Source organism: Acartia tonsa, chromosome 8 (genome assembly GCF_053477335.1).
Source record: "Acartia tonsa isolate MP-2025a chromosome 8, ASM5347733v1, whole genome shotgun sequence".
Taxonomy (NCBI): Eukaryota; Metazoa; Arthropoda; class Copepoda; order Calanoida; family Acartiidae; genus Acartia; species Acartia tonsa.
The window spans coordinates 14,524,293-14,760,114 of NC_137267.1; the positions used below are offsets into that span (position 1 = coordinate 14,524,293).

At 31.9% G+C, this 235,822-nt stretch overlaps 5 protein-coding genes across 9 annotated transcripts; 3 read left to right on the plus strand and 2 right to left on the minus strand.

Moving 5' to 3' along the window:
- The first annotated feature begins 59,804 nt into the window (after positions 1–59,804).
- LOC145326077 (A-type potassium channel modulatory protein KCNIP1-like) lies at positions 59,805–174,143 on the plus strand. 3 transcript variants are annotated; one of them, XM_080169175.1, is made up of 20 exons: positions 59,805–59,847; positions 65,828–65,862; positions 66,999–67,048; positions 72,826–72,877; positions 73,277–73,359; positions 147,135–147,210; positions 147,513–147,613; positions 150,394–150,471; positions 160,386–160,461; positions 161,049–161,106; positions 162,688–162,745; positions 163,251–163,271; positions 165,947–166,006; positions 167,206–167,231; positions 167,840–167,895; positions 168,350–168,425; positions 168,972–169,016; positions 169,337–169,387; positions 169,910–169,970; positions 172,805–174,143. In XM_080169175.1, the coding sequence occupies exons 1-20, from the start codon at positions 59,815–59,817 to the stop codon at positions 172,855–172,857; spliced, it is 1,149 nt and encodes a 382-aa protein (XP_080025301.1). In that variant the 5' UTR covers positions 59,805–59,814; the 3' UTR covers positions 172,858–174,143. The 3 variants fall into 3 exon arrangements, with proteins under 3 accessions (XP_080025301.1, XP_080025302.1, XP_080025303.1); XM_080169176.1 differs by lacking the exons at positions 59,805–59,847; positions 65,828–65,862; positions 66,999–67,048; positions 72,826–72,877; positions 73,277–73,359 and adding exons at positions 82,276–82,360; positions 86,575–86,699; positions 88,702–88,791; XM_080169177.1 differs by lacking the exons at positions 59,805–59,847; positions 65,828–65,862; positions 66,999–67,048; positions 72,826–72,877; positions 73,277–73,359 and adding an exon at positions 133,355–133,471.
- Positions 174,144–178,252: 4,109 nt separating this feature from the next.
- Positions 178,253–181,208, plus strand: LOC145326078 (apolipoprotein D-like). Its single transcript, XM_080169178.1, has 7 exons — positions 178,253–178,472; positions 178,704–178,819; positions 179,330–179,417; positions 179,596–179,721; positions 180,184–180,282; positions 180,684–180,730; positions 181,046–181,208. The coding sequence occupies exons 1-7, from the start codon at positions 178,451–178,453 to the stop codon at positions 181,148–181,150; spliced, it is 603 nt and encodes a 200-aa protein (XP_080025304.1). The 5' UTR covers positions 178,253–178,450; the 3' UTR covers positions 181,151–181,208.
- An 807-nt stretch (positions 181,209–182,015) lies between these two features.
- On the minus strand, positions 182,016–184,339 carry LOC145325421 (uncharacterized). Its single transcript, XM_080168408.1, has 4 exons — positions 183,646–184,339; positions 183,302–183,359; positions 182,861–183,194; positions 182,016–182,768 (listed from the first exon to the last, which is right to left on the minus strand). Exons 1-4 carry the CDS (start codon positions 184,004–184,006, stop codon positions 182,139–182,141), a joined length of 1,383 nt encoding a protein of 460 aa, XP_080024534.1. The 5' UTR covers positions 184,007–184,339; the 3' UTR covers positions 182,016–182,138.
- Positions 184,340–189,829: 5,490 nt separating this feature from the next.
- LOC145325422 (cathepsin L-like proteinase) lies at positions 189,830–191,721 on the plus strand. Its single transcript, XM_080168409.1, has 4 exons — positions 189,830–190,268; positions 190,391–190,448; positions 190,556–190,889; positions 190,983–191,721. The coding sequence occupies exons 1-4, from the start codon at positions 189,908–189,910 to the stop codon at positions 191,598–191,600; spliced, it is 1,371 nt and encodes a 456-aa protein (XP_080024535.1). The 5' UTR covers positions 189,830–189,907; the 3' UTR covers positions 191,601–191,721.
- A 3,211-nt stretch (positions 191,722–194,932) lies between these two features.
- Positions 194,933–224,700, minus strand: LOC145326079 (uncharacterized). Of its 3 annotated transcripts, none has more exons than XM_080169182.1 (9): positions 224,651–224,700; positions 216,335–216,463; positions 211,005–211,126; positions 210,504–210,613; positions 208,440–208,565; positions 198,010–198,107; positions 197,337–197,588; positions 195,776–196,594; positions 194,933–195,220 (listed from the first exon to the last, which is right to left on the minus strand). In XM_080169182.1, exons 1-9 carry the CDS (start codon positions 224,675–224,677, stop codon positions 195,176–195,178), a joined length of 1,728 nt encoding a protein of 575 aa, XP_080025308.1. In that variant the 5' UTR covers positions 224,678–224,700; the 3' UTR covers positions 194,933–195,175. The 3 variants fall into 3 exon arrangements, with proteins under 3 accessions (XP_080025308.1, XP_080025307.1, XP_080025306.1); XM_080169181.1 differs by having other exon boundaries at positions 194,950–195,220; positions 195,722–196,594; XM_080169180.1 differs by having other exon boundaries at positions 194,950–195,220; positions 195,614–196,594.
- Between the last annotated feature and the right edge of the window lie 11,122 nt (positions 224,701–235,822).

Genomic DNA, 235,822 nt, shown 5'->3' on the forward strand with positions numbered 1-235,822 from the left:
AATGAAATTTAGAGAAAAAGTACTGAGTTGCGAGTTCGATTAAATATCTATATATACATGACCCTTACAAGCTAACAAGAATGAATAAACTGCGATATAAGGCTGCAATTACAGTTGTTAATATACTATTGAGAAAGAAAAAGGATTAGTTCATTTACGAAGAAAGTAATTAAGAATTGAATGAAGTTTTAAAATTATGGGCATAAAGAAAATACAACCTTATAATCATTTCCTTACATACTAAATATCCTTACAGACTAAACATATATGTACATAATATAATGGCAGAAGTGTAAATTAATGTTTGGTTTTGTACAGTATAAAAAGTCATAATGTCTAATAACAAAAGTCTTTACTTCATAGTGATTACTATTTTGACTAGTTACATAAGAATAGAAAATCTGTAAATTTAGTCACATGTTGTCTAAAACTGGTCATTGTCTTAAAATTTGTATGTCATAGTTTCAACCAAGCTAACAGCGCCACTTCACGGCGTGCGTTTAGGGAACATGGGACCCCGACGTCGAGGGACTCCCTCCACGCCGGAATCCTCTGTCCTGTTGTTATCTGAGGAATGCGTAGCTGAGTTGAAGCTACTCTCCGCTGATGTTATCTCTTCCAAGATAGCAGGCGTTGGAGTACGCATGGAGCGGCGCAAACGTTCTAAACTGAGGACCCGCAGTGGAGTGGGGTACTCGATCTCATCAGTCACCGCATTAAATCTAATCGGCGGGAGATCGGGGTCCTCGATATCGTCAACCAGTGGGACTAAACTAGCCGCATCCTAAAATTAAGAAAAGGAACATTATTAGACAATCATTTTAATAAATGTTCACAGGAAAATGTATCAACGTTTATCCATATTGTTTGTGAATCAATTTTTATACATCTCTAATACTTTATCCAGAATCTTGATATTAACTATTAGGAAGGAATTACACCATAGTTAAAGTAAAGTTATTGTCTAATAGCATAGCTATCTGAGCTAAACAGCCTATTCTAAGTTACGTAATTTTTGCAACGAAGAAATATTATAAGAGCTTATCAAACTTACCACAGACAAATCAGCTGCAGATGGAGATTCAATGCGACTTAAGCACATAATAGAGCTCAAGGAAGAGCTGTCGCTGGATACCTCAGCTGTTCTCTCAGAACTGACTCGATTACACCTCCCCATATTAGTGTAAAACTGTGCCAGGGGGATGGAGTTGGTCGCCTAAAATATAATAAATCTTATTAGATTAATCGCAATACCAACAATGAGTCTAGGAAAATCAGGAAATGAGAATGCCTAAAATCCTGTAAAGCTATATGATTAGGTAGCAATTCAACCCACTTTATACTAGAATTAAAATCTTAGATCGGTTCAAAAATGCTTATGCAACCATACATTTTAAGATTAATATTCTACCAATAAAAGAATTTTAGTTGCAAATACCGCTAGACACGTGTACAAATGTACGGCCTCTTTCTGAAAATTAATAGAAAACTAAAGCATGGATACTTACATGTAAACGCTCTGTTTGATCAACAATCAACGGACGGAAGCCAGGACTTCCCGTCGAGGTTTCCAAGCCCACAGGCACACTTCTTCCGGTAATCCGATCCTCAGTGGCAGACAAACAGTGTACGGCAAACAGGCCAATTCTGGACCTTACTTCTGCTGGAGTCGATGGACTAGCAGAGGGAGCCTAAAACAAAAGGAAAACATTAAAGTCTTGATCTAACATTTAAACCCCAATGAGAAACGTACGGCACGAGCAAACTCTTAACTTTCCCAGAGGGAAATAATATTAGGTTGCTACTTAAAATTTTAGTAAATGTTAACTGGTATCTCAACTTAATTGCGGTAACCGAGCGGATTTCTCTGGCGACATAAAACGACGACAAACGGTGAGCAATATATATGGAAGAGCCGAAAGTCAATGTTGAGGAAGTGAGAATAGGACAGAACAACCCTGCCCCAACATGATGCTTTATTAAACAAATCGGGTGGCTAGAAAAAAAAAAAAAAAAATTTATACAAAACAAAAAAAAAGAAATATACAACAGAAGAAAACTCACCTGTGTATCCGACAGAATATCATCAATCTCAGAGGACGCGGCTTCATACATGGTGTCCGACGGCTCCGCAGTTGGCGACATAGCTCCAGCTCTAGTCCTGTTGGTCCTGTTACTGCAGTGGAGAAGCTCAATGGTCCTGACGCCTATGTTTCGGAGGCGCGTACATACATCTCTTATCCAGCGAGCCAGCGACCTGTCTGAGGTGTTGTCAATACGTGTAAGAGTCTCAAGCCCTACAGCGCCGAAGAAGACCACTATAAGAGCACATGAAAACAAGCCAAACCCCAACAACATGTTAATTAAGCCATCCATGTTGAAGGTGTCCAGACTCGTCTTCTGGTCTCTCCCCAACTCGGCAGACCCAGAATCGCCTCCGGCAACATCGTCACCAATGTCACCGCAGGAGTTCTGCATCACCGAATTGAGGAGAGACCAGATGATTTGTATCGTTCTACTAAGCATCAGTGAGAGATGCTCGTTGCCGAACATCTCCCCTTGATCCCTTTCGGACTCTACAGTACTTGTACCCCCATAGTCATCGACATCAGCAAGGCTTGGCATCCCAGACTGGTCGCTGTACACTGAACTCGAGTCGTCTAAGGAGTTTTCAAGAAACGAGGAATTGGCAAGAGTGGCCGCAGCCGCCCTCATTGATTCCTCGAATCTTTCCTTAATATTCTGATGCGCGTCCAGGCTGTCAGGCACATACATTATGAGCGAATGTAAATTTAAAATAGAGGACTAGTGATTCTGAAAGGCAATATAGTAAAGTTGATTTTATGAAAAAGACTGTACACACGAATATTATTTTTTTTGTATTTTAAGCAACTATGGTTGAACCTCCTAACCATTAAAACTTTGATTTATCATCTAAAAGTAAAATTCTTTAAATTAAAGAATATGTAATTAATTTTACATGATTCAATGCTTGAAAATAGCTATCGTTAAGCTATTCAAACATTAAAAACTTTATTTTATTAGATTCAATTAAGTTAAAGAATATGTAATTAATCTTACATGATTCAACGCTTAAAAATAGCTATCGTTAAGCTATTTAAACATTAAAACTTTGTTTTATTAGACTCAATTAAGTTAAAGAATATGTAATTAATTTTACATGATTCAACGCTTAAAAATAGCTATCGCTGAGCTATCAAAAACATATTCATTATGATGCATCAAGCAATACAAACTTATGTACTAGCTAAATCTGAATATCTTCAATGATGTTTTAAAAACACTTTCGATAAAGCTAGCTAAATATAATTTTTGTAAGCGACCATTTTTTTTTATAATATGGTTGAGTTACTCGTAACGTAAATAATCTATCAATTAGCGTCATTATAATTGAATTAAGTAAAAAGAAAATCTTATTTTAAAACCTATAGTAACATTGTTTTAGAAGATTTGAATCAGGACTCAAATAAGTTTTGATTATAAAAAGGGAACGCTGTAATCAAAAGTTAAAACGAGTAGAATGATGGAATATATCTGTGTCATTATAAGTTTTGTTTACGATGAACGAATTTAACTTTTGCAGACGGAAAACGTAAACAAAACAAGGTACGTCAATTTACCTGCTGACTAAGATATGTCCTATCAAAACTACAAATATAATATAGAATAAAATTGTCATATATTGAAGATGTACCCATATTGCTTCTAACCCACTTTCGTTTAACAACACAGTGATAAAGGCCTTATCGACGAAGAAAATAAGATTCTTGAGTCTTAAATAGCGGCTAACGAATGCAATAATGGGCATATCAACAATCTATAACATAAAAACATTCATATAAAACAAACGGGTTACTATATTTTATCACTTTTATATAAATTCTCTTGGAATTTAGCGGTAAAATTAAACACTCGAACGCAAGCTCCGCTCGCAAAGACAATTATTATATAAATGAGCATAATTACTGGGCCGCCAGCTTTTTATAACCTCGCTCAAATCCAACCCCTATCGCTTTTGACCGCCCAAACATAAACAAAGGGTTGACAACTTATTGTTACGTAAAATTTAATTACGGACGTCGAACGATATATTTTATAGATATTAAGTTTAAAAGGTACACTTGATAGCGACGTAATGTAAGATATTAGTCTTTAAAATGATTAAAATTTATTCATGATAAAAATAACATAAATACAGCTAATACCAACGATGGTATAAACCATATGTACATATACAAAATATACAAACAAAGGGTTACCAACTATTGTTAGTAAAATCTTATATTTTTACATACATACGAGTAATGTAACCAAAGAAAATAATACGATATGTAAATACTAATTGTACTTATACATTTTATATAAAATATTGTTTATATTCAGGAAACAGTTATATTTAACAGAAATAGAGATAACTAACCAATCCATTATAGGTCTATCTGTAACGAAAGAATTTCTAGAATATCCCAGGGATAAAAGGATTAATAAAAGATTATTAAAACTTCTTTTGTTTAGATTACCATAGCCAGGATACCCCAAGGAACCGGTTGGAGCACGCGCACTAACTCTTTTTAGGATCTACCATGGACCAGCCTGGAGATAACCTAGATGACCATGGAGTATTGGAGCCCTACCACCACCCTACCTTGGACGGATTGCGGTTGTGTTCCTGTCAACACCTTGACACAATAGACGAGAACAACAACATCATCACCACACCTGAGTACGATGGATTCTCAGAGAACTTGTCCATCACCATCAGGAATTTCCTGTTAAATACAGCCCTGAATACCAGAGAAGATAGTAGAGTGGAGACCGATAGTGACACCAGCTCCAGCAGCACACTATCCCTCTCTACCGATGACCTCAACCAACTCTACTATGACCTGGAAAATCACTCAATCACCTTGGACGAGAATGGAAACGAGGTAGCACAAGTGGACGCCCTTGGCTACATATCTACCTCACCCCCAACCTCAACCTACACTTCGAACGAGAACACTTCACCACCTAGTTCATCATCAGAAGAAGCTGAACTATCCAGAACAACCAATGCAAAAACATTTATTGATGTGACAATGTTAGATAAAACTAAACCCCTCAAGAAAAGAATGTATTCTATTTGGGAGGTTTATCATCTTGTATACCCAGCTATGAAGATACGCAAATCATACTTTCTTAATGGAAAGCGTATTTAACTTAGCTTGGAATACATTTATAGTTTATTATATATGCCTATATACTGGGACTACTAAACTTTTTCTTTTTCTCTTTTTTCTTTTTTAACAACTTACCCCCATTGGAGATGCGATCCTCAATTTTCAAATTCTTTGAACGTACATATGAGACTTTTACAGAAATGCTTCGCATCCACAACTATCTATCTATGCTTGATATAAAATCAACACTATATAGATCATATTATGAACCTTTGATTGACACGTGCCCTGCAATTAACTAGTAGCACTCAGGGGCAAGACACAATTACTTTAGCTAGGCCCAAGGCATTATTTGTATCAATTTATGCATTCATAGGCCTGTCTCTACCTATATGACACCATATATGGGTAACGAAAGCCTATTCATGGTAATCTGTATGTGATTTGCTAATAGTATATGTTTATTAAAGATATTATGTTTATAGTTAATGTAATCGTATAAACAACTAGTACATATATGTATGCCTACAACCATGCCTGATTTACGTCACATATTAACACACAGATATTTAATTGCACAGACAAACACTAAAATCCTGGTCCAGAGCTAATGTTATAGCATGTACCTCTTGAATTTATTCAGTTATTTACTAACTCTCCTACCATCAACTTCTCTTTCTGGCTTTAAAAGGTAATGACTTAGTTGTTTGGCATGCATTGTAGTTTAAATTTAGGCCCCTTAGTACTTAGCATGAATTGAGCTCAGGCCTTGTGTTAGAACTCTAACACTTAGCACAATTCACTGCTTGGGACTTAGGGCACTTTTCTGTCCTACTCTACTTATAATTTTAACACTTATCCTGTAAATATTTCCATACTTAACTTATGCACTTGTGATATAAATACACTTTATAAAAACAGTTTCCTTCCTTAATACTTAATATACTTATATGATTCTGATCGAATATCAAAACCAACCATTTATTCTTAGGTTAAAGCAACATAATACTTCGCGTGGGTCTTTTGTTGAGCTTCCACCAGCTCAACCAAATTCGTATTATACTTGTGGGAATAGAGGGTTAAGCATTCTAAACAAGCGAACCGACGATGAGAATGTCTATGTGTATTGCATTAAAATTAGGTTTTAGTAGTACTCATAGAAGAGCGGTCTCCATACCTAAATATGGACAAACGCCCCATTCGCACACACAATATTACTTATATTTCGATAGAATATTATCTTATATTTCTTTTCTTTTTTAAATTTTGACCGATGATTTTGATGATGAGTTTATCCAAAATAACTAAAATACGAAACATTGCCCTTATTCTGAAAAACCATAAAAATGAATGTATATATATATTGTCCTATCCCTATAACCCTGCTAAAGGGGGAACTAATAAAGGTACAAACCAATATAACTGGAATTGTGTTTCCATTACATTATTGTGGCTAATCTGTCTCTAAGTAGATATGTGTAACTTAACTCAATAGGTCTCTGGGAGCAGAAACATGTTTTGTTCTCTCTCTCTCTTTTTGTTCTCTCACCCTCTTTCTCTCTCTTGCTCTACTTTATTTATCTATCTATTAACAGCTCTTAAAACATTATTACAACAAACTACCTCTGATTTTTTCTCTCTATTGTTTTATTTCTTTTCTTTGCTCTGTTAATTTTCCCAGCCGTATGCATTTTTTCTCTCTTTTTTATTATCTCTCCCTATAATTTTTTAATTCGAAACTTTTCCTCATTTAGTGTGTTAATGTCCGTAACGTAAATAATGATTCAAGTAACAATAAGGTATAACTTTGAAATTGTACATCTTTGCAATCCCCATAAGAATGTTTATTAATACCAAAATAATATTGTGTTTATTGTCCAATTGTCTCATTTGTTAAGCTTCCTTTTATTTAGGCAATTAAATTTACTAAATATTATGTCAAGTAAAAGTTTTTGTACATCAAAGCGGTTTTTGTACAGATGAATTTCAATTGGACGCGGTTTTTATATTTTTTTTGTGATTAATGTTTCCGGCGCCGATAACGGGTCTGTATGTTTTTTTATATTGTGATTTTTAATAGTTACTGAAAGTTTTATATTACATTAATTTTTTATTTATTATACACTAAATTAACAGGATGAAAACAGTAAAAGTGTCAAACTATGACGTCAGAAAAAAATTAAACAATTAACCAATAAAAGGCCGCTATATATTTTACCACAGTGAATACTGGCTTCTTATTGGTTAATTGTTAATTTTTCTGACGTCATAGCTAGACACTTTTACTGTTTTCCAACAGGATGTCTATCTATATGCCAACTTAGATTTCCTTAACTTCTTTTAAGAAACCTGGAGGGTGGCGTCTGTTCTCTGGGGAGATAGAAATTGAATTTATTATGACAAAACCTTTAAAGTCGAACAAAAGTGTAAAACAAGTCTTTTTGTTGATTTAATGCAAGTATAACAGGTATAACTTTGTAACACCTTAATTTCCATTAGTATTTTTCGTGAAATATAAAAATATTTTAAAGTGATTTTTTTATGGCTTGTAAGCTTCCTTTGCTTTAAACTGATCTTTTAGTTTTATTGGCAGAGTTAGTTCTATATTCTTGACTTTAATGCTTTGTTGATGTTTGTTCTAATGGATATAGGCATCCTTGATACATCAAATCTTTTTCTCTCTTTTATAGTCTCTCTATGCTTTGATGATGTTGTTCCAATGGATATAGGCATCCTTGATACATCAAATCTTTTCTCTCTTTTATTGTCTCTCTATGCTTTGATGATGTTTGTTCTAATGGATATAGGCATCCTTGATACATAAAATCTTTTTCTCTCATTTATTGTCTCTCTATCCTTTGATGATGTTTGTTCCAATGGATATAGGCATCCTTGATACATCAAATCTTTTTCTCTCATTTATTGTCTCTCTATTTATTTTTATATGTCTCTTTCTCTCCTTGTCTCTTCTTTTTCTCTATCTCCTTCTCTCTCTACTTTCTCTCACCCTCTTTTAAGAGTATCACACACCCACACAAGCACTTAGACAAACAAACACACATACTAACACACACACATACAGACACAGACAAAATAACCCACACATCATTTCTCTTTCTGTATACCATAGCGATATGGAATAGTTTGCGTTGGAATATACACGTTATAACATTGACCAAAGTGACTATCTTTACATATTTTATCATAAAACTTTATATATTAAAGCTAATATAATAAAGTATTATAATAGGTAAAGTATTTGTTACTTTTTTTTATAGCCTTTAAATTGATCTACAACCTTTCTTCTTACCTTTTTAACAGTTACTAAGATTATTAAAGGAAGATTAATTTGTTTCCATTGTCCTAGGTCTAAGTACCATGGTTTGATTTGCTGTTAGTCCTTAATAACAAGTCAAATGCTATGTATAAGTCAAAGTGTTTAAATTACTAGAATATTTTTTTATCGATGAACGAAAATATAATAATAAGTAAAATTTGAATAAATATAGCATATAGGTATTCCTGTTTATCTAATATTTACGTCGATATTCAGGCCAACAATATTCATTAAAGGTAGTATTTATTTTGAAATATACAAATGTATTTTAATAACAGCAAAAAGTTTGAATTTTATACAAAAAGTATAAATGTATAAATGGGAAAAGGATTAAAAAATTATGTGCAATTAATTTATAATTTCTCTACTATACTAATTTTTCACAACTGAGACACTTTTTTTGATTGACATCTGACATTAATACTGAGAACTTAAACTATGTTATCAAACAATTTAATGTTAGCACCTTTATTCAAGATTAACAATTTAACAACATTCGAAATACATACTTCGCTTAAGCCATCTTCATCTATTTTCAACAAATAAAAAAAAATAAAAAAGTATAATATAATTACCAGTTTAGTTATCTGGTGCCTTTGGCCCCCTTGGTGGTAATTAAACTAAAATTAATCTTAATTTTTTTATTTTACATTCCGCGCAAATCTGACTATTAAACCATGCGATAAAAAAGTTCTGTTAATAATATCATTTAAAGCAATTCTTTAATTTGTTATGCCTGTCTGTCTGTTCGTCTGAAACGTTTTGTTGGAAACGTGATATTCTCGGCTCCTATATAAGACAACACTTCTTGTCAACATTCCCATCATATTGGAGCATAATTAAGCATTAGATATTCATGGCGGTCAAACTGCTGTTAAGCAGCTTTTTAGCTGATTTCCACATATTTGTGTTTGTGATGTTTGTTTATGTGGATTTTATGTCTATAGATGAAAGAACAAGAAGCTTATTCTTTATCTTTTAATAATTCTTTGCTCTTTTACTTATGTATGTTGTCATCCTTGTTATTGTGTACTTCCTTATTTTACAACAAACATGTATTCGATGGACCAAAAAGTGGCAGAAAAACAAACAAAAGAAAATTGAATGAGTATGCATTTAATTTTTGTTCATCCTTGAAAATCAAAATAAAAAGATTTTAACATTTTTTGGGTATGGTTTTCTTATTGTAAAGCTGTGAAAACAAAAAAATAACTATGAATTAAAGTGTATATCCGGCTGCTACATGATATAGGTCTATAAAGTTTCTATGAAGATTTTATTGTCTAATGTATACTTTATTTATATAATAGCGACTGCGTTCCTATGGATTCTATATTCAAATGGGCGAAAATGCCTGAAACCATAACCTAATTATAGAAAAGCTTCGCATTAAAAAAAATAATAAACTTGTTTTATTTTAATGCACATAGTACTTTATAATGCATTTTGACTTACTAATTTAGATTAATTAAACTTTACCTAATATTTACTATGTGAATTCAAAACAATGCGTTAAAGTTTTGCCCTAAATAAACCTTTAGAAACATATATTAAGCATTAAAGAGTGTTAATATCAGTCATAGATTTTTTGTTTGTATGATAATTTTTATACCATATAGATTTTTTCTTAATAATATAATATGTTATAGATCTTTTCTAATAGCTAATAGGCAAAAATATTTGTATCTAAATTTCTCATTCTTAGGGATGATACAAAATTATTAATAATATGATTTATATTCTCAATGATTACTAATAAAGATATTTCACTCACTGTGGGCTAGAATTGAATCAAGACAAAAGTAAGTGCCGAGCCCTGGGACCTATGTATGGTGAAAATAGACATAAAACCATGATGATTCCAAGTAAAACCAAAATATTTCAGCGGGGGCTTTTTGAGAAAATTAGATTTGAAAATTTCAAGTTCAATTTTCACCACCTAGGAGTTGCCGCATAATCATGACAAGAAAAGCAAATATTATTTATTTTAAATTTTGAACAACTTTGCTTTATAAAGTTCTTCATAAAACCACTCCTAAAGGGAGTTAATAAATGGCCATTTTTATCACTTGCTTTGCAAAGGTCACGAAAATTCAGCCTAAAATAAATCATATATATAGAGGTTTTAAGAAGGACTTCATAAAAACAAAGTTGTTCATTATTTAAAATAGATAATATTTGCTTTTCTTGTCATTATTTTGCGGCAACTCCTAGGGGGTGAAAATTGAACTTGAAATTTTTAAATCTAATTTTCTCAAAAATCCCCCGCTGAAATATTTTGGTTTTACCTGGAATCATCATGGTTTTATGTCTATTTTCACCACACATAGGTCCCAGGGCTCGGCACTTACTTTTGTCTTGATTCAATTCTAGCCCACAGTGCACTGGTAGATTTTGATAATTGATTGTAAAGCCCAAAATAAAATAATCAAAATTTAGGAGTACCCAACACTTTTCAGTCAACAGATGTAGTTATAAAACTTTGGGTACCAGTGTAATTTAAAGTCCAATGTCTCCCCTCCCTGCATATTCCTTTCTTTTTACACCCTACGTCATTTTCTTCGCTTATTTTCCGTAAAGTTGAGTGTAACCGTTTATTCAAATGTTCTTATTAACCCTTAACAGTCGGGCCCCTTGCCGCACCTTAATCGGTCGGGGGGGGGGGGGACGCCCCCCTGTCATCTCAGTTCGGGCGGCATGCTGGTGTTAACGCCCCCCCCCCCCCCCCCGACCGTTAAGGGTTAAGTCTAAACTGTACTAGATTATGACAATTTTATATATATACATATATACATTTGGTCATAATTAGGAAGAGAAACGATAACACACAACTTTACGGAATATACTGGAAAAAAAATAACACTCTTTATTTGAATGTACTAGCAGTATTTGCTGGTCTCCTGATAAAATTTAGCTACAAAATGAAAATACATATTTACATTTGTGTATTAAGTAACTTAGTGTAAAAGTTGGTAGGAAGGGAAAGGACAATGGCCAACAATTAATTTAACCTATAATATCCCCCCCCCAAAAAAAATATTTTCCTATTAAAGACAGAATTTAACGAGAATATTTTGGGGGCTGATTTATTTAATGTCCGTTGTCCCTGAAAAGTTTGGGAGTACATTAATTAACTTTTCAATTATAATATTTCATCCATTCTCATGTGATAACATGGACAGGGAGGAAGGGACATTGCGCGTAAATTTCTACTGTCACCCAAAGTTTATAAGTATATTGTCTCATTTGTTGGCTTGAAAGCTTTGGATACATTTATCAAAACATTTCAACCATTAATGTAAATCTTCAGAAGTGGTAACTTTTTATATAACCATTGAGGATGTTTATCAATTAATTGTAAATTGTCTTATCTCTAATCCTCACATTACAAAATTTATCAAAATTTATTATGCGAAATTTGACCAACATTGCATAAAAAGTGTAAATAATAGTATACTAGATATGTATTAAAAATCGTTCACTTGGGTCTTTTTAGATAAAATTGAAAAAAATTGGGTCAAAAATTAATTCAAGTAAAACAAATGTTAGTATCAGTGGCGTGCACAGTGATCCCCCAAAGAGGTATGAAGCATTAGGGAGGTGGCAAAAGGGGTTGTTTTAGAAGTATAATAATTGAGTGTGATATAACACTTTTTGGTTAAGATCTAAAGGAAAAAGACAATGTCCCATAAATTGAATGTAACTCTTTAATGATAGTTAACAAAATTTCACCTTCTATAATTATAATTAGTGGTTGAAATGTGTGGACACTCAAATTAGTGCATGAAGTTCAAGTCCTCAAAGTTGTTAGGCTAGCGAATAAAAAAATTAAAAACATTATTATAAAACTTTGGGGAATAGTGTAATAAACACACAAAATGTCCTCTCCCTCCTTCCTTATTATTATTTTCTTTTCAATTTTAAAATTATTGGTATAAAAGGTTAATTTAACCCACTTTTACAACTGAATTTTTTTTACAATGCTATGTTTGAACTACTACATAATCCAAAAGAGGTGTTATTTTCAACAAATACAAAAAATTAGCTTGCTAAATATTTGCTTATCCCTAACCACACTAACTATTTTGTTGATTAGCTATTACATGTATGTTTCTTGTTTTTATTAGGAACTATTTTCCTGAGAAAACAGCGTAGATTTTATACAAGTTTAGCTTCCATAGAACCTCTATGGCTTTTAGAATTTGGCAGGGATCTTAAGGGATAAGAAAATGATAAATAAATTAATGTACAAACTTAATGATTAAAGAAAATGCCCTCTTTATAGATTTAAATTACGGTTTGAATAGTTGATACCAACCAATCTAAATTCAATAAAAGTACCCAAAGTGGTTAGGCAACGAATAACTTTGGATACTAGTGTAATTTACATTTACTCCCCGTAGAAATAAGTATGAATTTAAAGTCATAAATATTCGACCTGCCAACCTTATCCCATTTGATTTCCTTTTATTTATATTGCTATGATGGATGTTTTAATCCTTGTTATTAGCTGACTACGTACTTGTAGTTGCATCAGGGAGGAAGGGTTTGTAAATTATACTTAAAGCTATATGAACAATTTTCCTCATTCATTTGCTTAGTAACTTATTTGTTTGGTTGGTACAAATTAGCAGTGTCAAAACTTTTCAACCAATAATTTATATCTACACTTTGAGTAATTTTGTTATCTTTAAAGATAATTTGCATTTGTTTGCCGTCCAAAGCCTTATCCCTTAAAATGCCTGAGTTGCATCTTGTTTACGTAGACACAAAATATATTTATAATCAGGATTGGCTATTCTATTTTTAACATTTTAATTTTTAGCAATACTGTTAATTTACACTTCGAACATTTCTAACATTGACATGATGATATTCTATTGACATTTTAACAACATTTTTTATTTTAAACCTTGTATTTAACAGTCCGTCTATTAGAATTAATTTTTTTTTGGGGGGGGGTATCCCTCCCCACCTCTTGAGAAAAGCCAAAAGTGTGTATTAATGAAATATGCTAATGATTTGTACTTGAAATGGTGATTCCTATGTCGACTAGAAACAAAGATTAGGCTTTGTTGTGTCTTTATAATTACAATTGTAAACATATTACATCAATATTTTAAAGCATTTTTTTACTTTTTTGTTACCACTTAATCAGAATTTGTTTTAAAGGTTTAGTTGAAACATAATGATAAAAGTTATGAAAACAACCCTCAGAATAGAATATATTAAACATTTTTATTGTAAAAGTAAAAAGGTATTAGAATTAAAATTACTCTTGGGTCTAATATTGTTTGAAGTTGGTATGATAATTTAAATTCAACATCTTTATTTATTATATAGATAGAGTTTTTACAGCAATATTTAAAGCAATCTGGTTAAAAATAAAATATTAGGGTTAAAAACCAGAGTGGGACTGGTTTAAATAACTGTTTGTCCCCATCCCAAGGGCCTTGTACCGACTCTCAATTAGGGCTTTGAAAATCAACTCATAGTGTCGAGAATATTAACACAACCAAGTAGCAGAAAAGATGTTGCAAGGAGACGAAAAAGGTCCTTGGTAAAGGATGGCAGATAGTTATTATCTGTATAAACATGTATACTTTATATCTGTAAATAAATTTAAAAATCATGGACATGTTAAAAAAGAATGTACTAACTTTTAGTATTCTAGAGTTTCCCCGCTTTTCAGATATTGCCTGACGGACAGACCGACAGTAATGTTATAATGAAGTTGTCATTTCTGAAAAGTACACTTTTTTCTTTTAAAATGTATATCTCGAGAGGATTAGTTGTGTTTTCTTCTTTTTCTCTCTGGTTTCCATTGAAATAGTTGTTGCACCAGGGATATTAAGGGATAAGACAATTTACAATAAATTGATGATGATTAACAAAATTTCCCTTTTTGTAGATTGATTTGTAATTGTTGGGTTGAAGATTTACACACTGCACCGTTAGAAAACCTACCACGATAAATAATTGAGAAAACGAATGAGAGATAATGTTTATAAAACGGTGAGCATAAGTAAGGAAAACAGTAAAAGTGTCGAACAATGGCGTCAGAAAAAATTAACAATTAACAAATGAGAGGCCGCTATATATTTTATCACAGTGAATACTGGCTTCTTATTGGTTGATTGTTATATAATTTTTTTCTGACGTCATAGTTCGACACTTTTACTGTTTTCTAAGTAAGAATTAAAGTCCTTGTCTCCTTCCTGCCTGGGTTGCACTCAAAGTATTTTTTTAAAAGGTTCAATACCCGCTAATGTTCTTGGTAGTTCTTTTGGATCTACTGCAGTTCACGGTAAAATATTGCCAAAAATCTATGAATTTTAAAGGCAGCTAATGTGTGCGGGCATGATCTGTACGTTCAGCCGTTTGGCAGCTAGCAGCTTTTAAAATTTATAGATGTTTAGCAATATTCGTTAATAGCAATATTTTACCGTGAACTGCAGTAAATCCGTTCTTTTTGTTGTTTATTTTAGTACAGGTGTGTGTAAAGAACAACCCAGCTTGGGTACTAGACTGGTTTTAGGGTATTTCTAAACAGGAATTACTCTAAAATTCCAACCAGAATCTGTAAAATATGACTAGATTACATCCATGCTTCTACTTACGCCACTAGATAAAATAAAAAAGATATATAGGAAAAATTTACGCAGGGCTTATATGAACCAGTAAAGCGTCAAGCTGTACCTTTATTTTCGTCAGGGATAAATGGATAGGCAACTTTTAGATTTTTATTCTTTCATTAAACTTTCATACAAAAATCTTAATAAATATAAAATTGGTGTTTTTGAAATTTGGTGGTGAGATAAAATATTCCTCCAATAATATATCCCTGCTTTCCGGAATTCAATGCATTTTTGTTAAGATCCAATTTTCATTGCTTTTATTCAATAGAAAGAAAATACATAATTCTGAATATCTTTTAATGCAATATTTTAAAACTTTAATCCTTAGTAGAGTGGTAGGTTCAAAGAATTAATATTTTTTAGTGGGCTTTCCATCTAAGCGCCTGGCCTACCCTACACAGAAAACCCCCCCCCCCCCCCCCCAACTCTTTAGATTTCAATAAACTCTGTAGGACTACCCTGTATTCAATATTACCTAACCTAACCTAGCCTAAGTTAACAAATAATACCAAAAGAATTCCAACATCACTTAAATTCAAAATAAGTTCAAAATAAGGGAGTAAAGGGGTAGGTTGTGTTCGACCAGTTAATTTGAGGAAAACTGCCATTTTTGTTGTAGCTTTTTAGGAAAACTACTTAGCAAAGGACTTCAATATTTTAAAATCTTATAAATTATGCAAAAAAAAGTTGTAAAATTTGGTTATTTAAAACAAATATTTTGCAAAAAAATTTTTTACTTGTACTGAACATATAACTGTGTAACTTGACATTTTTTGTTAGCAAATCCGATTGCAAAAGAACCTTTCTGTGTCTATCATATTCTTGTGTGTTTTAAAAGATTGTCAAATTTTTTTTTCCTCAGGAATGCATCGAAATTCCTCTTTCTTTTTTAACATTCTGTTTTTTTTCTTCAACATAAGTTGACCGTATATTTTGCTTATGATATCAATGACGTAGTCGTCTTTTATTCCACTTGTACTGCTTTTTATTACTGTTTTCTTGCTCATATCTATAAAAGGTAATATAGTTTTGTGTTTCTCAGTGTGACTAGAAAATCATTTAATATCCTCTGGATTAAAACCGGTTTTCATTTCACTTTTTTGTTTGAGTAATTCTTATAATTTAAAATTTTACTAATCGCGAAATGCTGTGTACTTATAAAACGATGCAATTAATATTTCTATAAGCGATAATTGAAACCAATCAACAAACGAATTAAAAAGAAGGTTTGCAACTATAAGAAGTAAAAAAAAGTTAACTCAAGTTTAAAATCAGTTTAGAAGACATTTAAACATTCTCACGAGAGGCTTAGCAACATCTCCCATCGTTTAAAAGGGGCACTAATAGCCTCTCTTTTTCGATTTGTAAATATAAAGAGGTCCCGCAGGTTATTAATTTAAGTTAATATTAATAATCTTGAATTTGTATTTCGTATTTATGTAACTTAATAATGACCTTATAATGACTATTGATTACCTTATCGTGCCTGTAATCATTGCTAGGGGAATCTTGTCATGACGTTCAAACCCCCAATGTAAAATTCATAGGGGGAGGGGGTCATTTTATTCTTCAGTTGAAGATACTAGGACAGAAACAAACTTTTTATCCTATGAAAAGTTTGAGTCTAAGTAGATTCTAAATATTCAAATAGAGAGTATTTTTACAAAGCAACTGCAAATAATTTTAATGTTGTTATTTTGGTAAATCTGCTGTATCCATATATAAAAGTGACGGTACGTATGTTTGTCTATGTATTTCTGTCTGTGGAATAAGAGCTCGCTTACGACCAGAATGAAATGACAGTGTAGCTTCATACAGCCGTGTTTAGCATATGTTTTCGAGAATATTATCTGATAATATTCAAAATTGGACTATTGAATCTTTCCAAAAATGTTTAAAATTCTAACTTTGGAAGATGAATTTTTTTTAGGGATGGGGGGGGGGGGGTTGTGAGTGAATGACTTTTCCTTTCCTTGAAAAGATATAACTTTTGAATTGTTTTATAGAAACACATGTAAATTCTTAGATGTTCTTTTATAGACTGGACTATTTCTAACAGAAAAAAAAAACTTTGTAAGTTCAGTTCAGTTCAGGCGCGTCTCTCTTTTGGACTGTGGAGTCCAGAGAATACGGCCACCCTGCTCCTCCATGAATTCCTTTTTTTGGCAAGTGCTTCAGCTTCTCCCCATGTTAATTCCAAATTAAAGAGGTCCTTTTCAGTGCTCCGACGCCAGGTCATTTTTGGTTGTCCCCGTTTACGTTTACCAGTGGTGGGGTTCCATTGTAAGCACTTTTTTGGAAACCTATTTTGTTCCATTCTAAGCACATGTCCTAGCCACCTTAGTCTTTTAAATTTCACTTCTGCTTCAATACTATTGCACTTGGTCTTAGCATACAGCTCAATGTTTGATATTTTGTTTGGCCAGAATATTTTGCAAATTCTTCTTAGGCAGCTATTGTGAAATGCATTAAGTTGATTTGATTCAGTTTTCACAGTTCTCCAGCATTCAGCTCCATAAAGAAGAACTGATTTCACATTACTGTTGTAAAGTCTGATTTTTGTTTTCAGAGCAAGTTTCTTTGAATTCCAAACGTTGTGTAGACTGTTGAAAGCAACCCTAGCCTTATCAATCCTGGTTTTAACATCAGCTTTTGAGCCATTTTCACTGCTGATAACACTCCCCAAATAGGTGAATTTGTTGCTTTGTTTCAATTGTTCACCATTTATTGTTATAGTTTGATCAGGGTTTGTAGGTATATTCATAATTTCAGTCTTCTTGACATTAACAAAGAGCCCGACTTGTCCTGCGTATTTGACTAGTCTATCTGTCTTAGCTTGTAGATGTTTAATTGTTTCTGAAATCAGTGCCAGGTCATCAGCAAAGTCCAGATCTTCTAGGTGTCCTAGTATGCCCAGCTGGAGACCACGTTTTTTGTCCTCTGTGGTTTTCTTCATCACCCAGTCAATGACCAATATAAATAGAATAGGTGATAAAATGCATCCCTGTCTAACTCCAGTGCTTATTTTAAAGAAATCAGATGTCTTATTGTTTCCAACTGAAACACAGGCTTGGAAGTTGTCATAAAATTTAGTTATCATAATTATCATCTTTTCAGGTATACCATAACTTCTTAGTATTTTCCAGAGTGTTTGTCTGTGTATGGAGTCAAAGGCCTTAGAGAAATCAACAAAATTTACATGGAGTGGCTTGTTAAATTCAACACATTGTTCAATAACTGTCCTAAGGGTGAAAATTTGGTCAACACAGCCTCTTCCAGCACGGAATCCAGCTTGTTCTTCTCTTAGTTTATTGTCAATTTTCTCATCAATTCTGTTTAAAATAACTTTACATAGGACCTTGCTTGGGATAGAAAGCAGCATAATTCCTCTCCAATTATCACAATTGTTCAAATCTCCCTTCTTAGGTAGTTTTATGATAATACCTTTAGACCAGTCAGTTGGTATCTTTTCTTGTCTCCAAATTTTATCAAAGAGATCAGTCAGAGTCCTAGCAGAAAGATCTATGTCTGCCTTAAGCATTTCGGCAGTTATCAAGTCAGGTCCAGGTGCTTTGTCATTCTTTAGACTATGTATAGCAGCTTTAACTTCTTGAATAGTTGGTGGTCTTGTGTCTATGTCTATTTCATGTCCTGGTTCTGGTTCAGCAGTAATTTCAGGTTCAGGTCTGTTCAACACTTCTTCAAAATGCGATTTCCACCTTTCAGCAACTTCTTTTTCTGTAGTGAGTAATTTACCATCTTTAGCCTTGATAGTTTCACCACTCTTTTTGTTATATTTGCCACTTAATTGCTTGGTTATGTTGTACACTGTTTTCATGTTACCGAAGTCAGCTGCTCTCTGGGCCTTTTCAGCCATATTGTCAATGTAATCTCTCTTGTCTTTCCTTGTGCGCTTTTTGACTTCTTTGTCTTTAGCAGTATATTCAGCTCTTAAATTGCCCATGTCAGCCAAATGTTGAGCATTATGAATTTTGTTTTTAAGCTTCTTTCTCTCTTCTATTTTGTTCCATGTTTCTTCAGAGATCCAGTCCTTTTTCTCTGGTTTCTTGTGTCCTAGGATTTCCTTAGCAGTAGATTGAAAGTTTTCTTTAATTGAAGTCCATGTGATCTCAGTCTCGTCGTTTAGGTCCTCTAAGACTTGAAATCTATTTCTGAGTTTTAAGACAAATTCATTCTTTATCACTGGGTCCTTTAATCTTGAAGAATCATAGTGTCTACCAATCTCACTCTTTTTATCATGGCCAGTACGCTTCAGCTTTAATTTAATCTTACTGACAACTAGTTCATGGTCACTGAATATGTCGGCTCCTCTATAGCTCCTACAGTCTTGCATTGACTTGACCCATTTTCTATTGATCATAATATGGTCAATCATGTTTCTTGTTTGTCCATCAGGTGTTGTCCAGGTATATTTGTGAATGTTTTTGTGTTGGAATAATGTACCTCCTACGACCATATCATTATTTAAACAGAATTCAAGTAAAAGTTCTCCATTTTCATTTCTTGTACCTATGCCAAAGTGTCCCATTGCATTTTCCACTCCAGTCCTGTCAGTTCCTACTTTAGCATTCATATCTCCAAGAACTAGACACATGTCATGTTTGGGTACTGAGTTTCTGATTGATTGCAGTTGATCATAAAACTCTTGTTTTACTTCTTCACTTTTGTCATTTGTTGGGGCATAGCATTGGATAAGGGTCAACTTGCAGTGCCTTGATTGGAATCTAGCCTTAATTATTCTGTCTGATATAGGTTTCCAGTCTATTAGTGAATTGACATGTCGTTTTTGAATAATTATAGCAACCCCATACATATGTTGACTTTCATGACCAGAATAAAGTATTAGGTGGCCATCTTTGGTTGTGGTTTGTCCTTGTCCTGTCCATCTACATTCTGCAATTCCAAGTATTCCGATATTGTAACTTGTCATTTCTTTAACTACTTGGGCTGTTTTAGTTGACTCATACATTGTTCTAACATTCCAGGTTCCTATCTTACAGCTTTGCTTAGAACTTATTGGTCCTGTCATCAAGTTGATAGCTTCCTTTCGGATTTCACCATCATCTTTCATATTCTCAGTAAACTGAGCATCAGTTCCAACAGTTCTTGTTTCATGCACACCTCTGGCTGTGTTAAAGCCATAAGTGTTTGAGGTTTTGTGGGTTGTTTCTGTAACTGTTGGAATTTTTACAGGTAGGATAGTTAGTCCTACGCAAACCTTTCATATCCCTGGAAGGAAGGGTGACTGGTAAGGGGAGGGACGTCAATATCCCCCAGTACTTCAAGAAGTACCTCCTGCCCTAAAACTTTGTAAGAAAGACCCAAAAAAGGACAGACCGTACATTTTACATTTAACTTTTACTATATATCAGCTAGAACGGAAATAATATACACTAACTTTTTTTGTACTTTTTACTTTCTCGCTCACTAACTCTCTCTGTCTTTTTTACTCTATTCTCTATCTGGTCAGTGGCTATCTATCTTTATAATAGTCAATCTATGGTTTAAGTTTTAAAGTGATAAATATCATAAAGGTACCTTACTATCCCTCTATATTTTTATTATTCTAAGGTTAAAATATTAAAGTATTTATTTATTCTACATTAGGTTTCTAAGGTTCAAGTATGTGTGAATGGCACATGTTAATATACCTGTCTATCTATCTATATTATCATTCTATGGCTGAAGTATTAAATCAAGTTTATGTCACATTCTAAGCTACCTACCTATCTATCCAAAGCATTATTATTCTAAGGTCAGGGTTTTAAAGCATTTGATTGTCACATATTAAACTACCTATCTATCTATCTGTATTATTATTCTATGGTTGAAGTATTCAAGTAAGAGTATGTCACATGTTAAGCCCTAAGTCTCATATAGATTGAGATTGATATCAGATTTAATCACTTCTTGTATTGCGAAAAGTAAATAAATAACATAATCCTTATAGAAAAAAAGGAAAAGGATGTTTGTCTGTCTGTTTTTCAGTCTGTATCAAAAGATCTTGCTAGACCGATATGGAATCACATTATCAAAATTATCAGGACCACTATAGGCTTTTATTAACATTTTAAAGAGAATAGTTATTTCTCGCATCGTATTATAAACAGCGGATATAAAATGTACAATTATAAGATTAAAACCAGTTTTTTTAGCACCGAGGTGCCGAAGGATGAGAACCGGTTTCTATCCGCCGGATTCGAATGAATACGAGAAAAGTTATTCCACGGCTCCATCAAGGTTATATAAATCACTAGTTACTGCGCCCCTAGCTAAAAACAAAAAAGCCTTAAAAATTCATAGAATATCAATTAAATGTTTAACTTATTCGATTCAGTGGTTAGAGAGAATCTAAAAAACTTACTATCTTAGAGACAAAAAATATATTTGTTTATTGTCCAATTTAAGTATTTCAACAAATAATTTTATCAATATGTAGGAAAAAAACATTATGTTCTGGTTTCAAATGTCAGTTTTGATGTATCAAATAAATCGTGTGCACGCCTATTAATATGACGTCACAGAGTCCAGTAATCCAGGATATTTGTACCTATTATTGTTGTCCTCGGTATTTTCTCTTTTATAGTATTTAACATGGGGAACATGTTTTCTAAAGAAGAAAAAGATATTTTGGAAAGGGTAATTATTTTGTAAATTTTATTTTTGGATAATATAATTTAGGTTGTTATTTCTCCTGTCATTTATTGGTCAATTCATTCATCCAGAAGTAGGAGAGGAGGAGATTAGGGATGGCGTATATCATTATTTTAGCCCGCAACAAGTTCCTCTTCATTATAGGAAATACAAATTTGGTGTAAGATAAAAGAAATAATAAATCCATTTTTTAAGTATAATTTAGCCTATTTCACACAGAAAAAAGAGACAAAATCTGCCTAGTGCAAAACTGTAAACATGTCAATAAATTCACAATTAATTAAACATGAGAATTCGCTAATAATAGCAAAGCATTTGAAATAGTTCTAAATTATTTTCGAGAGGTAAAGTTATATCCTCCAAAATAGTTTAAACCTTCTCTTTAAGATTACTTTAAAGGTGCTTATAGTACCTATTAAAAAATGACGTCATACAATACAAATGACCAATGATAGGCTAATAGACAGTCTAGATATCCAATGGCATTCCATTTTATATTTTAATTGACCAATCGTAGGCAACTATGACGTCATTTTTTATAGGCACTATAAAAAGTTTCATTACTATAAAAAGAAACTAAAATCGTCTATTAGTTTCAAAATCTTTATGTACTTACACAGAGACAACATAACTCTTTAAATTCAGTATACATGTCCCTGTCTGTAATAGTTGTGGTAGTATCTATTCCATATCAAGCATTGGTTAAGTGTTTATTTAGTACTTTGTTCATATACATAAAAAATACGTAAATAAGAACACATAATAAATGTTGTATAACCCAGACAACTACCTGGCCCCTTTTTTGGGGGACCTTCTTCATAGACTAGCAAACTACTTTCACCTCTTTTTTGTGTTTATTGTTACAACATTATTGACTGATATTCAAAGACCCTATTGAAAGACGGCACAGGGTAAACGGGATGGGGACATATAGTTATTTAAACCCTCCCTCCTCTTTTGTTTGAAACTAATAAACATATAGCGACAAAAATCTTTATATAAGATGTTGAACGGATAGATATATGTCCATTTAGATGCTCACCATCAAATACAGTATGGTCCGTAACGGCATTGGGGATATATTTTTTTCTCGTCTGCTATTTAAAATAGAAAGCTTTTTTTAGTAAAGATACATGATACTAAAGAGCATCCAGTATACAACTTACTTGTGATGTCAGTCAGAAGGTCATGCTACAAATGTTATATACATACATATATTTATTTTTATTATATATCTGTGTTTTATGAATAGAGTGTGAATATTATCACCAGTGGCTCAGAAATAGCATGGATAAATGGATTAGAAAACTGGAGATTCTTTTGGTAGTTTATATATTTATATTTTAGGTTTAATAGGCTTAGTTGCTTGTCAGGTATGTAGTTAATTTGAAAGATCCCTTTTCTTAGGGTTCATATATTATTGGTTTGGACTTTCCCCATGCCCCTAAATAAACGTTTAACTGTCAAATACGTATGTAATAAGTATGATTAATTATAAAGGTTCTAGCTGTTTGAGATTTCTTACTAAACCCATATACGCAATTTTTTAGGCTTGAAGGAAATATATGATTGTTTTAAATATTTGGTTTTTGGTGCATTCCCTTAAAATTTTTAGCGTGCAAAGAAACTTCCTTTTGCCCCCCCCCCCTTTATTATTAAAAAAATTGAAAATAAAAGGGGTGAAGGATTTTCATTTCTTATGTCTACAACTGTGACTACCTATAAAATCAAAACTGCCATATAGAAAGAAAATAAAACACAAAATAATCTCCCCCTCCACCCATGTTCTCTATTTTTTTCCAAATAAGTGAGGCAGTTATCTTTTCAGTTTCCCATTCCAAGGTTCCCTGAAAAGTGAGTGTAACCTTCATAATCATAACTATATTTCAAGATAAATGATGCATGCTTTAAAAAGAATAAACATTAGGAATAATATTTTAGAATAATACATTTATAACTAATAAGAAAATAAACATTTTTGTAGCGAAGCTATTTTATATTTTAAATGTCCGTCTTTCCGTCGCGTCAGTTCGTCTAAAGTTTAAATTTATCTTTATTATTCAAGATAGACAGCTCAAAGATACCCTATACCAATGATCATCCGTCATATAACTCACATGGTCTTTATGTCAGTCAGTCAAGCTTCACAAGACTTATTTGTAGATCTTTTAATCTTTTTTAATTTTCTTCTAATCTTTTTATCATAACAGAACTTTTGCTTTATATCTTATCTTTCCGTTTTTTAATCAATTATGTTTTGTGATTCGCTAATCATGGACGTTTTCATCATTATTTTAAATTTATGGTTTAGATTTAATTCATAGAAAAGCGGAATAAAAGAAATATGTACATATATTTACGAAAAAATATCTCATAAAATTTACATTTCCATACAAAAGAAATTATTATGATAATGAGTGTATAATATAATATATCATATAAAGATAAAAGTAATATTAAATACAAATGTTTATTTATTTGTTTAATAAACAACTTTTATAAAAAGAATATACAGATATATATTAGGAATCTAAAAGGATAAGACAAATACCGTTAAATTCATGTTTATCCCCAGTGATGATACAAAAAATTACCATTTCTGTATATTATAGTACAGTGATTGACACTTTTGGACACTCAACTTAATGAACCGACCAATCAATATTCATTAAAAGACCCTAACAAATAAGAAAAAGTTATAATAAAACTTTGGTGATAAACAGCCCAATGTCCCCTACCTACCTGGCTATCTGTTCAAAAGTATATGTAATATGGATAGAACAATTATACGAGAAATTAATGTACATTCCCCATTACAGTAAACAATATTTTCATTCTGTAGATTAAAACTGAGAATAAAATAAGACTTAAGGTAAGTTTGGACAAACTTATCAAGTCCCCAAAGTTTGTACTTATAAAACTTTGGTCTATAATATGTCCCCTCCCTTCCTTTTTTTGTTTTTCTGTTGATAAAATACAGCACTAAAGTTTTTTTTTTGACAGGAAAAAGTAAATCTCCGTTTTTTAGAATACAGTTCTCTGTTTTTTTTTCTTTGATAAATTAAATGTTATACAGTGTCTTTTTTTATTGCATTAGTGTCAATTCTACGCTAAATTTATCCTTGTGGCATTATGTTAGATTTATTAAGATAACTTTTATTTAGATGAGTTAAGTTATGTTATAATTGTACTATTGACATTAAACTTTGAAATAACAATAAAATTCCTCTTTTCCCAATAAGGAATGATATTTACTTTTTTGCAAGTTAAAAATAATGAAATATAATTTTTAACAAAAGCTATTATAAACCTAACGATAAATATTTGAAGCAAAGCTTACAATTAATCAAATAATAACGGCAGTATTAACTTTAAGTAATATTATAATAAATAGCTGGTGATTGCTAGAATGAAAAAATGGCCTGCCCATTCAAAATGAGCTACCGACCTTTTATTAATAGCCACCCATAGTATGATCTTTTTCTAATGTTATTTTAATGGTTGCCTAAACTATGGGTGTGTTGTGCCATCACGTTCCCTATATTGTCATATTTTAAGTGTTGCTTCTTCGAGAGAAAAAAAAACGTAAAAGGAAATAATTTATAAGGGGCAGGAGTTGAAAAGTGCTGTAGTAATAAATTAACGTTTATTTTTATATTTGTATTGCGTTAGTGATGAAACATTGGCTCATGAGAGTGATAAGGGGAAATAATTTTACTGCCCAAAGCTTTTTAACCACATTATCTTATTTGTCATCATTGGGTATTATATAAATTTATCTTCCATTGTCTTATCCCTTGATATTCCTGGTTAATGCCCAATGTTCAGTGCTGGCTAATTTTGTTTTTGTTCTCATTGTTCTTCAGATTTATTATAACTTGGATTCCACACCAAAAAGTTCCATCACCCCTTGCATCGAGGGGAGGTTGAGAGAGGTCTGAAAAATAGCTTAAAACCACGGCAAAACATTTGTGAAGCTTTCATAAAAAGTTCAACGAATTCAGACTAGCAAGTTCCGAAATCTTAAGCTTCAGACAAAAAACTTATTTTACTTTATAGTATATGCTCCTTTATGAAAACGAAGATTTCATATGTTCAGTACAGTGTGTGACTGTTTTTCTAATGGATAATGGATTAAATTTATTTTGCGCATAAAACATTCATAAAGGACCCTTATACCAATTAGAAAGGCTTTGAAAACATATAAACTCTACAATCCTCACTAGAAATTCATTACTCTTCTTCGCCACATATTTATCATATCATAATGATTTTTGAAATCATTATTCCAAGGCATAATTAGGCATAATAGAAAAATAAAAGTATCTAAATATATATTATAAGTCTTAGATATTAAACCTGTAAGCCTATATAGTAAATTATAAAGATACTATGCTGCAAAATAGAACAATACAAATGTTTTAGAAGTTATTACAGAAACTTTAGGATAGGTACAAACAAAAAGCATAAATCATGTAAATAGATATTTGGGGGGTTAGATACATGAAAATTTTTTCCCTAATCTATTATATTATTGATTAAAGCTGCCTTTACTTAACCTTTTACTGCTGTAAAGAAAAAGAAAACAACTATTAAAGAACTAGCTTAATGATCTTTATAAACAATAGACCTGATAATGACCTCTTATAAGAAAAATCTATGGATGGTCTTAAAAGCGTATCCTCTCTACAATAAATAGTAAAATACTATAAACAAAAGTTTTAGAAAACTTATTTTTGCTTGGAAAATGAATAAATAATTGAAACTTAATTTTTAGATTTTTGTAGAATATATGTTGGATACCAAGTCGATTTAGATAGAATAAGTATACATAAGCTGAACCACTGAAAATCAGGGAACTTCAGTGAAATTCTAAGCCTAAGACAAATTTTTCAATCAATATGCAGCTGTTATAAAATTTGCAATAAATTTTCTGATAATGAATTTGTCCTACATAGATGTAATTATGTATATTACACTTGTGTTGCATGCTTCCTTTGCCAGAATCCTTAAATGATGATCAAATTTGGAACAGGTTCACTTCTTTTCATGAGTTTTATATTAGAATTAAAGTCCTATTTGTTACCTTTAAAGGAATTGAAAGGTCTTTAAGAAGTTTTAACCTTATTCCGCTGGGAAGGTTAATAAATGCCCAACCTTTCCTTCGGAATACGGTCATAAAATGCATATAAAGTGCGCAGCAGAATAAAATGCGCCTTTTCATATTATGCTTTCTTTTAAGTCATAAAAATTTCTTTTAATTTTTAGACCTTTTACTTTCGGCTTTTAATTCAATTTTTATCTATTTGAAAGAAACATTTTTTTTAATCAATATTATTTGAATTATAAAAATTGTGCATCCTGGTTTTTAAACAAATTAATGTTTTTTTCAAATTAATTTCCATTTGATTACTTTCTATTTTTTCCATTAATTCATGAATTTGCTTTATCCAGCAATATTTAAAAAAAAACAAGGATGATCAAGTTCAAAATTAAATCTTGATGAAACAAAAAATTTAAGCAACAGAAATTGAATATACATATCATGATTATAGAACAAGACTAAGAACGATAAATTTATATAATTCCCTATTGTGTTAAACAAAATTTGATTAAAATTATCGGTTGAAAAGTTTAAAAACAATCAATCAAGAATTGTAAGTTTTTTTAAGCAAATGCTTGATAGAAAATGTTTATAAAACTTAAGGTACTTTGAGTATGATTTACAAACAAACGGCCCTCTTTTCTAGAGTAGCTTTACCATTGAAATAAACCAATTATATTTATTAGTTTTTAACTAATGCGAATAATGCTGTATCAAATTGTTTGTTTATAGAGTAGCATAGTTTTCTGAAATATGTAGTTCCTTTACAATATTAGGAATTTAATAATCTGGGAATTGAGAAATTCTGTAGAGTTTCAGGGAAAAGGAATTTGACTAATAAACAACTTTTGATAATAGAATAAAGGTTTCTAGTTTTGGTTGGTTCAAAGATACAAAGAAAAGAGCTTTTTTCAATGTGGAAGGGGTGATCAGTGGTGTTTACCTCTCATAAAAAAAGAATTAGAAGGAAGGAGGATAAATGCTTAATATTGATTGTTAAATTAAATGTAAAAAAAATTTAACATATGGCGCGAATGGTGTACATATATTTTTTTCGGGAGAGAGGTAATACCATCATTGTTTAGAGTTGAGTTCTTAAAAAAAAATTGCCTCACTAAAATTAGTTTGCCCCACTAAAATCAGTGAGGCTCACTAAAAATTTAGAGGGGATAATTTTGCCTCACTAAAATCTTATTTAGGCAAACTGATTTCAGTGAAACAAAAGTATTTTAAGAATTCACCTTAGGTTGCTTATGGCTACCTCCAATATAAAGGTTGGTTGGGAGGGGGGCAGGGGGGAGAGTAGGGAATCTAAAATACTTCAAATATTTTTGTGGGGTCAATAATATCTTTTTACCCTCCTTGAAAGAGAACTAATATAACCGACTGGGTTTCTGTACTCGACTAAACTCCTAGAGTGAAACCACGGAATATTCCTTTCTTAATATACAATCCCTAGTAAGTTTAAGTAATATAAGTGTAAAGTAGATCAAAGAGAGAGGGAACAATGGGCTGTTTTTTTACACTAGTCCTCAAAGATTTTTTCTTCGTTGGTCCAACAACTTTGAGGACTTTTTGAATTTTGATTGTTTGATTTATTAAGTTGAGTATTAAAACGATTCAACCACTTATTTTAATCTACAGGAGGGGTATTTTTGAGTTTTATTATTGGAAAAAATACATGAATTTGTCTTAATCCCTGAAAGTACTCAATATATGCATCAATATACTGGACATTCAACTATCCAACAAATTCACTAAGCAAGGGATGGATATGTCTTTTTCTCTAATTTTCCTCCTTTTTTAAAGCTTTTCTATAATTAGCTCTTTTCGTTAATTTAGGCATGTTAGAATTGTCCTATCGATTTCAAACTTTGCATGACAATTCCTGTATATAACAGTAGTTATGTACGATTTAGAATGTGTAGCAACTCCATAATCGTTACCAGTATGTTGATTTTTAATTATTTTAACAACAAACTTTTATGTAATGTAATCTTCAGATTGACCTGATTTTGGGAATACTAATACTAGGACAGAAAAGTACAATGTTACAAGCGAAGCATCTCTATAATCAATTTCCAAAAATGTAAGTATGTCCTTAATTGTTATCCTGTATTTAAGCAGTTTTCCAACAACTTTGTTTTACTTTTATACATTTATATTCTAATTATTAACTACCCCCCCCCCCCCTAAAAAAGGACCCAAAAAGCTTTAGATTTTACAAACCAAGTGATTTTTTTCACATTGTCTCGTTTGCGCATAGTCATATTTTTTCCATTTGTTTTAATGACTTAAGTCTACAACTACAAAATAGATATCTCAAAACCTTTCTAACCTTCATAATTTGGTTTTGTGGGATGACCAACAAACAGACGGAGCAAGTACATTATAATGTATACAGCTGCCACTAAAATTTCAGCTGTCTATCTCGAATAGCAGCTGAGAAATTAAAGTTTCCCCCATTCAATTTCTTAAAGACAGACGGTTGATCATTTTAAATTATATAGTAGCTTTGCTACTAAAAATAAAGACCGTTTATCAGTATAGAAGAATAACAAACACTTACAAAACGTTTATTTGATGATATGTGGATCCCCAAAAAAATAGCAAATATACTTGTACACAGATGTTTAATTGACAAAGCCTTTTAGAGTGTATTTGCTATAAAAACAAGGATGAAAACTTTATTAAACGAAGAAAAATGCCACTTTGTAAAAGTAATTGGAAAAAATTTTACAATCTCAAAACAACTTTACAATAATATATATAATATTTCGTACAGGATATAAAAACTTTTCTCGTATTCATTCGAATCCGGTGGATAGGAACCGGTTCTCATCCATACGAAAAAACTATGTCTAGCATTGTATTATATCCAGTTTTCTGCGAATATAAAAATGTACAATCATAAGATTAAAACCAGTTTTTTAGCCCGTGCGTTCGGCCCCTCGGGGCTAAAAAACTGGTTTTAATCTTATAATTGTACATTCTATATCCGCGGAAAGCGGTTTTTAATACGATGAAAGATGTAAAATGATAAAATACGATGTAAAATAATGATTGCAGAATATACGTGGATAATAAAACAGGGAAAATATGCCTGGGCAATTTCTCTTAAACCATAAGATAACCATGCATATACAAACCTTAAATATTAAATTCTAACTTAAGTTAGGGTAAAGGGATCCCGCTGGGTTGGAACCCTAACAGGGGCTAGAAACTTGTTTACTATAAATTCAAAACAAAGACAGAGGGGGGGGGGGGTGGATAAAAGGTCCACTTATTGGTTTAAGGGATAAACCAATTTTGAGACACGAATGATGAAATGCACGTCAAGTGAATGCTGAATAGTAATTTCAAGCATGGAGGGGATAGGACAATGGCCAATAAATCTATATGGTTCCCCAATGATGATACACAAAATTACCCGTTCTGTATATTAGAATTAGTGGTTGAAACGTTTGATCACTCAACTTATGGAAACAACCAAATCAATAGAAATGGACACCAAATTTGTTAAGCCAACAAATAAGAAAACGTTATTATAAAACTTTGGGGACTGATGTGTAACAAACAGCCCATTGTCCCCTCTCTCTTAATATTAATACCAGGGAGGGAGGGGTTAGTGGACTCTAAATTATCATTATATTCTCTCATTTGTTGGCTTAAAAACTTTGGAACTTTTACTACAGCTTGATTGCTAGACTAGCATTGTCTAGACTTTTCAACCAATAATTTTACTTCAGGGGATATAATTTTGCTAATTATCATATAAGATTAACAACAATTAATCGCCCATTGTCATATTCCTTATTATACCTGAGTAATACTGTCTATACTCTATAATCTTGAATATTAATACCATTTACTTCAGAAAAAAAATGAAGCATGTGTAGGAGGTTTGGGACGATTTTGATTATGCATAAATCAAAGGGCATGTTTCTGTTTATGTTTGCGAGATTTTAAGACACACACTTAGAAAAAGGATGACAACATCCATAAGTAGTGTGCAACAAAAAAATTATGGACAAACGGACAAAGTGGGTTGCATGGCAGATGCTGTCATTAAGAAGAGAGAGACTAACCGATATTTAATTACATCGATATTGCATCATATTTTCATGTACTCTAATAAAGTGTTACTTACAGCTTACTGAAATAACGCCATTTATCTCTCCTGTACTGACCAATAAATTAGGTCAATATTAGTAACCTTAATTGAAGACAAATATTCTCCTGTCAATATATCCTTATATTCTATATACGTTGATACACTCTTGGGTGAACTTAATATTTTGCTTTTCTATTTAATTATATTTCCCATTATAAATGATAATTTGTGTAGTTTTGATATTAGCAAAGCTTTTAATAGATTGTCAGGGTATACTTGTTCTGTCTTAACATATCTTCACATTGTAGAAGTACATGAACATGGATAATTATTTTGAAGAAAAAAATACAAATGCGTTTTTTTTGTCAAGAAAAACATAAATAAAGCATAGCATATAGATGATTATTATTTTATAAATATAAAAGTTTATTTCATCTAAAGAGGGAGGGGACATTAAACTGTAAATTATAATGTTCCGTATATACATGATTCCTTATTCATAGGCGTAAAAACATGGGGGACTTTTATTAAATCTTGATTGGGATATAGAAACCTGTAGCGCCATAGTTTTTAACCAATATTTTCATTCACAGAAGGGATTTTTTTTACATCAATTAATCGTCCATTGATTTTTCTACATAAATTTAATATCGACCATTTATTGATAAATTTTACACAAAAAAATTTACTGTATGGTAATTAACTGTTCTACTTTCAAAAACAAGACTGTCAGTTGATTAAAGCTAGGTTTTTTATGATCATTTTATTGTTTTGATTATCCCAATTCTAATCTCTATTCCTAGCTGGTGTATATTCCTAAGACAAAAGGCCAAAACTTGGTAAGATCAATCATATTTATATCCTATTTATGGGATACTTATGTGAATACATAAAGAATACATCTAGTCAACAAAAAAAATCAGGAATAATGTCATCAGAAAAAATTGTAAATATTATGAGATAATTTAATCATCTTATTCTATAATATAGTGTATTTTTTTAGTGAGCTTCTCATAGGCCCTGGGAAGGTTTATTACTATTTTTAGGGAAATATTTTGTTGAAAATATTACACACTTTTAGTAGACACAAACCTTTAAAGCTACATGTCGAAAAAATTCTCAATTAACATGTTGAGATAGCTATTTATTGAATGAAAAATAATTTACCAATTGGCCAATAAATATCTAATCGTTTAAATACAAAACTATCTTTGCTATTTATTGGCATTTTTTATAATGAATAAAATAAGCATAAATATCCGGTAAATTAGAACTGGTTCTCAGCCATGGTGAAAAATTATGTTTAGCATTGTATTAAATTAAATACTAAATTGAATCTCATGAAATTAATAACAGTTCTGTTAGCCCGGGCCTTCTTTGGTAACAAAACTGGTATAAATATTAAAATTAAACTTATAATATCCATGGAGAGCTTTCTATAATGCGATAAATAACTATCATGAAATATAAATGAATATAAACTGGTATAATTATAAGAGAATATGAATTACTATCTTGCATTATGTATACCAATATTTCTGAGATAGAACATATCCACGTCTTTTATGGTTATCTGGAGACATCAAATACAAGGCTGCACATATTTCTCATGTGCTCACAATGTGTAGAATAAAAGGTAGCTTGAAATCAGAATTGTCAATAGGATTTTATTATGTAGCTAGGGTGATTCAACTTGTAAAAGTGAAGGTATTCAAAATAATTATAAACCTTCATATGTTTATAAGAAGCCTTGCTGTAAAGCTTAAACAGATCACTTCAGAAGTAGCGAGATTCTTCGCTACACACACAGACACACATACAAAGACAGACATTCTGTTACTTTTATGTAAGGATTGTTATGAAGGTTGATGTCAGATTTTAAAGGGCCCCTTAGTTCAATGATAAAATGAGTTAAAGTTTTAGCCTTTATAAAAAGAAAAAATATAAACATTTCTTATTGAAGATTTTTTTCAGCCTAAAATCAATAAAGATGTTAAAAATAATTGACTTTCAAGAAAGGGTTGGGTTAAACACCGTCCTTAGAAAATTAAGCCAAAAAATAAATCATATATTTTTTTTAATTTTATAGGGTGGTGTTAGGATTTTTTAGGGCAAGGTTTTCTATAAATAGCAGTGTATAGACTCTTTCGTGGCAACGCTTCTTATGGGGCGATTCTTCGTATTTTCACAATAGTTTTCTCCAATTTCCAGCCCCTGAGATGGGGGGCTCTAACCCTGCTGGGTCCGTTGCCTAACCTTGGGGGGCAATCACCTAACCCAATATAACCTAACCTAACCTAAAATAACCTATTAAAAGCCATTTTAAAAATACGACGAATCGCCCCATAAGGGGCATTGCCACAAAAGTGACTATACCCAAATAACTTAAGTCCATAGACCATATAGTCCATATATTTCCTAAAAAAAACAACCAAATTGGATCAGTGATTAGACAAGGGACGAAGGAACAGACAAACAAACAGACAGAAAAACATTGATGTATTTTATTTCTAGAATATAAAATGTTACATTGTATGTGTGAGGAAATATTATGCTCTAAAATGCATATGACGTACAATTTATACTCAAAATGTACAAATATATATTCTAGAAGTAGAAAAGTTACAAGGAAAATTATGTTCACAAATAATAATGAAAAATATTACATAATTACAACCAATAATAGTTATTTATCGCTTTGCATTATAGACAGCTTTCCGCGGATATAAAAATGTACAATTATAAGATTAAAACTAGTTTTTTCAGACCCGATATGTTGAAGGCACGGGCTAACAATACTGGTATTAATTCTATGATTTGTATTGTAATATGCGTGGATAATTGTCTGTGATGATTTTTAAGTATGGCTTAGAACCGGTTCTATTAACCGGTTTCGAAGCCATACTGGAAAGGTTATTAAATTGCTTTGAATATTGAAAAAAAAGGATTAAACAAAAAATTTTATTGTCTTAAAATTGTTTAAATGAGTTATTTAAGCAAACAAAATTTAGCATAAATGGATATTTAAATCCCAAGGTATTAAATGATCGAGCGTTAGCTCATCATTTAATACCGAGGGATTTAAATATCCATTTATGCTAAATTTTGTTTGCTTAAATAACATTCTATTGCAACAAAAAGGTGATGTTAGCAAATAATTTCTTGAATAAAATCATAAAACGTTTTTTCATTTAATTTTCATTTTTTTTCACTGTTGTGTTTTTATTTGACATTAAAAATAAAAATCATAAAAAATCTTCCAAATCAAAGAGAAAAAATCTTTGAATTATTGGTCAATTTCAGTTCAAAGATTTTTTTATTGTAAAAAGTTAATTTTTTAAAAATATTTTAGAAAAAAAATCTTCTAACAAAAAAAAATTATCATAATCCAAGATGGCGTCAATACATGCAAATAATATTTTCAAAACAAAAAATTAAAACTTGAATATCTTTTTTCACAGATTGAATTTCAAAAATCGGTCTGACAGTTTTTCCAAAGTCAGTATGATCTATCGAATGAAAAAGGTTTGAAACTGATAGAACATTTCTTTATACTAAAACATATTTTTTCTCACGTTTTTTCCCACACTTCCAAAAAATGAAATTCAATGAAAATTAATTGGTTCCCACACTAAAAAAAAGTTCTCACGGGTCCTAAAAATGAAATTAAATGAAAAACATATGTACCATTTAAATGAAAATTAAATGGTTCCCACGCTCAAAAAATTTTCACACGCTTGACATTCTTGAAAAAACCTAATTAATTGAATATTTAAACAAACTGAATATCGCGTTTTTTGCAATGGAATGAATATTTGCTTATTTAGACACTCACACATATTGTTGCTTTATTAATTTTATTTTTATATTTCCTTTAGGCATCTAGTTTAAGCTTCTTCCAACAATTCAAAAAAAAAATAATGCTTTCTCGTTTAAGTGAATTTTTAAGATTATCATATGGATTGTTTTTTATATTCGTTTTTCTATTTTTTGAAAATCAAACCAGCTTTTACGAAAATAATTGTCCTTGTTTGATATTTTTATTTGAGTAAAATCAAGATTATTCAAGAATTTGAAATGTCTTAAAAATAAAAGAAAAGAGTTTGAAATATTGCTCGGCTAATATTAAAGGTAACAAGGATATTTTCCGTCCATAAGCAGTACATCAGATAGAAAGAAAATAATATATAATTCAGGGATCTAAAGGGATAAGACAATGGCTAATAAATTGATGTACTTACCGAATGATGACACACAAAATTACCATTATTTTAGATTCCAATTAGTTGTTGAAATGTTTGGACACTCAACTTAATGAATTAACCAATTAAAATTAATAAAACTAACCAAAGTTGGTTAGTCAATGAATAAGAAACGTTATTATAAAACTTTGGGGACTAGTGTAATATGCAGCACAACGTCCCCTCCCTCCCTTTTAAAATCATATAAATAATCTTATGGCATGTTTAGTATATACGGTTGTAAACGTTCAGACTGACCATAAAGTTATAGAGTAGTTGCGCTACAGAAAAGGCTGAATATACGAATTTTAGAACCTTATAAATCTTACAGTAGTGTAAATTGTATATATTTAATCATAAATTCCTTAACTTTGCAAGTCCCCTGTCTATAATACCTTTTTGCTTTCCAAACCTACTTTAAGTGACTGCGGATATCAAAAACATCAATTTAAAATATTTGTACTTAATTGATTGATAAAAAGATTTTAACAAACAAAAATGTCATATTAAATGATTTATTGGTATTTATTTCTTTAAAAATTATTTCCGGTTTCATATAAATATTTTTTTTTATTTACTTATTATTAGCTTTTTATTAAAAGCAATTTTAATCTTCAATGCTGAAAAAAAGTCCATATTTGAAAAAAATCACAATTAAAAAAAAATATCCTACCACCCAAAAATAGACTTAAACCTTTGCAAAGCTTAAGCGTTTAATGAGATCTTATGCTTCATCCGGATAGATATCCTTTCACTTTGTATTATTGTTCTTCTTATAAGTAGAAAAAATCTTTTTGACCAAACATTTAAGCAAAAAATGTACCTTGTCATTGCATTTTTTTCTGAATAAAGTTACAAGAGTTTAGTGAAAGATAAAGTAAAGATATTTCTTATGTGCTTTTAAAGAAAAAGTTTTTACTTCTTTCATCAATTTAAAAACGTTTCATTACTTTTATTTTTTTTTCTAGATTTGTATTGAACAAAAATTTATTGCAAAAATCTTGTCATACAAATCTCTAAGAATATAAAACCGAACATTACTTTTGTGATTTTATTTCTAGCAAAAAAAAATGTTGTGCATTTACTACCTGATTTTGTATTCAGTCTTTACAGCAGCTAATAGGGTCAGAAATATAAACACAGCCAAGTTCAGAAAGCAATTTGATAACACCAAAAATGGTCTCCACCACTTGGGGCAGGTGGTTGTCTATATTATATTAATAGATAATTTTATAAAATAGAGGTTTACTTTCGCAAAAAGACACGTTGTCATTTCTCTCATCACATGTCATGTTTTATGATTAAAGTTAGAGTTCAAGAGGCAGTTTTGTGCTGTTTTCATAATATGCAGTTTTGATGATGTGCTACATGTGCGGAAGGTTAGGCACACCCAGCAAAAAATTTTGCTACGTTTATTGATATAATCTATTACTTGGTGACATTAAAGTTACATGGAACAGGGACAATTTTGTCCATTATAATTTTGTCTTTCATGAAAATAAAAAATCTCTTTATTGGACCCATAAGAAGGCAGTGTAGGAACAACCCAAACACATTGTTGGTTGGAAGGTGTACAGATTTTTTTAGATTTGTTTTTCATAATATATGTATAATAATTCAGCTATAAATATAATCATAGGATAATCAGTATTAGTGTGTGTGATTGGCCATCTTTTGTGTTAAATCTATAGTAATAGATTACAAAATATTGCTCTATAATCGGCAAATCTAAAGAATTTTAAAATCTTAATCAATCCTACCATTGCATTGTTAGACTTAAGGCTTCCCCATATTCCCTCCATCTAAATATAGGTAGAGAAACAATTATTGTAAGGCTAGCCTATGATATTTTTCACGGTTCCTTTAATTCTATGAAAGAAATAACAGTCACAGTTATTAGGACAGACAAATGGGAAGACGTTGTAAAGCAGTTGCTCTACTAAAGGTATAAATAAATTTGAATAGTCTAGTATTGAGTGGTCTGTAAGGTCAGACACATTTGTCAGTAATGTACAATTTACCACTGTTCTTGAAGTAATTTACAAATATTGTACAGTTTGATCTTTATTTCCTTTCATTACTATTAACTGTGATAAACATGAACTAAATGTTTTAAACATAATCGTTTCGTATACAATTATTGATTAGAAGGGATCTTCATAAAAAATGAAGATGACATCATACACAAAAGTAAAGCTACAAAGTCAGACGGTAGAACAGACAGACATTAACACTTTTAGAGTGTCAATACATTTTTCGAAATTGTATTTAAATATGTTTAGAATATTTAAAAATTCTAAAAGACAAACTTAGATTTTAAGGACTTGAGTAAATAAATGCTTTGCTTAAAATGTTGTACCTTATTGTTCTGGGAATCATTATAATAAATCTTCTCCTTTAAAAATCTTGAAAAGGTAACCAAGTAAGTCCTTTTATCATACTTTTTTCTTCATATTTTTAGATCGTATTTTGTTTTAAGACGCTTAAAAAATCCTTTAACCCTTAACAGTCGGGCCCCTTGCCGCACCTTAATCAGTCGGGGGGGGGGGGGGGGCGTTCAACGCCCCCCCTCATTATCTCAGTTCCTATTTTTTTAAAAATTTTTTGTGCAAGTCCCCTGTGTTATGGTAAATTTCCGACCTTAAGTAAGTCAAAGTCAATTTCCGCTTCCTTCGCCCTTTTATTTAACAACCTTTGTTTTTAGGTCCTTTTTTACTTAAAAATTTCAAACGGCTGTAATTTTTTTATTTTTAAAGCTAGAAGAAAAATTTTTTTTGCAGAAAATGTTTATTTTATTTAAATTTTATATTTGAAATATCAAAACATAAGTTTCAGCGGCCGCAGCTGTACTTGGCAGCTGCCAGCCGCCGCAGTCGGCGGTCGGCGGGAAAACGGCGGCGGATCTTTATGAAATTTTAATACATTATGTAGACATGTAAGAAAAGCTTAAGTTTAAAATTTGAAGTCTCTAAGTCAAAAATTGCGGCCACAGGAGCATTTTAAAGATTTCTGGAGACCTGGAGGATCAGGACCAGCAGGATCATACCTGGAACCTGAAATTGACTTGAACACCTGTATTAAATATGAGGATGTACTACTAGAGGATATTTTAGTATTTTGGTAAGATAAAATGCTTTGTTTTAATCAAAAAAAAATTTTTGTTCTTTACCTGGATGACCCTGCCAGGTTTGCTGGCATCCTGTGCCCGCCAGGATGAAGATATTCAAAAAATTCCAACTCTCAGTTATGTGTCATACCCATACTTAAAAAGTCAAGCAGTTTGGGCTCTTTATCTTTCACACACAGAAAATGAGATAGAAAAAACCGGATGGGGGGGCGTTCAACGCCCCCCCCCCCCGACCGTTAAGGGTTAAAGTACATTATACGTTCTACATTTATGGGAAATAAGTTTTTGCGACAGAGTATAATGTTCAATGGTCAACCAAAACTATTTTAGGATTTTCTCAAGATTAATGTTTTATAAGACATATAATGTTTAGATCAATATACATTAGGTTTCTTTAAAGATTTTTTTTGTTCTAAAATGCTTTGGGCGTTCTTTTCATAAACTTTATGTTTACTAAGTCTATGCATTGTGTAAAGCTTGGCTTAAATGATTTTTATTATCCTTGTTATAAATTATAGACATATGTTCCATAGAAATCTTAAATCTTCTAAAACATAAAATGTAAAAAACTTGCTCTTTAGAACTCTATTTAACTCTACTGAGCGTTTGTGGTCTTCCTTCAAAATAATAGAATTAGGGTTTCTCAGGAAGGGAGGGGACATTGGATTGTAAATTATATTGGTACCGAAAGTTTATTTACTTTAATTAGACCTCAATGCTTAGTTAAAACTAGCTGTCATAACTCTTCAACCAATAAATCGAATGTATTTTTGTTTGTTATCATTCTGGAGGTACATCAATTTATGGACTATTGTCTCATTCCTTAACCTCCGTGGGTTCTTTGCAAATTAACCATTTTCGTTTTATATTTTTTTGGTCAACACCACAGAAAAGAGAGAATAATGACGATTAAACTTATCATCATAATACCCCTTCTATAGATTAAAAGTTTTTTTGAGTATGTTAATAAATTAAGAGTTCTTTCCTTCCTAAAAACGATACTTTAGGATACAATTAAGACCAAAGATTACCTACTAAACATCCAACCAACTAGTTTATAATTCCTCCTGCATGTACCAGTCCTTGTTTTTTGAATAGCCCATTCTAGTGTCTATAAAATAAATTGAGGATAGACGGAAGATATTTCCATTTTGACACAAGATATAAAACTGTTTTTAAAAACTGTTCTATTCAATAATCACAATACAAGATTAGGCTGTCAGGTGTAGATTTTCACTGTAATTCTACACATCCAAAAATATTTAGAACAAGTGTAAGTGTTCAATATCAATATTCTTGGAAAGGTAAGTGTAGATTTCTTTTGCTGATAGACATTTGAGAAACACATAAAACTAAAGTATTACATCATGTATCTGTCTGTGCGGTCCTGTGGTCTTTAAGATCTCTAAAACAGCTGCAAACTCTAAAAAATAAATGTTTTAGGAACACTTATCCTCCTCAATATACAGATTAGAAAGGCTATTTTTTGTCCGTTAAAATCACCCTAATTACTTAACCGTCTGATTTATCCATTTTAAGCCCTATATATGTTCCGGTTTGATTTATGGCTTCTTGGGATAGTTTAAGGCATTTTGCCGCCTTCCTTTCCCTAAAGGCTAGGGACACAGCCATTAAAATATGAAAAATGTAAAACTGGACACAGAAATAATGATTTATTTCACACCACTGAAACATTTATTTTAATTCTGAAAGTAAACATATCAAAATGTGTTAAATGAAGAAGGGAAAAAATGATTTACAGTTATTTCTAGTTGCGCATCTACTATACATAAACTAGGTATTGTCCGTATGTGCGTGTCATGTAGATAGTCCATACGTCACTTAAGTGTCATTTATTATTTGTTTCATTTAACCCAATTTTTTATAACTACATTTTCTAATTCTTTGTATTTTGTCACTCATTGTCTTATCCCTAATGATCCCAGGAATAGGACCAATAAAAATCTTGTCAAGACTGTCAAGGATAGGTATAAAGGTTTAGGGATTATTATGGAACTTTCATTACTAGAAGGTAGACACAATTACGGAGGAAAGACAGAAAAACATCATTTATCTTTTTTAGTAGCGAAGCTACTCTATAATTCACAATGTCCGTCCGTCCGTCTGTCCGTCTGTCCGTCCGTCTGTCCGTCCGTCTGTCCGTCCGTCCGTCCGTCCGTAATTAATGAATTGGGGGAAACGTGATTTTCTCAGCTCCTATAAAAGATAGAGAGCTGAAAATTTTTGACAACATTCCTATCATTAAGGAGCACAATTAACTATAAAACATCAATGGCGGTCGGACTGCTTTTTAGCAGGGTTTAGGCTATTTTTTATATTTTCCAAATTTTCCTCATATCTTTGGTGTTTATGGTCCGATTTTCAAAATTTTTTCAGTTAAAGATATCAAAATTAAATTTCCCGTCATTTGAAGAAACAACAATGACGGTCAGACTGCCTTTTTGCAGGTTTTTGGCTATTTTTATATTTTTTACATTTTTCCCCATATCTTTGGTGTTTATGGTCCGATTTTCGAAATTTTTTAAGTTATAGATATCAAAACTAAATTTCCTGTCGTTTGAAGAAAACAACAATGACAGTCAGACTGCCTTTTTGCAGGTTTTTGGCTATTTTTATATTTTCCACACTTTTCTCCATATCTTTGGTGTTTATGGTCCGTTTTTCAAAATTTTTTCAGTTAAAGATATCAAAATTAAATTTCCTGTAGTTTGAAGAAAACAACAATGACAGTCAGACTGCCTTTTTGCAGGTTTTTGGCTACTTTTATTTTTTTCACATTTTTACACATATCTTTTGTGTTTATGGTCAAATTTTCAAAAAATTTTCAGTTAAAGATATTAAAATTAAATTTCTGGCGTTTTAAGAAAAGAAACAATGGCGGCCAAACTGCCTTTTAGCAGGTTTTGGACTATTTTTAAATGTTTGACATATTTCCCCATATCTTTGGTATTTTTGGTCTTATTTTAAGACTTTTTGCATTAACAGTTTCAAAATATTTTTTCCCATTGTTATGTGCATCTAGTATGTAATTTACTTTAACCGTCTTCATCATACAAAATAAAACAAGGTTTTGTGTTTATTTTCTCCAATAAATCTATTCTTGATTTAAATAAATACACATCAAATCTACTTCTACGTATTACCATCCACAATTTTTTGTGCTTCGCTACTTATGGATGTTGTCATCCTTGTTTGAGTATTAATTCGAAAATATTGAACAAGATTTGATATTTAATTTTCTTTCCAAATATTAATATGAATAATTTAAAGTAACTTACAAGAATAATCGATATCTATGTAAACATAGTCTTATTTGTTTAGCTATTAAATATTAAGGACAATACATTTATAATACATAATTTTTAGTAACTGTGCTACCTACTCTATGACTATTGAATTTACGAAATGTGCTGCGGTATGATTTTATATCCGCTTTTATTTTTGTGTCAATTCCCCTAAAGGATTGGCTTATGTTACCTTTAATTGTCAGATATGTTTTTTGTGGACTGTGCTTCAATTTGATATATTTATTTGGTAATATTTATATTGGGCAAAAAATTCTTTAGATATATTTAAATGCAAGGATGTAAAGGGATAAGACAACAGCCGATATATTGATGTTCATCCCCAATAACGAACAGAAAATTACCCCTTCTATAGATTACAATGAGTGGTTGATCTTTTGGACACCCAATTTAATGAACCAACCAATTAAATTCAATAAATGTTCCCAAAGTTGTTGAGCCAACTAAAAGAAAATATTATTGTAAAACTAATGTAACTTCCTGATATAAATCTTAGTAAAACTGTCCTTTGAAAAAATTGTCTATTTAGCTAAATCTGGCATTTCTATAATTATCCTTATTGTGATGCTAATATAACTAGGCTAGCTCTAGAACAATACTTTATTAGGGTTATATATTAGAGTAAAACAATAGAGGGTGAAGGGGTTAATTAACTCTAAATCAACCAATAGCGAAGGCAATATTAACGCTGCCAAGTCCGTAAAAGAGCAGAAGTCAATTTGCTAGCAGACGAAGAAATTCCCCAACAGGGGGATTCAGATAATTGTCTGGTTATACATCTATATTTATTGATTTATTAGTTACTAGCTGCTGCGCCCCTAGGGGCTCATCTTCAAATTAGTAGGGTACGGTAAAAAAACGGCTGAAAACCATCCCATGACTTTATTCCAAAGAAGAAAATAGCCTAAAACCATCTCGGGACCTAAGTAAAGGTTTCCTAAGATGGAGAACCCAATCGGTACAGTAGTTATAGAAATTTTAAGCTTCAGACAAAAAACCTTTTTTGTGCCCCTAGCATCTAGGGGCTTTATATTCAAAAACATATAGAAGGGCAGATAAATAGCCTAAAGCCATATCCTAAGTCTTATTTATAAAAATAAAATAGCCTAAAGCCGTCTCATTACCCATAAGAAGCTTCACTGTAAAAGAGAACCATATCGGTTCAGCGGTCAGCGAGATCCTTCACTAAAGACAAAAAAAAAGCTTACTACTTTATACAAAATAGCGGCTGCGTCCCTAGTATCTAGGGATATTAGAGGGGACATGAAAAAAAAATTAAAATTAAAAAATAACTTAAAACCTTACAACGACTTTTTTATAAAAATTAAACAGCCTAAAACCACCATGGGATCTATAAGAAGCTTCATTCTAGAGGAGAACCATATCGGTTCAGCGGTTAGCGAGATCATTCGCCACAGACAAAAAAGCTTACTAATTTATATAATAGGATTTAGGAGAATATATTTCTTTTATGAATATAAAATATATTTTTACGTTTGAGCTACTTTGATTAACCATGATATTTTCTTTTTTATGCAGTAATCCGGAACTTATACTTATCTACCATGAAAAAAATAATACTTTTTCTTTATCAATTTTTTTTTTTAAATAGGATAGAATTTTCCTCAATTTTTTAAAAAATGAAAAATTGTGGTAATTTCTAATGTTAAAAATTTATTTCAAATCATAAATTGAGTTTTTATTTAAATTCAACTTGACTTTTCTTTTTTATCTTTTCATATTGTTGCCCTTCTTATCATGGAGGTTGGGAGCATTATACTGTAAACCACACTGGTACCCAAAGTTTTATAACCCCGTTATCTTATTCGTTGAATTCAAAACTTTGGGTTCTTTTATTGATTTTAATTAATTGGTTCTAAACTAATAATGTCCTAATTTTTCAAACAATAATATTAATCTACAATTTTGGTTATTTTTTTTAATCACCATTAGAAATGAATACAAATTTATCGTTCAATATCTTATTCCTTAAGAGCCCTAGCTACTAGAAACAATCATGTCTTTGATAATTTTTTTATCAAGGAACGGTTTTACATGACTACTTACTACAAATAATAATCTACTAGAAAACAGGGAGGTAGGGGACATTAGACTTAAATTGGCTAATATCCACATTTTTTTAATGGTTATTTTTTATTTGCTTACAAACTTTGGTTATTTTTTTATTCAACACCAAACTAGCAATATAAAAATTGTCAACCAATAACTTTAATCTCCAAACAGGGTAATTTTGTTAATGATCATTCAGGATAATGATTGATTTATCCATCATTGTCTTATCTCTTAAGATATCTGACTAGAAAATCTAGCTTAATATCAATAAATCTTAGTTGCAAAATAAGAAAAAAAAACTTTAATACATCCCAAGAATTATGTGAACCAAACTTGGATAATAGATTTATGAAAAAGAAAAGAAAATTAAGTTTTGATCTATTTACAATGTAATGGGAAACTTTTTAGTTTTTTCCTTTAAATATAGGATTTATATAACCCTATACAGCTTACCTTTGTTTTTCTATAATTTTGCTATTTAAAAGTAATTTAAATTAAATCTAATTAATTAATAATCTTTGCATATTTGCAGTCTTGTTATTTTATATTTTTTACGCCAAAAAAATTAACCAGAAATCAAAAGATTAATAAAATACAATTTGCATTCCTTTTCAAGATATAAAGATCTTAGAAAAGTGTAAAAACAAGGGTGATGAATTTAAAAGCAGAAAGGGGTTTATTTTATACATGAATGTATGGCAAACTAAGATTCTTTTTATTCTAAAAGCTTTAACAATACTGAATTAAGAAATTAAAACACAAAATAAAAATAAGACTGATACATGCAAATAAAGAGAAGCTTTGCTCCCTAAAAGTGGAAACTTTTGCAATACTAAATGCATCAACAACCATTAATTAATTTTACACTTTCCCTTAAGAATAGGCAGCCGCAATTTAACCACTAAAACGCCGCAGACAAGTCACTTGAAGTCATAAACAAAGAAATAACATTCACTATTTACAAAAATAGGTATTTTAAAAGCATCTTGTGTGTACAAATTTACTTGTCTTCTGTGGAGCCCTGTTTTTAGCCTCTTAAAGTAGAACGCATTAATTAAAAGGTTATTTTGGTGCACATTTCCAGTTAATGAATTAATGAAACAATAATAAAGATATTAAAAAGGATATTTCTATAAAGGTAAAAAAAGTAATTATATGCCAACAATAATATAAAAGATTATTTTATCTGCGTTGTATAGTATACTTAATAAAAACAAATTGTGTAGATATCCCAAAATTATTTTGGTTTAATAATTAATACTACTTTTTTTGTTTTGGTTTTTATGTCAAACATTCTGCAGCTATGAAATGAAAATAGTTATTTCAATATAAATATTGAAATCTGAGGTGGATACTCTAAAGAAAATTTGAGTCACTGAACCGGCTATGGTAGTCAAAATTGTAATTGTAAAAAAATAACCAAAATCATATAATCTGATATATAAATATGATATTCTTTGGAAACTTGACCATAATTCTACACATGTATTAGATTATAAATTCTTGAGAATTTGCCCATCAAAGAGATCAGAAGGTTTAATAACTAGAAATTGTATAGGCAAGCTGTGAATTTACTTTAAATTTATGTCTGGGAAATGGATTTATTATAACTGGATCCAAAATTAGATTATCATGTACTCTAATAAAGTGAAACTTGTAGCTGGCTTAAATAACGATCTCCCTATCCACCCCAGTTACCCTATCCCCTGTCTTCTTACTGGATGAACGAACTGACAAAATGATGTCCATGTTAATGACCTAAATTGACAACAATTTTTCCCGTGTCATAATACCCACGAATATTTTATATCTATTGTCTGGCAGAAAGAAAAAACAATTTTAAAATGTCTTGGAGAATTATAGGAAGAAATGGTTGTAGATTGATTAAATTATCATTATACCCTTCCTAACTTTTATTAACCTTTAATTTATGCCTGCCAATACCAACTATTATTTTTTCACAGAACTCATATTTTTTTTATAAGCAGTGATGCTCCTCTAGAAGTATTTGTTTGTAAGTAAGGCTGTTGTTCTCTTTAGTACAACTCTCAATTAAATTGTCTTTCAGTCTTAGTAATAAATTTTCGATTTGATTTCCTTCTCTCACTTTTCCTTTAATGTTCTCTTTTTTTCTTTCTCTTTCTCTTTTGTTTTGCATTCTTTGTATTTTTCCCTCTTTCATTCTGGTTTTCTCTCATTCTCTCTCATTTTCTTTTTCTTTTTTTTCGTATATGCTCCTCTTTCATTTTCTTTCTTTTATACGTTTTCAGTATATGGCCTCCTAATATTTAGCTAAAAATTTTGAAAGGCTCCGCAACTGATTGGTGTCCTTGTCCTTTTTTATATGTACTGCACAAATACAGCACATATTCAAAATCTTAAAATTATAGGGAATAAGTTTTTTGATATGTAATATTCCTCAAACTTCAAATAGGAAGAGGTAAAATCATATAACAAGTATATTTCATATTTATATATTACTTAAATTCAAGCTGTCAGACTTAAACTGTTTTGTAATTAAGCATGTTTAAATCTTAAAATGGAAATACTAATTTAGAATTTTTCTTTTAATATCTGCGGAAAGTCTATAATACAGTACGGTAAAGAACTATTATTGTATGGATATAAAGATTGTAAGATTTAATGAAATTGGGATTAGTTCTACCATAATTTACGTTTTTTTTTGTGTATTTGTCAATTTTTTCTTTTTTCATTCCATTCGGGTTTTAATTAGTGAGAAATGTAAAGGTATACTGGAAATTATGTTTTTTTTACGAACAACTTAAAAAGAAACATCCACGAAAATGAATGAAATGTAAATCTTATTTTCTTGAGTAAAAATATTTTAAAGCTACATAAAGTGTACTAAAAACTGGGGTAAATTTTACATCCATTCTTTTACTAACAATCTAATAAAAAAACATTCACGAAACTGAATAAAATGTAAATATCTTATTTTTCGGGTGGAGATATTTTGAAGCTATAAAGTGTACTGAAAACTAGGGTATATATTTTACATCCAATTTTTACAAGGTAAATTACAGTATATTTGGCTTACCAATAGTACATGAACAGGTACAGTTTTTCAACAATATCAATTATTTTTTGTTTCAGTCGCATTGAATATGAATAACTTTGTATATTTATGTTAGTTTTGTAAAAAAAATAATGTAGCTAGGCTGCCACCTAAAAATATCCAGTCATGGCATTTCCAGCTGAATTGTTTAATTTTGTTAATAGCTGTCCGTGATTTTGCACCTTGTCTATTTGGGTCAGGTCTGGGTTTAATTCATGATGGGAGGGAACATTGGACTCTAAATTATATTGGTACCCAAAGTTTTATAAACACTGGTGGCTCAAAATTATGATGACTTTACAAAAGGGGTAATTTTGTTCTATTGTTTATTGTCTTATCCCCTAAGATCCCTGGTAAGATGTTAAGCAAACTCAGCTCATATTTAAAAGATCACTGAAACTCTTCAATTTTTCTGGTACATCAATAATGTATCTTTCAACATGGGATTAGTTTTTTTTTTAAATTAGGAAATTTAAATTTATTTTATTTAAAGGTTTGGAACTGGCAAAACTGATGTCTTTGCCTTTTAACTTGTTATACATTAAAGGAAGAAAGAATTTTAAAATGCTTTTGTTAAAAAAAGGCTAAACTACATAAGAAAGACTCTAAATAGGAATAAAAGAATAGGTTTGATGTGGATGACAAATTATGACATGACAGACCGTCCGAACGTCATATGTAAACATATACTCCAATCCTTGTTTGTAGTACACCTATCTAGGTATGTTACCCATAACTATCTTACACAAATATTTATTTACCATATCCCAAGATAGACATTTCAACATCCAGACTTATATTTACTGCATCTTCACAAACATAAAAAAATATTGACTTAGGTTTTGACAAGTATATGACAAAGGAAGATAAATTGATGTTTACTTTTAATTTTGACAATAAAAAATACTCTTCATCTGATTTTAATTATTGGTGGAAAAGTTTGAACAACGCTAGTTTGTGTTACCTACTCAAGTGTTTATACTAAATATGTTTATTACATTCAATTGAAATTTAAGTTTCCAACAAAAAAAACTTTTAAAAGAAAGCTTAGCTTTGATACTGTCTAACTTTATAAGACTTTTTTATGAAAACCTTTTTTAGAAAGATTTTTTTGTGCTAAGGCAATGGTCTGACCCATTTTTTGATGGGTAGGAAATTGGCCAATTTTCTTGTATTTGCATAGTATTTCTTCTCTTGCAAGCAATCCTGTTTACTTTTTTCTTTCTAAGGTAAAAATCAGGAATGAGAGGATGTTAGAATATAAATCATACAAGTAAGTAAAGTTTTGATGAGATGGTACAAATTAGCGGTGGCCAGACTTTTCTTCCAACATTTTTTTATTATCTTTTGGACGTACACTTATATATTTTATTGATTTTTCCTCAATATTTATAAAAAAAAGAAGAGTAAAATTAAAAACATGGAATACATACAATTAGTGTTGGCTTGACTTCAACAAAATTTTTATATATAATATATATATATATCTCTATATGATTATATTTACTTCAAATGTTTATGAATATTTAACAAATTGTAAAATAATTAATTCTAAAACTAAACTATAAAAAAGCTGAAATGAATTTAGATTAAGTGAATAAAAAGATTTTTTTATTATGCCATAATATTATTAGTAATGATTAAGTAATTAATTGAATTACTAGAGACTAGCGACTATTCCCTCAGAGGTCTAAGAAAGAAAATTAAAGTAATTAAAAATATTATAAACATTCCCAGGACTTATGAGACGCTATAATTAATAGGAGAAAGAGATCTTTCAGCGGTTAGAGATATCCTTTTGTACAGACACACACACACACACACACATAGATACACAAAGATCGTGTAACTTTATAATAAGGATAATATAATTATGGACATAAGGATTGTTTTTAGAATATTTATCCCTAGAATTATTATATGATAAAATGTAAATTGTAAACAAGCAAGACATATCTTAGATGGACAAAAAGTAGCATGAATAAGAGCAATACATTTATATTTTCTCACCAACAAAATTTTATTATTTTAGCTGGAGTTTTTCATCTAAAACTAAATTAAAATAACAATTTAATAGCAACATTAGCAGCTATTCACACAAATCAATTAACACAGTTTTAGTTTTTAATTTTTAAAAGCAAAATTTTAAAACATATGTTATTAAACATTACAATTAAAAGTTTCATTGTTTTTCCTTGAATACTTTGAATGGCGACATTAATGTTACGTATTAGCTGGTACATTCAATATCTATTGACAAAATTTATTGTTTTAAAAACTGCACATTTGTCAAAACTCTCTAAAACGACCAAATATGATATATTTCTACATACATAAAGAAAGAGAAATCTATTTAGATGAAAAAACTCTAAAGAAAAGAATATAATTGAATTCAATAATATATATGTTATTTGTTGCTATTTTAGTTTTGAGGCTGATCTATAACTAACAAATGACCTTTCGTCACTTATAGTAAATACAAAACTAAAATTGATATTTATGTGATACTTTGGACATAATTGTCCTTGTTTTCTAAAGATCTATGCCTGTTTCTATACCATATAAAAGTTTATGGTTGCGCAATGCTTCTAAATTTCAGGAAACATTAAACCAAATTTTTACATCTTTTTACCTAGAATAACCAAGGATACATATTCTTAATTTTACATAAAAAAATCCTTAAATCACAAATACTTAAGAATTAAACTTTTGTGATGATTTGTCAGTTTTTCCAGTACAAATTCTTTTAATTAAACTTTATTTTTCAGATAACTTTACATGTCAGACACTTTTAAACTTTAATTTCTTAAAATCCAAGTTTTGTTCACAGTATCAAATGAAATAAATTAGTTTAAAATGCGGTATTTTTTTTTATTTTCTAAAATTGAAAAAAAATTAAACATGATAAAACTATTTATGGATTCAAAAATGAAGATAATTGAACCATGTAAAAACTTTGTTAAAAAAAACATCAAATTTGAAAGGAAATTACTGGCAATGATATAGTGTTACAAGAAACCCCAGGCATAGATTAAAATCGATGCGACGATTCAGTCTCAGGTTCACTTTAAAAATGCATCTGACATTCAATGATTGACTTAAAATTACAGAGTAGATGCTTTAATATGTAACAAAGTAACATCTCATTAAAAAAGTCCTTGTATTTTCCTACTTAAATGAAACTTTTTCGGATATATAAGATTATTCAATGTAGAACTGTGTAAAACATTTTATCATCGTACAAAACAACTAAAGTAATATCAACTATTTTAGCATATTTGCAAAGTTGAAACTAAATAATCCAGGTAAAAGATATCACCTTCGTAGTTTGAAAAAAGCATATTGTAAGCTTTTAGTTAACTTCAAAATTTCTCAAAATTATCTTTGAAATAAAGCTTGCACGAAGTTTTAGTTTCTTCAGTCTTTTCAGTCTATAAGTTGAGATAACAATAGTAAATAAAGAACAGGTATTTGATTATTAGCGGCTGTGCCCATAGCATTTAGGTGCTGTGCTCTATATCCCAAGAGGGAGGAGGTGGCAAAAATATAGCCTAAAACCATCCCAAGACCTATAAAAGAATCTTCTCTAAAATGGAGAACTCAAGCAGTCCAATTATTAGTGAGATCTTGTTAAGAAAAAACGTAGCTTTATGCCTTTGTTGACTTTTTTTGCCTATTTTGTAGGTATATTGTGTGTATGTACGTGTGGGTGTTCGGGGGAGTGTGTTTTGGTGTGTAAGATGCCTGAAAATGAGGCCAACAGTTTTTGCTATGTGCCTTCGTGTCATAAATATCTTATAAACATCAACATATATTTATGGATATAGGGATATGTATACCTATGGATAATATATTATTTTACTTTGTGCAATTATGTCATAAATATCTTATTATATATATTTATGCACATATGAATATGTATATTATTTTTACTATATGCCAGGGGCGTCCAAGCTTTTTCTTGGGAGGGGGGGGGGGGTAAAATGGCGCCCCCAATTTTTTTACTTTTTAAAACTAAAATTAAATTTTTTTTTTAATTAAGTTGATCAAACCTCTTGGAAATAAGCCCCTAGAGGCAAATTTTAATTTTTTAATTACAATCAACGTATCTAGTTAATAGGCATATTGTCGATGTAAATATACGCAATTTATCTTAATATGTCAATTACAGCCAATTTTATATAATGTTTAGTTATAAGGCCTTTAATTGACCTATCTCCATTTCCCCTGGAAAAAACACTGTTCTAAGATGATATAAAACAATTTTGCAATAAACATTCTGCATATACACAATATACAACTGTCTAAACAATTGCATATTCAATATTTTTTTGGTTGTGCATCTTCTCAGTAATTATGCATGGTCAGTTCTTGAGTTGTAATCTTACTAGCGATTACGCCCCTAGAGACACTTGAGGCGGAGAGGGGGGGGGGGGTTATAAAAAATCGGAGGGCACTTTTTTTTCTATTGGTGATTTCTTGTTGGAGGATGCAGGTACCCTCTCCAAAAATAGTTAAAAACCTGGACATATTATTGACCCATATCTAGTCAGCGATTAGCGAGGTCCTTCGCGAAATACAAAAAACCTTACTACTTGAGATTAATGGATATAGTAGCTATTCAAACAAAATATAATTTCTATGTATATAAAGATTACTATTTTCAGTAAAGCTAACCTAATTAGTGGTAATAGCTATCAATTATATTGTTAAGAATATACATAATAAAGGACCCTCAGAGTTTGGTCATTTTCAATTATAGAGAATGACCCAAAAACTATTTAGTACATATACCATAAAAAAATGGGTACTACTAATTAGTACTTTAGTAAAAAAAATGGTTACACCGACACGCACACAATGGGACAAACGTACAAAGAGCTTAAATAAAACGCACAAGGATTTTTCCATAATCTAAGTCAATTTAGTGGGGGGTTAAGGGTCGATTTTTATGCTAGGTTAAAGCGGGATCGAAGCCATACCGTTGGGTATCCATTATTGACTTTGGGCAAAATGTGGACCAAATCAACCGGTTTCTGAGGACCCTGTAATCTCAATATCTTAATGAACAGAAAATAAAAAAAAGTACTTTCCGAAATTAGGCACCGGTTCTGTATTTGAACATGAACAAATATAGATATTCTCAAATACATAAACATATATATTAAAGTAGAGGAAAATAAGAAATAATAGGTCAGAAATAAAGTAATTAGATCAGGGATACTAAGGGACAATACAATGGACGTTTAGGTGATGCACATACCCAATGATGATAAACTGAATTGCACCTTCTGTAGATTAGAATTATTGGATGAACAAACTGAGCTGGATCTTTAAAAGCGTAGCCGTTGCCGTAGTCGTGGTCAGAGTTACAGCTACCAACCTAATAGCGATCTTTAAATCATATTAACCACGCGTTGCCGTGGCCACAAAAAAAAATGCAATCTTTAAATCATATTGGCAACGCGTGGTCGTAGTTGTAGCGTGGTTAACCACGCTAAAAGTGACCACAGTCCGTTAGTGTGGCTAAAGCGTTGCTAAAGCCACAGCCATGACTACGGCCACGGCTACAGCCACGCCAACGGCTACACATTTAAACATCCAGCTCTGAACACTACATAGCTACATAGTTTGGAAGTGGCCAATCAAAATTAATCAAACTACCAAAAGTTTTTGTGCTAACGAATGATATAACTTGTTTATAAAACTTTGAGCACCATTGTAATTTACAGTCCAATGTCCCCTCCCTCCCTGAATTGGCTAAGTTATCATATTATATCAATGTATTATTGCATATTATAAAATATTTAGCATATTAAAATAAACAAGGATGAAAAAATAAAAAATCTGAATATTTTAATGTAAAAGAAACATGAAAAACCAAATTGTTAAATGTACATTCTAATCACTGCACTGGTTGGTTTTAGGCTATTCTTCAATGTAAGCAAAAAGTATGACTTAAAATACCCATTATTGTGTAGCTGTCTATAGTGCCCTAGAAAAATGGGGATAGAAGTCACTGCTTTTGGCCTACCTATTCTAACTATATACGTCAGGATCTTTCCTATACCCAGTATCTTTTCTAGGGTTTTTCTTATCCCCTTTCCTTTCTCTTTCCCTCTACTATGACGTAGATAGAATAGGTAGGTCAAAAGATGTGATATCTATCCCCAATTTCTTAGTGCACTAAACACAGCTACCATTTTTGTAAATAATAATTGTTTGTTATTAAAACATTTTTTTCTTACTAAGGTGAAGTAAAAACATTGGCGAAGATTTTGTTAATATTCATGTATTGTTAGGCCTTTCTACCATTGAAAGATTACCACTTTAGTTTTGACCACTTGAGCTAAAGTTATTCTATTTAACTCTGCATCCTATTCATTAAAACTAGACCCTGTGACTGTTCCAATCATTTCCGCGCAATTATAATATAATCATATCATCAGAACAGAATATTATTGCAACCCAAGAAGGGAGAAAGGGACAAGAGACAGTAAATTAAACTTGTTTCCAAAGTTTATAAACTCGTCTATAATTCGTTGGCCCAATATGTTTGGATTCTTCTATAAGAACCTGATTGGTTGGCTAAAATTAGCAGTATCCGAACTTGTCTACAGAAGGTTTAATTTTCTTTATCCCCAATAACAACTGCATAAACTTTGCTCCACACTCATCATTTTATTATATCTAAATAACATTGACGTTTTTATTGTACGAATTTTTATTTAACTTTTCAAAGCAGTATTTTGTACTCATATTATATTTTTAAACTTGTGTTCATTTTGGTCTAATATGTATTTGCCATACGACAAATATGATTTGCACATGTGGTTGTGAATGCATAGCAAAATTTGATGCCCACAAATAAACATGCCTACTTACAAATCCTGAAAATAGACTTTTTTTTGTGAAAAATATATGGGGAAAAAAGGCAACTAACGTATTATACCATACTTAAGTAACAGGTGAACAAGGCGAAGCGTAAAGTTAATGCTCATACAAAAATTTTAGACATCTTTATTTGATGGCAGCCCAGAAAAATTATTTTTTAGCTTCAACAACAGTAAAATGGACAAAGACTAATAACAAATGAAATTATAAATATAGAAAATTAGAAATATCTAACTATACTACTGTAAATTAAATTTAAAAACATCTCTTCCTGTCCTTGTCCGACGAAGAAGGACTACTAATATATTCTATTGAGGTGAGGACTGAGTTGTATTTACCAATTTACATGCATAATAATATAATCTCTATTATATCAGAGAGGGGACAATGTGCTGTTTATTACACTAGGCCTCAAAGTTTTATAATAACGTTTTTCTATTCGTTGGCTAAACAACTTTAGGACTTTTTTGAATTTTGATTGGTTTATTTATTAAGTTGATTGTTTAAACATTTCATCCACTAATCATTATCTACAAAAGGTGTAATTTTATGTACCACCATTGGGGATGTACATTAATTTATCGGCCATTGTATTATCCCTTTAGATCCCTGCAATAATATACATGTCTACATATCTAGACACAGTTCATACAAAATATACACAATTATCTATAATACAAAGTAGCTTGATGTCTGTCTGTCCGTCCGTCCGTCTGAAGCTTAAGATCTCGGTAACCACTGAACCAATCGGATTCTACTCTGCAGGGATTATACCTACTGGTCCTGTGGTGGTTTTAGGCTATTTTCTTGGGGAGTGGGACACCCCCAACCCCCCCCCCCCCAAAAAAAAAAACAAGAAAATCCCCCCCCCCATTTTTTTTTCTTTTTTGTAGGAGATATCCTTTTTTGTAGGAGATATCCTTTTTTTGTAGAAGATTTCCTTGGTCCTTCTGTTTTTTTTTTACAAATTTCACCTTAACTTTTTTTATCATCTCTTGGGGCAAGGGGGGAAGCCGATAGTGACAATAAATATTTCATCAAAAACATACTAAAATAAAAAAGTAAAAACATTTACAGTTTTGATACATATTGCTAGCCTAAAACATGCCCATAGATCTTCAGGAAGTTCTTCAGATTAGATCCCAGATAAGAGAGGACACACATATTTAGGATTTTAGTTATATAAGTCAAGTTTAATCTTTAAACTCTTTTTTTGCCCTGTGTTAATCAGGGCATAGCAGCCAACCTGTTTTTAGACCATCTTTAAAGCTACAGATTGTTGAAAACTTACTATCTTGGTGGCATATGTGTAAACATTAAGGGCCGTTGCAAATTCTGCCAGTTGCTGTGGCTGACTAAGTCAGCGGCTACCGATTCCTCATGTAAATGAAGTTAATCTGAATATGAATGAGGACACTGAAAGTGAATAAAATGAATACCTCCTTCACATTTTCTCATGCCAGGCACACAAATCTTAATTGCCTTTCAAATCATACAAGACATTCCACAATTTGGGATATGTTTTCCAAGATTCAAAGACATATAAAACAAAAACATAGATTCAGACAAATTTGGTTTGAAACCAACCAATTAACATTTGATTAAAGTACCAAAAGTTTATAAGCCAACGAATAAGATAATTTGGTTCTAAAACTTTGGGTTTTATTGTAATAAAAAGCGATTGTTTTATATGTTATTGATGTTTAATTTCCAATTGATTGAGGCTGTGTGATATGTTTTCTTTTAGTATATAAGGTATAAATTTATAAAATCTTTTATATTTAAATTTTATTCTTATCTATCCTTGTCAATTTTAACCCATTCAATAAAAGGTTAAAATTTCTTGCATAGATTACAGATTTACATTTAGATATTATTCAATACTATTATATTAAAATTTTGATACTAATTTCTAATTTCTATTTCTCCCAGTCTTTAGAATTAATCAGAAGTAGATACAACTAATGTTCTAAAGGCACTTAGGATATACTTTAATAAACAATAAACATTAAAATTATTTAGAAAAAGAATATTAAAATAGTTTTTTTAAATACTATATGTAAATCATTGTTTGTTTGATATAAACAAACCGTTTGATAGTGTATTTTACCAGTTTATAGAGTAGTAAGACAAGTCCACCCATTCCGTTAAGTAAGGAAAAATAACCCTTTTTGTATTTAAAATGTGGTGCTTCATTGTTTATTTTTCTTGTTTTTAGGGGTTTGAATAAACCACATTATATCTCAATTATAGAGTTGTATCGTTGCCAATTATATTTAAATATCTTTATCCACAGTGATCCAAAAAAAATATTGCACAAAAAATCCATTACGATTTGCAAATCTTTCAGTCAGCAATTTTTGTCTCAGTTAATATAGCACATAAAAAATGAAATATATTACTAGATCTTTCCATTTTTATTAGTTAGCAGCTTTATAACTAGTGCAAGTACGTTTGTCTTTTCAATATCGTTATCACTATCATTTATCTTATGATAAGTCTCTTATTAATTATGTTTTATTTTTCCTTTTTTTATCTAAATTGATTCGTTAAATCTTTCTCATAAATGCCCATAGTTAAATAATTTCACATCCCTAGTAAAACGATTACCTCTTATTGAGCCCCACTCCCCCAACCTTACACAATACACCTAGTTGTCAATCCTAAAAAAATATTTACCATGTACGTATAATGTTACCTAGTTTAAATGGTTTCCTAATGTATTTCCACTTTAGACTGTATATTACACCTTTCAACGTAGAAAAAGCTCTTGTCTCGCCCACACACACTTTGACAAGGACTTTAACATCCATGTAAACGTAGCTAATAACAGTAAACAAATTTTAATGTTAATAAATAAGCAGCACTGAAATATGATATCAGTGGAACGTATATTCCCTTTCGAAAGAAAATATAAATCTCCCCCCCCCCCCCTCCCCTCATATAGTTATTTTCTTTAAGGAGAGGGTTTCTATATTCCATGGAAATAAAAACTTTGCCGGTTCAGCAGTTACCGAGATCTTCAGCTACATACGGAGAGACAGATAGACAGACGGACAGACACCGTCTACTTTGTATTATATATAGACCCTTCTTAAAAGAAACGCTTTGCTTTGATAAATAAATGTATGTATATATCTAGGCTTTTAGTAAAATGTAGTACAATAAAACATTCGGCCTTCTTCAGCTACAAATAAATTACATTTAAACATATACAAACATCATAAAATATTATGAAAATATTCTAAATATCACCAATTATAATAAACAAGAGAACCTGATCAGAATTAAACTCTGCCCTACAGCAATCAATCCAGTCTTTAACCATAAAAAGAATAGATTATATAAAAAGTACCAAAACGTAATTTAACACTAACCTTTACTTTTTTATTCAACGGATTATTGATTTGATTATTATTGATTAATGTAAAGCCCATAGTTGTAATTAGAAAGGTCATTTTACATTCGATATAGATCAAGCAAATGACTTTATAGGAGCTTTACTGTTAAATGTTGTAAAATCCAAATTGAAAATGGTAACATGATGTTATATAAAACGAGCCATTTCAGCCAATATTTGATACTTGACAGAGGACATTTGTTAAATTTACAAATGGTGTTCATTTGTTTACGTATATGTAAAAATAGTTTCATCGCAAATTATTAAAAATTAACACTTCTTCCTTCTTTTTTGTGTTTTTCTTTATGTGATAATAAACACAATGTTAAACATGTATTTTCAGAGTTGTAATTGTATTATAAATTATACTGGTACCCAAAGTTTTATAAACACTGTTTCTGATTATTTGGTTAGAAAACTTTGGTACTTGAATCTTGATTGGTTGCTTTAAACAAGCAGTGTCCAAACTTTTAATAAATATTTTTCACTTCAAAAATGGTAATTTCGTTTATCCTCATTGGAATGTAATCAATTTATCATATTACCCATTTGAATCAATATTAAGCTCTAGCATTATATGGAAATTTAAATAAGTTGCGCCTGTTTATTAGTCAAGTCATTACTCCCTCGTATACTTCTTATAAAACGTCTCTTAAATACATAAAATCAATGAACCTAAAATATTTTCCATATTGTATGGACTTTGGATATTTCTATTTCCTGAATGTAATAGAAACTATTTGCCATCTGTAAGAACATTTATGTTTTACCAGGGCTCGGCAGCTGTGCGTAATCCCCGTGTAAGCCTCAGTGAAATCGTCATTTTAAACCTTTAAAATTCAGCTGGAGGTGTTCCGAAATAAACAATCCATATTTTCGGAATTTACACAAGACCCGGTTTAAATTTGAGGCTTATGCGCGGCTGAGGTACGGCTGCCGAGCCATGTGTGTTTTTTACATGCGTTGCGTACCAACTCTGTATTAAGGCAAATTGGTCAGACTGTAAGTCTCTGTATGTCTCTTGTTAAGTGGCATGGTGTTCGAAGGGGAAAAGAAAGATAGTGAACAAACCAAAAATACCAATTAGACATAAATACATGTAAAATATGCCTTTAAATTATAGAAAGCTTCCCTACAATGGAGAACTCAATTAGTTCAGTGGTTAACGAGAATTTTGCCGAAAAATAACTTAGTCGACATAATGCTTCCAGTTTTGACAAAGTTTTAATTTAATAATCAATATTACACAGTCTATGCATGATGTCGATCTTGTTCCATAGATTTCAATCCATTTATATTCTGTAATAAGTGTGTCATGATTGGGGAATAGTTGACAGGGGAAGATTATCATTAAGACGAAATTTTCCATTTACGAATCAGGATAAGATTAATTTAACATTTGTTATCTTTATTGTTAAGAAGAACAATGTCAGCCAAACTTTTAGCAGGGTCAGACACAGACAGAACCACATCCTGTTACTTTGATATAATCATTAAAAACTTTCATTCATTCGGAAGAATCTGAAGAGGAGAGAAAATGCAACCCAACAATGAAGAATTATTTAAAATTATTTAAAATTTGCAGGGATCTATAGTAATAAGACAATGGCCGATAAATTGATGTACGTACCAAATGAAGATACACAAAATTAACCCTTAAAATTAGTGGTTAAAAAGTGTTTACACTCACCTAAATTAACCAACCAATCAAAATTAACTAAAGAACTCAAAGTTTATAAGCCAACGATTTAGAACACGTTATAATAATACTTTGGAGCTAGTGTAATAAACAGCCCATTGTTCCCTCTCTATGTATTTTGGAATATTTGTCACTTTTTAAAAGCGAAGCTTTTCTATAATTAGGGTCGGTCCGTCCGTCCGTCCGAGATAGATAGCTTTTATTCGTTAATTTAGGCATGTTAGAATTGTCCTATCGATTTCAAATTTTGCATGATGATTCCTGTAGTAGTTAGGTACGATTTAGAAACCGATTTAAACATGTTGATTTTTCTATTTTTTTAACAACAAATTTTTATGTGATCTAATTATCCGTTTGATCTGATTTTTGGTATATTGATTCCTGGGACAACAAAGAACAATAGTATAAGCGAATCAACTCTATAATCAAGTCCTAAAAATGTAAGTATGTCCATAAACGTTATCCTGTATCAAGCAGTTTTCCAACAAATTATTTAAATTTTGCTTCGACTCTTTCGATACTTTTATATTCTGATTATTCAGTTCAGACACTATACAAGGGTTAATGTGTTTGTTCTGCAGTTTCAGTGCTTCGCTTTTATGGATATTGTCATCCTTGTTTTTTAATAAAGAATACATAGGTTTCCATTTTAAAAGATGAATAGAGGGTATCTTAACAAAAATTTGGACATTTATACGAGAACATATCAAAAAATTGTTTAATTTCTACCACTCAATAATTTACTCATATCAATAATATATAAAACCGTATCGGTTCAGCGATTAGCGAGATCCTTCGGTACAAACAGATAGACAGACAGACACACAGAGGCACAGATATTCTGTGACTTTATCATGATGATTGTTGTCATCCTTATTTTATTGAATATGAGAAATTAATTAGTTTTATTTTTCAGACTTTAAACCTAAAATGAAAGATGAAGAACAAGTTCCATTAAAGCAGGTAGACACAATTACTTGTAGCAAAGCTACGCTCCACGCTTACAGATAGGTCGGTCAATTGGATGGTCGAAAAATTACAATATAATTTACCAATTTGCAGCTTTTCAGTTTGTCTGTCTTTAACATGTAAAGTAATTTATCTAATTTCATTGAAAAATAGCTTCGCTTGCAAAAGCAACCACTTTAATTATTCCTATATATCTATAATACAAAGTAGAACGATGTCTGTCTGTCTGTCTGTCTGTTTGTTTGTCTGTTTGTCTGTTTGTTTGTAGCGAAGGATCTCGCTAACCGCTGAACCGATCGGGTTCTCCTTAACAGGGTAGCTTCTCATAGTTCCCGGGAAGGTTTATAACTATTTTCTTGGGGGGTGGGACACCCCCAATCCCCCCAAAAATGAAAAATACCCCCCCCCCAAAAAAAAAAAAAAATTTTTCTTTTTAAAACTAAAATTGAAATAGTGGGATCGACTACTTCCCGCCCCCCCCCCCCCAAAAAAAAAAAAATTCCCTTCCAAAAAAAAATTTTTTTTTAATTTTTCTTTTAAATCTAAAATACGAAAAATTGGTTTGATCAAACCTCTTGGGGCAAAGCCCCTTGAGGCTAGGGGCGAAGCCGCTAGTATATATATATTATAAAAAAAAAAATTTCTCAATATTTTAACTTTTCTCTCTGATCAAATAATTTCTGAGAAAATTATTAACTAAATTGAATTTTCTTTAGAAACAAGGTAGACAACATTCCACAGAATAAACATTGCGTAGTGAACATGAACAAGTAATAAGTAAAAGACACAATTAGATATAAAAAATGAAGTATATCTATAATACAAAGTAGAATGATGTCTGTCTGTCTGTCCGTCCGTCTTTCTGACTGTCCGTCCGTCCGTCCCTTAATATCTCGGTAACCACTGAACCGATCGGATTCTACTCTTCAGGGTATATACCTATTGGTCCTGTAGTGGTTTTAAGCTATTTTCTTGGGGGTGGGACACCCCTAACCGCCCCAAAAAATGAAAATTCCCCCCCCCCCCAAAAAAAATAATTTTCTTGGGAACACATTAGACCAAGCACCAGTAGTACTTTATTTTTTTTTTAATTATCTCTTGGGGCAAAGCCCCTAGAGGCTAGGGGCGAAGCCGCTAGTTAAGATATACTCTTCTTGATGACTAGATGATCTTCGATAATTTCACATGTTGTCATTATTTATAGAAGCTATAATTCACTTTGTCTCTCCTTTTGACGGACCAATTTAACTACTGAATACTTAATGGTAGGAAAAATAAAAGGTTCCCAAACTAATTCAGACATTTCTCAAAAAATGACACACACAGATATTTAAAATGTTGAAGAGGCTTTGCTACTAAAATTAGTTAATCATCATTTCTCGTAATTCAGACTGAAAGGAATTAATTAATTAATTAAAAATAATCAAATAGAAAAACAATTCTATTTTGATTTGTTGAGAAGAGAAAAAGATACAAAGAGATGATTAAAAATGCTTTTCTTGGCTCGTAAAAATGTCCAAAGGTGGTGCAGTAACTACAGAAATATTTCATATTGTAGAATACATAACAGTAAACTACAATACAGTTAAAATATATAAATATTATGAAATAAAAAGAAAGATGAAGAAAGTCACAGGAATAAGGTATAGCCAACAAGCGAAATAAATCTAAAATGATATTTGGGGGTGCAGATAAAAGATCGTCAATTCTAGCATGTGTCGCATCCAACGACAGCTGAAAATCACTTAAAGGTTTTGTGATTTTTTCCCCGAATTAATTTCGATGTTGGTCAGAGAGAAGACTATGTAGAGACTTCTTTCATAAACTTTCAGAAGGGGAGTGTAGAATGGTTTTCAACTTCACCCCCCCCCCCACACCTCCCCCTGGGCAAAATTAAGGGGTAATATTTCATAGATCTGCTTCTTTAGAACACACTAAATGCAATTGGTAAATAACATTATCAAAAACTAACAATATTCTTACTAAGGAATGCACTGACAAATACATTTAAATCATAAATACCCTGCACAATACATAAAATCTACAGATAAAATGTACAAAAAAATTTCTGACCGAAAAATATTTGAGTATTTTGGTAACATAAAATACCTTGTTTAGGTCAAAAAAATATTTTTGCTTTTTACCTGGATGTTCAATAAGAAAAAATTGTTGTTCTATTATGAATCTTGGCATTTATAAGATTAATATGATTTGTTGACCTTTGCCAAGGTCATTATTTCTTAAATATAAAAAACATTCATACTAAACAAAAAGAAAGACAAGAATGACAACATCCAGAAGTTCATATAAATTGATTGAGAAGTTAAAAACTACATATCAATTTTTTGAAGGCATAAAATATAGTACCAATTACTTATATCAATTTAATTGAATAGGTAGATTTGTATAATACACCCTGTTACTTTAGAAATAACAAGCAGTACTAGTAGCATCCTTGCTTGACCCCTAGCATCTAGGGGCTTTGTCTTCTTCCGAAGGTGGAATAAGCAGAACAATAGCCTAAAACCATTCATTGATTTAGAAATAAATAGCCTTACACTACTCTGGGAATATGGAATCTTAAATTTTTTTTCTTCTTAAAATGTGAAAGGTTTTGTAAAAAGTAAATATATTATTTTGTAATTCTGAACAAAATGTATCTAATCTAAAGAAAATACAATAAAAAAATATAAACTTCTGCTTTTTGGACTTTAATCCTTAAAAATCACATTTTTATATCCGCGGAAAAATGTCTATAAAACCGTTATTGTTTAGATTAGATGTGCGAGAATTATTTTACACCCCTTTTTATTTATTTTACATTCTTTTGACGTATGGTATATATATATGTCCATAACCAATAATGTTTAAAACAATGTTTTGGAAGGGTTGATAGGTATTTTGGACTAATTAGAAAACTTTTATAATTTATCAGACGAGACAAAAGAACAGAACCGCATAATTTATATTATAGTAAAACAATGGAGGGGGAAGGGGTTAAATAACTGTATGTCCACACATCGAGGACCCTGTGTAGGAGAAAGAGGAGAGTAGAAAGAAAGTTGCTCGCAGAAACAAGATGTTTGTCTTTATGTCCCAAATTTTTTTTTCATAACCATCAAATCAATGTAGAGGGGTATTTTCCCTTCACTTACCCTCTTGAGACCCAGCCCATAATGGCTATGCACTAGGTCTATCCAGCTTTGGCTAAGGGTTTGCTGCTAATAGGGCTTTGCAATTTGAAATACAAATTATAAGATAAAAAGGGCAGAAATTTTTCTACTTATAAATGATTCTTCAATTTTAAAATATTTGTCCCATATTCCAAGACGAAGCCCAATCTGTACCACTCCTGTGACGTCATTAAATGAGGGAGATGAGAGGAGAAGTGGGAAAGAAAATCCCATAAAAAAGAGTTGGAGAATCCCTCATTTTTATGACGTAACAGAAATCAAAAGTGGTGCAAAATTGGTACAGATTGGGCTTTGTCATATTCCAAGGCAACAATGTGAAATGGAGGTAGTGTATAAGTTGATTGTTAACTGTTGTAAACTTAGTTTGCTATTTTCCCAGCTTTTTATTGATCAGTAGTTCTTCCAGTAGAAGGGGAGGGTCAAATCGTTAGTTTAGCCCAATACGTGTTTTACTTTATTAGAGAGCATAAAAATCTGGGGTAAGATCCAAGTAATAATATATCATCCATTAGAGACAATACAATTAACAAAGTGTAAAAGGAATTCGCCAACCAAGATCTTTAACGAGACTTCGCTAATGTATATGAACATTTGAATTTTGAGAACGTGTTGCCAAACTTTACAAAACTTTTAAAATTCTTAGGAAAAGAGTTGTCTGTCTATTTTTACAATTAATTACAAAGTTTTACTTGTTTATTCTAAGAACAATTTAAAAAGCATCGCAATTCTAAAGAAAATGTCGGTATTTTTCAAATGTGACGAGACAAAAATCTTTTAATTTTGACATTTTGGCAGCAACTCCTTTATAATTATAGCTTGAATTATTATTACTTAGATCTTACACCAAATTATCAAGTACTTTAATTAAGTAAAACTTGTAGCTGGATAAAAAAACGTTTCCTTTACACCATTAGCTCCTCTCCTACTGGATGAACAAACTGAACAATACGAGTAAGCAACCTAAATTGACGAACAAGTATTTCTCCTGTTATAATATCCACGAATTTTTATATCCATTATACCTTGTAATGTCGATAAGTTCTTTCTTCGATCATTCTTTCGTATTCTTTTATTAAAATTATTGAAATTTATTAAGACACCTGTCTCTACGCAGTTTATTCTTAATTTTGAATTGTAAAGTTGTCATTCTTGTTCTTTCTTAGAAAAGCAATAAATACTTTGGAAATAACAAATAGATTTGGTAGGGTGTTTCTTCACACACGTATGTTGTCTTATATTCGCTAAAAGACACAAACAACAATAGGGAGAGTTTAATGATGACAGTGATGACAGTGGAAAAAAAGGAAAAAATAAGACAGGAAGAGACTATAAAAGGGAAAGAGGTAAAGAAAGAAAGACAAAGTGAAAGAGAGAGAGAGAGAGAGAGAGAGAGAGAGAGAGAGAGAGAGAGAGAGAGAGAGAGAGAGAGAGAGAGAGAGAGAGAGAGAGAGAGAGAGAAGAGAGAGAGAGAGAGAGAGAGAGAGAGTGAGAGAAAGAAAGAAAGAAAGAAAGAAAGAAAGAAAGAAAGAAAGAAGGAAGGAAAGAAAGAAAGAAAGAAAAGAAAAACTTTCTGAACCAGCCAATCAAAATTCAAAGATAGTTGTGAAGCCAACTAATAAAAAAACAATAAAAGTTTGGGGATTAGTGTAAATAACAAAACTGTCCAATATCCCTTCCCTCACTGAGCTTTGCTATTAAGTTGAGGAGAGGAAAATCTTAATAAAATGCATCTAAACCGACAGACAGACACACTCCCTCACAAAGTAGTTTTGCTTTTGAAAATATAATATTTGGCAGATCTGAGAGCACAGCATAGATTTGCACTTTGTCTTAGACAGTGGGATTAAGGTTTTGGTAGGGAATAATAATCTGAAATTAAATCACTAGGTGGGTTGTATATTTCAATAAATAAACATATATAAATATTTATAAAAAAAAGAATTTTAAGACTTATGTACTTTACAGAAAATGTCTTTCTTATAAATTATGGTATTTTAAATCCTTTTCAAGTAGGGCTTTGAAACATATTAATATCAGCTCGATAAGAAACGGTTTTCATCAAAACTGAAAAATCATTTTCCACGAATGTTAAAATAAAAATTATAATATTAATACCCGTTTTGTTAGACAGGACCTTTGACCCCTCGCGGCTAACAAAACTGATTTTAATCTTATGATTTTTCTTGTTAATATCTGCGGAAAGCTGTGTATAATACGATACGGAAAATAACTTTTCCTGATAATATTTGTTCCTTATCCCATGTTGATCACATTTTGTAAACTGTAGATCTTAATTATTTGTCTCAATCCGATATTTACAAAGGGTACAAGGATATAACAATGGGAAATAGATTAAGCTTTTTCCAATTTTGGAATTCTTCTTTTAAAAGTAATAGAGAATTTCACTCACTCCCTTTTCTTTATCTATTAAAGTAATAGAACGTGTGTTTGTATCTATGTGTTTTTAGGGCGGCTTCTTATAGGTCCCGGGAATAATTTTTTTCAATATTTATTTTATAAAACACTATTTAAAATGAAGTGTCCATAGAGGCCTCTAGTGGCGTAACTGCTATTTTCATGTAACAAAAATAGTTTAAGGCCCGATTAGTACAGTATACAGTTATAAAACCAACTTTTAATTTAACTTTTAGGAGCAGTATTAATAATCATATCTCTTTTAACATGCATACCTTCTTGGACTACTGAAAGCCTGTCATCAATTACAAAAATGCACTAATAAAATAATTAGAGATAATTTATAAATTCTTCTTTATTTTTAGGAACTGCCAAGAAAACGTCGTGGAAAAGAAAAGAGGTAGGATAACTATTTTAGCCTTCAGTTAACATTTTTGTAGACATGAATGTTTCTGTCGACTGATCATAAAAATCAATTGAACCATTTGTATAAGTGGTTGTGGTTCTGCTACTTACATTCTCTTTAAAAAGAAAATCAATTAATTTCTAATCTAATAATTATTTTATCTTAACCAAATTTTGTAATATTCTTGTGAGAGAGAGAAAATACACAAGTGACAGGTTTAATTTTCTCAAAATCTCATGTCAAAAATTGTAGGTTTTCATAAATTCAGCCAATCATTTTACATTTCTAGTATAGCTTTACATAAAATCTAGCGAAATGTAAACAGTGGGGTGCAAATGTACAGGGTTTTCTTAGGTTATTTTGACTCCCCTTTGAAACATAATCGAGGAGAATGTAAAGTTTATAAAGGTGTTATTTTAATGTCCTACATATTTAAAATACTCAAAGACAAACAAGCTTCCTTTGATTGGTATATATGTTGAAGGATAAAAAAAAACATAGGGTACTTTTCTACACCATGATTTTTAGATCTATTTATCTTCTTCAGAACACATAATACCTCAAGTATGTTTTTTTATAAGGTTATTATTTTATATGCTATCCAATCCCAGCAACAATCAGGGGATGAAATACATCAAAACTTGTGTAAGATGGTATGCACATCTTAAAATATTCCACATGCAGATTGTGAATAGAATTAATTATTACAAAACAGATTCATAGAGCGAAAGAGAGAGTTAATTACCCCATACGGGCGGAGATGCTGTCAGAGACATTTAAACGAGATGAGCAAAATGTCTAATCTTCTGTCCAAACACCAGGAGTATTAGGTTATGTAACACCCATCAGACAACCAACCCTTTGATTGCACGACGTTTGTCTAAAAAGCCTTAACTGTGCATGGTAATGTTTGGACCAAGGCACCTAACAAAGTAGCAGTAGGAACCAGTTCTAACGTCTTTAGTTAGGACGCGGTGTTAAGCCGAGATTCGAACCTCCTCGACGTGTTGAGCCTAAGGTCACAGAGTCTGCTAGAATTTCTTTTTTAATTTTGACAAATTTTGGAACCAGTTTACCATCTAGATGTACTATATCTATTACTTCAAGAAATAATCAACGTTTAATTTCAGAGGATTATTTCAAGCACAGGATTCACTAGCCGTTGCGGCAAATAAAAAAGGTAATATCGTTTGTTTTTCAGCAAATTAATTCCATTTGAAATTGCTAACAATTTGGATATTTAGTGGTACGCAACTTGGAGTAAAACTTCTTTTATGCTGTAACTAAAGGGATGTTGGTGATAAAAGGGGGGGGGGGGGGGCTGGGTGAATGTGTTGTGGAAAATTTTTTACTTTTACTTACAATTGTCAATCAGAATCACAGTCCCTTGTCCCTGGTTTCATAAATTTCTTGCGAAAAAGAGAAAATTTCACCTTAACATTAAAGTCAGAAGTATGTAGATAAAATCAAGTGTAAAGTGTCTCTTCTCTTCTAAATTGTTTAATGACTGAAAATATAGGTTAGGTGTAAAAAATTGTGTAACAAAGCTACTCTACAAGTTCCCGTGTCTGTATTGCTTTTTGTCCGCCTGTAACTATGGTTGTCTATGTATATCTCTGTTGTTAAGATCTTTCTACACACATACACACAAACACACACACAAACTAAGTATATATTAAATATATTTCAAATAAAAGTTTAATTTTAATTTTTAAAACAGTTTTGTAATAAAAAAAAGTTTGTTGGCCGTGGGAGACTAAAACAAACATCATGATAAAATGGGCGTTGGACCATCATTACCGTCAAATTAGAAATTGTCAAAGCCAGTTTTTTATGCCTTGTATTCACTTCTTCCACCAATTAAAAAAATGTAAAATGCGAAGGGAAAGATTTAGATTTTAAAAAGAAAAGAAATAGCCTAAAACCATCCTTGGAATTGAAATTAACCAGTTCATTGGTTAGCAAATTCAAACAAAAAAAGTCTTACTTCTTTATAAATGTATATTAATTACTTCAGGCAATTTAAAAGCTTCTCAAAAAATTAAAATCCAATCGGACCAGCAATTTATGAAATCTTTAGCTTCAGACAAAAAAATAAGTATTTTATAATATTACTTGCTTTAACTTTGGGCCATTATGAGAGGTCATAAAAAAGCTTAAAACCATCTCCAAGACATTTATAAAGCTTCGCTTTTAAAAAAAATGGAACTTATTAGGACCTGCAAATTTCGAGATCTTGAGAAAAATTAACTATAATAATTTATATTTTAGCAATTCTGATTTTTGCGGTTTCATCAATATGCTTTTGTTCGTAATTGATTGCATACCACTAAAAACTTTTATATTAACATGACAAACTAAACTTTTAAAAACAGTTTGACATATTTCAGAATAAAATCTCATTTAACCAACAACAAAAAAGTTTAATACGGAAAGCGTGTTCTATAAAGCCTATCCTCTGACTCTAAGTGTGTAACTTTAATACTGTAACTTTTAAAAACATAGATATATTATAATAAAATCTTATCATTAGCTATGTTTAGTTTATAGGTTATAAAGTTTTTTTTTAATATATTGAATATTTAATAGTATTTAATGCTGATTTTTTTACCTGTAAATTTTCTGACAGTAAAAAATAATCATTATTGAGACCAATATTTGGTTTTCTATACCTTACAAAACTATTTTATGGTGTATGTGGAACAAAAAATAAAAATATAGAAATTTTCTTTTTAGAAATATATTACCAAAGTATATTTTTGCAGTAATGATGATAACTCTTAGTTAGCAACTTTTTCACAAAGAATAGAATCGACAATTTTTGCGATATTTCTACGGTACAGTTAAGACTTAAACATAATTTTTAAAAAATATTTTGCCATTAAGAAACTGTTCTTTTTTATTGAATACAGTATAAATTACATCCCTCTATTGAAAAAATATACACTTTACCTGATATACCAAATAACTTAAGAAACTCTAGGCTAGAGTCCAACATGGTCAAAGATCATAGAGTTTTATTTATATGAGGATAACCGAATATTATTAGAACTAGAACCAGGGGCGTCGAAACTTTTTTTTGTTTGGGTGGGGGCAAAATTTTTTAGGGGGGGGGGGGGGTAATTCGTTTTTTGGAGGGGGTAAAATGGCGCGCGAAGCAATTTTTTTTTACCCCCGGGGGTAAAATTTGCTTGAGGGGGGTAATTCCCCCCCCCTAAAATCTCTTGGCAGTGGTAAATTTTGTAATTTTATTCAATCTGTAGTATTAAAAATGTGCGCGAAGCGCACAAAATTTTTTTTTGTTACAGATTTTTTATTTTGGGGGGGTAAATACCCCCTCGTAAATGATTGGGGGTGCCTACTGCGCCCCCAGGGTAGAGGTAAATTTTAAATGGGAGGGGTAAAATTTAAAAAGTTTTGCAGGTGCCTACGGCACCCCCAAATTCGTTTAGGGGGTAATCCCCACTTTACCCCCCCCCCTTGGACGTATATGACCAGAACTACTCTTTTTAATCTTGACCTTTTTTCAATATGTCCGTTTTTGCTTACATAAATAGAATACTGTTTTTGCTTAATACCTGGCTATTGTTTAGTTTTGTATTATTCTCTATGTTATAACAATTGACAATTGATGATTAGAGTGTCTTTTATGTTTTGTTTTCTTTAGCCGCTGGCCATAATACACTGTCAAACATGGAGCTATTAGACTTTAATGTTTATATCGAATTACCATGAACTTTTTTCCTAGAATTTCATCGACATTATGGCCAGCTATTTTACCGTTTTTACAATAACAAAATATCATAATATTACTATCAATATACATATGTGTTAATTGTAAAGTTGCTTCGCTCTGAAAATAGTAGTATGTTGTTCTATATTGTTGTCTAAACATGTTTAACAAAACCTGTCTAGTTGAGTGATAAAAAATTCTACATTGTTTAACATCAAATAAATTAGTAGAAATTTCACAACTATTTACATTTTTAGAGAAATAAATATAAATTCTAAATAAACAAAATTGCGGATTTTATTATTAGCAAAGATTATAATTATATAACATATAAGAAACAAATTATAAAGGACAGACTGACGGACATCATGATTTTTAGAGTAGATGATCAGAAAAGGGTGTGCAAAAAAATTCGGACATTTTTAAAATTGAAATTGCGCGACTTGTGTTAATAGTAGAAAAATGTTATGCATACCATTAGAACCGATTAGAAGTCTATTTTTTTGGAAATATAAGAACGATTCCTCTGCTACGTATACTTACGGAGCTACGTGTTAAAATGTCCCAACTGATGTCAAACTTGACTTGCGAGTAAATTTGAAAATATAACTAAAAACTAGAGAAGATATTTTGCAAAAAGAGATGCCTACATTTTTTAATTTCAAATTGCGCGGCTTGTGTTAATAGTAGAAAAATGTTACGCATACCGTTAGAACCGCTATGAACTGTATTTTTTGGAAATATGAGAAAAGTTCCTGTGCTACAAATAATCTAGGAGCCAGATGGTAAAATGTTCCAAAATTTATTCGCAAGTCAAGTTTTAAGTCAGTTGGGACATTTTAACAAGTAGCTCCTAAACTATGCGTAGCACAGAAATCGTTTTTATATTTCCTAAAAAAAGACGGCTCAATACCAGCTGGGTATCCACAAATTCCCCAATAGTAGCTGAGTATCCATGCATATTTCCCAAGTGTAGTTAAATATACACACTTTTTCCCTATGGTAGTTGAATATCCTCAATAGTATCCTTTCATAATGCTGATTCCCATGACAATAAAGCACATTAATGCAAGCAATTCACACCTATCATTTAACTTTAAGACAGATTTAGGAACTAAATATTGAAAATCCATAAAAGTGAAGCTCTGTAATGAAAGGACAAACTAACATTAACAGGATAATAATGCAAAAGTCTATATAAAATTTTGGTAATTATGGTAAATTTGTTGCAAATTTGCTTAAGTATATGCTACTGTTTAAGGACATATTGACAATTTTAGGACTTGATTATTGAAATGCTTCACTAATAACATTGTACCTTATCATAATAAGAAGCAGTATTCCATAAATTAGATATCCTCAAACTTATAAATAATAAATACCATTTAGATATAATTCAATCAACATATGTTTTTGTCTAGAATTTAAGTTGTACAAAGAAGCTGAAAAATCTCCACCCACTTATTGCACCTTGCACTTTAAAACAAGGATGACAAAATCGGTAAAAGCGTAGTTGGGCATACAATAATTAATGTGCTTTACAGGAATCATAACGCCAAGTTTGAAATCGACAGACGGACAGACGCACAGACCCTTATTTTTAAAATGATTAATCTAATGATCAGGGCTAATAATCCAATATTTTTTTTAGACCAAAAATTCCTAAAGCCATGATTTTATAGAGTTGATATAATTTCCTAGAAATGTAGAAAAACTTGCTTTCATTTATTACATTATATGAAGAAAAAAATTGTTAAAGAGGTTTAAAAGCAACATGTTTAAAATTGACCTATGGACTTTCTATTATGTAATTGCTATGCTTCCTAAATCGTACCTTTTGTATTAAATTGATAGGACAATTCTAACGTGTATAAATTAACAAAAAGCTAACCAAAATGATTGTTTAAAAACTCCCCCCCCCCCCCAATGGTAGTTGAATATCCACACATTTTCCCAATGGTAGCTGAGTATCCAAAAATGACCCCAATAGTAGCTGAATATCCACATGGATACTCAGCTGGTATTGAGCCAAAAAGACTTCTTAGCGGTTCTAACGGTATGCGTAGTATTTTTCTACTATTAACACAAGCCGCGCAATTTCAATTTTAAAAATGTCCGCATTTTTTTTGCACACCCTGTATCTTCGAACATAAAAAATTTTAAACTTATGTATTCCAATTATATACAAATAGAAGCGTGTGTAATATTGGTCAGCAAACTCTTCACCAACACGGTTTTATATCTATCTTCAATAGCAGAAGATAGCTAAGATAAAACGTTGGTTCCTAACCGTATTAGACAGACGAACAGCTAAAAACATAGAGTAGCTTTAATATTGAAAACAGACAAGCGAACATTGACAGATATTAAGTAACGAAACATATTGGCAATTTGACAATATCTAAAAGATATTAAGCAATATATTTTAAGTTGCTACGCTTTACAAACTGTACCTTACTGTTACAGGAATCATCACGCCAAGATTATATTGAAAGGATAATTTAACCAAATATTAATGTCAAAGTTTTTCGGACCTATGTATGGATTAAACGGTATTAATGGATTTATGTTAAAACCAGATTTTCATGTTCACTAATAAAGTCAAACTAATAAATTAGTTCCATGTTAGCAACCTAAATTGACGACAATTTTTCCCTGTCATAATATTCACGTATATTCTATTTCAATTACTGTATTGTACCTTTGAAGAAATACGTCCCTGGTAGGTACATATATAAAAGATTTCAGCCAACAATAGTTTGTTTTCTTCTATACAATTCTCTAATCAATAGGTTATCAATAGATAATTCATCAATTTCAACAAAAATGATTTACATAACTATTAAATTCTAAAATTTTAGAGAAAAAATTTTGAAGAAAGAGAGAGAAAAATACTTTTAAGATTATTATTCATTTTAACACAAAGCATAAATTTCGCTTCAGTGGCGTTTTTTCGTTGGTTATTTCTAGAGGAAGTTTGTTCTTTTGTCCAACAATATCTTGCTAATCACTGAACCGAATTAGTTTTCATTTTTAGGAAGCTTCACATATGTCCGGTGAAACCCATATATTGTCATAGTTTTATGTCCTTATATAAGCCTTGTAAGAGTTTTATGTTCTTATACTCTGCCTGTCATCCCTAGATGCTAGGGGCGTAGGAAATCAACATTATTTAAAGTTGAATGCTGATGTTAGTACAATATTTAAATAAGTACTTATTTTAGAAAATACTGGCCGTTCAATGAGTAGAGACGGGTCAAGTCACAAAGAGGAAAGGTAAGAATTCAAAACACAGTCTCTCATCCGTTCGCTTCAAAACTTAATGGATATTTTTATTTAATAGTAATTGGTTAGTTACAACTATCTGTTTCCAAAAAACGTTAAAATTTTCCGACGACAGGTTAACTTTGTTTATCATTAGTGTAAATGTAAGTACATCAATTTATTGAACATTGTCTTATCCCTTAAGATCCCTGGTTATTGTTGATTTCCATAATTTTAAGCCTAATCCTATATAATTTTAAAAAGGATATAGTAGAAAATTATTGAAAATCACGGAACCTAACATAGAGGAATAATCACGAAACCTTCACACACAAAAAAATCACGGAACCTTTACTTTTAAAAATCGTCGAATTTACAAAAAATATAAATGCTATAATTATAATTTTACAGGAGTAGTGAAGGAAACGGGGGAGGGGGTGGATTTTCTGGATTGGTCAGAAAAGTCAGCAGCAAGATGTCTATCAGAGAAAAAGGTAAGGCAAAAAAGTTATGCTAAAAAAGACTAATTTGGTTAACTATTAAAGTGATTAAGATCATAAACAGTTTATAGTGAGATTTTGGTGAGAAGTGGTAAATAAAGCTCTCAAATTCAATACATTTATTTAATTAACTTAAGCAGTCATAATTATTTGTATAGCAATGACCAATATTGGATTAAGTCTATCTCTCTCTCTCTTTCTATCTCTCTCTCTCTCTCTCTCTCTCTTTCTCTCTTTCTCTCTTTCTCTCTCTCTCTCTCTCTCTCTCTCTCTCTCTCTCTCTCTCTCTCTCTCTCTCTCTCTCTCTCTCTCTCTCTCTCTCTCTCTCTCTCTCTCTCTCTCTCTCTCTCTCTCTCTCTCTCTCTCTCTCTCTCTCTCTCTCTCTCTCTCTCTCTCTCTCTCTCTCTCTCTCTCTCTCTCTCTCTCTCTCTCTTATTCTCTCTCTCTCTCTCTCTCTCTCTCTCTCTATCTCTCTCTCTCTCTCTCTCTCTCTCTTGACATTTATACTCTGAAAAGGTTTTAGTGGCTTTGTCTCTCTTTTCTTTCTTTCTCCCTCTTCGCTCTCTCTCTCTCTCTCTCTCTCTCTCTTTTTCTCGCTCTCTCTCTCTTGACATTTATACTCTGAAAAAGTTTTAGTGGCTTTGTCCCTAGCCTTTATAACATTATACCTAAGTATATTATTTTTTTTTGATTTTTGTATACCCTGAAAAGTATAGACTGATGAGTCCAGCGGTTAACAAGATCATAAGCTTCAAACAAGCAGATAGACGGACAGGCAGGCATCGTTCTACTTTGTATTACAAATTGTCGGATCATTAAACATAATCTCTCTTGATTAACATATATCAAAAGTGTTCTAATTCTATTAACCAGCAATATTTAGTGCAAAAAGTCAAAAATGATTTAAACAGTGGATAGTACCGTAGCTTAGAGATACAAATAGCTCAAAATAAATAATACAAAAAAATATAATCATAAATTGAAGCACTTACAAACGAAAATATAAAAATTGCTTCTTTAGTTGATTAAAGTTATTTGTTATTGGGTTTTTTAGACTTTCCTAGTTTATAATAACCAAATGAGTATTTGATTAGGGTTTCAGAAGTCTTTAATCCAATGAATAAGATAACGTGCTTACTACACACCTAAAATTTTCTTTAAAACTAGAAAATATAATAAAGAAAGACATGTTGTTGAAATATAATCTAGCTGTATAGAACAAACTGTGCGTGGTGAGAAAACTGCATTAGAATTGATGACCTCGCTTCAGTGCAAAATTAAATTTTCAAATTATTCGTTTATCTCCATTTTTATCTCACTTGGTAAGGTTAGATTTATTCAAACCATTTGTATGTACTTACATAAGTATTTAATGTGCAATGTTACTTTATCTTAAAGGGAGTATGCATGGAAAAATTATCATCTGATTATCTCACCTTAACTTTTATAAGCCCCTTTCTCTAAACTGATCAACCAAACACGTCCTGTTAACAAGGATTTATGTCTGGATTTTTAAAGAAATGATGGCCCGTTTTGCCTTATCTTGAAGATATTATTAATAAGATAATGGTAAGGTTTGACAATCAGATGATAATTTTTTTCCTGCAGAGTCCCTTTAATACGATTAGTAAAGGTGAAAAATGCTAGATGTAAAAACAAGGCGTAAATAGCAGACGGGGGAAATGCGTTTCAGAACAAAATCTTCCTAAAAGTATTTTCGGTTCTTAAGCTCATACATTTAAAACAACTGGTCCATTTAACATCCAGGCTAAACAAAGCAATGTTGAATTTAGAAATAATGAAATTAAAACGAGGAAACTAAAGTAGCATAATGCACTTAATATTTATACTGTCTTGCTAAATGAAAATGAACCTGTAAATTTGGATTTTGAATGTAATTTTGTAGCTTCTATTAAAATTTCAACCACAGATAATTGTATCTTAAGGTATAGAATTGTTATTGAAAACCAACAATTATAATAAACAAAATTAACTTTTCAATAGATCAAACTTATAAATGTAATTGTTTTTACCATCTAATCAATGTTTAGTCAAAGTGTCTACATTTTGTATCCAACGCATTGAACGTGTTCTTATTAATAGCTGTTTGACCGCGGGACAGAGCTCGAGATTTAAAACAAGAGTCAAACCGCGTATTTGAGTTTCAACCACTACTTGCTGTTCGATAAATAAACAACCAGACTGATTTCAAATCTCTTTGAAAAGTGATGAAAACCATGGAACTGAAACAAAATAAAACACATTAATTTAATATATAAAAAGGTACGATTAAACAAAAAATCATATCTTAATCATTCGACCAAACATAATACGTTACTAATAATAAATGCACAGGTTAAATGCTTAAGTTTTTCATAAACAAGTATTAAATAATTACCGTTTTCCAGAGCACGACAACAGAAAACTCAAGGAGAACCTTGACAGTGATACAATAGCTTTAAGCATATTTTGCCAACTGCATTGAACAAAAAGCCCTTGCAGGAGGGCCAGTAATTTTTTGAGAGTTTTAATACTTCAAGAGCCTTGCCCTTACCTAAGGTTCTTAACCTTGCATTTCTAATGATATTGGCACAATTTCGAGTGGTTGTAATTCCGGGGAGGGAGTGGACATTTGGCCGTTTAGTACAATATAGTCCCCAAAGTTTTATGAAGCGCTTTCTTAAATGTTTGTTAGACAACTTTGGGGACTTTAACTGAATTTTGGTTAGTTGGATCATAAGTTGAGTGTCTTTACGTTTGACCCATTAACCCCTGAGGGGGGGGGGGGCGTTGAACGCCCCCCCCCCTCAGTTTTTTTCTATCTCATTTTCTGTGTGTGAAAGATAAAGAGCCCAAACTGCGTGACTTTTTAAGTATGGGTATGACACATAACTGAGAGTTGGAATTGTTTTAATATCTCCATCCTGGCGGGCACAGGATGCCAGCAAACCTGGCAGGGTCATCCAGGTAAAGAGCAAAAATATTTTTTTTTGACTCAAACAAACCATTTTATCATACCAAAATACTAAAATATCATCCAGTTGTACATCCTTATATGAAATACAGCCGTTTAAAATTTTTAAGTAAAAAATAACTTAAAACAAAGGTTGTTAAATAAAAGGGTAAAGGAAGCGAAAATTGACTAAGACTTATAAAAGGTCGGAAATTCATTATTAAACAGGGGTTGTGCACCAAAAAATGTATCCCTCTAGCTCTAATAGGAACTGAGATAATAGGGGGGGGGGGCGTTGACCCCTCCCCCCCCCCCGACCGATTAAGGTGCGGCAAGGGGCCCGACTGTAAAGGGTTAATTGTAATTTATAAAAGGGATAATTTTGTGAATTATTATTGGGGATGTGCATCAATTAATCCGCAATAGTCTTATCCCTTTAGATTCCTAGTGTAACTCTATGTTTAGTAATTTTGAGGTAGAACGTGTGTTTAGATTCAGGTAGCGTGCATATACAGGGATATACAGGGATATAAAGGGATGTATTTGACCGAAAAAAATATGTACATCCCCAATAATGATAAACAAACTAGTAATTAAATTAGTGGTTGAAACTTTGAACACTCAACTAAATGAGCCAATCAATCAAAATTCACCATTGTTCCCAAAGTTGTTAAGTCAACGAATAAGAAAACGAAACATTATTATAGTATTAAACAGCCTATTGTCCCCTCTATCTCTGGTGCATATATCACAAGCTTATCTTAGGTGGGTTCTATAGTCGGAACTGTGATCACAGTTCTATCACATTGCTGTTCTATCACGGTATCTCACATTGCAGTACCTCGGGCGGCCATTTTTGTGTGTCGGTGCGTTCTATAAACATTACTGTGAGATGTAATACGGTAATATGGAACCGTGATAGAACGGCAATACTGCAGCTGTCAACAACAACAAAATCAACAACAAGAACTCATAAAAATGGAATATTAACCAAATGTCGTATTCATATTAGGTCATTTTAGCTTAATTTTTTAAAGTACAGAAAATGAAAAGGGAGAGGGGGAAAGGAAAGCCCCCCTAACACCCCCCTCCCCTTAAATTTTTTTTACTCAATTATAGATTATTTTTTTTCCAATGAAATATTTTATCTCCAAAAATTTTTTAAAAATTATTTAATTATCAAAATTAAAAAAAAAAAATATGTAGTTTTGAAAAATTAGACCTGTAAATTATTTAATTTTTTTTAATTGAATTTTTTTATCCCCTGCAAAGAGATCTTTTATAAATGCCCCGTTTTTTCATAATAGATCATGCTTTAAATGCATGATTTTTTGTTTTGTTTACAATTTTTTCGTCTGTAAAAGTAGGAATTTTGACAGCTTTTGATAGCTTATTCTGTGAGATGCTGCTCATCTCCCTGATCCATCTGTGATATCTACAGCAATGTGAGATGACGTCATAACAGCGATATGTTACAGCGATTGCGTATACCGTGAGATGACTTCTGAACGTCTAGCGTCAGATTTTTGTTGTTGATACCGTATTTGCAGCTGTTGATACCGTAACAGTTTTGTTTATAGAACCCACCTCTTATTAGGTTAATTTATAGTGTTCATTTGATATAACAAATTTATACGCATCTTTAGCATATGATTGTTCAAAGCGAAGCTTTTTTAAGTTTAAGGTCGGTCTGTTTGTCCATAACGGTTAGCTTTATTTTGTGTAACGGTTAGCTCTTCCATGGTTAATTTAGACATGTTAGTTTGTCCTATCTATTTGAAACTTTCCATGATGAAGATCTATAATAGTTAGGTACGATATGAAAGCTGATTTTTTTTCGTTTTTGACAACTTTTTAAAAATATGATATAATTACCGACGAACAACTATTTTAGGTTAGGTTAGGTTTTAGGCTAGGGAGCCGAGCGCTAAGGCTAGGCAGGCAAGGGGGCCGAGCGCTAAGGCTAGGCAGGCAAGGGGGCCAAGCGCTAAGGCTAGGCAGGCTAGGGAGCCGAGCGCTAAGGCCAGAGTTCATAGTTCGGGGGGGGGGGGGGGGGGGGTTGTACTCAAATTTTCAATATTGAAAAAAAAATTCTAAGAGAATAATACCAATTATATTATTATCCAATTCATCTGATTTTTGGAAAAATGTAGGACAACACAAGGTACAATAGTATAAGCAAGGCATCTCTATACACAAATCTAGAAATAAAAGTATGTCCTTTTACTGTATCCTGTTTACATTTACACAAGTATGCAACAAATTTATGTTCAATTTCGTTTAGACTTAGATTTTCATGTTCTGCTTATTAAGTACTGACACTCTACAAGAGTTTTTTTTTCGTTCGTCCTTCATCTGATTTTGGGTTTTATGGATTGGTTTAAATTAAAGATTGGTTTGCGTTTCTACTCACATATTTATCCTAGACTGCAATGCACAACTAGGATCTACTAACAAAGGTCAGTTAATTTAAAGGATCTTTAAAAAGCAAATAATATGTTTACTATTTTACTAATTCACAGTAACACTTTCTTAACTTGAAAGGAAGATTATTTGATATTGTAAGGAATAAGACAATGTGCAGTAAATTAATGTTGACTCCCTACTAAGATAAAAAATATCATTTTTTACATGAAATTATAGGTTCAAATGTTTGAACACTAAATTATTGCACAACTCGATAAAAATCTGTAAAGTTACTCAACATTTTTATGCCTGTTCAATGACCCCTTCTCCCTGAATTTTGTATTGCATTGTCGACTTCAAAGCAACTATTAGATAACAATGTATTTAGTATATACGTGGATATTATAACAGGGGAAAATTGTCGTCAATTTAACTTGCTAAAATAGAGCTCATTTATTGGTCAGTTTGTACATCCAGTAAGAAGGAAGGGGATAGAGGGAATTGGGGAATCGTTATTATATCCTGAGTGTTTCACTTTATTAGAGAACATGAAACTCCTGTTTATGATCCGAATAATAATATTATAATATATCAATTATGAAAAAAAAATATTTAACCCTGAACGGTTGGGGGGGGGGGGGGAGCGTTGAACGCCTCCCCCCCCCCCCCCTCCGGTTTTTTCTATCTCATTTTCTGTGTGTGAAAGATAAAGAGCCCAAACCTCATGTCTTTTTAGGAATGGGTATGACACATAACTGAGGGTTGGAATTTTTTGAATATTTCCATTCTGGCGGGCACAGGATGCCAGCAAACGGCAGGATCATCCAGGTAAAGGGCAAAAATATTTTTGACTTAAACAAAGCATTTTATCATACCAAAATAGTAAAATATCCTCTAGTAGTACATCCTCATATTAAATACAGGTGTTCAAGTCAATTTCAGGTTCCAGGTATGATCCTGCAGGTCCTGATCCTCCAGGTCTCCAGAAATCTTTAAAAGGCTACTCTGTAACCGCAATTTTTGACTTAGAGACTTTATAGTTTAAACTTAAGCTTTTCTTACATGTCTACACAACGTATTAAAATTTTATAAGGATCCGCCGCCGTTTCCCGCAAACTGCCAACTGCGGTGGCTGGTAGCTGGCAAGTACAGCTGCAGCCGCTAAAACTTATTTTTTTATATTTCTAATATAAAATTTACATAAAGATAAACATTTTCTGCAAAAAAAACTTTTCTTCTAGCTTCAAAAATAAATAAATTATAGCTGGTTTAATTTTTAAGTAAAAAAAGACCTAAAAACAAAGGTTATTAAATAAAAGGGTGAAGGAAGCGAAAAATGACTTTGATTTACTAAAGGTCGGAAATTCATTATCAAACAGAGGACTTGCACAAAAAATTTTGCTCTCTAGCTCTAATAGGAACTGAGATAATAGGGAGGGGGACCCTCCCCCCCCCCCCCCGACCGATTAAGGTGCGGCAAGGGCCCCGACTGTTAAGGGTTAATATATGTAGATAAAATTAGTTAGGTTGTTATCGCTTTTGCGTGAAAGTTTTCAATTCATATAAATAATACAGTGAGGAACTTAAGATCTCCCACACCACTTAGACAATCCAATTAACAATTTAAGGAAGTTCCGTTAGATTTTCATGTTTTATGTAAAAAAAAGGCCCACAGATACTTTTTTCTGATGCCGACGTGTGTGTTTTTATTAAGACATTTGTTTAGTATGCATCTAATTTATTTATTATTAATGGAATACATAGACAATTGTCTAATTGTACAACGTAAGGTTCTCCGAAGAATAGTTTCCTTATTAACTATTTAAAAAAGAGTGCTTTTACTAAAGCAACAGAAATACCCTTTTTCAAAAATGTTATTTATCCCAAGAAAAACTTTTACGGCCATAAAAAAACATCTATTACAATATGTTTAATTTTATCTCTTTAAATATTAGGTTTACAATAGCATGAGAAGCAGACAAAAAAATTAAGAAAACAAATTTAATGAGATAATTTTTAAAGTACGGTAAATCGATTTACACTCAAATAAAGATACACAAATATACCCTATTTTGACAACTCTAACCTACTTAATAAATTAACAGAAAGAGCAACCAATTCTCTACGGAGGGACATACAGGCCCTAATTATAGAAAATCTTTGCTTTTAACAGACTCTAATGACACATATGCTTTTTCAAATCTATATAACGATGAACAGAAAAAAAATATCACGTACCTTGAAACAACTTGTATGTTGTATCTGATAGTGTTTTGTCAAAAAAGTAGAAAAACGAAAAAAGATTCTAAGAATCGAATTTATTTAAGTGGGTGGTGAATTATTATTTTATTTTCAGTTAAAATGTTTCTTATGACAAAAATAGTTTAAATAGGCATAGTTCATTGCCGTGCACAATTAGAACTTTCAGACAAAGGTCATGCAATGAAATTGTTAGTTGTCTGTTGGACATTACATAATATCCCGCGTGTTTGGACAGCAAAGGAGGCATTGCTCCACCTTAGTTATAATGTGTATTTTTTAAAATGTATATACGGACTTTTTGGTATTAATTACGGTTTCTACACTTTTTTACTTATACCTAACCTTATGGAGAAAAGCCCTATTTTAAGAAACAATATATTGTAACTGTAAAAACATAATGAACAAGAATGACAACATCCATAAAAAATGTTATCAAAAAAAGTTTAAATTCAGCATGTTTTAAATGAACGTACGGACTTGCACAACGATAATAGAGTTGCTACGTTTTCTGATTCGTACCTAACTGTTATAGGAATCATCATACAAAGATTGAAATTGATGGGACATTTCTAACCTATCTATTTTAACGAAAAGATCTTTCCGTTACGGACGTAGGACGGACCGACCTTAAGTATAAATAGCTTTACTTGAAAAAGTTAGTGCTAACTTTTGTTGAACAGATCAATTAGTAGAAAAGCTTATGTTCAATTTGTCAGATAAAAGGTCTCTCGTGTCAAAGATAAATTTGAAATACATTTGCTAAATTGTCAGTTTTGGTAGCGCAGCCACTCTGTAGATCTTGATAACTTAGAAAAACAGTATGTTACTATAGGTATACCTTATTTTTAAAGAGAAGCTTTTTTAATTAAAGGGTATGTCCATTTTGCAATAACGGATAGCTCTGATCGAACTCTTAATTTTTGAAATCTTTTAGTTTTATAAAAACTATTTCTGTTTTCAATTTTTAGAAAATTAATTAACTAACTTCCACAACTTTTAAATGAAAATTTTATTTAACATTTAGGTAGTTCTTTATCTTTATTAGTTAATGGATAGGTAGATTTCATCAAGTCTTACTCCACAGGGTTCCCACCCAATACTCCCAAAAGTTACTTTCAACGTACAACGTACAAATGATGCGATAAACAGCAGAGAATTCTTCATATATACAATATACACTCAACCAAAGGTGTGCATGAGAGAGAGAGAGAGAGAGAGAAGAATAGATAGATATACATAGATAGAGAAAGTGAGAGGAAGATGTTGGAAATAATATTCAGTAGTTTGATGGAATTCTTTAGAAGTATATTATTCCTTCATATAAGTGATAATTAGAATAGAGATTTTGTTAAGAAGAAAAATGCTTCCTAATGAGTAATTTTATATCATACTATCTTCAAATGATTAATGTAAAACAGAAATAGCATAAGAATCTAATATAATATAAATAATATGCTGTAGCTTTGACTTCAGTAAAGCGTTTAATAAAAATAGTATCATTAAGCAATCAGTTTAAGCCACTTTATTTTTATAAATTTTAAAGTTTTGAAAATAATCCTAATTTTAATTCTATGAGATTAACAAATATAAAAGTAAACAAAAACAACATAATTACAAAGAATATCAAACTTTAAGTTTTACAACCACGATCTATCATTCGTTGGATTAAAACCTTTATTAATTAAATATATTAATTATTAAGTACAAATCTCCAACATCTAAACTTTTCCACCAATAAGTTATAGGTTATTTTTGTAATTGAGGGTGTACATCATTCTATTTTCCATTGCCTATAACGATGCTACAGTTTTACTTCATTGTTATCATTTTCAAGGCATACACACACACAATTTAAAATATAACAACTCAGAAAGGAAATTGGCACATAAAACATTGGGGAAATATTGTTTATCGTCTATTGCCTAATCCTTGAATTACCACCATAGGTTGACTATTATGAATTTAGAATTATTTGAGATATAATGTAAGATTTTTACTGACTAAAAAACACAAGACTTTTAGAGTACCTTAACTCCAAGCTAACAAAATCCTCTTACACTCTTTAAAACTTTTAAATTTATGTAAAATTGTTTTAAACCCCAATATGGTAAAGTTAGGAAATACTTATTTTCAAGTAATATTAAACTATTATTAAACTTCAAATATAAAAGAAAATATTTTTAAAATAGTTACATCACTTTCGGTATTACAAAAATATCCATATTAGGATCACGCTTAAAATTATAAGAACTTTCAATTATGAGTTTCATAAAAAAAATAGTTTTACTTTGAAACTATCCTAAAACAATTCACTCGTCAACTTTGGAGTGTGTCATCCTTGTCAAGTAAGTTTGAAGCTTAGATTTACCCAGGGGATCAGCGGCTAGCCACTATTTTCATAATTCATTTCTATCCACCAACGTTTTTAATCTTTAAATGAAAAGTTTTGGCATTAGTGCAAACTGATTGAGGGTGGGGACTGGGGATCCTCTGCCGACTTTTAATCGGATCTTTGCACATCATCCAATAGCATAGGGAATATAAAAACATCCTAGTCGCTATAAAAGAAAAGAAGCAATATGCTAGCAGACGAAAAATGTCAATATCAGTTAGGTCAGGTAGTTGTCTGGATTATACATATATACTTATACAGTTATTGTCTGGCCAGCTTTCTTATAATTATTGTTGTTTCGTATATAAGTTGTGCGAAAAATAGGCGAGTGGAAAAATTTTGAAAATCCGCGGGAGTCGAGCCCTGTTATAAACATTATTACAATATTCTACCAAATCTGTCCTAATCAAATTTAATCTAAATTTTCAAGTTACAACTCAAACTTCAAATTCATAAATTAATCAAATATAAATATAATATTACCACAGCTTTGAAGATTTTTCTTAGAATTTTCATTTGTAGTTTACTTTAGTTGAATATTCATATAAAAATACACTTTTAGAAACGCTGCCACTTTAAAGTTAGCGCCTGTACTTCCTAATGCCAGAACATAAAGAACAAATTTAAAGCATAACATTGTTATCTTTCCTATTTAATGAATCAAAGCTATAATCCTGAATTAAAAAAAAAACAGGATATCTGTTTGTCTGTGTGTATCGACTCCCACCCAAGTTAAGTGCCTTAGGGGCGAAGCCGCTAGTTGTTAAATATTTTGTCTTAAGTATGGAGAGCAGGTACTCTGTAACCTTGTATAATATATCTCTTGATAGCCTTGCTATTATAGATATAATACGCCTTTATATTTCGACTTCATTTATTATGTGCTAAATATTTTTTTCAAGATAAATACTTTTAAAAATGATATTTGTACTTGGAGCCCCCGAATCTGAAAATATTATCCTTAGAATATAATTATTTTAAAAAATAAAGATGTTAAGAAATAAGAAATATTAAGAAATGTCTGTCCATATTGAATCTTAAAAAAGGGGGGAAGGGAGCGGCCTTCTTTCTTTCATCTGGACAAACTAAGTGCACACAATTATTAGCTATTACATTGTATTAGTTGTAAAGAATAAACAATATGAAAAACTTAATCTAAATTCCTTTTCGTCTAGTCTTGTTAAAAGCACTGCTATTCTATGTTTATGTTATGTGTGTCAATTTAGTCTATTTAGAAATATTTCTTAATAGTATTATTCTTGTTTAAAAATGTTGGTTCCTAGGATGATTGGGCACAATTTGATACATTCTTAGATTCATAGTTTTTCTACATATAGCAACCTACATAAAAAAATAAGCTTTTATTATCTAAATATTAAGACTCATTTACTCTATATATAAATTAATTATTGTCTTGTGATCTTTTAGCTGATTCATTGAGCTTCGCTTTTATATATTAGTTGCCTTTCTTGTTACAAAAATATTTAGATGGAAGAAAAATGATATAATAATAATAATATTAATAAAAGCAACAAAAATTGCATATATTGCGTTGGTACTCCTTAGGTCTTGATTTTTGGTGTGTCTTTCGTTTTATGTTAGGTTTATTTTAATGAACTCTAAACGGTTTTCCAAAGTTTTTTTTAGTGTTATAGGTGAAAATCGATGAAAACATCGCATAACCAATATAAGTTCATTGAAAAATACAAAAAGAAATAAAATAGAATGCTTATAATTAACCTTTCTATATTCCAATATTATCTTCCATTATAATTGGAAACATAATATTTTTATAAGAACTTTTTAGTCTTTTATTACATTATTAACTCTTTTAACACTATAATAGAAATATAATAAACTAGTCGCCTCAAGCTTATACCAACAACGAAATTTATTCGAAAAAACCGCAATTTTCAGCTGTCGTTGGGGGCAACACATAGTAGAATTGGCGACCTATTTATATTCCTTCAAATCTATTTCACTTGTTGGTTATACCTTACACCTGATTTGCCACTAGCATTTAGGGGCGTCCAAGAAGGAAGTAAAGAGGTGTTTCCCCCAAAAATATCTTTGGAACCCTTGATTACAACCATTCCCCTCCACCTTCTTATACAAATAAACATATGAACGTTTTTGATACTACCCATTCAATCCTTATCGTATTATTTTAAGGAAAACTAGACAATATTTTTTCACCTTTAAAATTTAAAACTAAAAGCATGTTCATAAATTACATAGAAGTAATTTATTATCATGAAAGTTAATTTCAAATATAGAGCAAATGAAAGGGATACATGGATAGGTGTAAATAAAAAAAATAATCTTTCCTTCACCCATCCTAAAATAATATACTTGAGAACTGTTTTCCCCTTTCTTACACCCAATAGGATTCAAATCACTGTCCACGTAACTGATACAAAAGCGTCGTAGTAAAATTTTGGGTACCCGTATATTTTACAGTTCAATAAAAATGAACGAGGACCAATGACATAACCTTAATTTTCTATTAGCATATCCCTTATTCCTAAATGAATATTCAGACATACTTCTAGAATAATTATAAATATATAGTTTATTCATAAATATTAGATGATTACAATATTAGACAAGCAGACAAAATATCAAGATGAAAATTAGCAATGCATATATGAAATTTTGCTTTTAAAACACAAAAAGTATTTTTTTTTTAATGCATGATAAAATGTTTAACCATACATAAAATTAACAGGTTCTCTAGTGTATGTGTTTGTCTGTCTGTACTAAAGGATCTCGAAAACCGGTATGATGGTTATTCTTTACAGTGTAGCTTCTTATAGGTCCTGGGAAAGTTTATAGCTCTTTTGTGGAACAGTATGGAACAGAAATTACCATCAAAAAGAAATTTGAAAAATATTTTAATTGTTAAAAGGCAGCGCCACTGTATGACTTAACTGGATTACCCTTCTGGTCATAAAATGAATTAAGACAAGACTTCTAGCTTTTGTTTTGTTCAAAATAATCCATGTTATTGGAAATTGTTTTACAGTACTTCAAAGAAAAATAATTTCAATAATTTGAAAAATAAATAAACTAATCTGAAACTTTAAATTGTTTCTTTTTGGAATTTAATTCAAAATAATGCCCGAACTATTCAATTTGTTCATGCTTTTTATTAAAGATTATTGCTTGAAGATAGTATGATATAAAACTAAATTAGACAAAAGAAAATCCTTGCCATGCAAGGGATGAATAACAGAGGAATGGATAGAGAACTAAACAACAGAGGGATGGATAGAGAACTAAACAACAGAGGGATGGATAGAAATATGTCAGATACAAATCAAGGAACACGCTGAATAAAATGCTTTGTAATATTTAATATTTTAGTTTAAATCATGTATGTGGTATTACTAAACAATAAGCTTGCATTTTATTGGATGATGTAAAAACTGGATAATCGTTATTTACCACATCGTATTATAAACAGCTTTCCTCGGATATTAAGATTAGAAATAATAAGAATTAAACCAGAATGTCAGTCCCGAGGAGCCGAAGGCATGGGTTAACAAGACTGGTTTAAATTTAATGATTTTTTTATAATATTCTTGGAAAATTGTTCGTAATTCGATGCTATACCTGATTTTTTAGTATGGCTGACAACCAGATTTAATTAACCGATGCCATACTGGAATATTATTTATAATATTCTTCAATTTTGAATACAATCTACTGAGCTTAATGATGTTAGCTTTAAAACACAAAATAGAACATCATATATAAAATAAAACTTGAAATCTTCAAGTTTTCAAAGTTTTGTTATCTTATCTCTGAAGTAAAAACAATGTGAATGGCAAAATTTACCTAATGCATTTTTTTATACATTTTAACAAAATTTTATAAAATTGTATTTATAGAAATTGATTGTGTTTTCCCAGCTAATATATATCAAAGGCTTCTATATAATCAATCCATCCGTCCGTCTGTGACAGTTAGCTCTTTTTGTTAATTTTGACATATTAGAATTGTCCTATCGATTACAAAGTTTGCATGATGATTCCTTTAACAGTTTGGTATGATTTAGAATGCGTAACAACTCTACAATCGTTACTAGAATGTCCGTACGTTCATTCAAATCACGTTGATTTTTACCTTTTTGACAACAACTTTTTACGTGATATAATCATCCTATAACTATTTTTTTAATAATGATTCCTAGGACAACATTTATAATCAAATCCTAAAAATGTAATATGTCCTTTAAAGTACCTGTATTTTAAAGTTTTGTAACAAAATTAAACAGTTATCTTATTTTCAGTTTTAATGGTATTTCTATCTTTATTTTTCCTCCGATTGCAAATTCCTATATAGTATGCAAAAAAGTTTCGCAATCTTTGTAGAATCTATTTTTATATTTACATAGCATATGATATGATCCTATTTACATTCAGACAATTTCAAAATTGCAGAATTCGAAGATTTTTTTGCATATTTTTTTCTTGAACAAACAATAGAATTCTTTTTGAAGTAATAACAAAAACTAAGACGTGAATGTCCAAAAGAAGGTTCTTGGACAAACGCAGAAGTGTCTAAATTATTAAGTTAATTTAGTATTTCTATACAGGTTAGGTTAGGTTAAGATTTAAATATACAAACAAGCCCCCGCAATGGTTATGCATTTAAAAAATCTATAAGATGGTTTAAAATAGATTTGTTTGTCTACTCCGACGTTTGTCACTCCTGTGTTTATCCTTGGACCCAAAAAGAGGAAGGCAATAACTATGTAGACAAAAATAAAACATTTTCTCGGCTTCTATTTATAATAGATGCCTAACAATTCTTGTCAACATTCCGATCATTATGGAGCAAAATTAACTATAAAGCATCCATGTCGGTCGGACTACTTTTTAGCATGATTTTGGCTATTTTATGTATTTCTATGAATTATTGGAAACTTAATTTTCTCAGCTGCTATTTAAGATAAAAGGCAGAAACTTCTTGTCAAAATTTCTATCATTATAGATCAAAATTGACTATACAAAATCCATGGCAGTCGGACTGCTTTTTAGCTTGGTATTGGTATACATGATTTTTTGTGCTTCGCTACATATGGATGTTGTTATCCTTATTTCTAATATAAATGTTATTGCATTTGCGCTTTTCTTTTAAACCATTATACTATAATCTTGCTTTAAATAACGGTTTCTTCGAGCTTTTTTCTTTTTTCTAATTTAAAGTGAGGTAATGTTGAAAAAATTGTTACATTGGTTAATTTCTAAATTTTATCATTCTAAAAGTAAGTAAATTAATTGAAAATAGCTGAAAGCATTTATTTGTGGTGTGACGAAAGATATGATGGATGAAAATAAAAGGGTGGCAATTGGTATTGCTGCGGTTGTTTCCTTTGTAGGCAAGATGGGTAAAACTATCACTGAAGGTAAAACATTTACTTTTAAATTTAAATTATATTTTACTACCCTAGATTGTTAAACAGAATTGATAATCCATGAATTTCGTAAAGGTAATAAGTTACATATCATTCAAACCGATGATAAAGCAAAGCTTTAAATCAACAATTAAGAGCTGACATATTATATCAATGAAAATAAAAGGATTACCACAATGTGTACACTTCCAAACCAATTATGTGGTCGATTTGTGCCTTTTCTGTGTTAATATATTTTCAAAAGAAGGACTGCTTGCCTACACATTAAACATATTTTCATGAAGGTTTATTATTTATCTCAAATATCACATCCCTGAACTTTAGGATAGATGTTGAAGAATATAGTACTAAATATTATAGAGAAAGTAATTGAGAAATATTATGATATAAATATGAAGTTATCTATAATACAAAGTAGAACGATGTCTGTCTGTCCGTCTGTCCGTCTGACCGTCTGTCCGTCCGTCTGTCTGTCTGTCCCTTAAGATCTCGGTAACCACTGAACCGATCGGATTCTACTCTTTAGGGTATCTACCTATTGGTCCTGTGGTGGTTTTAAGCTATTTTCTCGGGGGGTGGGACACCCCCAACCCCCCCAAAAACCAAAAAATCCCCCCCCATTTTTTTTTTTTTTTTTTTTTTTTTTTTTTTTTTGAAGGAGTTTCCATGGTCCTTTATGGTCTCTCGCAATAATTTTTTTTTATCACCTCTTGGGCAAAGCCCCTAGAGGCTAGGGGCGAAGCCGCTAGTTATGTATAAGGGATGATAAATAGTTCTTGAACACTAAGATGGGTTATTCTTTTATTATTATTTTAGGATAAATATATTGGCATAATTACATAAAAAAACGTCCACCTCTTTTGAATTAGAAGAAAATATCTACAAAAATAAAACTTTGTAACCCATTTTTAATTTTACAATATAGATATTTTTATTGTTTTAAATGTTTTGCTTTTTCATTTCTTTAATTAATGTATGTAGTCAAGCAAATCCCACAAACGCACTAACTACAAGAAACTGACCTATAGACTAGCTTTTACATGAAGGCAGCAAATAAAAAAAATATATAGATTCATCAATGAGGGAGGGAGGGGACATTGGGAATTTTATTACACTAGCCTCTAAAGTCTTATAATAACATATTCTTATTCGTTGGCTTATCAACTTTAGGGACTTTGGTTGAACGTTTTAACCACAAATTGTAATCAATATAGAGAGTAATTTTGTATATCATCATTGGGGATGTATATCAATTTATCGGCCATTGTCCTATCCCTTTAGACCCCTTTTCATAAATACATATATGAAAAAAGACAAATCTATAAATTTCGTCTTTGAAAAAATACAGTCAAACAATCAAAAAGATCAAAGCCTTTGAAAGGCTTTACTATATCTAAGTCACCAAACATTAATAAATAAGGGAGAGGTACACTTATAGAGATGCATCTAAAAATATTTATTTTTATGAACTAGGATATATGTAAGCATAATATGTCAATACACATATGAATAAAATATTGGCATATTGACAGCAGACACTTTCACAACAAATCTACGATATACTGACGTAGATGTATGTTATTGTATATGTGTAAATAAAGATCTGAAAACGGCTTTATTAATGAGTTTAAAGTTGTCAGAATAACCTCGTGTTGTTATAGGGCAGGTATCAAGCTATTTGGTGGGTTAGGAAAGAATTTGGATTTCTCTTAATATGAAAGGCACTAGAAATTTTAAAAAACCTAATTCGAGTCCATACTTCCATTTTACTTCAGAAGGAAAACACAAGATTTTATCCGAAGCAAAATTTCAATTATGGAAATGTTTAAGAAAAAAAACTATAGTTTAAATCTATATCTATATCTATAATACAAAGTAGAATGATGTCTGTCTGTCTGTCCCTTAAGATCTCGGTAACCACTGAACCGATTGGATTCTACTCTTCAGGGAATATACCTAATGGTCCTGTGGTGGTTTTAGGCTATTTTCTTGGGGGGTAGGACATCCCCAACCCCCCCCCCAAAAAAAAATCCCCGCCCATTTTTTTATCACCTCTTGGGGCAAGGCCCCTAAAGGCTAGGGGCGAAGCCGCTAGTATTTAAAACTAGGACCTGTATTTTTAGATAAACATAAAACCAGAGAGGGAGGGGCCATTAGGCTGTTAATAACACTTGTTCTCAAAGTCTTATAATAACGTTTACTTTTCCGTTGGCTTAACAACCTTGGGGAATTTGATTGAGCTATGTTGGTTGGTACATTTAATCGATTGTCCAAAAGTTTGAACCACTAATTGTAATCTACAGAAGGGTTAATTTTGTATATCATCATTGGAGAAGCTTTGCTATAAAAGGAAATTCACCTGCTTCATATGGATTATTATTTTGTTTATTACTGTATTGTTTATTGCTGATCTGCTTTTAACTTTATGTTATAAAAAACTATCAACTTTGAATTTACTACATCTTGACTTCAACCAAATGTTTGACGAAATTTTAGGTTTATATGAAAATTTACAAATTTGTAAAATGTGAGCAGTGTAATGTAAAATAAGTGTAAAATATCCTGTTTCAACATTTTTGAAAATTCAAATTATAATTGGGTATGAAAAATTCAAATCTGTTTGAGGTTTATGAATTTCAAATTAGAGAAAATAAAATTGGTGTAAGGTTAACACTTATCTTCCAAATATTAATATCTTTTATTTTAATATGTATATTATTTAATGAATTAAACAGAATCATGTGTATAATTTTAAGTGCAAACTAGAATTATTTAAGGACTGACATATGAATACCCAAATTATAAAATTGCTTAACTTAGAGAGGAAGTGGACATTGGGCTGTTTAATACAATAGTCCACAAAGTCTTATGCTAACGTTTTCTTATTCGTTGGCTTAACAAACTTGGAAGAAGATGATTAAAGTCTATCCACATATTATGACGTCAAACAATAGAAAAGCCAATGAAAGGCCAGTATACATTGTAATTGCCTCTCATTGGTTATTTTATCGTATGATGTCATAATATGTGGAGGGACTTTAATCATCTTCAAATTGGGAACTTTTATTAAATTTTTATTAGTTAGTTCACTAATTATAATCTACTTAAGGAATAATGTTGTGTATCATCATTGGGGATATAAATAAATTAATCGGCCATTGTCTTATCCCTTTATCCCTAAAAAATATCTCTACTATGAATAAGAAGGCAAACAAGATTTTTTACCTCGGTCTATTAATATTTGTATAGTATAGACTAAGTAAAGAATAAATACTTATTATTTGTATTAGTAAATGGACAGTTGGCATACAAGGTAAAGTTTTTATAGAACTACAAATTTATTATGATTGTAATATTTATTGCAATAAAAGTTTAATGATTTTTGTTAAGTTAAAATAGAATGGTAAAACTTTATAATAAATTATTCAAACATTATCTGGCCTATCCCAAAATTCCAAAATTTTAAAAATTGGACAAGTAAGAAAAAATAAGCCTCAAATTTTAACCGCTTTTGTTGAAAAACATAAATTCTAAAAGATTGTCAGATTGTGCGGCTGCCGAGCCCTACAGATAAGGAACTGATTTGTGCCTTGGCAGGAACGAGTATGTTCATATACATTAGCTAACACAAACTATAATCAATTGCTAAATTTACTTAATTTACTGTATTGTAAAAACTATCTATATACCCACTCACCATTTATGTCAAGATAAAACAAGCACTCATCAAGTTAAGAGAACATTAGTTTTCACCAATGTAATACCTTGACAAGTTTTTTAAATAGTGGTGTATGGATGAGGTTTTGCTTTTTATAAATTCTTTCTCTAGTCAATATATCTATGCTTATGGGATTATTTAATATAAGAGATAATTTCCATATCAAAGCTGGAAAATATTGCATCTTAGATAATTCTCTATTCAACTTTAGAACATATTTTTATATAAAAATAAATTCTTAGTTAGGCACCTTACTTATTCTTTGTAATTGTTGTTTTAATTAAACAAGTGTCTTTTCAAGAAAGCTTTTTTAAATATAATACAAATTTACCTCTAAATTAAAAGTCCATAAATCTTACAACTATGTATATGACAATTCATATGATTATAATTTAAAACTTTTGACAGTTTCGGAAACTTTATATATTTATTTATCGAGTGCAATGTAAAATAACTTGTTATGATACTTTATTTTTGAGGACAGACAAATTAAGTGTCCAAATTTGTACAAAATTTATTCTGTACACATAAATTTTTTATCGAGTTTTAACAAATAAATGTACTTTATTTACTAGTTAAACTTGCAAGCATTCTTGAAATGATGGGTATCTGCCACCTATTTTCCCCATGTTAACCCAACTATGCACTGTATGCTTTCTTGTAATAAAACAAGGAATTTTCAAATACTATTTAGATACATAGATTTACACAACCTTTCCCTCGTTTATAAAAGTTACAGTAGAAATACTATACCCTAATTTTTTTTCTGCAGGGCTTTCCTTATCTATTCATTTCTAACAGTATCTGACAACAGATGACAACAAATTTTTTTTTGGCTGAATTGAAACTTTTTATAAGCAATACGGAGACAAAAATAGGCGTTTTGCATAGTTTTATTTAAACTGTTGTTTTTGATAAATAATTGCGTTGACCTGGCACATAAAAAATATATTCCTATAATTTTTCATTTATCTATCTGTGGACAAAGGTCTTTAATACCTTACAATACTTATGGATACCTTCATTGACCTTGGTGCTTTGTGCATTAAAGTAATCAAATATTAATTGGGTATAAAAATACAACAACAATACATTTAGATTAGATATTAAGAAAGAGGTAAAGGAGAGTGAGACATCCAACAAATCTGATATACAGTTTAAAGTATTCAAAATTATGATTAATCATTTTCTAATTATTAAAGCATGCTACAAATTTAATAGGACTCTTCATTTTTTCACCGCCTTTGGTTTTTTTTTAGGGATGTGTACATAGGGTTTGATACCTAGGTGTTTTTTTAGCCCATTTAATTTTACACCCCACTTCTGCCAACTTCTTTTCAGGAACACTAATACCTAACAAAATTAATTACATGTTTCTTAAGATACAATGCAATCAATAAATAATTAATCAATGAATCAGAAAGGACAATGAAGGATCAGTAAAACCAAAGGAGATTAAATTTATTCTGTAAATTTACAACAATTATAGTTTGCATACAAAATTCGCGAGTCGGCTCCTTTTTTTTTCTGGCTCCCAATATCGAATCTCATATGTATTATAGTAAAGATTATAAGCAAATTTACATATATAATCCCAGAATTTTGGGAGCCAAATTATGTCTTCAAAGGCGATTTTTTTCAAAGATTTTTGGTGTTTAGGAGCCACTTTACAAATTTGATATGTAACGGTAATAAAGATGTTAAAGATAAGAAAGTATTGTTTATAAATAATCATAAAATTAGTAAAATTTAGCTTTTATTGAATGCAAAAATTCACCCAATCTCTTACTTATATTAATATTAAATGAAAATTCAACTGAAGTAAAACCAGTTAGCAAAACCTAACTTCTTTGTTTATGAACGGATTTCAAAAATTCTTTCACTAAACCTAGGGTGGTGAGGTATCAAGTGGGGTTGAGGGGGGAAGAGGGGGGCGACCTCATCCCCCCTAAATTTTTTTCATTTTTTGTTTCTTAACCAATTAAAAAAATTCTTTCACACATGACATCACCAACCCCCGGAGAAAGAGGGAGGGTGGGCGGGAAGTATTTCCCCCCCCCTTCCCCCAATTTTTTTTAACTTTCTTGTTTCTTAACTTATTTCAAAAATTCTTTCACACATGTAATCACCAACCCCCGGAGAAAGAGGTAGGGGGGACAGATATTTCCCCCCCCCTAATTTTTTTTAACTTTCTTGTTTCTTAACAAATTTTAAAATTTCTTTCACACATGTAATCACAAAACCTCAATTACAATTTGTCTTTTTTTTTGCTTTTTGCTTTTTATTGCATGTATATGAAATATTGGGCGAAGATTAATTTATCGTCCATTGTCCTATCACTAACAACCAGGGAGGGAGAGGAAATTTGGCTTTTTTTACACTAGTCCCTAAAGTCTTATTAATAACGTTTTCTAATAAGTTGGCTCAACAACTTTGAAGACTTTTATTAAATTATGATTGGTTGGGTCCTTAAGTTAATTGTCCAAAAGTTCAACTACTAATTGTAATCTATGGAAGGGGTAATTTTATTATCATCTTTTAGGATATACAACAATTCATCGGCAATTTTCTTAACCCTTCGGATCACTGGCTAACAACACATTAAAGATTTGATTTATGAACTGTTGACGATAAAAAAGTATAGATATCAGGGATAAGACAATGGCGATAAACTAATGTTCATTCCAATTTCCAAATGATGATACACTAAATTACCCATTCTGTAGATACCAATTATTTGTTGAAACGTTTGGGCACTCAGTTTAATAAAAAACCAATTCAATAAAAGTCCCCAAAGTTGTTGAGCCATCAAATAAGAGATAAATGGATAAACCAATGATAATAAACAAAATTAACGCATCTGTAGATAAAAATTGTAGGTTAAAATAACTAACACTTTAAGTTAAAACTAAGCAAAAAATTCAATAAAAGTAGTAAAAGCTTTTAATCCAATAAGTAATATGTTGTGTTTATAAAACCAAAACAATTTACAGTCAATTTCCCACGAATATTTAAATAAGAATAATCAATTTAATACCTTAGCCGGGGCTTTTGGCTCCTCTCAGAGGTAACAAAACTTAATCTATGACAATTTTTCATATTAATATCTGCGGAAAGCTGTCTATAATACGATGATATTAATAATTATTCTTGGGAAGCAATATTTTCGGCTTTAAAAGTTACATATTACACACCTAGTTTACTTTTATAGGCGTATTGTCTTGACAAACAAAATTACCCCTTCTGTAGATTAAACCTAGTGGTTGTTATTTCAATAATTGTAAGTATTGGCTCTATAATATCTATTCATCTAACTGTAAAAATGTTTAAAATACGGAAAAGTCATTGAAAGTAAAACTTTAATTTTTAACAAGAACAAAAATATTTATTTCATACCTAAAGAAAAGAAAATTAGATAAATTCAAAAATTGATTTACATAGATCACAGCTTATGCAAGGTTTATGCCATTTGAGAAATACAATACCCCCCCCCCCCCCTCCTATTTTGAAAATAATGGGCGTGGGATAAGTGCTTTAACCCTGCTGGCGGGCTATCCAGAACTCAATAGGACCTAACCTTGATTTTAAAAAAAACTTAATTATCCCCCCGCCCTTTTTTTTCAATTTATTAAAAAAACACATGTGTGGGTTGGTAGATTTATCATTGCTCAACAGGGTAGTTTGTGTGAAATAAACATAAATGCAAAAGATCTATAGAACACATTATGCGGAAGGTAATAGAATATGCGCAATAAAATATTGAACAGTTAACAAGAACAAATCAATATAGAGTATAATCAATTTTTTATCTTATTATATATAGTTTATTTGTCTGAAGCTTAAGATTTAATTGAACTGATTGAGTTCTTTATCTTAAGGAAGCTTTATATAGATCCAGGGAAGTTTTTAGACAACTTTTCAAATCCATTACTATCCCTTCTAATATATTGATTGATTGACTATTAATAAATCCGATAAAAAATACTTTAAGACAAATAATTTTTAAGGGATCAACACAAAGTTTGCATGAAAATTAATTATTCAATTAGTCCAGCTGTTTTCGTGGATCTTGTATTACATATAGACAGATATATAGACCAGCTATAAGAATTACATTTAGTATGGTAATAATATAAAGAGTAGCCCTGCTTTGAAATAGTTATTCTCAATAACATCTTTACTCAGATTTTTATCTTTATACTAGCGGTTACGCCCTTAGAGGTTTCTTAGGGCACGTTTTATTAAATTCGACCCTCATTTTCATTTTAGTTTTTAAAGATGTTAAAAAATAATGATGTTTTCTTTTTTTCAGGGGGTGGGGGGAGTTGATTACCCCCATTTTCGTTTCAATTTTAAAAAGAAAATTGGGAGAGGGATTGGTAATTCTTTTTGGTACAGACCGACAGATACAGATTATCCCTTCCTTAGTGGCTGTTACTTAAATTCTTGTACAGGCTTTAGGCTATTTCCGAAAGAAAGCAAAACCCCATCTTTCCCCCCATTCCCCTTCTTTTCTCCTTTTTTGCGGCATATCTAAAATGAAATGTTATAATGGTATAATCGTCCTTTAATCTTAAAACCTAATAGCATTACTTGGGGATTTCTGTATAAGTAAGGTATACTCTTTCCCTCGTCCCTCTAACATAGACTAAAACCTGTCCTGGACTAGACATTGGATAGATAGATATTTAAATAAATATATATAGGTAGATAGATAAACAGATAGATAGTTAGTTAGTTGTTTGTTTTTATATAATTTATTTCGAGTTAAACATGAAACAAACTATGAATTTATGTATTTTTAAATGTTTATAATAGATAAATTACGAATTACGGAATATAAATCATATACATTTGAAGTATGAGATATTATTTTTTTGTTTTAATAGAAACTCAAGAAAATCATTAAGAAAGTCAGAATTTAGACCCATATTATTTAAAATTGATAAAGCAGATTTTACAACAAACAATGATTGAGAGAAACAGTTTAGAATGGTCCATCTTGATAAACATTCATCTTTACTAATTTTTAATGAGCGATCTTTGGCAATTAGAATTAGCAATGATAGTTGAAAAAATATTTCATTTTTAGCAAATATAGGGTACCAAACATTAAAAAGATAAAAATTTTCTTTGAGATAAATGAATTCAGGGGTATCATTATTAAAATAATAGTCTAAATATAAAGCAAGTGCGTTTATAAAGAATTTTGGGTAAAGGCAAAAAAATAATGAATGTTCTATACTACTTTCTACATTACATAGATTACATTTGGTAGAGTCACTATGACCAAAAAGACCTAGTTTACAGTTGCAAATATAGTTAGTTAGTTAGATAGATAAAAGGAGAAAAGAAGGGGAAGGGGGGGGGGCTAGAGCTATAAACATTATCACATATTTGTAGATATTTTTAGTAGTGAAGCTACTCTAGAATTCCCAATGCCTGTCTGTCCGTTAGACACCAAATAGGGGAAATTTAGCTGGACTAAATGTTTTTAAAAATCAGCCTTGAGAAATCATAAAAATGAGTGATTATCCATCACTTTTTGGGGGTTTTCTTTCCCACTTCTCTTCTCATCTCCCTCATTTTTATGACGTCACATGTCTGATTTTTGAGACACTACAGGGAAATGTGATTTTTTCAGCTCCTATAAACAATCAACTATAAAACATTTGTGGTTGTTGGGCTGCTTTTTATCGGGTTTTAGGCTATTTTTATATTTTCCCTATATCTTTCATAATTATTTAATTTCTATAAATATGTTTGTCCTTTTCTCATGGAGGGGCATTCATTTTTAACAAACTTTTCCGTTGAACATCTTATAACATATTTGAAGATATTTCATCTCTTCGCAACAGTTGAAATATTAGAAGGATAATGGTATTCCCAATAATGATACACACAATAAACCACTTGTATATACAATTAGTGGTTGAAACGTTTGGATACTTAACTAAATGAAACAAACAATTAAATTTCAATAAACGTACCTAAGGTTGTTAAGCCAACGATCAAGATTTATATAAATATGAATATCAAAATAATTGAAGCAAGAAAATAATTTGATAATTATGGATATACTTAAATTATAGAGTAGCTGCACTTCCCAATTGTAAACATTACATATTAACAACTTTTACAGGCAGTGGGGATTTATTATTTTTTTTCCAGAAAAACTGAGGCAGGACAAGGATAAATATAAGTGTAGGTATTTTAATATCCCCCCCCCCCCCCCCCCCAACGAAGACGTTAATATGTTTACTTTAAGGATAAAATCGCAACTTCTCTATGATTAGAGTAAGAAGTACTTATCATGGGTACAATAAGTACATAAGTATCATAAGTACAATGGGTAGATAAAAGCTTTTCTATAATTATGTTCGGTCCATCCGTCTGTCCGTACTCAGTCTGGAACGTATAGCTATTTTCGTTAATTTAGGCATGTTATCAATTTCAAACAATTCATGGGAATTCCTGTAGGAGATAGGTACAAATCATAAAGGGTAGATTCTATATAATCGTTACCAGAATGTCAGTACGTCCATTTTAAACAAGCTGATTTTAAATTTTTTAACAACCGATTTTTATGTGATATAATTGTCCAATTGCATGTCGTTAAACCTTATCCTGTATTTCAACAGTTTTTTTAACAAACAATGAATAAAACATCCACAAAGCACAATTGTATGTAATTTAGTGTGTAATTTAGTATGTAAAGATACCTTTTTTATAAAATTGTACCTTGTTACATCAATTATCATGACAAGATTAAAACGAAAGGAAAATTCAAACAGGCCTAAATTAAGCCTTAGATTTTTATATACCACCATCCTAAAAGATTTTTAAAAGCTAAGTTTTTCTTTAATTAGGGTCAGTCCGTCCGTCTGTACGTCCTATTAGTTAGCTCTTTTCGTTTATTTAGACATGTTATAATTGCCTTATCGATTTCAAACATTGCATGATGATTCCTATAATAGTATTAGTAAGGTATGTAGCAACTCTATAATCGTTACATGAAAGTCCTTACTTCCATTTAAAACATTAAGATATTTCACTTTTAAAAGCGAAGCTTTTCAATTATTAGGGTCGGTCCGCCCGTCCGTACTCCCATCCGTAACAGTTAGCTCTTTTCATTAATTTGGACAGGATATTATTGACCTATTGTTTTCAAACTTTGCATGATGATTCCTATAATCAGAATGTCTGTACGTACATTTATAGTATGTTGTTTTTTGACAATAATTTTTCATGTGAGTTAATTATCCTATTCATTTGATTTTTAGAATAATGATTTCTATGACAACAAAATACAATGTTATTATTAAGTCAGGCTAAAAATATGAATATGTCCTTAAACATTATCCTGTATTTAAGCAATTTTCCTTCCAATTTTGTTTATGCTTATACATTTAGATTCTGCTTATACAGTTCTGACACTCTAAAAGTGTTTATGTTCGTCTGTCCTTCCTTTAAAGTACAACATTTTTTTTGTATGATATCTTTTTTCTATTCATTTGATTTTTTGAATATTGATTCCTAGAGCAAAACGTACAATATTATAAGCGAAGCATCTACACAATTTTATCCTAAAATGTAACCATGTCCTTAAACAGAATCCTGTATTTAAATAGTTTTTCATCACAAATAAACAGTCTATGTTATGCCCAGTTCAGAAACTACTTTTGGAGGTCGACCAATTTATTCTGTAGGTCAACCTAAACAAGTACAACTAACAAATGCCTCTATAAAAGCTTCAAAATTTTCCAGAGGTCGACCTATGTCTTTTGTGAACTAGGCTTTAATATTCGTTTGTCATACCAACTAAATTTATAGCTTCACTTTTATGGATATTCTGACAGCCACACTAACCATCAGAAGTCACCAAAACAACCTATAAATTTGTATTTCTGAGGTGGGGAGGAGAATTGTTATAAATCTCAAAATTTATAGAAATCAACATTGAATTTTTAATTTACTCACCTCTCCAAATTTTTAAAATTTAAAATTTGAGTAACCACCCCCCCCCCCCCCCCCCCCGACAACAACGAACAACTATTTTAGGTTAGGTTAGGTTTTAAGATAGGGAGCTGAGCGCTGCGGCTAGGCAGGCAAGGGGGCCGAGCGCTGCGGCCAGAGTTCATAGTTCGTTGTTGTTGGGGGGGGGGGGGGGGGGAAGGACTAAAATTTTCAAAATTGAAAAAAAAATTTCTAAGAGGATATTACCCATTTTTTTATGTTATATAATCATCCGATTGGTCTGATTTTACTCCAATTGCCAGACAGACATCCTTTTTTAGAAAATCTTTGCTTTTAATAAATTATCTTCATCATTAAGCTGGCAATGATGTCTTTGAAAGGAAAATGAAAAAAATGTTTTTTTTTAGTAGCGAAGTTTTATTATAATTCCCTTTGTCTGTCCGTCAGTCAGTAAGTCCGTGGTGCTAGTGATTTTATCAGCAGCTATTAAAGTTAGAAACATTATTTTTTTTTTAAAGATTCTCTAAAACCTATGAGCATCTATTAGGTAATTTACTTTGTCCAGTCGTCTGTCGATCATTATACAAAAGGATAAATATTATAAAATGACTTATTCTCAAATTTATTTGAATTTCTATTCTTGATTTAAACAAATGCTCTTTAAACCTCCTTGTCCGTATTCCCATCCATGATTCTTTCATGCTGCGCTACTTCTACTCTCTTTCTCTCTATTTACTTTTTTTCTCTTTCTCTCCTTTTTTCCCTTACTCTGTCTTTCTTATATAACTCTTTCTCATTTTCTCTATCTTTTCCATTTACTCTCTCTTTCTCTCTCTCTCTCTCTCTCTCTCTCGGAGAAAGATGCACATCATAGTTCCCCTAAAAAATACACTATACTTTAAATTTCACTTATAAATGTTTAAAAACATTAAATACCAAATTGACAAAATCCATTTTTCGAACGGATTGAGCTAGAATCGATGTTAAGGTGTCTAAATGACCGTCTCGACCCCACGGACTCACACAAAAAATTTGGGGGGCTTAGGACAATTTTTAGGGGGGTAGACCAAACGATGTTTGATTTTCTGATGCAAGTTTTGGCGAATTTTTTATCAAATTTTCTTTAGAAATCAGTTTTTCCTAGGAAAACTTTTTTATTTCTCAACCGATTTTGAACTTCAAGGTGGCAAAATGTCTGTCTTGATGAGATACACACGTGTACAAAATTTGGGGTCAAGATTTCAACTCCTTCCCTGTCGGACCAAACGATATTTGCTGAAAAAGCTACGCCAAAACTTGTATCGATGGACTTACATCTTGTGGTCCAGCCCCCTAAACGTTGAGCTATCAACCCCAAATTTTTTGTGTAAATTCTACTCACTGAGACGGTCATTTTGCCGTGTTTAAATCTTCTCTAGCTCTATTCTAGCCCAAATGAGAAAGAAAATGAGATTTTTCAGTGGCACCCTTCTAGGTTCACGCCAAAACTTGTATCGATGGACACAAGTCGTTTGGTCTACCCCCCTAAATATTGTCCTAAGATCTTCATCTTTTGCAAGCTGATGAGGCTCATTGAGACGGTCATTTAGACACCTTAACCTCGACTGTAGCTCTATCCTAGCCCAACTGACAAACTTTTGCCAAAACTTGTATTGATGAGTTGAGAGGCCGAAATCCAACTTTGCCAAAACTTGTATCGATGGAACATACATCGTTTGGTCCAGCCCCCTTAACTTTGAGCTACTGACGTCAAATTTTGCACAGGTGTCTTGCATGATAATGCGCTAATTTTGCCGTGTTTAGATCCACTCTAACCCAATCCGTTCGCTAGTAATAGGGGATTACTTAAATTAGTTTTAAAATTTTGTTAAAATGTTAAAAGACCTGAAGCTAGAGTGCTGGTTATGGAAAAACTGGATTAGAATCAGTTCTTAGCCATACTAAAAATCCATGTATACCATCGCATTATAGTAAATTTCCTTGTGTACCAAAATTAAAATCGTCAAATTTTCAACAGTTTTGTTAGCCAAGACAGTCTCCCCCTTAAGACTAACAAAACAGGTTAAAATAATTTAATTTTTTATTTTAATATCCGCGGAAAGTTGTCTATATAGGATGCGATAAATAAATATCGTTTTAATGTGGAATTGATAAAAAGACAATTTTCCTAGGGACCAAAAGGAATAAGACAATGGCAAATTGATGTACATCCCCAATGATGATAAAAATTTACCACTTCTGTCGATTTCAATAAGAGGTTGTAACATTTGAACACTCAACTTAATTAACCGTTCAATCTAGTTTAACAAAAGCGTTATAATAAAACTATTGTATTTTTTTTTATCTTGTGGAATTGAACTTACACAAGACAAAATGTATTTAAGACAATTTTCTTTTTACTAATAAAACTTATTTAAGTGGGATAGGCATTAGACATATATCTAGATTAAGGATGTAAAGGTATAATGCAACAGCCGATATATTAATGTACATCCCCAAAATGATAATACACAAAATTATCCTTACTGTAATTAATGGTTGAAACGTTTGGACCATCAACTTGATGATAAAAACGATAAAAATTCAATAAGAGCCTCCAAAGTTGTTAAGCCAACGAATACGAAAACGTTAATTTGAGATTTTGGGGACTACACGGTTAAAAATAATTTTTTTATTTAGTATCAATTGATACTCTGGAGAGTATTGGACCCGTAAGTACGCTACAACTATATAATTAATATATAACACTATGTAATACTATATAACACAATAATTATTACTATACAGAACCCATAAGTTTTTTTAGTATCGATTGATACGCTCTAGGGTACTATGGATTACGCTGTAGAAAAGTTTATTAAAATAGTAATATTTTATACGTTGTAGGGTATCGGAAAATACGCTACAGAAATGTATATTAATTTAGTACTATTTGATACGCTGTACAGTATCAGACAATTCGCAAGAGAATGATTTATTGAAATAGTAACTATTCATACCTTCTAGGGTACGAGTCTGTACTGTAAAGAATAATTGAAACAGACACCATTCGTGCACACCTCTCATGGAAGTGTTTCTGCTTGGTCGTTTTAGACAAAGATAAAAAGTTACTATTTATGCTCAGATTTATAATTTTGATTTTTGTAATTATGACTGACCATAGTTTTTATTTTTAAGGATAATGTTTAGTCCTAAACATCTTTAAAGTAATTTTTTTACTAAATTTACATTTAAATTAATGTTTTATGGCTCTGCTTGGTATGTTTGTTGATATAACAAAATGTATATGTACATATAATAATCATATAAACTGCGAACCAAAAAAATAGGCAAATCCGAATTTTCAAAATGGCAGCTTCATTATTCATTTGGGACGAATTTACTGTAAATATAATATGTTGATGCATCTTTTTGTTACAAGTTTCCACCGTTGATAATTTAATAATCAGCACTAATGAAGCACAAGATCTCAAAAACAGCATTTTGGGTAAAATCTGGTGAACCAAAAAGATATGCAAATCCAAAACAAATCAATGGAAAAACGATTTTTTTGCACTTTTCTTCTGTTTTAAAGATTGATTCTGATAAATTCACAATGTTTTAAGGGATTATTATGAAATGTAGTATAAGGTAGAAAATAATGATTTTTTAAAATAAGAAATATTAGAAAAAAAGAAATTCATCCCCTATCACTTTAGAGGTCAGCTGCTGACCTCCAGTTTAATGGATGTAGCCTAATACATGTTAAAGATAAAAATTACCCTGAAAAGTATACAAAAATGCTTTTTAATGTGTTAAAAAAAAAACATTTTAAAATCCTGATTTTGAGGATGATGTCCTTTCAGATGCTCCTATTGGTGATGATGGTGAGTCAAATGTTATCTAAGTACATGCCCATTACAACAACTTGTCTATCAACCTATGTACCATTTTTTGTAGTCATAGCAATCTCCACTGGAGCCAGCCAACACGAAATATAAACATCTTCTTAAAACGACAGTATTTACCTTATGCATTGGAGTAATTAAAATTGCAATTTATTTCTTTTTTCATACTGCTTGGCTGGAGGCTGCTATGAATACAAAAATTGGACCATAGTTCAATATATAAGTTGTCATCATGGTCATGCACTTTGATAACATTTGGCTCACCATTACTACCCATAGGAGCATCTTAAAGGCCATCATCCTCAAAATCAAGATTTTAAAATGGATTTTTTTAACACATTAAAAATCATTTTTGTATACTTTTGGGAGTAATTATTATTTTTAATATGTATATAGCTACATTTATAAGACTGGAGGTCAGCAACTGTCCTCTAAAGTGATAGGGGTCGAATTTCTTTTTTTCTAATATTTCTTATTCTAAAAAATCATTAATTTCTACCTTATACTACATTTCATAACAATTAATGCATAAATCCCTTAAAAAATTGTTAATTTATCAGAATCAATCTTTAAAACAGAAGAAAAGTGCAAAAAAATCGTTTTTCCAATGATTTGTTTTGGATTTGCATATCTTTTTGGTTCACCAGATTTTACCCAAAATGCTGTTTTTGAGATCTTGTGCTTCATTGGTGCTGATTAATAAAAAATTAACGGTGGAAACTTGTAACCAAAAGATGCATCTACATTTTATATTTACAGTAAAATAATCCTAAATGAAAATTAAAGCTGCTATTCTGCAAATTCAGATTTGCCTATTTTTTTGGTTCGCAGTTTATTATAAACTGATCTTTCATACAAAGCAAAACAGTTTCATACTCTCCAGAGTATCAAAAATTATGATAGAGGGTAACAACAATTGCGAAGGAGCGTAATGAAAAATTACTTCTACCGTACTGAATTTTATTCCCAAGAGCGTATTGGATAATACTCTACAGACAAATACATTATTTAGTACTACATGTTACTTCACAGAACATTACCTAATACTCAATACAGCATTGAAAACTTCCTTGTATCGTAATGAGGTTTATTTCCTAGTACGTACGGATTGATACTATACATTAATGTGAAGAATATATAGTATTACCTGATGCTAAAAAAAAAAATTATTTTTAACAGTGTAGCTTAATAAACAACCCAATATCTCCTCCCTCCCTGACTTGTTTTAAAGGCGGTTGACAGTAGACATAATATACATGGAGAGAGGGGACAATGGGCTGTTTATTATACTAGTCCCCAAAGTTATATAATGAAGTTTTCATATTCGTTGGCTCAACAACTTTGGGAACTACATTAAAGTTTTATTAGTTGGATCATTCATTTGAGTGTTTAAACGTTTCAACCACTAATTTTACGCTACAGAAGGGGTAATTTTGTGTAACGTCATTGGGGATGTACATCAATTTATCGATCATTGTACTATCCCTTTAGATCCCTGCATAATATATCTATGGTTACCAACACCCATCAGACAGACAACCAACCCTTTGATTGCATGACCTTTGTCTAAAGAGTTCTAACTGTGCAGGGTAATTAGTGGCGCCTATTTATGTTGCACACCTGACATAGAAGCAGTAGGAACCATTTTTAACGTCTTTAGTTTTGAAGATATAATTTTTAGAAACATAACTTTATAAGAAATTCAAATATTTTCATCTAACTTATAATATGTTTTGTCATAGGCTTCCCTTTATACGAAACAATTCACCCAAGAAAAGCTTTATCCTAAGATATGCAGAGAGAGAGGAGACAATGGGCTGCTTATTACAAGAGTTCCCAAAGTTTTATAATAACGTTTCCTTATTGGTTTGCTCAACAACTTTGTGGATTAAAGTGAATTTTGATTGGTTGGCTTATTACGTTTTGTGTCCAAACGTTTCAACCACTAATTGTAATCTACAGAAGGGGTAATTTTTGTGTATCATCAATGGGGATGTACATCAATTTATCGTCTTTTGGCTTATTATGCAAAATAAATGTAATAGTTAAGCCCTAAAATCTGTACAATATTTCAACCAATGACATAACCGGACTGTTACTCCGCTGTTATCCTATAGGCTTCCAACATTCATAAGTAGCAAAGCACACAAAAACGAAGTTTTTTTTACATTTAACTTAAGTCCGTCCGCCCGTCCGTACGAGACAATTATGTCCTTTTTGACGAACATTGACAAATATAGAGTTCTATCTCTCTCTCTCTCTTTCTCCTAAATTACACCTAAATAATTAACCTTTAAACCTAAACGTATCTATAGTATCTATCTATCTATTTTTCTCCTTCTTTCTATCTTTAACTAATACATTTTAAAGATACTTGTTGCTTCGACCCTGGTCCTTTGGAGAGGGAAGGGAAGTTATAAGCAGAATATTAACTTAAGGTATATAAACTTTCTGTAAAATTGTAAAGATATAGGATTCTCTTTACAGGCATCCGTACATTTTTACAAAAACAATTTATATATATGCTTTGCTTAAAATATTTTACCTTTTGGTCCTAGGAATCATTGCTCCATAAATCAGATTAAAGGGATAATTACCCAGTCAAACATGCGTCATCTCTCCAAAAAAATTAAATGACAATTTCAAATTCATAGAAATGATAGGAATCTTTTTTTCATTGAAAATGAAAAATAAATGACCAGCATTTTTTTTCATTTTTGTAATTTTCCCCCAAATGCCAGAAAGATGAAAAGAATGTTTTTTTCATTGAAAATGAAAAGTGAATGACCAGCATTTATTTTTCATTTTTGTAATTGACCCGGCATTAAGTTTTCATGTTTGACTTTTTCCAAATTATGCCAAGAATCTTCATATCATTAAGAGATGAAAAATAAATGCTGGTCATTTACTTTTCATTTTTTTCATGAAAAAAACATTCCTGTCATCTTTTTTTCATCTAAATGACTTTCAATTAATTTTCATGCCATTCTTTTTTTCTATATTACATGGTTAGAAAAAATCCTGCTAGAGGTCTCAAATTTTTATTTTAAAAGTGGGAAAAGTTAAGTAAAAATAAATTTAATTAAAATTGAGTAATTATTATGTTATCAGAAAATATAACAGAAATATTTTTGCACATGAAAGGAATTTTTAACATTCATTTAAAATAAAGAAATCTTATTTGAATTACAATTTCAATTAGTCATATAAACGACTAAATTCAGTGTCAACTACAACACATTATTTATTTTAGTAATATCTTTGGCCATCATACTTAGGTACATGTGGCAAGTCCTTGGATGCTGCTTTACATTATATATTATTTCCGTAAAAAGATGACCTGGCATGTAAATTTCATTTCTCTACAAACATGACTGTCATTTAAAAGTCAGGTCTCCACAAAAATGATTGTCATTTAAAATTCATTTCTATAATCATCAAAATCGGTGCCATTTTAGAAGGGAGTTGATTCTGAAATATCCCTGATTTTCATTTTTCTGGCATGATGATTTTAAATGAATAGATGTAAGCGAAAAAGATGAAAATTAAATGAATTTTAATGAAAATGTTAGCTGGGTACGTACATTTTATAAAAGATTGTCAAAAATTTAAATGTTGGTAAAGTCAGTTCAAAATACCCCCCACCAAATGTTAAACTATGTAAACAAGGATGACAACATCCATAAAAGCGAAGCACTGAAATGGTAGGACAAGCGGACATTAACACTTGTATAGTGTCAGAACTGAATAATCAGAATATAAATGTATAAGAATTGGAGCAAAATTGTAAGTAAATTTGTTGATAAACTACTTGATACAGGATAATGTTTATTGACATACTGACATTTTTAGGACTTGATTATAGAGTTGCTTTGCTTATACTTTGTTGTCCCAGGAATCAACTTTATTGAACTGATTGAGTTCTTTGTTTTAAGGAAGCTTTACATAGGTCCAGAGAAGGTTTTAGGCTATTTTTCAAACTCATTCCTATCCCTTAAAATATATTGATAGATAGATTGACTATTATTAAATCTGTTAGAAATACTTATGGACCAACAATTTTCAAGGGAGCAATAAAAAGCTTGCATGAATATTAATTAACAAATTAGTCCAGCGGTTTCAGGGATCTTTTACTAAATATAGACAGATATATAGACCAGCTATAAAGAAATATATTTAGAATGATAAAAAAGCTAAAGAGTAGCTCTGCAATGAAATATTTATGCTTAATAACCGCTTTTCTCAGCTTTTTATCTTAATACTAGCGGCTACGCCCCTAGAGGCTTTATTAGGGCATTTGAGGTGGGGGAAGGGAGTTAAATTCTAAAAGAGAGAGTAAAATGATGTTTTTTTTGGGGGGGGGGGGAAAGGAAGTTGATTACCCCCATTTTCATTTCAATTTTTAAACGAAAAATTGTGAGGGTGTGGAGTCATTTTTTTGGTAGAGACAAACACAGATTATCACTTTCTTAGATAGATAGATAGATAGACAAAAAGATGGGTAGATAGATAGATAGAGATAGATAAAGAGACAGATAGATAAATAGATAGATATATAGATTGATGGATGGATAGATAGATAGATGGATGGATAGATGGATAGATTGAAAGATGGATATATGGATAGATTGAAAGATGGATATATGGATAGATATATAGATAGATATAGATGGATTGATAGATAGATAGACAGATAGATAGATAGATAGATAGATAAATAGATAGATAAATTAACAGATAGGAATATAGATAGATAGAATCAAATAAAAAGAAATAGCCTAAAACTTGTCCATATAACAATACTAAGCTTCCCTGACAATTTAACAATGAATAGTTTTAAACCGGTTTTAAACTGACTTTTTCAAATCAAACCATAAAAGCAAGGTTGTTAAGCATGAAAAAAACTCTAGCATATTAAAAAATTTGCCAGATAGCATTATTTTTGCTTGTTTTATGATAAAATTAATTTTTTTCTGTTCTACAGTTTTTTTCTGTCTAGAGTTAAAAATCATGAAAATTGGTGAACTCAATTAGTTGTTCTTTTAAGGGAAGCTTTATACATATCTTACTGGGTGGATTTAAGCTATTTTCATTACATCCCTCGCACAAATATATTATAATCTTATATAGGAAATAACTGCAGAGAGAGAGGGGACAATAGTCCCCAAAGTTTTCTTATTTGTTGATTTAATAATTTTATGGCCTATAGGGAATTTTGATTGCTTGGTTTATTGAGTTGTGTGTTCAAACGTCTCACTCACTAATCTACAGATAAGGTAATTTGTGTATAATTTGGGATGTTTATCAATTTATCGGCCATTGTCTAATCCCTTTAGATCTCTGGTTATATTATAACAATTTGTTATTAAAAAATCTTTAAATGTCATTTTATGTTTTATTCTTTTTAGTAGCAAAGCTACTTTATAAATAACTTTGTGTCTGTCCGTCCGTCCATCTGTACGGCTAAGGGGAAATATCAATTTCGTAGAAAGCTGAAATTTTTAGTGTTAACCTAAGAGAGAGAGGACAATGGATTGTTTATTACACTAGTCCCCAAATTTTAAAATAAAGTTTACTAATTGTTGGCTTAACAACTTTGGGGATTTTTCTTGACTTTTGATTAGTTGGTCCATAAAGTTGAGTGACTAAACGTTTCAACCACAAATTGTAATCTACAGAAGAGGTTATTTTGTTTATCATCTTTGGGGTTGTACATCAATATATCGGAAATTGTCTTATCCCTTTAGATCCCTGGTTATATTATAACAATATCTTATTTATCATTATCTTTAAATTGCTTCTTATGTTATCTTTTTTAGCAGCAAAGCTACTCTATAAATAACTTGGTGCGTCTGTCCGCGCGTCCATCTTTATAACTAATGGGAAACGTGTATTTCTTGACTAATATTTAAGGTAGAAAGCTAAAAATTTTTGTTGAAAACTTGTAAGACCCATGCACATCTTGAGTGAGCCATACCCCGAATTTTTCATGCGTCTTTTATTTTTTCTTTCATTTGAGCTAGGATTGACCTACAGTCAAGGTTAAATACTCTACAGAACCGCCTGAATGAGACAAAGATAAAACTCCAAACAACCCATAGTCTAAAATGAATATTTCGTTACGTTTTCCGGGGTAAGGCTCACTTTTGAGTTTTTGAAAAGTAACAGTGTGTGTGTGTGTGTGTTTGTCTGTCTGTGTGTATCGAATGATCTCGCTAACCACCGAACCGAGATGGTTTTCTTTTATTAGCTTTTTATAGGTCCTTGTAAGGTTCTTAACTATTTCAGGGGAGGGTACTACGACCCTCTGTTACAATACTTTTAACCTTTTGATATTCATTCTATGTTAAATCATACATGAAAACTTTTTTCATATTTAAGGAGTTAAGAAACATAGAACAATCTTAGAAGTTAATTTATTTATTAGTAGCGAAGCTTCTCTTTAATTTACTTTGTCTATTCATCAGTCCGCCAGTCTGTAACGCTATGGGGGACATGCAATTTTCTCAGCTGCCATTGAAGATAGACAGCGAAGATTCTATATCAGTGAGCATTAAGTGTAAATTTATCTTTTACTGTTAAAGAAAACAAGGATGATAACATCCATAAAAATAAAGCTCTAAAAACGAAGGACCATAGAACATGAATACATGTAGAGAGTCAAAACTTTGGGTACTTATATTTAAATTGATAAGTATACTGAATTCTTAAATTTTAAAATGTCCCAACCTTTTAACCAATAATTTTAATCTAAAGAATGAATAAATTTGATAAACATCATTGAAGACGCATAAACATTTATCTTCTATTGTCTTATCCCTTAGAAACCCTGCAGAAAATAGATGTTTTAAAAGTTGAAATGCTAGAATTAAATAATTTATTGTCTGAGATTTTCGTAACCTCTAATAATCTGTTTATTCCAGATGGGTAATAAAGCGATACCCCACATCCCCTCCCAACAATAGAGGAACATATTGACTAATATCTGAAAACTATATTATCAATCTGAAAGGATGTCATTTTGTCTGCATGTATGTCCGTAAGATCTCGTAATCAGCTAGACCGATCGTTCCACAATTTTAATTGTCCCAATGTCCCCTCCCTTCCTGAATATTTTGATTGTAGAATTTTAGGTAAAATTAACCTATTGTTATTTATTTACATTATTATAAGTAAAATATGACAATTATTTTACAGGGAGGGAGGGCCGGGGGCATTAGGCTGCATATTACACTAGTCTCCAAAGTTTTATGATAACGCTTTCTTTTTCGTTAGCTTAAAAATGTATGAGGTTTTTAATAATTTTTTTTAAAAGTTAAAGGCCCAAATATTACAACCACAAATTATAATCTACAGAAGGGGTAATTTTGTGTTTCATTATTGGGTATGTACATCAATTTATCGGCTATTGTCTTATCCCTTTAGATCCCTGTTAAATTATGACTTTTATTTAATATTAGGTAATGTAAAAAACACAAACTCTACGAATTAAAGAATCCGCCAATTATTTAGATGTTAAAGTTAAAAACAGACGTTATCTGTTCATGTAAACAAATATGTCAGTTACTTTGCTAAATAGATAGATAGAGAGAGAGATAAACAGATAGTTATTTGCAGGGTTCTCCTTGGAAACAACAAATTTTTAAACAGTCATTTAAATTTTTTGTCTGACTGACAGTTAAATACTTATTTTAGGTGTAAATGTACTTTATTGGATATTCGGAAAGTGTCATGTGTGACGTCATAAAAATCCACCCTTTTTAGGGGTTTCCTTTTCCACTTCTCCTCTAATCCTTCCTCTTTAGATGTATTTTTATGACGTCATACATGACACTTTCCACATAACTACCTTTCCTTTAAAATTTAAATTTCAAATTTTTATTTTGTTTATATTAATGAAAACAAAAATCAATAGTAAGCTTTGCTCCTACATATTTGTATATTGCCCCAAGACAACTCAAGAAGGGTCCATTTTTAAGGAGAAAAAAGGAAAAGGGAAAAGGGGCTGACCTCCCTGACCAATTAAGGTGTGGGGCAAGGGTCCCGACAGTTAATGGTTAAATGAGATGCCAGTTATGAACATAGTAAATGTATTAAAATTACTAAATATTATGTAATTATTCCTAGCCCATTTACTTTTCTCTATATCCACGGAAATGTCGTTTTAAGTGGGGGGTTGACAAGGGATAGGGAAAAATATGCTTCAAGTATTTCAAGTAGGTACTCTTTTTGTATTGAAATCTTTAAATCTTAGAAAAGAAACTGATAGGAAGGGTTAGGTAGGGGGGATCTGGGAAGATTTACTAGATGGTTTGCAAAAAAGTAATTTTTTTCACTATGTTTAAAAAAAAATCATATCAAGCACATAAACTAAACATCTAATAACAATTTTTGATTACATATTTCTGTCCTAATGTGTTATTTACTTTTACTTTTACAAGTTCACTTTTATTACTAAGTGAACTTGAAAACTCTTCCAACCTTTGTAGGATATGCTTAAAAAAACAAATGATAATGCACAAAATTACCCCTTCTGTAGATGAAAATTAGTAGTTGAACACTCAACTGAATTAACCAACCAATCAAATTCACTTTGGTCACCAAAGTTGTTAAGCCAACAAATAAGAAAACATTATTATAAAACTTTGGGTACTAGTGTAATAAACAGCCCATTGTTCCTCCCCCCCCCTCCTCCTCCACTCCATCTTATTCTATAAAGTAGTAAGCTTTTTTTTGTCTGTAGTGAAGGATCTTGCTAACCGCTGAACCGATAAATAAAGCTTTTTTTCATGGGAACCCGTCAACACATTTAGCTGTGCGGACGAGATAGTCTGGTAAGCCGAGCGTTCTCGGCCCACGGGGTAACGAGTTCGGATTCAACGAGCCCTAGCCTTTAAGTATTCTACCAAACAAACAAGCAGGATTCAATCATACAGAAATTATATATTTAAACTGAATAATATTTACAAGTTATGTTTACTATATATATACAACAAAATATAACAATGGTTAGGTTTGAAGGGGGTGTGGGGCGCTAGGGCTTAGCGCCCGACGGTAGACAGGCTGTGGGGGCAACGGTGGTAAAAGGGGAGGCAGTGCCTCCCGATTATATAAGCGCATGAGGGACTCGTGATAGTTGCATGTTCAAGTCCCCTCCCCACATTTAGGCAGGCTAGTTTGACCGCTGGGTGCGGGGTTAACAGCGGTCATGAGATGGATAGTGATATAATAGGATTAGTGCGGGGGGTTTGTTATCATAAGTCACAGCGAAGCAACTCTGTAAACGGCCTGTCCGTCTGGGTGTCGTATTACCACAACCTCCCCTTCAAGGGTTGCGTGGCTCCTGAGCCACCAGGCCTTGAACCTGGGGATACGACAGCCGGCTCATGCGCCGGACAGGCAGTTCTTGGGGCACAGCTCGATGGAGGACAGCTCGGGCTACACAGGCTCCCTGGGACACTCGTTGCTCGGTCTGACTGTGGTTGGTGATCAGCATTGTCAGCTCCTGGTTGGCTTCTAGGCGTGGGTTGGCAACGGCCAGGCCTCGCCGCTGGAAATTTTGCCTCGTCTGCAGGATCAGTTCTGTCGCGGCTGGTAGCTGGACACGGAGGCCTAGGCAGACTCTGGTGGTTCCTAAGGGTGGAATGGTGATGGCAAAGGGCGCATAGAATTCCATGGGGGCGCCTGCTTGATTCAGGTTGCTTGGCCTCCTAGCTCCTACCCGGATGGGGATGGCTGTCATCAGCAGGGGGCACATGGCTTCTTCTTCTTCTTCTGGGGCGGCCTCTTCCATCGCAGTGGCTGGCTCTTCTCCTACAGGCTCGCTGCTGGCTGGCAGGTTCTCCATGTCTGCGTCAGGGTTCCAGATGGCATCTCTGAGTGGCTCTGGAGCGGGCGGCGGCGGCGGTGGTTCGTTGGGCTGCTCCTGCAGGTTTTCCTCCACTGGGTCACGATCTTGGCCGCTAGGCTGTGGGGCGGCTGCGGCTGGCTGGTGCACTGGGAACTCTCCTGGGTTGCTAGCTGCGGGCGCCGCCGCTCCAACTGGCAGCTCGGTGGCATCCTCGTCGCCGTCCACGTCAACTTGGATGTCTTCTGGGATCTGGTGGGCAGTCACATCTCCAGTGTATTTGCGCAGTCGGCCTACATGCGCGGTAACTTCTGAGATCCTGGCTACTGGAGAGGCAGGTTTAATGACATAATGGACTTCTGTAGCTTTCCTCACTACTTTCCAGGGGCCAGTCCATCTCTTGGTAATCTTGGCTGCCTTCCCTGGCACCAGGCAGGGGGCCAGGTACCAGACCAAGTCTCCAACCTCATACTTGGCCGTGCCTTCGTAAGCTGCCGCGCTCCTCCTGATGGCTCCCTCCTCCTTCTGCTGGATGGCATCATAAACTGCATAGTAGCGCTGCAACAGAGCTTGGACGTTGGCTGGAACTGAAGCATATTCGGTCTCTGGCAGCCGTAGCACCATGTCCACCGGAAGTTTGGCCTCTCTCCCAAAGAAGGCCAGGAACGGGGTCACACCAGTGGATCTGCAGGCCTTGGTGTTGTAGGCAAAGGCGATGGCAGGCAGGTGTGGCTCCCAGTTGTTATCGTCCCTGTCTAGGAACAGGCGCATGCCTGTGTTGAGCGTCCTATGAAACCTCTCCACTCGGTTGGACTGCGGGTTGTAGGGTGGTGGATGTGTCAGGCCAATCTCGAGCCGGGAGGCCAGTTCCTGGAATACCTGGCCGGTAAATTCCATTCCATTGTCGGAATGGATCTTCAGGGGGCATCCGAACGTGGCCAGGTGGCGGTGCAACAGGGCTTCAGCCACCGTGAGGGTGCGCTTGTTGGGGATGGCGTAGAGGCTGACAAACCGGCTGAATCCATCTTGGCAGGTGAGGATGTAGCGGTTCCCAGCTGGGGTCTCTGGCAGTGGCCCCACCAGGTCGATGAATAGGACTTGCTGTGGATACCCCTGGCGGGAGGGCACGTGGATCCCCTGCTTCAGCCTCTCCTTGGTAACTTTCTGGACACACTCAGGGCAGGTTTGTACCATCAGGCGGACGTCACGGGCCAGGTTGGGCCACCAGAAGTGCATGGCAACGCGGGCGATAGTTGCGTCCATCCCACAGTGCCCAGCCATGGGGGTCCCATGGGCTAGAAAGAACGCGTCCTGCTGGAGGGCCGAAGGCAGCAGGTATCTTGTCCTCTCTCCTGTCAGAGTCTGGTCAGTGGTGGTGAGGCAGCCGTGCTCGTCAAGCCCCAGGGCTGGGAAGCGGCTGGCGTACTGCTGCTCGTCTCGTTCCTTGCCACGCAGCTCAGCCTTGGTTGGGGCCTTGCCATCAGCCACCCATTGGCGGACACGGAGAAGGAGGGGGTCCTGTGTCTGGGCTTCCAATACTCTAGCTGAATCCAGTCGGGCGGCAGGAGGCCGGCTAGCTGCGGCCTCCCCTAGCTGGCCAAGGTTGTGGATATACTCAGCCTGCTCTGCTAATTCTTCGGCGCTAGCCGTTGGCATGTTGGCATCTTCCCGGCGGCTGAGGGCGTCGGCGTTGGTATTCTGGGTGCCAGGCCTGTGGCAGACGGTAAAGTCTAAGGCCGCTAGCTCCTCCTGCCAGCGGGCCACCATCCCTGTGGATGTGTTCAGTGATTTCATCTGTAGCAGGGCAGAGGAATCAGTGTTGATCTGGAAGCTGCGGTAGGACAAGATGCCGTGGAATTTTCGGATCCCATAGATAATGGCGGCCATCTCTCCCTTCCAGGACGGGTAGCGCGTCTCAGGGTCGGTTGTCTTGCGCCCCACGGCGGCAATCAGCCTCTCCTTGCCCTCCTGGCATTGACTCAGTATGGCAGAGATGGCGCGGCTGCTGAAATCTGTGGTGAGCTGGAACACTGCTGGTAAATCAAACCTGGGCGGCGCTCGGATGGGGGCCTGGCGGAACTTGTCCTTGAGTTGCAGCAGCTGGGCTTCCATCTCAGGCGTCCAGGTTAGGGCCTTGGCCGTCTTCTGCCGATTCATCTCGTAGGTGAGGTCTGCATACTCTGGGATGAACAGGCGGTAGTATCCAAAGAAGCCCAGCAACGCCAGCAAATCCTTGGGGGTGCTAGGGGCTGGCCAGTCCAAGATGCGGTCAATATAGTCCTCTTGCATGGCTATCCCCTCACGGCTGAGGGTGTGTCCCAGATAATCCACCTTGGATCGGAACAACTTGGTCTTGGCTGGCTTGAGGCGGATCCCTCCCCTACGGTGGGCTTCCAAGACCTCTCGGAGCCGGGCCAGGTGGGCCCAGGTATCCTGATGGAAGGTCAGGACGTCGTCAAGGTATGACTGGAGGTTGGCTGTGCCTAGTGGATTCAGGACCCCTGCAATAAACCTGGAATAGACAGACGGTGCCGTCGCCAGGCCAAAGGGCATCCTTTTCCATTGATACAGGCCCCTGGGGGTGGTGAAGGCGGTGCAGGGCCGGCTATCCTCAGACACACGAATGGTGTAGTATGCGGCCACCGCGTCTAAAGCACTGTAGACACGGTGCCCGCCCGCTCGTTCCACCAACTGCTGGATCCTAGGCAGGGGGTAGCTGTCCAGCTCCAGACACTTGTTGAGGGCTCTGTAGTCGACGGCCCAGCGGGTGCTCCCGTCCTTCTTCTTGATGGGCACCAGGGGGCTGCTCCAGGCGGAGTCCGACGGCTCTATAACTCCTTCCTGTAGCCAGGTGTCCAGTTGTTTCTCCAGTTCAGCCTCTTGCCGCGGGTTCAGATCCCTAAATCTCTGGCGGATCGGCTGGGTCCCTGGCTTGAGGCGCAGCTGCAACTCAACCACATCTGTGCAGCCGGGGGTAGAATTGGAGAAGACGTCCCTGTACTCTGACAACGTAGTCCAGACCTCCTTCTTGAGCAAGGGGTCCTTGCGTAGGAACTCATTGTCTTCCATCTCCAGGGCCTCCCACAACTCCTGCATGTCTATAGGCTCAGCAGGTTCTTGGAACGAGTGGAGACGTGGGGGAGGCGTATCAGAGACCTCTAAAATGTCAGGTTTGACCAGCTCCCCTGCCACTGGGAGGCCAGCATCCAGCAAGAGGGGCACCTCTCCCTCATTGACCACCAGTACTCTAAACACAGTGGCAGAGCCAGGCCTGTGGGCATACAGGCCCTCTGGAATAACAAGGTCCTCCCCAAACCTCTGTTCTGGGGCAGCTAGTTGAATGGCATCCTTGGTGCGATGGCCTACTAGCTCAACAGGGACCGCCATAACCCCGCGGCCAGGCAGGACCACCCGCTTGGCTGTGCGGAGCTGGGGTGGTTGACCGTCAGTTGGAGTGACAGCGCTTAGCCTATACGTGGCTGGTGCGGGGTCAGCCTTGGCTCCGGGACCCACCGGCCGCGACTTGACGGGCTCGGCTTCTGGAGGGGCTGACGTGTCGGAGCCAGGCGTGGCTCCGGGGGCGTCCGGCCACGATTTGACGGGCTCGGCGCTGGGAGAGGCAAAAGTGCTGGGTCCAGCTTTGGCTCCGTGGGCGTCCGGCCGCGACTTGACGGGCACGGCGCCGGGAGAGGCTGGGGCCTGAGAGTTGAGTGTGGCTCCGGGTACATCAGACCGCAACTTGACGGGTCTGGACTCGGGCTTGGCTGGTGGACTGGCTGGAGGTCCCAGGTAGAGGGGGCCAGGTGGACACGGCTGGCCGTTGATAAAAATGTCGGCGGAGAAGATTGGTTCTGGAGGGCTGGCAATCTCAGGAAACGTTGTTGGCAGGCTCTCCCTTGGCACCTTGGGCACTGGGGGCAACCCCATGGCTAGCAGGTTAGCTCCCTTGTGTGCGTTGAGCTCAGCGTCCACCCAGTGTGTGCCTTTCTCAACCACACGCGGCTGCTCAGGCAGGGGGCCTGGCAGAGGCCCCTCATAGCTTAGCTCTCTCTCGGCTGTCTCCCGGTCAATGGGGACGCCACGGAGTGGGATAAACTCCCCACGCACCCACAAGCAAGGTGGTTGCATGTCGAAACAGAGCCTAGTTCCGAACTCCTTGAGAAAATACCCTCCTAGGTTCAGAGGGTGTGAGAGATTCCGGACCACAGTCACGTGGTATAGATGGAGTATAAGAGTGTGTGAAACTGCCATATATAACTCTTTTAATTTTCCGATTACCTGGAGGGGCTGGCCTTCCTCATTAGCAGTCAGGATCTGGGTGTTGTCCGGAATCAACATGCGTTGCACGCCCATCGCGTGCATGAGATGCTCAGAAATTACAGCAGACCCTGGTACACGGTTGCCAGAATCAATCATGGCATCAACCTGTACATGCTGGGCAGGGTCAGGAGTAGGAAACCTCACCCTGACATGGCAGGGGAAGTGGAGGTCCTGCCCTTGAGACAAGGGGGCCTCTCGTTCGGCTGGGGTTGGCAGAAACTTTGGTGGTGGCCGCACCGCAGCTATGGTGGTATCGCTTACCATGGTGGCTTAGACTGTAGCTTCGAATCACTAGAGCTTATTAATTATCACTTGGTCAACAATTTTATATTTATTTTTATCATTATTATTATTTGATTCTTTATTTGTCTTAACTATATACATAGAAAGTTAACATATGACTTATAGGAGTTATTATAACAATATTAAATAAGGACTAATCCAAGATATTCTCTTACTAGCCAAGAGCGCGCTATGAGCGCGCTATTGGCTGCGCGTTTCTTTACTATCTTCTGATATATTATTTGTAGGATCAAAATATTATTTTGTATTTCAATTATTGTATATTACAAATATTACTTCAAATTAATACATCCTTGAATACAATGTTATTTACATAATCATCAATTAATGCAATTTTCAAATTTTCTGGTGATCTTACTCTTGAAATTTTTCAAGAAAAATCGTGGTGCAGGCACCACCTAAAAAATTCAATTCTTTTATTGTCTTATCCCCAACTAATAGCTATTTATCCCTGACTATTAACTCTTTTCTTCCAATGTCTTATCACTGCCTTTTAAATCTTTTCTTTCATTGTATTATCCCTGAATATTAAACTTTTTCTTCCATTGTCTTATCTCTGACTAAGAAAGTAAGAAAAAAATCAAACTACAAATATTCATATTTTTAAAAGATTTAATGTCCCTCTCTATCATCCCTTTTCTTCCGTCTCTTTATTAGTTTCATTATTCTATTTAAAAACATATTTATAATTTTGCCTCTCTTTTTAAAAAATATTAGGTATGGGATCCTACTATATTTTTAAAATTTTTTTTTTAGAAAAAGGAAACATGTTATAAAACTCAAAATGTTGTGTTGCGATAATCACGCAACTCCCAAAATGTTAAATGTAAAATCACGCAACCCCCCTGTTTTTATTTACCCTTCAAGGAAGATTTCTATATTTTTTTTAGTGTACGAAGCATTCAAAATTAATTAGTGGGATTTTAAGTTTATATTATAATGTCTCATCCCTCCCTGATAAAACTTTTCTTTTCAAAACACAAATCTATAACAATTTCAGTATTCTAAAAGATTCCTTCTTCTATTGCATTGGCTGAGTGATTTTGAGGGCTAAGGCGTCTGCTTATATAACTATTAGAGGCCGCGTTCTAAAATTATCACGCGATTGGCTAGATTTATTCAATGTTTTATTTACTTTCTTTTGGTTTTACAATATATAAGATTTTACACACAAAAAATTATTGTAATAATATCCTTGTTTATTATTTCCATTATGCAAAAATTATGCCCACCAAACCTCCGTTTTTAACACAGCATGAGAGAGAGAGAGAGAGAGAGAGAGAGAGAGAGAGAGAGAGAGAGAGAGAGAGAGAGAGAGAGAGAGAGAGAGAGGGGTATTGTAGAAATTCCTATTTCTCTGTTAAATAGATTTGCTCTAGCAAAACTTACTTTATTTTTATTATTATCACCTAAATTTTTGTCTAACATATCTTTATACCTACTGTCTAGGGGCTTAAAGCGGCAGTCTCATGTTAGAAAGGTTTTCGGTTCTATTCCTCCAAGTGTTGAAACCGAATATTTTTAAAACCTTGTAGCAAGTATGAAGGGTTATTTTGATTGTAGATTAAGAATTCGATAACAACTGAACTGATTTAATTCTTCTTTTAAATCCAAATTTTTGAATTTTTTAAAAAAAACTAAAATTATAACTGGTGGTTGCTTGACCTCCCCTCTCTTTTCCCACCAAAAAATAACTAAAATCACCCTACCCCCAAAAAACACTTCGGGGATTAGAACCTGGATGATAGATGGTTCTCTGCAGTCACTGTACCAAAGAACTATTAGAACTAAATTATTTTATTAGAAAATCTGTCCTATTCTTACATCAGTAAGTAAAATATGATGTCCATTTGTTTGTCTATCTGTTGGTACCAAAAGAATCTTGCTAACCACTAAACCGATATGGTGCTCTTATACAGGATAGTTTCTTATGGGCCCTCGGAAGGTTTATAACTATTTTGGGGGAGGGTATTATCACACTGCCAAAAAAATCACGTTAGAAAAAAATTACAATCCACCCCAAAATTAAAAACTTAAATTAAAAATGGAGGTTAATTGGCCTTTTCCCCCCCCCCCCTCCACCCCACCCAATAAAATCACAACTCCCCCAAAAATTTGATGAAAGATTGGGGGTTTGAACCGGAACTCTAGATCTTACGTTACCGGTGTTTAACCTCAGGGCTATTGGCACCACTAAATTTTATTTTGAAAATTGGTCTAATTGTAAACAATGACTATATAAATAAAATATTGTCTACTGTGTTTTAATATTAATTTAATTGAGTTCTTCTTTTTCTAGTATCGCTTCTGGTGGATAAGAAGCGGATATCAGTCATACTGATAAATTATTTGGGATCATATTCTATTCAGTTTTTGTTGACATCGGTGCAAAAAATATCATTTTTAATCTTACTTCTGTACATTTTTATATCCGTGGAAATCTTCAAAAAATTTGTGTTTCTTGGCATTAAATATGTCTATTTTCTCCTCACATTTAAGCGCCGTCGTAGCTCTGTGGTAGAGTTACGGTAAAATTTTTCTTTTAGATTTTACTTTATCTGTAGGTCGCGTGTTCAAATCTCCGCGGTCAAAGAACAAAATAATTTTTTTTATTTTCTGAAATTTTCTCTCTCTCTTTCTCTTTCTCTTTCTCTCTCTCTCTCTCTCTCTCTCTCTCTCTCTCTCTCTCTCTCTCTCTCTCTTCTCTTTCTCTTTCTCTCTCTCTCTCTCTCTCTCTCTCTCTCTCTCTCTCTCTCTCTCTCTCTCTCTCTCTCTCTCTCTCTCTTTCTCTTTCTCTTTCTCTCTCTCTCTCTCTCTCTCTCTCTCTCTCTTTCTCTTTTTTTAATTGCTTTTTCCAAGATTTTAAGTGACTTTTTAAAATTGGTTTTATTTTTTTTTACTTACGATGTTATCAATGTTAAAAAATAATATTTTTGTTCACTGAGGTGGTTTTAATCCGATATGCTTCAGACTGCTGGGATTAAAACTTTAATTTCAACTTATCCACTGAGCTACAGAGTAGATTACAATGGTGAATTTAAACAATGAGTGTTGAAAATGTTGTCTACTTTGTCTTTTTCACCAAGAATGTTCGGTTGTTTTCATAGCTCATTGACTTAAATTTTACTGTTTTATACCTATTCTTCTTTTAGAGGTTATCGTGCTAGTTGGAAGGTTTTAACTCCGTGTCAGCTAATATTTTTTTTGATTAGAGAGAGAAATGTTATGAAAATGATTAGGTTGTCTTTTTTCGCTATACTTATATAAAAATCACATTAAATTAATTGTGCCGCTGTAGTCTTGGGGCAAATTTTTACGTAACTTATCTAAGAATTCCAGTTCAAATCCCGGCACGTAACTTAAAAGATTGTAGCTATCATCCATATAATAAAGTAGCAGGATGTTTGTTTGGCTCTCTGTTTATTTATTTGTACCAAAGAATCTCACTAACTACTGAAACAATATAGTTCTCCTTTACAGGTTAGCTTATCATAGTTCCTGGGAAGGTTTGTAACTATTTTGAGTGAGGGTTCCACCACCCTCCTAAGAATAAATTAAAACCAATTTTTGAGCCCTTGCCTTTGGCATTTCGTGACTAATTTAACTGGCTTTGATCGTGTAATTGTACATATTTATCTCCGTGAAAAGCTGTTTATAATACAATGCATAACTGGATAGTCAACGTTTTTTAGGAAAAATTCTTTTCTTTTTTAGTCTTGTGGTTAGCGTCAAAGTGTTGTATTACAATGGTTGCAGGATCTAGACCGTGCAGGAAAAATTATTATTTGATTGTGGGATAATAGACATCAAGTTGTTCTTCCTTTAAAAATAACATATAACAGTAGTGTTTCAAAACTGATTTATGTTCGTTGGATTATAACCGGTTCTCAGCCATACTGAAAAATTATGTGCAGAGTACAGGAGAGAGAGTATTGTATTCTATACCTAAATTTTCTTGTATAATATCTTATCTTCTTTAGTGTAGGGGTTATCGCGCTAAGGTATGGATAGGAAGATTGCAGGTTCAAATCCTCCAATGTTAAAGTTTTACTATTTTATCAATTGTCATGATATCTACTCTCTAAGCAAATTATAAAAAAGCTTTTTTATATTTTAAGTGAATGTTGTTATAATGTAGTTTTTAAAAATATTATTACTTTTACCAAATATTACTTGTTATCTCAGACATTGAAAATTATATTTTGAGGTTGGGTAGATTCGAACACACAACCTTCCAACTGGAACCTCACCTCTACCCCTGAGCCAAAATGACAGACATGAAAATCCATGAAATTTTAAAGTATACTATAAGAAATAAGTTTTTGTTTACTATGTCTTTTTTCACCTCTGATAATTGGATTCTTTCATAGCTTAATTATAGAATGTTGGTTTCCTTATCCGTTAATACCGGGTTCGATTCTCTCCGAGAGGGGCGGGGTTTTTGTTGATGTTAAAAATTGGAAGAATTTATAGAATAAAAGTTGTCGCAAATATAGGTATTAAATAAAAAGTGTAAGTTCATTGTGAAGCAGAAGTAAGCAATACAAAGAAGGAAATTTTGCCATTTAACATAAAAAGTGTACATTTAAATTAGGTCAATACTAATTCAACATAATATCTTCTCAAAATATGTCCAATTTATACAAAAAAAATAAAACTTCAGTAAGTTCCAGAAAGAAAAATAATCATCATCGAGAAGTAAAATATAATATTCATGATAAAAATAATAGGTCAATAGGTACTAATCCTTAATATAAAAATGTGTATAATGGATACACAGCTGAACTTAAAATTGTTAAGGAGGGATAAATAAGTGTGGCCTGTTAAATGAAAACTGCAGAATGCTTTAATGGGCAGATCACCAAAAGCTCCACCTCAAGATTATTGTTAAGGTTGTATACTGACCCTCTATTGGATGAGGTAATTTTTCTTGAAGGTCTAAACGTCACCATATGAAAAACAGGCTTAAATTCATATGGTTAAAGTTAAGAATCACAAGAAATAATTATCCTCGGGATCATTCATTTTTTTACTACATTTTATTTATCAATACCCACCTGTAGATTTTACAGGTGAGATGAAGTTGAGGTGAAATACTTAAGTGTGTCTAAAGATTTGGTGTGTTTGTTGTGTAAGTGTAGAGTATAGTATATATATATTACATACGAATTTAAATAAACAAACACTTTTTAAAAATGCCCTCATTTGCAGGTAGTTTTCTTTCTATACTCGAAACATGACATTTATCCCGGGTCAAATTGAAATGTTGTTAATTTTTCATATCCTAATCTATAATTTTTGTTTTTAAACAAAAATTTTCTTTGAAAGGAAATAAATTCAAGTAGATTTGAATTTAATGGAAGCTTTTTTTTCAGTCTTGACTGAAAGATAAAAAATAACACAAGTGTAATTTCAATATTAACTACATTAATAATATTACTGGTGAGCGTTTTTGGGACTCCTACTAACAGCCAGCTTGAGTCGAAATTAAATTCCATATTCTGTAGAAATTCTGTGAAGTAGTTTGTTGTAAAGTTTGTGGTGACGGGACAGTCCAGATAAAAGTGTTGTGTTGTTTCTCTCGGTGCGGGTAGATTCCGGTCCAGCTTACAAAGTGTACATTCTGGAGATTCTAGCCTAAAATTTGAGATATTAGCGTTAAAATAGTTATAATTGTTTATGGATCTAAATGCGAATTCTCGGATATTTATTGGTAAGAAGGAAAAAGTCCATACTTTTTGCCATTTACGCTCTCTCTCTATATCAAATTCTCTTATTTTCGCCCAGTTATACCTATTTAAATAAGACTTACACTTTTCTATCCTCTGATCATCATTTGATAAGAAGTAACGAAAATGTTTTGACTTTACTTTTGGCTTTAAAAAAAGTGAACTGATTTTAGTTTGGGGTTTTGAAAGTTTACACCTATATAAAGCAATATTGTGCTGAACAAATCCTCGAAGTCTCAAAAATTCCATGTAATTGAAGTTGACCTTTGATTTGATGTTAAAGTTTCTATAATCTAGACATATATTATCAATATTTAACAGGTCTCCAAAACAAATTGACTTAATATCATTTTCATAGCGTACCCATGTTGTTTCTGTAAAAATTGCCCTGCTTACAATTTGTTTTTCACTATTACAAAAGAAATTATTTTTAAAAATTCTCATATCTTTTATGTTATCATGGTTTAGCCAAAATGAATTTGAAAATATTATATATGATTCAATAATTCTAGATAAAATAGGATTAATATTCTTATCTAAATTTTCATTGAAATAAAATGGATCATTTGCTTGACATCTAGTATTTTTTATTTCTAAAGCCCAAGTATCTACTATAGATAAGGATTTTTTATACATTAAAATATCTAAAGAGCGTAAAAAATCTATTACTTTTGGTATTCCTAAACCTCCATTTTCAACACTTGAAAAGATTTTAGATTTTGCAATTGGTCTACTTTGACATAAGAAGGAAATAATGAGATTTTCAATTTGCAAAATTATATCTTCAGATGGAAAGACAACTGCCCCTACATAATTCAGTAAAGGTAACATGAATCCCTTTATAATTGCAATTTTTCCAGGTGTAGTAAGGTAGAAAAGTGCCCAAAAATTTCTAACTTTTGACATTTTAGCGACAATTTTGTTCCAATTATTTTGCATATTAGACAGTTTTGAATCAAAATGTAAACCTAAAATATCAAAATCATCAACCAATTCAATACCAATTAAATCCAATTCCAGAAAAAAATCATTTGATGGCTTCCTTCCTATAATACAAATTTTGGTTTTGTTTACATTAGTTCTTAAATTAGAGACTTGTGCAAAGTAGGTAAGAATTTGAAAAATAGTTTGTAAAGCAATGGCAGTTGGAGTAAATGCAACATTACAATCATCGGCAAATGCTGATTCAGGGTCTGGCTGTGTATCTGTGTCTGTCAATTTAAAAGGTATAGCTCTTGGTATTACAATTTCATTGTTAATTGATATAATAAGTAATAAAGGGGTTAGGGCAATTTTAAAAATGTTAGGACTTGGCCTATCACCTTGCATATAACCAACTTTCATGGGAAAGTTAGGTGTTATTCCAGTATCGGTCAGAATGTGGGCAAATCTATCATTCATGCATGTTAAAATCATATTTATCATATTTGGGCCAAAATTCATAAATTCCAATACATCTCTTAAATATCCATGTCCAATACAGTCAAAGGCTGAGTGAAAGTCAATTAAAGCAATTGCTAGAGACGAGTTGGAAGCTAAAGTTTTAGAAATTAGTTCATAAATTTGAATCAAATTTTCCTGAATAGTGTATTTAGAAGAATAGGCTTTTTGAGATCTGATATTTATTTTATCAATTACTTTTTTTAACCTATTGTCAATAACCCCAGAGAAAATTTTGTACACAGTAGACAAACAAAAAATTGTTCTCCAAGATTTAATTTTTGAAAGGTCAGAATTTTTTTTGGCTATAAGTCTAATTTTACCACATCTTAGCATGCCTCTTAACTGTTTTTTATTAATCATTTCTTTAAAGCCTCTCAGTAAAGGTAAGCTTAAAATGTCCCAAAACTTAACCAACATTCTATAAGGAATACCATCTGGTCCTACACTAGAATTTAAATTAGCTGAACAAAGTGACTCTTTTAGTTCATTAATAGAAATGTCTGCCTCTAATTTTTCTCTATCTGTGTTATTTAATTTATGTTCTAATAATTTTGGGTGATTTACATTATTGCCCAAAAAATCAAAGAGAGAAGAATTGGAAATAAAGGCTGTGCCAAATTTATTTTTAAAGTGGTTTGTTAAAAACTCATTCCTTTCATTCTCACATGTAAAAGATTCACCTAAGTCATTCTTAATTTGTGAGATAGAGTCGGCTTTTTTTGAATTTTTTAGCAAACTACTAAATGTTTTTGAGGCCTTTTCTGCATTTAAAATGTGGAAATACCCAGAAGTCTCTAACCTACGATAATTTTCTTCATCTTCCATTTTACTCAGACTGTTTTCAATATCAATGATTTTATTAAGTACAGTTTTATCTGTGACATTTCCACACTTCAATGCGTTTAATGACTTTGACAAATCTTTTTGTATTTTTCTACTGCTCTTAAGAAAGTTTGATTGAAAGCTTATTATAGAATTTTTAACACAATTTAACAAAACTTCAAGGAAAGCATCATGACTAATATTTAAAGGCATTTCATACAAGTCATTTAAAGGAGGAAGTAAATCAAAGAGATAATTAATAGCCTTATCTTTTTGTTCAATCCAGAACAATATTAGCCTATCATTTTTAAATTCTGTCAAACTTAGGTCATTCTTTAATCTGAATGCTAAACTTATCTGAGAAATGATGTCTTGTAGATGTAGCTTGTTAGGAACATCACAGTGTTGTAGAACCAGCTCGTAAACATCGATTCGGACACACTCAGTAAGACCATCAATATCTAATAATGAAGAATTTATAGTACATTCACGTTTAGAAGTATTTTGATATGTGTTGAAAAAAACTTGCTTGTGGTCAAATATAGACGCTTTAAATGGCTCATACTTGCATGAGCTAAAAATTGTTGAAAGCTGTGGACTAATAAGAACCTGATCAATTCTACTTCTGTTTGTTTTAGTATTTGAAAAAGGAACATAACTAAATTCTAATTTAGTCGGATGAAGCAATCTAAATAAGTCCACACAAAAATTTTCTTCTATCCACAAAGAAAGTTCTTTACAATGTTCAAAATTTGGTAATGAATTTGTATTTATCAAGTCTAAGTGTTCGAGACCTTGTTCTGGTTGTATAGTTGTAGGTATTGCATTTAAATCCCCTGCAATTATGTAAAATGTATTTCCAATGCTCATTATTTTCTCCCTTAATTGTTTAAAGAAATTTTTGTTGTTATTTTGAATTGGCCCATAGCACGATATCAATGAAATTCTACATTCATTAATTTTTAAATCTAGAATCAAAATATTTTCATCAGTGGAACAAAAGCTTTTAATTATTTCATATTTTAGTGTTTGTTTGATTAAAATCGCTACACCCCTATCTGCCTTTGAACTATTGCAATAAGATATATAATTGCCAGCCATATTAAAACGTGCTTCTTTACTAAAAATACTTTCTTTATTATTTAATCTAATATCCTGAATGAACAGTATATCAGGTTTAGTTTTTAACATTGCGTTAATTTTAAGTTTAAACTTGTTTAATGATGCTTTACCTACATTGTAAGTGCTTATGTTGATTGAATTGCAATTAAGAGAACTAAAATTAATATCCTTAAGTAAAGAAACATCTTGTGTTGAATTAACATTTTGAATGTAAATCTTTTCAACGAAACTTAAACTATTCATTAAACATAAATTTATAAATCTTAATAAAAGATGAGCAAGTAACTAAATAAAAATTAACTGAATTTAATCTGTTGTAGATAAGACTAAACCTTGTATAATTGTTAGAAGATGTTTCAAAATAGAGGTTTGAATACATATTAATTAGTAGAGGGGTAGAGAAAAAGAGGGGATAAATTGTTTGAAAAACAGGAATCTTTATTTTATTAGAACTTCTGTTCAATCTAACTAGAACTATGCAAACCATAGCAAAAACAAAAACATTCAATTGAAATAACGGTATTTTTAAAGCTTGAAGTATTCAGAATAGCATGGCTGTTGCTTAAATTGTGAAACAAGTTTAGAATCTGCTGGTACTTTAACATTTTGGAGATGTATCCATGGTTTATTAGAATCTTTTTCACGATAGGAAATAAATAAAGATCTACCAGTTTCAGTATTGGGTCTAATAAGAATATGTTTGTCTGTCAGGTCAATTTTCTCATTCTTAAAGTTAGATAGTTGAACACGCATTTTTGTAATATCGTCAACAATTGATTTAGGCCAATGAAAAGGGGTTTTTAGACCACTTTTGCTTACTTCTTTAACTACCATTGCCCTATCTTCCTTACTTTTAGTCTTAACAATAAAAGGAATGGTGTTTTTACCATTGCGCAAAGTTGTTTGTTTAGCAAGTGGTATGATCTGTGCTCTAGCTATGATATCTTTCAATTCAGCAATTTCTTCCAAAGATTCCTTAGCCTTTTTAACAATTTCCCCGTGCTCTTTTAAGCTTGCCCCAAAGTCCAAATCAATAATCTTACATTGAGTGGCTGTTGCCTTTAAGTCTTCACAGCACTTTTTATAGGCAACCGAAGTTTCAACAGAGTTTACTAAATTCCCACATACTACGTTTTTGGTCAAGGTTGCCTTAGTAGAGTCAGCTGCTTTTTCTAGCCCCCCAACCTTTCTGGCTAGAAGCATAAGCAGTTCTGCTGTATCATTCAAAATAGGCGACAGTTTGCTGACTAAACTTTTAGCTGTTTCTTGGTCAGACCCCATATTATCTGCTTTTTTTTCTAAACTTTCCATGGTAGACGTGACGTTTTGCCAATTTATCATAGCCCTCTCAACAATGTCACTAGGAGGTTGAAAATCACTATCACTTCCCTCTCTAATCCTTTTTGAATTAGCCCTAGGCCTAAATGTTCCATTATTAACAATTTCAGCAAAGGTGTTCTGTGCCATGACTTATTGAAAAAAGAGACAAGGACAAATGCTAAAAATGAATATAAAGGGTAACTAGATAGTTTAATATATTATAATAATAAAAAAAAACTTATCTAGAAAACTTGATGATATTGTTGGTTTGTTGAAACACTCAACTCACGCTGGTCACAACAGGTTTTCTGGCGGTCAAACTCTATCTCACACTTTGAAAGCAGGAGCTTATTAATGACGTCTTGACGACAAGAAGGGTTTTTATCACTTGGTTGACATTTATACACACTGATGTGTTGTTATCACTAGGAGCTCTAGGTGTGATTCTGGAAGCACTGGCAGCAGGGAATGTCCGTCCTGCAAGGTTCAGAGGGGTGACGGCGGTAGGGAATGACCCGTCCTACAGCGCCGCTGGTTCGAATCCCGACAAATGGCGGCAGGGAATGGCCCGTCCTGCAGCGCCTCGGGTTCGAATCCTGGGAGGCAGCGGCAGGGAATGTCCCGTCCTGCCGTGCCTGTGGCTCAAAATCTGCTATCCGTCGCAGTGGTAGGGCTTACTTGTGTGCTGAAGCTTCGCAGCCACACATTGCCTTCTTAGGGAGACCAGCACACAGCTGTCTGTCTCGTAGGTTTGGCCTGGGTGTCCTGGGGCTTGTCCCAGCTACACTTGCCAATTTAGACTCAGTTCTGTAGCCGTCTGAGCTAAATTATCCGATTGCCGTGGCTGCGCACCTAGCGCTACTCCTACACGACACGGAAAAAGCGTCTTAACTGGTGCTTTTAGCAGGCTAAATCTGCTTGCTGTAGGCCAGGGGCCCACATATTGCGTTCAAAATGATGGAAATTCGACCTAAAAAGGCCGTCTCACGGGTCAGTTGGCGGCTGATTGTCCCCTTACTTGCCAAAGGGTCCAATCAGAGGTAGAATAGGCTAGTTTCTGTAAGGCTCGATCTCACAGCTGACACCAAGTTCTGGTAAGCCGAGCGTTCTCGGCCCACGGGGTAACGAGTTCGGATTCAACGAGCCCTAGCCTTTAAGTATTCTACCAAACAAACAAGCAGGATTCAATCATACAGAAATTATATATTTAAACTGAATAATATTTACAAGTTATGTTTACTATATATATACAACAAAATATAACAATGGTTAGGTTTGAAGGGGGTGTGGGGCGCTAGGGCTTAGCGCCCGACGGTAGACAGGCTGTGGGGGCAACGGTGGTAAAAGGGGAGGCAGTGCCTCCCGATTATATAAGCGCATGAGGGACTCGTGATAGTTGCATGTTCAAGTCCCCTCCCCACATTTAGGCAGGCTAGTTTGACCGCTGGGTGCGGGGTTAACAGCGGTCATGAGATGGATAGTGATATAATAGGATTAGTGCGGGGGGTTTGTTATCATAAGTCACAGCGAAGCAACTCTGTAAACGGCCTGTCCGTCTGGGTGTCGTATTACCACAATAGCACATCATTTTATATGATTAAAGAAACAGAAATACTTTGCAGTAGGGGAGATTTGAATATGCATTTTAATCTAACATTTATGTGGTGATGAATAAATTATCAAATTACATAAAATTATTAAATTCATATTGAAGCTACTTTTTTTATTGAAAATTTCGTTATCATTTACGTAAAATACTGTCCAACAAACAATTAACCCTTTGATTGCACGAATTTTTTTTCTGAAAAGTTCTAACTGTAATTGTTAACGAGTTGCGCCTTTTTAAAGGCCAAGGCATTATCCCTTCTCTAACTGTTTATGACGATCTCATGACAAATCCAAAGTAGAGAGGATTTTTAATAACTTTAGTTATGATCTAGTGTCAGTCTTACATTCGAACCTATCACCTCAATTTTTAAATTAACAAAAAGAGCTAACCGTTACGAACGGACGACCTTAATTGTAGTTTTATAAAAAAAATACTAAAATGAAAATTATTTCATATTTCATTCTGAATACTGAAAAAGAAAAAGAAAAAAAATATTATTATTACTTATCGTGCTGTGCTAATTTTGAATAATTTCATCCTTTTAATCAATTTTATCAAAATCTTTGGAAAGGTTGTGTGATTTAAACAAGACATTTTTGGTTTTCATATGTGAAAACTCTTAAACTGGCTCTAAAAAAAATATTGAGAGCCACTACATATTAGATTCCAATGTTTATCTCTAGATCAAGGTATTTATGACTTGGTGCTTATCTTAGCTAAAATCTTTTACATATAAGATTCAACAATGGCTCTTTAAAATTCTCCAATGAGCCGGCTCTCGGATTTTATATTATTACATATTTGTTCTTTTTTTGTGTACACATTTCCTTATAAACTTAGGTAAAATATAATTGCTTTTTCATTAAAGAACCATATAGAAAGTTAAGCAAATTTTATTTATATGTAAGAAAAAAAGAATAAGATAAATCAATTCAAAATGTTGTAAGCATATCATTCTGTAGTTTTGTAAACTTATCATTCTATAGTTTTGTTGTCTTTGAATAAATAGCTTTGTTGTTATTTCTATTTTAATTTATAGATGCACAGATATAACTTTGTCACTTCTCAGGGAGATGGTATGATTATTAGAAATTTATTTTGTTAGATATATTTATATCAATACCAGAATTCATTGCATATACTTTGTTAATAATCTTTATTATTACCATTACTATCTTTAGAACCTATTCTAGTATATCTTTGATCTAAAAAAATATTGATTAAAATTACACAAATTACACTTTCTTTTAAGGAAATTAAGTTTCCCACAGTTTAATGACAAAGTTATTAAAAGTTTTAAGTTTAATTGCTGCTCTAAATATATCATTCAAATAACATAAGATGAATCCTTTGTTAATCTGCCCCTAACCCTGATGTTTTGAATATCTTGCAAGATAATTTTCACATAACTTTAGTAATAAACAAACATTCTATCTCAGCTTTCATTATTGTTGCAGTTTTCAAAACTTATTGAACTTAGTAGTGTCAGTGAACTTAATTTATTATCAAAAGTTATGGGGAGTTTCTACAGTGTGTTTTTTTTATGAGAACTTTTTTGAAAGCAATTTTACCCCACTTATAGTTATCAGAATTTAATGATTAATGGCTTATTTTCTTCGTTTTTTAAGGGAAATTATGAAACAACAAAAAAAATTACATTTTTTGTTGAAAAAGTACAGTAAAGTTGAAAATTAAAAACTTAGGTGTCAAATTCTAAAAATGGTTTTAGCGCATTTTTCTTATGCTCAAATAATCAACCTTTTGCAAGAATGGCTGCTAAACACTTCAAAGTTGAGATATAGAGCTAAAAATGTATACAGATACTATTAGGGACATGCACTAGAACATATCAAAGTTTGAAGGTCATATCTCAACCAGGGAGGGAGTACTGGCCCCCCAAAGTCGACTACAGAAAATCCATTTTTTTAAGAAAAATGCGCTAAAACCATTTTTATATGTTGACACCTAAGTTTTTAATTTTCAACTTTACTGTACTTTTTAAACAAAAACTGTAATTTTGTTTGTTGTTTCATAATTTCCCTTAAAAAACGAAGAAAATAAGCCATTAATCATTAAATTCTGATAACTATAAGTGGGGTAAAATTGCTTTCAAAAAAGTTCTCATAAAAAAAAACTCACTGTATGATTAATATCATTTAATATGTAAAAGAAGAGCAACTACTCTATAATTTGAGTGTTTCATAAATCTGTTCATCCCTCTGTCTTTCACCCAAAAGAAGCATTTTATGAAATGTTTAGGTATAAGATGTAGGTTTTGCCATGTATTGTTTGATATGTGCTTTCATATGCTCATCAAAAATGATTTGGTTTATTGGACTAGAATCTTTTCATAGAAAGCTTAATTTAGATTTTTAAAAAATATGACAGTGTTTTTATGTAAGAAAGTAATAGAAAATTTTCCTAACTTTGATGTATTATAATGTAAAATAAAAAGTTCTTTGTGCTAGAAGAAAAGTGTTGTAAATGTGAGTTCTACATGAAAACTTTTGTTCCAAAGTGAAAGAAAGAAATAATTTGGATAAAAGAATATGGAGGTCAAGTTTTTTCAGACAGGTTATAAAAACATTTTATTTCAAATTCATATTGATTTTTTAATACACTAGTGGCTGCACTTCTAGCAACTAAGGGCTCTATATTTGAAGGAGTAAGGATAGAAGGGAAATAGCCTAAAACCAAACTCAGATATAGAGATTAAATAAATCACCCAGGAACCTATAAGAAGCTTCCATAAAGTGCAAAACTCAATTGGTGCCGTAGTTATTGAAATCCAAAGCTACAGACAAAAAGGATAAATGACAATTATTATAAAATATATGTTGATTGGTTAATTCAATAACATAATATTAAACAAGGTTGACCACATAGGTACATGGCGTAGAACAAACAAAATAATAAAGAAAATCCATGTATCTTAGTGTAAAGGATAATATGTACCTTACAGCTATGATAGACAAAGTTACCCCCTCTGTAGATTGTAATAATTAGTGTTACAGTTTGTACAACAACCTTATTAAAATCTCATACAATTGCTATAAAAATCCTACTTACCATATAAAATCTTTTCAGTAGAACTATTTATATTCAAATTCTAGTTGTCTTTCTTTATATTATAATATGAGAAAATAAAACTACTCAAGAGAGTAATGCAGGGAAAATTTTGAAACCTTAATTATTCCATTTTCTGCTTCTCGTTACTAATACAGGAAGAAATTCAAACCTTTATTATTTCTTCATTCACCTTTTCTAATTCTCTTTACCTTTTACAACCATAAAAAAATAAGTTTTTTTGTACTTCCTTGAGGAAATACACAAATATAATAGAGTTATTGCAATACTTAGTTGATGATTTATAATGTTTTATAAATAAGCTTGTTGTATGTATTCCCTTGTATTGCATTATTTTATCAATGCCAGTGTTTAGATAATCATGCACATTTTATAATTTGTGTTAATTCATTGTGAATTTACCCTTTTATTATATTTTATTTCCATTTAAGAAATTTTTTTGTTAATTTAAATCATTTTTTAATATCTGAATTTTTTTAATCTTTAGCATTAAAATATGAAGATAAAATCACACGTTTTCTGGTTCAGTAGCTCATAGGACATCATAAATCTCAATAAAAAATTTTAAAGTTTAATTATAGCCAAGAAAATCTTAATGATTAGAATCTACAGTTTAGTGAGAACACCGTGTATGGTACAGATAAAAGTTTTGTGATCTTATTTAACTTTAACAAGACATATTTGCTCCTACAATATATTTTCTAAGTTTATATTAGTTATATTAGTTTCACTTTAAGAAAAGCATTTAGCATAAATTTCTTTCGGCGATAAAAAGAAAAAACAACCACGTTTATAGCATTACTATATTAAAGAAATTTGAATGACAGCCTAAAAAATATTTGTATGTTTGCCTTTTCTATAATAGTATTTGACTTTTATCTAAGCTATTTAAAATACTTTGTCTGTCTTTATTGCAAATATGAAAGTAAGATTTTCATCTTATATAAGTATACATGTTTTATATTGCATTGATAAAAAGTTTTATTATTCAAAAAAAAAAATTAATTTCAAGATTATGGTGTAGTTTTAAAATGAATCTTCAGAAGAAGAAATAAATTGGCCGTCTATCTTTAGTAGTAGCTGATAAAATCATTAATTGCCATAGCAGTTTAGGCATACAAAGACATACAAGAAGACAAAGTTAGTTTCTAAAAAGGTTTATTACTTACCTCTACTACTTATTACTGCTGCGTCCCTGGCATCTTAGTGAGCGAGCAGAAAATATACAAAAAGTATCATGAGACTGATATCTATATTCAAAATACCCAATAATATCCCATGACTTAAGTAAAGCTTCCATGAAATAGAGTACACTATATATGTTAACATAAAAAACCCACTTTATATAATAGGATAATCCAATATTAGCGTTAATATGCAGGGATCTAAAGGGATAAGACGAAGGCCGACAAATTGATGTACATCCCCAAGAATAATACAAAAAATTACCCTTCCTATCGAATAAAATTAGTGTTTGAAACGTTTGAACATAAAACTTAATCAAACAATCAAAATGCACCAAAGTCCTCAAAGTTGTAAAGCAAACGAATTAGAAAACGTTTTTTTTAACTTTGGGGACTAGTGTAATAAACAGCCCATTGTCCCCTTTCTTTCTGGTTATTATGCTTGATACATGGGCGTTGATTGATTATAGACAAAATGACCATGTAATAGTCAATACAGAAAATAATAAACATTTCCTATTATTAGATGTGTAGCATCTCTATGGTTTATATTTCCGTAGTTGTTGTCACTTACCCTCTATAACTTCCAATAAAAAGACCCCCTTCTCCCTTCTTATAACAAATAGAAAATGAGATTATTGTTAAGAAAAACTACTTCTCCCTTATTTATAATAATATAAAAATAAGGGGGGGAGGGAGGGGGTTCTGAGATAACTAGGCACTTTTAGGGAAACCGCCCATATTTTTTTAAGGATGGGTATTTTTTAAAAGAAGTTTTTTTCTGAAATATAAAATAGTTTAATTTGTTTTTACATATAGAATAGAAAAATATGTATATGCAATTGCATGTTCTTATTATTTGAAGGTCATTATCGTATGTATAGGCAATAAATGCAGGGATCTTAAGGGCCGATAAATTGATGTACATCCCCAATGATGATACACAAAATTACAACTTCTGTATAATACAAAAATTGTTAAGTCACCGAATTAGAAAACCTTTAATTATATTGTTTTTTTCATTTCACTCTTTTTAGAAACACTTTCCCTTATTCGAAATCATATTTTTTTAAATGTCCAAACTTATCTACAAAAGGGGTTATTTGTTTCTAATTGGGGTTATGGGAGTATATCTATTTATCAACTATCTTTTCCATCTTAAGATCCCTAGCTTTTCGTATTTTATTGACATTGTCTTATCCCTTCAGATATTGAAATAAATGAATACAGTCTATTATCATAATAATGATAATTCTTAGACGCTTTCTGCAGTATTCATTGGAAACAGCAAACTAAACTCATAGACAATTTAACCATTAGAAGTAAAAGTTAGAAAAGCCACAAAATCTAACCCATATATTCATATTTATTTTGTCCTCCATATTATAGTTAGGATATAGAATGAATTTTAGAAGTGTTGTCTAACAGGGATTTAAAGGAGTAAGACAATGGTCGATAAATTGATGTACATCCCCAATGATGAAACACAAAATTATCCCTTCTTTAGATTAAAATCGCTGTTTAAAACTATGGACACCCAATGAACCAACCAAAGTCAAAAAAAGTCCCCAAAGTTGGTAAGCCAATGAATAAAACAACGTTATTTTATTGGGGACTAGTGTAATAAACAGCCCAATGTCCCCTCCTTCCCTGGCTGTAATCACTTATTATTGAATGACAGTGTACCTTACGGACAGATATTATTTCTCTTATTACATATTTTCTTTAATGTATTAACTCTCTAATTCATAATATTCATACATACAAGCCCATTTCTTTGGGAAAAAAGGTCTATTTATAATTCTGTATATAAAACTATCGGCCACGCCCTTAGAGGCCTGTGGGGGCACTTGAGAATGGACGGAGTTGAATTAAATACCTCATTTTTTTATTTTAGATTTTAAAAGATTTTTAAGAAAATTTGAAGAGGGGATATTTTTCTAATTTTAGTTTTTAAAAATTATTTTAATCTTTCTTTGGGAGGTTAGATTTTTTCCAGGGGCGATTTCTCTTGGGAAGGTGGTGAGACCTATGAGAAGCTACCCTGTGGAGGTGGATGAAGGGTATCGTTATTATAGCCAGCTGCGAGCATCAACTTATCAGAGCACAATAAAATATGGTGCAACATCCAAGTAAAAATATATCGATTACAGTACAAAAAGTCATTAGTAAAAGCAATTTCTTAAAAGTGGATCATTGATCTTTTACTCTTATCTGTTACACATTCTTTTACACTAATTAATTTATAACCTACATTAACAAATATATATTTTCTTTTTTTGTATTATCAGATTTAAAAAAAATTTAATCAAATATAGCATTAGAGAATTTGATTCATATCCTTTTATATAAAGTATTAAGATTTTTTTGTCTGTAGCAAAGGATCTCACTAACCACTGGATAGTTATAATACTTGTTCACTGGTAATCTTCTTATAGGCTCGTAGATGGTTTTAGGCTAATTATTTTTTATAAATAAGTCTGGATATAGTTTTGGGCTATTGTTCCATATTCCTTCGAATTTAAAGCCTTATAATTTATTTACAATATATATCAATATTATTTAAAATTTAAGTTGGCTGATTTTGCTCTACTTACAGACACTTTAAAGACTAATTGTTTTGTTGTCTGTAAAGTTAAATATAATTTTATCCACCCACCTTTTAATCTAATTCTCTAGATAATTTTCTTATCTGTTGCAGATTCTTTAAGAGTAATTAAAACATTCCGTATTTTGCTTCTTTCACTTACATTATCTTTCTACATTTTTTCTTTTCTATCTCTCTCTCTCTTTTTATCTCTTCCTTACTATAACTATTTATTTTTGCCTATTTTTCTATGTATGTCTTTATCTCGCTATTTTTAATTATCCTTAACCCTTACAGATCGGGCCCCAATTCCCACCTTAATAGATCGGGGGGGGGGGGGGGGGCTCAAAGAGCCCCCCCCCCCTCTATCTCGGCTCCTAGTACAGATAAAGACGTAAAAGTTTTTTCTGTTGGTTCATGTGTATTTTTAGAGAAAATTACTTTTTCTAGTCATAGCAGTCAGACCGCTCCTTAGCCGCTTTTTAGCGGCCAGCCGCTAAATTTTAAAACAGCTGTAGAGCGGCCAATTTTGCAGCTAGGATGACCAAATTTTAGGACGAATTTTTATTTTTCATAACAAAAAAATTACTTTTCCTGATCATCGCCGAAAAACGGCAAATAACGGAAACCGCCATTTTCGGCGGTTACGGCGGTAAAACGGCGGTTGGCGGCGCAAATTAATATTTTTATCTGTTTATTATTGCTCAAGGATTTACCAAAAAAAATTATAGGTCTCTAGCTGTAATAGAAGCCACGATATTCATGATATATGTCTGTAGTAAAAGCCGGACAAAAATCGGTCATAAAGTCGGTCAGGGAGCGGTCAAACGGTCATAACACCACTTTTCTCAGATGGTCATTGATATCTAAGTATTCACCAAAAAAATTTTAGGTTTCTACCTTATACACAAAAGTCATAATGTAGAAATTAAGATTTATTTATAATTTTTTCTAATTTTTTTTGCTACCCAACCGACTTTGACCGGACGCCACGACCGACACAGACCAGATATCCTAATAAAATCAACTCTTGCCGACGTATTATTACTAAACTTAAAAAGTCATGAAGTTACAGCTCTCCATCTTACCTACAAAAAAAATGAGATTGAAAAAACTAGAGGGGGGGGGCTCTTTGAGCCCCCCCCCCCCCGATCTGTAAGGGTTAACTAATAAATCCCCTTTTTTCTCATATTTCATGTTTACATTTTAATGATTCCCACAAACTTACATGCTCAAAATTATGTAAATAGTAGTTTGACTATCATAAAAATGTTGGCAGCTTTGCGCCTCAACCTTTAATAGAGGAGAGGGGAAAATTTCACCCTTGATTTTTTTTGTTTTATTTTGCAATGACAAATTTTCGGCAATTACTTAATAGTAAGTTTTTTGGAAGTGATATAAAACTAAATAGCGTTTTTGAATGTTTTATTTGGTTGTTTTGAATAACTATCCCACCTATATTTATTACTATACTCAAAAACGCCTGCAACATGTTAACACTATTTTCCTTTATATAAAATAAAATCAAGGTGTCTATTGTTATGATATTCATAAAAACTAAATGCATACATAGATATTTCTATTTTAAATACTATAAAATAGATTTTTAAAATGTAAGGGTGGCGTTTTCTGAGGTAGACTACTTTTAAGATGTCCCATATTTTTGTATGTATGCGTCCCGGCGTTTTAAGAAAAACATTTTGAGTGTTTACCTTTAGATGTTTTCATTATTCAGTCAAACTTTTTTAATAAATATAATACAATCATTGTGAGTAAATTTAATATGCAGTATTTTATTCTCTAAATACTGCACCCCTAGCATCTATAGGAGCTATAGTTGAAGTGGATAGTACAGAAAAGTAGCCTATAAACACCGTCTCAAGACTAATATATTAGAAAATAGTCTAAAACCTATGTGAGCTTTCCCAAAATGTATAAGTCAGTAGATTTAAAAATTCGTGATACCCTAACAGACAATTGAAATAATCTTGTTACTTTATGTAATACTAGCGGCTACGCCCCCTAGAAGCCTCTAGGGGCACTGCACTGGTAGGAGAAGAAAAAGTCGACCTCATCCTATTTTAAATTTGAGTTTCCAAAGAGTTATAAAAATTATTTTTTTTTCGAAAAATAGTTTAAAACCTTCCCAGGACCTATAAGAAGCTTCACTGTAAAGGAGAACAATATCGGTTCAGCGGTTAGCGAGATCCTTCGGGACAGACAAAAAACGCTTACTACTTTATATAATAGGAAGATAACGTAAAATTCAAGTTCTTTTGCGGGTCTGATAAAACATAACATTTGAATATTTTTAAAGAGAAATTTAGTTTCTTTTTCATCGCCTAATATGCAAGGTCTTGGGGTGTAAATCTTTCATTCAAATTAAATTTTAGTATTTTTAAGGCAGATTTTTAAAAATGTAAATAATGAATTTCAGTTTTTTTAACAGGTACAAGAAAAGAAAAGTAAATGTATGTTTTGCAATATACATTATTAGAAATTTTAAAAAGTTAAAAAATGTTTCTATATATCTCCATCAGTCATTACTGATAACTGTACAGTAAAAAAAACTTATGCTATGCAACTTATGGATGCTATTGCTTTTGTAATGTAAACATATTTATTTATTAATGAAAGGTTTACAAATACTCCATTGTATTATAAGCTATTATTCTGCATTCATCAAAAATTAGGAATTTGTATGCCATAACATCATTTTATCTACATATGTTTACTGAAAAAATTATGAAAAATGGGTTTTCGATCCTTGTTTCTACATTGTTTTAGTAGCAGGATGTATGACTTTGTGTTTGTGTGTTTGTAGCGAAGGATCTCACTTACCGTTGAACCGATATGATTCTTCTTTACAGTGGAACTTCGTATAGGTCCAGGGACGGTGAATATTTAGGAAGAGGGTACCTCAACTTTCCCAAGATACATCGCCTCTAGTTTTTAATACAGAAGTATAAAATAAATAGTTATGTGCCATGGTATATAGTTTGTGGAAAACTTTGTGTCCATAGTATTTTTTAAACGTTTGGCTTTTTTTGAAAGCGTCTAATTGCTACTTGGTAGGTTTAAGGCAATTTTAGAAAAACAAGGATGACAACATCCATAAAAGCGAAGCACTGAAACGGTAGGACAAACGGACATTAACACTTGTATAGTGTCTGAACTGAATAATCAGAATATAAAAGTATAAGAGTCGACGCAAAATTGTATGTAAATTTGTTGAAAAACTGCTTGATACAGGATAATGTTTATGGACATACTTACATTTTTAGGACTTGATTATAGAGTTGCTTCGCTTATGATACTGTTCTTTGTTGTCACAGGAATCAATATACCAAAAATCAGATCAAACGGATAATTAGTTCACATAAAAATTTGCTTTTAAAAAAGTAGAAAAATCAACATGTTTAAAATGGACGTACGGACATTCTGGTAATGATTATAGAGTTGCTACGCTTTCTAAATCGTACCTAACTACTACAGGAATCATCATGCAAAGTTTAAAATCGATAGGACAATTCTAACATGCCTAAATTAACGAATAAAAGCTATCTATCTCGGACGGACGGACGGACGTACGGACGGAAGTACGGACGGACGGACGGACGTACGGACGGACCGACCCTAATTATAGAAAAGCTTCGCTTTTAAAAAGATAAGGTTATTTACCCCAAATAAGAGATAGTTAAATAAAAGATAATTTAATAATATAGGCCTATCCATTATTTTAAATTCATTGAAATAAAAGAGGGGTGGGCAGTTTATTATCATACATCATAACCCTTTCGGGACTATTCAATATAACCTTGTACTTATCTACTTAACCTGACCTCAAGTAATAACAGACAAAAAAAACTCCTCCCATCCCCCAATATTAAATTTGATATTTTTTAAAATAAGGGAGTGGGGGTTCAGTGTTTAACAGACTACTTTGTGTAAAAGTGCAAAAAATTTTAAATTCTTGGTGTCATAAAAATTAAAATTGATGATGTTTATGTGTAAAGATTGCCTGTGCATTTCAATGATGATGAAACTCATAATAAAGGTAATTTATGATCCTATACTTGACAGATATTAAAATTTTTTTCTTTTAAAAATATGAATTTTTTCTTGCATACCTATCAACTTTTTTAAAATTGTGCAGATGAATTAAAAAGAAACACTACTCCATCTAGGTATACCTATCTTCCAGTACAGCGTAAACTTCAAGTTTGAGTAACAGAAAACATATAGCAAAATTTTATGTGAAATAGAAAAATTTGATTTATGCTTAGTTATCTATCGCATCGTATTATGAACAGCTTTCCATGAATCAGCCTAACAAAACTGGTATATATTTTATGATTTTTATTTTAATATTCGTGGAAAATTGCCTGTTATACAATGATATACATGATTTTTTTAGTATTACTGAGAACCGGTCCTAAACCAGCGGATATTAATAGGTTTCGAAGCCATACTGGAATAGTTATTTCTTTCATCATATTATAAACCGCTTTCCGCGGATATAGAATGTACAATTATTAGATTAAAACCGGTTTTTTTAGCCCCGAGGTGCCGAAGGCACGGGCTAAAAAAATGGTTTTAATCTTATGATTGTACATTTCTATATTCGTAGAAAGCGGTTTATAATACGATGCTAGACATAGTTTTTTCGTATTGATGAGAATTGGTTCCTGTCCACCGGATTCGAATGAATACGAGAAAAAATATTACTCAATCCATTTCAAAAGTGAGCATATAATAATTTTCTAGCGTCCTATCCCTGCCACTCTGCTCCCCCATACATAATCTGTCAGAAAGGATGGATAATTTGTTATAGAAACCCTTCACTTTATACCAAAATATTTTGACATTCAGATGTAAACTAAATATGTTTTATACAATTCATCAGGGCTCGGCAGCAGCAGCATACGTGTTCGATCTTTTTTCCCTTACCCTACATTGTATTTAACTATTTACAGAATAGACATAATATATCTAGATAGTTCATCTAACCCCATTTTTCGTCAAACTTAAAAGGGAGTTTTTACAGACAAGAACTATTGTTTACTTTTTGTGAGATACTGGTGACACTATTTACGACGAAATTTTTCGACAATTTAAGTTTTATAAAGCTAACTTTATTTTCTTACAAGAATTAATTACTAATTATTAAATAAAATTTGCAACAATTTATAGCCAACTCAAAATGCGAACGAAAAAAAAATTGTGCCCTTACGTACCAAGATCTGTAAAATGTTTCAATCAATGAGATGTCATGCGTGCATCTTTAGTATTCTCCTATTGGCTGATTTATACAGTTTGTCTATAGGTTATTTCTATTATAATTTGACAGCCAAGCTGCACTTTTTTGGTAATTTGCAGCTACAGTCACTAAACATATGCGACTTATTGCAGTCAAAAACTGCAGCTTCTATTGTTCTACAATTTTTATAATTTTTCATATAACAATAACAGTTGCCGAGCCCTTTTATGTGGAGCTCCAAATATCAAAATATTTAGAGAATTAGATAAATCTATGATATTTTGCAAAAAAATATAGTTCCTTTTTAGAGAGTTTGAAAATTTATTTTGAAAAACTTTTTTTGTTTTGTAGGTTTTTGTTTTATGTATGATGAACATATGACGACTAAGCTAATATTGCTTTATTCACTTCTACAAGAGAGAAAATTAATTGAAATTGATTGCTAAAATTGAAAAATATCTTTATGTCTTAAAGTAATGTATTTGTATGAAAAAAGTGTTGAAAACATGCTAACTTTTAAAAATGACAAATTATTGAAATTTATTTCTATACGAAAGAAAATCTTAACCAAAATAAAACTGCGAGACATAGAATTAATAATTTGTACATTAGCGTGTAAAATAAGATTAAAACAGAGAAAAAATCGAAAGAGAGAGAGAGAGTGAAAGATAAGAGCAAAAACATTTTTTTAATGTTTAAAAATTCATGTGAAATCTCCCTACTTTGTAAAATGTTTGTTACATCTGAGTAAATAACATACAAAATTTATCTCTCTCTCACGAAAGTTCAAGTCAATTTAGAATTCAAATAAATGTAAAAGTGTCTAAAATCTTTCGACTTAATAAATTGATTTTTAAAAGAAGGATAGCATTAACTGCACATCTGATTTAATTTAAGAAATTAAAGGAATTTGGTTTATGTACGTACAGAATGTTAGTTATCCACAAAAGAAGTTTATATTACTCCCCTCCCCCCTCCCACAAAATTATCATAAATATAACTACCAATTATCCTTCCCTTAAACCAGTGTTGCGCAGCTGGAGCCGTGGACCCGCCATATTTTGCCGGAGCCGTATTTTTCGTTAAAAACGATTCCGGCTCTGGACTAGATAAACAAAGAGATTTTTTATTATAAATTATAATTTGGTAACTCTGTTTTGTCATGTGCAATGCATTTTTATCAAAAATTTAACTTTTAAAACCTTCAAAAGTAAAAAATAGAAAAAATATGTCGAGTTTTTCTTGATTTTAGGTCGGAGCCGGAGCCGCACCAAAATCAAACGGCTCCGCAACGCTACACCAAAACATTTGTGAGCTACCTAAGCCAGAAACTTGTTTTTAGTTAGATTAATTTTAAAACACCACGTATATCTTTCAAACGTTTTTCTAAAGTCAAGGTGACCAAAATTCATATTAAATCAAAATATAACAGAATTTAATTAATATTTTTGATATTTATGCTGTGCTTTGGCTAAAAAAAGCTATATCATAAATGTCATATAGATTATGAAGCAATCACAATAAATCATTTAAATATCTTATTATTCACCAAATAAAATACCAATAAAAAGATAATTGATGTCTGTCCTTTCGTTCTTACCTTAAGATCTTGCTAACCGATGAACAGAAGTTATGTGCTTTTCAGGAAATGTTCTTAAATATTAGTCTTTTATAAGCAGTTTTCCTGTGGTCTGAGGACAAAGAAACTAGTTCTAAATACAGTTTTACAATTACATAAAAAATTATATTCTATTTATTAATTTGAATTATTGTAAAATTTTTAAAAAAAATATTGAACTCTGAATTGTATAGATTAATTTTGCTTACTCGTAGTTTAAGATTTCTTAAATAAACAGATGATCAAAAGAGAATTATATACATACATATATTTACATATTTATTTAATGCTAAGTAAATATTTTAAAATTTGAATTCAAGAATTAAAAATGGTTATTATTCCTTTATATTTAATCCCATGTCATTTAGATTTTCTTATTCTCATTCTTTTAGTTTAAACATCCATTTGTATAACCGGAGCGTAAACAATAAAAAGCCAAACAGGTAGGCGGCAAAAGAAATAAAATAAGCAATGGTCAAAAATTTAAACATATATGATAATATTAGTTCAGAAATTATTATCAAGTTTTGTATAACCATACACCACAATGATGATGGTTTAAGCCTATTTTCCTTATAGAACTTTAAGAATAGTGACGGACATAGTAAGTTATAGATATATAAGCTCGTCTTTTAGAATTTGGTATTTTTATATATTATCTGGAAGCAAAAAAAGGCAGATCAACGGACACATTTTGTTTTGAGTAGTTTTCAGGCAGAATTGTAAGAGAATGAAACGGACAATTATAGAGATGCTACGCCTATATAAATTTAAAAGTTTAACTCAATTTAAAACAGTTTCTTTTCTTTCTCAATAGATTTTTCCAAGTTTGGGAAATATTTACAATTTTACTGAAGGATTTGTAAACAATTGTTTCAACATTAGCTCGCATACGATGTTGCAAAATAATACTTTTGGCTAGTGTCGTTTTTTCAAACATTTGACTGATTTTTTAAGTAATTAATTTTGTTCAGATTTTGATAAATATTATCATAATAAATTGTTAAAAAAATGCTGGTCATGTTTTTCACGATTCAAATTTTAAAACTGGTTTGAATTGAAGCAAAAATTAATCAGAATAAGGAAAGTTTTCAAAATATACAGTTTTTCATTTGTAATTTTAGATTTTAAAATTAGCTTAAAACCTAGAGTTTTTAAGATTATAATAAAAATTCAGAGAAAACATATACTAGTAATAAAAAGTAATTGTATAAAAATAATTACATGTAAAATGTAGTCACTTTAAAATCTGTTTACGTGGATTTTTTTATGATTCTTTTAAAATATTTTGTATGAATATGAAAACACTGATACATTGATTTTTCTAAATAGAGTTGAAAATGTTTATATTATGGGATTGAAAGTAATTTATTGCTATCAACAAGGATGTTATTGTAAGAGATTACTTATATTATATTTGATTACTGGAAAGAATAGAAAAAAAGTTAACGGCACAGATTATTCAAAATTCATATAAACCAAAATATCTACCTATCATATATTTTCACTGATTTTATCTTTTTATTAACATTACATTTGCTATATTACACATCTGTGATAGCACTATATCAATTAAATTTGATACTACTGTAATTTTAGGTTGATATAATAACATCATAAAAATATGAAAAATTATTCAAAAGAAATATATTTATTATCCTAAATTTTCTATTGTTCCCAATATTCCTTCCGTTCCTTTTAATTTTACAGTAAATATTAAACATTTTACATTTACAATTTTAATTTTGAATTTATAACGTGTTTAAAAGGTCAGTTAAAAGTTAAATCCCTCAAATTGTAGAGAATAATACATACATTATAGAGATAGCTTTAACAAAAAATTGCGTTTCTTATATCTAATGGTGGGATGGCAGTAAAATAGCTTAAACCCAAGAGTTTATTTCGACTATATTGCTTGTATAAAAGTAGTTGTGGCTGACGTAATATTTATTACTAGCGGATTCGACCCTAACCTCTAGGGGCTTTGCCCCAAGAGATGATAAAAAAAAGTGTAAGGTGAAATTCGTAAAAAAAAATAAAAAAATTAAGAAGGACCAATGAAATCTTCTACAAAGGAAATCTTCCACAAAGGAAATCTTCCACAAAGGAAATCTTCCACAAAGGAAATCTTCTACAAAAAAAAGGACCAAGGATATCTCCTTTAAAAAATTTTAAAAATGGGGGGGGGGAGTTTTTTTGTTTTTGGGGGGGTTGGGGGTGTCCCACCCACCTAGAAAATAGCTTAAAACCACCACAGGACCAATAGGTATATACCCTGAAGAGTAGAATCCGATCGGTTCAGTGGTTACCGAGATCTTAAGGGACAGACAAACAGACAGACATCAAGTTACTTTGTATTATAGATATTTATCCCTCAAAGTGTATATTCTATCACAACCCCCTCCCCCACTTTAAATAAAAGCACCAAATAAACAAAAAGTTCTTGATGTGCAAATGCAACATGGCTCATTTTATAAAAAGTCAAAAATATATATTTTTAGAGCCTCCACCTCGAAGGCGTGGTACAAGAAGGGGAAGGAGAAGTATCAGACGAGGGGCTAGTGTCAGACGCGTGAAGTAAGTTATTTATGGTAGATAGATGGATAGATAGTTGAAAGCATAAACACTAACAGATAAAAAAAATGTCGGTAAAAATTTGTAAGAAATAGTTACTCTCTTGTTAATCTTGAGAAATATGACAATGGATGTTAATTTGAAATGCATTTAATTATTGGCTCAAATTAGAAATAAAATTTAATACTATACTCAAAGTTTTAAATCCAACGAATCATATATCGAGTCTATAAAACTTTGGGTCCCATAGTAATTTAATTCCAATGATGTAACCTCCATAGCTGGTATTAATGATCTATATTTAGGTCAGTACGGCGAGGAAATGGCGGTCAACTGGCCCTGGACCTGGAGAAGGGTGTCATTGTCACCAGACCTCAGAATAATATTAACACAATTATTCAGAATGGTAAACGTGATAGATAGATAGATTGAAATAAAGGTTTATAAATAAATGGATAGATATTTAGATGTAAAGTTAGATGAATATTTAGCTGGATCGATTGATGAATATATAGATAGCGATGGATAGATGGATATATAGATAGTTTGGTAGATATATAGATGGGTGGATAGATATATTAGAGAAATGTAAAAAGGTAAATGAGTAACTTTTAAAATTATAATAAAAAATATTAATTGTTAAAACCCTGTCAAGCAAAGTACGGGACTATGTGTCAAATTATCCAATATTCAAACTCATTGTGTACTGTTAAGTACATTTGAACTTACAATAGGGTGGCTTACAGAAAATTTACTTTATTGTAAAAATTCAGTATTTTTAATTAGGGTAGGGCCGGATATCTGGCCAACGTTCAATATCCGGCAAATTACTGGATACCCGGCCGGATAACCGGATATCCGGCGTCAAAAATCAGCCGAATATCATGTAACCGGATAGATTTAATATCCTGTATCTGGCCGGATATTGAAAATAACCGGATATCCACCCGGATAACCGGCCAGATCGGATATCCGGTGATTAGAAAATCTAGTTCATATCGATGAAAAATAGCAATGTTTAATCATTGGTATAAGCTTTCAGCAATAAGAAAAATTATCAGCTCTTTGATTATTTATATTAACTTCAAATAAAAAAGTTATATATTTGCCAGGGAGTGAGGGAATTTGGAATTTGTAGATATTAGTATATTGTACCTTTTCCAATTCGATACGTACTGTTAATGATAAGGTTTTGTTTTATTCATGCAAGCTTATATAATATATATTCATTTTACATAGAAACGGATGAACCAACAAGTTATTTAGGACATCACTACATAAATAGGTCAAAATAATTTAAACAAAACAGAGATTCCTTCAAATTTACATTTGTGTGTGAAAACTTAAACCTTTCCATTTTTTGACTATTTTAAAAAATAATAAAAGAAATTTTGTACTTTTTCTTATTGAAACTGTTTTATAGATTGTTATTTCTGCGCTATTATGATTTCTATTAACATAATTATCCATTCTTGTAAACATTTTCATTACTGACTAGTCATAATTAATCATGATAGTCATAATTAGATTTTTTATTCTACTGGTGTAAAATTTTCAACTGAATTTTATTCTGTATCTCTACACTGGGTATGTTGGAATTGGTACATGTGGGTGACATATTTGATTTTCAAATATAAAGTCAGTCTTTGTTCATACATTGTTGGGGGAGAAAAGCAAGGATTATCATAACCAAAATTGGCAAGGGATGGAGGTGCATGTCTGTATAGTTTATTATTTTAATAAATGATCCTTGCAGCTAGCATCCTTATTATACTGATAAGTCGCTAAAGCTTAATAAACGGCGGCTGCAGCCGCTTACATGATAATTGAATGTTGGAAATCCAACTTTTTAACTTTGAATTTGAGTATATATCTTTGTTTTTTTCTGGTCATGTACTGAATATTATACAAATACACTATTTGTTAGAAATAATTAAATCTATTCTAATGTTAAATGCTTAAAAAAGTATTACTTCTATTTCTATATTTACTCAAATTAAACCTATTGCGGGTTGGGGAGCTTTTTTGGGTCCATCATTCTTGGAGGAATGTGTTAATAAAACTTTGAGTACTAATAAATTTATTGTCCATTGTCCCCTCCCTCCCTGGAATGTGTTAATCAAACTTTGAGTACTAATAGATTTATTGTCCATTGTCCCCTCTCTCCCTGGAATGTGTTAATAAAACTTTGAGTACTAATAAATTTACTATACATTGTCCCCTCTCTCCCTGGAATGTAATAATAAAACTTTGAGTACTAATAAATTCATTATCCATTGTCCCCTTCCTCCCTGGAATGTGTTAATCAAACTTTGAGTACTAATAAATTTACTGTTCATTGTCCCCTCCCACCCTGGAATGTGTTAATAAAACTTTGAGTACTAATAAATTTATTGTCCCCTCCCTCCCTGGAATGTGTTGATAAAACTTTGAGTACTAATAAATTTATTGTCCATTGTCCCCTCCCTCCCTGATTCTAAGCTCGCACCAATACCCAACCAATTTAAGCTTGAGTTTAATTTAAAGTCAAGAAAACAAAACATTATTATAACCGGTTCTACCCCCTCCCTTATTCTCTTCCCCACTTTCAGGTTGGGGGGTTGACGCAAATTTCATGATTTCGCGATTTGAGAAAAATTTATCTTTATATTATAAATATACATAAGGAAAAAGGATAAGAGGATGAATACTCACCCCTTTTTCATGGTAAATACTACTTCCCCATCCCTAAATTTAGAAGCAGACGAAAATCAAAAGCCGCCCAGGGCTTTTTGTAAGTCAATCATAAATAAAAAGAAAAGCGATATTTAGCAAACAGCCGTGGGCGGTCAGAATCAGCTGAATGTTCATTATGAAAAAAAATTCCCCCTTTTTAGAAATAGAAGGATTCATCTTTCATGAACAATTTTTTTTAATTATAATCTTGCAAGCATCGCTTTTATCTTATGAAGAAAAATCAGCGAAAAACAAGATCTGAACTTTGCGTCACCCTTCAAATATGGCGCATGACCGCTACGACCGCGAGACGTGGCAGTAAATTGTCCACTATTAAATCAAAACGCTAAAGATGTTGACAGACCAAAGCCTACCAAATTTATTAGGTCTTGCCTAGGAATTTGGGATTCCCTAGCTTTATACAGACATAAAGGCTAGCTTAAGAAATTTTATAGGATTTACTATTTATAGGTTACCGACGGCTGTTGCTTCTTTTCGGTATTCAACCAAGCCAAGAACAAGAAAATCAAAATAAGGAAACATTACCAGGTAACCATCTTTCTATCCATACATGTGTTAACTATCTATCTTTCTATTTATCTGTTTATCTATCTATCTAACTATCCATCTATCTATCTATTCATGTTTTACAGAGAATATTTTAACCCTAGGGTTAGTGGTAAAGTCTAGCACTAACTTTTTTAAAAAATAAAAGGAAAAAATACTTAAATCCTTTAAAACCAGACTCAACAATTTTTCTCAACTTTTTAAAGACTTTTGTTTAAGGATACAATCTTGAGTTAAGCAAACTTTTCCCACTTTTTTTTGTTATGTTAAGTCCACACATAGAACATGATAAGCAGATGGGTTTAAGAGGGATTGTCAGCCGTCATTAACTTCAGAAATATTAAAAATGAAGCATAAATTGATTTTCATTAATAAAACAGGGAAATTAATGTAGAAAAGGGAAAAGAATAAACTATTATATTATTTTATTTAAAGAGAACAGTAAGACTGAAAAATATTCCTTATAAAAAACTATAGGTACATATTTCTATAGATATGTATTTTTTAAAGATATGAATGAAAATCTGTATTCTATTCTAGGCATTAGATATAGTTATATGCCTCATTGACTTTACCAGCAAACAGTTTTATCTTTTTTGTATTATTTTTGCCAATGATAAATAATCTTTTCCTTTTTAGATTTTTATTGCTCATCATTGCCTTATCATTTTAAAATTGGATAGGCATATTAATATGAAATGGAAATAAAGATTAATGGGGAAACCTCATTGGTGCATTTTAAAAAGAATCAACTTTACTTTGCGGATGTCGGATCTTTTTTTGACAAGACTTTGCAAAATTCTTTTATGGAAGTCTGGTGAAGTTTTTTCTGAGGTTATCTTTACATTTATCTAGTTCCCTTACTATCATAAATAATCAGGGACTAGAGTATACATAAAGCGTAGCGCATCCGCTTGTTCTCAGAATGAAATGGGTTGGAATCCAGGGAGGGAGGGGACATTGGACTGTTTATTACACTAGTACCCAAAGTTTTATAAGGACTTTTGGCATACCAAGTTTGGGGACTTCTATTGAATTCTGATTGATTAGCTAATAAAGTTGAGTATACGAACGTTTCAATCACTAATTTTAATCTACAAAAGGGGAAATTGTGTGTATTATCATTGGGGATGAACATCAATTTATCCTTTTAGATCTCTGGTTCTAATTTCCAACTAAAAGAAAATGTTTAAAATTAAAAATCATGTCTATTGCTTCTATGTAAGATAGTCAGAGTGTGTAGAATGCCATGGCCAAATGCCGTTGCAACTTTACGAACAGTAAAGAATTTTCAACAAAGGTTTTGTAATCAAGGAAATTTTTGGATACAATATCTGAGATGTTAGTTCTTTAAGTCCTATTTCACTTGTAATATAAGGATCCCATGTTGAAATAATGAAACGATTTTAGATATAATTTAGTTTTGATTGCTTTAGCTCTGCTTTAGCTTTATGTTTTTAAATAAACAATTGTATCAAGATATGAAAGTTTTTGTTCTTGTTTCTTGAGATTTTTTTCTTTTTGCAATTTTTACTTGAAATATGTTCGACAAGGAAAAATTGATTTTCGTTATGTTAACAATAAATAATAACTAATAGGAATTAAGTACACATAGTCTTGAATTTGATTCTAGATTTGCTTTAATGACTGTCATAAAGTCGTTAAAATATTGTCTTGTAGATCGTTTGTCAGCCTTGACCATAATTTGTAGGGCAATTTAATGGCATTAACTATATCGGGTTATTAAAATATCAGCTATCACAAATTTTATTTAGTCACCATTATTAAAGGACCAAATCCAATATAATTCAAAAGACAAATCTAGTAGTTTGAGCTTCTTAACTTTAGCTTACTAGTCGTACATAGACTTTTGCTTACTTTGCCTTACTTTATTTTGATAGTATTACCCAATATAAATATTAATTCTTCTATATCCTCATTACCGTCATTTATTTATTTGTCTAGCTTACACGCCCTGAACATTCTACTTCAAAGTTTTACTGTACTAGTGATGGATAGAATTGTTCTTGTTCTTAAAAGCCTCATACCTCATATGTCTCAAGAATAAATAAATTTGTCGATGACAGAAAATTTAGGGTTCGATTTTGTACAGTAAATACATTGTTTTGAGTTATACAATTATTTTTTTTAAAAGTTTTACTTTCTTCAAAGTGCCAACTATTATTCAAATTGCAAGGAGCATTATTTATTTGCTATTATACTTTTTGAACTTGCGTACATTTTCAGAGTTTTGGGTCTTGGTCAACTAATTTGTCTGTACTTACTATATTATTCATAATTAGTTTCTTACTGCATTATTATTTCAGAATTCCCTAAAGGCTCAGGACAAACATACAGATAAAACCTTATGAATTAAACAATCCATGTAAGTGGCAACTAAGCTGCTCAAATTTATAAAACCATCAAAAGAAAATAGAAAAACTTAATACATATTTATATCAGGTCTATATATTGTTGAAAGTTAAGGCTTTATCCTATCATTAGTAAATTTTCAAAGTCAATGTAAAATTCATACATTTAAAATAATTACATTATTGACCTCAATAAAACCTAAACTTTTTTTAAATGATACAAATTAGATTGTATTAAAAGAAATGTATCTTCCAAAGTTCCGAAAATGTAGGTTAAAGAACCACAAAATTACTTTGAAAGTATACAGACCAAAACACTACTATTATAGGATAGCTTCAATACTAAGTACAAAATATAGACAGTAACAAATGAAGGAGGGATGGAACATTGGATTATTAATTACAATTGTACCAAAAGTTTTATAACCTCGCTATCTTTTTCTTTGGTTAAAAAATTTGGGGTATTTAAATTTTTATTGACTTTTGATTGGTTCGAATCCAATAGTGTCCAAACCAATAACTATATAATAAGGATTGTATATCAATTTAACGTCCATTGGGTTATCCCTTATGATTCCTAACTATTAATAAACACCATGATGTCATGACCTGGGTAATGATGGTTCTAATGTCCATAAATCCTTTTAATCACAATACCTTTATAAGTAAATAGCTAGATTCCTTGATGTGATATTACAATAGTAATATAACTATGGAAATAACCTTAAATGAACATAAACTACATAAATAACTATTAGAAAGTGCATTCGACAGCTTTCACAATGGCATATGACAAGACAAAATCTATTTGTTGAAGTTGTAATCCGAAGCTTTCTGGATAATTGGATGGTCAAACGTACAGATAAATTCTAGATGTAGAGTATCTCCGCTAATAAAAACATGAATTTGATAATAGAGTAATTACATATTGTTTCTTTTTCAAATTATCATTACTGATGTAGATTTTGTCTTCAAAAAAGAAATTGTGAAAGTCAATGGCAAAAAAGGGTTGTTTAGAGTATTAAAGTAATGGTTACAGTACCCCTCTTGACAAGGTATCTTTATATTTACTGGCGGCTTCTCCAATACCATCGAGGGGAAAGAAAACAGTAAAATAATTACAATCCAAGAGTTACTTAAAAAAATTGTACTAGGACACATATGATGCTTCTCTTACATGAAAAATGGTTAGAGAGTTCTAAACAGCCAAACAAAAAAAAACCTTACTACTTTGTAAAATACTTTATCTAATACAGTTTGTGAATAATCTGAAATAGTTATTTCTCGCATCGTATTATAAACAGCTTTCCGCGGATATAGAATGTACAATTATAAGATTAAAACCAGTTTTTTTAGCCCCGACGAGGTGCCGAAGGCACTGGCTAACAAAACTGGTTTTAATCTAATGATTGTATATTTTTATATTCGTAGAAAGCTGGATATAATACGATGCTAGACATAGTTTTTTCGTATGGATAAGAACCGGTTCCTATCCACCGGATTCGAATGAATACGAGAAAATAATTGATATGTCGCTAAATGGCTGTTATGAGTTGACTTGTTCTTGGTTGTATTTCTCTTTCTTTTCGTTCACGTTTTCTTTTTTCTTACATCTATACTTTTCTTTCTTTCTCTCTCTCTCTCTCTCTCTTATTTTGGTGGTGATATTACTTACCTAACTATTGTCCAGCGATCATGCAATCACATGTCCACAAAAAACTGTTAGAATTGTCATTCTTTACACAAAGCTTTTCTGCATTTAAGATTTTGTATTTCTGTAAGAAGCTATCAGAGCCAACGCCCATAGCCCCTGAGGTAGAGAGATAGTGGAATAGGGTTGAATCATCCCAGGACCTTTTTAAACCATCTCTAAAATAAAGAATGAGCCTATTACCAATTAAAAATGGTCTTCAACAGATCTTTTAAAAAGCAGAAATTTACATCTGAGTTGTTTTTTAGTTAAGGATAAAACATTGGAAAAGTGTTTACGGAAGATTTTTTGTCAAGTTATTAAAGAGATCTTCTTTATACTTATAAACTTTACAATCTTTTTTGCTAAAATAAAAATTTTAATTTAGAAGTTTTGTTTGTGCACCAATGCAATGAAAATATATTCGGTGTTTATCAGTCAAAACTATTACTCCTATCAGTTATAACCCTTACTCTTATATTTCAAAATGGGTCAAAATTGTGATATGTTTTTTTTATTAAATTTGCGCAGCTCTTCCACAACTATTGTGTCTAATAGCTTTTTAAAAATCTATTTTTATAAAAAGAAAATACAACTTGCTTCTGATATGTCATAGTTAGTGATGTATTTACTATTTTTAAGACTTTTGGGCTGGATAGGTTATATTGGGTACGGGGTAGACGTGCAGTGTTAAGGCCCTCGCAGTAATTAGTAATAGGAAAAAATATTAACTCCTCCAGCTCTCTCCCCGCTTCCATCTATTTTCCATATATTTCAAAATAAGGGGGTTCAGTGATTGATATGTATATATAAGAAAAGTTATGAATTTTAAGAACCATTATAATACAATGTCGTACTATGACAGTAATGGGTATGCTACCATAGTAGATCAAGAACATTCACCATGTGATACCACCCACCATTCGGCAAATAATTCTTCTTTTAAACTTATTGTTGCCCATTTTGTTCAATTTTAGCTCAGCAACAAAAAGTTAATACTAGTTTAATTTATTTCCATCTTAATTATTAAAAGTCTGAAGAGACAATTTAGTGAAAAATATAAGGTAGAAAGAGAGAGCGAAAGAAATAGAAAGAAGAATGAAAAGAAAAGAGACGATAGCAAAGAGAAATATAAAAAAAGTAGATAGAAAGAGAGAGAGAATAAGTAGGGGAGAAAGATGGATAGAGGAAGGAAAAAGAAAAAGAGATAGAGAAAGGAAGATCCAAGAAATGAGTTGAAAATCACATATAAACAAAAAAAGTACGTACACGACAATTTAACTTAAAAATTACTTAGTATAACTTTCAAATTTCTATTTATGTAACGTTGACTTATAAATAACACTTGACAAAACTAAATCTTTAAGAAGAACAATTTATTTAGCGAAAATCCTCTAAAACTCGAAGTAGAAAATCCAGGTTTAAAAAATACAGTGCTGTTTATTGTTTTTGATTTTGTGTTTAATACACCATAAATTATTATATTCTGTTTATAAAAAGTCCTTCAGTAAAAAGGTGACAATATCTTTAAGGAAAGAAAATTGAAGGTGGTATTAGATATTCAAGTAATGCTAGACTTTATAGGAATATATAAGATTTTAAAGATCAAAGCAGTAATTGCCCAGTAATACATACAGAAAAATTGAGGAAAAGTAAATATGAACAAACTTACGATTATTCCTAGTTATACAGTTGCTGTTCTTTAAATAAAACTTAAGTCAAACATCTTATATTACAGAATGAGATTATATTATTTTCACAAACATGAAACTTAAGGCAAAGTTTTAATCTCTTCACTGGAAAACAAGAAATCTTATTAAATTTTAAAAAAACATATGCCAACCAATTCATAAAACACAACAAAATTTTACTCAAAAAAATTAAAACTGGCTTTTCAAAAGGAAAAAAGATATATCAACATTGAAAAAACACATTCAATCTATAATACAAAGTAGTACGATGTCTGTCTGTCTGAAGCTTAAGATGTCAGTAACCACTGAACTGATTGGGCTCTACTCTTCAGGGAATATACCTACTGGTCCTGTGATGGTGTTAAGCTATTTTCTAGGGGGGTGGGACACCCTTAACCCCACCAAAAAAATTTTTAAACTAAAGTTAAAAAGGGGGGTCAACTTTTTAAATTTTCTTTTTAAATTTAAATAAGACCAAAATAGGTTGGTCAAACCTCTTGGGCAATGCGAAGCCGCTAGTAATTTAAAAAGTAGTAAAAGTTTCCTTTGATACGGATGCATGGACACATATTAATTATATTTCGGAATGATAAAATAGACTTTTTTCCTTTAAATTGGGTTGAAAAAGATTTCTCACTGAATGTTTTTCTTAATTATAGAGTAGCTGCACTACTAAAGTTTTAAATTTTGTGATATTACATCACTTATTGATTTTTACCCATTACTAACTTTTCTTTACATCAATTTTTTTTTAAAAGAAAGCTTTGTGTTCTATCATTTATCTCAACCAAGAAAAGGAAATGTTGATCATAATGGTTTACTCTTATATCATTGCTATAAACACAAAAATGTTCAAATTAATAGTTTTTTAACAATCTTTAAACAATTAGAGAACCAGTAATAGCTCACAGTATTAAAGTGAAAGAATAAACTAGATATTGAATCAAATTGGTTCAGTGGTTGCAGTGATCTCTAGACCTCCTATTACTTTTTAGTTATCTTTTTCATTGGTTGGATGGTTTGAATTCTATTTTGCTCGCAAGTAAAAGTTTGTCATTGTTATGAAAAGAAAATATATTAAGGAGAGAGTTTATATAGAAAACTTTTACATCTTCAATCATTTAGAATTTCAAAATTTAGGATTGTTATCACTTCTGCAAAAAAAAAGCAATTTAACTCAGACCTACACTTAATCAAAAATAGATTTTTTTAAAAAGCATAAATGAATTGTCTATTGTAGTCAAACCACCAAATTTGTTTTGTTTAAAAATCTTCCAAAATCATATCAAAAATCTCCAAAAATAAGCTATAAGCTAACAGTCATATAATACCAAAACATGGTAATGGTTAAAAACAGCAATAAATAAAAATAAATTGTACAGAAAAGCAAATTATATAAAAACGGACACACAAAAATTATGCAGAATTAAGTGTACACTAAAGATTTACCAAAAATTTCACATTCTAAAAATCTATGTGAAAAACATCTTTAAGAAAACCTATTACTTTTCAAGTTATTATACTGAAATTTTGTATTCTATTTATCCTGTGAAGCTACTCAACAATTCTTACTTGGTTGGTTCTTTGATATGCCAATATATTTCAATAGATAGTAAAATAATAAAATTTGGGGAAAAAATAATGAAAGATTAATTCCTTTTAGTTTACCACTATGGTTCGAAGGCCCTTGCCAACAAAATGGCATTGAATATAGGATTTTTATCTAAAATACGATACGATTCATGATTTTAAAAGGCTCAGATCCGGTTCTAATCCTTTAAAAGACCAAAAACATTTAATATCAACCAACTTCTCTATGGTAAAAGAAATTTAATTAAAACAGCACTGTAAAAAATCCTTAGTACAAAATCTCGGAAAACAATTGAATCAAGCAGTGCAACTACAAGAAGCTATACTCAATCTTTCAAATCTTGGAGGTAATTCAATTTTTTGTATTTTAATACATTTTTCATTCAAATATAATATTGGCCATGGATTCAATTGTTCTAAAAATGTTAACGGTTATACTAATAAACAAAGCTATCCTTGATTTTTAAAAAAAACTTTGTATCTTATTGTATATTCTTTTTTATTAGTTTAGCTACCCTATAATTCACTTCGTCGGTCAATATGTCAGTTTGTAATGCTACTCTAGAAAGGTATTTTTGACTTGTATATAATATAGACTGTTGATTTTTTTTGTGGTGGACTACTTACCAAAAAGCATCCAATACACAATTTACTTGGATGGCCATTCGGTATGTCTGTCATGTTAAAGAAGTCAGTGATTTTCTTTATTTTATTATATCCTTCTTTCTCTTTCTTTTCCTCACTTCTTTAATGTCTACCGAACATCAGCCTCAGTCTGCTACTTTTTAAATTTGTGCTTCGCTACTTATAGATGTTATCATCTTTGTTTTACTTATAGTTCTACCTATTATCTTTATGGTAAAAATATACAATTCTCTGACTATAAATCTATTTATTTATTTATATGTTAACCTATCCATCTATCTATGGAGTCCCCTGTGTCTAGGTCCTGGCACCATCAGCTACGTCCAGCTAGAATTCTAAAACGGCTCAGATATTGGTTTTCATTAAGGCTAAACAAGAAAAGTTAGTTATAAAAATTACATATCTAAAAAGCATGGTAGCTTTGTATTTCAAAAAGGCACTGTAGATTTTTTGCACTATTAGACTCGCAAACATAGCACATTAATATATATGCAGAGAAAATGAAGACAATATAGTATTTTGTTTCTGAATTTAAAAGTATTTTAAAATATTGAACCCATAAGAACACGGTTATAGTGGTGTCTGACTGATTATGACGTAACAAAAAAAATTAGCCAATGAGAGGCCGTTATTGACCAATGGTAAAATTTATATTGGCCTCTCATTGCCTATTTTTTTTGTTACGTCATAATCAGTCAGACACTATTACTGTGTTCAACCCATAATTTAAAACAAAACAAAAAATTGGTCAATCAAAATTCAAAAAGTCTAAACAAATTCACACCTGTAGTAGCTTTGTCTATAGCAGTCGTTCATTAACTATATAGAATATTTCATCCCAAGATTGTTGAAGGACATGAAAAATATATGATAATACTACCATGGGCATTTTATTTCAAACTCATATAAATAAAATCATATAACTTTGGGGATGGTTGGTTATAGGGTTTTTATTGTACACAAGGATCTTAAGGGATAAGACATTTGACGAAATAAAAAACAAAACTACCTACCCCTTCTGTGAATAAAAATTATTAGACACTACTAGTTTAAAACAAACCAATAAAAATGTAATACAATACCCAAAGTTTTAAGCAAACAAATAAAATAACGTGGTTAAAAAACTTTAGAAAAGTTTAATTATTAGGTCAATGTCCCCCCCCCCCTTCCCCCTCCCTACGTGAATTTTACACTTTTTGTACAACTTTCTACTAAAACCATGAATATTTATTATAAAATGTTCTTTTTGAATCTAAAATTTGTTTAGAGAAGACAAATGTAATCTCATCAAAAACTTTGAAACTTAGATAATTTCATTTATTAGTAAACTTACTTTGTTCTTCCTTTTCACAATTCCAAACACTAATAAACAAGGATGACAGTATCCATAAAAGCAAAGCTCTGAAATCAGAAGAAAGGACAAACGAACGATAACTCTTGTAGAGAGTCAAAACTTAGGAAGATCAATAATTAGTTTATCTCAAAATAATATACACAATTTTGTTGCAAAATTGATTAAAAACAGAATAAAGTAAATAAAAGTAAATCTCACTTATAATATTGTATTTTGATGTCCTAGAAATTATTATTTTAAATCAGGAGAATTGGATAATTATATCATACAAACAGTTGATGTAATATTGTGAAATACACAAGTAGTTATTCATGCTTTTTTCACCAAAAAAAATATTTTACAAATAGCGCACATTAACAAATATTTTAAATTAAATTAGGCAGTTTTATAATCTAATAAATAGAAATCAAAATAATCACTAACCAAAAGTTTCTGTATATATTAAAACTTAGTTTTGAAATAAAAATTATTTCCGATTTGAATTTCACGAAATTCTTCAAGATGTCAATATTTAAACATCTTTTCAAAGTATTAATATTTGATTTTTATTCTAGAGCCAATAATCGAAGATCTAGAGCCGCCCCACAGATACAGACCTGATAACATTAATTCACTTTGCCAGGCTACTGGGTAAGTCAGACATACTTTTGTACAAGGTTATCTATAGAGTAGCTGCTCATTTATTTTCTATAAACATTATAACCATATACGGTTTTATTTATTAGATTAAAGTAATATTATATGATGTATAAAAATAATTATCAGGGTGTCATTTAATGTGCAGTTTGATATCTCTCTTACTACTGGACCGATTTGGTTACCCTTTACTGTGAAGCTTTTGCCAATATGGCATAATGCGAGTTTTTAAGGAATATGCATGTGGACGTCAAATCAGTGTGATTCCTCTAAGTTATGATTGAGAAAATGTTCCCTAATTCCATTGTTTGAAAAACTGTCTTATTCTATGCTCAATTATGTATAGAAACACAACTTATATTTTTCAAATTTATTTACTCGACACCCTCATTGGCTGTATTAGAGAGGTACATAGATTTGTCATGGTATTGGTGGTGTATCCAATCCCTTTTATTTTTCAGGGGGAAGGATACGCCCACCTACAACCCCCTTTGGCATGTCTCAAGATTGAATTATATATGTAATGTCAATTTGACATAGACAACGCATTTGATAATACAATATATCATTTATTATTTAAGGTTCAGCACTGTAGAAATCAAACGAATGTACAGAGGATTTAAAACAGAATGTCCGCAGGTTTTTATATTTTTTTCTTTTACTAGAAAAGTTACTCTAATATTATTCAGGTGAAATTATTGAAGATAGAGGGCTACCATGAAATAATCAATTTCTTGTAAATATTTTTGGAAATTTATCGGAAAGCCTTCGAGAACTGTAAAACAAGTTATAACGAGATAAATTAAGTCAAAGTTAAGTGAACATATTTCTTTCTTTTCTACAAAGAACAAAATCAATGAAAACTTTTTAGTTAGTAACGCTAAGAAATGTTGAATAGATAGATAAAAGTAATTTAGCAACATAGAATTAGTTAAATGGACAAACTTGTTTAATTTAATGCAAAAAAACACACGGATAAATGAATTCTTGAATAGGTTTAGTAATTTAAAAGAATAATTCCAAATAACAATGTTTATGTAACAGTTTTAACATTTTTAATAGCAATAAGTACAGAAGCAAAGAAAGAGGAAAAGGGCAAAATGAATTTAGAGTAGTTTTATAATCAAATCATCACAAGAAAAAAATTCAATTTCACCCAATTTCACGTTCTGACTAATGGACGGACGCATTAACATAACTTCGCTACTAAAAGAGTGTTTAGTTTAACTATATAATTTTCTCTCCTTTTGGTATTTTTCTATTTACAATCAAAATGCATTTTTTTAAACGAAGCTATTCCAAAATTTTCTAAATTGGTTGGTTAGTTGTCCGTCTTGAATGTAAGTTATCATAGAAAATTAAACCGTATGTTATAACCCACGTCTCTGGTGTACCACGTAGTACATCCGTTAAACCCGCGACCGTGGCTCAACACGTAGCGCATCCGCTCTTCGTCGGAATATAGGTTTGAATCTCGGTTCTGCATCGTGTCATAACCAAAGACGTTAAAAATGGTTCCTACTGCTGCTATGTTAGATGCGCGACATAAACATTAGAATAAATTTGAATAAAATGAAAGCCTTGGCCCTTCCACATACAACTCATAATACTTAGGACTTCCAAACAAAGGTCATTCAATCAAAGGGAGATTTTACCGCTTTATGATTTAGCAAGATTTAGTTCAGAAAAATAAAACCAAAGTGGTTTATCTCATTTTATAGAGGTATTGAACTATATATGTACTAGCGGTTGTGGCCCTAGTATCTAGGGATATTCGATCGAAGGGATATAAAAGAACAGAAAACGAGCTTAAAACCATACGAAGACTTTTTTTATTTAAAAATAAAACAGCCAAAAACCATATAAAAAGCTTCACTCTAAAGGAGAACCATATCGGTTGAGTGGTTAGCGAGATCCTTCGCTACAGACAAAAAAGCTTTACTACTTTATTTTATAGAATAACTAGCGGCTACTATCCTAGCATTTAAGAGCTATGTATTTGAAGGTGTAAGGAAAGTAGGTAAACAGCCTAAAACCAAACCTACATAAAATAATTGAATAGTCTAAACTCATCCAGGGACCTACAAGAAGCGTCCATAAAATATAGAATTCAAATGGTTAAGTAGTTATAAAAATCTTAAGCTAAGGACAAAAAACCTTATATAATAGTATAAAAAGTTTTCACAAATTGTACGTAATCATCCTTGTTATTTTGTGCAGGGCCTCGTCACTGAGGAGATTTTTCACAGTATTTTCAACAAATTTTTCCCACTTGGAGGTAAGTCGCATTTCATCATCATTTTAAAATATAAAATAATTAAAAATCTCTAAAGTTTGCCATAATTTGTATGTTTTAATATATTTTTTGTAAAGGGATTGTTATATGAAGAAAATTTGTTCACTAAAACAGCGTATAGTGTCCAATAAAAAATTAAGTCATACAACACAAATGACAAATGATAGACCAGTATACAATTTACTATTTGTTAATTACTATGTATACTGGCCTATCATTGGTCATTTGTATTGTATTACTCCATTTTTTATTGGACTCTATACGTTGTTTCTTCTCTACTATCTAAAAACAACTAATTTAGATTTTGTATTTTATGTATAAAGTGTTATTTTTGCAGAAAAAAAATCTAAGGAAAAATTTTAAGACACTAATTGTACTCTTAATACAATACATAAACTAATCCCTTTTATTTTTTCTTGTAAATCAAGTAAGATAATAAAATTTTTAAAAGCTCAACTTTAATAATAATGATGTTATTTATATTTAGGTCCTGCTATCTCTACACTAAGTAAGATAAACATTTTTTTTAATTGTTTGCTTTTTTTTATTTTTGAATGATTTTATTTTTATAGTTTGGTCATAAATGTTCCCGCATATTTTCACAAATATTGCAGATTTTCATTTATGTTAATTTTTTATTTCATTAAAATAAAATTTTTAAAGATTTTGTGGTAAAATACCCTTACATTTAAAATTTCATGAAGAATTGTCACAAAAAAGTTTAATATTTTTATCTGATAAATTGGCATTTAAATATTTGCAATATAATATATTATTTGTTAGGAAGAAACCCGTAAGGATAAAGTGAGGGTTTAATACTTTAAAAAGAGTTTTTGGCAACAAAAATAAATCTGTTAAATATGCGGGACATGATAGCAAATTTTTTTATCCTTTTAATACATGTTGACAGATATTTGAATAGCAAGTTTTTTTAGTCTGGTACATACATAAAAGCATAATATGCAGGGCTCGGCAGCCGCGCGTCAGCCGCTTGTAAGCCTCAGGGAAATCAACATTTTACAATTTAAAAAACCCACTGGAAGGCTAAACATGACCCAAATATGAAAAAAAACCTTTTTTTTCAAAGCATCTATACAGGATAAATTCGAGGCTTAGTTGCGGCATATGCGCGGCTGCCATGCCCTGATAATATGTGAAAATAATTAGATAAGTTGAATAAAGCAGCTGGAACTTAACATTTATATCTCATCTGCTTTTCTCATCTTATAGTTTTCATAAAATAAAAAGAAATTTATAAATGTAAAAAAATTATCTATTAAGTGATACTTAAATTTTGTGTTTATAATTCTGTATTATCGCCTTTTACATCATCAGGTGCGTCCAAGCTTTTTTTTGGGGGGGGGGTAAAAAATTTTAGGGGGGGGGGTAATTCGTGTTTGGGGGGGGGGTAAAATGGCGCGCGAAGCGCGCCGAATTTTTTTTTTACCCCCTCCTAAAATTTTTACCCCGGGGGTAAAATTTGATTGGGGGGGGGGTAAATACTCCCCCCAAATCTGTTGGAGGGGTAATTACCCCCCCCCAAACTAATTTACCCCGGGGGTAAAATTTTTGGGGGGGTAATTTAATTATGTAAAAAAAGCACCTACCTAATCTATTAAGTTAATAAGTACTATCTTATAACATAAAGTAGTAAGTAAGGTTTATTTGACTATAGCTTCAGATTTCATTACTTTTAATACTGAGTTCTCCTTTTTAGGAAAGCTTCACATAGATCCCATGATGGTTCCACACTATTATAGGTCAATCCTTTGAGTGGTTTTAGGCTATTTTTCTCCTCCCTTTTTACCCTTTAGAAAACACGAGTTCTTAGATGCTAAGGCGCCACTACTATTCAAATATATAGTAGTATCTCATTCTTTAGAACATAAAAATACAATAATTAACTCACTAACCAATGAACCAATATGATTTTACTTTAAAGTGAAGCGTCTTATAGGTCCTGGTAAGTTTTATAACTAGTTTTGAGACACCCTGACATCCTCCCAAAAGAAATCGCCTATAGAAATTCTTTTTCATTATTTAATGAAATATTTAATTTAGTTAGGTATCTATTTTATGGAATCTTCAGTGCTTTACAATTACATCATAGATCCCCGGGATGGTTTTAGCCCTTATAAAGGCCCAAGCAAATAAAACATGATCAAACTATTAAATTTTTTGTTATCATGGTTAAGAACTGTTTTAACTGGTTGGACAGTAAAATTTTTTTTTTAAGAACATTCAATTTGGGGGGGTAAATACCCCCCCCCCCCCCAATTTTTTTTTTTTTAAAGAACATTTATTTTGGGGGGGTAATTACCCCCCCCCCCCAAATCGTTGGGGGTGCCTACGGCACCCCCAGGGTAGGGTGTATTTTGGGGGGTGTATTGTTCACAAAATTTTGGGGGTGCCAAATGGCCCATTACCCCCCCCTTGAACGCCTATGTACATCATTGTCATAAAAACTTTACCATAACCAAAGTATAAGTATCTAAATTAGTGCTTAGCTGCCACCAGTCAACTGAAAACTAGCCTGTAATTTACGGTCATTTGATTGCTTTATAAAAATATTAGTTTGATTTATTAAACTCATTTTTGAATTTTGAAATATTTGTAGATACGTTTCTAGTTAGCGGCTGGCTAGTAGCTACCGAGCTCTATAAAACACGCCCCTAGTTTTGTTATAAACTTTACTAATTTGCTTAACATACACATACGATATTTTACACTAATAGGAGAGGACATTATATTATACTGGTATCAAATTACTTGCTTTTAAAACTATGAGAACTTTTAAAAATTGTTATTGGATAGTGAACTTTTAATCTTTAGAAGAGACAATTTGATTTTTAAGTGGGGGATTTATCTTTCATTGTCTTTACCCATAAAATCTCTGGTAAATAGTAGAGTATTGCCTAGGACAATTAAAATGATATTTAGGATGTTCCAATGTAGAAATTAGCCAAAAATAATGAAGCTGCTTATAGTGCCTAATAAAAAAAACGTCATTCAATACAAATGACACTAATAATAGGCCAATATACATCTTACCATTGGTCAATCAAAATATAACTGGCCTACAATTTGTCATTTGTATTGTGTGACGCCATTTTTTATTAGGCACTTTAAGCTGATACAGAAATATGTTTTTAAATTTTCTAATCCAACTTAAACTTTGTTAAGGTCCAGTGGCCTCGAACATGACATCCTACTCTCACTATGTTTTCTCAGCTATGGACCAAGAGGAATAGTGGCAAATTTATCATTTTAAATATCAATTTATTACTTAAAATCATGTTGGAGAAAATGCTTGTATCTGCTCTTTAATTGACTTTGTCCACTTGTTCATTCATAATTCGCCATTGTTAAAACTGTCGATATGCAATTCCAGAGTCGACTATTTGAATGGATATATTATTACTTGGATGTTACACCAGATTTTTATATTCTCGCGACCCAAAATAACTAAACAACACAACCAACCCCCTTTAACTCATCCCCTTAATCCTACTGGATGAACGAACTAAACCAATAAATGAGTTCCATGTTAGCAACCTAAATTGGCGAAGATTTTTCCCATGTCATAGTATCCACGTATATCATGTATCCATTACTATTTTACTTTTATGAAAAGTGTTAATTGCTGACATATTATCGACATGATGATATGCTTATGGCATCATGATAACATATTTATGGTGCTATAACCATATATTTTTGTACACTTACAGCCCATAGATAAGGAAAACTAAGCAGAAAATATGCAAGATCAATCAAGTTCCGAAGTAGGGCAGCAAAAAAAATTCGAGTAATAAACGTCTTTATTGATCATGGCTGTGCATATTGGGGGGAGGGTTGTGCTTGTGGGAGGCGGGGTGTCAACACACTCTTAAAATAATTTAAATTTTGAATGCATGCCGTCTTCTCTTTCATCCCCTCAGGGTCAACACCCCACTGGTAAACTCTGTCAACGCTACAATTGTGATAATGATTTATTGTCATAAAAGGGAAGCTCTTTATAGTGCCTATAAATAAGGAGGAGAAATTTGAAAAATTTGGCCGAATTGTCCTGAATGACGTCATTCGGAATTATTTTGCATTGTTTTGATTTATCCCCTTTTTTGACACTATAAAGAGCGTCCAAAACAGGCTCTGTTTAATCTGTGTTTTGGAAAATCTTTTACGAACTAACTAACCGACATATCAAAATTGCAGAGTTGCTTTGTTACTAAAAATTATAATTCTGACAACGCTATAGACAATAGAATGATATATTAATGTCTAAATAGAGATATATAATAATATTGATCCGAGAATATCAATTTAAAAATGAAGACTTTTATATTTATATTGCAAAAATAAAAGCAATATACACTTTTGTTCAGCCCTGTCTGTAATATTATAAAGTTTTAAGGTGTATGATAAATTTGTCACATATTGTTAGGAAACTGGTGTTATCACATTCGAGGTAATTGCAGGGATCTCAAGGGATAAGACAATGACCGATAAATTGATTTGCATCCCCAATTATGTTACACAAAATAATCCCTTCTGTAGATTACAATTAGGGATTAAAACGTTTGGACACTCAACCTAGCAAATTCAATAAAAGTCAACATTGTTTTTAGGCCAACGATGAAGAAAACGTTATAAAACTTTGGGGACTAGGGCAATAAACAGCCCATTGTCACATCCCACCCTGGGTTTAAATTAAAGGATCTATAATGGTGTTCTATCATTTATGTATACTTTATCAAATATCAAGTTGCAAATATTTACTTTAGCCCAAACTGTCATTTCCGCTTCTCTCAATGCTCATATCTATAAACAATAAACATGCACATTCAACATATATGAAAATTATTTGATACTGTGCTTTTGCGAATATGAAACACCTTGCAGATATTACACGATATATTATTCGTTGGCTCAAAAACGTTTGGTACTTTTATTGAAAATTTTGATTGGTTGGTTCAAACTCGCTGTGTCCTTATGCTAGTGATGATTCTTTTTTGTTAGAATTTTTAAAAATGTAATTTTCTAACATTGTTTGAAACGATATTTTTAAATTTTCAGGATTTTGCAATTGGTTTGTCAGTACTTGTTAAAGGAACAAAGGAGGACAAAATTAGGTAAATTAAAAAAAAAATTACCCAATTATCCTTAAAAATAATAGGATAGTGGTTTGTATATGTGTGCCTGTAGCGAAGAATCTCTCTAACTGCTGAACTGATGTGGTTCTCCTTTACAGTGAAGTTTCTTATTAATCCAAAGAAGGTTTATAAATATTTCCACCCATCCAATAGAAATTACTCTAGAAATAAATTCCCTTGTCCCATGAATTGTTTTATTCTTTCAGTTTAAACTAAAAGTAGAGGGACGATTTCCCCGACTCTTCCCCTTCCAGGGGAGAAGCAATTTAATGAACACCACAAAATATTTTAGACTTTAATAATATAAATCATATATAAAGGTTATTTTTACAGGTATAAAATCAACAGAAAATGTTTAATATTTAGATGCATTTTGTCTTTATTCATAAATCTTCGTTAGAATAACACTAAATCATCCATTTTTTCTCTATAGGTGGACTTTCAATTTATATGATCTAAATGGAGATGGATATATTACAAAAGATGAATTAGAGGACATCATGCTATCCGTAAGTTAAATGAATAAATAGATGGATAGATAGACTGATAGATACATGAATAGATAAATGGATGGATAGATGGATATATAAATGGAAAGATAACTGGATAGATAGATGGATAGATAGATGGATAGATAGATGGATAGATAGATGGATAGATAGATGGATAGATAGATGTATAGATAGATGGATAGATAGATGGATAGATAGATGGATAGATAGATGGATAGATAGATGGATAGATAGATGGATAGATAGATGGATAGATAGATGGATAGATAGATGGATAGATAGATGGATAGATAGATGAATAGATAGATGAATAGATAGATGGATACATAGATGGATAGATAGATAGTTGATTTCAAAGACGTCTAAGCCGGGGGGTAATGGGGGAGGGGGGGGGGCTGGTTAAATACTTATGAAGTTAATTTTTTTTTTTGCTAGAGATTTTGAGGCTTTGTTTATATAGTAGTTTATTTTATGGGAATCTTTATAACATTTCAATAACCAAATCATCTTTATTTGTAAGGCTGATCGATGTATACATTTTAGGTTTATGAACTGATGGGCAAAACAGGTGCTCCAAAAGAACACAAGGTAAATTAAGTTTCATGAAATTTAGATAAGTAAACATCTTAATTTTTTATGATATCAGCAAAGCATTTGTAAACTCTCTCTCTAATAATAATCCTTCTAAAAATTAATTAAAATAATTTCTGGGATCATGGAAAGAAAACGAAGTAGCTGGTTTCGTAATATTTTCACAGTAGCTTTTGATAGGTTATTTTAGGTTAGGTAAATGTTAATGATTACCCTGCAGGGTTAGAATCTCACACAGAGACTAGAAAAAACCCGCTACTTCGTTATCTCTCTCCATGGTCCGATTTTGGAATTATAAATTGTAAATCTTTATTAAGATGTTGACAGAAGAGGAGCTTGTGGCGCTTAGAGTTAACGACTTGTTTGAGGTACACATTTATAATAGCGCCGCTCCTCTAATATTGTTATTTAATGTATGTTCGTTTGTACAAATGACAACGTTATGATAATAATCTATTGTTGTGTTATTTTGAATATAATCGTCTTTGTACTTGAGATAGGTAAATAATATCTTCTCTCAAATGAAAATATTCAGTATGAATGCTTTTTGGCTCAAGTATGTGTTTTAGAGTAATAAAAAGAAATAAAAATTACTGTTTTAGGTTCTGTTTAGATTCTTTTTTCATTTTCTAATATCGGCAACGCCTTTAGAGCCCCCCCCCCCCGCCATTTTTTATTTTAGTAATAAAAAAATTGGGAATTTTTTTCTAGGGGCGATTTCTCTTGGGAGGGTGACGGTACCCTCCCCCAAAATAGTTTAGAACCTTCCCAGGACCTATTAAAAGCTACCCTGTAAAGGATAACCATAACGGTTCAGTGGTTATCTAGATCTTTCGGTACACACAGACAGACAGAGATACTTTTACTTTCTATGAGGATGTATATTTTAGAAAATGGATCTAAACAAGGACGGGAGAGTCAGTTTTGACGAATTTCTTACAACTTGCTTAGGTAAATATTTTATACATTTTACAAAAACTTATTTAAAAGATAAATTTTATTTGTCTGATAATAAGTAAGAGTTTTGCGAAGCTCTGGGAAGGGTTTAGGCTATTGTATTTCAAATTAGAGACTTGTGATGGCTTACGGCTATTTAATATTATTCTACACTAAAGTAAGTTCCAAAATCAGACTACCACATAAAAAAATATTCTTAACTCCTCTTTTTGCAATTTTGAAAAAAATTACTAATTACTTTAACAAGCTTCCCTTCATCTAGAACTACTTCGATCTTGTCTTTATCTTTGACCACGTAAAGATAAGACTAATAACGTAATCCATAAACACGCATAATATCTGAATTAAAAAACATGATAACGCAACATTTTTTTCATAAGAATTATGTATTGCATTTTTTTGTTTCATAATTATTAGATTTTATTGAAATTTCATGGGAATCTTAAAAATAAACTTACTAAGTTAAACGTTTAAGATTCATGATACAACTAGGTATAATATAGAAAGCAATTATGTAATCATTTTATCCTTTCTTTGTTCTTTCATAGCAAACATTATAAAAAAACTTAATTTTTTTTATGAAAAGTTTTATGCTAGGATTCTTAAGACGAAATAATACATTTTTGTTCTTTAGCATCATAACTTTTCCATTTTAAACCGATTAAAATCCACTAGATTAGCACTGGTTATTATCCATACTAAAAAATCATGTATAGCATCGTAATACAGATAATTTTCTAAGAATATTCAAATTAAAAAAACATAAAATCAACACCATTTGTGTTAGCATGAACCTTCGGCCCCTCGGGGATAACAAAACTGTTTTTAATCATTTTAATATCCGCGGAACATTTGTACTTCCTAATTCTATAAGATTTGTAATGGATGATTTCATCCTTGTTTCTACTAAGTTGATTGCAATTATGACAGCTTACTATTTTATTGTATCTCAAAAATAAAAATTATGTTTTCAGAAACAGAAATAAAAAAAAACTATGCTTCTAATGTCAGTACCAAAATCTTCAGGGACGTCCGAGCTTTTATTTTATTGTTGTTGTTTTTTTTTGGTGGGGGTATGAAAAACCACATTTTGGGCGTGAAATGTCAAAAATGCATGATGACACGTGCTTAGCATATTAAAATAGTTATTTATTGCATCGTATTATAAACAGCTTTCTGAGGATATGAAATATACAATTAAAATATTAAAACCAAGATGCCGAAGAAAACTGGATAAAAAACGATACGATACATCCTTTTCAATGTGGCTGAGAACCGGTTCTTATCCATCGAATATTAATCGGTTTCAACGCCAAACTGGAAATAACTTTACTTTTTCTATCATGATATGCTCACCAAAATTAGCTAAAAAGAGTGTACTTATTTATTTATAATGAAAAAACACTAAATCAAGGTTGCTGCATCTTTCTTTTCTAAAAAACTTATTCATGGTTTTCATTAATGCAATCAAAATAATATTATGGATAAAGTCTTCGCAAATTTTGGTCTTATTTTTCATACTTATACATTTTACTTTTCCTATAAATAACACTAGCGGCTACGCCCCTAAAAGCCTCTAGGGGCACTTAAGGTAGGAAGGGGAAAGTCGACCACATCCTATTTTAAATTTGAGTTTCAAAAGATTTAAAAAGTATTTTTTGGGGGAGGGGGTGATGACACCCTCCCCAAAAATAGTTTAAAACCTTACCAGGACCTATAAGAAGCTTCACTGTAAAGGAGAACAATATCGGTTCAGCGGTTAGCGAGATCCTTCGGGACAGACAAAAAACGCTTAATACTTTATATAATAGGATAGAGGGCCTCTAAAGGACAGTAAAAACCATTAGGTTTCATTTTAGTTTGTCTCAAAAAAAAGTGAATGCTTACGTGGCCAAACGTCCGACCGACAACTGACCTTTTGATTGAACTACCTTTGGTCTAACAGTTCATGGAAATGGGTTGTACCTGTTTTTGGCCAAGGCATTTTTCCTACTATTTGTTGGATCTTGGACAAAGTAGCTTCAGACAAAGTAGCTTCGGACAAAGTAGCTTCGGACAACGTAGCTTCAGGACAAAGTAGACATTTACTTAAGAAAAGTAGCATCCTAAGAAAAATAGTCTCCAATAAGGCCGCAGTGCTCGGCCCCCTGGCCTATAACCTAACCTAAACTAACCTATGTTAGCCTCAGGACATTTATTTGTGAAAAATATCATCAACTGATAATACATAGGTGGTTTAGAATTGCATGGATTTCGCAAAAAGTGGTTGATAGATTTTTACAATTTTTAATATTGTTTTAACAAGTTTTAATAATGTTTTTACAATTTTTTGGCTAGGTTAGGTTAGGTTATAGGCTAGGGGGCCGAGCGCTGCGGCCATGACCTTTATCAACAGTGGAGGCTTCTTTCCTTAGGAGGCTACTTTGTCCTGAAGCTACTTTGTCCTGAAGCTACTTTTTTCCTGAAGCTACTTTGTCCGAAGCTACTTTGTCTGAAGCTACTTTGTCCAAGATCCCTATTTGTTGGGCCGAGATTCGAACTACCGAACAATGAGTGAATGCGTTTTTTCTTGTACATTCTTTCAAAACGCTTTAGTTATACAATATTAAGAACAATCAGTCCATAAACTAATTTATCCAATATTTATGCAAATAGTATTGAGGTCATCAATTTAGCTAAATGCAGAAATATATTAATTGGAAAAAATAACTACTTAAAGTATCTGAGCACACAACAGTAACTTTTGTCAAGGTTTTAAATCAAGGACGATTCAAACGGGCCTATAAAAGTGTAATTAAAGCTATATTGTATACTTTATATTTTTTCAGAAGACTCGAAGATTTGTGACTCAATAGCATCCTGTACAGATATTATTATTTAAATTGTATACAGATTTGTGACTCAATAGCATCCTGTACAGATATTATTATTTAAATTGTATACAGATTTGTAAAGTCAGGACTTTGAACCACTTTTTAAGAATAAAAAATATGTCTATCAATAAAGAAAATTACAAATGCTAATATTTAAAAATCAAAAATAACGATAAAGCACATTAGATTTTTTCAGAAAAGTTTTTTCAAAGTCTTAACTGTTTTTTAACTCATCTATTGTAAGCCCAGGGATCTTGATGGATAAGACAATGCACGATATATGTTCCCTCCCTCACAATTTATACCTAACCATTAACCAATATAATCGGTACTGTAGCTTATCTCAATGGATAGACAAACGGACAGACAGATATTTGCATTTTTGTTATTCTAAAACATATAATCACAAACAAAAAACTTAAAGGATAAGACAATTGACGATAAATTGCTGCACTTACCCAATGGTGATACACGCAATTATCCTATCTGTAGATTAGAATTGTTAGTTTAAAAATTTATACATCACAAGTTTGAAACCACCAATTGCAATTCAATTAAAGTACTCAAAGTTGCCAAGCCAACGAATTTGATACGGTGATAATAAAACTCTGGGTACCAATTGGATATATTGTCCACTGTCTCTTCCTTCCCTGAAAGATATTGATTGTACCCAAAAAAAATGTTAAATGTAGCTTGTTCATTTTGAATTAATTAACCGCCAAATTATTGTATTTTTTATCTAATTATGTTTCATTTTAACTTTTTAAAGATTCTATTGTTTGTTAAAACATAAAAGTACCTTAAAAATAAAATCTTTAAATAAATTAATTTCATTATATTAAAATTTTAACGAGTTTTTACAGTTAATAGGTTTTTTAATGCAATTTATAATTTATCATAAAAACCTAATAAGATGCAAGATATGTATTAGGAATTATATTTGATATAAAAAAATTATTAAAGATCAGAAAATTGTTATTGAATCTTTTGTAATTGAAGTATTTAACAAAAAGCCACAGGACATGTGTAATTATTGTAATGAATTTAATGAATATATGACACATGGATATATTATTACTTTGATCTTACATTATATTTTCATGTTTGCTAATAAAGAGAAGCTTGCAACGGGCTAAAACAACGATTTTCTCTTTCTATCCCCTCCCCTCCTACTGGATAAACGAACTGATCAAAAAACGTATTTCATGTAAGCAAGCTAAATTGACGAAAATTTTTCCCCTGTCATAATGTCCACGTATATTCTACATTCATTATTTGACATTGTGTAATATTTTTGTTATCCTGCACACAACGTTGTTCTCATGGCATTAAGTTTTTGTTAAAAGAGCACAAACATTTCAGAAAGTGGTTTTGACTTCATTTCTGACATTTGTTTCAGTTATTAGATGTAATTACTGGCTGTTAACCTGAACCTGGACAAACAGAGAACTGTCCCGAATTTGTATTAAGGAACAAGACTCCAGTGACGTCATATTTTTCTCTCCCGAAAAAGGGAAGGGGGGAAGAAAATCTCTTCAAAAGAGATGGGGAAAACCCCCTTTTCTCCCATCTCTTTTTCTTCCCCCCTTCCCTTTTTTTTCTTTCCACCTTCCCTTTTTCGGGAAAGAAAAATATGACGTAACTGGAGTCTTGTTCCTCAAAATTAATACAAATTCGGGACAGTTTTCTGTGTGTCTGAACCTGTTATGTTACAATTTGTAAAAATATTGTTGTTTCTTGCTTTAAACCCTTTTCATAGTTTTTTTTTATTTTGTTCTTAGAAAATCATAGTAAAAAATCAGAAATTTGTTTAAAATATGAAAATGATGAGTTTAAACAGAGTTGGATGTCCAAGGGGATTCTAGTGGTACAATATTGATAACCCTCCTCTAAATATTTGGAAATATATTAGATTTTAGCCCTTCCCTTTTTAATAAAATTTTATCCAAAGTCGAGGGGATTTGCATTACCCCTTCCTTCCCCTAAAACCTCCGAGATTAAGATTTTTAGTCCCACTAAAATAAAAAGCTTGGACGTTTTTGAGGGTAGAGGGGCTGTGGTCTACTCAGCTTTCAGAGGGAGTTATTCCTTTATTTGAATTTGAAGATGTTTTAGTTTTCAATTCTAGTTTATTTTTAGACTATTGACAATTCCTTTTATTGTTTATAAAAACAAAATCCACGTCTCGGCATTTGTTTCGAAATTATTTCATGTCTTGCACAGTTGGGGGCGCGAAACCAACTTTAGTTATTATCAAAATATTAAACAAAACTATTCTTATTACACTGATTCCAATAATTCTATCAACATATTTTGTTCTAGCTCATTAACATTTTATTATTGCCTTTCAATTTTTTTATGTTAAAGGTTTGTTTTCTGTTCTAGTAGATTGTGTCAACAATTGCACCCCCCCCCCCCCCTCCTCCTCCTAAAATCAGGAGTGGGCACTGACTTACCTTTTTTCATGCACCCAGCCAGGGATTAAAAACCCTAGCACAATTAATCTTAAAGTGGAATTGTAACTTTCCTTAACTCATTTCAGTTAGGATAAATCAAAATGGCTTAATTCTAAATTCATAACCGCAAAAAACAAAAACATTTTTCTGGTTTGTTTCGCCACCCCAACTGTTTTGTTATTTATGTAACCTATTTCCTTGTGCTTTCTTATTATTATAAAGTTTAAATTCTATTCAAAAAATTTAATTTTCATTTGGTATCTAAATGATGATTATTTTAAGATTAAAATTTTACAGAAAACGCTCAATTCTTAATATTGATTTAACGTGTTTTTTTTATGTTATTAAAAAATGGGATCTACTGCAGTTCACGGTAAAATATTGCTGGTAACGAATATTGCTAAAAATTTATGAATTTTAAAGGCTGCTAGCTGCCAAACGGCTGAACGTACAGAACATGCCCGCACACTATTTTAAGCGGCATAAGAAGGCCTACAAATAATCTGGAATAGCCATAAATCAAAAATGCATAATTATCTTGCAGTGCAGAGAAATGCGCGAAAAAGACCTATTTTACGCGGTTTTTCATCAGTGAAGCTTTCCCTGTGCATCATTGGATCTTGGCTATTCCAGATTATTTGTAGGCCTTCTTATGCCGCTTAAAATGGTATGCGGGTATGATCTGTACGTTCAGCCGTTTGGCAGCTAGCAGCCCTTAAAATTAATAAATTTTTAGCAATATTCGTTACCAGCAATATTTTACCGTGAACTGCAGTAGATCCAAAAAATGTTTTATAAATGTTGTTTGTCACTAGAAATATATATTTGTAAAAGTAAATTTGTTTTTAAAAGCGAAGCTTTTCTATGATTAGGTATGTCCGTCCGTACGTCACTGACGGTTTGCGTTTTTCGTTAATTTAGGCATGTTGGAATTGACCTATCGATTTCAAACTTTGCATGATGATTCCCATAACAGTTAGGTACGAATTAGAAGGCATGACAGAGTTTGCAAACAAACAAAAAAAACTTTGGTTTACTTCATCTTTGTCTCAGCTGTTTGTCGGCTACTATTGCTTGAAAGCCGCTTCCTGAAGGGGACTGCGGCTGGTGGTGAAAAAGCTGGTTGAATCTTAAAATGGCTGTGGCTAAAGGTGGTTGATTGCATATTACACCAATAACAAAATTATTTCGAAAAAAATCATAAAACCTATACATGGTTTTCAGCTGTCGTTGGGGGGGGGGGGGGGGTGGGCAACATATAATAAAATTGACGTCCCTGAAATTTGCCCCACAAATCTGCTCGCGTCTGACAGTAAGGCTTATTGGGTGGCTTACAAACCCGAGAGGCTAGCAGTGCAGTATGGGTTTTGGGTAGCTTACTAATCCGCGAGGCTGAAAGTTAGGCTCATTGGGCGAATTACGAAGCCGTGAAGCTGGCAATAAGACTTCTATAAGCCGTGAACCTTATATTGGCTGTGGCTGCTCGTCAATGCTAAATGCTAACATTTCTTAAAATCTTACACAGGTGAAATAGTACTAATCAATTATTCTATTCACGTGTATTATGTCAAATAAAGTAAAACAAGAACAATTATTTATTACTCCTTTAGTAGCGCAGCAGAAACAGCATTTTTGTAAACCAAAGTATTTTGTTTCTAACTGCGTGCACAGTAATACACCAAGGGGTAGTATGTGTAGTATTTAGGGGGCGAAAAAAGGCAAGGGAGGTCATTTATTTTTAGGGGAGTTTCCTCTTGGGAGGGTAGTGGTAACCTCCCCCCAAAGAATTAAAAACTTGCCATAGTGGAAAAGTTAGAACACTGCTAGTCTGAACTCAGCAATCAAATTTAGGAAAAGCACCCAAAGTTTTAATACAACGAATAAAATAACCTGTAGAATAAAGATTGCGTACCATGTATTAGTTACAGTTCAATGTACCCTCTCAACCTGCTTAATGATGCAAACAAAAGATTTTTCTCGTTTATTGTAACATTCCAAAAAATGTGCCAAACTGTACTGGTAGGACCCACAGACTTTTATATCAAAGAAGCTTTGCTGTAAAAAAATTAAACGCAATATTAAATTTCTTATCTTTATTAACTTTTTATAATTATTTGTATAACTTTATTTCAGAGGTGTAGCCACTCGGTGATATCGTTATAATCCTATTATAGAGTAGTTTTGTCCATGGATTAAGATTTCAATGACTTCTAAACCAATTAAGTTCCTATTTCAATGGGGGTCGGGGTGTTTTAAGCTTATTTAATGATTCAAGTATTAGGGTAGTTTCATTACGGCTTCCCTAGATCGTTAAATTCAGAGCTCTAAGATGCTATGGATGCAGCTGCAAGTAAATAATATAGACGTTAAAAGAGGGTTTGATATGATCTTTATGCGGGTGTAAGACAAAATTTCAAAAACGAAAAAAAACTATAAAGTTATATTATTCTGTAAAGACCATTGGCCTAGAAGTTATTGGGATATTTAGGGAAATCAAGGTAAACATATAAGAAAATAAATATTAACTTTTTTAGTAATAGTGGCTCATTAAATAACCTTTCCCACACTTCCCTTTTTTGAAATAAAGTAAAAATTTGGGAGGGAGAATTTTTCTATGCCTTATTTATAGGGAGAAGATTAACCCTGCGTTGCTACCCAGTATCTTAAATAACCCAGCCTAGCCTGGCCTAAAACAAGAAAATAAGTGTGAACTATTTCCCCAAAAAGTGTTTTGACTCTTAAATTTCTTGAATTGAATTGGCTAAAAGCCCCTAATTTAAAGAATCAGGTATATGAAGAATTTGTTCCCCCTCCCCCCCCCCCCCACAAAAAAAAATCTTAATAAGAATTGATTGGGACTTTCAAAAAAAAGGTTTAGTGATTAACATGATTTAAAAAAAAGCCTAGAAATAATCAAAAACCTGTATTACATAAATGTATATTTTTCAGTAAAATAATAATTCTTAAGAAAGGAATATTATTATGTTATATAACTTAATGCTTATAACATGTAAAGTTTTTATCTTTTATATTTTGAAAAATTATGACTCAAATGTTTTGTAATTATGTAAGTTTATATAATTCATTCTAATCTTTTGAATTTAAATAATATATTGTTCAGTTATAGTAAGCAAATCAACACAAAATGTTAAAACAGATAGTTTTTTGTAAGTTCTTTTAATGAAATATTTTTAAAATACATTCATTAACAAAATTTAAGGGTCTTAAATTATAAAGCAGCCACTCATTAAAAGAATGTTCTTTCAAATTCCCAAAAAATAGCTTTATAAAGGGTATATGAAAACAATGTACACGATTTCATATGGGTATATCATTCTTTTAAGAACAAAAATTCCTCCCTCTGTCGAAATTATTTAAACTAATAATTATATATTTAGGCAGCCTCTTATGCCTGGCTTCTGCCTCAGTTTTAAATCTAAGTCGAAGATCATTTGGAGTAAGAAAACAGTGCCCACCTAAACCACCAACAGTAGATACCCTAGATGTTGAAAAGGTAATATTAGATTCTTCTTTATCAAGATTGTTAAATCCTTGGTGTGTAGGTTTTAATATGTTTATATGTAGGTAAGTCGAAATTCCCATTCCATTTTCGTTTTTACTAGAGCAGTGATTCAGCAAATTAATTCCATTTAAAACTGCTGAAAATTTGGATATTTTTGGAACACCACGTGGCATGGCATAAAACTTTTTTGTGGTGTAATCAAAAGGAAGTGTGTGAAAAGGGGAAAAAGAAGAAATCCATTTAGAATTTTTGTCAGAATCACTGTCCCTTGTCGCTGAGTTTTGAACAGAAATTTAGAGAACAAAATTTTAGGTGTTTTTTTCTAGGGTTTTTCTTTGAAGTGTGGAGATACACATACCAAAAATAGCTATAAACATTCCTTAAGCCTTTAAAAAGCTTAACTGTAAAAGATAACAATGCCAGTCCAGTGGTTATTGAGATATGATCAGACACACAGACATCCTGTTAGTATTATGGATTAAATATGATCTTACTTTTCAGTATCTGGGCAAATGGTATGAACAGAAGAGGATCCCAGCTTCATTTCAAATTGATACAACTTGTGTCAGAGCAGAATATGGACTTAATGGTAAGAATATTAATCTTGAGACAACGATATAATTGACATAAATAAAGAAAATTATGGACATTATAACATAGTGGCCGTAACAAAAGAAGTATGTGCTTCTTTTAATTATATTATATATACCCTGATGATTTGCTAATTGGATGTTGTCATCCTTGTCTAAAAATATAAACAATTGTAGATGAAGGATTAGTAACAGTTCACAACACCGCCACTAAGAAGGATGGAACTCTGGACGAGGTATTTGGAACAGCCTATGCTCCTGATCCTGCCCATCCTGGAGAGCTTCTGGTCAACTTTCCTGAAAGTAAGATAGATAGATAGATAGATAGATAGATAGATAGATAGATAGATAGATAGATAGATAGATAGATAGATAGATAGATAGATAGATAGATAGATAGATAGATAGATAGATAGATAGATAGATAGATAGATAGATAGATAGATAGATAGATAGATAGATAGATAGATAGATAGATAGATAGATAGATAGATAGATAGAAAGATAGATAGATAGATAGATAGAAAGATAGATAGATAGATAGATAGATAGATAGATAGATAGATAGATAGATAGATAGATAGATAGATAGATAGATAGATAGATAGATAGATAGATAGATAGATAGATAGATAGATAGATAGATAGATAGATAGATAGATAGATAAATAGATAGATAGATAGATAGATAGATAGATAGAAAAATAGATAGATAGATAAATACTATCGGATTATTTTTTTATATTCTACTATTCATTTGTTTAGGCCCTGTTGATGGAAGCTACTGGATTCTAGAGACAGATTATGAAAGTTACAGTGTTGTATACTCCTGTGTTGACTATATCTTTGGGCTCGTTCATTTTGGTGAGGTTTCATCCAAATATACAGTTTTCTGATTTGGACATGTTACTTTCAAAGTCTGATTCATTTGATTAATAATTAAAATTATTTCAATTTTTGTTAATATTAATTGCCGATATATCAATGTATATCCCTAATGATTATACAAAAAATTACCCCTCAAGTAGTGGTTAAAACGTTCGAACACTTAACTTAATCATTCAAACAATCAAAATTCACTAAAGTTCCCAAAGTTGTTATTCTAAAAATAAGAAAACGTTGATCAAAAATTTTTGGGGACTAATATAATAAACTGCCCATTGTCCCCTTTCTCTCTGAATTTTCTTTTAAGATTTATCTTTTTGTGATTGTTAATTTTAGATACGTTTAAAAGAATACGACCTTTTAAATATATGCTTGTTTAGAATTTGCCTGGATTCTGGCCAGAGAACAGAACTTGGATCCTGCAGTGGTAAGCTAATTCTATTTTATAAAGTAGTTAGGTTTTTTTTTGGACCATTAAAATCTTGATGAATAAAATATCAATTTAAGAAGGCTACTAATAGGTCTAGGAATAGTTTTAGGCTGTTTCATTATTAGATTTTAAGTCTAATTATGGTTCTAGGCTATTGTACTACCCTCTCAAAATAAATTGATATCGCCTCAACTGCAAGTTATGTTGTTTTCCAACTATATCGTTGTGTATTTTTTCATAACTAAGCTCTTTATTAAACAACAGACAGACACACAACATGTTACTGTTATAATGGGATTATTTGTTTTTCAGATCCAGAATAAAGTAGATCTGTTGGCTAGCTACGGAGTTGACGTGAGTATTATGGAGAACACTCTGCAAAATTCAGAATGTGTCTATGATGCCTCGCATAATTAAATGTATGTAATATGTATATCAAAATAATAAAATAAAGAAAAGTTTATAACAAACAAAATTTTTGGTAATTTTTTTCCAATTATACCTAACGTTTCAGGAATTATTATAAATAGTTTGAGATAAAGACAATGGTTACAATTAATAGATACGAATGTAGAATATACGTGGAATTTAGGACAGGGGAAAACCTGTCGTCAATTTAGGTTGCTTACATGGAACTCTTAATGGTCAGAGAGTAAGGGAGGGTAAGGGGGATGATGCGGGGTATCGTTGTTTTAGCCTACTTCGAAATTTACTAATAAACATAAGCTTAGTAAACTTTTAAAAATTTATCCCCCACAACAAAAAAACTAAATTCTATAAATAAAGATGACAACATCTATAAAAGCGAATCCCTAACAGGGAAGGACAAACGCACATTAATACTAGAAATAGAAATAGGAGAAAAGCTACTATGAAAAGTTCGAAGAATCACCACTTAAGGTGCGTTGCCACGAAAGGGACTATACCCAATCATTTTAACTATTGAATTTAAATAGTAATTAAAAAAAAAAAAAAGTAGTTTTATTTTATGATAGCGTGCCTGCTTGCTGGTCCTGTTTGATTAAAACCGAGTCATGTCAAAGGAGTTAGAATTATACCTACTGCTGCTATTATGACACATGATAATAAAGGTCATGCAATCAAATAGTTGGTTGTTTTAACCTAACATCATAGTGGCATTAGAGTATTGCAAGAATAATCTGCAAAATCTTTATATTAGTCCTATTCAGGATATAGGTTACTGCAACTTATAGCTATACGATTTTTCATTACAATATGTTTTGTCAATGCAGCCTTTTAATTAGTTATTAACACATTAAGATAATTGCATAAATATTTAATAACATAAAATCAAACAAAACATTTTTAAATTAACAATTTTTAAAGCTAAAAATTACATTGATATTAATAGCATTTAATTGGGGTAGAAATCCATATCTTGTCATTAACAAAGGCCACAAGTCTTCTCACAGTACTGAGAAATTTGTTGGTAAGAACAGTAGTCTTTATAGTAATGACAATTATTGGCTTGATCCTTACAGTTGCTGACTGGCTTGGTGTTACCATTGCATGTTCCACAGGTGACAGGACAACCAGCTTGGACTTCAGCATTCTTGGTGCACCAACTCTTATAGTTGACACAGTTGGTGTACTTGTCCTTGCATGTGCTCTCTGTGTTACCTCCAGTATTTCCTCCAGTGTTGCTACCACAGGTTCCACAAGTTTTTGGACATGCTTTCTTTATATTTCCTTGATTGCAGTAGTTAGCATATTGAAGACATTGATCAGAATTATCCTTGCAAGGCTTTTCTACTTTCATTGGAGCATCAGTGGGCCCAGATACTTTACCACAGATCGGAATAGATATGTCAATTCCAATACCGCACATATTAACTCCACGTCTTACTCTCCAATATCCCTTCTCACCTTGGTTTTCACCCCAGCTGTTCTTGATGAGCCAGTAAGGGATTCCTTTTTCTTCTCCATAGCCAACAACTGTAACAGCATGGTCACGCTGCTTGCTTGTACAACCAGCAAATATGCCACCCCTGTATTGTTGAAAGGGTCCTGCAGCCTAAATAAAGACAGATTTTAATTTTAAAAATTTTCTAATCATATTCAATATTTGGAGAAAAAGATGTTTGTCTCCACATTATAAGTATTTACCGCAAGTGATGTGACAACTGCACCATGTTTGTAAACAAGTTCTTTCATCAATTCTTCATCTCCACTATAGGTGTGATAATTTTCAACAATCTCAGCTCCAAATTTATATTTTGGTACATTGTTACATTTGTTGACTGTATTCTTGTAAGGATATTGAGCTTCATGGGCAAGGCTCAATTTTTTGTCTACCCAAGTTTTGCCATAAGAATAAAGCTGGGCTCCATTACAGCCACCAGCTCTGTTTTGCAGATATCCACAGTCAAGAAAGTTTTGTTCTGACACATCAGTTTTTTTACCAAGTACTTTTGCAAAGCATACCTCAAGAGCGGCAGCACTAAAATATGAATGTTAAAACTCAATTTTATGCAAATTATCAAAATGAAGTTGTGGCTAAAAATGATATAAATTGATGAAAATGTTATGTTTAAAAATTAAACTTACGTTGAAAAGGCAACACAGGAACCACAGGTTTCTTGGCTTTTTACACTTGTTACATAACCTTTTTTAAAAGTATATAGGAATCAATACATTAATTAATTTGTTTAGGGATATGTTGTATATATTTTGTTTTATGGAAAAATCATTCTGTATAATTTTACTAGCGCTTTGAGGTAAAAAAAAGTACTAGAAAATAGTTTTAAAAACCACCACAGGACCAATAGGTATATACCCTGAAGAGTAGAATCCGATCGGTTCAGTGGTTAACAAGATCTTAAGGGACAGACAGACTGACATAAAGCTACTTTGTGTAATAGATATTAAACTTGAATAAAGAAACTATTTACCCTGATAAACAGAGCTGTAAGACGTGGGAGCCCTACCCCTGTTCAATCTAACTGATGCAAAATAAAGCTCAGAATCAGGGTGAACAACCATGTCAGGTGTAGGCTTCAGAAGACCCCTTCCCTCAGTGATATTCAGGTCTGGAGCATTGTATCCAGTTTTCTCCTGTTTGAATTCATCCTCGGGCAGATCAGAGAACTCATTGACGCCTTCAAACCAGGTGGATTCTCCTTTCATGAACTTCTTATTCACCTCTTTGACTTCCTCCTCATTTTTCTTCAGAGCTTCTTCTCTTCTCTTGTATTCTTCAGGGTCTTGTGGAGGCAACTTGTTGTAATACTTTTCAAACTCTTCCTCATTCATATCATCATTAGGATCCAGAGCATTGAAGTCAGCATGTTGACCAACTACAAGCTGGAACAAGAGGGCCTAAAATAAACATTATGACATTTCAATAAATATTTTCAGGTGTATACAAAATGTTAAATGAAAAGTTAAATTGACAATGCATAAACTTGTGGAAAAATCTATATAGTTGAACCAAATTGAAGCTCTGCCTATAACATTTTAATTGACCATGGGTAAGCCAGTATGAAGACATTTTTTTAGGCACGATATAGGTGTATATAGAATGTAAATGGGAAAGTTAATTTCTTAATACAAAAACTTAAATTACATGAAGAATAACAGAAATCGTATTATTAGAAAAAAAAACAATGAATACTCTGAATAGTTTATTTATTTTAGAATACTGTAGTGTAAGTAAGTTACCTGAGCTAGGAAGACAGAGAAGTTCATGATTCTGATTAATTTTTCATCTTACCTCAGTATTTATAACCCATAACAAGTGTTTTTGTGATAATATTAAAAATCTACTAAATATCTCTCAATTTTTTCATTTTGTGTATTAACATTTTATTAACTGATACTATTTGAAATTCTGAATTCAAACCTACATATTTGTAAAGTTTTTATTGAAGTAAAAGTAATAATAAGCTAATAAAAGCAAAAGAACAATTAACTCTGATGAAGAAAAAATATATAGATAACCCTACCATCAATTATGTTTAATGAGAAGCAGCCTCAAAATGGCAGTAACTTTAAGTGTAATGTATTTGATTTTCATAGTCTTGAGCATAAATGGCATGATAGCATGGCGTTCTCCTCTTTCAATTTTTTTAAATTTTGAAAATTTGAGTACTCCCCCCCCCTCCCCTCCGACAACGAACAACTATTTTAGTTTAGGTTAGGTTAGGTTATAGGCTTGGGAGCCGAGCGCTGCGGCTAGGCAGGCAAGGGGGCCGAGCGCTGCGGCTAGGCAGGGTAGGGAGCCCAGTGCTGCGGCCAGAGTTGTTTGTTGTCGGGGGGGGGGGGGGGGGGGACCTTAAATTTTCAAAACTGAAAAAAAATTCTAAGAGGACATTACCAATAGCATTACACTTTGTAATTTTGTAAAAAAAAATATGTAATTAAAAAACCTTATTTAGATTATTTTATTTTTATTATATAAAGGATATAGCCTAACTTTTAAAGAAATTATTAACAGAAACAACGATAACAACATCCTTATGTTCTGAATAACAAAAGTAATAAAATATGTCTAGTAAGCAGAAAAACAAAGTAAAATATAGAATATATGATAATAAATCAGAAGAATAGTCTAAAAAAATTCAAGAAGCATACATAATAAAGCTACATATCCATTTATCTACCGTTAAAATTTAAATAATGCTTTAAAGTACCAGAAGTAAGAAGAAGACAAAAGGTTTGAATTTAAAGATTTAAAATAAATCTTCTTTTCCTTTCATTTAAAGACACAAAAATCATTTACAATGAAGGAAAATTTAATTTGATATTATTATCAAGAAAAAATTTCTTAAAATACAAAAATAAAAGGAAATGAGAAAAATTGGAAAAAGCAACTTATCATATCATCTATAAACAGAAGTAAATCCTTAAGAACGACGGAAAAATTTAATTTGATACATCTATTTAGAAAATTTTTGAAAGGGGTAATATGTAAAAATCAAAAGAGCTATTTTCCTTTAATGCAGCTAGACACAAAAATCCCTTAGAACAACGGGAAATATATTTTTGATACTATAATCCACAAATAAATTCAAAAACGGACAAAAAAAGCAAACTATGTGAAGTATATAAAAATGGCTTAAAAGGAGTCTGAGTGTTTTTTAGTATATTATGGTCCATACTAAAGGGTATGACATTAAAAAGTTTTAGCCGACTATCTTAAATTATTTAGAACCAAGACAATAATATTTCACCCTCCCATTTCTAACAGACTGGCGGAAACTTCGAATTGTAGAATAGCTTGTTACTATACAAGTGTCTCAGAAAAAAACATTTAGTCAGACAACAAACAAAAAAAGATAGATTAAGATCATTGAACACCATAGTAGAGGTATATTAAAGAATAGTTTATATATTTCAGAATATATATTTCTTTCAAAATTTAAAGGACTGTCTATTTCTAATTAGATTTGAGGTAAACCCTACTACAAGTTGATTGATACATTAAATTTATTGATATTGAAGAAGTAAAATAGCATTTAATTGGGACTGTTTGTCTGTTCCAGTGGAGAGATGGCTCTAGAGACCTAATGTCTGATTCCGGAGAATCATTAAGGAACATTCAAAAGATCTCATTGGTTGAAATTGTGTACATTGAATATTGTAATCTATAATACAAAGTAAAACGATGTCTGTCCGTCTGTCTGTCCGTCTGAAGCTTAAGATCTCAACCGCTGAACCGATTGGGCTCTACTTTTTAGGGATTATACCTACTGGTCCTGTGATGGTTTTAAGCTATTTTCCTTGGGGGGTGGGACACCCCCAATCCCCCCAAAAACTAAAAAAACCACCCCCCACAAAAAAAAATTTCTTTCTAAACCTAAAATTAAAATAGTGGGGTCGACTACCCCCCCCCCCCAAAAAAAAAAATCCCCCCAAGAAATTTTTTTTTTATAATTTTTCTTTTAAATCTAAAATACGAAAAATTGGTTTAATTAAACCTCTTGGGGCAAAGCCGCTAGTACTTTAATATAGCTCTAATACTTAACAACTGTATTTGTACAAAAGATTAAGATATTAATCAGATTAAACAAACTAACATCTACAAAATTACTCTTTACTTCATTTTCCTATGAGTAAAACAATCGTTTTAATAAAGTATAAGGATCTCTGTCTATCTGTGTGTTTGTACCGAATGATCTCGGTAACCACTGAACCGATATGGTACTCCTTCTCAGGGTAGCTTTATATAAAACCCAAAAATGATAGCCCCTAGAAAAAAATAACCCTCTAATTTTGTTTTCCTTTTAAAGTTACAATTAACAGTTGGGGGGGGGGGGGGGTATTCACCCCTCCCTTTAAGGCCCCTAGAGGCACAAACTAAGAACCTTAAATGGCATTACAGACTGTCAAATTTTACAGCAGTGCCGTTAAAAAGAAGCTTCGCTATATAAAACATGAACAAATAAATGAGAACAAAGGATGAAAACATTCAAAAGTAGCAAAGCTCCTAAATACAATTAAGAAATACAGCTAGATGAACAGACAAGTAAGTTTTATGGTAGATGATACCCAGTCATTGGAATCATCACAAGAACTTTCTGGCTTCTAGCAGCCGAGAAAATAAAAAAGTTTTTTTTACAGAAATGTTCCTAGGAGTAAGACGATCATTTGAAATTGTCAAGGAGCTTCACTATACTAGAAAGGAAAATATGTGTTTGATAAAGTCTACAAACATGAAAATGAAAAATAATATGATTGATTTCTTTTGTATTGGCCCCAAGGTGCCGAACAATATCCATATTTTTTTGGGAACAATTTGTCTATAAAAAAAATATGTGGAACATGTATTTATAGTCTTATTCCTTGAGGTCCCTGGCTTTGTTGTGTATCATCCGAAATTTACAACAATTTAGGTCATCTACCACCCTATCCTCTCAACAACCCCCTTGACAATGGTCTACACCACCCTGAAGCCTTAAGTAAAACAGTCATACCCCCTTCAACTTAACGGGAATATAAAAAAATGTGTCCATTCACCCAGCTTTTACCAATAACAAAATTAATTCGGGAAAAAATCACGAAACCTACACGTGTTTTGGTGGCAAAAATTTTTTTTTTTAAACACACACAGGGTGTCCCAAAAGTGTGTAAATTTGTAAAAGAGGTACATACTATTGTTATTAGTCAAAATCTGTAACTATGGGTCTGTTTTAGTCACTTAAAAATAAAAATAAATTGTTAAAAAACATAAAAAAAATTATTTTTGATAATACAGGGTGTCCTAAAAATATAACAATTTTAATTTGGTCAGAAAACACTATTGCCCACCATACTTAGATACTTTGTAGACTAATTTGAAAAAAATAATTAATTTGGACCAATTTTTAGCTCTACAGACGCAATAATTACATTTACAGAGTGTTTCAAAAATTAGGTGTCCAATTATGGAGTGCCCACGCCAAATTTACTTAATATGTATTCTAAAACTCTCAATTAAGGAAATGGGCAAAATTCGTTTTGTGCCAGTGTCAAAAGTTCAAAAAATGTGTCTGACATTTTTGTTGGGCACCCTTTAATTCATGATTTTTATGATTTTAGACAATTTCTATAGTATACCTATCTGGGGATTAATTTGATATATAAAACATGTATGTAAGTTGTAAATTAATGTAAAATTTTTAAACTTGAAAATCCCAAAGAAATGCCTTGTTACATTGGAAAACACCACAGTGAGAAAATGCGCGAAAAATCGGACTTTAAATGGATTAAAAAGGTTAAAAAATCACCCAGTGCAGCCCTTAGTTTTATAACCAAATGAAGGGGACTTTTTTTAAATCTGAGACCTCATGAAGAAAAATGTTTATTTTTTCATAAATAATGAGCCTACTATTAAGATTGATTTCTTTAAAAAAAAGGTTGCATGATTTTTACTCATAATTAATTCCATAATTTTGAGCTTCAGACAAAAAAAACAATACTCTACTAGAAGCGGCTACACCCCTTACAAGGAGAGCCGTACAAGATCAACTCTTGCAGAACTTAGATCTGGATATAGTGTCAATGCAAAGCTTTATGTCCAGAATAAGCAAAAGAGAACCAGTTCCAGATATCTGTCAACTCTGTTAGCAACCAGGACATACGACAGAATACCTGTTTAACTGCCCAGCCAACCCCACAGCCCTCACTTCATGTGACCTTGGAGTGCGCCAGATTCTTAAACCTGGCCACTAATGTTAAAGCTGATGATACTAACTGAGATGAGAGGGCTACAAGAAGAAGAAGCTACATAGTAAAAAAGAATATTTATTAAGAAGGCAATCAGATAAACTGATATGGTTCTTTTTTACTATGTAGCTTCTAATAGGGGCCTTGGAAGGTTTTTAACTTTTTTTGGGAGGGTATCTCCATCTTCCTAAGTGAAATTGCCTCTTAAAAAAGGAAAATTTTTGTAATGATTCCAATGACTGGGTACATCTGCCCAATTGTCCTTCCATCTGTATATATTAATAGTATTTAGGAGTTTTGCCATTTATTGATGTTGTCATCCTTGTTTGTCACCATGTCAGTCTTCATGTATTTGTTCATGTTTTATTTAATGAAGCTTCTCTATGTGCAATTATACAAATTAGCCGCTAAATTGTATAAAAAGCCATTTAACTTTTTATAACCTTTATAATATCTGCTGGAATAGAACCAGTTTTCAGCCAAATTGAAAATTCATGTATAGCATCATAATGTTTTGTTGACCATTCATCCCCTTGATGCTTCCAAAACTGATGTTAATGCTATAATATTTCATTTTAATTTCTTCGGAAAATTTCCATAATACGATATGTTAAATGACTGTTCTTCTTGGACAAAAGTTCAGTAAAATATATAACTATATTCAAAATAACACAAAAACACTTGTTATGGGTTATAAATACTGAGGTAAAATGAAAAATAATCAGAATCATGCAGTTCTCTGTCATCCTAGCTCAGGTAAAAGATTTACAGTAGTTTGAAATAAATATACTATACAGAGTACTCATTGTTTTTTGTAATAACATGGATTTTTTTTTGTTCATGTAATTTATCAAATTTTTGTAATGTTAAATTAGTTTTTACTTAGACATTATGCTTACAACTGAAAGTATTTGATGGAATGTCATGAAATGTTTATTTTAGGCCCTCTTGTTCCAGCTTGTAGTTGGTCAACATGCTGACTTCAATGCTCTGGATCCTAATGATGATATGAATGAGGAAGAGTTTGAAAAGTATTACAACAAGTTGCCTCCACAAGACCCTGAAGAATACAAGAGAAGAGAAGAAGCTCTGAAGAAAAATGAGGAGGAAGTCAAAGAGGTGAATAAGAAGTTCATGAAAGGAGAATCCACCTGGTTTGAAGGCGTCAATGAGTTCTCTGATCTGCCCGAGGATGAATTCAAACAGGAGAAAACTGGATACAATGCTCCAGACCTGAATATCACTGAGGGAAGGGGTCTTCTGAAGCCTACACCTGACATGGTTGTTCATCCTGATTCTGAGCTTTATTTTGCATCAGTTAGATTGAACAGGGGTAGGGCTCCCAGGTCTTACAGCTCTGTTGATCAGGGTAAATAGTTTCTTTATTCAAGTTTAAATGTAAAATTATACAGAATGATTTTTCCATTAAACAAAAATATACATATCTTAATCTAAATTTAATCTTTTGATTCCTAAATACTCTTATACAAGGCTATGTGACAAGTGTAAGAAACCAAGAAGACTGTGGTTCCTGTGTTGCCTTTGCTACGTAAGTTTAATTTTTAAACATAACATTTTCATCAATTTAAAATTATTTTTATTCATAACTTAATTTTGATAATTTGCATAAAATAGAGTTTAACATTCACAATTTAGTGCTGCCGCTCTTGAGGTGTGCTTTGCAAAAGTACTTGGTAAAAAAACTGATGTGTCAGAACAAAACTTTCTTGACTGTGGATATCGGCAAAACGATGCTGGTGGCTGTAATGGAGCCCAGCTTTATTCTTATGGCAAAACTTGGGTAGACAAAAAATTGAGCCTTGCCCATGAAGCTCAATACCCTTATAAGAGTACAGTTAACCGATGCAACAATGTACCAAAATATAGATTTGGAGCTGAGATTGTTGAAAATTATCACACCTATAGTGGAGATGAAAAATTGATGAAAGAACTTGTTTACAAACATGGTGCAGTTGTTACATCACTTGCGGTAAATACTTTTAATGTGGACATATTTATACATTTTTTTCAAAATATTGAATATGATTAGTAAATTCTATCATTAAAATCTGTCTTTATTTAGGCTGCAGGACCCTTTCAACAATACAAGGGTGGCATATTTTCTGGCTGTACAAGCAAGCAGCGTGACCATGCTGTTACAGTTGTTGGCTATGGAATAGAAAAAGGAATTCCTTACTGGCTTGTCAAGAACAGCTGGGGTGAAAACCAAGGTGAGAAGGGATATTGGAAAGTAAGACGTGGAGTTCATATGTGCGGTATTGGAATTGACATATCTATTCCAATCTGTGGTAAAGTATCTGGGCCCACTGATGCTCCAATGAAAGTAGAAAAGCCTTGCAAGGATAATTCTGATCAATGTCCTCAATATGCTAACTACTGCTCTCAAGGAAATGTAAAGGAAGTATGTCCAAAAACTTGTGGAACCTGTGGTAGCAATACTGGAGGCAATACTGAGAGCACATGCAAGGACAAGTACTCCAACTGTCGCAGATATAAGAGATGGTGCAGAAAAAATGCTGAAGTTCAGGCTGGTTGTCCTGTCACCTGTGGAACATGCAATGGTAACACTAAACCAGTCAGCAACTGTAAGGATCAAGCCAATAATTGTCGTTACTATAAAGACTACTGTTCTTACCAACAAATTTCTCAGTACTGTGAGAAGACTTGTGGCCTTTGTTAATGACAGGATATGGATTTCTACCCCAACCTAATGATATTAATTACCATGTAATTTTTAGTTTAAGAATTGTTAATTTTAAGATGTTTTGTTTGATAAGTGTTATTAAATATTTATGCAATTATCTAAATGTGTTAATAACTAATTAAGAGGCTGCATTGATTGTAATGAAAAATTGTATAAATAAGGTGCAGTAACCTGTATCCTGTATAGGACTAATATAAAGAATAACCTAAATTTTGCATATTAGTCATGTAATACTCTAATGCCTACTAAGATATTAGGTTAAGTAATATCAAAACAAACAACAATAAAGGTACTAAGAAAGAGAGGTAATCAGGCTCCGCCAATAGAAATTCCCTGTGAGAACCAGGCAGACCTGCTATTGGGTAGAAACTGTACACATTTTGGTATGAAAGGCCTTATTTTTTTACTTCTTCCAGATAAAAAAGTCGGCTATAAACAGTCGAATTTCCTAATTAAAACCCATAGATCAGTTCGTTTCAATAGTTTTCAAATTTAGTGAGAGATTGATGTTAGTAACACCACTCCTTAGTTTTTTTATACAGTGTGTTTTTTTATGAGAACTTTTTTGAAAGCAATTTTACCCCACTTATAGTTATCAGAATTTAATGATTAATGGCTTATTTTCTTCGTTTTTTAAGGCAATTAATAGAACAAGAAAAAAAATATTTCAGTTTATATTTAAAAAATCTAAAATTCAAAACTTAGGTGTCAACATCTAAAAATGGTTTTAGCGCATTTTTCTTATGCTCAAATATTCAACCTTTTGCAAGAATGGCTGCAAAACACTTCAAAGTTGAGATATAGAGCTAAAAATGTATACATATACTATTAGGGACATGTACTAGAACATATCAAAGTTTATAGGTCACATCTTAACCAGGGAGGGAGTACTGGCCCCCCAAAGTCGACTACAGAAAATCTAATGTTTTTCTGAGAAGATTTAGACATAAGAAGAATGCGCTAAAACCATTTTTAGATGTTGACACCTAAGTTTTGAATTTTAGATTTTACTGTAATTTTGAAATAAAAACTGAAATACTTTTTTCTTGTTCTATTAATTGCATTAAAAAACGAAGAAAATAAGCCATTAATCATTAAATTCTGATAACTATAAGTGGGGTAAAATTGCTTTCAAAAAAGTTCTCATAAAAAAAAACACACTGTAGATTTTTATACATTTAAAAAAAAAGGAAAAAAACTATCAAACTTAACTAATAAAAAACGAGTCTAATCCCTTTCCATTTTTTATAAGTGCAATTTTAATTTTGAAATTCATTGTCAAGATGCATTTTTTTTTAAAGCTAATGGCTTTAGTCCAAGTTTTTTAGAGGATTCGCTAAAAAGGTGGGTGAAAGTAACCCTAATATGAAAGATTAAAAAATATGGCATATGATAATTGAGTGTTTTTTTTAAATTGTTTCTTGCATCGGTTTATATATTTTACACACTGATATCTTCCAATATGAAAAAAACTACAAGCTGATATTAACACTTCTTGAAAATTGAGCATAAATTATTATTCTAAATGTTGATGATATCTTAAAAGACATACCATGCACAAACATATTTAATTTTCTTAAAATATCTTCTTTTAATTAAAGAATCTTGTTAGCATACACTTATTAAAATATTACATATCAGTTCTTAATTAACAAATATTTGATTACTTTTTTTAAAGATAATGTTGGAATCTAAAATAATTTTCTTATATGCACAGTAAAAATCTTTAATTACTAAAAAATCTATTAAACTAGTTTTGGTTCTGAATAAACGTGCGGCGATTAAAACTTAAAAAATAAATGATTTAAAACCGTTTAAGATACTATCTTATCTGTTTTTTTTTATTTTTTTTAACAGAAAGATTTTAGCTGATTCTAATAAGGTTTTTTACTGTTACAATTTCTTAATAAAGAAACCATCTAATAGTTTCTTTTTCATTATGACCAATTTCTTTACTATACATTAGTCTTCTTTATCTAATAGTTCTATTCAAACAACCAACCATTTGATTGCATGACCTTTGTCTGTTTGTCCTAGCTGTGCTGGTTATATCGTTGCACCTGTTTAGTTATAAGGCATTCCCCCTGTTCTTCCAATTAGTCTCATGTGTCAAAATAGCAGCAGTAGGTACAATTCTAACTCCTTCAAAAATGAAATTATATGTTATTTTTTTGAAATTTTATATTTAGTTGAATTCTATAGTTAAAATGATTTTATTGACTTCTATTTATCACTGTGGGCTAGAATTGAATCAAGACAAAAGTAAGTGCCGAGCCCTGGGACCTATGTATGGTGAAAATAGACATAAAACCATGATGATTCCAGGTAAAACCAAAATATTTCAGCGGGGGCTTTTTGAGAAAATTATATTTAAAAATTTCAAGTTCAATTTTCACCCGCTAGGAGTTGCCGCATAATCATGACAAGAAAAGCAAATATTATTTATTTTAAATTTTGAACAACTTTGCTTTTATGAAGTCCTTCTTAAAACCTCTCTATGTATGATTTATTTGAGGCTGAATTTTCGTGACCTTTGCAAAGCAAGTGATAAAAATGGCCATTTATTAACTCCCTTCAGGAGTGGTTTTATGAAGAACTTTAAAAAGCAAAGTTGTTCAAAATTTAAAATAAATAATATTTGCTTTTCTTGTCATGATTGTGCTGCAACTCCTAGCGGGTGAAAATTGAACTTGAAATTTTCAAATCTAATTTTCTCAAAAAGCCCCCGCTGAAATATTTTGGTTTTACCTGGAATCATCATAGTTTTATGTCTATTTTCACCATACATAGGTCCCAGGGCTCGGCACTTACTTTTGTCTTGATTCAATTCTAGCCCACAGTGATTTTCTTCATTGCAGCCTTTGCTCTCTGAGTTTGAATATAAATAAGATCATCAAAGTTGCCTTTTTCTACCATGACCCTAAATAGTTTTATTTTATAGTTACACTTGTTGGATTAATGTTTAAAAGCTAACATTAGTTAAAACAGTTAGGGAGTTAAATCCATTTGTATATATAGAAGCAGAAATATAATCTATGATTTCGGTTTTGACCCTCTAAAAAAAGTAAAAAGTATCTATAATCTCTTTCATATTTGCAATATTTGATCAAAATTATCTTTTCTTTTTAAGTAAATGGGGCTAAAGGCGAAGCCACAATTCATTTGATTGAAGGAAGAACATGTTTTAATATGATCAAGTTTTTAATTGTTCTAGAACCATATCAATTAAATTAATATATAAAACGATTGCGATAGAAGGTAAGCTTTAGAGAACTAATTTTTTTATTGTAAATAAACAGAAATACAAATAATATACATTTGTTACACTTAAACAATAAATAATGCCATACAAATACAAATAAATAAACTACATCTTTCAATAATTATAACAACAATTGGAATATCCACAATTAAACAAAACAGACTTAATCTATTATTTTTGTCATTTGATTAGGATATTTTCATATACATATTCCAACAATATTTAAAACAAATCTTATTTTTGATTTAATGTTTTGTGACTTTGTCCCTCGGTTAGGGAAGGAAGGTTCTTAGCCCCAATGAGGTTTGATGGGTTGCGGGACTGTGAAGTATTCCTGAAATAATAAAACAATGGAAAATATTAATAACCTTTTGTATGTCTTATTGTATTTTTCCAAAACCAGTTAAAATCCAAAATGCATTTTTAATCAATTTTCCAGATAAACTGTTTAAGAAAAACCTTCACCTTATAACCAAAAGGTTTTGTTGCAATATTAAAAATATGTTTTAATGGCTCACATTAGGTATTAAAGATTAAAAACAAATTGGTTCTAGTATAAGTTTTTAAACATTGCCCATAGAAACGTTAACAAAAATTAACATGCTCAAATCTTAACATAGCTTACTTGGATAAAATAAAAAAATATTTCCATGTACTGATAATAAGCCCGAAAAGATATCATATTTAGCTATTATTATACTACCACCTTTATCCATAGTATACAAACCATTTAGATATGCAAGCTGTTGGCTGAATAATAATCCAGCTGGTACCCCGCCACCTGTCTACGCCCCTGTTTATCACCATCTACACCGCCTTCACTGCCTCCACTAACCTTCTCTTCTCCAGGGGCGGTCACCTTCACAAAAATGATGTTGTCATCGTATACCTGGGGCCGCTTAGAGTGGTGGCTCTTCTGCTGGCGGGCAAACCTCTGGGCATCAGGGCTGCCGGGTGGGGGCGGAGGGGGGAATAGGTCATCGTGAAGGGAAATGCCACCGCGGAAGGATTGGTGCCTGTCTTGTTCACGGACGCGAACTGATGGCGGTTGCACGCCAGACGCTAATATTGGCTGTGAGGGAAAGTTTACGCGGGAAAGGTCAACTTCAAATTGCGCGGATTTGGGCTCTTCTTGCTCTTTGGGGTAGTCATAGCTGGCAAGATTGTTGGCAGTACTTTGGAAGGAGTTAGAATGTGTTAATGGCAGGGGTTGAGCGGGGCTTGGATGGTGATAGGTTTTGGGGACTCCGTAGGTTCGCAGGGGAGGAGCTTCGGTTCCAGTTTCAATTTCATTCTCTGCGGCAGAGAAGTCGAATAGGATGTGGTTGTTGTTTTCTCCGTGCGGTGGCAGCAGTGTTGAATATTCCAGCTGAATTGGGGTCGTTGTTTGCTCTGTCAGCTTCTCAAAATCCGGGAAATCTGTGACAGCTGTGTTGTCATCAACTATTATTGTATCAGTAGCCGTTACATCTTTGGGAGCTTCCGTTGGGATTATCTCTACTTTAGATTTATAATTGGGTAGTCTGTTAACAGCTTGAGTACTGTAACTTGGAAGGCTGGCAGCTTCTGGGGAATAGCTGGGGTAATTGGCAGCTTCTGGGCTATAACTGGGTAGGTTTGCGGCTTGGGGACTATAGGTGGGAAGTTTTATCTCTGGTTGGGGATTGTAGTTGGATAGCCTGTTAGAAGTTGTGTCATCTTCATCAATCTAAAACATAATAAACAATCAATAAAAGTACACTAAATTACTTTCCAAGTTCCAAAGGCTCCATGGTAAAGCTATATACACTCAAAAACGTATTTATTTAGGCCGGCCACTTTTGCATTGTACCATCAGGAGGGGAATGGATATTTAACTACTGGTCCCCAAAGTTTTATAAACATATTTTGTCATTTGTTGGCTTAAAAACTTGGGGACTTTTATCAAATCTTGATTTGTATGAGCAACAAAGCAGTTTTTAACTCTTCCTCTGGTAATTTAAATTTATTTATTATATTTGAGGGTGCACATCAATTTGTTGTAAATTGTCTTATCACTTAAGATCCCTGTTATTTAAATAAAAATACTGAACAAAAAATAAGACTCTTATTTATTTATTATAATTCTCAGGGCCAAGTCTTTAGTATACCTATAATGTACTTTGTCTTTCCGGCCAGCAGTCTGTGATTTTCTCTGCTTCTATTCAAGATATACAGCTGGGTTTTTTTTATGAAAATTCCCTGTAGAAATTGACAATCAAATTTATTTGGTCCATCTGTCTGTTAGTCATACTACAAAATGTAATCATCAAAAAAATTGTAAATAAATGTGAAAGGTTTCATGATTTTTTCCCAAGTAAATTTATTGATCTAAGCATCTGTTCTTTAAACCAAATTGTTTGTATTCTCATCCAAGATTTGTTTTTGCTTCGCTACTTATGGATATTGTCATCCATGTTTTATATTTTAACCTGTAGCATCCTAGGATCAGCAACTGCTGGCAGGTTCAAATCCTCCTCCGGGTTATCCAAACACCATTTGGACAAAATCGTCTTTGTGGTGGGCTTGGCCTTCGTGAAGGACATTATGCATGACTCCTTGGGAACCAGGGTACACTCCTCCTTGGGGGTAAGGCGGGGGGACATCTTGGTGGCGAATCTGCAGATCTTCTGGGGGTTCAGGTCACACACCTCTATGGGTACCTCAACTATAGAAGTCACAACCTAAAAAAAAAATATGCTCCATTTAGATAATTACTTTTAATCTACCCTTCGAAAATGGATTAAACCCTGCTAAATATTACTGCAATTTATTTCATAATTTTGAATGCATCCAATATTGTAGTTGTATAAAGTTTGAATCCATTTCTGTTTGAAGTTCAGTAACCCTGTATAGCCACTCAGTACCTAACATAAACTAAACTAAACTTATCTAAAGTAATAAACTAACAAAAAAACAACTACCAACCATGCTGGACTAAGCATTTACGGCGTATTTTATCCAGAAACTTCTTATGTCCATATCAAACGAGATGCTTTTTAAAACTTTTGTTTCAAAATAAGGAGGGAAGTTTTGTGCTTGGCTATTCATTTTACAAAAAAAGTGACATTTCTGTTACTAAACTGAAAAAAAAATTGTGCATACCTCATCCCTGCAAACTTGAGGAGCATTTTTGTACACGCATCCCTTTCCACAAATTTCAATGGGAAGTTTCTCACACTTTGTGTCTGCCAACAATCCGCCTACAAGAAAAATAATACATAACAATTCAATAGTTTTTTTTTAATGAAGCTTTGGTATAACTCGCAGGGAGGAAGGGGACATAGGACTTTAAATCATATTGCTAACCAAAATTTGTTTGATATTTTCCCTCAGTTTTTTTATCAAATCTTGATTGTTAGTGTGAACTAGCATAGTCCCAATTTTTCTATAAATATTCTTTAGCTACAGAGATGATTTTGTTTATTATCATTGGGAATATACATCAATTTATGGATCAGTGTCTTATCCCTTAATATATTTAATGCAGTAAAATTCTATGCCTTTGAGGAGTTTCTATTGGTATATTACTAGTAGAATGCTTTTTGTGGATAAAGTCATCCTTGTCTTGTTTACTACAGCTAATCTATAGGTTTATTTGTAATAAAAGGGAATATTAGCTAGTTTACAAGCTATTGTGACAATGAATAGAAAATGAAATTTTTGAACCTAGTAATAGTGTCTAACTTTTTATCTTTATGACGTAACAAAAATCGAAGGATGAGAGGGGAGGTGGGAAAGGAAACCCCTAAAAAAGAGATGGATTTTTGTTACGTCACAAAGATAAAAAGTTAGACACTATTACTAGGTTCAAATTTTTCCTTCCTCTAAATGTTGCCTGATTTCTTTAACAACAATATATGTTATATGATTTTTAGGTTCTCTCACTCTGTCATTGCGTAGTATCTTCTCCCCCATGCAAAAAATACCTATAAATATGCTAAAACTATCTCAACGCATACATATATAAAGCTTTCGTTAAAAGCGCTGTTGTTTTGGTCCACTAGTTAGTTTTTACTTCAAATAAGAAACCCTTGCTAATTCATATTTTAATTAGCTTCGCCCCATGCATCTAGGAGATCTTTATTACATAGAAAGGAATGGGGCAGCAAAATAGCTTAAAACTCAAATCTAAAAATAAAGTAGCATAAAACCACTCCGGCTTTTATGTGAAGCTTCCTTTCAACTATGTCATGCAAAAAACTTATATCAACGAATCTAAATCAAATGGACAATGATAAAAAATAGAGTTTCTACTACAATGTACAATACATAACTGCCACAAGTTTGAAATCGATATCAACATGCATTATTAAACAATCAGACTTTAATAGCAGATGAAAAACTAAAATATATTCACTGGACAGTCTGACAAATTTAACTGTAGATATAAGGTGAGCAAGATTTTCACAGACAAAATCAGCTCCCTATTTTACCGGACAGACAAACAAAGTTTATCCGTATAAAATTTGATAGTAAAATATCTTGGACTAAAATGGTGTGTCTCCCCTCCCCCCCCCCCCCCTTGTAATATGAAGGATGCCCTATTAAAGTAACAGGATTTGTGTCTGTGTGTGTGTACTAAAGGATCTCGCTAACCTTAGAACCGATATTATTCTCCTTTACAATGTGCCCCAAGAGGCCTCTTGAGTCGTAGGCGCTAGTAAGAATATAAGATAATGTAAATTGCATTAAAAAGTTAAGGATAATGAAATAATTATAATACTTCCTTGTTTCTGTGTAATCATATTACATAAAAATGAATCTTGCGTAGCAGATTTTTTTGTTTTGGAACGTGCAAAAATTGAATATTATATAATATTTCATAAGCATTGTCTTATCAATCAGTTTACCAGTTATATTCATGATAAAGACTTTTTTCTCTTCTTAGATCTTTCTAATCACTGATTGAGTTCTCCAGTTACAGAAAGTTTAAATAGGTTCTTATGTGGTCTTATGCTAAATTAATTATGATTTTAAGTCTTTAAATGGGTTTAAGCTATTTCCGGGAACCTATTTCCTGTCTTATACTTAAGCCAGTAAAGTCTCATATAGACAGGTTTTACCCTATTTTTCTGCAGTTCTCATCGAAGCAAGCAATTATAGTGTTTTACTTTAAAAATCTAAGACGAATATATATATGTAAAAACAAAAGACATGCTTTTTAAAAACACATTAAAATATGATTAAATATGAATCTAATCCAGTGAAATTTAACTTAATCAACGTAAGAAGGAAATTAAGGTATGTAGAAGAATATTGCTTTTACTGCCAATGTCCCCACCCTTCCTGTTTAGTTAACAATGTCCATGTGTTTGTTTTATTCTATATTTTCTTGGCAAAAGATAACTATTGAAAACATAAGTAAAGCATGCATTTGTTATAAGCTGGAATGCAGTATCATTTACTCTAATTCTAGTCAGGACTTTGAAAGACTTTAATTCAGATTTTAAAATTTAGCTTTGTTTCAACAATGGCATATTTTACTGTTGATAATAGTTCTTTATCGCATTGCATTATAGGCAACCTTTCGCGAATATTAAAATGAAAAAAATTATAAAAACCCTTTGGGACTATCAAAACTGATTTTTAATGTTATGATTTTTTTATTAGTAGAAAAGTGTCTGTAATACAATGTTATACATGATTTTTCAGTATGTTTGAGAACCATTATAAATCAGCTGATATTTAATCGGTTTCAAATATTGGAAATGAAATTGAACAAACAATTCTGACAAAAATACATCCACTGTATTTCTGCCAGTTGCAGGAACAGCAACGTCCCTATGAAATCAGTGGTGTGCCCAGCGATTCACTAGAGGATGAATGTATCTTTGCTTAAATCAATATATTTTACACATTTTTTAAATTTCTGCCGAAAAAAGTACTTTTATAATCCATTTAGCTTTATATAAACTTTATAGAAAACTAAAATCTTTCCAATCCTAACTATTGAATACATCAAAATCCTAAATGCTGCAGAAGAGTGACACAATTCTTAGAATCTTCAGCATTCAACAATATTGCATTGTTCCTCGTTCACAGCAATGCTACTCTAAAACTTCAGTATGTATGTCCGTATGTACGTGCATCTCTATTCAACAAAATTGTATTGTTCTTTCTTCACAGCATAGCTACTTTAGAATTTCTGTGTGTTCGTTGGTGTGTATGTGCGTCTCTCTATTCAACAATATTGTATTGATCCGGTGCTTGATTACATGTGAAGACCGGAGCACCGAAAACCCCCCCCCGCTTAGTTTTGACAAAAATAAAAAATAAGGGGGGGGTAGTTTTTAACCCCCCGCTTAGTTTTGACAAAAATAAAAAATAAGGGGGGGGGTAGTTTTTAACCCCCCCCTTAATTTTGAAGAAAATCAAAAATAAGGGGGGGGTAGTTTTTTCACTGTACAACACGCCAGAAAGTTGAGTGAAGTAAATCAAGTAAATCCAGTATACCAGAGGGGAAACCTTATTACAGGGATATTCATGATTTGGGGCATAATTTCCTTATTTATTGACTGATTTTAGTAAAAGGTTTTAATTTTGCGCAAAATCTATACATCTATACATATATAAACATTATTGTATTGTTCCTTCTTTACAGCATAGCTACTCTATGACTTCAGTAAATATGTCCGTGTGCACGTACAACTTTATTCAACAATATTGTATAGTTCCTTGTTTAGAGCAAAGCTACTCTAAAACTTCAGTCTGAATGTCCGTGTGTACGTAAATCTCTATTCAACAATATTATATTGTTCCTTGTTCACAGCAAAGCTACTCTAAAACTTCAGTTTGTTCGTCCATGTGCACGTACAACTTTATTAAACAATATTGTATAGTTCCTTGTTTAGAGCAAAGCTACTCTAAAACTTCAGTTTTTATGTCCGTGTGTACGTGCATCACTATTCAACAAAATTGTATTGTTCTTTCTTCACAGCATAGCTACTTTAAAATTTCTGTATGTTCGTCCGTGTGTACGTATTTTTTCTATTCAATAACATTGTATTGATCCTTCTTCACAGCATAGCTACTCTACAATTTCAGTATGTAGGTCCGCATGTATGTGCATCTATATTAAACAATATTGTATTGTTCCTCGTTCACAGCAATGCTACTATAAAAATTTAGTATTTACATCCGTATGTACGTGCATCTCTATTCAACAAAATTGTATTGATCCTTCTTCACAGCAAAGCTACTTTAAAATTTCTTTATGTTCGTCCGTGTGTACGTACGTATCTCTATTTAACAATATTATATTGTTCCTTGTTCACAGCATAGCTACTCTACAATTTCAGTATGTACGTCCGTATGTATGTGCATCTAAATTAAACAATATTGTATTGTTTCTTGTTCAGACCAAAGCTACTCTAAAACTTTAGTATGTACGTCCGTATGTACGTGCATCTATATAAACAATATTGTATTGTTCCTTGTTCAGACCAAAGCTACTCTAAAACTTTAGTATGTACGTCCATATGTACGTGCATCTATATTAAACAATATTGTATTGTTCCTTGTTCACAGCAAAGCTACTCTATAACTTCAGTATGTTCGTCCGTATGTACGTGCATCTATATAAACAATATTGTATAGTTAATTTTTCACAGCGATGCTACTCCAAAATCTAAGACCCACGACCGTGGCTCAACACGTAGCGCATCCGCTCGTCGTCGGGAAGGTGATAGGTTCGAATCTCGGCCCGAAACCGCGTCATAACTAAAGACTTTAAAAATGGTTCCCACTGCTACTATGTCAGATGCGCGATGTAAATAGTTAAAGTGGGGGGAATGCATTGGCCCAAAACAGGCGCAACTCGCTACCATGCACAGTTAGGACTTCTCAGACAAAGGTCGTGCATCTCAGAGAGTTGGTTGTCTGATGGGTGAATGGACGCTTTACACCGCAATCATAAGTATTGTATGTATGTTTCAAGGTGCGTGGAGAGAGGTCTAGTTACCTAGTACCCGAAGCGACACCTAGCCCCCTAGAGTCTTAACTCTCTTTACTCCAAAATCTATTCAACAATATTGTATTGTTCCTTGTTAACAGCAAAGCTACCTTAAAACTTATTTAAAAAATATGTCCGTGTGTACGTGCATCTATATAAACAATATTGTATTGTTCCCTTTTTACAGCATAGCTACTCCATAACTTCAGTATGTTCGTCCGTGTGCACGTACAACTTTATTAAACAATATTGTATTGTTCCTTGTTTAGAGCAAAGCTACTCTAAAACTTCAGTCTGTATGTCCGTGTGTACGTAAATCTCTATTCAACAATATTGTATTGTTCTTTCTTCACAGCATAGCTACTTTAAAATTTCTGTATGTTCGTCCGTGTGTATGTACGTATCTCTATTCAACAATATCGTATTGATCCTTGTTCACAGCATAGCTACTCTACAATTTCAGTATGTAGGTCCGTATGTACGTACATCTATATTGAACAATATTGTATTGATCCTTCTTTACAGCATAGCTACTCTAAATCTTAGTATGTAAGTCCGTATGCACGCATATCTCTATACAACATTTTTGTATTGTTCCTTGTTCAGACCAAAGCTACTCTAAAACTTCAGTATGTACGTCCGTATGTATGTGCATCTTTATTAAACAATATTGTATTGTTCCTCGTCCACAGCAATGCTACTATAAAAATTTAGTATGTACCTCCGTCTGTACGTGCATCTTTATTAAACAATATTGTATTGTTCCTTGTTTACAGCAAAGCTACCTTAAAACTTCAGTAAATATGTCCGTGTGTACGTAAATCTCTATTCAAGAATATTGTATTGATCCTTCTTCACAGCAAAGCTACTTTACAATTTCAGTATGTAGGTCCATATGTACATGCATCTTTATTAAACAATATTGTATTGTTCCTACTTCACAGCATTGCAACTCTAAAACTTAGTATGTTCGTCCAATTGTACATACATCTCTCATCAATAATATTGTATTTTTTCTTGTTCACAGCATAGCTACTCTACAATTTTAGTATGTAGGTCCGTATGTATGTTCATCTATATTCAACAAAATTGTATTGATCCTTCTTCACAGCATAGCTACTCTAAAACTTTTGTATGTTCGTCCGTGTGCACGTACGTATCTCTATTTAACAATATCGTATTGATCCTTCTTTACAGCTTAGCTACTCTATAACTTCAGTATGTACGTCCGTATGTATGTGCAACTTTATTCAACAATATTGTATAGTTCCTTGTTCACAGCATAGCTACTCTAAAACTTCAGTATGTTCGTCCGTATGTATGTGCATCTATAGTAAACAATATTGTATTGTTCCGTGTTCACAGCAATGCTAATCTAAAACTTTAGTATGTACGTCCGTATGTACGTGCATCTATATAAACAATATTGTATTGTTCCTTGTTCACAGCAATGCTACTCTAAACTTCAGTATGTTTATCTGTGTATATTTACGTCCCTATCCAACAATTGCTTTGTTTCTTGTTCACAGCATAGCTACTCTAAAATTACAGTATGTACGTCCGTATGTACGTGCATCTATATAAACAATATTGTATTGTTCCTTGTTCACAGCAATGCTACTCTAAACTTCAGTATGTTTATCTGTGTATATTTACGTCCCTATTCAACAATTGCTTTGTTTCTTGTTCAAAGCATAGCTACTCTAAAATTTCAGTATGTACGTGCATCTATATAAACAATTTTGAATTGTACCTTGTTCACAGCAATACTACTCTAAACTTCAGTATGTTCGTCTGTATAATATTATATTGTTCCTTGTTCACAGCAAAGCTACTCTATAACTTCAGTTTGTATGTCCGTGTGTACGTACAACATCTCTATTAAATTATATAACTTCTATGTCTATTAACCCATTTAAAAAAGTTTACAACATATTAGAAATAAAACATGGTTAGTGATGTATAAAAAGAGTTTCAACCTCAGAACTGTGTCTTCCTAGTTAGTTCTCAAAGTCTTATTGCAAGTCTAATCTGTTGAATTAACAACCTCGGGGGACTATTATTGAATTTTGATTGTTGATTCATTAATTTCAGTGTCCAAACCTTTTAACCAATAATTCTAATCTACAGAAGGGTAATTTTGTGTATCTATCTATTGCCTTATCCCTATAGATCCCTGTTAACATTTCATTGTTTTCTTTTAATAATAATTAAGTATCATGTATTTTATCATTTCTGTATTGTACGTTATTTTTTCAAAATAAAATTTTTTCTAAGAAGGTGTATACGAAAGAATAGTATCTAAGCACAAAAAATCATCGTTGAAAACAAGTCAAAAATCATAAATAAAATTTAAATTTATAGAAATCACAGAACCTTTCACACTTTTATTTCTTCTCACAAAAAGTTCAGCTGTCTATCATGAAAAAGCTGAGAAAATCACATTTCTCTCATAGCGTTACGGATTGACAGAAAGACAGACAAAATGAATTATAGAGTAGCTTCGCTTTTAAAAATAGTTTACGAGTCCTGCAACTTGTGATCAATAAAGTTCAACTAAGAAATTTATTTTACTTACAAGAGTATCCCATTTCTATTCAATGCATATAGTAATGTAAAAATTTAGTTTGATATTTTTAGATCGTATCCTAAGTACCCTATAAAAATATAAAAAAATCTTAACCCTTTACAGTCGGGCCCCTTGCCGCACCTTAATCGGTCGGGGGGGGAAACGCCCCCCCTTATTATCTCAGTTCCCATTAGAGCTAAAGGGCTAATTTTTTTTGTGCAAGTCCCCTGTTTGATAATGACAAATTTCGCTTCCTTCACCCTTTTATTTAACAACCTTTGTTTTTAGGTCTTTTTTTACTTAAAAATTTCAAACGGCTGTAATTTTCTTATTTTTAAAGCTAGAAGAAATTTTTTTCCAAAAAATGTTTATCTTTATGTAAATTTTACATTAGAAGTATCAAAATATTAATTTCAGCGGCCGAAGCTGTACTTGGCAGCTGCCAGCCGCCGCAGTCGGCGGTCGGCGGGAAAACGGAAGCGGGACTTCATGAAATTTTATACGTTATGTAGACATGTAAGAAAAGCTTAAGTTTAAAATTTGAAGTCTCTAAGTCAAAAATTGCGGCCACAGAAGCCTTTCAAAGATTTCTAGAGACCTGGAGGATTAGGACCTGCAGGATCATACCTGGAACCTGAAAGTGACTTGAACACCTGTATTTCATATAAGGATGTACTACTAGAGGATTTTTTAGTATTTTGGTATGATAAAATGCTTTGTTTTAGTCAAAAAATATTTTTGCTCTTTACCTGGATGACCCTGCCAGGTTTGCTGGCATCCTGTGCCCGCCAGGATGGAGATATTCAAAAAATTCAAACTCTCAGTTATGTGTCATACCTATACTTAAAAAGTCAAGCAGTTTGGCCTCTTTATCTTTCACAAACAGAAAATGAGATAGAAAAAACCGGATGGGGGGGGGGGCGTTCAACGCCCCCCTCCCCCGACCGTTAAGGGATAAGAGATAAATTAAACGGTAATCTAATCAATGTAAATGTTTTTTTTTTCCTTTTCTTTCTTAGGATAAGATTTTAAAAATATGCAATTAAATTTTTACAACAGATGTGCAAATAGTAACATAATGTACAATTATGTACAAAAGAAGAAGAAAAATAATAAGCTGACAAACTAAAGACGAAAAGTAAAAAAAATAATCAAGTTGTATCAAGTGTTGCTGATTAATCACATTCTTCGCAGTGACGTAGGGACGTACGGACACACTCTTACTCTAGTTATAGAGTAGCTGCGCTACTAAAAAGGGTGCGAATATTACTTGCAAAATGAGCAAATGCTCATAAGCAGGCAAGTGCTCTCTAGACAGAAATGACAAAGAATTCTGGGCAATATCCAATTTTAGCAAGTTGATATGCATAATTTCTAAGACAACAGTTTGCAATGATTATGTTAGGTTAGTTTAGGTTAGGCTAAGGAGTGATCCTGTCAAAGATGTCTGTATATCCTAAATTATATTTAGTTAAACTTACTATATTGCATCTATTAATAGCATAGACATGATTTTATTCTAATGGTAATTTCATTTTGATATTTTTAAAACATATCAAATTGACAGATTATGTTTACGAAAACCCATAATGGTTTGGGCTAGTTAGAGTTATACCTTTCTATAGGGGCTAAAAATATTGTATTAAAGGGGGGAGGGTGGATTTTCTCACTGGCGATTAGGTTACTCTACCGACTTTTTACCCCCAAGATAATTAATCAAAGTAAACAATTGGCTTAAAGACTAAAGAGTTGTGGGCCTGTCTTATCTTTTAAACTAATTTCAAAATCCGTACAGCTGTACCCTAGTTTTCAAATTGTTGTTTATATTTTACAATTTAGAAGCTATTCTCCTAGATGCCTATAGCGGTACTAGGGAGAAGGGAGTGGGTTAAAACCCTCCATTTTTTCTTTTTTTCTTGGGAGGATTTGGATACCCTTCCTCAAAATATTTATAAACCTTCCCTGGACTTATAAATGTAAGAGGCCCATGTCGGTCCAGTAATATCTTAAGCAACAGATAAACATAAATTGTTTTACTTTTATATAAAAAAAAACATATTTTGTCTAAATATGGATAATTTTTAGCTGGTGAAAATGTGTGCTGTACAAATATCAAAATAATTTTAAAACTTTTTTAGTAGTAATAATCACAAATCGCTGTAAAACAAACTTGAACATTGTAACTGGACAAAGTGTCTCAAAATCAGCCATGTGACGTCATACAAATTATGGAGATGAGAGGAGTTGTGGGAAAGAAAACGCCTAAAAAAGTTTAAGACATGACAATTAAGAAAATGATATTTATCCTTGTATGAAATTAACAAGATCTGTGTCTGTATGTCCTTGCAAACCGCGCGCTGAACCGATATGTATCTCCATTGTAGCTTTTTATGGGCCCTAGGATGGTTTACAGCTTTGTTTTAATGGAGGGGGGGGGGGAGTGTAACCATCCTCCTAAGAGGTATCTTGAATAAAAAATATCAACCAATTTTTTTGCTCCCTTTTCAAATCAAAGTTAATTATAAAGGGTCCTTCAAGTGCCCCTAGATGCCTCTAGGGGTTGTTAGTAAATATTAAATATACATTCATTATGGAATTAGTTTTAAAAATATCAATAAATATTTTTAACAGGTTTTCTCAATATTATTATCAAAAAATATAAATTTGTTTTAATTCTAATGTATTTGATAAGTCCTTCAATGTAAAAAAGCTCTACATATTTCTGCATTTTGCTAGATCTCAACCCTTAAAAGGAACACAGTAATAGTCTCTGACTGATTATGACGTAACAAAAAAAAATTAGCCAATGAGAGGCCGTTATTGACCAATGGTTAAATTTATGGTGGCCTCTCATTGGCTAATTTTTTTGTTACGTCATAATCAGTCAGACACTATTACTGTGTTCCCCTGTACTCAATAAACCTAGACTAACCTAACTTATCTTCAATTTATGGTGGTGTGGGTTTTGTGTTCGATATTTACTTTGATGGAAACTGCCAAATTATGTTCTACCTGTTTGCGCCTGGATGAATTTAGTTGAGCAGGAGGATTCATAAACAGTTCTACACTCCTCGGGACCTTCTCCGTTACAGGATTTCTCCACCGGGGTTATGCAGTTCTGGATTGTCTCGTTGGAGGCCTGCTTCCAGGGTTTAGAAATATTTTCAGAATCCTTTCCTTATATAAAAGTTACTGGATCTCTGTGTGTCTGTCTGTCTGTACCAAAGAATCTCGCTTAACCGATATGGTTCTCCTATATGATGTAGCTTCTCATGTGTCCTAGGAAGGTTTTTTTAAAACTATTTTTGGGTAGGGTACCATCACTCTCCAATAATAAATCGACCCAAAAAAGTCCCATTTTATTTTTTTACCTTTTCTTTTTAAAACTTAATTTAAAAGTATATGAGTATCGACCCCACCCATTAGATCCCTCTAAATACGTAGCAGCTAGTCATTATATGAAGTAGTAAGGTTATTGTCTGTAGCTAAAGATTTCTATATTTACTGAACTTTGAGAATAAAAACACGCAACCTAACTAGTGTTTATTTGATTTATGAAAAAAATGTAGGATATGCCTAACACTTTATATAAGAAAATGTATACAAATATACATCACAGCATTTTTAGGAAGAAAAGAACAGTTAATTGTAATATGTAAAGAATAAAGAAAACGTAAGAGTGAAAAAAATGTGCCTACTTGTACTTGTAATTAAAAGTTGTTTTTGTTACTCTTTAAAATTTTAGGTTAATCGTTTTGACATAGATTGATTATAGAAAAGACTATTTGAATAAACAAAATAAAATTTACATCCTAATATAAAGTTAACAGGTTGTCTATACCTGTGTGTATGTCTCTTTGTCTATGTAGAGCAAGGAATCTCTTTAACCATTGAACCGATATGGTTCACCCTTGCAGGCCCAGAGAAGGTTTTTATCTATCTTAGAACGGGTACCTCAACTCACGCAAGAGGAAATTTTTTTTTAATTTTTATTTTCAAACTAGATTTTAATTGTATGGTCGACTTTTCTAGTGCCCTTAGAGGCTTCTACAGGCGTAGCCGCTGCTATCAAAATATAAAAACATTTGAAATAAGATGAGAACATTTTCTCAAGATTTGTAAAAAAAAATATTTTATTAAGCTTTGAATGTAATTCAACCATATCAACAATAAATATATTATTGCAATCATTATGTCCAAAGGGATCCCAGCTTTTAAAAGAATAAAAGAAATGGAAACACATGAAAAAAAAATTGATCTCAAAAAGATAAAGTTAAGGAAAGGAGAAAAATTTATAAAATCAAAACTGCAAAAAATAAGGAAATGTAAAACATGTTTGATTCGTTATAGCGTTACAGACCTACATACAATTTTGACTAAAGGAGTAGCTTCGCTACTAAAAATGTATTGTGACGTAAAAAATGTATCTTCTTTCTTTACGTCAAGTAAAGAAAAATATAGATTACGGTTCATTTAAAATATTTCATCAAAATTTATCTTAAATTTTTTGGTGAGAAAGTTTTCGGATCGTAAACTTTTATAGATAACAATGCTAATTCTTTTTTACAAATCTTTCTAAATTTTATCATTTACATTTTATGTTGTTTATTCAGGGATGGCTGATAAATTGATGTACATTCCCAATGATGATAGAAAAATTATACCTTCTGTAGATTACAATTAGTGGTTGAAACTTTCGGACACTCAACTTATTGACACAACCAATTAAATTGTTGTATAAGTCACCAAAGATTTTAAGCGAACGTCATTATGAAACTTTGGGGACTAGTGCAATAAAGTGCCCTCTCTCCCTGGTATTTACTACAATAGAGGGAGACATTTAAAAGAAGATATTAATTAGTGGTAATCTATTTCAAGTGACAAGTAGAAAATTACACTACTCCACTAAATTATTCCTAGTATGGATACGAAACTGGTTAATATCCGAGATTGTTGGTCAAAATAGGATGTACTTTTCAGGAAAGCCATATAAATATCTTGGGGTGGTCTATTATCCGACATCCCCCCACCCTACCTTACAGACTAGGGGGGTGAGTAGTAATATGAAAATATTCTCCTGTTGTCTGAAAGAGATCTGGCATTGTTTCTGGAAGTTTTCATCACACACCTCCTCCTTGGAGGGAACAAATTCTGTCACATACGTAAAATGACACTTCTCTACCTCCCTTAAAAAAATATTGATTTTTATTCAAATTGTAATAATTATTTATCTTATCGTATTATAAGGTTTCAGCGGAAATTATAAAACTGATATTAATGTGATGATTTTTATTGAAATATTCGTGAAAAAAATATGAACATACTTACATTTTAATACAAGAGAACCTTTGCTTATATTATGTCTTATTGTGCAAGGAATTAGTATTCCAGAGATTAAATTTTTAAATCAATAACTAACTTTTTTGTATTAGTTATAGAGTTGCTACGCTTTTAAATTGTAAATAAAATATTCATTTTCAAGTTTGAAATGAAAAGTATAATTCTAACATGTCTAAATTAACCATTAGAGCTATGCGTTGTATAGGTTTAGACTGATTGTTTTGAAAATTTACTCACGAGTGTGTACACTGGAGGACAGGTTTCTTATCCAGGGCCTCAACCTCCATCTCCTTGTACACGCAGAACTTCCCGGTCTCAGGGTCCAGCTCAGCTCCGTTGAAATCTATCCCCCCTTCAACCTGAAATAAGAATAATTGTATTCATAGGGCACACATTGTCTAAAAAGGCAGGGATGTATTGTATATACGTAGCTGTATTTAGCGCCCTAGGAAAATGGGGATAGATGTTACAGCTTTTGATATACCTATTCTATTGACGTCATAGGAACACAGTAAAAGTGTCGGACTAATTATGAAAAAAATTAGCCAATGAGAGGCCATTATTGACCAATGGTAAAATTTATAGTGGCCTCTCATTGGCTAATTTTTTTTCTTAATTCATAATCAGTCCGACACTTTTACTGTGTTCCGTCATAGTAGAAGGAAAGAGAAAGGGAAGGGGAGAGAAACCCCCTAGAAAAGAGATGGGGAATAGGGTATTTCCTAATGTCAATAGAATAGTTATGCCAAAAGCAGTGATATCTATACCCATTTTGCTAGGGCACAATCGACAGCTACGTAAATATTGAACCTATGAACCTATGTGAGACCTAAAGATGCCTGGTAAAGAAATCGATATATTATTACTTATATGTTGCAGCAGATTTTTATGTACTTTGATGTTCGCTGCTGCCTAAAATACCCTATGCCTAAATTACCCTATCCATTCCCCCCTACTATATCAACAAACTGACCGATAAATTAAATTCATATTAGCAATCTAAATTGACGCCAATTTTTTCCCTGTCCCTGTACCCACCAAGTACATCCAATTCGACTTTGACATCTATCCCTCCTTCAATTTTAATCAAAGACAATTTTATTTAAACATACTATATAAAGAGTAATTAAATTTAGTTATGGATGGCCATAAATGGAACCTATGTGCGATCTAAGGTTTTCCTATATAGAATGACGAACGTATGGCCTGGAGCTATACTAAATGTAGAATATCTACGCTTTTAAAAATTTCTCCCACAACAATGATAGTTTCTCTTGTTAAAATGCATGCTAAACATTTTGTCTTTGAACCTTATTGTTTCGTTGTTAAAAATATATAAAACATTGCATGACATATTTGTAGCAACGCTATTTTTCAACTATGGTTGTCTGTCCATCCATTCATGCTTATTTACGCATACTAGTCTTATTCAAGATTTTTTGGGGGGTATTAAGGGGGGGAAAAATCTCAAAAGTGGCTGAACATTTATTAATATGCGGGAAGAAAGGGGCAGTGCACTATGTTCCACCGAGTGACAAAAAATCGTTTTTTACATTTTGGAAAATACAATTTTAAACAATTATTTAGTAATATACACAAGTTTTTGGAAATAAAGCCGAAAGAATTAGCTCTTTACTATGAAAAATAAGAATTTTATGTGTAATTATACCAGAGGTATGGAATTAAGTTCCTTTTCATCATTGGAAACAACTATTTTTAAGGTCAACTAAACTACATTTCAAATCAGTGTGGACCCTTTATTTTTAAAGCTATCTTTAAGTATTATATATTTTTGGAATCAGTATGTAATAATTTATACGTTTAGCCTTTAAAAGAAGTCAAATCTCCATGTTTTGTTGTAATTGTAGATGGTTTTCTTAGCATACCCGATTTCTGTAAAATAGACAATTTTCTTCTAATGAAAATTTTACGTTTGGTTCCAGATCTTTTAAGCGCAAAAGAGCGCAAGCAAATCCTCTTACATGGTGATATTAGATGTATGTATAATATCAGAGAACTTTACCCTGTGTATGCGAAGGTATGCGAAGTTTGTTTTTTTAAGCCCTAAAGATACTGGGTCTACTAAAAAATAACAATTTTTTAAGATATAAAAATAATTTATTTTTTTACTTATTTCCAACACGTATTCAATTAAACTAAAAATAGAGAAAAGCTTTAAATAAAGATTATCCCTAAATCCCTAAATGTCTAGGCTCTTATCTGAACCATTTTACCTTTTTATTTGGGGGCGGGGGGGGGAAGGGGAATGCCCCACTTATATCCACATCTGAACCCATTAAAGCTAGAAGTTTAAAAAATGTTATGTGGTTTCCTTGTTCAAATATATATTCTTATTTAATTTGTTAGCATTTACTTCCTTTACCCTTTTATTAAGCAACCTTTTTCCAAAGATGCTTTCATACTTATTAAAAAAAGAATTTGTAGAATTTGTATTGTTAAAGATAGAAAATGCTTCCTTTCAAGTATATTGAAAATAAAATGAAAGTCTTTCATATCAGAGATTTATAGGGATTAGACAATGGCCAAGAAATTAATGTACATTCCCAATGTTAATACACAAAATTGCCCCTTCTATAAATTACAATTAGTGATTGAAACGTTTGGACACTCAACTAATAAACCAACCAATCAAAATTCGATAAAAGTCCCACAAATTGTTATGCCTACAAATAAGAAAACGCTATTTTGTGAATTTGGGGACTATTATAATAAACAGCCCATTGTCCCCTCCCTCCCTACATATACACACAGAAAATAAATAAGAAATATGCTCATCTGTATGTAAACTTTAGATTAGAAATCTTAAAATATATATTTCGGCGGCGGCGATCGGCGGGAAAACGGCAGCAAATTTTCATATAATTTGATTAGGTCATACATACTTGTTAGAAAAGCTTATGTTTAAAATTTGAAGTCTATAGGTCAAAAATTGCAGTCTCAAGAGCTGTTTAAAGATTTCTTAGGGATCAGGACCTGCAGGATCATACCTGGACCCTGAAATTGACTTAAACACTTAAATTTAATATTGGTATGTACTAGTATAGGATATTTTAGTATTTGGTAACTTAAAATGCTTAGTTTAAGACAAACAAAATATTTTTACTCTTTAACTGTATGACCCTGCCAAGTTTGCTGGCATCCTGTGCCAGCCAGGATGGAGATATTTAAAATTTCGCCATTATATTGAAAGATTTATGGATACTTATTGCTATTTAAATAAAATTTCATCAAAATTTTAAAATATACACTCTCTATGATTTTTTGTCATTTTTTGGCTTTTCTGGAACACGGTGCAGTGGTGTAAATTTTTAGAAAAAATATTTTTTGGTGAGTGTTTTTGATTTCATCTAACAATTTTTATCTTTATTCTCAAAGTATTTTAAAATTTTGAGTTTTTGTAATTGTTGTGCTACTAATGAAAACAATTATCCTGGTGTAGAGAAAATCTTTAATTTTTAGATTTAACATCACGCAAATAAAGTTTAATAGCGAAAACAATAAATGGTATTTTTGGTATTTATTGTATTGAAAGATTTTATAACTAAAATCAACATTTAAACCATTTATTATCCTAAAAATTGAATTTTAGGATAAAAAACTGAACTGATACTGGAGTCATACATGAATTTATAAAAAATGAAGTATGAAGATATATTTCCTTTTCATGAGTTAGTCTTTTTTATACCCAAACGTTGAAAAAAGAATAACACTTTTCTTTCATTCATTTTTATTTCATACAATCTTTTTATACAAATAATCCTAATCCTAATAGGTAAGAGGTATAAGTAATAAAGTTAAAAAAAGTTAAATTTAAGATTTTGTTTTCTAACAAAACCACACTGTCCGTCTATACGTCTGTCTGAAGCTTAAGATCTCAATAACCGCTGAACTAATTGGGATCTACTTTTCAGGGAATGTTGATACTTGTCCTGCGGTGGTTTTAAGCTATTTTGTTGGGGAATATAAAAATTATCCTTGATTTGATTTTATAAGATGTTAAAAATCTATTCAAAGAGAGCTATATAGAGGTATTTAACAATCGAGAAAAAAAAATCTTGAAGTGTTGCAAAGTTTCAAATTTTTGTTTTATATTTAATTCTAATTTTATTCATAAAAATGAAAAACTTTTTTTGTACATTAAAACCACTTTAATCCCAGACGATTTGATATCTCTATTATTCAGTAAGTGAACTTTTATCTCAAGATCAAATCTTTATCATCCTATACACATTTTACTATTCTGTATATTAGATCAATGTTGAAAACAGTAAAAGTGTCTGACTATGACGTCAGAAAAAATTAACAATTAACCAATGAGAAGCCAGTATTCACAATGGTAAAATATATAGCGGCCTCTCATTGGTTAATTGTTAATTTTTTCTGACGTCATAGTCAGACACTTTTACTGTTTTCATCAATGTTTATTTGTTCTCTTTCAACTATTGAATTTTCAATTTTCTTATATGGCGAGGGTGGCGTACACAGGATTTTGTTATGGGAATGTATCTCAATTGTAGAAGGGGAGGAGGGGTTCTATTAGAATTTAAAATTATTTGTTATTCATTAGTATCTCGCTTAAAAATAATCATATACATAAAAGACTTTTTCCAGTATGGCTTAGAAACCGATTCATCTCCGCTGGATTAGAATCGAATCTCAACAGAATCATGTATAGCATCGTATTACAGACAATTTTCAACGGATGTTGAAATAAATCGGGGCTAACAAAATTGGTTTTAATGTTATAATTGTTCATTTTAATATCCACGGAAAGCTGTCTATAATTTGATGCAAAAAATCATTAAGCTGTTACGTTTGATATACATTTGAAAAAAAGTGAAATGTACAACATTTAAATCCTGATACATGAGATACATTTTAGTAAATTATCTGTAGGTCCATCTAGATGTTTGCTAAAGAACCAATTTTGTTGACCCCCGGGTTTGAACCCAGTTTACTTAGAACTAAATCGAATTGGGGGTCCGTTATTTATTCTTATCATTCAGTTTAAATTTACGCATAAACTTTTAAATATATTTAACTAGAAATATGTTTTATGCTTATTGGTGTCATGCATGTTCTATACAGCTTTAAATACATAAATCTACCTGTCTTTATCCTGAAACTTTTTTTTGTTTTCTATTTTATTTTAAATTCAAAATGAAATAAAGTCTTCTTTTATAAAAAGTCAATGGTTCGAAACCATGTAAAAATATAGAGGACTTTTTATAGGTATGACTTGAATGAAATAAAATTTCTTTAACTTTTAAGACATTGGCTAAAATAAGTAAAGGAATATTGGTTATTTTTGCATCGATTATAACTTTCCGCGGATACGGAAAAATTATAAGATTAAAACCAGGTGGTTAGCCCTGATGGGTCAAAAGCCCAGGCTAACAAGATTGGTATTAATTTCATGATAATTTTAATATTCGTGGAAAATTGTTTGTAATACGCTGCTATGCATATTTTTTTAGTATTGCTGAAAACCGGTTCTAATCCAGCGGATATTTATCGGTTTCGAAGCCTTACTGGATAACTCTTACCTCAATCTTTTTACCATCTCTTTCTAGAACCGTTCTTTGTGGCGCAAATTTGAAAATATTGTTTGTCAGCTGTTTCGCATTTGCCCGGAGAATCTTGCAGTCAGAAAATCCAGCTATGCACATCAAAAACTAAACAAAATAATTTCCATTAAAAACAGTCAATTTCAATACTAATCCTGTTTCAAATCTATAAAATATTTGAGTTTAAATCCATGGAAGCGAGTATGGTAACTTTGAATAAAACGGCCAACAAGCAGTATCAGGGCTAACTTTACTTAAGTCACATGTAGAATTATGCCCTGTAAATATTATAATTATTTATCGTATTTTATCATGCTTAAATTGGTATTCTAAAAATTATAATATTCATATAAAGCTGTTTACAATACGATGCGATAAATAACTGTTATAAATTTCATTTAGTTATAGAGTAGCTTTAATACAACATTTTAAAAAATAGCAAAACATTGTATGTTATAGCTCACTAAAACTAAATAGTACAAAATTAATTGGCAAGGTTGTAGTTTGAAGCTAAACATCTCAGAAATTACTAGTCCGAATGGGTTTTACTTTTTAGGAAAGATTTTTCAATTTCTATGGGTTGTTGTAGAATATTTCCTGGGATGTAGCAACTAATCCTTACACTAAAGTAACAGGATGTTTGTTTGTCTGTGTGTCTGTGTGTCTGTGTATCTGTGTATCTATGTGTCTGTACCGAAGGATCTCGCTAACCGCTGAACCGATCAGGTTCTCCTTAACAGGGTAGATTCTCATAGTTCCAGGGAAGGTTTATAACTATTTTAATATTTTTAACTAAAATAAAAATGAGTGTGGGGGGCACCCCCCAAAAAAAAAGAGGTCTCTAGAGGCGTAGCCGCTAGTAAAAAATAAAGAAATAAGAAAAATTTAATCGATTCCCTTTGTTTTAAAATGAATAAAAAGATACGAGCTTTAAAAATACAGCAAACATATATAATCCAATAAATACAAATAGAATTCACGTTTCATTGTTAGAGTGGCTCGGTTATGAAATGCACAAACATAAAAAAATATCTAAATTCATTTGAAATGAAGTTTTCTAAAAAGTGTTTATGATGTGATAGGTCATTTTTAGGATCTTAAACTATGGACAAATGTAAAAAAAATAAATGTATATTATACTTTTTTAAGAATCATACAAAGAACATTTTATAGATAGCCACTTTAAAATTTAAGCTTTTTTCATTTGATCGAAATATTAAATCTTAAATGTGTTTTAAGTTTAGGTTTTTGTGAGAATCAAGACAGCCCACTAAAAATAGCGTCCAACATGGCTAAACATTTAAAAATGCTAAGTGTGAGTTCATGGATTGATCACTTTCAAAAGCTAGGATACTACCATTTGTTTTGGTGTGATTGTTTTTGCCTATCTAGCAACTATAAAAGAATTGGTTTAACAACACTTCATGCATTGGAATATACACACAGGGTGGGCCAAAAATAATTCTTAAAAATTTTTGAATTAAAAATAACAAAAAATATTACTCTGAGATCTGATGGGATAAGACAATAGACGCTAAATTAGTATACATCCCTTATGATAGTAAAAAATTGCCCTTCTGCAGATAAAAGTTTGGTTAAAAAGTTTGAACACTACTAGTTTGGAAACAACAAAAATAATCAATAATAGTACCCAAAGTTTAGAGCCAACGAATAAGACAATATTGTCAAACAACGTTGGGTATATTTCGACATTTTTAAAACATAAATCTAACTATACATTAGGGACAATTTTGTTCATCTTATTCTATTACTAAAGATAGATTTGATTTAATTTCTAATTGCATTTTTAAAGTTTTTCAACCTTACTACAGTCAAATTTATGTCACATGATTAGTACCTTACATTATTTTTAAGATCAGCAGAAAAAAACTGGGTTTTTATTCAATAACCACCCTGTAAAAACACACTTATATAGTTATTGATAACAAATTGATTTTGGTTCATATCCTCCCTTTAGTCGAGTATAAAGAAGGGCCAAAAAAATATGCTGCGATTGTCATCAACATTTTACTAAAAGCTGTATACAAAATCAGGCAGGGAGGAGGCATTGGACTGTAAATTACATTTAGTAACATAGGCGTCCAAGGGGGGGGGGGGGGTAATGGGGCGGCTACCCCCCCCCCCCCATTTAAAATTTACCCCTACCCTGGGAGTGCCGTAGGCACCCCCAACCATTTAGGAGGGGGTATTTACCCCCCCCCCCCCAAACAATTTTGGGGGGGTAAATACTCCCCCCAAAATAGAAAATCTCTAACAAAAAGAATTTTTGCGCGCTTCGCGCGCATTTTTAATACTAAATTTTTTATAAAATTTAAATTACCCCCCCCAAAAATTTTACCCCGGGGGTAAATTTTGGGGGGGGTAAACAAATTTTACCCCTGCCAACAGATTTCAGGGGGGGTAATTACCCCCCCCCCCCAAGCAAATTTTACCCACGGGGTAAAAATTTTGGGGGGGGTAAAAAAATATTTGCCCCCCCAAAACCGAATTACCCCCCCCAAAATAAAAAGCTTGGACGCCCCTGTTTAGTAACATAAGTTTTTTAATCACTTTATCTTATTCGTCTCTATAATACTTTCATTGAATTTCAATTGGTTGGCTCCTAACAAGTAGTTTTAACCATTAATTCTAATCTACAGAAGGGTTAATTTTGTTTGTTACCTTTGTTGATGTATATCATTTTGCAACCACTGTCTTATCCCTTAAGATCCCTGAGACAAATTAGTTTTTTTTCTGGTGATTTATACCTCCTGTTATGTTTAGATTTTAAAAAAAATATTATCCTGTAAGTGTTGACCGTCTAAATAATGAATTTCCTATTATTTGGAACTTACATCAGATTATCATGTACATTAATATAGAAAAACTTGCAGCTGGCTAAAATAACGATTTCCCTCGTTCATCCCTGTACCCCATCTCCTCCTGTTGAAAGAACGAACTAACCAATAAGTGATGTCTATGTTAGCAACCTAAATTGTCGACAATTAAACCCCTGTCATAGTATCAACTTAAATGCAATATCCATTGTTTAAATAGAAAAAATAGCCTATTTCCTATTATACAGAGCTATCGTAACAATCAATTCTACAAAAAAAACGCGAAACCTTTTAAAGTATGTGGAAGTATATTTTGTTTTCTTATGTAAGCGAAGAGGGGTGGGTAAGAAGGGGAGGAAAAGAGGAAAGGGGTTATGGGGAAATTTTCCTTTAGAATTGTTTGTCAGAATACCATTCCCTTTTCCCTGCCTATTATATAAATATAGACCCTATGATTGTTTTAGGCTATTTTATTTTCATATTGAAGTCTTGGTATGGTTTCAAGTTATTTTATAGCTGCTCTCTGTCCTTTCGAATACAGAGCCCCTAAATGCTAGGGGCGTAATCGCTAATAAAAAAAAATAAAAGACCCACGAGAAAAATGTGATTACATAGATTTTAGAAGGATAAAACACATAATGGTGCAAGGACTATTGCCTTCTTACCACTATTAATGTCAACATGGTATACGGACCTCAAAATTTTATATTCTTAGATCCTATTCTCATAGATTTCTTGGGAAGATTAGAAATTTGATACAATAAAGGTGAAAGGATATTTGGATAAGTATTTTGACTAATAATATGGAATAAAATTTATTTTGATTATAATTGTAATAATGACGATCTAAAATAGGCGAAGTTTATAAAGAATCTCTTTTTTAATTATCTAAATAAAGCAAGGATAATAAGATCTACAAAAGCAAAGATTAATCAGATTGTTAACTAAACATTGACAAACTTAAAGAAACCACTTATCCAATATTCAACAATAGTTACAAGAAGATTAGCGAAATTCTGGGTAAAATTATTCTAAAATGAGTGAATACGAACATACTTACGTTGTAAGGCATTTAAATAGATACTTTGCTTATAGCATAATGCCAAATCTTCCTAGAATTCATTAATCAAAATTTTGGCTAATTATATAACTTTATAAAATGATAAAAATCAAGTTTCTGATAATACATATAAAGAGGTTACAATTCTAAATTGTACTTAACAGTAACAGAAATAATGTTTTCAGTTGATAGGACAGCTCTAACATGCATAAAATAAAGATAAGTGCTAACCGTTATGAATTCACGGATCGACCCTAATAATAGAATAGTTTCGCTTTTGAAAAGTGTTAGATGGAATGAAAAAAACCTTTTTATTTTATTTTTAGAATGTTGGGTAGCTTCGCTCCAACTAGATTATATTTATAAAAGCATAAAGAAAATACTTATTTGCCCCTAAGTAAGTCAAAATAAAAACAAGGATGACAACATCCAAAAAAGCGAAGCACTGAAACGTTAGGACAAATGGACATTAACACTTATATAGTGTCAGAACTGAATAATCAGAATATAGATGTATAAAGGTCGCAGTAAAATTGGATAAAATCAATCGGATAATTCAATCATATAAAAATTTGTTGCTAAAAAAAACCTTTAAAAAATCAACATGTTTAAAATGGAGGTACGTACATTCTGGTAATGATTATAGAGTTGCTTCGCTTTCTTACTCGTACCTAGCTCCTATAGGAATCATCATGCAAAGTTTAAAATCGATAGGACAATTCTACCATGTTTAAATTAACGAAAACAGCTATCCGTTACGGATTGACTGACGGTCGGACAGACTGACCGACCCTAATTATAGAAAAGCTTCGCTTTTAAAAAATAATACAGCATGACCCTCGAAAAAGTATTTTTAAGCATCTGCAGCCCTTATTTCTCAATGAATTATTAAAAAATGCATATGTCCTTGTTCTCCATAGTATTCCACGTAAGTAGATATAAAAATATTTTTTTTACCTCCATTAACACCGGAGATTTTTAGAGCTAAAGTTTTGAAAAAGTGACTGAGAAAAAGAATTTTTTTTTGTTTCTCTTATTTTTGGGATGGTTATATTATGTTTTTCTGGCAACTGAATAATGAGACACAAAGAAAAACAAGTTAACTAAATATTTCTTTTTTATTCCACCAAAAAATATCAATTTTTAATGGCAAAAAATACTACTGAATGAATTGATTATTTGCAAATTTTAGGTTATTTATTAACCCTTATTTATAGAAAAGGATTAATTATGACAGTTGCTCCGCCTACTTTTCTGACATCTCAATTATTTAATAGGGGGTAAATTAAGCTTTTTAGGCTAAAAAATCATTATGTTTATTTTTATTTTCTTTATAACTTTTTTGTTATTAAAGTTAGGATTGTGAAACAAAAACAATTTTCCTGCTATATTCATAGAGATTTATTTGGTTTTTTAATCTTAAACAATTTTGCCTAATAAGTAAGTTTTTCAAAATATCATTAAACTAAAAAGACTCAAAAAATATGTGTAAAAAAATGCTTTTTACTCAAAAACTAAATTTTTTATTTCATTTTTGTATAAAGTTTCTGCTAGTAACAAAAATAAAAGGATTTCTAGCTTAATTTTGCTAAAAAAGTCGTTTCATGTTAAAAGTTACTTTTTCCTCAGTCACTTTTTCAAAACTTTAGCACTAAAAATCTCCGGTGTTAATGGAGGTAAAAAAAATATTTTTATATCTACTTACGTGGAATACTATAGAGAACAAGGACATATGCATTTTTTAATAATTCATTGAGAAATAAGGGCTGCAGATGCTTAAAAATACTTTTTCGAGGGTCATGCTGTATATGTTTTACTCATTCTTTTATCCTTGCACAGGAAGGGCATTTGTCTAGGGAAAAACAACTTTATATGTCTGGTCACATAACTGCGATCGACTTGCTCAGAAAATTACTTTAATCAAGAATGGAGGGAACATTTGACTAAAAAATTTTCTGGTACCAAAAGAACCATTGGCTTTAAAACTTTAAGCACTAAAATCTTAATTTGTAGGTACAAACTTTATAACAGATAATTTTTAATTCACGTTAGTTTATTATGTTTGGGGATATACATTTATCTTTGTCGTATCTCTTAAGATTTCTGGAGTTAGAACTTAAATAATGCAAGTTATTTTTTCTTATACCTCCAATTATTTCTTTTTTGTTCAAACAATTGAGACGAACTTTGTTTTGACTTGATTTAGCATTGACCTAGGTCCCAAAAGGTAGCAAAAAAACCCACCAATTGATTTCATCTTCTCAGCGTGTCTCATAAAAATAATTTTAACTTTTGTATGATTTTTTATTTTTTTTTTTCATTATTTTTTCAATATGATAAGCAAATTTTAAGAAAACAAGCTTTTTTTTTACAAAATTTTGTTTCTGTGGTGTCTTATTTTTTAAACACCCCTTCCTAGTTGCAAGAAAAGGGTTGAACTTGAAATGGTCATCTTTGTATAAGCGTTCTTTTATTACAGCTAAATATTTAGATAATAAAATCCCAGGGAAGAGACAAAGGCTGATAAATTGAAGAAAATCCCCAATAATTATACACAAAATTACCCCTTCTTTAGATACAATTAGTGGTTGACAATTAATGAACCAACCAATCAAAATTCAAAAATTCGTAAAGCCAACAAAATAAATGATAGTATAAAACTATAAATTATTGTAGTATGAAGTTCAAATTATCCATGTATGTTATAAATTTCATTTCGATTGAATAATGGTTCGACCATTTTATAATTTACCATTAAGGGATTAAAATAAAATTATTGATAATCTAGCAAAAATAATTATTTTTAAGTCTATTTGGTCAAACTAGCGACTAAGCCCCAAGTCTCTAGGGGAATTTTATATTTTACAACAAAAAATAGATTAACGGATAATTTTAAAAATTCTTTCTATCTATAATACAAAGTAGAACGATGTCTGTCTGTCTGTCCGTCCGTCCGTCCGTCCGTCCGTCCCTCCGTCTGAAGCTTAAGATCTCAGTAACCACTGAACCGATCGGATTCTACTCTTCAGGGTATATACCTATTGGTCCGGCGGTGGTTTTAAGCTATTTTCTTGGAGGGTGGGACACCCCCAACCCCCCCAAAAACAAAAAAATCCCCCCCCCCATTTTTTTTTTTTTTTTTTTTACAAATTTTACGAATTTTATGAATTTTACGAATTTTACGAATTTTACGAAATTTACGAAATTTACGAAATTTACGAAAAATACGAAATTTACGAAATTTACGAATTTTACGAATTTTGCGAATTTAATCGCAAATAGTTTTCCTGCTGGGTAGGTGCGAAAATTTGTGATCCGTTCTGCTGGGTAAGTAATAGAAGATGTAATTATACCTCTTGGGGCAAAGCCCCTAGAGGCTAGGGGCGAAGCCACTAGTTTTATATAAAAGGATAATATGTCATAATAAGTATATAATTTTAAATTATAAAACAGGTTTTTTTTGTGGTTTTAATAGCACATAGTTCATCTTTACATTTTATGTCGCATATTTTAAATGTCCCAGACTTTAAATGCAGGGAGGGAGGAGACATTGGGCTGTTTATTACACTAGTCCCCAAAGTTTTATAACACGTTTTCTTATTCATTGATTTATTAACTTTTGGAACTTCTATTGAATTTTGGTTGAGTGTCTAAACGTTTTAACCACTAATTATAATCTACAGAAGGAGTAATTCTGTGCATCATCATTGAAGATGTATTTTAATTTATCGGTCATATCCCTTTAGATCCCTGCTTTAAATGTTTTCTTTTAAACCAGGGATGGAAATGACAATGGCAATTTTATTAATTAAAATCTACCTAATTTTATTCCCCAATTCTCAAGTATGATACTAAAAAGCAGAATTTAATATATAAACTATGGTGTGAAATCAATTTACCATACATTGTTCTATCCTTGTTTATTCCTGATTCAATATAAAAAAATCCGGCAAATTTTTGATTTTTTAATTGGCCGTTAATCGGTTAACTTTACACAGCTAGTTATACCTATCAAAACTACATAAGTATTGATATTTAAAGTAACTTAAATATATTCCAAATATTTTCAGAGGCTTGAATTTAATTTTTCATAAGTATATTAGAGTTAATGTGTAAAACTTTTATCATAAGTTAATCTTAAAATAAACCCTCAAGACTTCAACGTGTTACATAAAGGTATCGTATTACTTTACTTCAATCTAAAATCAATTTGAAAAGTTTATAAGATATTTTGATTTAAACTTTGAATAAAAAGGTATCGCTTTTGGTTTTAACTCATTTATTTTTATTTTCAAATATATAGTTAAATTATTATTATTTTAGTTTTAGAAAATAGAGTTAAACAATTATTTTAATATTCACTAATTACACTTTTTAATAAACTGTAATATCACATACCAAAACTACTAAACCCCAAGTCCTCATTCTTTAATCATCAAATTATAACTAAACAATATTCAATTCATAACATTTTATCGTAAATATTTGCAATTTTTGTTCTTAATTTGTGAGTGTGTGTGTGTGCGCGTATGTGTGTGTTTGTGTGTATGTGTGCGTGTGTGTGTGTATATGTGTGAATTTATAAGTGCGAATTAGAGGTATTTGTTAGTTATTAAGTACACATATTATTTTTTGATGTATTTAATAATCTTTTAAACAACTTTAAAGATTTTTTTTTATATTTTTGATGATGTTTTAATCAATATATTACTATTTCAAAAAAATTAAATATGCAATAATAGATAAAGATTTTTCATAGGAACTTAGTCAGCCAGTCCGTAACGGTTAGCTTATTTCGTTAATTTTGGCATGTTAAAATTTTCATATCGACCTCAAACTTTGCATAGTGATTCCTGTAGTAGTTAGGTACGATTTAGAAAGCGTAGCAACTCTATTTTAGTTAACATCAAATTTGTATGCTATAGGCAAATCAATTCTATAATCAAGTCCTAAAAATGTAAGTATGTCCTTAAACATAATCCTGCATGTAAGCAGTTTTTTCTATAAATTTACTTTCAATTTTGTTTAAAATTTTAAACATTTATATTGAATATTCTGATCATTCAGTTCTGACACTCTACAAGTGTTAATGTTCGTTTGTCCTACCGTTTCAGAGCTTTGCTTTTATGGATGTTGTCATCCTTGTTTCTTGTATGCTCTCATTTATTGTTTGTTAGTCTGTGCGCATATTTATTTGTTTGTTAATATTCAGGGAGGGAGGGGACATTGGACTCTAAATTACACTGGTACCCAAAGTTTTATATCCACGTTAACTAATTTGTTAGCCCAAAACCCCTAAGTACTTTTATTGAACTTTGATTGACTGGTTACAGACTAATAGTGTCCAAAATTATTAGGCAATAATTTTAATTTTCATAGAGGGTATCATCATTAGGGATGTTTATTAATTTATCATCCACTGTCTTATCCCGGAAGGTCCCTGTTAATATTTGATAAGTTTGCATAAAACGTATAAGCCTTATTGTTTCTGCATGTTTGTAAGTTTGTGTGCAAATATTTCACACTCTAACAAATATATTTAAACTTGTCTTAATTGATTCAAAAAAAAGTATATTAAAAATTATTATTTTTTAATTATTGAGACACTTCTAATCCTGCGGGGCAATCATTAACAATTCCTAACTAAAAAAAAACTTTCAAAAGCTACTGTGAAAATACGATGAAACCTGCAACTTCGTTTCCTTCACATGACCCGATAAATCAATGAGTGACAAATTGATACAAATTTCTAATTATGATAAAATCGCCCACTCTGTAAATAACAAAATTGTTGGAAAAGTTTTAACATAGGCTAGAAATAGGCTAACCAAGGCTAGGTTCACTTAAAACTTAGAAAGATCCCTTATTAAACCTAACCTAACCTAATTATAACTTATATTCTAACTATTAAGCATTGAATATACTTTTTTTTTCAAAAATGGTGTAAAGCTTTTACAGTGAATTAAAGAATTAATATGAAACGTTCTTGTGTATGTTTGATATTATTGTGTGTGTTTCTGTGTTTGTGTGTGTGTGTGTGTATTTCTGTGTGATATTGTGTGTGTGTGCGAAAAAAGATGGAAGCTTCCTAAAGTAATTATGTGTTATTTGACTCTTGACCAAATTAATATAATCTTATCAAGAAGAAGCAAATAAGTGTTATACATTATTCAACAACTTCTCATCCTGGTGGGGGGGGGGGAGGTGTTAGCAGGGAAAAGGACCTTGAAAATCCATTTCTGGGGGGGGGGGGGGAGCAGTGGCCTTTGTGACCAAAGCAACCAATATAACCGATATTGTTCTCCTTTACAGGGTAGTTTCTCATAGGTCTTGGGAAGGTTTATAACTATTTTGTGGGAGTGTACCACCACCCTCCAAAAATATTCCCCCAACATTTTTTTAAATTTTTTTAAAAACTAAAATGAAAATTTTGTCCACACTCCTTCTCTAAAGTAATCCTAAATTTAAGTAACATATTAATCTATTTCATATGATATCCAAGTATCAAAAATGCAAGTTTGAATTTCAAATATTGAAAAACAATATAATTAATATTAAATTAATCTTGTTAATCTAGTCTACAATTTAAATGATTTAATTATCAGTTTGTTAGATGATTATTGAGAACTTTGTAATTAAACAGAGGATTGTGTTAATACTTAATACATTGTGTTTACACATCCAATCATATTACAATTGTATGCGTTTTTAAAAGCGGAGCTTTCCTATAATAAGGTAGGTCCGTCAGTCCGTAACAGTTAGTTCTGTACGTTATTCTATAAATGTTAGAATTGTTATAATGATTTCAAACCTTGCATGATGGTTCCTACAACAGTTAGGTACAACGTAGAGTGTATAAACTCTATAATTGTTACCAGAAATTCCGTCCGTCCATTTAAAACATGCAGATTTTCAACTTTTTGACATCAAAATTTATTTTATATAGTTATCCTAGTCATTTGATTTTTGGAGTAATAATTCCTAGCACAACAAGGTTCAATATAATCAAATCCTATAAATGAAAGTATATCCTTTTACTGCATCCTGGATGTACTTAATTTTGCAACAAATTTACTTACAATTTTATTTTGACGTATATATCATATTCTGCTTATTCAGTTATGATACTCTACAAGTGTTATTGTTCGTTGTCTTACCGTTTCAGAGCTTCGTTGTTGTGTAATGGGATGTTCATTATGCATGTGTCTAATAAACTTTATTTGCCCCATACCCTCCCCTCCTACTGTATGAATGAACTGACAAATAAACGAGTTTCATGTTAGCAACCTAAATTTCCTCTGTCATAATATCAACGTATATTCTAAATCCATTTACAAAACATATCTAAAAGCGCATCCACCAAAATTAGTTATTTTTTTGGCAATTTAAAAACATATCTGTAAAAAGGTTGGTCACACCAATACCTAAAATGTATTTCTGGGCGCTCTCTATAATTGGTTTACTATCCTGTATGATAACAAGAATAAAGTAAGAATATATCCATAAGTGGCATAGCAATAACTAACAAAAATCAAAATTCGTAAGTAATTATGAACTAGACAACCCTTATTAAAATCAGTACAGTATACTGAAAAATTATATATAGCATAGTATTATATCCAGTTTTCTAACAATATAAAAATGTACAATCATAAGATTAAAACCGGATTACTGTTTATAACACGATGCGATAAATATATATTAGCGTTTTCTTTGGCGATTTTCCTGAAAGTGCATTATGTGCATGCACAGAGCCCCACTCCCTTTTTTTGTACAAAAAAAAATGAGATTTGAAATAACAGAAAGACCTACAAACTGACCACAGTTCTATAATAGCTCTTCCGCTAATAACAAAAAAAGGCGTTTCTTTAATATTAAAAACTTAATTGAATTTACCCAAATAGGACAATAATATAATGCGAAGCGAATAACCTAAACTGTATTTTTTAATTTATATTTAGTAATGCGTACAAATATTGATTTTTTAAGTCTGTTATTTTTAAGATTGAAATGAGAGTGGCCTAAATTTGATTTACCTAGTATGTTTGTTTTAAATTTTATTGTATTATGTATATGATACTAGCGGCTATACGCCCCTAAAGGCACTTGAGGAGGGAGAAGTTAAATTCGATAACCAAATTTTCATTTTATATTTAAAAAAATATTTATTTTCGGGGGGGGGGGGAGGGAGGGGGTCGAACACCCCACCACCATTTTTGATTTTTTGGAGGGGGGGGGGGGGGGGGAGGCAGAAATTTTTTTTCTATGAGCTATTTCTCTTGGGAGACAGACAAACATCCTGTTACCTTATTACAAGGATGAACTCTATAAGTTCCACGCCGCAAAATTGTTTGGCAATTTACCTTAAAGTGCCTTGACGAGCACAGAAGCCCCACTCAATAATTGGAAATACTGTTTGCTTATTTACTTTAGATCATATTAGGTTATGTTATATTGGGTACAGGGTAGCCCCGCAGGATAAGAGCACTGCAAAAATAGGCCCTGCAGGGTTAAGGGACCTCCCGTAGAAGTTAGGTATAGAATAAACTATAAAACTACTACCCCCTTTTTCAATCTATTTAAAGAATAAGGGGAAAGGTTCAGTGCTTAATAGGTACTATTAAGGGAAAGCACCTTTGGTTCTAGTAATTAAGAATATATGTACTGTACATGCTTCCATTCTTAACCAAAACATTTTTCAAGCCTATGAAAGATAAATGTAATTAATATCGTATTACGTTTGCTTTTTAAAGTGGAGCTTTTCTATAATTAGGGTTGGTTCATTCGTATGTCCGCCCGGGACATTTGTCTCTCTTCGTAATTTAAACAGGTTAGAATTGACCTATCAATTTCAAACTTTGCATGGTGGATCCTAGAACAAATACGATTTAGGAGTCGAAGCAACTCAATAAAATTATCAGAAAGACGGTCCAATTAAAACATGCTGATTTTTTGGATTTTTTGACAAAAAAATTGTTTTAATCATCCTATTCATCGGTTTTTAGGAATGCTGATTGCTGATTCGTAATACAATAAAGTAAGTATGTCCTTTAACAGTATCTTGTATTTAAGAAGTTTTGCAACTTTACTTACAATTTTATTTAAACTTATGCATTAATATTCTGCTTATTGAGATCTGACACTGTACAAGTTTAATGTTCGTTTGTCCCTTTGTTTCAGAGCTTCGCTTTATGGATGTTGTCGTCCAGGGGCGTCCAAGCTTTTTATTTTGGGGGGGGTAAAATTTTTTAAAGGGGGGGGTAATTCGGTTTTGGGGGGGGTAAAATGGCGCGCGAAGCGCGCCGCAAATTTTTTTTACCCCCCCCAAAATTTTTACCCCGGGGGTAAAATTTGCTTGGGGGGGGTAATTACCCCCCCTGAAATCTGTTGGCAGGGGTAAAATTTGTTTCCCCCCCCCCCAAAATTTACCCCCAGGGTAAAATTTTTGGGGGGGGTAATTGAAATTTTATCAAAAATTTAGTATTAAAAATGCGCGCGAAATAATTTTTTTTGTTAGAGATTTTCTATTTTGGGGGGGGTAATTACCCCCCCAAAATTGTTTAGGGGGGGTAATTACCCCCCCAAAATTGTTTAGGGGGGGTAAATACCCCCAAAATTGTTAAGGGGGGGGTAAATACCCCCTCCTAAATGGTTGGGGGTGCCTACGGCACCCCCAGGGTAGGGGTAAATTTTAAATGGGGGGGGGGGGGGTAATCGCCCCATTACCCCCCCCCCCTTGGACGCCTATGTTGTCGTCAATGTTAACTTTACATTTATAGTATAAATATGCAATATGAATATTTTGCATAAACTTGTAAAATTCATTTATAGGCTAACTGTGATATAATATTATCTGCAAACATTCAATATATGCACTTTAGCAAATACTGAATCCTGTTGAACGTGGAAACAATGTAATGACATGAAATTTCAATAGTCTATGTATATACAGTATGGCAGACATGGCTGAAATACAACATGTATAATTAACAGTAATTTTAATATACACAAGGCGTTATTTTGTTTTTCATCAATGAGGACCATTAGCAATTTATCGTCCATTGTCTTATCCTGATCCCAGCATATTGTTTAATTTACATGTCTGTGTCTAATTGACGCACACCTTCTGAACACATACTGATGAAGCATATTGACCATCTTAAGGACAGTTATATCCCGTAGTTACAAAGCACAATCAAAGTAGTTTTTTGATGAGTTAAAAGAAACCAGGCTGCATATTCTTTAGCCCTGTGTTTGAAGTGGGAAAGGGGGAGAAAGCATTAAATTTATAAGTGAAGTTAACTATAACAATTACGAGGTTTATATAAAGCTCCTTAAAATGAGAACTCAATCAATTCGGTTGCTAGCTTGCTGGAATGTACATATTATCAAAAGTAGGAGATTTTATATTAAGTCCCCAAATATAATTTTTAAACGTCGTCGTGTCTTATCCGTGTACTATATCTGTTTTAATTTTAAAAGCTCAGTTTTCAATGAATATTTTTATCGTTAACCAGGTGTACAGGGATATGATAATGGACGAGAGATTAGTTTTTCCTCAAATTATGATAAAAAAAAACCTTTGCGGGCAAGATTTATTTATAGTAAATTATTCCTGTTTCTCTCTCTTCCTTTTCTCTCTTTCTCGCTCCCTTTTTCTCCTTTCTCTCTCTCTTTCTTTCTTTCTCCCCCAATTAATTATCTCTTTCTCTCTTTCCCCCCATTATTTATCTTTCTCTCTCTCTCTCTCTCTCTCTCTCCCTCTCTCTCTCTCTTTCTCTCTCTCTTTCTCTTTCTCTCTCATTCTCTGTCTCTCTCTCTCTCTCTATGATCATTAACACACTTCAAATTATCATACAAATTAAAAAAATACCATTTAATTCTGAAAGGAGAAACAGTAACACTACCTACTTGATCAATAACTCCCGACCTTTTAGTCTTTCTAGTAAAGAAAATTGTCGTCACAATAATAGCAGACAAATAATATTATTTTAATTACCTTTGATACACTTAAAACCTTTAATTGTCACCTGGATATCAACTGGTTGAAGGACAGATTCCCTCCTAGATAAAATAAAAAAATTAGTTTAGATATCTTTGAAAACCAAAGTAAAGATATCTATAAACATATTAATTGCAAAACCAAAAATATAAATAAGAAAAAAATGTGTGAAGTATACTGGTACCCAAAGTTTTATAGCCATGTTATCGTAATTCTTTGGCTCAAAATCTTTGGGTAATATAATGAATTTTGGCTAATTTAAAACGAGTGATGTCCAAATTTGTCCACCTATAATTTTAATTTACAGAAGGGGTAATTATGATTGTTATCAGTGGGGGGTAAATCAATTTATCGTCCATTGATATATCCCTTAAGATCTCTGAAGAGTGGTAATTAGAAAAGAAAGAATATATCAACACTGACAAGGCATATTTATCGAAGAGTTTTAGAGGAATAGGGGCTCTTAAACAAAATTTGTATTTAAAGTATGCATTACTTTTAGATGCGATAGTTATACCATGTAATCAATATCGCATGTTTAGACTTGATCCAATAAAAAAGATAACATTTATTTCCCTCAAGGTGCCTATCAAGCATTAAAACCATCTCCTATTATTCTTGATAAAAATTTTAGAAATAGGGGGTGGTTAAATTTTTTTCCAGTGCCAGTGGGGTCTATCCTAACTTGTCGAGGCTATTCAGTGCCAAATATAACCTAACCTACCCTGACCTAAGTAACCAACCTAACAAAAGACCACCTACCTGCTTTTTTTTCAACCCATTTTTAACTAGGTAGATAAAAACACGTTTATTGTTTAACTCCTGGAAAGCAGTCCAGCTACAAAACAAGAAAATTAAAAATCATGTTAAATTTTAGTTGAATTTTTAGACAAAAATCAACCCTCAGAGCAAAATCAGCCAAAAGTTCGCGACGATTAATTTGCACAAAGTCACAAAAATCTCCCTTAAATGATATTTAATTTGAATATAATCTAATTACTAATTTATATATGAACTTAGTTGTCCTCGTTTATTTGTGTAAATGACTGGGTAAAAATTGTTAGAAAGCAGTTTTGAAAAGGTTGAAAATAAAATTATAAACAGTTAGAATTTGTCTGCATATTGCATTATAGTAAATAGTAATTTGAGGATGGTAAGTTGAGAAAATTAAGGCATTTTTAAGCCCTTTCACCCAAAGTACCTTGTTGAGCACTGATACCTATCTTTTGATTTTAACTAATGTACAAGCGTACAACCGTGGAAGTTCTTAATAAATATAATAAGTACGTGCGCTTTTAACAAGAATATGAAAGATATAAATATTTCCAGTTTGGCTTTAAAGCAGATATTATCATATTTTATACACATTTATAAATATTAAAATAAAAATCATAATATTGCTACAAGTTTTGTTAGCCCAGGCACTCGGTTCTCAGGGTAACAAAACTGGTTTTAATCTTATAATTTTTCATTTTAATATCCGCAGAAAGCTTCCTATAATATGATGCGAAAGAAAAACATTATCATTATACAAGGACGTCCAAGGGGAGGGGTAAAGGGTTGATTACCCCCCCCCCCCTAAACGAATTTGGGGGTACTGTAGGCACCCCCGCATTTTTATTTAATAGTATTTCATTATGGGGGGGTTAAAAAAATTTACCCCTGCCAACAGATTTCAGGGGGGTAATAACCCCTCCCCCCCAAGCAAATTTTACCTCCCCCCCAAATAAAAAAAGCTTGGACGCCCCTGTTATTATATGTTAATTTATTTTTGCAATTAGATGGCTTTGTGAACTAATTTACTTTTTATTTCAACTCAATAACTATAAGGACTTGCCATAGGGATAAATACAGTTGACGATAAATTGATATTGGTTGAAAAGTATGAACACTTTTTGTTTGAATAAGCCAATCAAGATTTTTTCCGTCAACAAATAAGAAAACTGGTTAATTATTACAATTATTATAGTTCCTACCTTTCCTGCAATAACATAACCTACCATGTTTCTTTCAAAAAATCATCAAACCAAACTTTGAAAAAATCCTCGAATTTTCCGAAACAAGATGTTTGCATGAAATTGTAAGGGCTTGTGTCAATAAATAAGAATGACTAGGAGAGAATATCTCTTAAGATGATTACACTTAAAAATAAAGGAATATGTAAATAGCAAGAAATTTATTCATACTTTTATTATATTTAGGGAGAAGACAATGGACGATAAATTGATATACATTCCCTCTGATAAACAAAATTACACCTCCTGGAGATTGTCGAAAAAGTTTAAACGCTACACGATTTGGATTCAATTAAATTATTTAATTACCTAAAGTTCTTGAGCCAGAAATAAGATATCCTTTTGGTCCCAGTGTAATCTACAGTTCAATTTCCCTTGCCTCTCTAAATTTATATTTTTGCTAAAAGTTTTTCATGTTTATTAATGTTTAAAATTATTATAAAAATCTGTGTATTCCTGAATCTGAAAGTCAGGTGTAAGAAAGCCCCTTGGATTTCTTTACGTGTCCGTTAGATCTTTCTTTGTCATATTTACTATTGCAATATCATCATCTTACACATTCAAATATGCATAATTAATATAGTGACGGGGATCTTAAAGAATAAGACAATAATCAATAAATTGATTCACATCCACATTAAAGGCAAACAAAATTAAACCAAATCGGCAGATTATGATCGTTAGTTGAAAAGTTTAACTCTACTAATTCTTAGACAAAGAATGACAATTTAATAAAAGTAACCAAAGATTTTAAGCCAACGAATACGATAACGTGATTAAAAACTTTGGGTACCATTAACTGTCCAATGTCCCTTCCAGCTCCGATATAGTGAGGGGTATGAATGGATTGCTGTTACTTTAAGCTAAGTTTAGAACGTTTTATGACAGGCTGGAGTTCCTTGGTTTACTAGTTGCGACAGATATAAAAGACTAGAAAATTAGCTGTTGCAGATTCCGTTGAATGGCGATTGCAGCTTACTAAAGAGAGATGTCTTTGATCAAAAGCTTCAATAGGTACGAGAAACATCCTTGAAGTTTTATCCATTATATATTTACAAAACTAGTTTCTAGAAAATATTATATTGTTCACTCAAGTAGATAGAAATTTACTCATTTTCCACACTACAATATAAAAAAGATAATAATTACAAAAATAAATTAATTAGACATGCATTATTTAACACGTGCAAATAAGTCTTTGTGATTACTTTTCAACCAATCATGCTTTCTTTCTTTGAAATACAAAAGTTGACTACAAAATTTGGTTATTTGCCTCTTGATGGACAATACATAAATAAAATCTTTTGTAATCAATTTATCAAGATACATAAGTTTGTCAAGCAGTTTACAAGATATACGTAAAGGCATTCTGTTACTATAATTTACAGGATTGAATCTGTTCAGCTGTTAATTAGTTGTATAATTACCTAAACTGTGATATGCACGATATGGACATACTGAATTTTCCTAATTAAAAGTATTAAAAAAAACTTAAGGTATACATTTTGAATAAAGGAAGTTACTACACTGTAAACCTGGCTATGGAAATGCCTAGCTCCCTAGATTTTGATATACGTTTATCATGCAATGATTGATATCAACAAGGTAATTTTAAATCATGTCAAAACTCTGTAATCAGATAAAACTGTCTCGCCGTGGACGGAAGGACATTTTCCTAGAAATTGAAAAGGGCCATGGGCTGTTTATTAAACTAGTCCCCAAAGTTTTATAATAACGCTTTCTTATTCGTTGGCTTATCATCTTCGGGGAATTTAGTGAATTTGATTGGTTTGGTCATTAACTTGAGTGTTCAAACGTTTAAACCACTAAGTTTAATCTACAGATTAGTTTTGTGTATCATCATTGGTGATGATAATCAATTTGTTGGTTATTTTTGTATTCTTATAGATCACTGACACTCTCCGCCACAAAATAACAAGGATGACAACATCCATAAAAGCGAAGAACTCAAACGGTTGGACAAACGGACATTAACACTTTTATACTTTCAGAACTGAGTAATCTGAATAATAATAAGCAAAATTGTAAGTAAATTTGTTGAAAAACTGCTTGATGCAGGATAATGTTTATGGACATACTTACATATTTTGGACTTGATTATAGAGTTGCTTTGCTTATAACATTATACTTTGTTGTCCTAGTAATCAATATACCAAAAATCAGACCAATCGGATGATTAGATCTGATTTAGAAATTTCTGTAGTTAAACAGTTGTTTTTCATATTATTTAAAATTGTTATTTAAATTTATACCTTTTTACATTTTGGTATTTCCGGTAAAACACTTCCTCAAGAATAAAAAAGTTTTTGATTCAAACGTTTATAGTAGGGTTGATTGGCAAACATTGATAAATTTATAGTAACGATGCATTATATATTCAACAATATATGTAGGAAGAATTCCATGTAAATCTATCCCAAAATTTCCATAATTAAATCTTGAGACATGATTATAGAGATGCTTCGTTTATAACGTACATAATGCCTATTTGTTAATGAGATCTTTTTTTGGAAAAAGTTATAAGAGTTGAAT

What these genes read in the sequence shown, in the direction of transcription:
- LOC145325421 (XM_080168408.1), bottom strand. Translation starts at nt 184,006, where the DNA reads ATGAATGAGGAAGAGTTTGAAAAGTATTACAACAAGTTGCCTCCACAA. An exon ending in TTACAGCTCTGTTTATCAGG is followed by an intron (nt 183,360 to 183,645) that starts GTAAATAGTTTC and finishes CTTTTAAAAAAG; the next exon opens with GTTATGTAACAAGTGTAAAA. An exon ending in TCCTGTGTTGCCTTTTCAAC is followed by an intron (nt 183,195 to 183,301) that starts GTAAGTTTAATT and finishes TTCATATTTTAG; the next exon opens with TGCTGCCGCTCTTGAGGTAT.
- LOC145325422 (XM_080168409.1), top strand. Translation starts at nt 189,908, where the DNA reads ATGAATGAGGAAGAGTTTGAAAAGTATTACAACAAGTTGCCTCCACAA. An exon ending in TTACAGCTCTGTTGATCAGG is followed by an intron (nt 190,269 to 190,390) that starts GTAAATAGTTTC and finishes CTCTTATACAAG; the next exon opens with GCTATGTGACAAGTGTAAGA. An exon ending in TCCTGTGTTGCCTTTGCTAC is followed by an intron (nt 190,449 to 190,555) that starts GTAAGTTTAATT and finishes TTCACAATTTAG; the next exon opens with TGCTGCCGCTCTTGAGGTGT.
- LOC145326079 (XM_080169180.1), bottom strand. Translation starts at nt 224,677, where the DNA reads ATGAGGACTTGGGGTTTAGTAGTTTTG. An exon ending in CTCAAGTTTGCAGGGATGAG is followed by an intron (nt 197,589 to 198,009) that starts GTATGCACAATT and finishes TTTTTTTTTTAG; the next exon opens with GTTGTGACTTCTATAGTTGA. An exon ending in CTGATCCTAGGATGCTACAG is followed by an intron (nt 196,595 to 197,336) that starts GTTAAAATATAA and finishes ATTATGTTTTAG; the next exon opens with ATTGATGAAGATGACACAAC.
- LOC145326077 (XM_080169175.1), top strand. Translation starts at nt 59,815, where the DNA reads ATGAAAGATGAAGAACAAGTTCCATTAAAGCAG. An exon ending in CGTTGCGGCAAATAAAAAAG is followed by an intron (nt 67,049 to 72,825) that starts GTAATATCGTTT and finishes TACTTATTTTAG; the next exon opens with AAAATACTGGCCGTTCAATG. An exon ending in TCCTGCTATCTCTACACTAA is followed by an intron (nt 163,272 to 165,946) that starts GTAAGATAAACA and finishes AACTTTGTTAAG; the next exon opens with GTCCAGTGGCCTCGAACATG.
- LOC145326078 (XM_080169178.1), top strand. Translation starts at nt 178,451, where the DNA reads ATGTTAAAACAGATAGTTTTTT. An exon ending in GTTAAAACAGATAGTTTTTT is followed by an intron (nt 178,473 to 178,703) that starts GTAAGTTCTTTT and finishes TTATATATTTAG; the next exon opens with GCAGCCTCTTATGCCTGGCT. An exon ending in AGAACTTGGATCCTGCAGTG is followed by an intron (nt 180,731 to 181,045) that starts GTAAGCTAATTC and finishes TTTGTTTTTCAG; the next exon opens with ATCCAGAATAAAGTAGATCT.